Source organism: Lygodium microphyllum, chromosome 23 (genome assembly GCF_053477565.2).
Source record: "Lygodium microphyllum isolate KBCC chromosome 23, Lygodium_microphyllum_v1.1.10, whole genome shotgun sequence".
Lineage (NCBI taxonomy): Eukaryota > Viridiplantae > Streptophyta > Polypodiopsida > Schizaeales > Lygodiaceae > Lygodium > Lygodium microphyllum.
Window position 1 is genome coordinate 67,664,970 of NC_141157.1, and position 288,358 is coordinate 67,953,327.

Here is a 288,358-nt window from a genome sequence, read left to right on the forward strand (position 1 = left end):
CTTCATTGTCTTGACTGCTTGTTTCTACTAGAGAGCTAAAGCATGTTGCTTTCCCATAAAGACATTATCTTGCTCAACATCTAAAAGTTGTGTGTGGGCCTTGATAAAACTGTCCATAGCCTTGTACAAAATGTCATCATTCCATCTTGCATGTTCACGGAATGCCTTAACAAGGGTAGTTGGCACCAGGGGTGAAGCTTCAAAATCAAGCTTAGGTGATTTTGTCTATTTGAGGGAAGGTGCTCATGCTATTATTTCTGCTACTACAACTATGGCCAAGGTAGCTACTGCAACAACATTCCTACAATTGGGGCAATCTATCCACCAACTATCGCAGTCACTCCTGTGGCACAATCTCAGGTGCAAAACAAAGATTACATAATGTTATAGTTGTAGGGAAGACATATGGGAAACAAGGGTTATGGTTGTCAAATCTGAAGGAAATGCTAAAACAAAGAAGAAAATGGATCCCAGCTATGAGGTGGAGGATGTGGAGGCTAAAATGGCACAGATGGTATGTTCAATTGAGAACAGAGAAGAACCTCTTCCCTAATAGATGGTCTACTAGATTGGAGCCTTTCGAGCAGAGGCAACGAGTTGGAAACTCCTTGTACTTCTCAGCTAGAAACATGCCTCTACTACTTCTACTGCAATCCACGATATACAACACGATGACTATCTTGTCCCCAGGGAACCCAGCGTGACCAGCAATGCTTGATGTTGACAATGGTGTGAAGGATATGGTGATTGAGATGCTTCGTGACCAGCCAGAGAGAGGGCTTTAGAGGACAGCTGTAAGGAAGCAACTATGGTCGTCATGGAGCTTCCTAATGTCACCTCGTCTGCCGATCTCAAGCATCTTGATGAGTACCTCCTCACCCGAAGCTACGGATCTAAGTATCAACCCTCGAAGGACGATGTTATAGCATACTGTGCTTTTTCTGAAGCCCCTGGATCTGATCTGGTTAATGTCTCTCAATGGCACAACCACATCTCATCCTTGCTAGAGAAGTGTCTTCCAAGAACTCCTATTGGTGTTAACATCGCTGGTCTATGTGTCAAAAGGCCAAGCATTCTAAAAATATTGAGAAGCCTGAGGAAAACTCAACAAAGCATGCCAATTTTTCTACAACCAAAGCTAAAGATTGGGATCATCCTCTGATAGAATTTTGACCACTAATGCAGAGGTCTTTTGCTAAAGCCATATCTGTATCTTCAACAACTTATCCACAAATGCCCTTTTAGAAGTGGAGAAAGAGTTGTCCAAGATCTTCTTCCATTTTTGCCTCCAGATTTTAGAAGAAATTTTCAATGCTGCCTGCTATCTTTAGGGTTTCAAGAAGAACAAAATACTTGTGAGGAGAGGTTGCTGAAAACACCATAGATGCCGAAAGGAAGCCTTCAACAAGAAGAAGAAAAGTTTGCTCTCTGAAGCCTCTTCAAAGCCTTCAATAATGGTGCTCCACTTGTTGAGAAGCTTCTTCTCCATGGAAGCTTGGCTAAAGCTTGAGAATGAAGAGAGAGAAGAATGTTTCTGAAAAGTAACCAAGACTTTCCCCTCTTCTACTCCATTTACCACTGTCTTCTAAGAAAATACCTTCAAAATTGGCCAAAATTGAAGCACGAGCTACTAAATCTAGTCTTCCAGCCTCTAAACTTGGTCCAAGGACTCCATTAAGGCTCCTAACTGTTGTCCTCCTAGTCCTTGACCTCTAGATCCTTCAGTGCTCCTCCATTTTTGTGCCTGTCCCTGTTACCTAAAGCTTCTTAGATTTTTTATTGAAAAGGATGGTAATTGAGCATGTAAGGTAACTAAATGGATCAGAACTAGAGCTCTGATACCACTTGTCATGAAGAGGATATGAGAGAGAGAAGAAGAAGAGAGAAAGTGTGCAAAAGAGAGAGAAAGACTATATGAAGAGAGAGAAAGAGAGTGACGAGGAGAGAGAAATACTAGAAAAGGAGAGAGAAAGATAGAAAGAGAGAGGAAGAAGCCATGAAAGCTTGGAGAGAGAGGTGAAGATGAAAGGAGACTTGTATTATAATCTGATAGTCAAAAATCAAGTCCCTAACACCTTATATACTAGCCAGTGTAGCTAGTATTTTTCCATTATTAAATTCCCCTCTCTTACATAGTCACGCTCAGCCCCCCATCTTCGTAAGACTTCGCCCTTGTCTTTCTTGTACAAAGCACCACCTAACAGGGTGTAGGGGGTTCATTCCAACAGAAGCTTCTTCTTCTCATGGCTCGAGATGCCAAGGAGATATTGTTGGGTTGCTAGGAGGTTGGCTATACCTGCGTACCATGGGTTAACTGTTTTGACTAAAAAACAAGGAAGCATCAGGAAGGTCTGGATCATCTTGCTCTTCTCCATCATTGCTTTGAGGGATTTGCAACAAATGATCAGCCCCCGCAGGACATGAGAGCATCCGGGTATGGTAACCACTTCAAAGTCAAACTCTTGAAATAGAAGGAGCCATCTCATCATTCTTCCCTTTACATCGGCCTAGTTCATAAGGAATGGACAGGGCTTCATGGTCCATGTAGAATTTGAAATGCGTTGACAGTAGATAGTGTCGGAATTTATCCAAGGCAAACACCATTACTAGACACTCAAGCTCCGTCACTATGTAGTTTCGCTCTCTGTCGATTACTTTCCAACTTGCATAATATATAGGTTGATCTAACTTAGAGGGGCCCTTTTGGTATAAGACTGCACCTAGCCTTCAACTTATGCATTAGTGTGCACGTGGAACTCCTTCGTCCAATCAAGAGAGGCTATAGGATGGGTGCTTCAATCGAACACTACTTTAGGGTGTTGAACGCCTCATCACAATCATTCATCCATGTGAACTTTGCACCTTTTCTCAGGAGTTTATGCAGGAGGGCTGCCTTTGTTGCAAAGTGTGAGATGAATCTTCTGTAGTAGCCCACATGGCCAAGAAATCCCCCTCAATTGCTTAAGGTTGTTTGGAGATATTAAGGCAACAATCTTCTCAATCTTAGCATGATATGTTGAGACAATGTGACCTAGAAGAACTCCTAATGAGACACCAAAGAAACATTTATCGAGTTTGAGAGAAATCCCATACTCTCAACATTGGTCAAAGCACTACTCTAGGTGTCCCCAATGCTCACAGATTAGGCTATAGACATAGAAGTCATCGAGATACACCTCACTGAAATCATGTAGATGGTTCTAGAAGGTAGCCATCATCGCTCGTTGGAAAGTAGTAGAAGTGTTATAGAGCCCAAATGGCCTTACTCTATAAGCATAGGTTCCCATTCGGTTGTGAAGGTTGTTTTGGATTGGTCCTCTTCTGCGATTTGGACTTGGTTGTATCCGTTGAATCCATCCAAGAGGGAATAGAGCTCATGGCCTACCACTATGTCCAACAGTTGGTCTATGAAAGGAATAGGGAAAATATCCTTCTTCATCTTGGAATTCAGCTTTCGAAATTCCACACATATTCACAGTTTTCCAACCTTCTTCATCTTGGAATTCAGCTTTCGGAATTCCACACATATTCGCAGTTTTCCATTCTTCTTGGATACTACCACAATGGGTGAAACCCATTCACTATTAGCTACTGGTTGGATAAATAAACTTATCTTCAAGGAGCTTCAATAAATTGGCCTTTATCAAAGCAGAATAATTTGGATTCATGCACCTCTGTCTTTGCCTCACAGGTTTGGCATTAGGCTCTAGGTTAATGTGGTGTTGGCATACTATGGGATCAATCCCCTTTAGATCTTTGTACGACCATGCAAACACGTCTAAGTTCTTTAATAGGTCCCACATGACCGGTAGTTCTTCTTCTAGAAGATTTAGACCCATCTTTAGGTGACGTTCAGTACCGTCAGAATTCATGAACATCAATTGCTTTTCACCTTTCACTTCACGAATAAATGTCCCATGGATTGCTTCTGGGTAGAGATCCGACTCCTTCAAGGGAGTGGCCTCCTCTTCTAATAATGCATTGGAATTATTGTCCTCTTTTAATGGAGGCTTAGCTCGCTCTTTGGGAGGTTGATAGGGTATCATTGAGGTTTTGGGTTTGGGTTGGGGATGAGTTACTTCTTAGCTCAAGGATTCGTCTTCTAAGGATGCATCTAAGAACATCACATAACAGGAACCTTCTGCGTTCTGTTTAAACTGCAGGCATGGGGGTTGTTGGCAAGGTGCATCATCATCATATTCTCTTAGGAAGGTTAACTTTGGGCAACAAGAGCCACTGCTGAAGGAAATCCTATTCTTCTTAATCCATTTCTTATAGAGACTTTGCTTATGATGTGACTCATTAATTAGTCCAAAGGGTACCATAATCATTCTGTCAAACAGAAAGGGATCTTTTGCTTCTCAGGCTTCACGAACTTCAACAACTTCTTCCTCATCTCTGCCTTCTGCGACTCTTCTAGCTCACTTTCATAATCTTCATCTGCATTATCAAATTCATCCTCTTCAGATTCTTTTTTGGCCTCTATGGGAGCTCCGTAAGAGAAGAACAAGCTCTTTGTTATGTCCTTTGCTTCTATCTTTGCTTATGTCCTTGTCTCTGGCTATGTCTCTGCGGATTGCCATGTAACAAGGAGAACAGTACATCCATGCTTCTATCATGCTAGCAAAGGTGATTTCAAAAGTCAATTCAGGTTCAAGCAAGATGTATTCTCCCATGGACAAAGACTTTTCTTCCTTTGGTAGTTGGCTTATAGTGCCCATTATCAAGGACTGTGCCTTTGTTTTATTGGAAAAGATATGTTTGATGGCTTCTTCATCTCTTAATGTGCCATCTGTTACTTCATTGGAGGAGTCTATTATGGCTTCAATGGATGTGGATCCATTGCCTTTTTGCGATCCATACAACTTCAACACCACTTTGTTGGGTCCTCTACCTAAGGTTAGGATTCCTTTGAAGCAATCCGTCCTTGCTCTTGCTTCAAAAAGCCAAGGTCTTCCCAACAGCAAAGGATATGAAGTCCCGTAGGAATTTGGTTTGACCACCAAATATGTCAGCCAACAAATCTCTTCCTGTGAGGGTCATCTTTACATATGGGAGAATGCCCAACGGCTTGATTTTGCTTTGATCTGCCAATCCGATAAGCCACTGTGTAGGCTGCATTCCTTCCAAGCCTAGATCCTTCATTGTCACATCTGTCATTATGTTTACTAATGAGCCTCCATCAATCAATGCATCTACAATAAAGCATCCTTCAATCCATATGCCAATCTCTAGGGTCCTCGTTCCTGGATCCAAGAAGGCATTAGCCACATCTACTTTCTTTGCGGGTTCTAAGGCTCTGTTGCACTCGGTTGTCATGGGGGAACAATTCTTAGGCCTCTTCTTCTTGTCAGTATGCTTTTGAATTTCTTTTGACAGCTACAAGACAACATCAGGAACTGTTGGAATGTTAAGTTTGGTTTAAAAGTGTCTAGGTCTTTGATCGAATCACACTCTTTGATAGGATCCATAGGTTTTTCCAATCGACTAGGGAATGGGGCCATGCCCACTTTTATCTTCCCTTTTTCTTCTAGGAGTGGCAACATATGCAATTCTTCTCCTTGAGGAGGTGCTTCGACGTCCTCTATCTCCTAGACCTCTAGTTCTGCCTCTGCTATTGTCTCTGTGGCTCTCTATGGCCATGTACTACATTGTTCTGTACTGCACTGTTTTGTTTCTCCCTAGGAAGATCGAACTTCACGGTTTTTGTAGAGGGAACATTCTCTTTTGGAACTATGGGTTCTTCTTTCTTTGCTCGTGTCATTGCAGCAACGTCCAATTCCACCAAATTGGAAGCAGATTCTTGAGTCTTTTGTTGGGTATCGGAAGTAGCTTTCACAAGAGGTGGACTTGGACAATCTTTTCCAATGTGGCCTTCTCCCTTGCATCCATTGCATAAGGGATTGTAATCCACATACCTTCTAGGGTTTGGACAGTTTGGTGAGATATGACCCTTTTCTCCACATATGTAGCACTCCACCTCCAATATCTACCCACCGCCAAACTGTCGTTCTCAGTAACTCTAAGAGGGAAACCTCCTTGGATCAAAATTAGGACAAAACTTCCTAAGTTTTGGTCCAAATGTCCTACGTTGTCATTTTGGATTCCAGCAAGTTGAATCTTACGTCTTCATCTTTCTTTCTTCTTTCATGCATCTCTTTCAGAGAGTAAATATCCTCTATATGGTTCTTGCTCAAATTGTTTAAACAGAAGGCTCTAAGAATGGTTGGTTTTCAAGTACATTCAGTAGCTAAATGTCCTGCTTGATAGCACTTTCCACACCATGTATTAGAATGCATCACATCTCTTCCACCCCGCGCAAGAGTGGATATATTGGTTGTATTTACCTTCAGCATCTGTAGGTGCACTGTACTACAGCATTATTAGAATATGGGGGTAGGGGTAGGGAACTGTCCCTGGGACTGCAATTGGTAGGTATACCATTCCTGACATGGGAGGAGGTAAGACTCCTCTTCCTGAGGTCATTGACAACCTTGCTTCAACTTCGTCATATAGTCTTGCACCTTCCACTGTAGCTTGCAGATTGACTATCTTCTCAAATCCACAAACTTGCAAACTTCTGGTTGTAGGACTTTGAGGAAAAATCCATTCTGGATGCCTTCATCCAAATGATGGTTTGTCCATCTCTTCAGTATGGGTTCCATTCACGAGACATAAGCTTCTACTCGTTCACCAAAGAACTGAGGTTCATGAACTCCTCTCGCATCCGCTCTTCAAAACATTCACGCCTGAATTTAGTGAGGAAGCCCAACTTCAGGTTGTCCCATGTGCCAAAAGTTCATGTTGCTTGTCTCTCGTACCACTGAAAGGTTGCGCCTTTGAAGGTGGTGGGGAATATTGCTAACCAATGCTCGAGGGTTCTGGCATTGTTAGCCACACATGCTACCATAAACTCTGCTACATGAATATCCATATCTTCATTGTACTCTCCCTTAAAAATAGGCAATGGGACTACATTTGTTGGCCTATCATCAATATTTCCATGAAAGATTTGACTAGGAAGGGGACCTTGAGTCACCATGGGGACTTCTGTAAAGAGTGTTTTTAAGGCATCAAAGGAGGCTTCTACTGCAAGTTCATTCTCGGCCTTGTTTTTTTCCTTCTCTCTTCTCACGTACCTCTGGACTCGTTCTAGTGCTTGCCTCTTGATTGCATCATTCATCAATGGGTTGGCTAGCTCCAACCAGTTGGTTTGTACTCAACAGAATAGAATCAGAGGTGGCTTCAGTCTCTATGGGACTCTCTGGCCAACATTTCTTCCACTTCCTGCTTTTCGATGTTTCTAAATTCAGCTTTCAAACCACTATAGAGAGGAAGGTATTCTGTTCTAAAGGTATAAAAACTCATTCTTCTGAGGATCGTTGTGGTGCCATCATCACAGTAATGTCAGCTTTTGATGGTTTCAATAGTGTATATTGTGAAGAATACTCTATCCACCAACTTCCAATGGGTTACTAATTGGACAAACACGAGATTGTCAGTGCACCATGCGTCCCACGTGTCCCACTGTTGAGCATCCATGAACACATGCCAACTTTTTTTTTCTTATTTTCGTGAACCTCAACTGACCACGACTCCTGAAGCTTCTTCATGATCTCCCACTTGATGATGTCTGGAAACTTCTCAATGAATGTCAAATCCTCCATGGATGATCATTCTTCTTGTTTCTGCACTTCAATTTTCTCCCAAACAATTTGCCACCAAGATGCATGTCCCTATTGCTTCAATAGGAAGAGGAAATTGTCCACCACAGGGAGCATGCATCATGATGGTAATATGTTTCTACCATTATGGGATGAACTTCTCATGGAAAGTGGCTTTGGTAATGAGAATCTCCAATTCTTTAGTGGTAGAAGAAACTTTGTAAACATGCATTGAATTCTTCTTTTCTTGGCAATGCCATTTCCTTCATTTTTAGCCTCTTCTGATGCTTGTTGATGGCAGTTTTCCCCGGCTACGCACCACAAAAATATGGAGTCCCAAAAGGAACACCAAGGAAATAGGATTTCTACTGCAGTAAAATCTATCTTGTATCATCAACAACCATCTTTTTCATCTTTTATATGATCTCAACAAAGAAAACAACACCGGGAACAAGAAATCTTCACGTAGCTTCATAAAAACAATTCTCCCATGCTTTAACTTTAACAAAATCCATCATTCTCTTCATGTTCTTCATAGAATTCTTTTATAGACATAGAAAAACACAAAATAATACTCCATTTTGAATGGAAAGATATCACATATGATTCATCTTCAAAGTTTCCACAGCTTTCTCTCACAATCTCTCATAGATAGATACATTATTTTGCATAGAATTGGCTATATATATATATATATATATATATATATATATATATATATATATCAATAGTACATCATCTCCTCACTACAATACTCAATAATCACTCATAATAATCCTTCTTTGGTCATGGATGCCTCTTCCAAAAGGTGTGTTTGATATGAAAGGTCACTAGAGCCACTACAGTGACTCTTCATAGCTCATCACTGTCACTTCACTCCAGTCTTCTCTTGAGTCTTCAGCAACTACTTCTTCCACAATCTTGAGCTCTTTTGAACTTACATTCACCTCTTTCCAAGGCTAGAAAACTTTCCTAAAGTTTCACATACATTCTGTAATGTCTCCTTTTTTCCCCCCCGTGTGACCCCCGTGCTCCTCTAGGCCTCCTCCATAGGAATAGTCTCCCCCTATTTTTTTAAAAAAAAATTATCCCTCCCTCTCCTTCCCCCTGCCATGGCATGGCACGGAGAGAGAGAGAGAGAGGGCGGGGTGACGTGTGGGAGCTGGGGAGCATGTAGGCCGCAGGTGGCAGCGGACAGCTGCGCCCCCTATAAAACCTCCCCCTCCTCCCTCGCACAGGGAGAGCCGCCCCCCTCCAGCATTCGCAGGCTGCTGAGCACCCCCGTGCGTTGACTGTAGCAGAGTGATCCTCCCCCCCTCGTTCTTGAAAAAAGCGGCCCCTCCTCCAACTCAAGCACAAAACCCTTCCCCCCCTCTGGTTGCAGTATGCGTTGCCCCCACCTGGGCGTGACGTCAGCACCCCCCCTCCCCGTGAGCAGAAAAGAAGGTGAAGAGAAGAGAGAGAAGAGGGAGAGAAGAAGAGCAGGAGAAGAAGAAGAAGAGGAGAAGAGGTAGAGGGAGAGAAGGAGAAGAGAAGAAGGAAGAGGACAGGGAGAGAGAAGAGAAGAAGTGAAGATGAAGGGGTAAGGAGTGAGAGAAGAGAGAAGAGGGGAGAGAGAGAAGAGGGAAGAAAGAGAAGAGGGAAGAGAGAGAAGAGAGAGAGAAGAGGGAGAGAAGAGAGAAGAGGGTGAGAAGAGAGAGAAGAGAGAAGGAGAAGAAGACGAAGGGGAAGAAGAGGGAAGAGAGAAGGAGAAGAAGAAGAAGAAGGGGAAGAAGAGAGAAGAAAGAGAAGAGGGAGAGAAGAAGGGAAGGAGAAGATAAGAAGGAGAAGAGAAGGGGGAGAGAAGAGAGAAGAGGGAGAGAAGAGAGAGAAGAGGGAAGGAGAAGAAGAAGAAGAAGGGGAAGAAGAGAGAAGAGAGAGAAGAGGGAGAGAAGAAGAGTAAGAGAAGAAGAAGAAGAGGAGAAGAGGTACTAAGAGGAGAAGGAGAGAGAGAGAGAGAGAATAGGAGAATAAGTGGAGAAAGAAGAGAAGGAGAGAGAGTGAGAGAATAGGAGATTAAGTGAAAAGAAGAAGAAGAGAGAGAGGGAGAAAGAAAGAAGTGAGAGTCGGTAACTGCAAGGAGCCATGCCCAAACCATCCTCTTAGAAAAGGACCCATCCAGCGGTCCTTCTTTCGAACCTGTCAACCCAAAACCCGTCAAGGTCCGGACTAGCCAATCTCCACGAGAGGCGAATGGCTCCCAAGAAGAAAGTCATGGGAAGCGTAGGCATCCAAGCCACCGGTAATGCTGGAGGGGCGAGCGGAGCGGCAACCAACGCAGCACACACGAATCAAGCCCAGGTTCTAAGCGTTAAAAAATTAATTTAGGAATTACTTCTCGTGGAAGGGATGAAAGGATTGATGCCGTGCATAGGGTTTTGTTTACTCTAAGAACTAAGTTGCATGTGCGAATGGAAGAGTTTGAAATTCACATAAAATGATAAGGTTATCGCCTTATCTCACATGAAATGATAGATTTTACTCACATAAAATGATGGGGTAATCACCTTACTTCACATAAAATGATAGCTTTTTAACCAGTTCAGTGCATGAATAGTCATTTGGAATTCACGTTTCGTAGTCATGGTTAAAAGGAACACATGAAATGTTAATTCTGTTCATGAGATACACTTGCATCATTAGACAAAACCCTAGACTTTCATAGACACAAGTCACATGTGATCCGGGGCATTAGGAATAAGTATAATTGCCTGCGAATTGTTTTATCGATCTTGCTGTGGACTATCGCAAATTAGTGTCTTGTGAGGAGGAAAAGGACTTTGCGGATGATCAATTAGGAATTCTCCTTCCTAGACACTAATACCACATATCTTACTAACATCATATATACAAAGATGCAAGTGGATTCCATCAATGTTCAAGAAACAGGAAGGGCAGTAAAAGTTGAGAATCCTAGACATGTGAGATCTATTGTTATATTTCGGTGTGCCAATTCTTTAAGTGCCTTAATAATCAATTGCAAAATACTTACTTGAAATTTTATTTGCTTTACATCTATAAGTTTGTGATGATGATAGTTTCTTATGTTGTTTTAGTGGTACCGTCATATAACATGCCTATCTAATGTTCCCATTGATGGCATGATTTTGGTAGCCCCCATGAAGAGGCAACCCAAGTGACACCATCTAGAATTCCATAGGAATATCATGGATTTTGCTACCTAGGATCACTTGAGTCTACCTCCCATAGGACGGTCTACACATTCCCACAAGGATGAATCTAAACTAAGGTTTTTAAATAATAATATGAACACCTAATACCTTATTTAGCATTGATTGAGGTAACTACTTGTGCAAGTTTACTTAGACCAAAGTGGACTTATGTCATACTTGTTTCAAACAAGGCGAGAAACAAGCAAGAGCTAGTGCATCAACCCCTCTACCCATAAGCCAAAGTCTCACACCAATCCCCTAAAATGATAGGAAGTCATATTCTAAGATAATATTCCTATGATGATCAATGTTTCGACTCTTCCTACTTACTCCTAGTTTAAGGAAAACCTCTCAGCTCACGAAGATTGTCCTAGCATAGGATTGATCTGTCGAGGATCTGCACTCATGCTTCCATTTTTTGTTAGAATTTCTTAATTGTTTAATTGCCTATCACATTTAATTGAACACATAAAGACATGTTCTTTAATTAGTCTATTAATACAAGATTCATTCACATAATTTAGGCACAAACACAAAGGCAAGGTCAAGTAATTCTAGAAAACAATCACACAACATATTTATCCATGCCTTCTCTAAGCTGCAACACCAATCTAGTATTATGTCCCTCACATCAAGACCCACATCCAAAGCACCTAGATACATGTGTGCAAGTCCCATGGATACAATCTATAATCCATCCTTTACTTAGAATAGCATCTTCCAATGTGTACAGATGTTAAGCCACAAAATTTCTTCTATCTTCATCTCACAAGCCCAACATGAGCTGTCCAAAGCCTCTTTACTTGACATGCTACCATATAATTGAATTTTGCTTTTTGTGGTGGCCATCATATCATTGACCCTAAGCTAGTGTATCTATGAGAGTGCACAAAAAAAAGAGGAAAGTGAACACAGAGAGAAGGAGACAAAGAGTGAATGTAGGAGAGAGAGAAGGAACAAAATGACTACAATGGTTGAAGGTACAAGGTTGCAATAGTCAACCCCAACATGGGCTCCACAAGAAACTGGCTCACTCTAATGCACATCCTGCTCAAGCACCAATGGGACTAGCTCTTCCCAAGTGAGAGTCTCCCAGCTATGAGAAGTGAGAAGACTGGTGTAGAACACATCATATGTCGATGTGACAGAAGATGTGAGAGAAGTGTCACAGTTAGATCCTCCGTACCAAGGAATGAAAGCTCATCTCGAATCTCCTCCATTCTATGGATGTGATCCTCATCGTAGGGGAATCTATGATAAAGAGTTGTTGTAGCTTTGACTCAAGAGATAAGCAATGCCCAAATGTCTGGATTTGGATGAGAGATGCCAATCTTCTCCAAATCTTTGCAGCGGTGTGGATGTGTCTAACATGCAAGAGCATAAAATCTATACAACTCAAAAGGAGAGAAGAGTGGGCTCTGGCATTCAACCCATCCCATAAAGCTATTGAATCCATGGTCACACCATCATGAGGATCAAAGGTAGGTCAAGTTATAGGGATAGAAACAAAATCCAAAAGGTCATAGTCATCGAGGAGACACTCCATGCAGCACGACCATAGAGGATAGTTCATCCCATCCAACTTGTTGAATCTAGAGACAGAGAGAGAGTAGGATAGGCACCTACTCAGGAGATGCAATTGATGCCAATTGGGGACTACAAGCCCTAAAAGAATATAATGGAAAATTGTAGTAAGATGATGGTCGATCTAAATGATCTTGTACCACACAATCTCCCATAGCACACACATCCACTATAGATGTCCTTCAAGAAATACCTACAAGAAAACAAAGAAGATGCTGCCATTGGAAAAAAAGTTACCAATAAGAGGTGTCCTTAGGATAATTGGGGTCCATCATGGCCATGGTACAAAAGAAGACTGACTGGGGCAAGGTAGACAAAGAGTATCTGATGTTGTTGGGAACACAGAATGTTGAGCAGAGAGAGTGAGCAATAAATGCAAAGGAATACATGGTTTCAACTTGGAAACACAGGCAATTCAGGGGCTAGTAAAGGACTAGGAGTGCCTAGAAATGAAATCCCTACAATTAACACAAATCTACCCAGATATTGACCTACAATGGAGGCCGTCCAGACAAAATATGATGTTATCTAGGTCAAAATAACCTATCTAGCATAAAACATAGCAAAAATAAATGTCTGATTGTAAATAGGTTATCGAGCAGAGATTAGGTGCCCCCAACTTGCAAATGTGTCACCTAGGAGGACCAATAATCTACGTGCATAAAATGAAAATACATGGACTGCATGCACAAAAGCATAGGTAATGCAAGTGTTGGTTTTGCAATTGGTGTGTTAGGGACTACATGCAAAAAATGTAGGTCTATTTTCGTGTTGCTTAGCTAATAGAATGGTTGCCTAGCTTGTTTGATGCCACCCAGGTATAGGGGATAAAAATAGGCCACCCTACCCTATTTGACTTTAAGTGCAAGGTTTACAGCATGTGAGGATGTTGCCTTACAATTTTTTCCATAGATAGCACACTCCTCTTTAAGATCTCCGACTCCCACAAGTGGCTCTATAACATTACTAAGTCCTTTTCATCTTGGGAGATCTTCCAAGTGGAAAGCGTGATAGCTATTAAAGATCATTACGACCCGGTCTTCACTCTCATTTTCAAAAGCTCTCACTATCCATTTGGCTGCCATTTTATTTTCCATGGTGTTGATATTAGGCAAGCTCAGTCCTCCTTCCTCTTTAGAGAGTGTGCAACCTCCCCATGCTACCTTTGGTATTTAAGAATCTATCTCAATCACCTAACCATAATAACTTTTTTTCTAGGCTCTCTGAGGTTTTAAGTTTTGCTTTGGAAGGTTTCTAGCAAGCAAGAAAATAAATAGTGGAGGGGATGAGTATATGCTTGAGTACTATTCTTCTACCAGCAAAGGAGAATTGCAGCCCTTTCAAGTGGTCGCTTTGACTTTTGTTATAACCCAATCCCACATCTATTTAAGGGAAACCCCAAATCCCATTGTTATACTAAGAAGTCTAAAAATCTTACCCTCTTCTATTTCTTGGCAACCTTCTTCCATAATCCATAGAAGGGGAGGTTTTGTGGAGGCCTTTATACCTATCTTGGTTGGATTGACCACAGATCTTGAATCAAGATAGAAAACCTAAATGCATTACCAAAAGGATTTGATAGAGGAAGGATCGTTATTTACTATACCATTAGTATCATCTGCAAATAAGTTCAAAACCATATGGTTGTTATTTGGTAGCTTAATAGCTCTCAATCTTTCTTCTCTTATTTCATCATCCACTAACCATCCTAATGCCGTAGCTGAAATGCCAAAGAGTAAGGGGGCTATGGGAACCCTTGTCTGATTGATCTAAATAATGGAAAGGGAGCAAATAAGTGATCATTGACTACTACTCTCACTCTCACATTGCCAAAAAGAGTGCCGCCATACATGATGAATCTTTTCCCCAACCTCGTGTCTTGTAATGACTATAAAATGAAACACCAATCAATTATGTCACATAAGCCTTATCAAAATCTATTTTAAAGAACATGAAATCCTATTTTCCTTTCCTAGCCTCTTCAAATCCTTCCCACACATTAATTAAGGAATCCAAAATGAATTTACCTTTAACAAAACCTTTTTGTTCCTTCCTTAGCAACTGGGCTGATTCTTTTTACCAATGTTTTGGCCAAAATCTTGTATGCTAAAGAGAGGCAAGCTATGGGCCTCCTGTTTGATAGTGTTTCTACAGTCTCTCCTATGAATTAGTTTGATCACCCCTTGATTTATGTCAATTGGGAGAGCACCATACTTTATGGATTTCTTCCATAGGCTTAGCAGTGGCTGTATTAGCAAATGCGTGAATTATTTATAAAACACATTAGGCAGTCCATCAAGACCAAGGCTTTTTGCATTTGCTAAAGAGTCAATGGTATCCTCTAGCTCTATCTCTATTATGTCCAAGTCCATTATCCTCGCTAGGGAGTTAGGGTCTACCTTTGGTTTGATTCTTGCAATCGTGGCCCTAGCCATGATGATTTCCTAAGTTTGAGTTTGGGGAGGGGAGAAGATTGTTTCAAAAAATTTCATGGAAATTTATGAGTTCTCTTCCTTAGAGGTGGCTAGATTTTCATCTTCTTTGATAAGCATGGGGATATGGTCCTTTTCCTTCTTCTTTTTGATTGTGTTAAACATTTCTTCGAAGGGCCTATCAATTTGACTTGCACACAACTTCTAACATATAGTCTAATAGAATTGGTTTCCTCCTCCCCTCAAGAGCTCTTAGTTCTTGTTTCATGAGTAAGAGTTCTTCCTAGGAGGAGATCTTTCCTTGGGCTATCTCAGCTTCTAGTTCTACTATATGAGAGTATTTTAAGACTCTTTTCTCTTCCCCATCTTTTCTCTTTTAGTGGACTTAGTAGCTCCTAGGTTGCCTTAATGGCTAAGGCCCAAGATTTGTCTTGGGGATTTATTGGGTAGGAATGCTTGCACCCACAAGTTCTTTATTCTTTCTTTAATCATTTGGTCGCTAAACAAGGTAGGGTTAGTGTGAAACCAACTTGCCTTGATGATAATACTATTGCTTGAGAGATGGGTAGAGACTGAGAAATGGTCAGAGAGCAGTAGATCTCTATGAATCTTACTTTTGCCATTCACAAAGGTTGATGGTATACCTAATGAAATGTAGACTCTGTCCAGTTTTGCTTTCCTAATTGAGGGACCTTTTTTATTATTGGACCAAGTATATCATGTTTCAGTGCTATATCAACTCATCCATGAAAGGTTGGACATTTCATCCAAGCATTCCTTTCACATCCTAAGATTATTTGTCCCTTTGCTTGAAATATATCTTGAATATCCTCCACCATGTTGAAATCACTTGCTAAAATTACAAGGCATTGAAAATGTAGTAAAGATTCTTAGAGTGTAGTTATTTCTTGCGATTGGGAGGGTGCTTATGAGGAAACTACAAGAACCTCTTCACTATCCTTTAAATGTACTACAATCCACCTATTATTTGGGTCCACAGAGGTTCTCTAAATAAGGTTCTTAATATTATCATTAATTCCTATTACTGATTCTCAAATTAGGTTGAGATTGTTAGCTAGCTAGTTCTCTATGGTTTGAACTTCCTAGATCCATATAATGTCTAGTGTGGGTTGGATGTCCTTGAGCCACCCCTTAAGAGTTCTTTCTCTAATGGATTCTATCAACCCTTTACAGTTTGGGATATTAGGTTCAATTTATTCATAAAAAATAATTTTTATTTTTACTCTTCTTCAGCCCTTCTCTATCCTTAGAGAAAGGATTATTCTCACTGTCTCCCAATTTGGAGTGTCTCCTCTTAAAGCACTTAGTAAGATTATAAAGTTCCATCTTTTTGGGGCTTGTGGTCAGTTCAAGGTTTTGAAATTGATCATAAGCTTCCTCATTTTCTTCCAGATCTTCTATTAGAACCTTATTGTAGTTTTCGTTAAGGTCAATATTGGGGTTATCTTTTTTTTTAGTGTTGTCTACCAATATCTCATCATTGTCTAAGTTAGAACTTTCTTAGATTCTTTAGAGACTCCTTTATCAATACTAGGTCCTACTAATCCATCCATAACTTCACTCAAGAGAGGGAGTTATCTATTATTGTTATTGCTTTTGTTCTTCCCTTTATTTTGAGTGTTATTCTGATTTTGATTACTATTTTTTTACCTTCTTTTTTTACACTCTAAAAGCCATCTTCTACACCTTTCTTATCTTATTTAGCACTTGTTGCTTCTAGGGCTAGCTTTTTTAAATTGTGTGGAGCCATCAAAATAGCACATAGGTCACGTAATAGGGCATCGGTGTTGCCCCAAGCGTCTTAGCCCATTGACCAAGCACACAGCCTTTGGCCCCAAAACTAGGCCTTGTAGCAACCCCTACCACACACCCATAGACTTGTCAACACTCACATCCTACTTTTGTATCATAGGCTCTTGGGCTTAGTCCATTCTAGTCGACCTCACATGACAACCTTGGCTTGGGCCACTATCTACCCAACTCAATCGATTGCTATAGTAAACATACTTGTCCCTACTCGGCCTTATCAAAGCCAAGTCATCTCAACCACATTATCTTAGCTACCTAAGCAGATTTCTCCCTTAGCCCACATCACCACAACTCAGCTACCCCCTATTGGATGGGCCACGTCACCCTCGGCACATCACCTCGGCTCGTTCTCATGTCACCTTCACCAATAATTACAAAGGGGAATATTCATGATTTTAAAAAACAAAAAAAAAACTCAATTAACAACCACTAAGGCCACTAGCCCACTTGGCTAGGTCCCATGCAGTTGACGCTCATGGCTTTCCAGCTCCTTGGTCCCATGCATTGTCCCTCTTTAGCCACCAACTCAACCCATTGCAAAGGGGACTAATAGGTGCATATTGCAAGGTTTAAAAATGTATTCATTGTGTTTCAAATTTTCTTTTGGTTCTAGACATATATTTAGATATTTTAACTTAACCATTCATCTTATACAATTAGGAGGGCTATTTCCATGTCATTATGAACCATGAGTGCTAATCTAGTGAAAGAAAATGTCAACTAGCCTAGGGGATAGGGTGAACTAAGCCCTACTAGGTTGTTTTCATTTTTTTAAGTTCCCTAATGAAAATATGGACTGAGAGAAAGGGGGATAAGGAATTGGTGAAAGGAAATGAAAAACTAAGGGGATTATCTTCTCATTAATATGGATTGGAACAAGGCCTATGAGAGCTCATGGACATTTATCATAGGTGTCCTCAAATATATGAAATTTGGGAACATCTTCATCAACATGGTTGCATCTCCATTTAAGGAAGCATCTCCCTCAATTAATATTAATGGAGTGGTCACTAATCCTTTTGATTTGTGCATATCCATTAGGCAAGGATGCCCCCATGGAAACCATGCCTTTTTCCCTAATTGTTGATCCTCTTCTTAGGAAGATTGATTAGCACATATAAGATAGAATGATTAGAGGCCTCTTGCTCCCCAATAATGGATCTCATAATGCAGTCCACTTTTTTGCAAATGATAATGCCTCTATCGTCGAGGTGCAAGAAGACTCGATGTTTGAATTGAAGGAGGTTTATTCAAAATTCTCATTACTCTTTGCCTCTAAGATCAACCAGACCAAATCAAAGTTATTCTTCCTATAATGGGATGAACTGAGCTAGTGGATCTTGGAATTAGGTTTCAACATTGTGAAGCTTGGAGAATTGATCAAATACCTAGAAGCCCCAATTGGGATAGGAGTTTCTATGGCACAAAGATTTAACTAATTTTGTGTTAAATTTTAGGCAAAGATGAAAGGTGTGACTAGAGTGCCCTTCTCATTTGTTGGCAAATTAATTGTCATAAAGAGTGTGATCACCTTCAATGTTGTCTATTTAACCTTGAATTTGGCATTTAGTCAACCCGCTTAGACCAAAGTTGAAAAACTAATCTTAGAGTTTCTATGGGCTTATCAAGGCAGAAGTCCTCCCCACAAGTTAGTTCAGAGAGGAGTTGGTTTAGAAAGCTTAGCCAGTAAGGCTTTGGAAAGCCTTAGCTTGTATGAGAGTATCTTATAAGTTAATTGGCGTGAGGGCCTCTAGATGAGTGTCTAAAGTTCGATTTCATCCATGGCAGAATTTTGCCACACATGCAATATCCAGAGGTAAGGTGTACTTTTGAATACTCCCCTACGTGAGAAAAGCACATAGGCAATCGGGTGCATCTGGAGGCCTTTCTCCTTCTCCGCAAACTAACATCTAACCTATTGGAAGGAAGGGAGAGGGTAACTAGTGAGACATCTTATGACACACACCACAAGTTCACTACACTATGCATTCATTCATTGTGTGCATCCACCCACTAATACAATGTGCATCCATTTGTTCTCTTCAAGGCGCCCTATTGCCTCACACCACACATCATGCATTTGTAGGAGCCCTCTCCCTCTTCACAACCCAAATCCAACCTATTGGGAAGGAGGACAATAAGAAGTGAGGCAAGTGGAAGAAACCTTGGAGATATGCACATGTGTGTGCATCCTTACAAGCATAGACATACACACTATGCACTTACTTACTCACATTCATAGTGCAACATGCACCCATTTGAACACATATTGCATCCGCCTACACATAGTGCATCCCATTGCACACGTAATGCACTCACCCCACATAGTAGTACACATAAACATAACTCTGCATCCCATTCATTTGCATAATGCATCCATTTGCACATACCTTGCACATACACAGAGACTGCACATACTCCACTCCCACAATGACATTAACACATGTAAGCACTCCTCATACTAATGCATATCAATAGCCCCCTCTTCTCCACTACCTAGGTCCAACCTACTCAAAGGGAGGATAACAATAAGTGTAAAGAAGAGTAGGGTGCTTTGATGACTAGTTGGTGTGATGTGCGTGCATCCATGTGCACTTGTGCATCCAGCTGTAGTGCTTAGCATACCCATAGCAACATATAGTGCATCCACTCTCCTATTGCATGCATCCACCTACACAATGCCTCCACCTATAGACACACATTGGGAACAGACAACACATCCATATAACACATGGTGCATCCATCTCACCACACACCACACATTGTCCATCTATCTACATCCATAGTGTATCTATTATCACACACCATACAATGTGCATCTATCTACATCCATAATGCATCCACCCACACCTAAAATGCATCTAATTGGACACATAGTGTATCTCATCACATGCACATGTACATTCATAATCCGCATTGCACCATGCATTATGATACCCAAGAGTAATACAAAAAGACACATTGCACATTGACATACACCTAAAATACACCCTTGAGTATCAAGTAAACACTAGTAACCATGCGCGTGTGACCATGTGCACTAGCATGCATCCATGGGTACTTGTGGAAACTTGTGTGTGCTTGTGAACATTGTGCACATAGCTAGCACCACCCTAGCATTCATAGCACTTAGATTTTTTATTTTGCACATAAAGATATCATCATGCACACATAAGTATACTTGCATGATTCATTAAGTATCCATGAACACTATGCATTCGCCTCGCATAACTAAAGTCTCAACACATACAATCACACATTCACCTAGCATCATGCACACATATGGGCACTTAGGTGCATTCATAAGCACAATGTGAATATGAGTGAGCATCAGTGTACACATGCAATTACACGTGTGAATTTGTGTATCCTTGTGAGTGTATATGCTTATGTGAGTGTGCCTATGTATATCCCATGTGCACACATGTGCATCCACGAACAATTATTGCAAAGTCATTGTATCCTAGACACATTTCAATTCATTCTGTCCTTGCACACCTAGATACACACATAGCACCACACTGGCTCACAATCATTCATTGCACAGCACACACACTTTTACACCTTACACATTACAATTCAAGTGTACTCCGCAAGAAATATTTGTTTTTAAAATTCTTTCAAAACAGCAATACAAAAAAAAAAAAAAGATAAACCTCACCAACAAACAAAACAAAACAAAGACAACGAAACCAAACAATGCACAAAAGAGAACACATACATTTTAGAAATACAATTGAAGTGATAGAGCCAGTGCACATTTCTAACTCATAGACTAGGATTTTCGTGTTCTTGGTCATCCATAGGGAGTCTAGCCCATATTGCCCTCAAATAAATGGCTAGGTGGACGCTACAAACAAAGTTTCCATTAATGTCTTGACAAAAACCATCTCAGCATCATGCTTGGATTGGGATCACAAACTCATGGCAACTCTTTGGGCCTATTGTATAGCTTATTAGATTGCCATAGGCCATGACTTACCTTGGGTAGTGATGCCATCATATTTGATCCCTAGTCTTCATATCAGTGTCCAAGAATAGTGGCAAGGCATTAAGTCATGGCAACATTGCCTTGAAGAGTTGAGTGTTTAATGAAAATTCGGTTGATAGCTACTCATGCCCTATTTGCAGAAAAGGCCCGTTGACAACAAGGCCCGGTTTGACAAGCATATCAAACAAAGATGCTTTGATCAAGGGTATCTTGTCTTACTCTACTCAACTAAAGGCCACAAGCAAAAATTGAAATTGAGGCATTGGACCATTTCACATCTGCGCCATTGATAAGATGCAACGTGTGGTGAAGAGGAAAATGGTGGTTGCTAGAGGTGGAGGACATCATTGGAAGGAGGAAATATGGTCCACCAATGTCGATGGTTCTTCTTGTGCTCTATATACCTATCATGGTGCTCTCCCTAAGGGTGTGTCTAGTTGTCTTGGTGATGTGAGGTACTCGTGTAGTGGAACTAGGAGATGGGTCAAGTACCAAGTAACATTGTCCCACACTTGAGGACCCAATTTGTGAAAGATTCGTGTGATGCACCATCCCTATGGTGATAGGTCTGCTGAGCAAGCTTGGGGGGGAAGTCCTACCCTTGATGAGGGCCCTAAGGTTATGATGTGGGGGAGTGGGCTAGGGGATCCCTAGATGATGTGAGAGTGTCATGTGCTTCTCTCTTTTTCTTTTTTTTCCCTCTTTTTATCTTATTTTTAAAATAATTTTGATAGGCCTTTCCACTACTCAAGGACTAGCTTGAGTGCATGCTAGATGCACCCTTTATTTAGCATACATTCTTTGAGTGAGTTGCACAATTGTAGACATGATTCTAGATAGAGTGGATGCATGCACAAGTCAAATATATTGTCTACCATATCTATTAGGAGTTCAATACAATAGGTAGGTAGTAGTAGGACTCAAAGGTAGAGCCATATCACAGCCACTTGCTCAATTCTAGCAATTACGCCAAAGAAAAGTGGCAGTAGTCTTTTCTCATAGGGTGTGATGGGCTTAGGATAATAAATAAGGAAGCATAGCTAGGTACACATCATGATGAAGGAAGAGTCCAAGAATTTGGTGAATTTCTTCACAAAGTTTATGAAAGAAGGGATGAGGTTGAAGGGCTGGAATAGGTAGATCTTATTCTTCTCAAGGGCCCTTATCTTTAGAATCTTTGGGAAGTTTTACCTCCTGTGCTCTCTTTTGTCATACTCCTTACCATGTCAACGTGGATAAGGACATAGAAGCAAGTTTGCTCGATCAATCTCACTAGAGTAGATAAATTTGTTTCATGTTGATTTGTCTTGCTCCAAGATTGGGTGCTTTTGTAGGGTTCTTTTGTGTGGCAATATGTTCTTCAATGGGCCCTACTATAAAATCATCAAAGGGTGGTAGATTTGAAAAATCTATTGGCAGTGTCATGGTAGTTAGTGGTTCCAAAGCAATAGGGAGTTAAGAGGAGAAGACTCATCTTCTAGCAATCCCATTGCTTCTAACTCACGATCCTCATACCCTGGTGCTATAGGTGTCATATGATGTCTTGCTTGGCTGGCAAAATTGTCATTAAATAAACTTCCTTGATCTATTCCATGCTATCCAATATGCTATATGCAACTCCAAGTTATGCCTTGAGCTAATTAATATCATTTGTCAGAGGGATGCAAGCTATAAGGGTTGCTTCCCTACATATTTATTGTTGCTTGGTGAGGATGTACTTGTAAGTGTCCAGTTGGATATTGTACTAGGATTCCCCATATAAAGTAATGCCTAGATTATACAACAACTTCAAGAGCATCTCCCTGTGTAGCTGTTGTGCTTTCACTTCCACAGACTTTGCACCCTAGGATAGTTGGTTAGGCAATGTCTATGCAAGGTATCAAAAGTGATTTTCCATTGTTCTCTCTCTAGCAAGTGCTACTCATGTTCTCTTTCCTTATGTTGCACCTCAGCCCTCTCTTAAGAGAGCTCAAGGAAGGGCTCTATGTCAACATGCAATTTAGTTCAATTGTTTATTTGATTAGGATATCATTGTATTTTCTATAATCCTTTAGCTCTAACATTGCTTCTTGAACCTCAATAATAGTGTTTCATAGGTCGTTATCTTTCACATCCATTTCCTCTTATAGCTCTTTTATATGTGCCACATCTTCTCTTTTGGTCTCCTAGATTTCTTCCTGTAAAGATTTCTCCTCTTTATATTATTATTTTGGAATTTTCACCCTTAATACGCTCACTTTTTCCTAAAACACAAAATTCTACCTTTAAAGAGTTATTTTTATCTTGTAGTGTCTTTCAAAACTCTTTCATAACACTGCTTCATTCTTATTGAGTTCTTAAGACTTTGCTTGAAGTGCAATCCCCTTTTCTTCCATCTTTATCTAGAACTCTCTAGCCTGCTTCTTTGCCTGAATGATAAAATTGTTATACTTCTCCTGGGTCTCTTTTAGCTTTTATTGCAACTCGTGCTTTTCTTTGAGTACCTTGGCTTTTCCTCTTTTTACTTTCTTGCACATCTTCTATAAGGCCTCTAGTCCACCCACTTTATCATGCCACTCTAGATGGTAGTGTGTGCTCTTTGTGGACTCAAATTGTCGTCGTTTTCCTTTTTCCTAGTCAATGATAGTCTCTTGTGAAGTTTGATGCTTACAAGCTCAAAAACGTGAGCTTGTAGCTACTCCATTTGCTTCATCCAAGCTTGAATTTACTACATCTATTTTTGTATGTTAAGGAGGAGAGTTGGAGTAACAAGTAATTCTTTTGCTTTTTGCTTACCTTTCTTGAAACTACTTTTCCCTCTTTAATCCAAGATGGCACTTATCTGGTGATGCATTGGGGATTCAATTGACACTCAGTTAGCCTTCACATAGTCTTCTTTCTCATGTATTGAAAGTTGTTCCTTTTCAACTTCCCACCTATCAAATTCCATCTTAGATAGATTGAAGATTTTCTCCACTAATCTCACGTCTTGATCTTCCTTCTCCCCATCCCTATGGCATTAAAGTATGTATGATTGATCTTATGATTCCTTGTCATGTTCTTCTAGGCTGGGTGGTGGGAAAGTTACTATGTTGGCTCTTGCAACAATGCAAGATGAACTGCTATGAGATGAGACAAGGCATTGCCATAGTTTATAATGGTGTTCTTTGCCTCTGTTTGGTTCAATTTAGAAGTTGTCTTCCTCATAGACCTCATGGGTTGCTTTGGCAAGAGACTCAATTACACATTCCAACCATAGTGTGTTCAAGTCCTAACTTACAACATTTTCTATAATGACACCTTGCATAAACCACATGGGGATCTTGAGTTAGCTAGTCATGGGTTGTTTTTAAGGTGAAGAGATGGTGGAGCACTTACACTATGAATTTCAACTTCTCATCCTATATACTACGTAGGAGCACCCCCTTTTGGAATACTCCTTGATCCTTCCATTGTTGGGTTATTGCTACTAGTTTCTATGCTTTTACATGTTTTTCTAATTTCCTCTTTACGCCCAATGTTTTTCCTATAGTGCATGCGGTAAGATTTTTAATGTATTTAATTATTAGAGTGCTATCATTATATACAATAGAATGTGAGATTTTGTTTATATATAGTAGGAGAAAATTCCAAAATCATCCAATCATAGAAGTTTCGATTGTATTCTAGTTCAACCAGTGAGTCCAGATTGGTAGGTCTCAGTGAAAAAGTAGCTCGCAAAGGTATAGTATACGTGAAATGCCTTGTGATGTGGAGCTTTTCCTCGGTTAGTAGCTTGTTAAAAGCATGTGGTAAGTAGCTCTATTTGCAAAATCAGGACACGAGACAATGATTACACAGTAGGATGTTGTCTTACAATATGTTGATTCATGCTTCATGAGGGTGCTAATGATCTTCCGATGCTCAAGTGTGGTGAGGATTTTGCATCCACAAGTCACAACTTCATAGCATAGTGTGTACCATTTGTTCATGAAGCAAGTGATAGAGTTGCATAGTTAGGTCAAGTATTCAACAACACAAGAGTCATAAAGGATCATATTTTTCACATATGAAGGAAGTATTTGGCATCTTTCTAATTGTTTTTCTAGGATATCATGTGTTAATTGATCCAAGACTCTCAAATTTTTGCAAAAGAGGTGCTCATGTTCTTCCCATGTAGGATGCCACCAAGATGCAAGCAAAAGCATATTAAGGTTGGCCAATGCTAAGTTCATAAAGGTCCCAAATGTTGAGTCTAGTTCCACAAAGCAATCTGCGATTTTCTTTTTAGAAAGTATCGAAAAGTCATCGATCGATTTGTAGAGTGATCAGCATTGTTGTGGTCTCTTAATGTTGCGTGGTGGGGGAGGTTGGAATTGACTTATTCAATATGGGTCAAATGTATAGATTTTGGGAAGAATGTCCTCTATCAAAGGCAATGAATCATGTTGCAAACTCAATTGAGGAGCAGGTTGTGTCAATTTTGAAGATTAATGGGTAAGGCCCTTCTAAGAAAATTGTGAGGATGGGGGAAGGTGAGGGGGAGAAGAGACTTAGAGGAAACCCTACTTCTTGGTAGGAGTGTGGTGCAAGAGTTTTATGTAAATTGGATTGGATGATTTGATAGATGAGACCAAGCTAGAGGAGGTTGTGGAGGGTGACAGAGCTATTGCTCTCAAGGTGCACATGAGAAATTCAAGTAGGCAAAGCTTTTTGCAGCCCTCAAAATAGCCTTGTGCCTCGAGCAAGGTTCAAAGGACCCAACACTCCATGATGCATGGGTTGTAGCATGGTCAACGACATCGACATGATTGCCTTTTTTAGGCCTCTACGGCATGTGATGCTTGGAGCATGTGGAGAGGCTCTTTGACCTCCACTACCATTGTGGCAAAATACTGACAAGGGGATTTTGTTGACTATTATCATTCAAGAGCTGGTTCATAAGCATTATTGTCTTGAGGGGTGGAATTGGTTTTGGGGTATGTTTGGGCTAAGCATGGTCAAAAAGTGTCTCCTTGAAACAAAAGGTCATTATCACACAAGTATCTGCAAAATTGGAGATACATTTGTCAACATAGTTAACATTGTAGTCCATGAGAAACTTGAATATTCAGCCTAAGAGGATTTCAATGCCCACATCCTCAATGTTCGAAAGGACGTAGAGAAGGACTGGGATGCTCTCAATCTCTATAGTGATTGTTAGTTTGCATTTTCCTAGCAAGAAATAAAGGTGTCCCCAATATGGGTTTAGCTTTCATCTATTGATTGCAATTGTGGTTGCCCAAGGTTGCTCTAGTAGTGTAAAGAAGAATGCCATAATCGGAGCCCTCATCTATTAGTGCATTAGTCATAAGGGTTATAGTTGTAGTGACACAAAGATGAAAGCATGCATCCAAATTAACAAGTTTGCCATCCATTTTGAGATTCCTAATGGTAACATCTCTAATATGGATGGTAGCGGGGGAAGTTTTGGTGATGGTAAGGGAGGGTAGTGTTTCTATTGCTCAAACTACTCATAGAAAGTTTGCTCAATTCCCAACAAGGGGATGTCTAACTTCACCATGGGTGGTTCATGTGAGGGATGCCTAGGTGGATGTTATTTCTTCATCCTATTGCCATTGAAATGGCCAATGGGTTGACTGTCCAAAGTTTCTAGCTCAACGTTCCATTTAGTCATACAAAATAGCTTCCAATGAGTTGAGTTTTCTACCTTGCACATTTCTCAAGGTTGCCACCACTTACTCATAACCTTTGTTAGGTTTATCCACACTATTGAATAGCATGACAATGGCTTCATCTTCTACAATGTTGATATCTTTCCGTCCAATTTACTTAACGGAATTTCACCATCTCATGACACATAAGATCACAAAATAGAGATGTTAACTGATAGTATCTCATTTCTTAAAATCTTATAAGTTTACCCCAGTAAAGGAAAATGAGGTAATTAGGCGATTAATTTCTTGAATCTAGTAATTCTCATTGGAGTTGACCCACCCCTCTCATGGAAAAGAAGGATGGCATAAAGTACTTTTGTGTTAATCATAAAGGTCCCTATAAGGTGACCATCAAAATTGGGTGACCTTATTGATCAGTCATACAGTGTGCAATACTTCATCGATATCAATCTTAGATAGATTGTACCATCAAATATGAATAACTATTGAGAATGTCCCAAAACTATGTTTCATATGTGGTATGGACCTTTTGGGTTAGCAAATACTCTTGTGACTTCCCTATCAATAATGAATGATCTATTTTTCCTAAAAAGTGGGTAGCTATTTTCATTGATAACATATCATCTAATAGTAGATTTCTAGGGAAACATGCAATCCATTTGTCTACCCTCCTATGTCTCTTAAGGCAATAATTTTTATTTTTATAGCTATCCAAGTGTGAATTATTTTAGATAAAGCTTTTTTATATTGGATATGTCATCATAGTTGATGGCATGCAAATTGACCTTGACTTTGAAAAGATGTAAGTAGTACTTGATGCATATCTCTTGGACAATTAGGCAAGTGACACCTTTTTTAAGATTTTCTTGGGTTTTTCCAAAAATTCATCAAAGGCCATGCAAAAAAATTTTAATCCTTAGCACATTTACGCAAGGGTTTCAAAAGCAATAAGAACCACATTAATCTCAATAAGAACCACATTAATCTACTTGTTGTTTGAACAAGTGAGCCCGATCAATGTTTTCAAGCATTGAAAACAAATTGTTACTATTTCACCCATGGTCAAAAGGTGAGATGGGTGGAGCTTATGTAGAAGTTTGACTTTGAGATTATCAATACCCTCAATCATATCATTCAAGTTCATGCTTTTTCTTTGAGTTTTTTATTGATTTCTATCTTTTCTAAAGGGGTATCATCGAATCAATCCTAGTATGACCTAGGAATTTGTTCGTGATGGACCTAACAACCCAAGAATCCTTGGTGGTTCAAATGCTTGAAAGCTAGATATTGAGAGAAAGATGGTGGACAACTATTTCATTTGATATGGATTCCTATTGAAACAATGTGAGATATGTACCCAATGATGAGGATATTGATAAGAATTTTTGTACAAGCACCATGATACACAAAGCACGGGATAGCTAAGGCAAATGTTGGTCATGGTTAATTGATATCCTTATTGAATGCACACTAAGATTTTGGTAGAGACTTAGGTGTGTGGATGCTTATAGTGTTAGCTTAATAAAGTTGATTGATACAAGCAAGCATGAATATTACACACTTTACAAATTCTCGATATACTATCTCCATGGATACTCCGTGGATTTTGTAATAGGATTGCCATATCAAATCACGGTCATGGTGCAATTTGAGTCATGGTTCATCAATTCAGGAAGATGGTTTGATGCACTTTGACAAAGATGACCATTAAAAGCCATGAGTTTCATAGTCTCTTAGTTGAGCATCTCTATAAAATTTACGATTTCCTTGAAGAAATAGCTAGTGACCATGACCATAACTTCAATGGTCATTTCAAGAAAGAGGTCTTCTAGAAGCTAGGGACCTAATTGTCCATGTCATCCTTACAACATATTGAGACCAATGGGTAGACTAAGAGGATAAAATAGACCATATAATAGTACTTAGCAGTTGGCTATTTGGTTAGCCCATTTATGTTTATGTACAACTATAAGTTTTGTACGATTAGGGAACATGTCAACACATAACCATTTAGAGACAAAAAGTCATGGCCAAGTAGCTGATAAGCCTTTTACACAACGTGGGGCTACTCTATTTGTACGAGGCGGGGCGAGTCCGGGTGGTCGGGCGATCGAGGCTCTACTGGTGAGGGGCTCCTGTGAGGTTGGGCAGGGAAGATGTTGACCGGGACCTGAATGGTGTAGTCCCTGACCGCAACTGTTTCTAGAATGCTTTTGAACAATGCATCAAATTCCTGCTTGTCTCGAACTGCCCTCTCCTCTTTCGAGCACCTAGTGCCCGAGCATCTATTGGGGGCCCGCACGACTGGTATTGCCACACCTTGTGTGCTGCCTTGAGCTTCTATTCCCCTGGCCTGGGGATTTTTTGGCCTACGTCCAGGGCGGTGTCGCTTGGGGCCTCGTTACGTAGCGTTCCGGAGGAGGAGCTTGTTCTGCATGCTCCCTTTGAAGACGGATAGCGTCCTTGCAAGCCCGCTGCACTGGGTGCTCCATATCGGCTACGTAGGGGGACCTACAAAATGCGAACCAAGGATTAGGCCTTGAGGCAGGATAAAACTATTCTCATGGAAGGGATTATACAGTGGGTTATCAAGTGCATATGATGAGGAGGGGAGAGGTCAGGCATGCAGCGTTTTTTGTAGAGGGACAGCCCCCTATTGATGTTCGTTTTGCTTCTAGCCATTAGCAGGTCTTGGCTTATGCTAAGTTATGTGGACTGGTTGTCATGGAGTGGGACAGGGCTCATCCTCGGAAGGATAGACCGAAAAGGGGAAAGGTGCATAGAAAGGGACGATGCCCTGTCTACACCATCAGAGATGTTGGTCAAGGCTTCCTATGGCAGTAATGAGGCCTGCATGCCCTCCACTTGGAGGCGAGAATGGTCACACAACTTCTAAATGTGTGGTGAGAAGAGGACCTGAGGAGCTCAGCTTGTCAAACCCAACTCTTCTCCCTGTGCTTGACTATCATTGCTTATGTGTGTTGATATTATCTATACAGAGTCACAAAATTCATTGTTTATTTATGTACATATTTATGAATCCAAGTCACTTTGTGAGGATAAAAACCAATTGTAGAACTCAAGATTGTACTGGAGTGTGGCACACGCATCCAGTACCCATGGTAGCCTTCTTAATAACATCAGGTATTTTGCAACATCAAGTATCATGGTACCTTGTCCGAGTCTACTTGCAACATGTAGCTCCTCCTCAATGAGAACCTTATCAGCCAGAGAGTTCTCTTGTCTAGTTCCGGCTAAGTCCATACCTTGAATGGCAGTCAGTACACTCGAAAGGAAGTCGGTGCCACATAGATTGGGTCTCTTTGAGACCGCCATTTGGCCAACCGTTCCTCTAAGACTGTCATAATTTGGGCTCCTAGTTCGGCCATTGCAACGGATTTTCAAACCAACGTTTTTCTAATTGACTTCGACCCTCTGATTGTCACTTTAGCTGCTCTATTTCTAAGAGATTTTGTTGGCAGAGCACATCATTGAATGTTACAGTTAAGCGTAGTTCGTCGGCTTCCTTGTCAGAGGTGAGTCGCATGCATTCATGAAAGAGCCTATCATAGTGCTCGTCAAGATGTTCTTGCTCTTCCTAGGATAGGGGAAATGGCAAGTGTTCTTCAATCTGCTCCTTAGGGAATGCACCCATGTCTGCAAGGACATAGACACGTGTGAACACTTTGAGCTTAGCATCCAACTCAGTTAAGCATTCTGCGACACTTCTATGTTCAACGAGGGCTTGCTTGGTTGCTATCTCATGTAAGGTTCTAGGAGTTTCCCTAGGCTTTAGCATAGTTGGGGACTCAGGCCTAGATGAGCAAGATTAATCAATACTAGGGTTGCTTATGCTCTCAAGGTTTCCATGTTTCCCCTGAGGCTTTGTTATTGTGTCATGGTTCTCTTTAGATGTGACTGGTATAAGTTTGTCACCCTGTTGTGATAGTGTTGTATCCACTCTTGATTGCTCAATGCGAGTTCTGTTCTCGGTGGATTGAGTGTTGCAAGCAACCGGTGATGGTAACGACTGCTTTGATTTTTCAGAACACACGGATGTGTCTAAGGTTTCACCGCTATTAGGAGAGACATCAATGGGTTCATTGGTGGATGGACTCGATGCTTTATTCCTCAGCTCTCCAGTGCTCTTAGTCTCAATGTTCTTGGGGTCCACAACCACTTGTTACTGCTCTTGTTTTTGTTGTTTCCTCCTCTTTTTCTTGGTCAGTAAAGGTGCATCTCTCAATGACTCAGGACCCTGGACTAGGTCAACAGTTGATGTGCTTGGTTGGGCCTCAACATTCTCTTTCTCTAGTGTGTCCTCATGGGACATAGTCGTGGCCTGCTGAATAGTCTCGCTAGGTTGTGAGGGTACAACTGCCTCCCTTTTTGGAGAGTCTAGCTCTTCAACCAATTCCCTTCTATTTAACTCCTCCATCCTAGGCTTTAGGCACTTTGGAAGTGCTAGAGTTGCCAAGGAAGTTGGTTGCGACACCTCCTCCACAGGTAAACTACTAAGGACACATTCCACAAGGGGCACTATCACGGCCAAGGGCTGTGACTGCTGTGATCCTTGATCGAAAGTAGTAGCAGCTAGTTCAATGTACTTGCTACTATTGGTGGATTGCGGTGCCAAGTCCTTAGGTCGATTGGAAGTGGTCGTGTCTTTTGTTGCCCTTAGAGCATTCACTTGTGTAGATCGAGCATCAGTTGAGCTAGCCACGGCGGATTGCACAGGCATATCCTTAGGTTGAAAGCTAAGGGTGGTGTCATGTCCTGCCTCTTGGACATTTGGAAGCTCAGATGTAGTTAGAGATTGGGATTGAGTAGCTGCACTTCATGACTATTGTACTTCCTATGTCCCTTTATGGAAAGAGGGTGTAGGAGGCTTGAGACTCCTAAGTGGCTTGGACACTGGCTGTGAGATTTGCTCGCGGCTCTTAGATGATTTTGCTATTTGCTTTATTGAGCATTTAACCTTGCCATGAGCAATGTTGTGCCTATGATGCATGTTATCCTCTTGGGAAATCAAAGGCTTTTTGGGCACTAGTGGCTTTTGCATATCCTCAAGGATTACATCTGATATCTGCTTGTTAAGCATGCTAGCTGAGGATCTACCCTTTGAGTGGTCCCATTTGGTTTCTTGATTTCGATCATGAGGGGCTCGGTCACTCCACTATTTTTGACTCGAGACTTGGTTTTTCCTTTAGATCTCCTCCTATGCTTCTTTGCTCTTGATACGATCTGGCCTTCAGTTGATAGAGGAGGTTTAGCAAGGGGTTTTGGCACCCAAATCCATTGGTTACCTGCGTAATATCCTTGAGTACGTAACAACGCTTTGGATATCCATCGTGACATTATGCTGACCCTCCATTGATGCCTTCGTCTATAAGGCTTGGGCTTCTTTTGGGCTTCTACGATATTTGTAAGTCCAAAGCCCATCCTTGGCATTGTCTCCTGACCTTCTTGTTTCAGGCATGGCCTCACTCACTGGTTCTCATTGTTCGACCTGTGCTTGTATCAATTCTTCCAACAAGTCCTTGCTCTTATTAGTAGGCTTGACTATTATGTCAACACCTTCCTTGCCTTTCCCTCGAGGTTCAATGGGGTCACCCTTACTAAAGGTTGTGACTATCCTCACACCTGGTAGTGTTAGGTGTATTCTCTGTGCTACATAGTCGGCCTCACACTTGGTCATCCTTTTGAAGGGTCTTCCTAGGAGGGTTTCCTTCCCGCAATTAGCACTATTTGGAGGAACATGAAATAGGATAGGCAAGATTTCAGTTTCAATTGTCGCAAGGATTTTGCACTTTCCTATGAGTGCTTGTGGGTGTCCCCCGTAAGGGCTAAGAGTTGCATTAATCGGTGTGAGCTCTGGTTGGCCTAGTAGGGTCCATGCTTCATAGGTCAAGATATTAAAATCAGATCCTTCAAATCAATCAAAGCATCAATAGTATGCTCTCTTTTCGCGATGAGTTTGACCCTGAGATAAGTAGGTGGTACTATGTCTTCGTCTTCCCGGTCCTGGCTTGTAAATTTAAGCCGTCTGACAAATGCCCTTGAGTCCCCAATTGCATGACCAGATATGGATTCTCCACTGATGTCTTAGATCGCCCGTGGAGTGCTATTCAAGGTGCATCTATCATTAGGACGGTCATATCTAGTCATCCTCGCTTGTTGTAGCTTGATGTTGTTGCTTTCCACTTTGACTAGATGTAGTCCGAATGCAATACGTACGTGTTTTTGCAATGTAGCCTTTTTGCCCTTGTTAGCTCGATTGGCCCATTGAGGTTCTAGGGTCTCTGTTTGTCTCTGTTCAGATATGGGCTTTTGGTTGCTCTTTTGCAAGTGAGAATCCATGCTCGTATAGAGCGATTACTACACTAGGGTCCAATTTGGAGGGCCTGTCATGGCGCGTGTTTTCTCTCCAACCTACTTAGGGGAGGTGCGGAGGGGGCAGAGCCCCCTCTGCAGGGGTCCGAGGGGGGGTAGTCTCCCCCAGCCCGCAGGGTTATTACGGTAAACACCATGCGCAATTTGGAGGACCATTTATAGCCAAATTTTAAACTACTTGCTCTAAGTTTCAGCCCAGTGATTGATCTATGATATGGTTTCAGCTCTATATGGTCTCTCGGTCAGTTTCAGGGTCTACATGTTAAAATTTAAAAAATCCAAATTCGACCCAACAGGTCCGAATTGCAGGGGCCAAATGCCCGATTTAGCCCGTCCGAGATCCGAGTAGAAAGGGCCAAATGTAACTGGTTTGAAATGTCAAATTCAGCTAGTCTAAGTGGACCGAGGGCGGAGTCAAGTGGGTCGAGTCAAGTGGGCCGAGTGGTGAAATTGGCCGGGCCGAATGTCAACTTGTTCGAGTGGGGTTGGGCCGAGTCGGCAAGGCCGAGGGCCGAATGGCCGAGCGGTTCAAGGGCCGATTTTGGAACTCGGCCTAGAATCGCGGTCACTTGGACGGGCCGAGCGCGACGCGCTTTTTCGTCAAATTTCAAAAAATTCGTTGCGTTGAGCGATGGAGGCCGTCCTACTAGTCGAGAACCTCCAGATCCAACCTACTCATGCAGTGGAAGGTGTGGAATTACCTGGGCTGGGCAAATAACTCCCGGATGGCCAGATTGAAGCGAATCCACTCAACGAAGCTTTCTTCCTCTCTCCTGCTCTCCTGAAACCCTGCAATGCATAATGTGGCCTTTCTTGCCACTCTTTCTTCCTCTCTCCTGCTCTCTTGAAACCCTGCAATGCATAATGTGGCCTTTCTTGCCACTCTTGGTCCCTTATCACCCTGTCCAGGCCTGCACTCACCTTAATCTTGCTTTCCTTACTAACATTTAACCCAAAATTTCATTTCTTGCCCTTATTTTCCCTATTTCAATCTGTTATACCGCAACAGAAAACCCTATTGTTTGCTCTAACATTTTTCTCCTATCCTTTCTAAATGCAAGAAAAAACTATAAGAAAAATACCTACACTACTCCATCATGCTTTCCCAAGTCCAAAACAACAAAAACATACTTGCTAAGGAGATCGAATACCTCTTCAAACTCCCTCACTTTCTACCTATCTATCTCAAGCACTGGTTCGAGAAAAACCCTACTTCAATGCTCGATTCGAAGCGCGCAAGCACTCAAGGCTTGAATCGGTTGGTCCCGACAACGAAACCAAAATGTGGGAGCTTTCACTCAACCGCCAAGACCCACGGACCGCTTATTGCTTCAAGCATTCCAAGCCGAGTACTAATGGCTATCTCTCACATAGTTGACGCACTATCCATATCTACGGGTGTAGTGAGCTTACCTCCATGCCGATCGAGTTACCTCCTCTCCCGCGCACTCCGGTAGCTCCACGATCCAAGTGCAAGCTTCAAGCAAGCTCCATCCTCAAGCTCCACGCTCCAAGCTCCGTAGCCGCGAGCAAGAGAAGAGAAGAGAAGAGAAGAGAATGGAAAAAGAGGGGAGAAGATGGAGAGCTTCTCCTCCCCGGTCCCTCACCCTCACACGCTCACTCCCTCACACTCTCACACTTCCTCTCTCAAGCTCAAGCTCAAGCAAGCAAGAACAATAAGAAGAAGAATAATAAGAGAGCCACTTTTGGCCACACACAAGAATGAGCTACTCATTCCCTTTTCAACTTTATATACAAAACCCTAAATTCCTTTTAGGCGGTCATCCCCTTATTCCCTTTTTTACATGGCCGGATGTGGCCTAGGCCCTTTTCCCCATTGTCCTCCTATCTTTCTAGCTTCCTTCCTACCGCCCATCTACCTTTACAAATTGCACAGGTGAGAGCCCAGAGCTCTTTAAATTAAACCATGATGCGCTTGCGCTCTTTTACAAAAGTATTTACTTGCACTTTTCCTTGTGCGCCTTTTTCCCTTATTTAGGACTTTTCTGTGCTTCTTATGTTTCCAGATTTTTATTGCCGCACCTTCATCTTCTATTCCACTTTTGCCTTGGCCGTGTCTTCTACTTTAGATTTTCCAAATTTTCACCTTGTTCGTTTGAGGGTTAACATATATTATCGACATAGAGTACTAGAATGATAAGGATACCATTAGGGGACTTCTTCTATAGAGACACAAATCCATAGCACTACAAGAGCAAGATTGTGAATGCATTAAAGCATCAAACTTGTGATACCATTCCCTAGGTACTTGCTTAAGTCCATAGAGACTCTTCCTCAAATTGCACACTAGGTTTCCCTACTCTTTTCCACAAAGCCCTTAGGTTACTGCATATAAATGTCCTCATGCAGATCCCCATGTAGGAAAGTCATTTTAATATTCATTTAATAAAAGTCAAAATCTAGCTTTGCAACTAAGGCTAAAACCAAGTGAAGGTAATCATCTTGACTATAGAAGAGAGATCTCATGAAAGTCAACTCCCTTTTCATGTCCTTTGCAACCAAATGGGTCTTAGTGGCTTAGGGTAACTAAGGGTGTTTTTCAACTTATACACCCACTTACATGGTAATGTATGTCTTACACTAGGCAAGGAAACCAAATCCCATGTATGATTCTTCTATAATTAGTCAATCTCAAACTACATAGCCCTCTTTTGAGAATAACTATCACCTTAGTTTTTAGCCTCCTAATAAGTAAGGGACTCATCAGAATTTATCACCTTGAGATAGTTAGTCCATAAAGGGCTTAGAACGTTTAGGAGGATGCATGACTCTAGTAGAGTGTCACAAAACTAGCTATGGAGTTAGTGCATCCTATTCTCTTTGTCCATCATCAATATGATATTGCACAACAAGTGGATCTTGGGCCATTGGAGCATCAACAACAATTACATGCTATTTAATGGGGGCTGTCTATATAGTAACTAGAGGTTTCTTTCAAAAGAGTGGCATGTGCACCTCAATCACATGCTTAGGTTTCTATGCGTCTTATCCTTACAAAACACAATATTATGGTTGTGGATAACTTTCTTAGCCTATGGGTCCTAAAGATGATATCCCATCTCACCTACATCACCATATCCAATAACTATACATTTGATGAACTTTAGATCCAACTTATAGTGCTTGTCTTTGGGAATCTAGTAGAATGCCTCACATCTAAAAACTCTCAAGTGTGCATATGAAGGAGGTTTACTAGACTTATTGTGATTTTCTTTGGGAATCTAGTAGAATTCTCACATCTAGAAATAGTGCATGAGGATCTATTAATCAAATGAACTACACTAGTAACTACCTTTGCCCAAAACGTATGGGGTAAGCCTATACGACTGAGCCTATAAACCTTTTCCTAAATGGTCCTATTCATGCATTTGGCAAAACCATTTTGGAGTTTGGTATAGGGAGCAACTAACTAATGCTTAATGCTACCTTGATCATCACAGCACTGCTAAAAAACACATGACACATGCTCACCCCTATTATTTGATCTTATTCTTTCAATCTATACCCAAACTGATTCTTAAACAAAGCAACAAAGTTTTGAAGGTAGCTAGAATATCTTATTTCTACTTTGTAGGATAGGATATGTCCATACTTTATATAGAAATTTATCAATAAATGTGACAAAATATTAAGCGCCACCAAAAGACTAACGAGGCATGGAACTATAAACATCAAAATGCACAAGAATCAACATCTCATCCATGTGTGAAGAGCCAAAAATTTTATGACAATTACAAGTTTGCCTACCATATAAGCAATGATCACATGAATCAAAACAAGAATAGTCTAGGGGTAGGAGATACTAGAAACCAATCAAAACTTTCATTCCTTTAAGTGACATGTGTCCAATGCAACAATGCCATAAAGATACATAAGGAAGATCATTGATAGCCGATACGTGATTAGTAGATTTGGAAATAAGCAAGGGCTAAAGATAACTGACTTTGGTGCTTCTACCAAAAATGAGGTTGCCACAAGTGATCTTCTAAGTAGAATCACCAAAAGAGACATGATAACAAACATTATCCAAATGTCCACTAGAGATAAGGCTTTTTGTCAAAGCTGGGATATAATATATATCATGAAAAACAAAAGAAGCACATGCAGGAAACTACAATAAAATATTATTGATGCTAATAATATGATATGCATGATCATCTTCTAGTCATATATATTCTGGAATCATATGGTAGGTATAAAACAAACTTTAATGCAAGGCCGCATAAAAGGAATTCCCAAAATCAAGTAACCACGATTGAGAGAATGAGGATTGGCCATCAGCCCTGAGTGGTACCATGTGAAGAAGCAGCCAAAATATACTCATCTAAACTATACTCCAATGCATTAGTCTCTTCAATCTTGATAGTGTATTTAGTGATACATTGATCATCCAATGATTTAGCATTATCATGCACTTTTCCTTTGCCTTTATCATGCCTATAATGGCATGTAAGTGAAGACTTCAAACCATTGGATTTGCTACAAGCTTGCCCATAAGATCTAGGGTTAGAGCTATTCTACTATGGGTCTCTACCATGATAATCATAACTGCCTCTAGCAACATTCTTACCTTGAATTGTGAGAGCATGAGAGGCATGGTTTATATCAACTTTCTTCATGTTAACTCTTCAATGAGTAAAGATCCCTCTACTTATAAGCATTTAAAGTCATCCTCAGAGCATTAGCATTAATGATGGTACAAAATGTATCCCATGACCCGAGAAGAGTGACAAGTAAGAACATATACCTAATATTGTCATCAAAGACAAATCTTTGGTGATATAAGTTGACTACAAATAAAATGGAACTCATTCAAATGAGTAGACATAAGAGTGCCTTCTTGCATACGAATGTCTGAAAGCTTATTAAGCCAATACAATTATGAAGCCAACCTTTGCATATCATAAAGATCACATATACTTTCATATAATTGTTTGTACTACTAGTAGTCACAATGACATTAAACTAGACTTGCTTAGACAAATATAAATATTTGTGGACTTGCATAGCTCATTAAACTCCTCCCATATATATCAATATTAAAGTCTTCTATATTACATATTTGCATTTCAATAGTTTTACTGCTTTTATTGGACTAAGACTTACTCAATCTGTGTCTTTCAATACTTGAATTTATTGCCATCCAACTTGTTAATGTTAAAGATAGCACTATCCCCCATAAGCACTAGAAGCACTTGCCATGATGATTGCAAAATAAAGAGAATATAGACTATTATAATTTCAATAAAATAGTCCCAAAACTGAGCCAACAATATATGCAAAAGGAATAGTACAAAGCAATGTGTTGCTATACACAAAGTAGAAGCACAAGAGTGCTAAAAATATAGGTCAAATACAAAGTACAAGTGTATTGTCCATTAATTTGTGCTAAATTAGATTTCAGTTCTAGGCAAATGTCCAAAATGAATTGCTCCTACTACCATGAAAGTCTGAACAATTGGACTTATAATGCAACTAGTAGTGACCAATGAAGAAGAGACAAGTCTAAATAGCAAATACCATTAGCTAACTAACAGTGTCAAATACATAGAAGCATCTCAAATCAAGGGGTTACCAAGTACATAAGCTAATTGTGCATAAGAGATCTCCAAGCAACAATGAGATTCTTCCAAGCTACAACTAGCTCATTGCTCATGATTAGGGAAGCTTAATACATAATAAAGCATGTATGCATAACTTACAACCCTTTGATAGAAGGAAGTGCCATGTAACCAAACAATCAAATGGAAATTAACCCTCATTGATCAATAACTGCAAAGACAATGTTTGCATAAACCAATGAGCATATATGAGGGACTTCCACAGTCTCTAAAAGCCAAGCTTTGTGTTAAAATTTGAAAGTACTCTCATTGGAGGTAAACCAAAGTTTCAAAGAGAAAAGCTAACTCAATACATGTATGTCATAACATTTAGAAGCCTAAATATACCAAATAATACATTCAAGAGCATGTAAATAGCATAAACATCCAAGCCCATAAATAAGAAATCATTGAACCATGCAACCTCTACTAATATGAATGAAAGGGAGCTTCAAAGCAAAGCTTAAGGCTTAAAGAATGGCATATCCATATATGATTAGTAGCGTTAAGCATACATATGATCCCAAAGCATTCCCCAATGGCATGAAAGCATAGATTGCATTGAGATTCAAAGCATATGCTTGCTATCCATTGTTTATGATAGCAAAAAACCTTCCAATGTGGCTGAGCAAAATGAGCTCTAATCAATCCCTAGAGCATCCTCAAGCATCAATACAACATGCTATCATTAAGACATCAATAAATAAGCATCAGTGAAGCATAATATATTCAAATACTTGCTATTCTAAGCTATGAATAGTAGGTCTATCCACATATGATAGTCAATGGCTAATGATCTCTTTCTCGAATGATGCCCAAGATGGAGTTGCAAGTGCTAGAAGGAGTGCCCAAAGTTTGAGCAAGAAGTAGAAGGACTACTAGATCACAATGATTGATGAAAATAGAGTAAGAAAGCCTCCTAAAAATGTGTTGCAAATTATGAGCTCCTATGCTAGGGCTTCTCTTGTTATCCCTAATCTTTTCAGGTTACTTAACAATGATGGAAGATCCTCTTGGAGCTGGAAAAATAAGGGGGGAGTAGATGGAGGGGAACTATAGAGCTCTACCCCGAGACCTACGGACCGCTTATTGATCAAGCATTTCAAGTCGAGCGGCCATGGCTACCTCTCACATAGCCGACACGCAATGCCTATCTTATGGGTGTAGTGAGCTTACCTTGATGCTCGATCGAGTTCCCTCCTCTCCCTTGCACTCCGGTAGTTCCACGATCCTTGTGGCAAGCTCAAGCAACCTCAAGCCCCCTCTGTCAAGCTCCATCCTCCATAGCCGCACAAGAGAAGAGAAGAAAAGAAAAGAAGATGAAGAGAGAAGATGGGGAGCTTCTTCTCCACGATCCCTCACTCCCTCACACTCCCTCAATCCCTCACTCAAGCACAAGCAAGAAGGCAAGAAACAAGAGAAGAAAAAGAAGAAGCTTTGGCCACACACAAGAATGAGCTTCTCATTCACTTTTAAACTTTATATGCATGCCCTACTTTTTGGGTGGTTATCCCCACTTTTCACATGGCCGGCCATCAGCCTAGGCCCTCTTTTCCTATTTCCCACCATTCTAACTTATCCCATTCCCAACTAATGCATACAATTTGCACAGGAGTGAGCCTGGAACTCTTTTACAAGGATTTGGGAGTGCCTTCACATTTAATGGCGTGCTTTTACTCTTTTCTTTTCTTGAGGCGACACTGAGGCCTTCTGGAGAGGTCGTCATTCAAATTTATCTGGGTCTGACCTCCATTCGGGGCGCCTTTTCCTTCCTTTGTCCTATGCCCTTTCGGTTATCTCCTTCTTCCATTTTTCGCTCCTCTACTCCATTTTCTGCTCCTCTGTGCTGCGATAAACATTACCCCCTCCTAGCTGAGTGCCAGTCCCGTGGCACTGGGGTGGGGAGTAGTGGGGTAGTTGGGGTTGTTGGTAAGTGGAACTGGTGGATAGATGACCACAATCAAAAGGTGTTGTTGTGAATGAGAGGTGATGAAGTTTGATTAATGATGACCGGGAGAGATTCTGGCGTGCTTTAGACTTTATGAAGATGCTCGGCATTTGTTACAGAGTGGTAGCTCCCATTCTGCGACGGCTGTTGAACCTCGGGATCTCTAATCATTTGGAGAATATGAGGTTCCAAGATCTATGCCAATGGTGGGTCCATCACTGAGCTTTCCCTCAGCTTGGTTCGGTTCAGTCATGGTAGCCACCATCAACAACAGGTAGATGGTCGGCTACCTTAAATATGTTGGTCCATCCAACCATCGAAAGATGCAGAAGTTTTTCCTGAAGCTGTTGTAGTGGTGTTCTATCCAATGCAGAGAAAAATTCTTGGGCATTGGCAGATGTCGTGGGTGATATTCTTTAGTAGAGTAGCCATTCACTGAGTCACGATCATAGCCTGCAAGAAAGTGTGTGCACTCCCTAAGGGGTGTATCTATCTCATGGTGTGGTGTAAGTGGATGTGTAGTGGAACTAGAAGATGGGTCTAACCTTGGGTAAGCCCTTGGTAGTGTCCCACACTTGAGGACCCAATTCGTGTGTCGGTGCAAAACTTAGGGTGACAAGTCTGGAAGTCCTGCCCTTGATGTGCCCTAAGCATGAAGTGGGGGAGGGGCTAGGGGTGAACCCCTAGGTGCGATGAGCAAAGTGAGCCCTCGTGTACAAAAAAAAAAAAAATTGCATACAAGGAAGGTGTTTTGGCTAATGCCTATCACCTTCAGCAGGATTACGAGGTGGTCGCAAGCATTGGGATAGGAATGCACGGCTTTGTAGATATTCTTTAATAGCGGCCCGGGCCTTTAGAGGTGTGGATGATAAGAAAGGATGATTGCACCTCGTGAAATGGGTATCATTCATATCTTCTAAGATTTCTAGGCAAAAGGAGGGAAGCATGGTTTCCCTCATCATTAATCTAGTCATGGCCCTCCTATCTATCCCTAGGTTGATGTCAAAAAAGAGTGGAGGGAGGTGGGCTTCCTTGGATATAGGTCTCTACATTAATAGGAATTTGATAAGCCTAAGATAATTATAGGTGGTTAAGAAGGCTAGATCCGGGCAAGAAGAAAAATCCGCGAGGAAGTGGTTGATCGATGGGAGGAGATCCTCTATTCTAAAGACTAGGCATTCCTCGGGGCTCCGGGCATTTACGTTATATATCCTAGGAAAGTCAAAATCCCCATGAATGTTTCAATCATAGTCAACTCCATGCCTGCAGGGGTAGGGCATGTAGATGGGTCGTTGCGTTCTTCAGGAAGTGAGCTGCAAAAGGCAGTCCAGGCGTCAAAATTGGCATCCCAAATCCTCCTCCGCCACTTCGACTGTGCCTTGTAGCCATGGACAGTTTTGGAAACCCTGTTTACCTTGTCCTGCTAGTAATCTATAGGCTCTTGCCTCCACTTGGTTATTACGAGGCTCCTTTCCTCTATCCACATGTTTGCAAGATCATTGGCCAGGTCTTTGATCTTGGCTAGAATGCCTAGAGGCAACGCATGGTCCAAAGAGCGTGGATAAGTAAATGAAAGCTCAAATTGTCTCGTCTCAAACTCCCAGTCACGCCATGTGACCAATTTCTGAGGCCAATCGATAGGGTTGGGATTCCCTCATAGTGGCACCAACTCTTCAAGGAATTGTTTGGGCAGTGACTGTGCTCTACGGTTGGGCTTCCTCTACCAATTCCTGCCTTCTTCTTCTGGCTGCACAATGCGCTCGGGCATGTGGGCATCTTCGAGCTCTTCAGGCGAGAGGTTTGGTAGAGGCGGACTGGGCATTCTTTATTGTTCTTCTTCAGCATCTTGCTCCAAGTCTGAACCCTCTTCGACATTATGCTCGGCCACTACTGGGGCCACTTGTGGTGGTGGTGTTGACTGCTCCTGTTCTTCGAACCCAAGTTTTTTAAGCTCAACAATGGAGAGGCTGGCATGGCACAGGTAGTGAAATTGTTGCTCTTTCCTGATTCATGTGCCTGTTGGAAGCTCCCGTTCTTAAAGGCCATACCTTAGCGCTCAGGTAGTCAATTCTAGCTTCCTTCTTACCTTCTCCACTGAATCATTGCCCTCCGCTTGGGTGACATGTAATACTGTGCTGAGAAAGGCTTGCCTTTGTGCGTTGGTGTATACATCTACTGCTTCTGCCCTGGATTCAGCAAGTACTCTCTCTCAGTCAGCCACCGCCAAGCGTTCCGTTAATTGCCTAACCCTTTCAAAATTGTTATTTTTCCACTCGTTGGCTCTCTCGTCCATCTTCTTTCTTCCCTCTTCCAGCTCACTTGCCAAGGTGGTTACCACCTGCTGCTGTTCATTTGTTAAGACCCAGAGTTGGTTCCACTCCTTGGATCTCCGAGCCAGCTGTTCTTCAGCAATTTCTTTTTCTTGATTTGCAATGTTGAATCTCTGTTCTGCCTCAGCAATTAGTTTTGACTTTTCTTGCGCTAGCTGCTCGTGGCTTTGGATCTCTGCAAGGTGCAATCTTCTTTGTGTGAAGGCCATGGCCATGAGGGCCTCTGTGTCTCCCTTGGCAATCTCCAATGCACCTTGTAGTCGTTGTGCCTCATGTTGCAGTCTTTGTGCTTCTGCTATGGGGATTGCCGGCCTTTCCTGTGCTAGGAACTCTATCTCTCTCTCCATTCTGTCTTGTTCCTCAAGTTCATACCATAGCTGAAAAGCTATGGTATCCTCTTGCCGCTCGCTTGACTCGCCTTCTTGAGCTACTATCTGTCTGTACCTTTCTAGTTTGGTAGTTCTCTGTTCCAGGTCAGCATACTGCTGCACTAGTAACTTTAAGCTCCGCTGCTCTACCACCAGGTTTGGCTCTTCATCTTCTAGCCTTTATCTCAGGTGGCTCTCATTGTCCTGGGCTTCCTTCGTTTTTGCTTTCAGTTGATCTTGTAGCACTTTCACCTCCCTTTTTCGGTTGGCTCCTTGCTTTGAAACTTCTAGCCTCAAGGCTGCCGAAGTTTCCTTTTCCTTCTCTAGCTCCACCAAGGCCACCTTCTTTTCTTCTTTTGCCTTGTCCAACTGTGCCCGGAGCTCAGCCACATAAGCATTGTAGTCCGCACCAGGTGGCACGGGAGTAGGGGCTATAGTGGTTGACGCCTCTAGCTTTTGCCATTTTGGATCTTTCCTGGACTCAGCATCTATAGTAGCGGGTCTTTTCGCTTTGGTTTTCGGTACAATCTCAGCCACTTTACTGACAAGCATCTGCATCATGCTCATCAGTTGGGCCGTGTCCAGAGAGGGCATGGGTTGTGGGGTGGTTGGCACCGGCACGAAGGAGGAAGGCAGGGGGTGCAACAGGGACTTGCCCTTGCCTACAGCCACTGGGGCCGCTTCCACACTGGCACTTGCTTTAGCCTCATGGTGGGGACTCAAAGGGTCGATCTCTCCTCCCCCATGGGTTTCTTCAACAAATCTGCGAGTGGCCTCTGCCAAATCAGCCAGTTCTTTCATCCTTAGCTCGTCGGCTTCCTCCTCTGCCCTTCTTTGCCTCTCTTCTTCTACCCTTTTTGACTCTTCTCTAACTCTTTCGAGTTCTTCCTCTTTCTTTTTCCTTCGTTCCTCCTCCACCCTCATTGACTCTCTTTGAGCCCTCTTCACCTCGGCCCGCTCCTCTTTGCTCAATCTTTCCTCCTTCTTCTTCTGGCTCTTGTCAGTCTTCATTTGCTTTTGTGGTTTGGCCGTTTGAGTGGGTGGTATTTCTGGCTCTCCTTTGTCACTTACTGTCTTTTCGCTCGAGCCTTCTTCCTTGCGGTGAGGTGAGCTTTGGTGCATAGCTTGCTCTTCATCTACGCTGGCATCCTTGATAGCCTCGTCGATGATTGCCGTTAGGACACCTCTATAGCTGATTGTAGAGGCTTTTGTGGCAGGCCTTTTTCTTGTGGATCGTGCGGTAGAGGCTAGAGATTCCCCACCAGTTGGTGCTGCGGCTGGAGCCAGGAGCGCAGCTGAACTCCTGATAGTTTTCTGGACAAAGCCGTTCCAATCCACCTCCTCTGAAACTCCTGCCGCGATGCTTTCCATCAATGGCACCTCGATTTTGTTCATCAATGCATTGTATCTATGGCCCAAGAAAAGGGCATGGACCATTTTAGCTTGCATCCTTGTCGCAGGGTCTGGAATGTCAGCCAAACTGATTCCATCCACCGTGTGCACGTCCTCCTTTTTGACTCCCATCATGGCATACACATCTCTTTTTGGGCGCCTCTCCTTCTTGGACACAAGTCCCAGGGCTTTCTCGACAAATATCTGCATTAAGGGGCACTTGCACCCTTCTTTCCTGGTCACCAGTCCTTACTGTGACCGTACCACATCTCCTCCCTTCATCAAAGCTCCTTAAGAAGTCAGCGCACATGCTGTAGTCTACAGCCTGTCTGACCTTTTCCACGTACTTTTGGAGGTTACATTTGTCCATCAACTCCCTCACGGCCGACTCTTCCAGGATGGCTTTGTTCAAAGAGGAGAGAGAGATAGAGAAAACACCATATCCATGAGCCTTCAGGCTCTCAAGCTCATTCCTTCATTTCCACATACTAAAACTGAAAAGCACACACACTCTACAAGATAAAGTGACCTAGTGTAAATGTAGACTAGACGGACTAACTCTAGTCAGGTCACTAACTGACTACTAACCTGACTTATTTAATGTAGTCACGTGTAGACAGCTGTACACACTAGCTGTCATAGATGTCGGTCATAGATGAAGACACACTGACGGTGAGCTTGATTTCTAACACTCCCCCTCAAGCTCAAAAAACAAAACTCAAATCGTCTGCATCACTCCAAGTAGCTGTCTAAAGTGAATGAACTTATCTTTACCAAGTGATTTGGTAAAGATGTCTGCTACCTAGTCTTCAGTCTTCACATGCTCCAAGTCAATCTGATCTGCTAAAACCATTTCCCTGATGAAACGGTAGTGAACCTCAATGTGTTTTGATCTTGCATGATAAACAAGATTGCTTGCTAACATAACACTGCTCAAATTGTCACAGTATAGCTTGACTTTGCTGTCCAAGTGTACTCCCAAGTCATTCAACAACTTCTGTAACCACTTAGCGTCAGAGGCCGCTAAACCGCACCACGATACTTTGCTTCCGTACTGGACAATGCAATTGTAGGCTGTTTCTTACTCTGCCAACTGATCATGCTACTACCCAATCCAAATGCATAGCCACTGGTTGACCTCTTGTCATATGTACAACCAGCCCAGTCAGCATCAGTGTACCCCATCAAGTCAAGGGGTTTCCCATATGCATAAAACAGCCCATGATATGTGGTACTCTTTACATATCTCAGAATTCTTCTGACTGCATCCAAGTGTGGTTTGCGAGGCTTCTGCATGAACTCACTGATCAGCCCCACAGCATAACTCAAGTCAGGTCTAGTGATCGTGAGATAGATCAAGCTACCTACCATCTGTCTGTACATAGTAACATTCTCAATCTCTGTCCCAACATTAATCTACAGCTTGACATTCTGCTCCAAAGGCGTATCCATAGGCTTGCAATCAGCCATACCATATTTCTGTAACATGTCATGAGCATACTGCTTCTGTAGCAGCCATATGCCTCGAGGTGTAGAGACAACCTCAATCCCCAAAAAATATTTCAGCTCTCCAAGATTCTTGACCTTAAACTCGGCCTGTAAACATGTCTTTATTTCTGCAATCCCATTTTCATCATCTCCTGTAATGATTAAGTCATCAACATAGACAACTAGAAAAACATAGCCACTATCTGTCTTCTTCGCAAACAGACTATGATCAGCATCTCCCAATCGGAAACCATGTTGCTGTAAATAACTGCTGATGCGAGCATTCCATGCTCTAGGTGCCTGTTTCAACCCATATAATGCCTTTTTCAGCCGACATACATGTGCTGGAAATTCTGGATGTACATAGCCTTCAGGCTGTTCCATGTAAACCTCTTCCTGTAATTCTCCATTGAGAAATGCATTCTTTACATCCATCTGCCATAGTTTCCAGCCTCTAGCTGCTGCCAAAGTAATCACAGTTCTAACTGTAGCCATCTTTGCTACAGGGCTGAAAGTCTCCTCATAATCAAGACCATACTGCTGCACATACCCTTTTGCAACCAGCCTGGCCTTATATCTTTCCAATGATCCATCTGATTTACATTTTACCTTATACACCCACTTGCATCCAATAGGTGTTTTGCCCTCAGGCAACTGTACCAAATCCCATGTACCATTTTCAGCCAAAGCTAAATATTCCTCATCCATAGCAACACGCCAACTCTCATCTGCAACTGCCTCATCAAACTTACTTGGTTCTCTAAAACCTGTTACTTTCGTCATATAAGCATAATGACGGGCTGAATATCCAGTGTAAGTATACCTATCAACAGGTCGTCTGACCCTCTCTAATCTCCTGAGTTGTGGCTCATTGTGAGCTTGCCTCTCATGAGGCGGCACATAACGGCTCTGTCTAGCACCTGGCGTCATAACAGACGGAATTCCCAATTCACTATCTAAGCTGTCACTGCTAGATGAATCATAACCTGCAATGAGTGGACCTGTTACATCTTCAAAAACCTTTTCTTTTCCCTTATCTGTTCTCCCCCTCACAGACATATCCGTATCAGTGGATGCAGTAGTGCAACTCCGTAATCGTCCTGTCCAAGGACTCACTGTAGATGATACATCACCTGTCTGACCAGTCATGGAAGTACTCTCTGTAGGAGCATTTTCAGCATGACTCATACTGGGTGAGCTATCAGTAGGCACTGCAACAGGATTCCCATACCAAGATGCTAACTTATCAAATACTACATCTCTGCTTATGAGTGTCTCATGCGTAGAAGGTACATAACACTTATATGCTTTCCGTTCCTTTGCATATCCAATAAACACACTTTTCACTACCTTAGGATCCAATTTCTTCCTCTTCTCATCCGGTATATGCACATACGCAATGCTGCCAAATACCTTCAAGTGTGAAATATCAGGTTTATGACCATATAGCCATTCATACGGAGTGATATCATGAATCCCTGCTGTAGGGGTTCGATTCAGCACATATACAGCAGTCACCACTGCTTCAGCCCAATAACCATTTGGCAGACATTTTTCATTCAGCATAGCTCTAGCTGACTCCATCAAAACCCTGTTTTTCCTCTCTGCAACACCGTTTTGCTGCGGTGTATAACTGCATGTGAGCTGTCTTCTGATCCCATGTTTGGCAAGATATTTGTCAAAGTAGTTTGAGACATATTCACCTCCTCCATCTGATCTCAAACATGATATGTAACAGCCCAATTCATTTTCAGCATGTTTCTTGAAGTCTTTGAATGCATCAAACACATCATCCTTATGTTTCAAGATATAAAGCCAAGTGTACCTGCTGAAATCATCAATAAATGAGACATAATATCGTATACCACCAAAATAAGCATTATGTGAAGGACCCCAGACATCAGAGTGTACCAACTATAAAGGCCTAGTGCTGTTTTTTACATGTCTCATGAAAGGAAACCGTGCCTGCTTCCCAAACTGACATGCAGGGCATACATGACCAAAATCATTATACTTGAATTTAGGTAATCCAAGTACTACTTCTTTCTGCTACATAGATTTCAGCTTTTGTACATTGACATGTCCAATCCGCTTGTGCCAAATCTCTACATCCTGAATGGCACTCTCATCATGTGCAAACATAGCTGCCTTGAGTCCCGGAATGGTCGCATCCAATGTAAACATCCTGCCATCCCTTCTGCCCTTGGCAATTAACTTGCAGCCATTTCCATACTCCTTAATGAAACACCCATCTTTGTTGAACCTCACTTGCAAATTCTGTTCTGCCATTTGACCCACAGATAACAGATTCTTTGTTATGGTTGGTACATGTAATACATCATGCAGGCCTTTCTTCTTGCCATCAGGCATCATAAGAGGAACAATCCCTTTATGCTTTATGTCATGTTGGGTGTCATCCCCAGTACATACATGACCATGTGTACCTGCAACCATCTCATCAAACCACTCTCCATGCGGGGTCATGTGGTTTGACACTCCAAAGTCAATGTACCATTTGTCATCTCTATCATGTCTCGATGCATTTTTAGATACATGCTGCATGGCAAAGAGTCTATCAACTGACTCATCATGAGCACCACTGGAAGATGCATAGTGCCCATGATGTCTGCCCTTTGCCTTCATATCTCCTTGCTTCTTGTAACAATCCTTTGCAATATGCCCATACCGGCCACAATAATGGGAGTCCTTGTCCCTGTTGGACTGATCAGACGACTGCCATGAACCAGAACCACCACCTCTACCTTGGGGTGATCTCCCCCTGCCTCTAAACCCACAAGATCCACGCTGGCCTTGTGTATTTACACCATGCCAATTACTCTGCTGCTGCTGCTGTCCATAAGTATTACGAGTGTCACCACGACCTCGAAATGAACCACGACCTCTAGATCCTCTGCCACGCTAGCTAGAGTACAACACAGTGTCTCTACTCTGAGATGCACTAGAACCTGTATTCAAACCAAGTTTGACTTCCTCATGCAGCAACAAAGCAACTAGCTCTTCCCAGCTAGGGGGCTCTTCTCTGACAGAAATGGAAGTGTCAAAAGCTTTGTACTCTTTGCCTAAGCCATTCAAAGCAACAACAATCATATCATCTTCTGATACACTTGAGCCAATAGTAGCAAGTTGATCAGCTATGGTCTTAATCTCCATGGTATATGTCTGGATGCTCTTGCCATTCCTAGACATGTTGTTGAACTGCTGTTTCAACTGGATCTTTCTTGCATGTGTCATGGTTCCATAATTTTTCATCAGTATGTCCCAAGCATCCTTCGGAGTCTCACATCCAGTGATTTGAATTACCATAGCATCAGATATACATAAGGAAAACCAATGCAGCACCTTGCATGCTCTTTCATTCCATAGCTTGTAGGCTCTTTTCTGTTCATTTGTTGGATTGTGTGCAGGCAACTCAGGAGCAACTTCATCTCCTGTACATAAATCCCAATAACCTCTGCCAACCAGAAAGTTTTTCATTCTGAATTTCCATAATGTAAAGTTCTTATTATCCAACTTCTCTCCAACTATCTGAGTGATATTGTCAGTCCCATGTGCATTAGCCATGATGCAATAGACTGTCTATCAAGTGCCTGACTCCCTGCAGTCCAATAAGTATGACTGACTAAGTTCAGCCCGTAACAGTTTATGACAGTTTTCTGCACTAAATTGCAAAAAAAAAACCAGGGTATTTCAGCCCACTGACACCCCAAAACAACCCACGAACAAGTGGTCTCAACTGTAGATATAACTGTCAATACATAAGCTATGTGTTTGCTTCAGCTTAAGCTTCTGTAACCTCACTGCCAGGGTACATACATGCAGTCTGAAAACTGTAAACTGTGAGTAACCAGCAGCAATTTCAAGTCCAAAACTGAGTGGTAATCATATCATACATGTTTCAAAATCTCCCAGGTAGCTGCTAGTACATTTGGCAGTCAAGACATGATCATAAGGGCACAGAACAGTGCATAACCAGCACATACAAGTGTCAACAAATTCAGTTGCAGGTTGCAGTCAACTAGAATTCAGCATACCAAGCTCCAAGCAGCTCCAAAATGTCTTTTGACCATGTCATACATTTACTTTGTAGTGGCAAGTTCAATACATGAGCATCTGAGTAGGCATAGACAACCTGTCTTCATTGACCAATGGCATAAACCTCATGAGCTGTTTGTAATTAACCAGGACAGTGTAACTGCATTTACTTCAGCTTCAAAATTCAGTTTTCAATGATGCTCATTGCTTGCTTCAATTCTCCATGCCTTCAAAATGTATAGGCCAGTTCATATAGATGATGGAACCCCCAAGATGACCTGTATTGCTTCAGTAATGCACAATACTTGTCATTGACTATGTATGACAGTTTTCAGCCTGTCAATGATTTTCAGATCTGAGTATTCTGAGCAAAAAATCTCAGCTCCAAGACATTTGATCCAATGTATACATGCTTTGACACATTCTTGTGCTCCAAAGATGCCTTCTGAGTGTAGTACAAGGCTCCTGTGTGTCAGTAATGACTGAATGCATGCTGTTCATTCATGTTTACAGCAATTCATAATTGATTACAGGTCTGTGTCTGTTACTCCAGCTCATAACAGAGCTCCCACACAAGCATTTACTTCTTGCACACTTCAAATACCTTCAATAGTGAGCATACATGCTCTATGAACCTTGTCCAGGTGCCCCACTGAAGATTGACAGGTTGCTGTCCACTCAGATCAGTAGGCGCAGATCACGCAGAATTTCAAGCCTTGTTTCCAGCTAGTCCTCCTCATCATGAGGCTCAATGACCACTTGCAGATGCTCAAAGATGCCCACCAAGGCTCCCAGGAAGACCTCAACCACAATGATAAAGCATGGAGTCCAAGATGAGCAAATGCATACCTTGACAGAGTAATGGCAGCCTGTTTCTCTTTTCAAAAGACCTTGTTCTTCAGCTTCTTCAAGTCTTCTTAACTTCCTCCTATTCCAGAGAGCTCAACCTGGCAATGCTCTGATACCATGTTCAAAGAGGAGAGAGAGATAGAGAAAACACCATATCCATGAGCCTTCAGGCTCTCAAGCTCATTCCTTCATTTCCACACACTAAAACTGAAAAGCACACACACTCTACAAGATAAAGTGACCTAGTGTAAATGTAGACTAGACGGACTAACTCTAGTCAGGTCACTAACTGACTACTAACCCGACTTATTTAATGTAGTCACATGTAGACAGCTGTACACACTAGCTGTCATAGATGAAGACACACTGACGGTGAGCTTGATTTCTAACATGCTTCATCTAAATTCATGGTATGCTTGAACGTGAACTGGCTAAATCCACGCGTCTCGACGCTGATTCCATACTTTGTCAGCTCCGCTTTAGTGAATGGGAGTTTACTCTGTCCTGCCATGGTAGGTGTCTGTCATCACACCAAGCCAACATTAGCATTATAAATTGACTCATCACTAACAAAAACCCAAGAAAGAATGCGTGTGACAATTTTCCGTGCTGATTCAGAGGAATGAAACTTGGAAATAATTCACAAGCAACATCTATTTCCTCCTTGCATTCTTTCCTATTTGAATTCAGTTGATCATTTTCATCCATTATACATCTTGCTACATCACTTGCTCTCATTTGCTCCCCCCCTTTCCTTAAGTGTTAAGGGAATCCTTCCTAGGATTCGCAAGGGAAGAAGGAGGGCTCGCATGGACTGTGTGGGGCAAGTTACTTGGCCAACAGCCAAGTATAAAGGTTAGGGTTATATTCAAGTTGGGCATGATGATCAAGTTCGCATGGTTGTATGGAAGCTTGGGTGATATAGGTCAAGATATCATGAAAGATGTCCCCGGAGTTGAGGCGACTAGCAACGTGCAACTCCTCTTCCGTGAGGAATTGGTCAATGTAAGGGTGGGCCAACACCTGGTCATCTAAGTGTATGTTGCGTGTAATGGCCAAAACCCTAAATGAAAGAGGTGCCACATAATACGATCGTGTTCAATTGTTTTGATTGCCCTCCTTTGCTCAGCATTGGTCATGATACGGCAGCCTTTTTTCTCCCATTGGAGTCGTAAGGCATACCACAGTTGTAAGAATGAAGAAGCAGAGCTGGCAAGCATTGGTCGTGTTCAATTGTTTTGATTGCCCTCCTTTGCTCAGCATTGGTCATGATACGACAGCCTTTTTTCTCCCATTGGAGTCATAAGGCATACCACAGTTGTAAGAACGAAGAAGCAGAGCCGGTAAGCTGCATGAGCTCCTCCAGTTCTTGTTCAGGTGTAGAGAGAGCAGATTTACGGTAAGAGGTGCTTAGTCTTCTGAGAACAGCTTGCTCCTTTGAGATTTCTCCATTAGCAATTAATTTGGCGGTAATTTTGGGAAATTTGATAGTCATAAACTCATAGTCTTCCTAAGTGCATGGCAACGCACGAACATCATAAGCAAGGGGTTTGTCAAGAAATCCTAAGTCAAGACTCTCATACCTCCTAGCGAATGTGGTAAAGGTGTTATCCAACTCCTTGATGCATGTCACTACGTCATCTCCCGAGGTCTTAGCGAGATCCTTGGCCACTAAAAGGAAAGATCGTCTTTCGTACGAAGGCCTAAGACATGCTGGTGGTGATGGTGCAATTGGGCTAGATAGTGGTGACTCCATTGCTGGTGTCATAGATGGGACTTTGCACTCTAGAGCACTTTGAGATGCTGCAGTGGGCTTCAGTGGCATAGGAGGTGTGCTACATTCTATTTGAGCTAGCATGGGGGTGCGCAACTCCTGTGACTTGGATGATGCTGGGGCATCCAGCTTGGGATGATAAATGTGTTGGGATTCATTAATCACAACCAGTGCTGGTTCAGCTTTCTTTGCAGTTTGTGCTTTGTATGTACCAGCCTGTCTAGCTAGAGTGGGGTTGTTTAGAGTTGAGCCTCTTGAATGTCCACTCTTAGGCACCCATATCCAGGGGTTGCCCTCGTAGTATCCTTGTGCTCGCAAGAGATCTTTGGGGATCCATCGTGGCATGGTAGTGCACCTATGTCAATAGCATCTAAGCTGCCTCTTAGGCTACGACTAATAGTTTTTGCGTTTAGAAGCACGTTTCTGTAGTTTACAAGGAGGTGGCCCTTGTCGTTTTGGCACCCATATGAGCCTGGACTCTTTGGCCTTGTGAATGGGCTGGGTGGGCTTGGTTCTAGTAGTTTGAGCATGGGGTGAGATATCACTGCCCTTCTTCTTAGGCTTGGTCATGGGCGTGGCGGTGGCTCCATGATTGTAGGAGGCGCAAGATAACCCTTGCTAAAAGTAGTCACTATGTGCACATTGCCTACAGCAAGATGGATGCGATCTAGGTTGTAGTCCACATTGCAGTTTGTCTGCTTTTTAAAAGTGCGACCTAGTAGTGACTTATTACCGGCCCCTTTAGTGTTTGGCAACACATAAAAGAAGACTGGGATACTTTTAGACTCGATGTAGACAGCCACTTTGCATTTTCCTAAGAGTGAATAAGTGTTCCTCCCAAATGGGCTGAGTTTAGCATTTGTGGGCTATAATTTAGGTTGACCAATGCGTGTCCAATGGTCATGCGTCAAGATATTATAGTCAACACCTTCGTTGATCAATACATCAAAAGAATACGTCTGTTCTGCAGTGACCATGATTCGTAGGTAGGCAGGTGCCATCACTTCCTCATCTTGATCTATCGGTTTGGTAATTGTGGCCGCGTAGATGTTGATAGCGGCTTCAAGCATAGGTGGTTCGTGCAATGGATGCAAAGGAGGATAGTACTTTTTCATGCAACTGCCATTGAAGAAGCCTATTCCTTCACCTTCTAGCGTCTCCAACTCAACATTGCTTGTTCTACTAATTGCGTGTATTCGAAAAGGTCCTAGTCCTCAAAATTTCATTTTTTGTTTGCGACCCTTCACAGAGTATAGTAAAACGAGATCCCCCTGATCAAAGTTGCGCTATTTGACATGCTTGTTAAACCACACCTTTCGTCGTGCCTTCTCACAAATCAGAGCATGGGTGGCTAAGAGTCAAGTCTCCGTGAGACGGTGTAACTCCACTAAGCGGTTGGTCCAAGCTTCTCTTCCCTCCCAACACTCCTGAGCTACTATCCTTAAGCTAGGGACAAATAACTCTAAGGGTAGAATGGCCTCCGTTCCATAAGTCAGCCTAAAGGGCATCTGTCCTACAGCCATCTTATAAGCTGTACGATAGGCCCACAAGGCCACCATCAATTGATGTGGATACTATTTTAGTAAGAAGTTGACTAGGATTTTATTCGTGGATTCTGCTTGGACATTTGCTTGAGGGTAGTAGGGCAAGGATCTTCTATGAATGATTAGGAAGGTCAAGAGCAAGTGGGATATCACTTCATTAATGAAGTGCGTGTCCTCATCACTTATTAGTTCAATTGGACAACCAAAACGTGAAAAGACATACTCCCACAAAAACTTCGCAGTGGTTCTAGCATCGTTCTTCCTAATGGCTCTTGCCTCTGCCCACTTCGTCAAGTAATCAGTTGCCACAATGATGTAGCATGCCTGGGAGTACTGTGCCGCAAAGGCAACTATGTTTTGGGATTTTCTCAAGCACCCAACTATGTTTTGGGATCTTCTCCAAATAGTGGGTTCCTTGATGTTATTATGTCTCCTGATGAGTTCCTTGTTATTGAAACCAGTTGCCAATCTTATTTACAAGTTGTGCTTCGTGCTTTCTAGTGCTCAGTGCGAAAATAGGCTTCTTCCTTTTCTTGTAGTGCACCTTTGGTGATGAAATCAAAAGTGAGGTGCAGATGCAAGAAATGCTCAATGCAAACTCCACTCTTCCCCTCACGTTCATAGCCTTATATGTTTCTAAGCGTAGGTTCTAATTGATCTAAGATTTTACTGAAATTCCCTGCTGCGTTCTCTATTCTGCTTTAGGGTTGGTTGATTGATTGGTCACCGAAAGTCAAGTCAAATTTTAAATTTGGTCTGCTTAGTGTCTAGATGTTCGGGATGAATCCTTGGTTATCCTGTCTGGCCTTTGGCTTCTAAGGGCTAAATTGGGTTTCATGGGGGATCAGAGATGTCAACAGGGTGGCCAGGACTGTAGGGCAGGTTTGAAAACTCTCTATTTAAAGTTCTGGTGAACTGGTCCGATTCTGGGAGTCGGACGGGCTGGTCCAATCCTGGGAATCGGACAGGTTGGTCTGAGTTTCATGCTAGGAACAGTGGTCTGATTCAAGACTCGGACAGGGTGGTCAAATTCTACTTTGGTTTGATTTCCCTAGTCGGACAGGGGAGGTTCGACTACTGCAATGGGTCGAGTGGTCCAAATCCGGGACTAGGGACATGTGGTCCAATTTTGACACTGGGTCCAATTATAGTAGTTAGACGGGGTGGTCCGATTCAGGGAGTCGGATCGAAAAAGTGGTTTGATTTTCGGAGTCGGACGGTCCGACTCCAAAAATCGGGTGGTTCTATTCTAGGGGTCAGACGGGCTGGTCCGACGGCGCAGACGACAGTCCGCAGGTTGTGCGCGATGCTTCAAGGTCAACGCCTATTCCCTGGAATCATCCCGTGCTTTCCAAATAGGTGCAAAACAATGCAAGGAACTGCCAGGCACACCTGGAAATGATGTGGTGCTCAAATCGAACAACACTTCAACAATCTCCTCGCAACTCTCTCTCTCTCTCGCTCTCTCCCTCGCTCTCAAGCTCACTCTCTCCTCAGAAGGCCGAATGTCAAATGTGGTGTTTCTTGGTTCCCTGGGCCTCTTATTGCCCCATCCCAGCCTGCTGTAACCTCAGAAATTAATCCCTCATACTCTTCCAGCCAGAAATCTGAATCTGTGCTCCTATTTCCAGCAGCAGCAGAACCCTTTTGTTTTCCTTCTTTTTCCTACCCTAATCTTAACCTAATGCAACCAAAATCAAAACCAGAGATGGAGATGGATGACTCTACTCTAATATTCAACAACAAATCAAAATACTTACTTGCTCCAAGGATCAAAACCTTCTAAATCTCCTAACTATCTTGAGCACCGGTTCAGGCTACAAACCCTACTATGCTCGACTCGATGTGCGCGGCGCTCAAGGCTCGATTCCGTCAGTCCCGGCAAGGGAACCAAAATGGAGGGGAACTACAGAGCTCTACCCTGAGATCTACGGACCGCTTATTGATCAAGCGTTTCAAGCCGAGCGGCCATGGCTACGTCTCATATAGCCGACGTGCAATGCTTACCTTACGGGTGTAGTGAGCTTACCTTGATGCTCGATCGAGTTCCCTCCTCTCTCTTGCACTTCAGTAGTTCCACGATCCTTGTGGCAAGCTCAAGCAAACTCAAGCCCCCTTTGTCAAGCTCCATCCTCCATAGCCGCGCAAGAGAAGAGAAGAGAAGAGAAGAAGAGAAGATGAAGAGAGAAGATGGGGAGCTTCTTCTCCATGATCCCTCACTCTCACACACTCACTCCCTCACACTCCCTCAATCCCTCACTCAAGCACAAGCAAGAAGGCAAGAAACAAGAGAAAAAGAAGAAGAAGCTTTGGCCATACACAAGAATGAGCTTCTCATTCACTTTTGAACTTTATACACATGCCCTACTTTTTGGGCGATCATCCCCACTTTTTACATGGTCGGCCATCAGCCTAGGCCCTCTTTTCCTATTTCCCACCGTTCTAACTTATCCCATTCCCAACTAATGCATACAATTTGCACAGGAGTGAGCCCGACACTCTTTTACAAGGATTTGGGAGCACCTTCACATTTAATGGCGGGCTTTTACTCTTTTCTTTTCTCGAGGCGACACTAAGGCCTTCTAGAGAGGTCATCATTCAAAATTTTCTGGGTCTGACCTCAATCCAGGGCACCTTTTCCTTCCTTTGTCCTGTGCCCTTTTGGTTATCTCCTTCTTCCATTTTTTCGCTCCTCTGCTCCATTTTCCGCTCCTCTGCGGTAAACAGTAGGAACAAGAGAGAGAGAGAGAGAGAGAGAGAGAGAGAGAGAGAGAGAGAGAGAGAGAGAGAGAGAGAGAGAGAGAGAGAGAGAGAGAAGAGCACAAGTGGAAGCAATAGCATTGGCTATGGAGTTTTGAACTCAAGAGAGCAAGATCAGTGTGTAGGAACTCCAGCCATCACAATGCGTGACTTGCATTCCCTTTATTAGTCTATCATAGTAAAGAATAAGAAATAAAGATGATAGTGATGGGACATTGCCACCTATGATGTACAAGTGCACAGGCATGAAGGACAATGTAAATATAGGCAGTTGGGCACAAGCGACCTTTTACCCCCCAAGATGCAGTCATTTTGGCATCCTCAAAATTTTAGGTGGCATCGATAAACTCTTCCTCATCACCACATTTTGATTCATTGCCAGAGGTTGGTTGCTTACCTTCTTTATTACATTTAATTGGAGTATCCTTCTATTTGATTAATAGTGTAGCATAGTGATTGTGTTCTTGCCTTTGGGAAAGATTTGATTTTTGTTGTTTATCCCCTTCCATCCCTTATTGTTCTTGTTTTTTGAGTGAACTTTTTGGGAGCCATGCTCATCCCATTGCTATTTGAGTAGGGGGATTCGTTATTGGCATCTTGTTTCTTATTTGCTACTCCCCATTTGGGGCAATCCTTGATGAAATGTCCTTATCTAAGGCACTTAAAGTAGGCATTTGGCAAATTTTTGTATACCACCGATTGAATAATCAAAATTTGTCCCTTAGAGTTTTTTATGATTACTATTTCTTTCAAATTTTTACTAGCATCTAATTCGACTAGAAGATGAGGATGCCATGTGGGATTAATGTATGTTTGAGGATGTTCCCCAAGTATCTACTCTAGTCTAGATGCTATGGAGCCCAAATATTGATAATATGGATTAGGAAGGTCAAGAAACTCAACACATATCAGGATCATTGTCCACTTAGGGCCATGAGGGTGTAATATTTTCAAGCAATTAAAAGTTAGTTGGTTAGTTCGAAAGTTAGTCAGTTAATTAATAAGTTAGTAAGGTTACTAACTAAGGTAAAAACTAACTAACATTAATAAATAATAATTTTTATTTAATTAAAATATTTTACTTAAAAAATCGAGAGTTGTAAATATGATATTTTCCTCGGATTAACAAGGACCATAGCCACCCTTCATAGAAGTTACAACGTGAACGAGAGTTATGAGCCATATTAATCACTAGCGTTAATATGTATAGTATGGATAGTCCAAAAATATTAGATTTTGGGTAAAACTAGTATATTCTAGATATTTTAGATTTATCCTAAAAAGATATGGAGATTTTCTAGCATATTATCCTAAAAAGATATGGAGATTATCCTAAAAATATATTTTGGAATGATGTTTTAGTTAGTTTTGGAGATTTTATAAAAAGAGAAAAATAAAGAGAGAGTTTGGTGAAATCGCGCGCGTCGTGATCGCAGTCTACAAGTAGTAGACAGCACTTCGAACAGGGAGAGAAAGAAGGAGTGATCTAAAGGCTTTCTAATCATGTGTCATGGGGTTTAACCCCCCTTTTGGAGCCAATGGAACCATCAAATTTATGAGTTAAATATTAGATCACTGATTTTTCCAAGAGTCCCTCCACCAAGAACTCTTCTTGTTCTCAGCCACATCCCCTCTTCTCTAATTCATTATAAATATGATGCATGGGGAGGCACAAGGATTAACAAGGAGAAAGAGAGAGAGAGAGAGAGAGAGAGAGAGAGAGAGAGAGAGAGAGAGAGAGAGAGAGAGAGGGTTCTTCCTCCCTTTCCCCCTCCTTAGAGGGTGGCCACACGCATTCTCTCTTTTTCTTTCCTCCTTAGAGGGTGGCCACACACATTCTCTCTTTTTCTTTTTCCCAAGCTGATTTTTCCAAATTCCCTCCTCTCGAGCAAGTGGTTGCTGCGAGTCACGTATAAAAGAGAAGAAGATCATGCCCCCCAAGTAGAAAATGTTATGCGTAGATAGCAATCCCTCAACAAGCAACGAAGCCTCGGGTGAGGGCATTACTACCAATCCAACTGCGGTTTTGGTTGTAAGTAATGTATTTCTAAATTGATAGATGCTTGCTTTGATTCTCGCATGAGATACATTAGGCTCCATACTATGATCTACAATAATAGGTCATGGGAAGGGAGAGGCCTCTTCTCACATATTTGAAAGATGGAGTTTGCAAAGTGCATGTATCAAGGGAAGAATTTAATTGCGTATGGCTTATTCGTTGATAGAGCAATTGGTCAGGGGTTATGAATAGCATAATCGTAAAAAAAAAAGGGAATTATGCATACAAGTATTAAGTAAATTTTGCATATAATCGCTCTTTGATCCCAAGGGGGAGAGGGAATATGTGATGGAATTATTATCGCGTCTATTCTTGTATTGTTTGGGAAAAAATACAATTAGTTTTGTTGGTTGATTGAACAACACCCTAAATGCTTTTTACAATCAACTGATTGTTGCATTGTGTTTTGAATAAATATTCCAAGTGCTTGTGTTTGATGGTAAAAGCATGGCAAAGGTCAGTAATGACAAGTAGCCATGGAAAATAAAGGAATGCTTCATTGGAAGATGATATTATGTTGATTGCCTTGATTATGCTTGATTCTTAATTGGTTAATTAAGAAAGGATATTTGCATGGGTGGATCATCTCCAAGATCGCACCATGGATTACCCCGAGAGGGCACTGCTCGATTCACGGGCCGAAGGTTGAGTGGTGAAAAGGCCAACCATGGAAAGTGTGTCTCACTCCTAGGTCGCTCGAGGTCAGTGTAGCTTTGGACACCCCTTGCGGAGTCCGAAAAGGAGTTGTAAATTGTCGTGAGCCCAACGTCTAGGGCATTGGAATATCCTATTCTAAATAAAGGATGGAAATTATGGTGCCATGTGATTTGGACCGGGAACTTCTGTTGGACAGAAGGGATACATAATTATGTTGTATGGGCATGAGACAAAGATTAACTTGAAGATAAGTTAAGGAACTTGTTTGTCAAAAGTACTGCTTGTTTTCTTTTCGTGTCAGTGCTGTAAATTACGCAAATGAATCTTGCTCCCTAAAAGGCCTAATTAAAGAAGCTGATTGTGAACGTCATACATAAATGTGATAGGACCTAATTAGAAAACTAAAGCTATCAAGGGAAGCAGGTGGGCAGAACCCCGACGGTCTGTCCTACATCAGGGTGATCCCAAAGAACGGGGAGGCTTCTCACAAGGATTATCATCGTTCGACTTTAGGTATTGTTAAGTTAGAACCCGATTCATGCCGTTTTAGGGGACCGGAATGGAACTATGTCCTACGGGCAGAGAGGTTGAGTAGCGCATCCCTCTCGTTTCCCATTCTTTTTGAACCAAGTGCAGTATGGATCTACTTTGGATTGGGTATCTCTACGTAAAGTAGGATATCCAAAACTCGACGCTAGAATGCTGTTAGGAGACCTTGGCCCTAGGAACCCAGATTTCAGGTCGATCCTAGTGAGTTCGGCCATGAACGTTCCGTTGCAAGGTGGGGACTTGGGAAACCCTAGGTGACAAACCTCGAAACATTCCCGGGGAGCGCTGGTGCTTAGATTCGTTTCTCAATGGACCGCTAAAACGTGTTTGGACAGCCAATAGGCGGACACGTTACAGAGGGGTAAAATTAGTAGTCCATTTGAATAGCCCAACTACTGGCCCTAATGTAGATGCTATGGAGCCCGAATATTGATAACATGGATTAGGAAGATTGGGAAACTCAACCCACATATGGATCTTTGTTAGCTTAGAGCCACGAGGGGTAAAATCAACAATCCATTTGAACAAGATCATTGAAGAATTCTCCAACATCCACTTGACCATAAGATAGGGTGCTAATGGCCATTTCTTAACTCTCGAAAAGGAACACAAAATAATTGTTGGGCAAATAGCTAGTAGATTATATGGGATTCCTAATGGATGCTAGCTATATTTGATCCATGCATGTAAAACTTCAATGGGGGATGGAAGCCATGACACAAGCCTATTAATGCTCTTATTTGATAATCTTCAAAAATTCTAGCTTGACCATCATTAGGAAGAATACAGTCACCTTTTGCTTCATTAGGGCTAGTTGACTATTTGTAAGCTTAAAGGTCTTTCTTGAAACTCTCCTAAAGTTCATGAAGCATCATCACTAATAAATCCTCCATGAGGGCTTCGATGTATCCCACTTGTTCCTCTTTTGCCTTTTGCTTATTGTGCCCTTTCACTTGTTGGTTCACTCACCGACTGCGTGCTTAGATGCAATTTATACAAGATTGTGTTTGGCCTTGCATGTGGGGTTGCCACTGTGGTGAGGATGTTTAAGTTTAGAGGGGGGAGTGGAGCATGGTGGGAGCCAAAGGTGAAGTCATTGTGGGCAATGTTGAGGTTCTTAGAGAATTGTGCAAAAAGGGGGTATCTTTGAAGGTAGTTAAATGGAGGGTTTGTCACTCCTTTTTGCGTGGCATGACCAACACCATGAGGCAAAAGGGGAATCCTTGCAAACATTGATGAGACTAACTCAAATGTCCATAAGCACATCATGGTGAGAAGGGGGAGCTATGAGGAGGGAACATTACTTGGTTGTAGGGGCTGATCTAGAAGGTCATAGGTACAGAGAGAGTAGAAGAATAAAAAGCATTGGATGAGGGGGAGAGTGATGGAAAGTACTTGTGTGCACCTTGAACAAGGGTTTGGAGAGGGTACTTAGAAGTAGCAAATCATTGTGTTGTGCGAAGAGGACGACTGAGAGAAGGGTGGAGCTTGCATAGTGTACAAAGACATGGCGTGGAATATTGTTCTTGCCACCACATGGTGCTACATGCTGCATCAACGGCTAGCTGGATTGTCGAAGGCACTTCTTGCTTTTCTTGGAGCGATTTTCCAATCACAAAATACTAGGCGCTCCGCGCCTAAACTTGCCCTGGCACCGGGGTAGGCGCGATTTTCGCAGCGAGGGCGGGTGCTGGACGCGTGACACCCGCCCCTGCGTCTCTTTGTGGGGAGGTTGGGGGCTGCCATGTGGCACCCGCCCCCACCTCCCCTTAACTAATAGTATAGATGTCAAGGTGTGATAACTAATTTGTTTTTCGAGTTTAATGTTTTGAACTCTCTTCTCAACCAAGACTACGAAGGTTCATTTTGATATTTTTGTGAAATTCTCTGAGTTTTTAGTAAACCCTGCCTTCTAGTCGTTACAAGGCGAGATTTCGAAAGTGCGGGGTTAGTGTGCGCGCGCGAATTAGGCTACCTCTGTCTACAGAGGAAGAAGAAGGCGGGAAATGGCAGCTTCAGCGCCAGCAGGAGCATCTTACGACAGGGGGACCAAGAAGATGAAGACGGCCAAGCAAGGCGACGTGAAGGGCCGCCTCGCCAAGAAGGCCAGGAGGGAGGAGGAAGAGGAGCATGAGGACGAGGAGGCGCCGCAGGAGCAGCAGCAACTCAGGCTTCCATCTCCTGTTCTCGAGCGCCGGACCTGTGACTGCGACAAACACGATCCGTCTTCCAACTTCGAAGAGGGAAACGGCAAGCCAGACGTTATAACCCTAGGGAGCTCCTCCGACGAAGATGACTCGGACATGGAGTTTGCTGGCAAGAGGCGTAAGCTCCCGCCAAGGAATGCCGGCCGCTCTCCTGGCCGTAGGCTCTCCGTCGTCTCTAGCGAGGACAGTCATGATAGCAAAGGCCTCGGGAATGGCCGCACATCAGGGTCCCTGAAGCCGGCCAGGTCCAAGGAGACACTTGTCACTCGCCGGAGCACCAGAATCCTCATTTTGGCCACTAGAGCAGAGGCTAATGCTGTCAAAGCGGAAGCTCAGGCCGTCAAAACAGAGTCTAACGCCAGCATATCCAAAGTTCATGCCGTCAAAACAGAAACTAACGCCATGGCTTCGTTTTCGGAAACGGCGAACGGCAGAGACGATGTCTCTGCGTATAAGGAAGCAAAAGCGTCCGAAAGCGTCGCGGAGACGATGGTTTCTGAAAAAGAAGATGACGGAGACGACGGCATTCCGAAGGACGACTGTGTTCCAACAGGAGGAGGTTCCGGCAAGAAAAAGGGCAGACGGCTGGTTAAAGGAGGAGCTCTAGCCAACCTCGACCACGTTCAAGCCGGGCTAGCGCCCCCCGTTTCCGCCTTAGAGACTGAACACAGTCCAGAAGCGGAAAGTGAAGCCGCCAAAAAAGTCAAGGAGACCCTCAGATTATTCAATTCTTATTATCTGCGATTCGTTCAAGTAAGCTCTCCGAGAAACCTTTCTATCAGGTTTTCAGATTTCAATGATCCAAGATGCATATACTATTTTATCTTCCTAAAATGGCCCAGGGCTAATACTTAAATCTGAAGTCCTTGACATCATAGTAAGGTTCAAGATTTCAGTGACCGATGCAGAAGGCCCTAAAAGATCTCTGTGTGCGAGTCCAAGTAACTAATGCTCCTCATTCCATTTTATGTAAATTGTCCTCCTTTTTCTGAGGGATGATTGAAAGGGCGAGCTGGTTCTGCTATTAGCTTGCAAACGGAAGAACATGAACACATGATGGAAAAATAGAGATTGCTGTGATCTTAGGCGGGTTCAGAAATCTAAAGTACATTGTACAATCAAGACACAATGGCCAATAACTGACTGAAACAAAGAACGTGCGGAATTGACCCTTGAGATGTGGCGATGTCATCTTGGATTCTTTTGGTTGGAGAATCATGTCCAAGTTGGATTTGCTCCAAAGTTAACAGCCATTCCCCCATCCTAGCAGAGGTAGTGATAGATGTTTTGGCTCGTTTCTGATTGATTATTGGTTCTTTGATTCATTTTCTGTGTTTTTTGTTTTCAGCCTTAACCTCACTCCATTTTAGGCCTCTTTCAAGCCATCCTCGACCTTATATTCTGTTAAGCTACTAAAATTAAAGGACTACACTAACACAAATTATCATGTATTTAGTCATAATTTAGCTCCGCAAAGAGTCCCAGAAAGAATTATCCATCAATATGGCATCCTATTTTGGTAGTAGGTTAAATGCCCAAAACCCCCCTATATAAGGACAACTCATCCTTGCATTTTGCCTTCACTTTATCCTCATTATTTTCTCTCCTCACTGGTTGCTCCTCATTACACATGTTGCCCATCCTATTGAAGCTGTTGCTTACCTTGGAGTCGCTGCCCACCCCTTCTATTGTTGGTGTGCCATCCTCGCTGGTGGCGACTTCGTTTGTTGTTTGAAGTTGACATGTTTGGATGACCATTTGCTATTCGGTTTTGGTTCTCAATTTGCTCCGTCTCCTATGTTTGTGTTAGACAGTCATTTCTTGGGCAGTCGGTGGACAGCAGAGTACAACAGGTTCCATGTCAGTGCAAAGGACACGCTAGCAGTACGGTAGGATGCCACGTGGCTTTGGGCAGTCGGACAACAGTTTTGTTCACAGTCGATCAATTTATTGCAATTGGTTGCATTTAATGCAACCAACTTGGTGCAGTTATTTCTTAATTTTTTGGCTATTTATAGCCGGTCTGTGGCACACTTCAACATCAATTCACTTTAGATTTTGATCTTGAGATCTCTTGACTGAGATAGACTGTGCTTAGGTTGACGGAGATCGAGGTCATCAAGTCGGAGACATACGCAGATATTTCCTCCGCCCTTGTGTATATTTCTACACTCTTATACAACATACTACACTGCAAATTTTGTGTGTTTACATTGTTTTTTTTCTCTCTCTCTCTTCTCTCTATGTTCACACTCTCTTAGTCTTTGTTTTACACTTTCGTATTGCTGCATTGTAACATGGTATCAGAGTGATGAAGATGGGTTGATTGAGGGCTGAACCTATCTGAAGAGAAGATTTCAGCGCGTTTCAGGATTGGAGGGTGAGCATGAGAGTTGCGCATCAGATCAAGGCTGAAGCGAGTGTGGGCGTGCAGGAAAGGAGTCTAATCGGTGAATTTGTTGCAAGTTATTGTTGTTCAAAGGGGAGGAAAGCTGTGTTTGAGGCCTTTCATTGCAAATTTTACTCTTTTATCGTCTTTGATGGGTGAAGAAGGTTTGGGCAATGGAGGAACCAGCCCTAGAAGGCTGCATTTACACAGTCAGAGGAGGTTGATTTTGTGTTTGTGCAGGTATTACAGATTAACATGTTTATAGAGATTGATTTGGAGTTCTAGGAAATAGTGGACAGGAAGGTGCTTGTCCTACTAGCTCTTCCACCGGATCAAAAGCTTGATGGTGACAATTACCGCATCTGGCGGGTGATGATGTTGGCCATTTTGGAGTCTTATGATTTGGCAAAATTGATGACGGAGGAGATTAACAGGCCCTCGATGAGGGATGAGTCCAAACTCTTTTCCAATGCTCGTGCGAAGTTGACCAAGACTCAACAAAGGCTTAGTCTCATTGGAATAAATTGAATGTCAGCATTCGATCTTTTTTGTTTCTATCTTGCACTACAGTCGCGATAGCTCACATCGAGCACTTGACGATGGCTTGAGAGATATGGCTGGAGTTCAACTAGATGTACAACCGGATAACCTTGATGAAGAGGGTTTCTTTGGATGTGCAGATGCGGACTTTGTCTGTGAATAAGTCTTCTTCGCTTCGGGAACACATCAGCAAGCTTTGACGGCTTCAGGTGTCGATTCAAAATGCGGGGAAGTCTATTTCCTCCGAAGATATGGTGATCACTTTTCTAGTTGTCGCTACGATTTGGTACTTTTTATTCCGCTTTTATTGCTTCAGGGCCGAAGTCGACTCTTTGGTGGGAAGAGTTGGTTCCTGTGGTCTTGGACTAGGAGGAACAATTGAAGGGATAGAATGCTTCCAAATCGAAGGCATTGGTTGGTCAAGCCTCTCAAAGAAGGGAAATGACCAAAAGAAAAAGGACAACAAATCCAAGAAGGATAAGGAGAAGAAATTGACTTGTCATATTTGTGGAAAAGTTGGTCACTGGAAGAAGGATTGCCTCGACAAAGACAAGAAGAATACCAAGAAGAAGGACATGAAGGACTCTGGAGTGGTGGCTGCACCCTCATCAGTTGTTTTTTTACACTTAGCAATCATTGATGTTGTGACGACAGCTCCCCAAGCTCGAGAGTGGATTGTGGACAGTGGTGCCTCACAGCTCATGACTCTTTCTTTCGATGGTGTTACCCATTTGCGACTTTCGCATGGGCAGATTCTCATTGGAGACAGCTCTTCTGAGTCTATTGTTGTGTGGGGTGAGATGCAGCTTATTCCAGATGGACGTGGTGGTAATCACACTTTTGAGGTATTGCATGTGTCCGGTTTGGGATATTATTTGCTTTCGGTTCATAAGATTTGTGCGCTTGGTCTCTTAGTGAAGTTTAACAGTGATACTGTTCGCGTCCTTGATTGTGGATTGAGGAAGGTTCTCTTTGTAGGATATGAGGATGGTATCTACAAGTTAAAGTCTTCTCCAGCTTACCTCTCTTATTTTTACTTCTCAGACACAGTCTGAGCTATGGAATGCTCGGTTTTGCCACCGAGTATCTTCGAAAGGTGTTGCGAGGGTCATTTGTTCGAGGATTGTCGGATATAGAGGTGAGCCATCAGCCATATGTCTCTTGCATTCGTGGAAAATTGCATTGGGATGCGATTCCCAAGAAAGCTTCTAGGTGGTCTACTTCACCCATGGAGCTTGTATCTACAGATCTTTGTTGCTCGATGAGGACCGAGTTCCTAAAGGGGAGCTTGTACTTCATGTTGATCGTAGATGACTACAATAGGATGACTTGGGTCTATTTTTTGACTTTGAAGTTGGAGGCTTTTTCTCACTTCAAGGATTGGCTTCTCTTTGAGGAGAACCGTTCTGGCCGGCTATTGAAGACCTTGCGTTCAAACAAAAAAGATAAATTTATGTCTAATGAGTTTGCTTGTTTTTGTGCAGATAGGGGCATTCACTAGGAGTTTGCTAACACCAACACTCCTCAAGAGAATGGCATTTTGGAGCGGAAGAACTGAAGTGTGATCGAGATGGCGCGCATTATGATGGAGCACCGACAGACACCTCAGTTTTTGTGGGTCGAGGTAGTGGCTACCGCAGGTCACATCCTCAATTGATCTTTCACTTCGGTCGTTGACAGGATGACACCTTTTGAGGCTTACTTTGAGAGCTAAGCCTGACGTCTCTTATTTTAGGATCTTTGGGTGTGATGCTTATGCGTACATTTTGAAGACGTAGCATGATAAGTTCAAGGCCGCTTCTCGATGACAAGTTTTTGTTGGCTATAGTTTCCTGTTCCAAGGTTATCGTCTATTTGATCCCGTCAAGTGGGATGTCTACACGAGCCGAGATGTGCAATTTGTGGAAGTTCCGGCCACTGAGGGGGGCGAGGAGCACCCCGTCCATGGAGATCGAGGGAAGTGTTGGGCCCTCGAGACAGTTTCTTTGGAGCTCGAGCCTCTTGATGGAGATTCTTCTTCTGATTCAGAGTCTTCTCTTCCATCAGCCACCCTCGAGGAGCTTCCACCGGTGGATGTATTTGAGTCTCTAGCAGATGGAGAGCGACGGGGAGAGGTTCGTCCTCCTCCCCGTTGGGCTTGTGACACACTCCGAGATTCAAGGATCGAGGGGATCCTTGAGGAGTAGGAACCGCAGGATGAACCGTAGTGGTCATGGAGGCACAAGGCATATTCTTTGAAGCTTGTTTGCTCCAACTATTGTTTGCTGACCCGTGTTATGCAGGATCGTGAGCCCACTTTAGTGAAGGAGGCTTTGCAATTTGATCATTGGCGCAAGGCTATGGAAGCTAAGTTGGAGATTATTGAGAAGAATGGCACTTGGTCTCTTGCACCTCGTCCCTCTCAGAAGAGGGTGATTGGTGTCAAGTGGGTCTTCAAGACCAAGTATCTTAGCGATGGTTCTTTGGACAAGCACAAGTCTTTTCTTATTGCTAAAGGTTTTGCTCAGCGCCCGGCATTGATTTTCATGATACTTTTGTTCCCACTGCTCATATGGCTACTATTCGAGCTGTTCTTGCCTTGGCTGGCCATAGGAGATGGCTTGTCTATCAGTTAGATGTGAAGTCGGTCTTTTTGAATGGTGGCTTGCAGGAGGAGATCTATGTTGAGTAGCCTCCTTGCTTTGGATCCTCAGATGGGAAACTCCACAAGTTGAAGAAGGCCTTGTATGGTCTCAAATAGGCTCCGTGTGCATGGAACGAGAAGATTGACTTGTTTCTTCAATCGAAGTTGGGATATCGGCGCTCCAAGGCTGATCCGTAGCTTTATGTGCACACTTTCGAGATTGGTTGTGTGTTGTTTGTGTTGTATGTTGATGATTTGATTCTGATAGGGGATCATGCACAGATCCGAGAGACCAAGACAGCTCTACATCAAGCATTCGAGATGACGGATTTGGAGCTTCTTCATTTCTTCTTGGATCACGAGATTTATTAGTCTCAGAGGAGGATTTTCATCTCTCAATAAAGGTACATTCAGGAGCTTTTGGTGACTTTTAAGATGGAGACTTCTCGGTCCATTACTACTCCTATGGATCTGAACTGGAAGGCCATTTCACACTCAGGTTCTCTCGTGATGGATGCTTCACGCTATCGTTAGTTGATTGGATCCTTGATTTGGCTTCTCAACACTCGTGTTGATCTTTGTTTTGCTGTGGGTCTTTTGGTTGGGTTCGTGATTGAACCCAAAGAGGTGCATCGGCAGGCTGCCCTGAGGATACTTCGGTATTTGAGGGGGAGCTCTGACTTAGGGATTTCTTATCCCGCAAGTACATATGCTTCAGATCTGGTTATTGCAGGTTGGAGTGACTCTCTCTATGTTCACTCTCTCTCAGTCTTTGTCTTACGCTTCCGCATCGCTGTACTCTGATAGTTTTTTGTTGCATTTTGGTGCAATAGGAGGTTGCTTTTTAACACTTTGGTTGCGGTTCTTTATCATCTTCATCATCTAGATTAGTCACTTGCATTCATCACGGTCCTCTCTTGTGAGTGCAGTTTGGTCACTAGCTGCTGAACTCCTAGTTGGAGATTTTTGCCAAGTAGTATGTTATTGGGTTCATCATCCTTAGCCTTGGCATTGTTGCGTGTTAATATCCGGCTTGCCACATTGTTGTGTTTAGCCCTTTGCATTAGCTTTCTAATCTAACATTGGTGGTTTATTGAAATTAGGATTTTATCACATGTGATTATGCTTCTCGACACTCTTCATTAGCTTGCTTTCACAAAAGTCATTGGTTGTTGGAAAAACTTTGCTCCTTAAGCATCCATGTTTGTATCTCCTTCATCGTTCATTCCATTATTGCATTCCTTTGTCCATCAAAATTTTATTCCATTATTGCATTCCTTCGTCCATCAAAATTTTATTCTCATTTTGCATTCTTGTATGAGTTTATTGTGTGTTAGTCGTGCTTGTATTCTCTTGGTGTGTTTTGTTTGTACATCCTAGCTTATCTTCACATGGTATTGAAGCAATTGCTCTTTTAAAGAGTATCTTATATGGCTATTGTAAACAACATGGTTTGCAATATTGATATATAACTAACTCATCCTATCTTCGATTGCTTCATCTTGGGAGTGTTAGCATTTGAGTCATCTCTTGGACAGGCTATAGACTGCACAAGTGCCACGTGGCAGCCTGCAGTGCAGTCACACTGTTTTTAGGCATTATTTTATTGCAGTCGGCTGTATTTAATGCAACCGACCTATTTATTTTATGCCTTTTATTTTTGCTTTATATAGCAGTCCTCCAATACATTGTTTACACATTATTCAATGATTTCAAATTCTGATCTTGAGATCTGTTGGTTGAGACAGACTGTGCTCGGGCTGACGAAGATCGAGGTCATCAAGTTGGAGACATACGCATATATTTTCTCTGTCCCTTGTGTATTTCTGCGCTCTTATACAGCATACTACACCGCAGATTTTCTGTGTTTACACTGTCTCCTTTTCTTTCTCTCTCTTCTCTCTATGTTCATTCTCTCTTAGTCTTTGTCCTGCGCTTCCACATCGCTGCACTCTGATAGGGAGTACATATAGTATTCACTTAGGCCTCTCTATAGAGAATTAATATGGCAAACATAAAAACACAACGTGCAACACATACAATCCCAATTTGTAGAATGTTGAATGAAAATGAAAGAATTTGAGAATGTGATACAATTAGGGTGCTTTGAACCTCCATGTTTTTAGGATTAGGTAGAGATGTTTAGAATGGTGCCCTCGTGTATCGTACTTAAGTTGGATCTCAAAGTGCAATAGCTATTCATGAGTGAATTTGATAGTATTGATAAAAGTAGTAGTAGGTAAATGATGATTCAATAGTAAAAAAGGTAGGCTAGATTGTCAATGATGATATCAACACTTGGAGTACTAGCAAGAGAAACAAGGTGCCTTATATTTGCAAAAAATAGTGCCTTTATAGGTGTTGCCTATTGGAAACGGCCTCCAAACAACAAAACATGTGTTGCGTTGGTGATAGGTTGGATGAAGTTGTGGACAATAGGGCCATCTCTAATGAACAAAAATATAGGTTAAAAAGTGCTCCAAAACAAATTGTTTGCTACAACACTTGGGACCATGGGCAATAGTCTTAGATAGATGATTCTCTAGTGGTGATGATGGGCTTTAGACAAGCAGTAGGTTGAGATTGACCAATAATAGCTTTGAATGGGGTGTGCGCAATAGTATTGGAGAAGAGGGCTAACGGTTCAAAGTTGAGTGCAATGAAGTGAGGCATCAAGGATGCATAAATAAGTGATTCTATTTATAGAGCATTTTGGTGCATTTGTTCATAATATAGGGGAGTTTTTGAAACAAGCAAAATAGAAACAACAAAAAATAAAATTTTGGAGTTTTTCCTAGTTTTAAAAATGGGGGAATAGTTTTGGATTTTTGAATTAAATCCATATGTGGGTACTTAAATATATCAATGCTCACAAATACATTTACTTAGATTTTACAAAAACTTCAAGCCTTCATGTTACTTGATTCATAAAATTTGAACATGTTACAATCTATGCAATACATGATCATCACAAGATTGAAGAAAGAGGCATGAGAAGAAGAAGAATAAGTCCTTGCAGCCAAATGATTGCTTATTGCAAGCCAATTCTTTGTAGGTTGAAATGCTAGTTGCTTCTAAGCTTGTATTGTGGAAAGGAAAAGAATGAGCACAATCCAAATTGAATAGAATGGCAAGGCTCATGCTCGTTTCTATTGCCAATGCAGTTTTACTCATGTGATAAACTTTGGTATCATTTTTGTTAGTGTGAAGGATGTTGTATGTACCTAGAGGACATCGTAATTGGAGGAAAACCATTTTGATATCGTAGGATCAAGAATGGTAGATATATAAGTGCAATTCTCTTTGGGGTTTCCACAAACGTGGGGCTTGGTGGAAATCTATGGTAATGGTGGGTTGGCTTTATAAGAAATCCTTCAAATGCATAGTCTTTGTTTGGATTATGTTGGTGGATGGGCTTCCTCTTGTTGGTCCTCTTTCAAGTCATTATATTTTCAATGTTTCTTGCTTCCTTTATACTACAAATAATAAGATCGATCATCATCGGTTCCTCTCTTGTCCAATGTCAAGAAAGATATGGTCTCTTTGTTTGAGATTAGATTTGGTTTTATGTTGTTGAGGCATCTACACATCCATGAGATTGGGTTTTTGGAAAATCCAAACTAATAAATTTGATGTAGCCACATGTGATGATTGTTTTTTACTTTTGCATTTTTGGGGCTGTTGGCATTATTGGACTATTTTGAACGTGCTCATTTTTTATTTCCATTCTTGAGTGTGCAATTGTATTGGCCACTTGTTAGGTCCCCCACATTGATAGTTTAGGAACATGCAATATGCAAGCCTTATTTTTAGGATGATTTGGCTTCTTGGTATGCCACAATTTTTTCAGTTTCTTTATTGTGCATTTAATTCTCTTGTGATTCTTGTATTTTTTGTTCATAGAATAAATACAATTACCCTTTATGAAAAAAAGAGTAGGAAGAAAAAGAAGGTGGAAGAGGAAGAGGAGGGGAGAGAGAGAGAGCTATTGGTTACATGGATGAGAGAGATGGGGTTGAGTAGAAATGCTCGAGGAGATAGGCAGAAGAGAAATGATAAAAAAAAGACATTTAGGGTAAAATATGTAGTTAGAGGTGCACAAGTTGAAAGGGAGATTTGATGCTTTGGTTTTATGTTGTTGAGGCATCCACGCATCCTCAAGATTGGGTTTTTGGAAAATCCAAACTAATAAATTTGATGTAGCCACATGTGATGATTGTTTTTTACTTTTGCACTTTTGGGGCTATTGGCATTATTGGACTATTTTGAACGTGCTCATTTTTTATTCCCATTCTTGAGTGTGCAATTGTATTAGCCACTTGTTAGGTCCCCCACATTGATAGTTTAGGAATATACAATATGCAAGCCTTATTTTTAGGATGATTTGGCTTCTTGGTATGCCACAATTTTTTCAGTTTCTTTATTGTACATTTAATTCTCTTGTGAATCTTGTATTTTTTGTTCATAGAATAAATACAATTAACCTTCATGAAAAAAAGAGTAGGAAGAAAAAGTTGGAAGAGGAAGAGGAGGGGAGAGAGAGAGTTATTGGTTCCATGGATTAGAGAGATGGGGCTGAGTAGAAATGCTCGAGGAGTAAAATATGTAGTTAGAGGTGCACAAGTTGAAAGGAAGTTTCGATGCTTTTGTGTTGGGCTTTCCCAAAAGGAGATGCACTGAAATTTTGTCCTATTAAAAGATAAAGCCAATTATTTTTGATAATCAACATTAAATGATTTTTGGGATTGTTTTAAGGAGAACTAGTTTGGATTTATGTGTTGTGATGTGATGATTCATTATTGCAAGCCATAATACTAATGGAGAGCAATAATGAATCATCACTAATGGATTTATGTGATGTGATGTGATGATTCATTATTGCAAGCCATAATACTAATGGAGAGCAAGCCATAATACTAATGGGGAGAGAGAGAGAGAGAGAGAGAGAGAGAGAGAGAGAGAGAGAGAGAGAGAGAGAGAGAGAGAGAGAGAGAGAGAGAGAGAGAGAGAGAGAGAGAGAGAGAGAGAGAGAGAGAGAGAGAGAGAGAGAGAATGCGAGAGAGAGAGAACGCGACGGCGATGGCAGGGAGCTCGATCGCGCTGGCGCCGACTGGTACTGTCGCCCTGCAGAAGGTCGTCTGACCTGTCCCGCGTCCGCCTGCGCCCGTCTGACCCTGCGAGTCCCTGCGCCCATCGGGCCCTGCGTGCCAGTCTGCCCCTGCGTCCGTCGGGCGTCCGTCTGGCCCTGCGTGCCCCGCCCTGTCGCCGCCCCTCTGACCTGCGCGCTTGGCGCCGCCCTGACCTCTCGCCTGTCGCTACCCCCTGCGCCCCCTTCGTCGCCCCCCTGCGTGCCTTTCGTCTTTGACCCACCCGCGTGCTGCGCCGCCCTGCCCTGTGATCTCTTCGCCGTCCTGCCCTGAGCGCCGCCTGGCCCCTTCCCCCAGGGCAGCGCAGGCTTGACTGGATCCTGCGTGAAGCTGGGGACCAGCAATCCGTCCCTGCGCAGGATCGACCTCACCTAACCTAGCTCGCCCGTTGCCAGGACGAGTGTGAAGACAGCAATATGGCTGGCCTGGATATGGATTTTCTTGACCGGACGGTGGCAGCCCTTGGGCCTGATTCTGATGCAGAGGAGCCGGAAGATATGGTCCCATGCACGGAGGAGTTGCCGCCGAGTTCTGAACTGCCGCCTGCCAGCAAAAGCTCCAAGCATACGTCTGATGAGCCAATGAGTCCTCCGGAACGCTCCTATGCGCAAGTGGCCTCTGATCCTGTGGACTCGCAGGAAATTGACTGGGAGCATTTGCTGGACTTCGCCAATACTCTGCTCGGCGATTATGTCCAGCATAATACCGAATCTTTTTCTGTTGCGGGAACGGATGATGTGCTGGACGCCATGGTGGACCCCAAATCAGTCTTGCGATCCTTCGCCAGTCTCATAAGTTCTTTCGCGCCTTGCATGCGTCTCCGGCTCGCGAAAATATGACCAGACTCCAGGATTCGGAAGGTCGCATGGTCACGGATCCGCAGACCATTGTCACTATGTGCAGAAACTATTTTATGGAACTTCTTGGTTCCTCTTCCTCGCCTTCTAGCCAGGTTACGCATGCCCGCTCGGTCTTCTATCATCTGGTCCGCCAGCAGGTTCCAGTTGATATGCAAGCCACTTTGGAGACGGATATTTGCGAGGAAGAGGTTATGGACGTCTTGTTGCACCTGCCAAAGGATAAAAGTCCTGGTTGGGATGGTCTCACGAATGAATTCTTTCAGACCTCGGCCACGCAGTTGGTGAAGCCATTGGTGGCCATGTTTCAGCAGGTGTGGGAAACGGGGGTCATGTCCTCCTCATGGAAAGAAGGCCTTATCAAACTAATTCCAAAGGTCCCTTCGCCGTCAAAGTTGCAACACTGGAGACCAATCTCTTTGATGGGCTCCATGTATAAAATCTACTCCAAAGTGCCGGCGAATCGGCTTCACAAGCACCTTCCAGCTATTGTGCATCCTCTCCAATATGGTTTCATTAAGGGCCGCAACATTCTGCATAATATCTTAAATGTGCAAATGGCTATTGACTATGCGCGGCACTCCGGTCAGGAAGTGGTATTAATCCAATTGGACTTGGAAAAGGCGTTTGATTATGTAGACTGGTCTTTCATTGCAAACCTCATGTCGGCTATGGGCTTTGGTACCCGAATGTCCCGATTGATCTACACCATTAGTGCTGAGGCTTCCTCCAGAGTTATGCTTAATGGTGGAGTTACAGAGCCATTTGTCCTTGCACGCTCGGTCAGACAAGGTTGTCCTTTGAGCCCTCTCTTCTTTGCCCTGGTGACTCACCCGGTCCTTTCAATGTTATCCTCCATGGCAGCCTCTGCTCAGCTGGCCGGACTGTCTCTTCCGTTGGGTCAGCACTTCGTTAGCCAATCTTTGGCTGATGACACCTTTATGATTTTGCAGGCGGACAGGGACAACATTCGAAGGGCATTAGATGTTTGGACGCTCTTTGGTCAGGCCTCTGGGCTTCGCATCAATGTCCTTAAGTCAGCCATTCTCAGTTGTACGGAGCCTGATTTACAGTCCTTAGGCTGGCAAGGCCAGGTGGTTTCCCGTGGCTCCATCGTCAGGCATCTTGGATATCCATTGGGGGTGGATGTACGGCCAAAAGACCTGCTGGAGTGGATTTCACAAAAACTAGCGGCGAAGTTTATGTATTGGAAGTCGCAAGTGTGGCCATTCCATGTCCGCCTCAAAGTGGCCCAGACAATCATGCTTCCAATGCTAACGTATTTCCTGCCTTTGTTGCCATGGACGCCTACTACTTTGAAGGCCCTCACTCATCCCATCCGTTTCATGCTGTGGAAGAAGGATTCACTGCAGGCCGGCATTTCCTGGATTTCATGGTCACACGCATGTACCCCTAAGCGCATGGGTGGAGGAGCTATTTTGGATGCACACACTCATATGTTAGCTCTCCGTTGGTCCCTTTTTCGTGCCATGTGTGTGGATCATCACCCATGGACCATCATAGCCCGTTATTTTCTTGAGGACAGCGGGCTCCGCCATGGCAACACACGGCTTCGGGCCTCCTGGTGGCATGTACTTAATGCTGACTCTCGTGTTTCCAGTCCCTCTTCCTCTTTGTTACTGCACTTGGTCGGCTCTTGGAAAGTGGTGCTCCAAAAGGCCCGTTGGCACCCAGTAGGGGACCGCTTGCAGACTACTCCTTTCAGTTGGAATTGTTGGCAGTATCGAGACTCCTTTCATGGGAAGATAAACATCAACTCAGACCAAGATTTAATCGCATGGCCTGTTTAGGTGTGACGTCGGTTGCAGATGCTACCCTTGCCACTCGCAATGTCCTCGTATCGTTTCGGACTGCTCGGCGACTCTTCAAGATCCCGCGTGGATACCGTGATTTATGGGAGCAGCTTTCGTCGGAGCTTCAGGGTCGGCAACCCTTTCCTGCCTTGACTGTGGATCGCCCTTGGCAGGACTGGGACCTTGCAGGCCGCCTGAGTCTGGAAAATGCCTCTACTAATCAGGTGTATCATCTTCTTGTTCAAGATCACCAATGGCTGGGAGAGAAAGCTAATACTGCTTGGGGACTGCGGAGATCGCTGTCATGGTGGCAGAAAACGCTGATGGAGGGCTGGCTAAATAAGACACCTTTCAAATGCAAGGTTTTTCTTTGGCGGGTGATGATTGGTGGTCTTCCTCTGGCCTCGGCCCTTGCCAAGCCTCGCATCTTGAATGGCAATTGTTTCTTCTGTACCACACCGGCGGAATCGGCCCGACATCGTTTTCTCTCTTGCCCGCTCGCCAAGAATATTTGGTCACTCTTGTCGCACATTTGGCGCGCGGTGGTGGGGTCCTCGCTAACTCCTTTCGATTGGGTTTTTGTGCGCCCGAAGTATCCCGCACCGCCACAGTTGCATGAGAAGATCTTATTTCACTTTTTCAGATATTGGGGATGCTGGCACATTTGGACCACGCGCAATGCTTTTCTCTTTGATTCGGCCTCTAATGTTCCGCGACATATTGCCAGGCTTAAAGGGCTCTTGCATTGGCAGCTAGATATCATCCGACACTCCGATTTGCTCCCTCGGGAAGATTTGCATCCGTGGCATATGGCAATTGTCTCTGGCTCGTTGCCATGATTGGTGTAACCTTTTCAGTTCATTATTACGGGGCTTCCCCACACGTTGGCCTAGGGCCCTCGTGTATCTTGTAATCAGAAAACAGAGAGAGAGAGAGAAAGAGAAAACCTCTTCACATGATGGCTTTGTGTCATCATGTATCTTGTAATCCAGTAATCTTGTATTTTTTTCGTAATTAATACAATTACCTTTTACGAAAAAAGAGAGAGAGAGAGAGAGAGAGAGAGAGAGAGAGAGAGAGAGAGAGAGAGAGAGAGAGAGAGAGAGAGAGAGAGAGAGAGAGAGAGAGAGAGAGAGAGAGAGAGAGAGAGACGCGGATGCGGATGGAGCGATGGCGACCTGACCTTCCGTGGTATCCGTCGACGTCTGTAGCCTGCGGTGTCCTGCGCTGTGTCAACGTGCCGAGAGAGAGAAGAGCGAGCGATCTGCAGGTTCGATGGCGTCCTGTCGCCACTGGCCGTCTTGACACAGACCCTTGCCTGTTTCACCTATGCCCAGCTGTTTCTGGCCTGACGTCTCGCTCGCCATACTTGCACGCCTGCTTGTAACCAGTCTTCTGCCGCTTCACACAGAGAGAGAGAGAGAGAGAGAGAGAGAGAGAGAGAGAGAGAGAGAGAGAGAGAGAGAGAGAGAGAGAGAGAGAGAGAGAGAGAGAGAGAGAGAGAGAGAGAGAGAGAGAGAGAGAGAGAGAGAGAGAGCACTTGATGACGACCTTCCCTACGTCTGCGCCGCCTTGATCTGCCCCCTCTGACCCGTCGCGTGACCCTTCTGCTGCAGCCGACTGACTTCGCCTGCTTCTGCACATCGACCTGCCCTGCGTCTGCACCGCCCGTCTGCCCCCTCTGACCCGTCGTGTCATCTGCCATCCGTCCTGCCTGCCATCAGGGACGACTTTGCTAAGGAGAGACAAATCGATTGCAGCAGACGACTTTACGCCCGTGCAGTTCTGCCCTGCCCCTGTACGAACAGCCTTCTCACTGCCAGTCAGGTACAGACCTGTTGTGCGAGCAGCCCAGACTTCAGCACAGTCCCTGTGCGCCCTTCTGTAGACAGTTATAGGCCCCTAGACTTACAGGCTTAGACCTGCGGTCAAAAGGCTTGCATACAGGCATCTGCAAGGACAGAGAAATCTGATTGCAAGGACAGGTCACGTCAGAGAGAGAAGACAACAGTATAGTTGGCCTGGATATGGATTTTCTAGACCAGACAGTGGCAGCCCTTGGCCCTGATTCTGATACAGAGGAGCCGGAGGATATGGTGCCGTGCACGGAGGAGACGCCTCCGGGTTCTGAACTGTCGCCTACGGGCAAACGCTCCAAGCATACTTCGGACGAGCCAATGGGTCCTCAGGAACGTTCCTATGCGCAGGTTGCCTCTGATCCTGTGGATTCGCAGGAGATTGACTGGGAGCATTTGTTAGACTTTGCCAATACTCTGCTTGGCGATTATGTCCAGCATAATAATGAAACTTTTTCTGACGCGGGAATTGATGACGTGCTGGAAGCCACGGTGGACCCGAAATCAGTCTTGCGGTCTTTTTCGGTGTTTTATGACCGTGCTGTTATACTTTTCTTCACTGGCAGGATCCCAGTGCTTTCACATATTCGCCAGTGGATGCACCATTTATTGCAAGGGGAGTGTGTTGAGGAGATCTTCCTTGGACCTCGCGGCTTTTATGAGGTGCTGTTGAAATCGGAAACACATCGAGCTGAGCTCCTGTCCAAGTTGCCATTGTTCTTTGATCGCCGCTTGGTCCATGTTGTTCCATGGCGCCCTATGGGAGACTTCCAGCGTCTGCTTCAACGAGAATGCCCGGTGTGGGTGGAAGTGGAAAATTGTCCGGCGGTCTATTGGCCATTGTTGAAGGATGCGATGGCAGTTGTGGGAACAGTGCTGGTTCCCCCAAGCCTCAGGGCTATGAATCGAAACCGTTTATGCATGCTATGGGACACGGCCAGGAAAAGGCCTGCGTGGCTTCGCCTCAATTGTTCTGGCATGCATCCTTTGCATTTTCGCTTGAAATGGGGTAACTTTGCTGGACACTGCTTTTCATGTGGTAAATTGGGGCATTTTATGGCCGAATGCCCCGAAAGACAACCGTCGTCCGAGGATGCGCATGTTGTGCTGCCTAAGGATGACATGGTGCTTGATGCCCAGGCACGGGAGGCCCTTCAGCCACCTAATGTCGTGGATAAAGGCAAACAACAGGTCCTGGGTTTGGATTCCCGTAGCACTGATTGGATTGCGGCACGTCAAAAAAAGGTAAAAAGTTGGATGTAGGCCTGGCGGATCCTGGGCCTAATGCTTCACAGGATTCCGTGCGCACGTATATGCGCAGGAAAGAAATGTTCACTTCACAGCATGCTGCGCGTACTATGGCCCCGTCTGCCCCCCGTAATCAGTCTACAAGGAAAGTCTATACAGACGGTCCCAAGGGCCCACCTGCTAAGCTGGCGTTTGATACAAAAGGTAATGTGATTACACCCTGGGATCGGCGTTATCCCCGCCCCACTCCCAAGGCAACGGATTTTCCTTCTACCTTTAAAGCAGGTCGCCAGAATTCGTTTGCAGTATTGGCTGATTTTCTGGATGAGGGTGTCTTGGATGCTCTCGCGGAAAAGGTACAATCGAGGCAACAGGCGCCTTGTTCCTAACTTCCTTCCTTTTTTTGGAAGATATATGAAGATCGCCACGTGGAATGTGCGAGGCATTTGCTCTCGCCATAAGCAACATGCCATGTGGACTGTCTTGCATGAAAACCAGTGGGATGTATTGTGTGCAGTTGAGCACAAAAGTCACGGTGAAGCAGGAAAAGTGGTGGATTGTCATGGATTCCGTCTGTTTTATGCAAGGACACATGCTACGCACTATTCGGGCGTGCTGATGATTGTCCATGAGCAATACCGGCCTGTTCTTGTTAAAAATGATGTGCAGGGCCGCTTTCTGGTAATCGAAGTCTTATTTGAAGGAGAGATTTTATGGTTGCTGGGTCTCTATGCTCCGAATGATCCCGCATCCCGACGGGATCTTTGGTCGACTTTGCAGGGCTCGATGTCACTTGGCCGAAGGGGGTTTTTGATGGGAGATTTCAATATGTGTGTTGACTCTTCTCAGTCCACTTTAGGCCATTCGGTAATGGATGCGCCGGAAAGCCGGGTGTGGAATTCCTTTGCTTTGCGCGTACTTAAGCAAGATCTTTGGTCGTGGCTTTACCCTTCTTTTTCAGGGTTTACTTTTCATTCCGCACAATATGCAACTACTTGGTCGCGGTTGGACCGAATGTATATCATGCAGGGGGATGATTTTCTTCCCGAGATGCTGGAAATGAAGGTCTTGCAGCAATATGCATTGTCGGACCATTTCCCCCTCCAGCTTGAGATGCGGGCACAACCTATTGCACCTTTTATGCAGTTGCTGGATAAGCTCCCTTTACGTTTCAACTCCTCTTATTTGAAGCATCCAATTTTTCAGGGCTATATGTAGCAATTGATTGAGCGGTTCTTATTGGACTTCGCCTTTGAGGGCTTGGCTTCATTTACACGGCTGCTCTCTAATGTACAGCGGGTTGCTCGGCAGTATGGGATCCATCATGCCTCTCTTTGTCGGCGACGTCGACATGCAGCAGAGGACTTACTGGCTTTGGTCCGTTCATTGCTCGTGGATACCCTAGATGATGATTTTCTGCTGTCACTGGAGATGCGTCTGGCCCATCTTATTCAAGTGTTTCAGTTGAAATCCTATCAGCAGGCCAAGCTGCATAACTTGACTGACACATTGCAAGATAGTGCCTGCCAGTCTTATAAGTTCTTTCGCGCCTTGCATGCTTCTCCTGCTCGCGAAAATATGACTAGACTCCAGGATTCGGAAGGTTGTATGGTCATTGATCCGCAAACCATTGTCAATATGTGCAGAAATTATTTTATGGAACTTCTTGGTTCTTCTCCCCCGCCTTCTAGCCAGGTTACGCATGCCCTCTTGGTCTTCTATCATCTGGTCCGCCAGCAGGTTCCACTTGATATGCAAGCCACTTTGGAGGCGGATATTTGCGAGGAGGTTATGGATGTTTTGTTACACCTGCCTAAGGATAAAAGTCCTGGTTGGGATGGTCTCACTAATGAATTCTTTGAGAACTCGGCCACACAGCTGGTGAAGCCATTGGTGGTTATGTTTCAGCAGGTTTGGGAAACATGGGTCATGCCTTCCTCATGGAAAGAAGGCCTTATCAAACTGATTCCAAAGGTCCCTTCGCCGTCAATGCTGCAACACTGGAGACCAATTTCTTTGATGGGCTCGATGTATAAAATCTTCTCCAAAGTGCTGGCGAATCGGCTTCACAAGCACCTTCCAGCTATTGTGCATCCTCTCCAATATGGTTTCATTAAGGGCCGCAACATTCTGCATAATATCTTAAATGTGCAAATGGCTATTGGCTATACGCGGCACTCCAGTCAGGAAGTGGTATTGATTCAATTGGACTTGGAAAAGGCTTTTGACTATGTGGACTGGTCTTTCATTGCAGATCTCATGTCGGCTATGGGTTTTGGTACTCGGATGTCCCGATTGATCTACACCATTAGTGCTGCGGCTTCTTCAAGAGTTATGCTCAATGGGGGGGTCATAGAGCCATTTCTCCTTGCACGCTCGGTTAGACAGGGTTGCCCTTTGAGTCCTCTCTTGTTTGCCTTGGTTACTCACCCGGTCCTTTCAATGTTATCCTCAATGGCGGCTTCTGCTCAGCTGGCAGGATTGTCTCTTCATTTGGGGCAGCACTTCATTAGCCAATCTTTGGCTGATGACACCTTTATGATTTTGCGGGCGGACAAGGACAACATTCGAAAGGCATTAGATGTTTGGACGCTCTTTGGTCAGGCCTCTGGTCTTCGCATCAATGCCTTTAAATCAGCCATACTCAGTTGCACGGAGCCTGATTTACAGTCATTAGGGTGGCAGGGCCAGGTGGTTTCCCGTGGCTCCATTGTCAGGCATCTTGGATACCCATTGGGGGTGGATGTACGGCCAAAGGAACTACTGGAGTGGATTTCACAAAAATTGGCGGCAAAGTTTATGTATTGGAAGTCGCAAGCGTGGCCATTCCATGTCCGCCTCAAAGTGGCTCAGACAATTATGCTACCAATGCTGACGTATTTCCTGCCATTGCTATTGTGGACGCCTACTACTTTGAAGGCTCTCACTCATCCCATTCGTTTCATGCTATGGAAGAAGGATTCATTGCAGGCAGGTATTTCGTGGATTTCTTGGTCACATACATGTACCCCTAAACGCATGGGTGGTGGAGCTATTTTGGATGCAGAAACTCATATGTTGGCTCTTCATTGGTCTCTTTTTCGAGCCATGTGTGTGGATCATCACCCGTGGACCATTATAGCCCGTTATTTTCTTGAGGACAGCGGGCTATGCCATGGTAATACACGACTTCGGGCCTCCTGGTGGCATGTCCTTAATGCTGACTCGCGATTTTTCAGTCCCTCTTCCTTGCTGTTACTGCACTTGGTCGGCTCTTGGAAAGTGGTGCTCCAAAAGGCCCGTTGGCATCCAGTGGGGAACCGCTTGCAGACTAACTCCTTTCAGCTGGAATTGTTGGCAGTATCGCAATTACTTTCATGGGAAGACAAACATCAGCTCAGGCCAAGATTTAACCGCATGGCCCGTTTAGGTGTGACTTCGATTGCGGATGCTACCCTTGCCACTCGCAATGTCCTCGCATCGTTTTGGATTGCTAGGAGACTTTTCAGGATCCCGCGCGGATACCGTGGTTTATGGGAACAGCTTTTGTCGGAGCTTCAGGGTAGGCAACCCTTTCCTGCCTTGGCTGTGGATCGTCCTTGGCAGGACTGGGATCTTGCGGGCCGGTTGAGTCTGGAAAAGGCCTCTACTAATCAGGTGTATGATCTTCTCATTCAAGATCACCAATGGTTGGGTGTGAAAGCTAATACTGTTTTGGGACTGCGGAAATCGCAGTCATGGTGGCAGGCAACGGTGATGGAGGGCTGGCTGAATAGGGCACCTTTCAAATGCAAGATCTTTCTTTGGCGGGTAATGATTGGTGGTCTTCCTCTTGCCTCGGCCCTTTCCAAGCGTAGAATCTCGAATGGCAATTGTTTCTTTTGTACCACTACTGCGGAATCGGCCCGACATCGATTTCTTTCTTGCCCGCTCGCCAAGAATATCAGGTCACTCTTGTCGCAAATCTAGCGCGTAGTGATGGGGTCCTCACTAACTCCTTTCGATTGGGTTTTTGTGCGCCCAAAGTACCCCACACCGCCACAGTTGCATATGAAGATCTTATTTCACTTTTTCAGATACTGGGGATGCTGGCACATTTGGACCACGCGCAATGCTTTTCTCTTTGATTCGGCCTCTAATGTATCGAGACATATTGCCTGGCTTAAAGGGCTCTTGCATTGGCAGATAGATCTCATCCGGCACTCCGACTTGCTCCCTCGGGAGGATTTGCTTCCCTGGCATATGGCAATTGCCTCTAGGTCGTTGCCATGATTGGTGTAACCTTTTTCGTGCATTAGTACGAGGATTTCCCACACGTTGGCCTAGGGCCCTTGTGTCTCTTGTAATCATGTAATCATGTAATCTTGTACCTTTTTTTTCGTAATTAATACAATTACCTTTTACGAAGAGAGAGAGAGAGAGAGAGAGAGAGAGAGAGAGAGAGAGAGAGAGAGAGAGAGAGAGAGAGAGAGAGAGAGAGAGAGAGAGAGAGAGAGAGAGAGAGAGAGAGAGAGAGAGAGAGAGAGAGAGAGAGAGAGAGAGAGAGAGAGAGAGGAGCTCTAATCTGGAGAGAGAGATGCAAGCGAGAGAGAAGGATGTGATGTCGCCGCTTGCGTGTGCCGCCTTGCCGTTGGTCTTCTGACTTGTCGGCCCTGCCCGCCATCACGCTTGCTTGCCATTGGCCGTCAGACCTACAGGTTTGGGTCGCCGTCGATGCCTGTCAGTTCTGTTCGCCTTCAGACGTGCACGCCGTTGGACCTGCTCGTCGGACCTGCTCGCCATCCGATCCCGCCGCCCGCTGTTCGATCTCTCCGCCATTGCCTGTCAGTCGCTTGTCAGCTGACGTTGTGCTTACCCCAGGTCCGTCGCCTACCCCTGGCGCCCTGTCCACGGCCGTTGAGTCCCTCGCCCTGCGTTTGGACGGCCCATCGCCTGCGCCCCTCACCCGCCTGAGCTGTGACCTCTGCGCTTGCTTCTTGCCCCTTCGCCTTGTCAGTCAGGGTTTCGCTGCCGACGGATCCCTGCCCTGCGCCCCAGCCTGTCCCGCTCTGCCGTTGAGACGGCCAGGCCTTTGTTTCGCCCTTCTGCCCCTGCACGGTGACAGTTAAAGCTCCGCTTTCATTAGCTGTCCTTGCAGAGCACACCCCTGGACAGCGCCTCTGTACAGAAAAGAGGGAGAGAGAGAGAGCGGGAGAGAGAGAGGGTCAGTCCTCCTTCGAGATCAGATCGTGATACACGATGGCTGGTTTGGATCTGGATTTCATAAACCAAATGGTGGCAGCACTTGGTCCGGATTCTGATGCTGAGGAACCTGAGGATATGGTTCCGTGCAACGAAGAGATGCCCCCTGGCCCTGACATCCAGCCTGCGGGTAAACGTATCAAGCATACTTCGAAAGAGATAGGTGTTCATCAGGATCGTTCCTATGCTCAGGTTGCTTCGGATTTTGTGGACTCTCAGGATGTTGACTGGGAGCATTTGCTGGAATTTGCCAACACTTTGCTTGGCGATTATGTTCAACATAATCAGGAAGTCTTTTCTGACTCTGCACCTGACGATGTTCTGGAAGCCACCGTGGACCCAAAAACTGTCCTACGCTCCTTTTCGGTGTTTTATGATCGCGCTGTGATACTCTTCTTCACTGGTCGAATCCCGCTGCTTTCCCGTATTCGCCAGTGGCTGCACAGTCTGCTACAAGGGGAATGTGTTGAAGAGATTTTTGTTGGGTCCCGAGGTTCTTTTGAGGTCTTGTTGAAATCGGAGACGCACCGTGCTGCTCTCCTGTCTAAAGTGCCTTTGTTTTTTGATCGCCGGTTGGTTCATGTGGTTCCATGGCACCCAATGGCAGATTTTCAGCGTCTGTTGCAACGTGAATGCCCTATGTGGGTAGAAGTGGAAAATTGTCCGGTTGTTTATTGGCCACTATTGAAGGATGCTATGGCCGCGGTGGGCACTGTTCTTGTCCCTCCCAGTCTCAGGGTTGTGAATCGCAACCGCTTGTGTATGTTATGGGACACTGCAAGAAAAAGGCTTGCTTGGTTACGCCTCAATTGCTCTGGCATGCATCCGTTACACTTTCGTTTGAAATGGGGCAATTTTGCAGGACATTGCTTTTCCTGTGGACAGTTGGGGCATTTTATGGCCGAATGCCCGGAACAGCAACACACTTCAGATGTTGGCCATGTTGCGCCGCCCATGGAAGATATGGTGTGTGATGCTCCGTCGCTCGATACTATCCACCAGCCCCAAGTTCTGGCCAAAGGTAAACAACAGGTTTCGGGCCTGGATTCCCGTGCCACTGATTGGGTTGAAGTACGTGCAAAAAAAAGGCAACAAGGTTGTTGTTGGCATGGAGAATACTGTGCCTACTACCTCACAAGATTCCATGCGTACATATATGCGCAGGAAGGAAATGTTGTCTTCCGAGCGCTCTGCTCTTGCTATGGTTTCCTCTGCCCCCCGTCCTCAGCCCGCCAGGAAAATGTATTCGGATCGTCCAAAGGGTCCACCTGCTAAGCTGGCTTTTGATAACAGAGGCAACGTCATTACCCCGTGGGACCGTCGTTATCCCCGTTCCAACCCCAAGCCAGCAGATATGCCGTCTACTTCCAAATCTGGTCCTCAGAACTCTTTTGCGGTGTTGGCGGATTTCTTGGACGAGGGAGTCCTAGACATTCTCGCCGACAAAGTCAAATCGAGGCAAGCTGGGCCTCGTACCTGATCTTGTTTTGAATACACATGAAAATAGCCACGTGGAATGTGCGAGGAATTTGTTGTCGACACAAGCAACATGCCATGTGGACTGTATTGTATGAGAATCAGTGGGATGTCCTGTGCGCTGTTGAGCACAAGAGTCACCGTGAAGCCGGAAAAGTTGTGGATTGCCATGGCTTTCGTTTGTTGGCCATCCATTATTCGGGTGTGCTCATGATTGTACATGGCAAATACCAGCATGTTCTTATTAAAAATGATGTTCATGGCCGCTTTTTGGTGATTGAAATTTTATTCGAAGGGGAAATCTTATGGTTACTTGGTCTCTATGCTCCGAATGATTCGTTATCTCGTCGGGAGCTTTGGCAGACTTTGCAGACCTCCTTGTCACTTGGCAGACGGGGCTTCTTCATGGGGGATTTCAATATGTGTGTTGATTCTTCCCAGTCCACATCGGAGCATTTGGTAATGGATGCGCCGGAAAGTCGTATGTGGCATGAGTTGGCTCTTGCTGTTCTTAAGCAAGATCTCTGGTCCTGGCTACACCCGTCTTCTACAGGGTTTACTTTCCATTCTGCCCAGTATGTAACAACATGGTCGCGATTGGACCGTATATATATCATACAAAATGATGATTTTCTTCCCGAGATGCTCGAAATAAAAGTGTTGCAGCAATATGCCTTGTCAGACCATTTCCCTCTGCAGCTCGAGTTGCTTGCACAACCCATTGTACCTTTCAAGCAATTTCTGGAGAGACTCCCTTTGCGTTTCACCTCGTCTTACTTGAAGCATGCAATCTTTCAGGGCTATATGCAGCAATTGATTGACAGATTCTTCTTGGACTTCTCCTCTCAGGGCACTGCGTCATTTGAAACATTGCTCTCTAATGTGCAGCGGGTTGCTCGGCAGTATGGGATCTATCATGCCTCTCTTTGTCGGCGGCGTCGCCAGGTAGCGGAGGACCTGCTGGTTTTGGTTCGTTCTCTGCTGGTGGACACTCCGGATGATGCATTTCTGCTCGCACTGGCCATGCGGGTGGCTGATCTTATTAAAGAGTTCCAGTTGAAATCATATCAGCAGGCCAAACTGCAACATCTGACGGAGACTTTGCAAGATAGTGCATGTCAGACCCATAAGTTCTTTCGAGCTCTCCACGCCTCTCTTGCTCGAGAGAATATGACCAGACTCGAGGATGCAGAAGGCCACCTTATCCTGGATCCGCAGACTATTGTGCATATGTGCAGGAATTATTTCCGTGACCTTCTCGGTTCCACTTCTCCACCTTCAGCCCAAATTACTCAGGCCCGTTCGGTTTTTTATGACCTGGTCCGCAATTAGCTTCCGCAGGACATGCAAGCTTCTATGGAGTCAGATATTTGTGAGGCAGAGGTTATGGACGTCTTGTTACACTTACCCAAGGATAAAAAGTCCGGGTTGGGATGGTCTCACCAATGAGTTCTTTGAAGCTTTTGCTACCCAACTGGCGAAACCATTGCAGGCTTTGTTTCAGCAGGTGTGGGAAACGGGGATTATGCCTTCCTCATGGAAAGAAGGACTTATTAAACTGCTTCCAAAAGTTCCTTCGCCATCTAAGTTGACACAGTGGCGCCCAATTTCTTTGATGGGTTCAATGTACAAAATCTTTTCCAAAGTAATGGCGAATCGGCTCCATAAGCATCTCCCTGCCATTGTGCACCCTCTACAGTATGGTTTCATTAAGGGCCGAAATATTTTGCACAATGTATTGAATGCTCAACTGGCAATTGATTATGCAAGGCATTCTAATCAGGAGGTAGTACTGATTCAACTGGACTTGGAAAAGGCTTTTGACTATCTGGAGCGGTCTTTCGTTGTTGAACTTATGTCTGCTATGGGCTTTGGGGCTCGGATGTCTCGTCTAATCTACACCATTAGCGCTGCAGCGTCTTCGCGAGTCATGCTGAACGGAGGTGTTACTGAGCCATTTGTCCTTGCCCGCTCTGTTAGACAAGGGTGCTCTTTAAGCCCTCTATTCTTTGCCCTTGCGACACATCCAGTTCTTTCGATGTTATCTCATATGGCAGTCTCTTCTCAGTTGGCCGGACTGTCGCTTCCTACAGGACAGCACTTCATTAGCCAATCCCTGGCGGATGATAGTTTTATGATTTTGCGTGCGGACAAGGATAACCTTCGAAAAGCATTGGATGTTTGGGGTCTCTTTGGTCAGGCGTTTGGCCTTCGTATCAATGTGCTCAAATCAGTCATTCTCAGCTGCACGGAGTCGGATTTACAGTCCTTGGACTGGCAGGGTCTGGTTGTTCCTCGTGGCTCCATTGTCAGGCACCTTGGGTACCCTTTGGGTGTTGATGTTCCCCCAAAGCAGCTTCTGCAGTGGATTTCTCAGAAAATGGTGGGTAAGTTTATGTATTGGAAGTCTCAAGCCTGGCCCTTCCATGTTCGCCTCAAAGTAGCCCAGACAATTATGTTGCCAATGCTCACATATTTCTTGCCATTTTTGCCCTGGACCACTACGACTCTGAATGCTCTTACTCAGTCTATTCGTTTCATGCTATGGAAGAAGGACTCATTGCATGCAGGTATTTCCTGGATCTCTTGGTCGCATGCGTGCACCCCCAAACGCATGGGTGGCGGAGCTATTTTAGATGCCCAAACTCACATGCAGGCACTCCGTTGGTCTCTTTTCCACGCCATGTGCTCGGATCATCATCCATGGGTCGATATAGCCCGTTATTTCCTTGAGGGCCATGGGCTTCTGCATGGCAATACCCAAATCCGGAGTTCTTGGTGGCATGTTCTTAATGCTGATTCGCGGTTCTCCAGTTGTTCTTCGTCGCTGCTTACTAATTTGGTATGTTCCTGGAGACAGGTCCTCCAGAAGGCTCAGTGGCATCCAGCGGAGGATCGCGTAGCTACTAACTCTTTTCAATTGGAATTGCTGGCAGTCTCGCGTTTACTTTCATGGGAAGGTAAACATGAGCTTAGACCACAATTCAACCGGATGGCACGTTTGGGCTTGTCTTCAGTTGCGGATGCCACCCTTGCTAGTCGCAATGTGCTTATATCGTTTTGTACAGCTAGGAGGCTTTTCAGGATCCCTCGTGGATATAGGCCTTTATGGGAACAGCTTTTGAGGGTGCTCCAGTGCAGACAACCCTTTCCTGCCCTTGCTTCGGATCATCCTTGGTAGGATTGGGACCTACAAGGCCGGCTGAATTTAAGCAAAGCTTCTGCTAACCAAGTGTATCATCTTCTGATTAAAGATCATCAATGGCTAGTTACTAAAGCGAATGCTTTATGGGGATTGCGTAAATCCCGGTCATGGTGGAGGGCAACTGTGATGGAGGGCTGGTTGAACAAGACACTCTTCAAATATAAAGTCTTTCTTTGGAGAGTGATGATTGGTGGTCTTCCACTTGCTTCAGCTCTTTCCAAGCGACGAATCTCCAATGGCAACTGTTTCTTTTGCACCACTACTGTGGAATCCGCCCGCCACCGATTTATTTCTTGCCCCATCGCTAAGAAAGTCTGGTTATTTTTGTCGGCTGTTTGGCAAGGGGTGGTTGGTTTCGCCCTGCGCCCCTTTGATTGGGTTTTTGGGCAGCCCAAATACCCCACTCGGGCACAGCCACATATGAAGCTCATGTATCATTTTCTTCGATATTGGGGCTGTTGGCATAACTGGACCATTCGGAATGCTTTTCTTTTTGACTCCGCCTATAATGTTCAGCGACATATTGCGAGGCTTAAGGGCCTCTTGTATTGGCAGTTAGATCTTCTCCAGCATTCTGATTTGCTCTCTAGGGAGGACTTATGTCCCTGGCATATGGCAATTTCCTCTGCGTCTTTGCCATGACGTTGTAACTTGTAGTACTTAGAACCTCTTCACATGATGGCTTAGATTGTCGTCATGTATCTTGTAATCAAGTAATCTTGTATATTTTTCGTAATTAATACAATTACCTTTTACGAAAAAAAAAGAGAGGAGCTCTAATCTTTATTTTTAAAGATGTGTGTTGTTTAGGAGCCTTGGATTTTGATAACACAATTCTTTTTGAAAGACACGAGTATTTCACATGGCAATACTTGGGCCTCATGTTGGCATGTTATTGATGTTGATCAATGTCTAAACCTTATATCTTTCATGTTATTGACTTATCTACTGCGTTCATGGAAAGTGGTGCTTGAGAAGCCCTTCGAGCACCCAATGTTGAGAAACTACTTCTTCAGTTTACACACTTTATTTAGGGTTTTGCACTGATAACCCCAAAAAGAGTCTTTTGGTCATTTTTTCAGTGGGTGTCCACATAGTGGTGTGCCATTCTACACAACTTATTTCTATAAATAGATAGTCATTTCATTCATTCTACACTACCTTCTTTGGTCACCACCACCACTTTAGTTATTCTCCACTTCTCTTCTTTTGTCACTTCAATACTCTTATCGCCCCATATTGTTGTGACCCACATCTCTATCGAAGAACATCATAGTTCGTGGCCTTCTATCACCATCTCTTGGTGTCATCTCTCCCATATTTGGTGATAGGTTCTTGCGTTTTGCATATTTGGAGCATCTCCACAAGCAAGCATCATCTTCTTTTCATCTTGCATCACCTTGGTATTTGCGTTTGGTAGTTTGGAGGGCTTCACACATCTTGGCATCATCATTCTCTAGCTTGGTATCAGGTTTTCTACATAGGGGTTAGTCTTTACCTATTGGTGTCAATATCTATCTTTGTGTTTGGCAGTCGGGAGGCATCTAGCATTTGTGTCTTACATCTTGGCTCACTCCCCACGTTTGAGGATTGTGGTTTGCCCTCTCAATAGCTGTTGATCATCTTTTTCATCTTTGATGGCATCAAAGGATTGCAGTTCGCTCCCTCAATAGTTGTAATTCACCTTCTAGTGATTACTTCAATAGCCCATTGTTTGGAGGATTGTGTTTCGCTCTCTTCAGTATGCAGATTTCTATAGGTGCTGTCGCTTGATTCAGACAGAACAATGTAGTTATCTTCTAAGCTTCGACTTCAATATATAAGCTTTTGTTCTCCTAGCATGATTGAGTGTATTACCATCGTGTTTTTCTTGTATTTTCGAGTTTCTCTTTTCTCTTAGTGTTTGCTTGCCTTACACACTTTGTGTTTCTTCCCACAAACCCTATTGTCTCCTTGGTCTATTTGTTATTTTTTTTGATATGGTATCAAAGGTAGAGGTGCTTAGTGAGCCATAAAGATTCTCTACATCAGAGAAAGCAAAGACATGTTGCGGATTCGGCATTATCTATTGATTTCTTCCTTCATTTTTGATGCATCACCATGAGACAAAGATACCCTTCTTTTTCTCTTCCATCCACCCTTCCTTTTATAGATTGACATTTCGATGCTATGACTTCTCCATAGGTAGATGGATAGACCATTGGGTACTCTGATACTATGACTTCTCCATAGGTAGATGGATAGACTATTTGGTGCTTCTTTTTTGGCATCATCAAAACTCCCATCAATGCTTGCTACCATGGATCTTTGCTTCCTACATCATTGGAGTACATGTATATCTCCAAGCACTTGTGCCATCTCCCCCTTTTGGGCCACAGTTTATTTTGCACCGGCTTTTTGATTTTTACGCTCAAGGCAATAAGACACATTCAATGCGCACTAAGTCCCTTCGAGCAAAAGGACCTTCTTACGATCATCGCCATGTGCTAGGAAGATTGCTTCTACTTCTTCTAGGGTTTCAAGAATGCCATCTCGACAACTTATGGTTTTGCAGCTCACTCCCTTGAGAGAGTGATTGTAAGATACCTTTTCCTTGGCAGTGCGCTCCTTCAAGAGATAGTGATTGTTTGACACCTTCCATTACTTTGGCTCCATAGTTCACTCCACTGAGAGAGAGTGATTGTTGCCCACCTTTGGCTCAGCACGAGCCTCTCCTTTTTTCACCCTTGACTACTTAGGTTCGAGAGGCCGCCTTTGGAAGTTTTTTGATATATTTGATATCTTCGATACCCTAGATATCTTCTTCGGCACGATTGGTGGCACTTTCTTTGTCATTCGATGATTCAGAGTCCATGGTCCATGAGTTTTTAGATTTCCTCTCTCTTAGATTGGGGCCACTTAGATACCCAAGATCCTCAGGTACCACTTAGATCGGGGCCTTGGAGGTTCAGCTGCTACTTGGTGATGAGGCCTTCGAATTCCTTCTAACATGAAGTTACAATGCTAGTGGCTTCTCTCGCGAGGTGGAGTGAGGTTCTACAGTTCATCCCATCTATTGTTCCTTACTATAGGTTACCTTTTAGGTAGCAATTTACGATCTTTGGGATCCTCTCCATCTTCATCGTCTCTCTCTTTGCTCCTCTTTCTTCATCCCTTTTTGGGTGTGAGAGGAGATATTTGAGAAACCACTTCTTCAAATCACACACTTCATTTAGGGTTTAGTACTAATAGTCCCAAAAAGGATCGGTATCCACATTTTGGACACCTTTTCAGTGGGCATCCACATAGTGGTGCGTCACCCTAGACAGCTTATGCTTATAAATGGGCAGTCACTATTCATTTTACACCATTTTCATTGGTCACCACCACCACTTTAGTCATTCTTCACTCTTCTTTTGTTACTTCAACACTCTTCTCTCTCATGTATCGGAGGACATCGCAATTCGTGGCCTTCTACCACCATCTCTTGCTTCATGTTATCTCTCCCATATTTGGTGACAAGTTTTTCTTGCGTTTTGCATCTTTGGAGCATCTCTACCAGCAGATGTTATCTTCTTCCCATCTGACATCACCTTGTTATTTGTGTTTGGCGGCATGGAGGGCTTTACACATCTTGGCGCCATCATTCTTCAGCTTGGTGTCAGGCTTTCTACATAGGCATCATGTCTCGTACATAAGCATTAGGTTTCCTACAAAGGCGTTAGTCTTTACTTATTGGCGTCATTTTCTATCTTTGCGTTTGGTAGTCATGAGCATCTAGCATTTGCGTTTTGCATCTTGGTTCACTCCTCGACATGTAAGGATTGCGGTTCGCTCCCTTGACAACTGGTGATCATCTTCTTCATCCTTGATGCCTTCACAGAACTGCGCTTCGCTCCCTCAACAACTATCCTTCACCTTCTAGTGATTACTTCGATAGCGCATTGCTTGGAGGATTGCGTTTCGCTCCCTTCACTGCGTAGATTCCTGCAGGTGCTGCCACCCGATTTAGACAGGATAATGCAGTTATCTTTTGAGCTTTAGCTCTGCTACATCAGCTTTTCTTCTCATAGCATGATTTAGTGTATTATGACCTTGTACTTCTTGTGTTGAGTTTCTATTCTCTTTCAATGTTTTCCATACACACTTTGTGTTTCTCCCTATAAATCCTACTGTCTCTTTTGTCTCTTTGTCATTTTCTTGACACCTAAGCGATGATTGGCTTGTAAGTTGACATGGTGGTTGCTTGTAAAATTCTTGCATAGGGAGGAAAACATCAAGCTTTGTCCAAGTCAAACAAAAAAGAGCGACTCAAGCTAGTTTTTATTGTTGATGTGTTCCTACTTGCCGATAAAGTTTGATGTTACCTTGGTTAGTGCAAATGATTTTTCATATACCCAAATGGTAACATAATTTATGGGAAACCATTTCAAATGGTAACATTATTAACGGAAACCATTTTGATATCCTTGCTTGTTTGATAATCCTTACTATGCCTAGATTTGGATGGCCCTTGGTAGGATTGGAAAATTAATGGATGGTTGATTTTAGAGTAAGCATTTGCTAGTTAGATACATCATTTAGCTGATAGATAAGGGTAAATTGCCTTTGGGACCTCCACAAAAGATAGAGCTTGGTGGAACTTTGCAATGATGGTGGGTTGGCTTAATACGAGCCCCTTGCAATGTAAAGTCTTTGTTACCATTGCCCTTTAGGGCATATGCTTATACATGGTATGATGACAAAGTGGTGTAGGTTTCAAAAAAATCACCTATTGTTAACTACAATTGTCTCCGTACGTTGTACGGTATTGTTTGTACCATATGATCCGTACAATACAAAAGGTGCTCCTCTCCTCCATGCTTCCACACCAATTCAGCAAGCATTTACCATTCTTATATTTCTCTCTTAGATCTTGAATGGACTTGTGATTTGTCATTCTCATCTCCCATCTCCTCTTTTCCATACCCTATCAAAGCATTTGCCATTCTCAAATCTCATCTCCCAACCCCTCTATCCTGCACCCTATCAAAGCATTTGTCATTCTCATCTCCCATCCTCTCTCTCTCACTCTTGCTCTTTCAACTTTACCCCAATCCTTGGGCCTCTCGAGTCTTGCTCTCTTTCAACTTTCAAGACTCAAGTTTCAAGAGTTAAGACTCAAGCATCTCCCTCTCCCCCTCTCTCTCTCTCTCTCTCTCTCTCTCTCTCTCTTTGAATTCTACCAAGAGCCAACTACCATCCCCACCCTTGAGTCCCCACCAGCCCCACCGACGTCTCAACTGCGGGACCACCCTAGCCATAGTGGCAGCAAGAAGCAGAGCTCGGCGCCTACGCCCAACTGGCCCCCGCACTTGCAGGAGACACATGCTGAGGATACAAGGGATAGTACGCTGCCATCGAAGGGCCTTGCCTTGTCGATTCAGCCTCTCGATGTTAGATAGACCCGTGCATGACATTTTAGGATGACTAAGCTTCCAGACATTTTGTATGTAAAGTTTTGGTCTCGTAGGCCACCTTGGCCTTTCGTAGATGTTAATATAACTTTCTTTCTTTCTTTCTCTTTCCCCTTGGGTCTCTATCCGTCATTGGCACCATGATTTGTGAGAAGCACGAGGTCTTCAATTTACCCGCGATCCATGTGGAGAGGGACACAAAGAAGTCCAACTCCCACCATTGGACATGCAAGTATTGTAGGAAATGCTAAATAAGTGGTGTAGCTCGGCTTCTCCAATATCTTTCCAAGACAGGGGACAAGTTGCTCCATGCAAGGAGATCCCTCAAAATATCGCGCATGAGATTCTCACCAAGATGAGAGGGGATTCACAAGAGGAGGAAGTGGCTTGTTGGTACCGACTCCTATGCTTACTAACAAGGAAGCATCGAATGTGGACATATCTTCAATCGATGCGAGAGAGGCCTCTACCATTGGTGACGGGGGACTCCACATCCGCATCCGAATCCAATAAAAGACAAAGAGTGGAGGCTCATGTGGTGCCAGAGAGACAATCCTCTCTCTCTTAAGCTCTCGGTCATGTGTGTGGATCGGTTGCGTCACTTAGAGAAAGGCAATGACATGCGGACATTGAAATTGCATGCACAATGATTGAGTGTAATCTTGCATTCAATGTCTTAAAGCAAGAGCAATGAAAGAAGTTAGTAAAAGCCATTGCCAATGTGGATCCATGTGAAGGATGGACCAATGCCACATACAACGACATGAGGACAAAAAATATTGATGAAGAGAAGAAGAGGATTGATAAAGTCCTTGATTTTATTCGGGCCGCATGCATAAAATATGGTTGCTCCATTCTCCCTGATAGATGAAGTGATCATAAAAAACAGGGCATCATCAACATACTCGTCTCATGTCCACTTGGCATTTACTTTTTGTAGGCCGTAGATATTGACAAGAGCGTGACATTCGACAAGCTATCATTGAGGTATACATTGCCTTTTAAATTTGTTTCACTTTCTTTCATTATGATAATTGATTTATGTATAACTATCTATCTCGTTATTCTAATTTCTCTCTAATATCTATCTTGATTTTTTTTTCCTCCCAAGCTCCAAGGCTCCCAATCGCCATCTCTTTTCATTTTTGAATCTTGATAGTTGAAACTTGAAAGGTTCAACTCTCTCTCTCTCTCTCTCTCTCTCTCTATAACCTTCAAGTATTGTTAGTATACTTGTAATTTGTAAATTGTGATTGTAGGTGGGTCCCTCGAATGTGCAAGTTGTTACTAACAATGCATCGAATTGTCAACGCATGGACCGTTTGCTTGAGGCTGAGTTTCCCATGATTGTGTGGACTCCATGTGCAAGTCATTGTTCGGACTTACTCATGGAGGACATTGAGAAGCTCAGGTGGGTGAAAAGAATGGTCCGCAAAGCTACAACAATTGTTACCTTCTTCACAGTAAAGGTAAAGGTGCTTGTGATGTATCGTAAGCATAGCACATTGAAGTTGAAGAAGCTTTCTTCAACTTGCTTTGCTTACATGTGGTTATTGTTGGAGTGTCTTTATGAGGTGTAGTCCACCTTGCGCCAGACAGTGGTGTCCTCTCTATGGAGTAAGTGGGATGAGCATGAGATAGAGCAGGCCAAAGCCATGCTGTGCTTGTGTCTTAATGAGCAATTTTGGTAAAAAGTCCGTGCCCTTGTTATTATTGTGACTCTCTTTTATAGGGTGTTATATATGAGTGATTGCGAGGGATGCCCTCCACCAACTGACGACTACAACCGAGAAGGAGGGGGGGTGAAAGAAGAGAAGTCATCTATGATGACGTGAGGAGAGAGGAAGCCGTTTGTTGGGTATTTCACTCATGTCTCACTTACGCCTACGCTCACATCAGAGTTTTGGTGATCAATAGGACATTGGGGCACTTTTTACTCTCGGTAGGAGAGGTTTTTTTCTCTAGACTTATGGTATTATTTCGTATGTGCTTATGATACACACTTACGGGCACTTATCGTGTTCGGGTGTGAACATCCCTCTACAACCCTAAGGTTTAAGGGTTGTACCTTGTACTTTTAGTTTTACACTCTTTCAGTCTATTGCATTGGGTGTCGTGCTTCACTCTCTACTGTCTTCTGTTTTCTGTGCTGAGCTTCGATTCTACCTCCACTCTCACATTTGGTATCAAAGTAGCATTGGCTCTGTTGAGCTTAGCTCTGTTCACCATTCGGGACTCTGCTCAGTGTGAAGCGCCAGACGTTAGCTGCTGCCCCGCCAGTATCCAGCTCGCCAGCACTGTCCGTCAGCAGTCGTCAACCAGCCACTCGTTAGATGTGACGTCGCCCTGCCCGTCAACAGCAATCACAACACCTAGGTATCAGGGCGCCGCCAGACAGCCCGTCAACTATTCGCGTCAAAAGCGTTGCTAGACAGTCGCCCGTTGACTGTTCCTCTGTGTTGTTCGTCACGATAGCTAGCGTCCGCCTAAGTCGCCACAGTCTCCAACTCTCCTCTGCGCTGCTTGACAGTAGCTTTGTTAGCTGCGACGCCTTAGATGTCTGATCCCTGAGTCGCCACGCCAGCTCGCCTGTGACGTCAGCAACGTTGACCACTCCCTTACACCCGCCTGTCGTTAGCAACAATTCGTCATCACGAAGGTATTTTTAAAAACTTTTTTTTTCTTTTTATTCCATAACAAATTTTGGAAGAGGGTGTTTCTATGCAGTAGGCACAGCATACAGGATACATGTTTGGGACAAATTGGATGCAAATTTTTGGACAAATTCATAAAATTTTTTGGGGCTTTTATGTTTTTTGAGGACATTGGCATATGTACTGCAATCATAGTCATTGATAGACTGTTTTGAACAAATTTGGGGCAGGAAATTTTGGGGATTTTGCTGGTATAGTGTTGCTGAACACTGATTGCACGTTGGACTGCGTGCATAACATACAGTTTTGATAGAGTGTACCTCTGTACACTAATTGCAGAAAGTTATTTCCTGCTTTTTTTGGAAATTTTCAGATTTCCAGTGAAGTTCTGCTTCGACATTGCTCTTTTGTATTTTCGGTAATTGAAAAATCATGGCAAATCAGGGAGGAGATGTTTTCACCTATGTATCCAAGGAGGACAGATTGGATGGAAATAACTATTCACTTTGGTCCTTCATGATGAAAAATGTACTTGTGGCAAAAAATCTTTGGGATTATGTCAGTGGAGAAGAAGCTCGACCTGGACACGGGATGCACAGGCTTTGTTGCTGTATTGCATTGGTAGTTCAGTGGTCAATCATCCCCCACATTCGTTCAGCAGCTTCTTCACGAGAAGCTTGGCTAACTTTGGAGCAGATGTTTGCAAGCAAGAATGAGACTCGTATCTCTTTTCTAAAGAAAGAGCTAGAGACATTGAAAATGGATGAAGGTGATTCTATTCAGGATCACTTGAACAAAATTCGGGACTTGCGAGAGCCACTCATGAATATTGATGAGTACTATTCGGATTCACAGAAGATATCCACAACTTTGAACTCATTACCTCCTTTGTACTTGGCTTTTCATACGGCCTTAAACCTCACAATGAGGATTGCCGCGCAGCCAATCACTTTTCTTCAGTTAGTCAGTTTGCTTCTAGAGAAAGAGCAAACACGGAGGAATAGTGGTGTGGATGCTATAGCCTCTGAGCAGGCTTTTATGGCTAGATAAAAGGGCAAAGGCAGCCAAGTAAAGAATGCTCCGCAGAGTTCTGGAACTTTTGGCACATCCCAGGCAAACAAAAAACAAGGGGGTATGCAAGCCAAAAAGGGAAAATGCCATTATTGCAAAAAGCTTGGCCACTATATCAATGAGTGCAGAAAGCGCATTGCCAAAGAGAAGAAAAAGAAGTCAGGAATGTCTGTTTCTGATGCTCTTTCCACTGCTACTGAGTCCGCGTCCTTTGTTGCAGATAGGGACTATTGTTTTTACACATGTAGTTATGACACCTTTTGGGCAGATCGAGCATTTAGCTCTACTGAAGATGCAGGCACTTGGTTTTTTGACAGTGGTGCTTCTAGGCATATTACATCTCGCAAAGATTTATTTGCATCTGTTCATGCCATAGAAGCAGGGAACGGCCGTTCCGGCCTATAGGAACGGTTTAACGCGTTCCAGATCCTTGGAGGAGGTGAAACGGCCAGGGAACGTTCCCTGCCATTCCTTGCCGTTCCCTGGGCCGTTCCTTGCCGTTCCCTGCCGTTCCCTGCCGTTTCTTGTTTGGAACGGCCATTCCAGGCCTGTTGACCAAAAATTTACATTTTTTCACGTTTTTTCTTTTTGCTTATACCACACTCCTACTACATGTTCACCTATCTCCATTGCCTAATGTGCACACACTAATCTCTCTCTCTCTCTCTCTCTCTCTCTTTTGAATATTCAAAGTGTCAAGACAACCCACAAGCCAATTAGAAGTCCATGCAAAGCTCAAATTTGATGCATTATAAACTCTTGCTAATCACAATCAAATTTCAGCCTATTTTCAATTCCAAGATAATCATCCATTTATATTGTCTAATTTCAAGGGAAACTAGAATAATTGAGGCAATTCATGAGCAATTTGGAGCTGTGGGGGTAATCAAGTCAATTTTGGGACATTTGGGTCAATTTGGAGCATTGAGGGGTATTGGGGCAATTAGAGGGACATTCTTTGGGGCAACTTGGTCATGCATGGCATGTTTGGGGCACTTAAGATATGTGCCGTTCCCCCCCGTTCCCGTTTCCCCACCTTGGACGTTCCCCCCGTTCCAAAGGGTTCCGCTCCCGTTCCCGTTCCCCGTTCCAGGTAACTATGGTTCATGTAGCTCTAGTTGGCAAGTTTGTACAGTGTGTCAACAATGCATTATACCACTATTGTTTTTACACATGCAGTTATGACACCTCTTGGCCAGATCGAGCATTTAGCTCTACTGAAGATGCAGGCACTTGTTTTTTGACAATGGTGCTTCTAGGCATATTACATCTCACAGAGATTTATTTGCATCTGTTCATGCAGCTCCAGTTGGCAAGTTTGTACAGTGTGCCATCATACCCTGTTAGAGGTATTGGGGAGATTGTGCTCACAACCATTGATGGCTCTATTCTCCGCCTACAGGATGCTTTATTTGTGCCAGGTATAAAGAAGAATTTGCTCTCTATCTCTTCTTTGGCACGTTGTGGATTGCAGGTCACATTTGATGATGACCGATGCATGGTTAGAGACAAAGAACACATGACTTTGGTCTTGACAGGCACTTTATGTCATGGGTTATACAAGTTGGATGCTCTTTCAGTTGATCAGTCAATGTACTTGGCATCCACTCTTACTCCTGCTATGATACATGCAGAGTTATGGCATGCTAGGATGGGCCATGTGAACTCTGGCAACTTGATCCTCTTATAGCGTATACACATACTAGATGGATTACCTCTACTGGAGAGACCTCTTCAGCACTTGTGCGAAGGATGTATTTTGGGGAAAATGCATCGTTTTTCGTTCCCCCGTGATGTTGCTTTTAGAGCAACAGCCAGGTTGCAGTTAGTACATTCAAATGTGTGTGGACCTATGCAGACAAAGTCATTGGGAAGATGTTACTATTTTGTGACTTTTATTGATGACTTCACTCGATTTTGCTGGGTCTACTCTTTGGTCAAAAAGTCAGAAGTGTATGATGCATTCTTGGCTTTTCTTGCACTTGTTGAAAACCAATCTGGTTGTAAAATTAAGACTCTCCGTTCAGACCGAGGGGGGGAATACATGTCCTCTATGCTGAATTCTTTTTTGAAACAGAAGGGCATTGTCCATCAGTACACTACTGCTTATACTCCACAGCAGAATGGGGTTGTAGAGAGAAAGAATTGGTCACTCATGGAGATGGCCAGATGTATGCTGAAGGCAAAGAGCTTGCCTCACAGTTTGTGAATGGAAGCTGTCATGTATGCTTGCCATGTTTTGAACAGATGCCCCACCAAAGCATTGAAGAAAATTACACCTTTTGAGGCTTGGAACAGCCGGAAACCTTCTGTTGGACACTTTCGTACCTTTGGGTGCCTTGCATATGCACATATTCCAAAGGTACTTAGGAAAAAGTTGGATAACAAGGCTGTTAAATGCATTTTTATGCGATATAGCAGTGAGAGCAAAGGCTACAGACTTTATGATCGTGTTTCTAAAAAGGTGTTTGTCAATAGGGATGTACTATTTGATGAAAAATCAGAATTTTCCATGGCTGGTTTAGATACATATCAGGCTGACCGTGATGTATTTGAAGGGCTGCTGCCCATTACATTTGGTGATTCAACTGGAGTTTCAGCAAGTGAACTCAATGTTCAGCCAGCTACTCCTTTGGAAAATGCAGAAAACCAGCCATTGGCTGATCTGAATATTCAGCAAAGTGCTGAAACTGAAATTCAGCAAGAGCTTATGCATTGTCAGGAGGTAAGACAAATGCCTAGATGGTATTTACAGACTATGAAAGATAGTCATTTGGATGCAACCATGGCTGATCGTACTAGAAGGAAGCTCGTATGCATGATACTGCACATACCATGGAGTTCGTTATGGCAGCAAGCACCTTTGATGATGAGGAGCTTGAATGTGTTGAGGATGCACAACAGAGTGTGCATTGGATGGTAGCAATGAAAGCTGAATTGGATTCTATCACTAAGAATCAAACATGGGATTTGGTGTCTTTGCCATTTGGGAAGAAAGCCATTGGAACAAAATGGGTCTACAGGCTGAAACGGAATGCAAATGGATCCATTGACAATTACAAGGCAAGGCTTGTAGCTAAAGGCTATACAGAGAAAAAAGGCATTGACTATGAGGAGACATTTGCTACCTCCTGTATGACGACCATCAGGTCTATGGTTGCTTTGGCTGCTCATTATGGATGGATTGTGCATCAATTGGATATTAAGACTACATTTTTACATGGGGAACTTCATGAGGAAGTATACGTATAGCAGCCCATTGGTTTTGTAGTTGAGGGCTTGGAACACTTGGTATGCAAGCTGAAAAAAGCTTTGTATGGTTTGAAACAAGCTCCTAGAGCTTGGTATGCAAAGATAGATGCTTTCTTGCTTAGCCAAGGGTTCATAAACAACTCATTTGAGTCTACCCTTTACGTATGTAAAGAGGGGAGATCCATGCTGATCATTTGTCTTTATGCTGATGATCTCTTGCTTACAGGGACACATGCTTATCAGATTTCAGCATTTAAACAAAATTTGCAGTAAACTTTTGACATGTTAGACTTGGGTTCTTTGCATTATTCATTGGGCATCCAGTTCATACATGATACTAGAGGTATTGGGTTATCACAGTCAAGATACATTGGTAAACTTCTTGAGAAGTTTGGCTTACAGGATTGTAAGCCAGTTTGTATACCAATGGAACCTGGACTTAAACTGTCATTACATGATGACAGTGATTTGTTTGATATATACACATATGCTCTAGCAGTTGAATGCCTTATTTACTTATGCAATACCAGGCCAGACATAGTTTGCAGCTTCAGTCCTGAGCAGTTATATGCATCAGTCACGTATGTCACATTGTCAAGCTGTTAAGCGTGTCTTCCGTTACTTGCAGGGTACTAGATCTCTTGGATTGCTTTATGCCAAGGGGGGACTACTGCAGTTATATGCTTACATTGATTCTGATTGGGCTGGTGATTATGATTCACGTCACTTCACTAGTGGCAATTGTTTCTTTCTTGGCTCATCTTGCATATCTTGGCTTAGCAAGAAACAGTCCATTGTTGCCACATCGTCATGTGAAGTTGAATACAAGGCAGCTTTCATTACCACAGTTGAATGCGAATGGATTAGACGCTTGCTTGCTGATCTGGATGTATCTGTTACAGAGCCTACTTCTTTGTTCACTGACAGTCAGAGTGTCATTACAGTGGCACGGAAACCACTGTTTCATGCACGCATGAAACACAATGAGATACATTATCACTTTGTCAGAGAGAGGCTACATGCAGATGATGTCAGTCTTGTCTATTGTCCTACCACCAGTAATGTGGCAGACATCTTTACGAAAGCTCTTCCTCGTGAGAAATTTGAAGCATTTTGTCATCCTTTAAATTTGATCTCCTTTGGTGACGGACGATCCTTGTACACTTGATCACTCTTCACTCGAGGGGATTTGTTGGGTATTTCACTCACACCTCACTTACGCCTATGCTCACATCGCAGTGTTGGTGATCAGTAGGACACTGGGGCACTTTTCACTCTCGGTAGGAGAGGTTTTTTCCCCTAGACTCTCGGTAGGATACACACGTACGGGCATTTACCGTGTTCGGGTGTGAACATCCCCGTTATGGGTATTTACCTTGTACTTTCAGTTTTATACTCTTTTAGTCTATTGCATTGGGTGTGGTGCTTCACTCTCTACTGTCTTTTGTTTTCTGTGCTGAGCTTTGATTCCACCTCCACTCTCACACCGTTGACGATGACTACGAGGGAGGAGATGATGCGGCCCATGACAAAGTAGAAGACGAAGTGGGGAGCAATCGTGATGATGCTGAGTGAGAGGGAGACGATAATGACGAAGTAGAAGAGGAAGGTGATAATGGCGAGGGGAAAGGCCACTTGGCACTCTCACACCGTTGACGATGACTACGAGGGAGGAGTTGATGCGGCCCATGACAAAGTAGAAGACGAAGTGGAGAGCAATTGTGATGATGCTGAGTGAGAGGGAGACGATAATGACGAAGTAGAAGAGGAAGGTGATAATGGCGAGGGGAAAGGCCACTTGGCTAAGCATCTCCCCTTGGACTTAACGGCAAGTCCATAGGCCATCGCCACCACCCTTGGACGGATCCATTCTACGAAAGGGTGGTCCCAGAGGATTGGCAGGTTTCTCACAAGGTTCTACAGTTGTGCGATCTTTAGGCATTGTTAGATTAGAATCTGATTCATGTTGTTTTAGGGGATTAGAATGGGACTATGCCCTATGGGTAGAGAGGTTGAGCGGTCCATTCCTCTCATTTTCCATTCTCTTTGAACAAAGTGGTAGCATGGGTCTGCTTCGGCTTGGGTATCTCCACGTAAAGTAAGATGTCTAGGTCTCGACGCTAGAATGCCATCAGGAGACTTTGATCGCTATAGTCGTACGATCTTTAGGCATTGTTAGATTAGAACCCAATTCATGTTGTTTTAGGGGATTGGAATGGGACTATGCCTTATGGGCAGAGAGGTTGAGCGGTCCATCCGTCTCATTTTCCATTCTCTTTGAACCAAGTGGTAGCATGGCTCTGCTTCGGCTTAGGTATCTCCACGTAATGTAAGATATCTAGGTCTCGATGCTGCTAGAATGCCGTCAGGAGACTTTGACCGCTACAGTTGTACGATCTTTAGGTATTGTTAGATTAGAACCCGATTCATGTTGTTTTAGGGGGTTGGAATGGGATTATGCCCTATGGGTAGAGGTTGAGCGGTCCATTCCTTTCATTTTCCATTCTCTTTGAACCAAGTGGTAGCATGGGTCTGCTTCGGCTTGGGTATCTCCACGTAAAGTAAGATGTCTAGGTCTCGACGCTAGAATGCCGTCAGGAGACTTTGACGGCTACAGTCGTACGATCTTTAGGCATTGTTAGATTAGAACCCGATTCATGTTGTTTTAGGGAATTGGAATGGGATTATGCCCTATTGATAGAGAGGTTGAGCAGTCCATCCCTCTCATTTCCCATTCTCTTTGAATCAAGTGGTGGCACGGGTCTACTTCGGCTTGGGTATCTCCATGCAAAGTAAGATGTCTAGGTCTCGATGTTAGAATGCCGTCAAGAGACTTTGATCGCTAGGAACCCAAATTTTAGGTCAATTCTAGTGGGTTTGGCCACGAACGTTTTGTGCGAGGTGGACTCGGGAAACCCTAGGCGACAAATCCCGTGAAATTCCATGGGAGTGTCGGGCGGCAACGCTTAGACTCGTCGCTCGATGGACTGCTAAAAGCGTGCCTAGACAGTCAAAGGCGGACACCTTACAGTTGGTAGTGTGCTAGGTTCGGATATGGTGGAAGTAATGGTGCAAGAATCAATGTATTTTTGAAGCCACTCACTTGGGCTCAGTTGACAGATGCTGTACGCAGATGATACCTTTCGTCAATCTATCAAACTTTGAAGATGAATAAAATTTTCAAGTTAAAGCAACTAGAATTAACCTTGGAAGCCTACTACTCGAAGTTTGTAACCCTATTAAAATATGCACCGCCTATGGATATTGGGCAGCAAGTATCCAAGTTTTGTCATGGCTTGAAGACTTCTTTGAACTACCATCTCGAAGCAATGTATCCAACGAACTTACAATATGCATTACTTCGAGCAAAGCTAATTATCCAAGAACTTAATTCGAGCAATGGTGACAAAGATGATTCTCGAGATCAAGACAAGAGATGCCACACATGCGGAGAGGTAGGGCACATTCGTAAGAGATATCCCTATCGTTAATGCTTCCATTGCAATGAGCTAGGACATGTCCAAGCAGACTGCCTTGACTTAAGTCCAGAAGATATGGAGCCTCCAAAGAAATGAAGCTCTACAAGTACATTCTATGGATATATAGAGGAATCAGATGAAGATGAAGACCTAGAACCCCCTTCACCTTATCAGGATAATTCGAAATCCTAGAAATTTATCGACATGTAATACAACTCATATTGGAAATAAATTCTACTATTGTACCTACGATTAATTGCAAAAATATGAGTTGCACTACCTAAGTTATTAAAAGTAGCGCAACAGGCGCATGGTGGGTCCTAACCCACATGCCTTAAGCCCCATTAATGCTTATCTTTCCCAATTCTTTCCAGATGAGGACATCTCGAGTTCTCTAATAGGGAGAGGATGTAATATTTCCCCCTCCATCGCCCCGATAGGAACCACCACCTCCCCCTCTCCCTTATTAATATGATTAATTGAAATTTGTTTTTCCACCCCCGAACCACCACCTCCCCCTCTCCCTTATTAATATGATTAATTGAAATTTGTTTTTCCACCCCCTCCTCTGATGTTGCTCTCAGGTGGGGGGGGGGGAAAGAAGGGGAGTTGTTGACGATGACGTGAGGAGGGAGGAAGCCGTTGATGACTATGAGGGAGGAGATGACATGGCCAATGACCAAGTAGAAGACAAAGTGGGGAGCTGATCATGATGATGTTGAATGAGAGGAAGACGATGTTGACGAAGTAGGAGAGGAAGCTGATAATGGCGAGGGAGAAGGCCACGTGGCCAAGCACCTTGCCTTGGACTTAACGGCCAGTCCACATGCCGTCGCCGCCATGGACAAAGACAAGTGGAGGGTGGTGACACCACCATTATCCAACGTCGCCGCTCCCCCCTACGCCCCCCCTCTTCCCATCGTAAAAAAATTTGAAGGAAGGGTATTACCTCTTGCTCCCCTTTTTTGCTAGAGAGAGAGAGAGAGAGAGAGAGAGAGAGAGAGAGAGAGAGAGAGAGAGAGAGAGAGAGAGAGACTCTGAAGAATCTCCTTCTCTTTTTCTTCTTAGAGGGTGTCCACACGCATCATTTCTTCTTCCATTGCTCGCGAACCCATACTTCATTTCCGCGAGATTATCCTTCAATCGTAAGCCCATTTCGCTTTCTAATTGGCCTTGCTAATTGAGTATAAGGTGCAGAAGCTTTGTGCGAAGCGTGTCTGAAAGACAAGAAGATCGGGGATGACAACCAAGCGGAAATTATTGCGTCGAGATGAGAATCCCAACAAGCAACAAAGCCTTGGGCAAGGACATCACTGCCTATCAAACTGCGGTACAAGTCGTAGGTAACATATTTCCAAATTGATGAATGCTTGCTTTGATTCTTGCATGAGAAAGCATTAGGTCCGTATTATGCCGCATGAGAATAAGACATTGAAAATGATAAATTGCCTCGCAAGTATTCGAAGGATTAAATTTCCCAAATGCGTGTATCAAGAGAAGGTAATTGTATTTAGATGCTATGCGATGAATTCATAAACAATATATAAGACTTCAAGCATTGTCAACTTTCCGTCCTCGCAATAGTAGTTGCGTTTTTGTCACTTTGAAGATATATGTTGCAACTTGCATGCCTGAAGGATTGCATGGCAAGCAACTTAGTAAAGAAGAGAATCATTTTCGAAGCTCTAGACCTTTGCCCAGACCTTTGCCTAAGCTCTCGCTAAAATAGCTCATGTTTGATAGATTGGGAATCTTGATGTTGTGCTTAGCTAGTATAAACAATGATCACAAGGATTAAAGACTAGGATGCCTTGGGATTTGTTCGATAACCGTTATGCTTATCAATCCAAATTCTTGGATTGAGCAAGATACAAACAACTTCGGGCCTCAAAGACAAATAGAGAGCTCAAGGGGTTAGAAAAATAGAAGGCGCAGGAAAGACTGATGCTTTTGTACTTGCTGAGAAGAGGATTAGGTTATGGAATAATATAAGTGACCTGTAGAACTTACGTCATGTATAATGTTTAAATCCCTAATATATGCCTTAGCCCAAGGAAGGAGTATAAAGTAAAATTTACATAGAATTGCTCTTCGATCCCAAGGGGGAGAGCGGATGTGTGACGAAAATATTATCGTGTCTACTATTGTATTGTTTGAAAAAGGATACCATTGTTTTGATGATTAATCAAACAACGTCCTAAATGCTTTTATATTAAACTGATTGTTAGGATGAATGACTATTCTAAGTGCTTGTATTTAATGGTAAATGCATAGTAGGGGTTAGTGATGACAAGTTGCCATGGGAAAATAAAGGAATGTGTTCTTGGAAGATGATATTAGGTTGATTACTTGGATTGTGGTTGATTCTTAATTGGATTAATTAAGGAAGGATATTTTGTGTGGGTGGATCATCTCCAAGGTCACGCCGCGTTTCAATCTGAGAGGGCAGTGCTCGATTCACTGGCCGAAGGTTGAGTGGTGAAAAGGCCAACCACGGAAGTTGTGTCTTACTCTTAGGTCGCTTGGGGTTAGTGGAGCTTTGGACACCCCTTGTCTACTTTATAAAGGAGTTGAAGATTGCAGTGAGCCCAACATCTGTGGCGTTGGAAGATCCTATTCTAGATAATGGATAGAAATTACAGTACCATGTGATTTGGACTGGGTACTTCTGTTGGACAGAAGGGATATATAATTTCTCATGTATGGGCAGGAGAGAAAGATTAACGTGAAGATCAATTAAGGAATTTGTTTGAACTTGTTGTGAAAGGATTGCTTGCTTTGTATTCGTGTTTGTGTCATAAAATTACGAGAACGAATCTTGTTTTCTAAAATGTATAATTAATGAAGCTGATTTTAAATATGAGATAAATGTGATAGGACCTAATTAGATAACTAAAGAACTTCTATTGAGAGAAGTGGGTGGAAGGAATCCTCGATGGGTCTGTCCTACGGAAGGGTGGTCCCAGGGAACTTGGGGGTTTCATAAGTTCTACAATCGTATGATCTTTAGGTATTGTTAGGTTAGAATCCGATTCATGCCGTTTTAGGGGACCGGAACAAAACTATGCCCTACGGGCAGAGGTTGAGCGGCGCATCTCTCTCGTTTTCCATTGTCTTTGAACGAAGTGGCAGCATAGGTTAGAATCCGATTCATGTCGTTTTAGGGGAATGGAATGGAACTATGCTCTACAGGCAGAGAGGTTGAGCGGCGCATGCCTCTCGTTTTCCATTCTCTTTGAACCAAGTGGCAACATAGGTTTGCTTCGGCTTGGGTATCTGTACGTAAAGTAAGATTTCCAGGTCTGGATGCTAGAATGCCTACAAGAGACTTTGACTAACAAGAATCCAAATTTCAGGTCGATGCTGTGCACACAAAGACAGTGTGCACATGTTTTAGAGATAGGAGAGAGGAGATGGGTATGGATGCATAAGTCCATCCATGGTTTTGCTGCATTGTTATATTCAGCCTACAAGTCGTCGACGGTCATGGATGATAGAGAGTTCTATTCAAACCAGCTTGCTTATTTGACTCGTATGGTCCTTGTGGATGACCACAATGCAGTGTTGAAGGAGCTAGGATGCTATGCATATCAGAGAGGGCATGTGGCTTTTGCTTCTCCTACTTGTTGGAGGAGTGAGTCACTTGTGAAGCCTTTATTTTGGTGGCAAAACTTTGGATACGCACTGGAGACCCTTCAGCCCTTAGCCATGAGGATCCTTTCTAGGATTGCTCTTCGGGTGGATGTGAGAGAAATTGGAGTGTCTATTCTCTCATTCACACAAAGATTCGCAATCGGATTAGCATACGATAGTAAGAGCGGCTAGTCTTTTACCGCACTAACTTATGCATGACGAGGGCTATGATGGGCATGGGTAGTTTGAAGCAAGTAAAGTTAAAACACTTAACCATAAAATTTAAAATTTGTTGTTTTAAACTTTGAATTTTGAGGTTTATACTTGACAATTTAGACTTTAGCATTTACAATCTTACGTGCATCATTGCATTGTGTAGGTGAATGTTGATACATTCAAGTTGACGGTCAACACTCTTTTGAGTGTGCATTAGGAGATGGACGAGGAGGAGATGGTTTTTGAAGCTCTCTATAGAGAGCTTATAGCAACAGATACTTGTGACACTCGCAGTCAACGTGCTTGTGAGCAAGGAGTTCAAGTAGGTGGTAGTAGGGGCATGGTCATTCGACGCCCTCCAACATTAAGGAGGGGTGGTTTGAGTGGCTTGCAGACATATATAAAGCGGGGCTCTAGTAGTTCACATCGTGTGCCTCATGATGACATCTCCCCTTGTCTGCATAGCTGCCACCTAGGGAGCCATTATTTGATGATGGTGGTAACCTCATTAGTGAGGATGAGTTTGAGCGTGTCTCATCATCCGATGTCGAGGAGTCATCTTCATACTCTCTTGATGGGCACTCTGATGGTTATGATGATAATGATGATGATGATAATGATAATAGTGGGGCCTCATCATAGATTCATAGGTCTCTCTATTTTTTGTATCAAATATCTACTATCATTGTATCCACATGCATGATGCCACTATGATACATTAGATTGTAGTTGTATCGAATGTTTTGCGCAGCCCATGCGACCGCAATGGTCACTCTCATGTATTCATCTTATTTTGTAATGAAATGGCTATTTTCACTTTAAATATGTATTCTATCATTTAATGATTTATGATTTTTGTCATTTAAAAAATCATCTTAAAATTTTTTGTACTAATATCGGACCGTACCTTTTAAAATCATAAGGTACTATTTAGTACTATTTTTTATCGTACCATACCATATCATACCTTTCGTACCTAACAACTATGTTGTTAACTTTAGTTAAGTGCTTCACTTAGCCTTGAAATGTGTGGATATCTTACTTTTTCAAAAAGAAGAGTTTACTTTTAGGAAATTAAAAGAAAAATAGTGTTCTTACTCTCTCGTGTAGAAAAAAAGGCAATGCTTTTGCTCGTGATAGTACGCCTTTGTTTGGAGAATGCTTGTGGGTGGAATGCCTCTTGTCGCTGCTCTTTCAAGACAAACATTTCCAATGGCTTACTACAATTGATGAGACCTATTGACATTGGTTGCTCATTTGCCTAGTGGCAAGACACATATGGTCTCTACTGGTCGAGTTTTGGAGTTATGTTATTGGAGCATCCATGCATCCACTAGTTTATGTGTGTGACAAACCCAAAGTGACTCTATGCTTCACATGCTATTGTCGTTTTCCACCTTTTTGCGCTTTTGGGATTGTTATCATGATTGAATTATGTGAATTGCATTCGTTTTTACTTCCCATTCCGGAGTGCACAATCATATTGGTTGCTTGATGGATCTCCTATGTTGGTAATTTAGCACCATATAATCTGCCGGTGTCATTTTTAGGGATGAATTTGCTTCTTGGCATTCTGCGATCTCTTTAGTCTCTTTGTTGTTCACTTAGTTCTCTTGTGAATCCAAAATAATTATTACAATTATCCATTATGAGAGAGAGAGAGAGAGAGAGAGAGAGAGAGAGAGAGAGAGAGCACTCTTTACTTAACACCATTGTGCAGGAAGAGGAGGAGCGTTGTCGCAAGGAAGCCGTAGTTGAATCTAAGAAAGGCAAGAACACAAAAAGTAAAGCAAAATACAAAAGTAAAGCTAAGAATGAAGAGGTGAGATCTAAGAAGAAGAAAATAAAGGATGAAGATAACAACGAAAGGCATAAGTCAAGGCGACCTGACCTCAAAGCTATTCACCAGGTCCCTCTTACACTATGACTATACGAAAGTACAAGTTACTTTAGAAATGATGAGCTAGATAGAAAAGGAAAAAATTTCTTTGTTTGCACTAGTTTATTTTAGAGTAAATCATTACAGCATAATTTTTACTTCAAAGTATATCATCGAAGCATACCTTATACTTCAAAATAGATCATTGAAGCATACATTCTACTATAGCTGCCCATGGCTTTCGACCAGCATTGACCACCAACGCTAATATATATATATATATATATATATATATATATATATATATATATATTTGAACTTCAACTTTTAGAAATGTGTTGTTTACATCAATCTAGTTTTGGCACCAATTAGCATGGATACAAGAGCAATGATAAGATGAATGGTGGTCATTCGTGCTATAGGCAGACAAGTCTCCATTTAGTTAATATTGGCATATGCTGGGCATATCCCTTGTGACCATTGTTGTTGCATTTCTCCATGATATCATTTAAGTGGAATCTCAACTTGAAAATCCACTTCATTGGCGTCACTTGACTTTTTGGGGTCATTTAGTCAAGTCTATGCTATCGCACGTTTCACTTACGACCCTCTAACATCCCGTGATTGCTAAAATACTGTTGCACCAAGAAAAGCGTGTGTGATTCCATTCCATGTTGTATCGCACTCGCGAATTACTAGATCTCGTACATGCTAAAAGGCTGCTGCGTCAAGATAAGCATGGTTTATATTGAAAGGATTTTGTAAGTCACTAATCTTTTAAGTGCTCAACTCAAAGACGATACAGAACCCAAACGTGGAGACGATACTCCTACCCAACCTATTATGGCAATAATATGGATGGCCACAACGCTAAAGGTTGCCAACAAATCCATGCCGCAGTCCCGCCCCACACGTAATTTTGCACTCGTCTTCCATAATTCTCCTTGCTTCGGGTCCTCAGAGTACGCCTTGGTGCCTTTTTTAAGACACTCACAATCTGCCGCCGTCAATCCTCCAATAGCGATGATCAGCCATCAACTCTCTTTCTCGCACTCCTTAGTCTACATTCATCTGTTGGCTCATGCCCTTGCTGTTGTCGCTTGTGGAGTAGCAAAGTCTTACCAAGTGAGCCGGAGTGTTACTGATCAAGGTGAGTCGTTACTTGCTTGTCTAGTTGAAGCTAATTTGTGTTTGGTTCGTGGTAGTTTGTGGCTAGTGTTCTACGTTGAAGATCTTATCTTGTACAAGGTAGCAAGGTAGCTTTGAGGATTTGAAGGAAGAGTGTTGGATTGTGCTTGGAAGTTGGGCTGGCGGCTTGATTATCTTGTACAAATACACAAATAAACAAGCATAGAGATTTGAGGATCTTTTTCACCCCTTGGATTTTCTCATCTTTCTTGAGTTATGCTTAGAACCTAGTGTCTTATACAAGTAGATGCTGTTGTCTTGATGGTGCTCCTTAGACCCTCTTGGCTTGTGCTTAGCAAAATACACCAAAAGGCATGTGTGAATCTTATGTTGAGACCCAGCAAACTTGTTTTCATGCTAATGAAGAAAGGTTAGAGAAGTGAGTACACTAACGTGAAATGTAAGATACAAGGGTGACCTAGATGTGGTTGAATGCCATTCAGGGTCACAATGGAAACCCTAAATAGGAAAATTCTCAACCTGGTGTTATGTTCAAGCTTGTGTTAAGACTTAATCAAGACTATGGTTTGGGTTAGATCTAGATGAGGTTGGCAATACTTTGAGGGTTGGGTTTTAGGCTTGATTTATTGAGACCCTTATTGTTGTATGTCTTGTTTGGAGCAAAGGGGGCTACAACAACACGTTCGGATCAACAGTAGATCCAATTTTTGTGGACTTCTACAGCTAATTTCTCCTCCATTAGAGGATGGCAATACTTTGAGGGTTGAGTTTTAGGGATACCTTGATTGTAGGTCTTGATTGTTGTAGGTCTTATAGGTCTTGTTGTAGGTCTTGTTTTGAGACCTTGATTGCTGTAGGTCTTGTTTTGAGCAAAGAGGGCTACAACGATATGTCTTTGGATCAAATTTAGAGCCAATTTTTGTGGATCTCTAGAGTTAATTGCTCTAAGTTCTTGGGTTTAGGAAATGGAGGCTAGACAATCATATTTAAGATTTGGAGAGCCATAGGTTATAGGTGTTTGTTTTGGTCAAGTTTCGGGCCTTGGCAAATGTGGTGGGCTCATAGGGAGACTCCATAGGGGAATCTCAGTGGATTTCCAACATTGTCTTGTTGATTGTATGTGGCTACCTATCATACAATTATTGATGGGCCTTATCTCTTTTGTCCAAGCTTTTGATTCTTGCTATATTCTTTATCTAGGGTTGAGAGGTTGATTCGGGTAGTAAGCAAAGAAACAATAGGGTTTGTAGTGGAGACAACTAAGCGTATGACAAACATGAATAGGAAGGAACTCAGAAACATTGAAAATGGAAGATTGATGAATTGAATTGTGCAATAGTCTTAGGCTTCCATGTCTCAAGGATTGGGGTGAGGGGGGAGAGGTGAGCCAAGGAGTCGGTGATGATAGAGTAGTGGAGATGATTGCATTGTCTTGCTTGATGTTGTGAGAGCATGCAACGAAAAGGACAGTGAACATAGAGAGAAGAAGGAGATGGTGGATGTGAAGAGACACTAACTCGGTGGTAATAGTTGGTGTTGGAGTTAGCGGTAGGGTTTGAAGTAGATCTTGCCTTTGCTCTTGGATGAAGGTAAGGGTATTTCTTATAGCACTTCTGGTGGTGCGAGGTCTTCCCATAGTGAGGATATCCCAATCTTCACATAGCGAGGATATCCCAATCTTCCCATAGTGAGGATACTTGGGATATCCTTTGTACTTCTCCTTGAAATTTGAAGTTGACTCCAATTTCTTCTTTTTTTTTCTTTTGCTTGGGTGATCTTTTACTTGTCGATGATGCCGTTATGGGCATGATTATGCACATTGGCTTTGCTAGAATCTCTCTCCATGTGATGCACATCTTGCTCAAGCACCAATGGGGTTGGCTTCCCCCAAGTGATATTGTCCTGGTATGAGAGATGAGAAGATTGGAATAGAACACATCATATGTCGTTGATGTAGATGTGAAGTGTCACAGCTAGGTTCATATGCTGGTGATGAAGATGTGAGAGAATTCATAACTAGGTCCTTTGAAGGAACCTTTTTACCAACGTATACAAGCTTATCTTAGATCTCCTCCATCTTGTTAATGTGGTCCTTCATCTCATAGGGGAATTTGTGACAAAGCTATTGTAGCTTGATCTGAAGAGATTGGGGATGCCCGAATGTTTGAGTTTGGTAGAGAGATGAATAGGTCAGGGTATAGGGAGTGTGACAAAATCTGAAAGGTCAAAAGTGTCTAGGATGCACTTGACTTTGCATGACCATAGAGGGTAGTTCGCCCCATCCAACTTCTCGGATGTGGGTAGAGAAGGTACGATAGGCACTTGCACAAGGGGTGCCATCATTGCCAATCAGTGATTGGTAGCCTTGGAAGATAGAGAAGTGAGAGAATGATAAGATGGTGGTTGGTCAGAGCCTGTTCAATGATCCTCATGGTAACAGCTTTGGGAATGCTGATCTTCATAGTCTTGGTTGCAGCTCTGACGGTCCTCACAATCTTGATTCACACGATTCCATTTGTCATACTTGTTGGCCATAGATGTACTTCAAGGATGCTTGCAAGAAAACACGAGAACAGATGTTGCATTGGGTGTTCTCCCAATTGAATGCAGCCTTAATGAGGTTGAAATGGAGGAGAAAGATATGCAAACACATGATCTTGCTGAAATGCAGAGTTCAGCACCGCTCTGTTGACTCGGTCTTCATACTTCTTGGATGATGCCTAGCTGGTTGGAATGGTGGATAGGTTACCCCTCTTTGAAGCCTCCAACTCCCAACTCGATGAATGATATCATGTGAGGGTGTGCAACAAAAAGAAAAGTGAATGCGAAGAGATGTAGATTGAATCAACGCAGGAGAGGAGGAACAAACTGAGTACAATGGTTGAAAGGTACATGGTTGCAACGGTCGGCCCCAACAAGCAACATTGAGTGCGAGTGTGGGTGTGAGACGGTAGTGAAGGGATGAGAGAGAATGACAAGGGCTCGTTGAATGATCACAATGGATGAATGAATCAAGGGGCAGGCTGCCTATAAATAGGGAAAACCACAATTGGTAATCAAGTCTAGTAGTAGGGAAATATTGTTCCAGCCCCTTGGGAATGTGCGAATGTGTGCCACACCCCAAAAAAGCCAAAAGAACGAGGGAACATTGTAGGGAAACACCTACGAAGGGGAAACAGTTGGGGAATGTTCTTTTTCTCTTTGGCTTGTTTTAACTGTTTATAGGCTATACAGCTCTCTCTCTCTCTTGATACTCTCACATAGTACCTCTCTCTAAAACAGCTCTCAGCCTTTGCTCAACTAATTACAGCTCTCTTTCTCTCTCTCTCTCTCTCTCTCTCTCTCTCTCTCTATTTCTCTCTAAAGGAGCTTTGTTTTTGCAGCTCTCTCTCTCTCTCTCTCTCACACACAAGTTGAGAGCTTCAGATTTTATTGTTATCAGCCTTTTCTTTTACTACTTACAGGTCACTTGCTCTCTCTCTCTCTCTCTCTCTCTCCCCCGACAGGTTGCCACTGCCTCGAGCCAAAAAGAAAAAACAGCTCTTTGTTTTATAGCATTGCCTCTCTCTCAAAACAGGCTAAGGGCCTCGATTTTTAATATTTACAATTCTCTTTGTCTTTGTGAGTCCTATGGAGGGTTGACTAATGCTTTTGATTTGTGAATTTGTAGAAGTCATGGTTTCCTTGGGATCAAAGTGTTTGGGCAAAAAGCTATCTTAGCCTAGCTGGTGGGATGAGGTTGAAAAATGGATGATTATGCATCAAAGGGAGATGCAAAGAATTGGAAATGCAAAAGGTGTGAGCAATTGAAAATAGGAGGATTCAATCATGTGAAGCAACACTTATGCCATGTTGACATTAGAGCGCAAATAATATTTTTCCCAAACACCACATTGAAAATACGAAGAGAGCTCTTTGCAAAGTACCTAAGTGAAGAAGAGAAAACATGTGCAAATTTAAGGCTAGAAATTAATGCCTCCTTTTTTAGTGGAGAAAATGGGGGACTTGGAACTTTTGCATTCTCACAGTCTCATCATGGATAATGCAACAAGCAACAAACCTTCGGTATAGCTTGGGATCCTCATAGAAAAGAGAGGGTGGATGTAATTGTGGCAAGGTTTTTCTACCATGATCATGTTGCATTCATTGTTACAAGGTCTCCCCACTTCCTTGAGATGGTCCAAGAGATTGCAAAGTATGGTTCGACTTATAAGCCTCGATCATATTAGACATTGCATGCCACTTTGTTGCAAAACAAAAAGGATGCAATTGAATGTGCTTTGCAAGTGTGCAAAAAGTTGGGTGAAGAATGATGTCTCTTTGATAGCAGATGGGTGGAGTGATACTTGAAAACGGTCCATCCATGGGATGGTTGCTTATTTTTGAGGAAATATGCAATCCATTTCCCCACATGATGCCTTAAGTATAGGAAAAAGTGGAGGTTAGCTTGTGGAGGAATAGATTGAAGGAGTTGAAAAAGTTGGGGCTGAAAATGTAATCCAGTTTATTGCTGATGGTGAGGCAATAAATAGGGCAGCATGTATGAGACTATTAGAGATTAGTCATCCCTTGGACTAGCATTTCTTAGATTACAAATGTTGCAGTCAATTCTCTCAGAGGACATTATTCATCAATTATGTCAATTTGTGGATATTTTCAGCAATCGTAGTGTACAGGCACCTTTTTGGGCCATGTGGTAGGCAAGCTAGTTGGCATAGATTGTTCTATGCATTTATGATGCTGTTGGCTCTTTGCTGATCAAGTTGGCTAGTTTTTTACTGGCTGATTGCATTATTTTATTGTATTTATTTTCTCCTATTTGCAATGGAAGCATAGACAAGCGCTGAAATAAACTGTTGAATATAAGACAAAAGAACAAAAGAACACTGCAAAGGAAGAGAACTCAGAGATGTGCTCAAGAAATGGAATCCATATACCAAACACAAGAATGATGCGTGCAACAGTGAGTCACTGGTTGTGTGGGCATTGCATCGGCTCCTCTCTCCAATAGGAAGACAATCTAAAGAATGATATGATTGAATGAGAGGAGGAGCCACTGAATAAATAGGTCCTAAATATGCCATATATGGTAGCCGGTCGGCCAGTAATAAATGCTTAAATAATCACTCATATAATCACTATAGAATGCCTAGATTACCTAGTAATATCAAGTATAGCCTAGACCCACACATAAGCTGACTAGATTGCTAACACCCTTTCTCAAATCATGGGTGATCTAATAAAATACAATCATAATCGTATACAACAAAGAACCACTAGAGTAGAACTATGGATACCCAAGTAGTGGGTGATCAAGCCACTATGGTGCCTTGGAGAGAACCTGAGGTCAATGTCGATTGTACCAGCTCTTTAAAATAGAGAAGAGGTATAATTGATCTTTGTGTTTGTCAATAATGTCCCGCAGTAGTATACAAGACTATCTTGTCAAAAACACATTTACAAATATGTGACTATGGATTTTTCACCTTTGGCCAAGATTGCCAAAGTGTAGCCATATCTGTAGGCATAGCTGTAGCCATATCTGTAGCCATATCTGTATGCCTATGCCTACAGATATGGCTACACCTATGCCTACAGATATGCCTACAGATATGGCTGATGATTTGGATGCTTTGGAACACAAATGCTGATTTTGATGATGATATGGCTTTCTTAAATACTATGTATGATAGTATTATTGATATCTTGTTGCTAGTGGTAGACATGTATTGTCCAATGGTTACTTTATGATAGTTTCAAATTTCAAGCTGCCATTTTTTGTACAATGTTGTCGATACTTGATGCTTCTTGACTCTTTATGTAGTATGATCTTAGTTTATCATCTATGAAAAATTCTATCATGTTTTGCAACTTGTATATGTGTTTTTCAAATAGCTTATATGAAATATATAAATGAATAGTTTGAAATATATAAATTCTGTATACAATACAAGTTTCGCTTATGTTCTCGTTCCAATTCTTGTTCTTGTTTCCATTCCGGTCCTTGTTCAATTGCTACTATGAATCAAATGGCTAGGCCAAAATGAAGGCTATTAGCACAGTCTATAGTGTCCAAAAAAGAACATCTAAAGCGCAGAAGACACATAAATTGTAAACAATGACAATGTTAGGAGTTCTTGTCTGACTCAAATTGAGGCTCACAAGTGGGAGATGATTGTACAAAATACACGTTTGCTAATAGATGAATGGCAGTAGCACTTGTGGAAGGAGTGTGCATTATGAAGGGAGCAAAAAGCAACCCTTTAGAAAGGGGTTTTTGAAGATGACATCAGATGGGGAAGGATATCAAAAAAGGGAGTGTAACATAGTGGTTTATAACGTCTAGAATTGATCTGCAAGAATATTGTAATATCATAATACATAGAAACAATGACAGTTAGCTAGGACCATGGATATCCAAATAGTGTTGGGTGACCCTACCATTTCCATACAACGTTAGTGATTTGGTAGAAAATTGCAACATCATAATACAATGAAATAATGGCAATCAACTAGGACTATGGATACTCAAGTAGTGGGTGATCAAGTAATCACTAAGGTGCCTCAAAGATACATTAATGTTGAAGCTACTTACACTCAATTTCTTATCACGAAAAGTGGAAATAGTTGAATCTCAATGCTTGTCACAAATGCCCTACAAAAGCACATCATGACTATGGCTTTCCATCCTTCAAACATGTTGTTGAGATCCCCCCACCATGTGAGAACAAGACAAGGAGCATAGTAAGGGTTGTTGAAACTTCCATCATAGACTTGAAAAGTTTTACCAACTCTAGAATTTCAATTGCTAGACCAATTAATGCATTTAGAAATTCTACCTTCCTCAAGGTCCATTGCATCAAGAAATTGGTGAGGTGGATAAACCCCACTTGCACTCTCTTCATAGTTCCTATCTAGCTTTGGAATTCATGAGGGACGACAACATCATTAGGGCTAGAAAACTAAATCTTGGGTCATTGTGGCCCTAGTCGCATGATCGGAATTAGAGTTGGGAGTCCAAGGATTATAAAGAATCGGAGTTGACCTTGCCCTTCTTTTTCTTCTTCTCATTCTTTGGGAGAGTCGTGAGCTTCTTGCAATCCTCTTGGATTTGTCTTTGCTTGCCATAGAAGTATTTCACTTCCTAAACCAAATCCCCCCCAAAATAATCGCATAAGCTTAAACAATCCTCCCTTGTAATTGTGCAAACTTAGAACAATACTTCAAGGTGAGTAGTCAATGCCTTTAAGCTTGTTATCAACGGAAGAATATGGAGGTGCTACGAGAGTGGTTGAAGATAGCAGTTTGAGAGAGAGACTTAGGGCAATTTGTGGTAAAGATAGCCTAATCAAGAGTTCAAGAGTATTTAGCCTAATCAAGAGTAGAAGAGTACAATAGTTCACAGACGAGCAAGCAAGCTAGATAAGATAGTGGAGCAAGAGTGAAGTCTTGGCTCATTAGTAGGGGCTGTTTTTATATTTGCATATTGGTGGAGCAAGCCTTAAAGCAAGGTGGAAAATTGAGGGCTTTAGAAGCCATTGGATGATGTCAACAAAGATAAGATGAAATGGAAGTGGACATCAACAAGTGATAATGATGGCAGCCCAAACAAAGTACTCCCAACTCTCCATGACTACTTGGCAATGCAAACCACAAGGTTTCACAGCTTTATGAAAAGAAGTAGATTGATCAGCAAACATGTAGATTGCCCAACTATAGAACAGGTTACCAATGAGAGAGAAGGGAGCTAGAACAAAAGTTAGAAGGTCCAACAATGAAAAAGACAGGCTTTAAGACTTGAAAAGAGTCAGTAGTAGCAACAAACAAAACCACAAAGAAAAAACATGTGAACGTACGAGTTTAAAACATATGCTCAATGTAATTCATAAGATGAAGCATGAAGTGTGCAATACATTACCACCAAGATACCAACATGATAGTGACCAATAGCATTGCCTCGGACTCCGTTTGATAAGGATGCAGGATGTGTTAGTGTGTCCCTTCTAGTATTGTCAGTTTGTCGTCTCTTGGTTGTGAGCTTCTACTAAGAGTCTTGCAAAGACATGGGAGCTTTACCGTTTTAGCATGTATTTCACTTGTTTTAGGCCCGATTCTTATGCTTGTCAGTCGGATTTCATCTCTTGTTAGTCTCCCATTATTCGGATTGCTATGACATTATTTATGCCTTTTTTTTTCTTGCAGTCGAAGTGCATTTACTACAGTCCTATCCTTATTCCCAATTGGTTAGCCATATTTTGGCCCCTATTTTCAGGTCGGCCAAATTTAGGGGTTTCTAGCTATTTATAGCTGGGCCCTTCCACACTTTGATAATCATCTTTTGCAAGTTGCTACTTCGATTGCATGCATACTCCACCGTCTTTGATGTTGTTGTTGTTGTCAATACAACTAGATCTGGTGCCCTCATTGACCCCTCAGCTTGCGTAGAGGGATTGATCAGTCCTTTTGCTTGTATACAACATCTATTTCAATCAGTGCAGATTTCTTTTTTCCTTGATCTTCGCGTTGTCTTCTTTTTTTGTGTTCGTGTTCCTTCTTTTGTTGCGCACTCTCACATGGTATCATTGCCTAGTGAAAGATCATAGAGGAGCTTTTCATCGAGAAGACCACCTCAAACTATTAGGCGATCTTCTTGAGATTTAAGTTTGCTGCAAATGCAACCTTCTTGGCTCTAGGCAACTGCACTTCATTGCTTCTGGCATCCTCCGTCACCTAAGTGACAACCCTTTTGGCTAGGCAATCGCATTTGGTTGCTAAACGCAGATTTCTCTCAAAACTCAAACACAAAGATATACATAGAGAGAAGAAAATCTGAAGGGAATGAATGCTGTAAATGAAGGTAAGAGTGTATAGAATGTCCAAGGACAAAGCAATGCAGTGTTAAAGAGTAACGTCCATTGGAGATGGATCTCAAGTGTAGTAACCACCTGTCGGAGATGACAGTGCTGAGGCGACAACAAGAGAGATGTTTGTTGATGTAGATGGCCTGTTGGACAACAAAAACATAGGTATTGCAGCAGTCTCCTGGTGGGAGAGATGGTAGCAACTTGCTGTCTTCTAGCACGAGATGCTGAAAACACAGGTTGATTAGGTGCTCTTATAACGTAGCAGATGAAGATCTCCAAACAACAGGGTTGGATAGTGATGGGCTATAGTTGATGATGATTCGACAATAGCAGATGGTAGGTGGCTGATGGTTGAAATTTGCACGGTAGGGTGAGAAACTTGCACCAAAGGATAAGATGAATGGTGGGCAGCTTGTCTATTTATAGATATTGAAGGGTGTTTCAAAAAATTAGGGTTTTGGAGGAGCATTGAAGCTCTCTTGAACCGCGCATCAAATTTGTATTTTTCATTAATTAATCGTGTTTTGGTACTGTTAAAAAATGCTAATTAATTGTAAAGCATGTTTTAGCTCAACATTTTCTCTTTATGTTTCTCATAAAGCGTGGTCTATTGGTTTGAAGATGTCTTATATGGCACCTGTTGTAGAGGTGCTTGTGCTTTCTTCTTTGCCCAAAGAAGACAAGTTGCATGGTTGCATCTATTCTCTATGGTCGTGTAAGATGGAGTGCATTCTCGATACCTTTGTCCTTTGGGAGTCTATTTCTCTCCTTGTTTTTCAACTTGTGAAGACCTTGCACATGTATCATTGATGGATTGTCTTGCCCATTAGGATCGGCTCAACTCTCAAGCTTGATCCGTCCTTTGTACAAGTTTATAGGAATCTGCCTTGGTTCATCTTTGCAGATTGAAGACCGTGATAGAGGTGTAGGAGCAACTTATGTCTCTTTACGATCAGAAGATGATTGTCCATAAGTTTTCCTTGAAGAAGAAGCTTTGAATGCTCGGTGTTAATGTTTGTCCTTCCATGAAAAATCACATCAACAAGTTGAAGGATATGCAAGATGAGTTTGTATCCCTTGGGAGGATGATATTTTTGGAGGATATGGTCATGATTCTATTGAATAAACTATCATCTCATAAGTACGATGTCTTTTATATCTGCCTTTTGACTTTGAGGATCCAAGATACTTTTCTTTGGGAGGAGCTTTCATCGCTTGCCTTTTGACTATGAAGACCCAAGATACTTTTCTTTGGGAGGAGCTTTCATCACTTGTCTTGGAGCATGATGAGTATCTTAGAGAGGTGGAAACTAGTGGATTCGACTCTACAAAGGCTTTTAGTGCAGCTTTTGGGAGATAGAAAGAAGGAGAAGCCACTTGCCAAGAAATAAGAGAATAAGAAGGATGATTTCAAGGATGAGAAGGAGCAAGCCAAGTGTCCGCACTGTGAAAATGACACTCATCTTGGGGAGAAGTGATAGCAGAAGTATTTCATTTGAAGTCTAAGGAGGGATCTTAGTATCTCAAAACGTCGTTTCAACAACGCTGAAATAGACCGGCCGTTTCGGATTGTGATAGAAACGGGAGATCGCCGTTTCATGGCTTGGGGCCCGTTTCAGAGCTGATTATCAAACGTCGGATCACGATTCTAGTTGTTTTTCTACCTGACTCGTGCGCGCGGCACACCTCAACAGCTCTCATCTCCTCCTCCTCGGATCTCCAGCTCTTGCTTGCTTTTCCTTTTGCGCTTTTTTTTTCTCTTTTTCTTTCTTTTTCTCTTCATTTTTCTCTTTCTCTAAGCTCTTCTTTTTTTGCTCTTGCTTCTTTTTTTTTTTTAATTTCTTCTTTTTTTTTTAAAAAAAATTGTTTTTCCTTTTTTTTTTCTTCTCCTTCTCCTCCTCCTCCTCCTCTTGTTGTTTCTCTTGCTTCTTCTTCTCCTTCTTTATTTCATTATATAGGTCCTAAAGGCGAATCATATTATAGCGCGGGACCTATATTGGAGATACGTCACTCCAATCAAGGGACACGAAGGCTCTAGCAGATCAACGAAGTGGCAGTGTAACTATTGTGGATTGGAGAAATCAGAGAGTATAATACGTATGAAAGATCACTTGCATGTGTTCCTAACAAAGACATCGAGCCTTGTGCAAATGTGTCGGCAGAAATAACAGTAAGTCTCCATCTTTAGCGCCGAAAGCTATGGATATTAAGCTAGAAGAGGATGAATCAACACCACATCGGGCTAATGAAGCACAAGTGGGGCAAAGAGAGGCTAGTGGGTCTAGTGGTACTAGCCAAAATAGAGATACCAGTGGCCCATAAAAAGAAAGTGCATCCATATCCGTATTAGATGCAAGTGTAAAAAAGACCCCATTGCTATGTTCTAGTGGTGGAAGGCAAAATGATTTTTTGCATGGTGCAAGTATCCATGCAAGACTTAAAATGCAAACAATTGTGGAGGTAACTAGAAAACTCACACGCTTATTTATTCGGTGTGATTCCTTTCAATGTGACCACTACATATCAATGGAACAAGACAATCAAGGCAATAAGCCGCATAGGGTGTGAGTGGGAAGGTCCATTCGCAGATGCAGTACACACACAGGAGCTTCAAAAGCAGAAAGCATCCATAGAGACTCAATTGGAGCCCTTGAAGGAAACATGGGTCAAATATGGATGCACAATATTATGCGATGGATAGTCAGATATACGTCGAAAGAATGTTTACAATGTTTTGATGTCTTCATGTAAAGGCACCATGTTCATTAAGGCTATCGATGTCTTTGCCTTAGGTCGTACCATCACAGGAGCTTTAATTTGAGAGCACATGCGACAGCTCATCATGGCCGTAGGAGTCCAAAATGTGGTGCAAGTGGTAACCGATAATGAGCGTATACTTGAGAAGAAGTTTCTTAGCATAGTGTGGACTCCTTGTGTATTTCATTGCCTTGACTTGCTTATCAAAGATGTTGAGGAAATATCTTGGGTGGATGATATTTTCAAGACGACAATAAGCATGGTAAGATTTGTGAAAAAAATGTCATCTGTCACAAGTATGTTTTAAGTCAATAGCACACTTGAGCTATCAAAGTGCTCCACCATTAGATTTGCTTATATATTTATTCTAGTGGAGAGGTTAATAAGAGTCCGTCCAAATTTGATACGGACCATGGCATGCATGGAATGATTGATATGGAGTGAGAGAGAGTCTCCAAAGGCTTTTTTTTTCTAGGCGCAATATTTTAAATGAGAGTTGGTGGCTTTAGACAAAAGCATTGATGTAAAATCTCACTTTTATTTACATTGCATTGTGTATCATTGATATGGAAGGGAATACTTTGGGGCTTTTATATGAGTATATGGATAAAATTAGCGAGGCCTTGCTTCGCAATAGCTTTTTGTCTCAAGACAAGTAAGTTTTTGTTTAACTTTTACACATGTAATTATTTGGTATTAACAACTCCTTGATGATTGATCATTATTTTAACTTCTAAGTTTTTGACTTATTTTTTTATAGAGTTGATGAGATTCGTGTAGTATGGAATGCACGATGGGATTGGTTTCATAAACCAATCCATACTGTCATATATATCTTGCATCTGCTTGGTGTAGTGAGGAGCAGTACACTAGCGAGAAGTTAGAGGAGGGCTTTATGGAGTACAGGAGATGCCTCATTGGGGATGCTATAGATATGATGAGAAGAGTAGAGGATGATTTGTTGGCATTTCGCAATCATTCTCTTTATTTTGGTCGATTCATAGCTAGGCTTTGAGAGGCACTGCTTCAGCTTGTCTCTTGGTGAGAGAAATACGGAATTGTGCTTCTACTTTGGTATGTGATTGGTGACTTTCATATTTTGAATCTTGATTATCTAATGTATTATGCAACCTAGGTAACAAATCCTATAATCTATTGGCTACTCAAATATTGATTTGTGGCATGTATATTAGCAATTGTCAATTACTTAATCTCAATCTCTTAAATTTGAATAGAAACGCATTGCCATTTGGATCCTCTCACAGGATTCTAGTTCAGGGCGTGCTAAGAAAAACTTGAGCATACACATCCTTTTCCACATCAAAAAGAAAAACAAGCTTACAACTGCCCAATTGGAGCGTTTAGTGTTTTGCCATCGCAATCTCCAGCTTCTTGAGAGGACCGCTTTGTCCTTGAGTCTTCATCGATAAATTGGTAAGGATTAGTATTATGTATAATTAACTTTTAAACCTTGAGTCCTTGCCATTTCTGATATTGCTAATTTGCTTGCTAGTTGGATTATAAATTGTGATGTATATGGACATTGAATATATTGAATATTCTCTCATATGATATATCTTTGTCTCGTTCATCTTTACAGATAAATGTTGACAAGATTGATATAGAGAACGTGCGTGAGATTTCTCGGATTCCACAAGAGTGTGATGTTTACTCCATGCTCTACGAGGAGCTATCGGCACCAGTGCATGAGACTGGTGCACAAAGGAGGGTTAGATTGAGGGCCACAGGTGGTCGTGCATCACATGCAGAGTCAGAGTCACAGTTTGAGTATGAGGTTGAGATTGCTTCACTAACTTCTTGATAAGGGTCCTCGGATTCACAGGCGAACGTTGACAAGATTGATATAGAGAAGCTGCGTGACATTTCGCAGATACCACAGGAGGAGTGTGATATCTACTTCATACTCTATGAGGAGCTATCGGCACCGATGTATGAGACTCGTGCACAAAGGAGGGTTAGAGTAAGGGCCACACGTGGTTCTGTATCACAAACAGAGTTACAACCAGAGTCTGAGGATGAGGCTGAGACTCCATCATCAATTTCTTGATCAGGGTTTTTGGAGTTGGATGAGGAGGTGGTACATAGATCCTCAGAGTCTGGATGAGTCATGAATCATGACTCATGATATACAGGAGTTAGTTTAGCAGTGCTGAGTCTAATCTAGAGTTGTCAGTAGTTCATTGAGTTGATACTTATAGCCTCAGTGGACTTTGGAGTTTTGACAGATTATTCATATGACATAGCTACTATCATTGTATCTTGATCCCACTTATTATGTATCTTGATTCTTGTTCCATTGTTCTTGATGCTAGTTTTCATTTCTCTTTAGATCATAGATTATTCATGAGTCATAAATTCTAATTCATTTTGTTGCTTTAAGTTTTAAAAATTGAGTCTTAATTATCTTAAGCTATCTTAAGTTTCAACCATTGAGTCCTCAATCTTGACTCCTTAGTCTTCACTCGTGAATCGTGAGTCGTGAAATGTGTAATGAATCATGATTTTAATCATATGACATAAAGAGTCAAAGTTTTGTGTGAAATTTGGGTACATGTTGTTGTAGGCATTGATATATTTACATATCCCATAATACTGTATTTTTTTTAGTATACAATTCGAAAGTCGTTTTCTCGTTTTCAAAATTTGGTTGAAACTCTGAAACTTTGGTTTTTCCCGTCTTCGAAACTCCCCCGTATTATGGGAGGGATTCAAGGATTCGAGGGCTATACCCGCTATCACTGAGTGCATCTTTGTACATTTGTTTGAGATGGAGGATACAACTCTTGCTACTTCTTTTGAGGAGAAGCCTTGGCTCGTGGATAGTGGGGCCTCTTTCCACATGACTTTCCGCCAGGATTGACTTTAGGATATGGGATCTAAAGGGGTATACATTATCATTGGTGACAACTCTTTAGTCCATGTTCATGGAGTGGAGACCATTTACTTGTTGCTTGATCAACATTCTTATTTGGGCAAAGTCCTCTATATATTAGATTTGGGCTTTAACCTTCTGTTTGTTTGCGGTCCTTCTATAGCTAGGGACTCGAGTTATCGTTACTTAGGATGCAACTACGGTGGAGGATGCATCTTAGAAGCCGCTCTTTAGACAGTTACACAGTAGGGTGGACTCTACATGCTCACAACCCTTGTGTTAATTTCACGTGAACTTGGAGTGCTTTGGTATGCTCATTATGGGCATTTGAATAAAATGAATTTGAATCTTGATGTTATTCGACAGGCTTCGATCCAAAAGATGGTTGAGAGACTTTCAGATTTCCCTCTGTTTACACACGATGCCCTAGTTGCTTGAAGGGCAAGTAGCATAGGTAACCTCATCTAGAAGTTGCTACTCTAAGGGCTTTTACACTAGTTGAGTTGGTTCACATTGATCTTTGCAGACCTATAAGCATGGTCTCCCTTGGGAAAGCCAAGTATCTTATATTGATTGTTGGATGACTTTAGTCGCTACGTGTGGCTCTATTTCTTGGAGTATAAGAGCGAGGTGTAGTCTCTTTTTGGAAGGTATTTTCAAAGAAACAAACCTTTTTTAAAGTTCATGGCATTCAAGCTAATCATGACAGCAAGTTTTCTTCTAACATTTTTTTTGCGTTTTGCAAGAATCATGGTATTCAGGTGTAATATTTCCATTCGAACACCATTTGAAAATGGTGTGGTGGAGTGTGCCAGTCGGACTATAGTTGAGATGGCCGGATCGACGTTGGAGCATAGGGGTCTTTTCCATTCTTTATGGGGTGAGGTTGTGGCTATTGCGGTTCATATCTGCAATAGGTCACCTACTTCAGCATTGCAGGATATGATTCCCTACTAGGGTTTCTTTGGGAAGAAGCCTTTTGTTTTCCACTTTCACATCTTTGGATGCGAGACATATGTCTATGTGGACAAGAATAAAAGGTAGAGCCAACGTGATTTCAAGTTAAAGAAGCTTATCTTTGTTGGTTATAGTACGACCATGAAGGGCTATTGGCTCTTTGATTTGACAACTTGAAAGATCGACGTGAGCAAGGATGTGATTTTTGATGGGGCTATGGCCTCCAAGAATCCTATTGATGGTTTTTTGTCTTTGTGTGATTCCCCCCCACCCAAAAAAACTCCCCCCCATAAATTCCTCCCCTACCTACTAGGTTACCCCTTGGTATCCATTCTTCATGTACGACTTCTCTTGCTCTTCCTACGCTTTCACCCACTCCCCTTCTACCCTTGATTGAGAACTCCTTCCTCGATTCCTCGGGTTCCCTCTAGGGGGGATTGAGTTGGTAGAGGGAAAGCTCTTTTCATTGTGTGAGAAGGATCCACCTTCCCTTAGTGAGGGGGAGTCCCTTCCACAAACACGTACTTTACAAGTATCGGAGGCTTCATAGCGGGCTGAGCCTATCAGCATTTCTTGGTGGTATCAGCGCCTTTTGTAGGATTCAGGGATTACTCAATTTCTTGAGAGGCCTTTTGGTACATGTAGGTCAACCAGGTTACAAGCTCGGTGGGATTGTTTACTCTGTGTGAACTATTTTTTATGTCTTAAATTCTATTGAGCGAAACTAGACTTCGGAGTTGGTTTCTCGTTCGAAGACGTGGGAGATGATTGGCATGAAGTGGGTCTTCTAGACCAAGTATCTTGTAGATGGGACTTTGGACAAGCGTAAGGCATGGCTTGTTGTCAAGGGATTTTCTTAGAGGGGAAGCTTTTGTTATTTTGAGACTTTTGCATCGATGGCTCGGATATCCACTATTCAAGCTATCATGGCTTTGGCCGTTGATTACCATTGGACCGTTGATCAATTGGATATGAAGTTGGCCTCGTGGTTTTTTTGTGCAAGGGTAGGATGACCATCTTTACAGGTTGGGGAAGGTTGTCTACGGCTTGAAGCAAGCTCCTAGGGCTTAAAATTAACAGATTGATCGATTTTTCTTGGACAATGGCTTCCATTGATCAGATCATGGCTCCAATCTTTATTACAAGATTGCAGAGGACAAGAGGACAAGTGTATCTTGGTCATGTTGTACGTTGATGACCTTATCATTACAAGGAGTGATACACACGAGGTTGATCGTACTTGTTAGATATTAGGCCATGAGTTTGATATAAGGGATCTTGAGATCCTACACTTCTTCCTTGGATTGGAGATCTACCAAATGGCTTAGAACATTTTGTCTCCTAGCATAAGTATATCTTCGAGCTTCTATCAGAGTTTGGTATGGCCAAGTGTTAGCCTATTTCTTGCGCCATGGACCTTGAGTCCAAGCTTTTAATAGTGGGAGACCCCCTTAGTGATGCCACTTGTTTTAGGTGCCTTGTTGGCCTTTTGATTTGGATGATCCACACTCGATCGTGGACATCTCTTTTGTGGTGGCTTTGTTGTCTTGTTTCATGAAGACTCCTAGTAGGCTGATTGGCAAGCCACCTTGTGCGTTCTCTATTCTCTTTATAGGGGACTTGATCCTACGAGATCATATATGGAGAGGGGGCCACTTTTTCAGGATGGAGTGACCCTGTTTCGGTAGGTGATGTGGACTCAAGGTAGTCCACTAGTTATTCCTTCTCTGTTGGATCAGGTTCTATCTCATGGAGCAGTAAGAAGCAACCTATTGTGGCTCTTTCCTCTACAGTGGCCGAGTACGGTGCTCTTTGTGTTACAGCTATGGAGGGAATTTGGCTCTGTCCTTTGCTCGTGGAAATTTGCTTTCCATAGACTGGACGTATGGAGTTGTGCATGGACAACCAAAGTGCCCTTTCTTTGGCAAAGAACCCCATGTTTTATGTTCACATGAAGCACATTGGGGTTCAATACCACTATGTTCGAGAGCAAATCGTGGACTTTGAGTTAGAAGTGGCCTGCTTTTCTATTGAGGACAATACAATGGATCTCTCAACAAGGCCTTTGCCCAAGGCTTCTATAGACATTCCCAAGAATTGAGAGGGGGTCTTAGCCTACCACTTTTAGTGTTGTTAGTTTGTTATCTCTTGGTTGTGAGCTCCTGTCAGAGTTTGACGGAGACATGGGAGCTCTAGTATTTTAGCATGCATTTCTCTTGTTTTAGGCTCGGTTCTTAGGCTTGTTAGTCAAATTTCATCTCCTGTTAGTCACACACTATTCCAACTGCCATGACCATATTTATGGGATGTTTTTCTATAGTCGGACTGCATTCATAGCAGTCCTATCATTATTTCTGGCTGGTCGGCCATATTTTAGCCCCTAATCTCAGGTTGGCCAGATTTAGGGGTTTCCAGCTATATTTATAGCTTCCCTCTCGCACACTTTGATCATCATTTTTTATAGGCTGCTGCTCCGGACTGCTGGCAGACTCCTCTGTCGCCGGTGTTGTTGCTGCCATCATCATTTCTAGCCAGATTTTGTGCCCTCATTGACACCTTGGGCTGCGTGTATGGACTGATCAGTCCTGTTTGTATGCAGCATTTATTTCAGTTAGTGCAGATTTATTTCTTTCATCTTCTTGGTGTCTTCTTTTTTTGTGTTGGAGTTCCTTCTTCCATTGTGCACTTTCATATGAGGATGTGATAAAGCAAGAATGAGAGTGGAGAAATACATAGAAGCCTCGATGCAAGACATGAGACAATTGGAGAAATCCTAAATGATCCAACTAGTTGTCCCTTGTTAGATGCCCAATTGTAGCCTAGATAGAACGCCCAAAACCTATGATATGTATCAAAGTAACAATTGTTGGCCATGGTTTCAAATCATGGATTGTAGATGCAAATATGATGTGATTATAGTCAGAATAATGCAAGACTGATTTTGACAATTAGAACCCCTCTTGTGCCACATAATCATAGTAGCTAGGAGTTTTAGAAACGGAAGGTTGGAAACAGGTTTCAAACAAGTTTCCTATGGTATTAATTTTTAACAAAACGTTTCCTACTTGTATAGTTAAAAATATGGATTATAGAATCCATATGCATGAAATAATCAAAGAAATAATCCTACCTATCCATTAGCTACATGACCAATGATCAAATTGTATACTATGAGCATGCAAACAAGGTGAAATCTTCAAGAAAATAGATGTTATTGACCATTTCTAAATCACATATGAGTTGATAACTATTAACATAACTATCAACGATTGTCAGCATAATATTTAAAAGGAAACATTGAATACCCTTTTAAAGCAAGGATAAAAGTAGCAAACATGAATACAATCGTAGAAGTAATTGTCAAACAAGTTGGGAGCCTCATGAACCTTGTCAAATATTCAATACATAAATGGATTATTGAAACTACTAAAAGTCAATCATGAGTCCTAGAGAATGTATCATGAGTCATGGTTGATGCTAAATGTCCTCCTCCTCCTCTCCATCACTCTTGTTGCTAGAGTTGGAGCTCTCAAGTAGATCCTCATCAGTAGCTATAGCGGTGCTTGTGCTTGTTGCATTATGAGTACAAGGTGTTGTATCTTGTAGCTTGAAGGGGCATCGTAAGCTCCTCATAAGGTCATAGAGTGCAAACTATCATGAACTGACTAGGAGGGTTTTAGCCTATTATGATTCATGAATCCCAAGGTTTTAGGTAGAAGGCATGATTGCAAGGGAAAAAACACCACTTTCAAGTGCTTTTACAAGGGAAAAGGTGCTTTCATGATAGGGCACACTATGTTGGACCAAACATCACTTTCCAAAACATTTGACCTTTTTTTAAATATATAAGAAATGGCTCAAAAATGTAAGAAACATTTCTTATCCATTTAGTATGTTTCAACTTTTCCACCTTGGGAAATGCGTTTCCATGCAACTATGCACGTGCCAATGTATTATCTAGTGATTTTGAGAAAGGTCACATCCCCCTAATTTGACAATTCACATAAGAATCAAGACCTCCATTTTGGTGTTTATGAAAGGTATGTCTACCAAAATGCATAGTAATCTCCAACAAAAAAAGCTCCACACAAGCATGCAATGAAGTATTATACTCATTGGACGCATTAGCATCACCAACTTCTTGATCAAAAGAAATTAAGTTTGAAGTTTTAACCTCTAGCTTTGGGCATGGAGATTGTTGAATCAACAATAAAGGATTTGGCTCGTGGGGATGCAATGGACAAGTGTACAAACTATGTTGCACAAGGGCAAGGCAAAGTGAACATGGTGAAATGTGAAACTTCCACAAATTGAAAGTTTTGGACCTTAGAATAGAAGCTGTGTTGCAAGTCTCACCTTGTGAGTGGCTATTAAAAGCCAAAAAGCCCCCTCGTCATTTAATGCAGGTTGTGGACTTGTAAAGTTGGGATGCATGTAGTTCCATTTGTAGTTCTCTCTCTCTCTTTGTGGCAGCCCACACCCAATTTGATTGTTAATCATTCAATTTGGTTGCTGATTGTCTAATTTGCGATGACAACTTGATTGGAGTGAAGAATGCATTCAAATTTCTCTTCATATGATGGGAAATCCATTGAGCAGCTCTAAATCTCCGTTCTCGATAGATATTGCTGAAGTTGCTGATGTGAACCTTGTTGGGAGAGGTCTATATAATGCTTTTGGTTGAGATTCTTTCCTGAGCCTTGTGCACTTTGGGACATTTGTTGCAGAAAAAGTGTGTTTCTTGTTGTTCTTTCATGAGATTGCCTATAGTTTGTGAGTGGGACTCTACAAGTATGTGGGTATGCATGGGAATTGCACAGGATAGGCTTACATGAAGATGCTCCATGAATTAGTGTTTAATTGGTGGCTGTCTTTTCTAGGTATTTGTAGGTTGACCTTTGGATGGTTTGAAGTTGGTGGGAGTCTAGCAATGGATGTGACCAACTGTTATGGATAAGTCTTGCTTAAGAAGCTATTGGGAATTGAGGCTTATGTGTTAAATTCAGAGCTTTCTCTTATAGTCCAAATAAATATTAAAAGGGGCGCAAGCATTGCCACCTACAAGTGTCGTGTGGTGCAAGAGCAATCTGGCTCCAATTACGTGTGTTTTAAAGTTTGCAAATTAAGTGCTTGCTTAATTAAGGTTTATTATCCTTCGGGTTTCCGAGGTTGGGTTGATGCTTTTGTTGCTAGAACCCTGCTCTCTTTCTCAAGGATGTGAGCTTGTGGTCATGTTGAGGAACAAGCACATGTAGTTTGTCTTGCTGTAATTTCACTATAGCATGGTTTTATCGTGCTAAAGGCAGTGCACAACAAGGTGCAAACATAAAAAACAACACTTGATAGTGGTTATATGAGTGAGCACTAGGAAACACATGGTTTTGAGTGATTGAATGCTCAAAATGCTTCAGAATGGCAAGCAACAAATGTGATTGTTGAGCATGGTGCTCAATAACATGCCACCGCTCAAGCACAAGATGTTTGAGGGCAAACACAATGTTTAGGGGACATTTGGTAAGTGTTGCTTTGAATTTGTAGCAATTGGCTTTGAGTTTGTTGATTTTATAAAGCCAGTTTCCATTGTTTCATAAAAAGATGGAGTGAGGCTCACCTGACTTTTAATTCAACAATACATTTGTCCACTAGGGAAAAAATGTGTAGCATGTTTCTTATGCACAGAAATTGGACATGCTAAATGCACAAGGAGCTCCATTTCAACAATTGACTCTTGTTCATAGTGGCAATTTTGCATGGTCAGTGCAAAAATATTCAGTATGCATAGTTTGGACATCCCTACAGCAAAGCTAGTATGCATGGTATTGGGGATAGTCCTACAGTCTTTTCAATAATGGATTTTGTAGATTCTCGTTTGGTATTATGAGAGACACTACTTCTATTTTTGAAGAGCATACATGAGGTCTTTATCATGTTAAATGCCATGGTTGGTATGAGCAATGTTGGCAAATGCATTAAACACAAGGAATTGATAAGACGGTAATTCAATTGGTTTTATCACATTAAGGGTCTTGCTTGTATAAGAGACGATTGGTCAAAGGACTAATTCAAGAAAATTTTGATTGGTTTTGTTGTGAGAAAGGTCATTGTTTTTGTGTGGAACAGCTTGCGAATTCATGAGGACAAAGAGGGATTGGTTTGGAAATAGATGAGTTAGCCGATTCAGCTTAGTTGTTGTGACTTAAGCTAGAGGCATTTCACCGTGGAATCCACCTTGTTTGGAAATGAAAGACGTTTTGTTAAAAACCCACCTTGGTTGGGGTTTAAGTAGGTTCAATTGGAGCCCACCTTTGTCAGAGTTGCATTAAGTACAACATAGGGAGGAGGTGGATCATTGCTTGTTGCTCAAGTGCAGGGCAACCATTCCACTTTCTCATAAATAGATTGACTCCGATACTTAGAAGTGGCTTGCTGAGGCTATATGTCCGTTGAGCTGCTTTGAGGTACCATTCCTATCAGGCCATCGACATTTGCTTTTGTACAATTGTGCTTGGTTACTCATGGAAAATTCTGCATGCATGAGAATTGTGTAGGACAAGCTTAGATGAGGATTGTTCTAAGAATTCGGGCTTAATGTTGGTTGTGTTTTCTAGAATTTGGCAAGCTGAATTCTTTATGTGGACTTTTGGATAGTTTGAGAGATCGTGCTCGGTAATGGGATTTTGAAACGAGCCTTCCTTCTTGGCAACAGTGGTAATGACTTGATTATTCACCAATTACAAGAAGCAATAAGGCTCAAACCAATCGAAATGCTATAACTACCACTTAATCTTGGACAATGGACACCTTGTTAGCCCCAAAATTGATGCCTCTCTTCTTGTATTTCTTTTACTTGTATTGCTAAAGGTTGAAGTACATCGAGATCTAGCTTGATCTCCATCAATCTTCAATACATCTTGCTGTCCATAGCAACCAACAAGCCTTCGCACAAAATTTCCCCTTGGTTTGCTTAGGGATTTGCCTTCAATTTCCACCTTGCATGATAAGTTTTGCACGCCCAAACTTAATGTTGGCTAGCTTGCCTCTTGAAATTCTTAGAAATCCCCAAATTTTAGTTGTTGAATGCCAAGTACTAGGGCTTGAATCTCGAGGATGCTTCTCAAGATGGTTGTCAAACCCTAGTTTTTGATGTGAATTATGGTTCACAAGAGAGTGAATCTTTAAATTCTTCTACTTCAATGATTGAATTGATTGAAATTGGTTGACATAGCTTGAGAGAGGGTTTGAGGATGAGAGAGAATGTTGAGAGAGAAAATTCAAACTTTTGTTGTGCGAAAAATGGGCTGATCTCTATTGTTGTCTTGCTAGAATAAACCTTGGAGCTGACTCTCACTTGCCTAAACTCAATTGGTCAGTTGTGACTTGTTGTCTTGGGGCCTTGGGTAGTTGTCACTTGTCCTTGGTGGTGCTCCTAGTGGCTGCAATTGGGCTTAAACTGTTGGTGGCTTGCTCCAGTAGCCTTCTCCTCAGCTTGTCAAGCTCAAAATGACTCTCTCCTCCCCAGCCTGCAACCAGCCTCCTCTCACTTACAAGGGCAAGTTTTGCTAAGGGTAGCCTTTTAATTGCATTTTTTGGTAATTTCTAGAATATTAATTTTAAAAGTTAATTAATTTATTAATTCTTTCTTAGAAATAATTTATTAACCAACAATTAAATTGGTTAGGCCAATTTTGTCACGTAAGTATTCTTAAGCATCTGCTAGTCCTTGAATTGGCATTAATTAATTAATCAATGCCTAGTTTCTAATGTCACCACTGATGTTAATGGCTAATAAAATGATCTTGGCCGAAAATTTCACCAGGTGCTGCCTAGTACTTGTCAAGTACAACTTATTGAAACTTTTGCCTTTGGCACCAATTGACGGATTGGAGTCCTTGGCTAAACATTGTGAAAGAACTAATTTGCACATATCATGTGCATTTCACATTTGCACATTTGATTAACACTTGATCGAATGCAAAGCAAATCATCAAAATTTCACGTCCTCATGACATTGGGAGTCTACTAATGGATATGAAACTCTTGTGGGCTAGTCATGCTCCAGGAATTGTTGGAAATCCAACCCAATGTACTCATTTCAAAGCTTTCTATTGTAACCTAAGCGGATATTGAACGGGGTACCATGCATTGGACCAATACGTGCCATGTGCAGTGCCATAGCACTCTAGCATCGTTAAGGGTATTTTAAAGTCATAGAACTCATTGGTTTGTTGAATTAAGTGTTTGCTTAATGAAGGTTTTTGTTCTTTGGGTGTATGAAGGCAGTTTAAGAAGAGACCTAAAGTTTTTGATGACACGAATTGTCAATGAATAGAAATGCATTGAAATGAAATTGAAGATATTGTTTTTATGTCTAGACATGAGGGTTGCTGCATAATGGAACCAAGGAAAGCCCTAAATGATTGTTGTACAAGGGTTGGGAAGAGAAAGGGTGACCCCAATGGTTACTTGCCATTGGCCTAAAGCCTTGAAACGAGAAGACCTAGGGCCTAGTTGTCTTGGTGTCCAGTAGATTTGATGAGATTACAAATAGGGGTGCTTAAGAATTGCAAGAGAACCGCTACTTGTTAAATTTTTGTGTATAAGATTGCTTGTATGTATGCCATTGAATGGATAGTTTCATTAGATTGCTAGTCTTGACACTCTAGTGTAAAGTGTCAAAGTACGATGATATGGCTAAAATGGAATGAATCTTAAAATCTTATTGCCTTCATTATGATTTCAATTTTTTTTGTACTAGATAGTCTTAAAAGTTTCACAAGAATGTTCCTTACTAGTATTTGTAAGACATAGGTGTTTTTACCCACTAGTTAAATGATTGAAGATGTTAAGTTCTTTTTAAGTCACAATTCAAAGATAGAACATCTTGTTAGGAGCTTTATTTATATGTAAGATCCAATTGGATGGGTAGGAAATCCTTTGATTTTTGCAAGTTCCATTGTCAATTGTTTTAGAAGTTTGAAAGGGTTTGTAAGGAGATTTATTAAGTTGTGAAAGTTTCGAAAAATATGGAACTCTATAGGTTGATAAGGTTTTGGAAAATATTACCAGGTAGTTGGAAAATATTACTAGGTAGTATAGTTGCTAGCATTTTGAAGAATAAGATTGTGAGGGAGATGGATTATCCAAACACAGATACTGATGATAGGATTATCACTGTCTTTGGAGAGAAACATTTGAGAACTTGACAATGATCAAAGTTGCTCTCTTAAAGTGCCATTAAAAAAAGTCATTGCACTTTGTGAAGTTTGTGTAGGTAACACATAAAAGCACCCAAATTTCAAATCTTCTTTTGGGATTAATAGTAGAAAATATTTCTTGTTGTCTCTAACTTATGAGAAACAAAGATGACATCATTTTGCGTGGTCTTGTTGACGATATGGATATTGCTTTTGTGCAGGATCAAACCATTGTGAAAAGATCAAACCAAAACAAAATAAAGGGTCCCTTAGGCATAGCACAACAATCCAATATGGTGAAGGACAACATGCCTCACTTAGATTGGAAACAGAGATTGAAGTGCCCAAAAGGAAAGCAAAGGCAAAGTGTAAAGTTTCCAAGAAATATTATCGTCCTCAAATTGTCTAAAGGACAGATGGGGGACTCTATGGACCACACTTTTCATGGGGCTCTTAGCTTGAGCTTCAAGATCATGAGTTTGGGTCTTGAGTGTGAGCTTGTTGAAGCCTCTTAAGGTACTTCTTTAAAGGAGCTAGAATTTGAATATCCATGTGTGTACATATGAGTAATCTTGCTTTCTCTTCATATGTGCTTTGTCAAGTTTTGCAAACAATAGCATTTTAGTCTTTACTCTTTTTGGTAAGTTACATGATGTTGCAACTACAGAATCAAGATTTGGGGTTGCTCATTGATTTGGGATTCACAAATGCCATGTCTTGAGTGCATGACCAACTTGAGCGCTTGCCAAATGTACAAGATCTTTTTTCCATCTTAGATGCATTGGCTTTGTTAATATAAAGGTTAGACCTTTGTGGAGAGTGCTAAAAAGTTAATGGAAAGAGCCTATAGTGACAAAGAGAGGATGATAGGCTCCATACATCCAATAGCTTGGTCATAGAGGGATGAAGAACACAATGACATGATAAAAGGAGACACCATTATGGTAACAAGTAGTGTGGGTAGCTCAACAACGATTACCCACGCACAATTGTTCCCTTTCCTATTTAAAGGGGCCCCCTTCTTACTTTGCAAAGCTATATCATTAAGCCATTGCTTATGATTTTAAGCTTACCTCCCTTTCTCTCTCTTCTTACCAATGTAGATTTCATGCATTGCTTTGCACCTTGTTGCTCATTGAATATAATATGTTCTTCTTTGAAGTAAATGTCTCTTTTTATAGTGCCGCATCCTTGTAAGTCATTTATGGGAGAGAATGGCCTCTGCTTTGGCCTTTGGTATTAAATTAGAAGCTCTTATGCATTAAGAGTGAGGGCAATGTTAGTGATAGGTGAGTTGTGATTTGCAACCATCAATGAAAGGTGGAACATAGTGATAAGTGAATTGTTGTATTTTGAATTCATGAGTTAAAGATCAAACCGACAATCTCCAAACATGAGATGCGTGGCATATGGAGCTGATATTGCAAACTTATTTGGAGCTTATGGAGAACAATTATCAGGAAACTTGGAACTTGTTGAAAAAAATGGGGTACCAATTGTAATACAATCCTCCCCTTTACGGAGTTTTCAAATGTTTATCAATGCTTTTAGGGAGTTAGGAACCCTTAGAGGTTTGATCTAGAGTTCCCATGTTATCGCTCTTATACCCACTTCACCAACATGCTTGTAACATTGTTGGATTTGCAACAAGCTAAATTTAGGCTTGACTAGTGTCTTAAGGTTGACTCTTTTGGGTGTTGTCATGTAATTGGTCCCTTAACCTAGGATTATTGCAATTGTTGTTGGGTCTACCTGTTACTCGTGTTTTGCAATGGCTTTTGTGCTCATGACAAGTTGCATAACAAAAAATTTGAGCCAACAAGGATAACTTGGAAGTGTTTTCCTTTGAATGAACATGGAGTTATCAATAAAAGTAGTTGCAATTGAGTGACATTGTGCAACAAGACCTTCATATCCTATTGTCTAGAGACAACACTTTTTTGGCATGAAACTCATGTGCTAGAGATTGTATTTTGTGAGTTTTCTTATTGACTGGATGTACTTGAGGAATTGCAAGATGATTTGGTGTCTTCTTGCGACGGGATTCATAATGATAGATAGAGACCAACTGATGTTTATTTCGGTGGTGGACTTTTGGATGGTAACGATCCCTTTTTCTCCCATCTCTAGTTATATTATGGTGTACCTTACCTTGATTGTAGATGATGGTGTGTGGGGTGAGATTTTTCCTTTTGGAGGTGAGCTCCTCATCTTCCTTTGATATCTTGGATTTTCTTTTTGTCTTTTGCACTCTTGTCTTAGAAGATTGTGGACTAACAAAGTTCTTCCTTACATGCATTGTCTCACATAGGTGCCAAGCTAGAGTCTATGGTTCTTGGCCAAACTATAAGTTGTATCCTTCTCCAAGTGGTTCAAATTTATCGACCTTCCGCATTTTGGTGAATTTTGACGAGCTCGACATTGGGCCATACGGTTTGAGGAAGTAGAAGTTTTAGATGGGGTTTGCGTTGCATATATAAAGGAGAAGCAAGAAAGATGATAAAATATTTGGTTATTTTGAAGCTATTTGGCAAACATGATGACAAATTGGTGTGCACCTTTGGCTATTCAAAAGACACATTTTAATGAGCAAGCTTATGACCCTATGTTGGGTCAATAGGAAGCATCTCCGACTTGCTCAAACATGCTTGACCATTTTACTCCTACTTACTAGAGGTTTTAGTGAAGAAGAAAATCATAAGTTTTGAAGTGCGAGAGCATTGAAAGTGTGGATGTATCCTCTTTCATTTTATGAAGTCCTCCTAATGACACTTTCATTTTTATCACTCAAATATGCACTACATCTTTGAGGATGTGACATACTTGAAGAAGGTTGTAGAAAGCCATATTGGAAGAAGGTGGCTAAATAAGATTTCTCCTGAGAAATGAGAATTGCCTACGTGTTAGTTGTTCTTTGTACTCTAGTTTTAGAAGACTGTTAGAAGATGGTCGAGTAGCATAGGTAGTTCTTCCTTGGATGGATTGTCTCATGCAACTACCAAGCTAGAGTCTATTATTCTTGGCCAAACTATAACTTGTATCCTTCTCAAAGTGATTCAAATTTATTGACCTCCTACATTTTGGTGAATTTGGACAAGCTTGACATTGGGCCATGCACTTGGGGGAAATAGCTCTAAATGAGGTTTGTGTTGATATACAATCGAGAAGTAAGCATAGATGTAACAAATATGGGTATTTTGAAGCTATTTGGCAAACACGATGACAAGTTGGTGTGTACCTTTGTTTGTTCAAAAGACACATACGATGAGTGAGCTTACAACCCATGGTGGGTCAACAAGAAGGATCTTTGATTTGGTGAGACGGGCTTGATCATTTTTTTGCTACCTACTAGAAGCTTTAGCAAAGAAGAACGTCATAATTTTTGAAGTGCAAGAGCATTGAAAGTGTGGATGTATTCTCTTTTATTTTATTAAATCCTAATGACGAGTCTTTCATTGCAACCACTCAAATATATGCTACATCTTTGAGGAAGCCATACTGGAAGAAGGTTGTATAAATCCTAATCAGTAGAAGTGACTCAATAAGATTCTCCTTAGAAATGAGATGTGCCTACTTGTGAGCTACATGGTAAGTAAAATCGATGTCCTTATCCATGGAGCATATTGATGGATTTTAACTTATAGCTATGTGTCCAAAGTTGTAATTCTTGGAGTATGAATTTGGGGACATTTTTGATTTACCCTTTCTCGTTTTTGAGTCTTGACAAGTAACTATCCAAGTCTGTGAAAGCGTATTTGATTGGTGGATATGGAGACATGAAAGTCAAAGACTCTTGAGTGGCCATCTAGCCAACACCTTTGAGAAGTGGAAGTAGTGGGAGGATCCCAAGAGGGGCTAATACAACAATTGATGGAAAAACATTAAGGAGATAAACATGGGAGGCAGATAAGTATACAAGTCATGATTGTCCATGCAAGGCAACAAAAGCAACTTATGAATTGAAAGGAAAGGGAATTTGAAGGGGGCTAATACAACAATTGATGGAAAAACATTAAGGAGATAAACATGGGAGGCAGATAAGTATACAAGTCATGATTGTCCATGCAAGGCAACAAAAGCAACTTATGAATTGAAAGGAAAGGGAATTTGAAGGTCTCTCCCAAATTATTTAAGGATGAGGGTTCTCTCTATTTTGCTCAAACAATGTAGAGCATGCCATTCTACCACCTTTGAGAAGTGAAAATAGTAGGATTCCAAGAGGGTGTGATAAAGGACAAAAACATGGTAGGTGTATAGGTATACAAGTCAGGATCATCTATGTGGGGAAACAAAAATAGGTTGAGAGTCAAAAGCAAAATAATTTGAAGATAATGTTCTTCATGTTGGTCAAGGATGAGGGACATCTCCCAAATTGGTTTAGGATGAGGGTTATCTCCCAACTTGGGATTTTTATTACTAAAGACATAGATTTGGTGTAATTGTGAAGGTGGCCATAGCCAACACGTGCATCTACACCTAGAATGTGTTGACATTAGTGCATTTCATGGGTTTTATGGGCTTGCATTGGGCATTTTGGAGGGCACTTGAGTGGGCTGCTAGGGGGTCTCGATTGTCTTTGGCCTTGTTCCTTGGCATTATATATAGGTTGCTTCTCTCCAGTCTGTCATTCATTCCATGCTTGCTTCTTGCTTGGAGAGGGAGATTGGTGGCAGTCTAGTGGTCTTCCATAGTTTGTCGTTTGAAAGCATCTTCTCATCCTTGCGTACTTGTACTCCATGGCCCATCTCTTCAATGTCGAATGCATTTGCACGGGTCATCTAAGTATTGGAGGTTTTATTTGTTGCACATGCCATAGTTGATTTTGTCATGATCATATTGTGACTAGAAGTAATCCTTTGGGGCTCTTGGGCTCTAAAGGCAAAGGTAGGTGACACTGTGCCATTGTAACATAGGGATTGTTGTTCAATGCATTTGCAAGGGTCATCTAAGTATTGGAGGTTCTATTTGTTGCACATTCCATAATGGATTTTGTCATTATCATGTTGTGACTTGAAGTAATCCTTTAGGCTCTAGAAGGAAAGGGTAGGTGATACTGTGCCATTGTGACTTGGGGAACATTGTTGAATGCAAGTATTGTAGGTTCTATGTTTTGCACATGCCACGATTGAATGCAATCATTTGGGGCCCTATAGGCAAAGGCAGGTGATTCTGTGCCATTGTAACCTTGGGACCATTGCTGAATGCAGTTGTATGGTTCATCTAAGTATTGGAGGTTGTTTGTTGCAGATGCCTTAGTTGATTTTGTTAAATGATTTTGTGACTTCAAGTAATCCGTGGGTGGTCCTTGTTGCTATTGGTTTAGACAAAGCTAGAAAAAGTTTCCTTTTAAAATGGTCAGTTTTCAACATCAAAATTCATGCCAAATGCTGTTTAAATCTGCTCAACTTGGGCTGTGCGAATCCAACTGCTTTTTTTTGTTGAAAATTAACAAATAAAATCTGCAAAACGGGTGTTTCATGGATTTACATTGTCTGAAAATGCCAACTTGTGAATACACTAAAAGGTCATTTTCCGGGTTCATGTCTGAAATCCTGACTTAAGATAAATAGTCTTTTATTGGTTCGCATGTGTTACATAAGTATTGGTTGTTACAACCTTGCATTATTTACCTAGACAAGTAGGAATTCAATCCTCAAAGGAAGTGATACCAGTGTTCATCATGTCTTATGCATATCTCTCTCATATGGATGAGATCAATATTGTTTCTAATTTTCCTTACAATTAGAAACAATGTTGATCTCATCCATATGAGAGAGATATCTGCATTACCTATATGGCATCGATCAACATATGTATATTTGTTACAAGTTTTGCAGTATGAGTTTAGGTGAGGAGGAACTTAGTCCTTCCTCGTATGCATCTTAGGAAGTGAAACCACTGTCCATTATCTCATATGCATATTAGGAATGAAACCACTGTTCATCATCTCCTAAATGGAAATTTTTTGCAAAACAACCCAGACATTCTTAAACCAGCCATATGAGAGAGATCTAAATCACCTGGGTGGCCGAAATCATGTCAAGATTGTTGCAGCGAGCAGGAAAGAAGTCTTAGATTTGAAATGATTGAACATCCAAGAATGCATAATTCCTAGGAACTCAGATTGGAGATTTTTTGCAAAACAACCCAGACAGTCTTAAACCAGCCATATGAGAGAGATCTAAATCACCTGGGTGGCCGATATCATGTCAAGATTGTTGCAGCGAGCAGGAAAGAAGTCTTAGATTTGAAATGATTGAACATCCAAGAATGCGTAATTCCTAGGAACTCAGATGGTCCATAATGCAAAATATTATTCAATTGAAGAAGATGAATGTCCTGAAAGTCGTGGCAAGACAACCCTGGCCCGCCCCGCGCCCCCCCCCCCCCCCCCCCCCCAACACACACACACACACGCGCACAAAAAGAAAACCACCACTACACACAACAGCACACCTACCCGGAGTTCTTGTTGACAAGGCTTATTTTCTGTGTACAGATGAAAGCAGATAATAAAACTCTCTACAACAGGAGTTTCATTGGTCATTTTCCAGGTAAACTATGGGCTGCAATGAATTATTCAATGTGTCTGATAAAGCTTGTATGCAGGAGGTTCTTTCATCCGGATAACGTTTCAACAGTTTTCTTAACAGCCTTTAAATGTCAATATGCTTTTGCTGCATGAAATGGAATTGTTATTGGCACTTAGTGTAGAGATTGAAACGGTAAAAATTTGAGTTTTTTGAATGCACAATATAATCGTCAAAGGCAAATGCCAAAAGCCAAACACCCATGTCTTATGCATCAGCTTTGAGAGTAACCCAAACAGAAACTGGATACTTAGAACGTCACCTGGTTGACCTCTGAAATTTGTATGTTGCAGCACAAATGCAAAAGAATGTCCAGCTGAATCCTTATTGGCATTCTTGATTGCATGCACTAAAGTGCAGTATCTTGAAGTGCATGCATTAAGGTCCTCCAACCAACCAAACTATGCTGGTTATGTTTGTGTGAACAAAGTATGTCTGGATGCATTGTGTATATAGTTCCATAGCAGCCTCTACTCAATTCATATTACGGAAATGTTGTTCATTGTGTGTGGTACTTATTGTAGATAAATATGTACAAGAAACAGCCATTCATGCAACAATCATAGGTACACGCTGGTAGTGGATACAGATCTTGGAGGGTTGCCCAGCATTATCCATATCAAAAGCTTAACTTCCTTGTTTTAATACATCAAGCCCATCAGCATTCCCATGGACCCGGAACACGTTAGGATTGTACATATCATTGGTTAGGCACTGTTCTTAGTGGGCACATTACTGATCTGTGCAGCTGCATTCATGGTTGACGTGATGACTATTGGGTGCATGATCCTCTCAGGTCTCTATTGCAGCTGCCTATATATGTATGCCCCACTCTTCCACTATTATATCATATCGCATCATCTGGAGGGAGGGAGATTGGAGGCGGTGCTGGTCACATTGTGTGCCTACTTCTCACTGTTCATTGTCTTAGTGTTGTGATTTGTGTTTTCTTGCTGTTGCTCCATTTGTGCATTCTCACATGGTATCAGGCATTCAAATTTTTGGATGATTTGGTGCATCTTCTTTGCTGTGCTTTCACCGATTCCAAGTCTGAATTGCTGCATTGTTTTGTCTTGGAGTTGATACATCTTGTGTTTTGTGCTTCCAGCCTTTTGTCTAAATCAGGATGGCCTGTTCTCAGCTGGGTTAGTTGATTTGTGGGCTGGATGGCCTGTTTTCTGTTCCCACCTGGTGTCTTACTCTGCATTTTGGGCTGCTACCCCTTTATATGGGTTGGATTTGCTTTTGCCTGCAATGTTGACTGTGGTAAACTCCATTTTTGCTGACCTGATCCTTAGCAAAATTGTGTTTGTCTACTTGTGTTTGGACCATGTGAATTGTTGAACTCATCTTGTTTAGGTTCCAATATGTGTGTGCGTGTATCTCCATTGTGTTCTTGTATATCATCATTTCTATTTTGCTTCTCTTTCTGATGGAGTTGTGATTCTCCCACCATAGCCTAACCTTGTTTCTTTGAGGTTCTCTTTTGTAGGATGTTCTTGTGTTTGGGGACCTTGTCTATGTCCCAAGTGCTTTTAGAGGCTTCCTTGAATGATGGTGGTTTTTTAGTGTTCTTGGTCATGAGGTTCCTTGATGGCTACTCCTAGGTGGTGTTTGTGGTAGTCTCCCTATGCTCCATAGTTGATATAGTGCCATGTTTTTCAGGGGAAAAAAATAATGGCAAAACAGGTTTCTAAAATAACCATAAATATAAGCTTAAGTCAAATCATTATTAACAAATTAATAGATATTTTATTTGTTTTTATAAATATATAGGCAAAGTACTTTAGTTAAAAACCCAAAAATAGGGTGTATCTTTTATAGCAGTTTTAATGATTAAAATAATGGAAGTACATAATTTTTTAGGGAGGAGTCAAATTATTAGTAATCTTGCATGAAGAATGAGCTGGCATTAAAAATAATGCATAGAGGATTAGTCAAAATTATTTGTTATCATTTTTTGAAATCTTGTAGAGTACCTAATTTGATTGATATAAAATTATGTAAAGAAATAATAGATTATTTCTCTCATAGTTAGAGAATTAATCTCAAAAGATGATACGGTATATTAAAGTAATACTTAAAAATTATTTTGAAACATAAGAGAGAATGGTTACACATATCCAATAAAGAAAAATCATAAGGTCTAAGAGTTGCAAATATTATTCACACAATAGGTAGAACCAATGAGAAGCTAAGATTAAGTGCATCTATAAAACATGCACATTGGTAAATGATGTAATTTTAGCTAGTGATGCATGTAAGATTTATCAAATGATTGAGTACTAGAGTCTTTACTTGATGGATACGATTACTTAAATTAGGAAGCATATTAAATGTATAAATGTTGCTTCTCATTTAAATAATATATTATTGTTTGAGAAGGATTGATTAGTTATTGTTTGTGTTGAATATTTATGTGAAATTTACATCCAAAAATTCTATTCGGGCTTGAGTAGATTACATCTCCCTCAAGGGCAATTGTGGGGGCTTGGTTTGAGTTGATTCTATTCCAACGAGCGTTGGACCAACATTTAGGCCGGAAGATCCCTAATGGAGGGTTTCCTCCTATGGCAATAGGTAGCCAAGGGGGGTTGTGGTAAGAAAAGGGGTAATTACGTAGTTGGCGCCAAGATGGAGAAGAAATCTGTATGAGTGTGATGTGGCAAGCATTGGGAGCTTGGGAATTTATGGTTTGGTTCATCGCTTTAAGAAAGAGAGCAAGTCTTTTTGTATTGGACTCTTTGAGCAAGAATCCAATGTAAAGATTATTAATTAATAAAGCAAATGTTTTGAAAGGATGACTTTATTGCTTTGGTGTTGCACTTAACGAAGATGTGAAATGAACCTAGTGTTAATGGATAAGTAAGGAAGTTGCTTGTATATGTTAAACAATGAGTTAGCATGCTTTGTTTAGAAAACTAGAGGAAAACTACACTTAAATGAAAAGCGATCGATTGCCTTTTCTTGCCGATGGAAAACAATGGTTGGGTGGACCAAGTTGTGTGCTTTCTTCATAAGGAATTATTAGGATAAGAGTTAGATAGAGGCTGACTTTTCATAGGTTTGGATCTTAGATCTTAGTCACATGCGAATTTTTAGGGGAATGGAGATGAGATTTTGCCTTATGGGTAGAGGTGTAGAGCTCAACTACCCCTCCTCTCTCACTCACTATGAACTAGGTGCGGCGATTGGCCTGCTTTGTCTTGAAGGATTACAATGTAATCGCGTGGATTGAGTGTTAGAATGTTGGCAGAGTTTATTAGGTCTTTTTGGAACCTTTAGGTTGATCCTTGTAGGTCAAGGCCAAGCGCTTTGTAGCAAGGTAGACTAAGGTTTGCCAGTTAGTTTGGTCCTCGGATAATTAATTGGCCAATAAGTATTAGTGGTGACACTAGGGCCTAGGCACATTTTGTGCCTGTCGTAGGGTCAATTAAGGTAGGCAAGCACTTGGGGTTGCAAATGGCCTAGCTAATTAATTTGTGGAGGGACACAACTAATTTTGGACAGGATCAAAATGGTGGATATTAATTTTCAGAATCAATGAATTTTGAAAATCTATTAAATGGTTGAAAATTGTTGGAAATTGGGAGTAGAAGGTTGCCACTTGAAAATATGCCCTTGCAATGGGGGGGAAGGCTTTCTGGGAGTTGTAGAGGTCCATTCAATTGAAATTGACAGTTGAAATTGAAGGGGTTGCTAGGGATTTTAGATGCTAGTCCATCCTGATTTGGTGAGTTAGGGGTTCGGTTTGTACAAGTTCTGGGTGAAGATCAAAGGGAAAATTAGTTGGGATTGTCTTACGAATGAATTTTTCGAAACTTACGGTACTCCTTTCATCAAGTATTTGGTAGCTATGTATTAGGAGGTTCGGGTTATTGAAATCATGTCTGTATCTTGGAAAAAGGGGGTTATGAAGTTAATCTCCTAAGTCCCTTTTCATTTGATGCTCAAAACATTGGCATCGGATTTCCTTGATGGATACTATGTTCAAGCTGTTCTCAAAGGTGTTAGAGCTAGTCACCTCCATGAGCACTTTCTTGCCATCGTGCATTCTTGTTGTGCATTCTTGTCAAGATTCATTAAGGGCATGAATATTTTGCGTAGCTTCTTGAATGTATAGAAAGGCATAGATTATGTGCAACAATCTAACCAAGTTGTTGTTTTGGTCAAGTTGGATTACTTTGAATATACTATTAATATATACTATTAGCATTGATGCTTTTGCATGTGTCATGCTGAATGGTGGTGTTACTGAGCTCTTTTCTCTTGCACTATTGGTAAAAAATGAATCTTCTTTGAGTCCCTTGTTTTTTGCTCTTACTACCCATTGGGTTCTCATCATGTTGTCACATCTAGTAGAGACTGGGCAGCTGATTGGTTTATCGCTTGCATGGAATCAACATTTTGTTGGACATGCATCAGGTTATGATACTTTCATGATATGGAAAGCGCATAGCTTTGCAAAACATTGGATGTTTTGGGATTTGGTTGGTCATGCTTTGGGGCCTTCATATTAATTCTACTCAATCATTTCTCATCAGTTGCATTGATCAAATTTAGAGGCTCTAGGGTGGCAAGGTGAAGTTGTTCCGTGTAGCAATAGTATATGGAATTTGGGTTACCTTTTGGGTGTTGATGTTCTTCCTAAACAATCGCTGCAATGGAGCTCTCCAAAGTTCGATGATAAAGTTTCTTTATTCGAAATCTTCGGCTTCACATTTTCGTGTGTTTCTCAAACTAGCATAAGCTACTATGCTGCCCATTATTGCCTCTGTTGCCTTGGGCTGGAAGTAGTTTGAAGGATCTCGCTTTGCATATTTATTTCATGCTGCAGAAAAAGAATTTTGTGCTTATTTGTATTTCTTAGATTTCTTGAAGCCATGTTTGTACTCCAAAAAAAATGGTGGTGGGGTTGTTTTGGATGTTGAGACTCGTGTGGTTGCTCGCTATTTCTAGCCATTTGTCCTGGTCATTAGTCTGGAGTGTCTTTTGCTCGCTTTTATCTTTAAGACCGTAGAGTTATGCATGAGAATACTAAAATTCATGGTTTATGGTAACACATACTCAGCATGGACTCCTAGTTTTCAATTGCTTCTTTTGTTCCCTTGACCCATTTGGTACGCTCATGGAAGGTTACCCTTTAGAAGGTGAATTGGCCTCTAGTAGAGGATAGATTAAATGTTAATTCCTTGCAATTTGTATTGTTGGCTATGTTGCGACTACTCTCTTGGAAAGGGAAACACGATTATTGCTCCAAGTTGAATTGAATGGCATGTTTGGGGTTGGTTGCTATTTCAAATGCGCCTCTATTGCCACATATTGTGTTGGTATGATCTTGACGCCTCATGGATAATGGGATTTGTTGGGCATGATCTTGATGCATTCGCATGACAACAACCATTTCGCACCCTTCATTTCAATTATCCTTGGCAAGATTAGAGACTTGCGAGTCATTTGTGCATGGAGGGTGCTTCAGTTAACTAGATTTATCATTTTTTGAATACAGACTTGTCATTGGTTGGTCACCAAGACCAATGCTATTTGGGGACTACATTAAATTAGGGTATGTTGGAAATCTACTTATCATTGGTTGGTCAGCAAGGCGAAATAACCCACTCTCATGCAGCCACATGTGAAAATATTGTTTTATTTTCTTTAGGTTCTTGGGATGTTGGTACAATTGAGTCACTCGGAATTCCTTTCTCTTTGATTTGACCCTGGAGGTTCAAAAGTCATATTGCTAGGTTGAAGGATCTTCTCCATTAGCAATTGGATCTTATTCAATATGTTGGCCTTCTCTCTAGGGAGGATTTAGTTTGTTGGCATATGGTAGTTCCTTTTGCTACTTTGTAGCGACTCTTGTATTTCTCATGCGATTAATATAATTACTTGTTGGTGGCTTTGAATCATGCCTACACTCATAGAGGAGTGTTAGTGATCGTCAATAGGACACTAGGACACTTTTTACTCTCTTTACAAGAGGTTTCCCCCCCGGAAACTTATTCTAACTAGGAATGGCTGGAAATGTGAGGTGGAATGTTCCATATACTAGGAACTCATTCCTTGTCCAAATGGTTTTGTAGTGGCATTCTTTGGGCTCAAGTTCTCCTTCCCTCTATTGTGTGTCGCTATAATTGCAGTGTGAGCAACACTTGGCCATGACAAACACAAATGAAAGATGACTTTGCAATAATCTTCATTGATGCTCTTAGTGAGGCTTATAATCCAAACACCTATTTTACAATGAAGTGCTCTTAGTGACATTTATAGTCTAAACACCTAGACTCATTGATAGCTAGTGCACTTTACAATGAAGTAAGGGTGAGGAGAATATGGTGAACCATAGTTGCATTTGTACTACATACGGACTAGTTCGTTCCCAATGGTTCATACGGTACTGTATAGTACGTATCTGTACCAATTCATACCAAAATACAGGCTATTTTTGGCCTATGAAGACTAGCCACACAATATCTTCCGACTCCTAAGCCTTATGTTTATTTTTATAATTTCAAGTCTCTCACAGGCACACACACACACACACACACACGAGAATGAAGAGCCTCTTTGTCCATCTACCCTACACTTTGCTTTGTTGTATGATGTATTACATATACACTCCCATTTGTCTTGTAGTAGCGTGTTGCGCATGTGGTGCATGAGGTTTTACCTTGTTACCCTCATGTATTCATCCTATTAACTCAAATGACATTGCTATTTCAGCTTTGAGCATGCATTATATTATCTATAATCTAAAATAACCAATTTTTTGTTTTTTTTCTGTACTAAAATTGTACCGTACCTTATAAAATAATAAGGTACCAATTAGTACTGTATTTTTTTGTACCGTACGTACCTTTCATACCCGACAACCCTGTGGTGAACTGTGCAGCAGTCAAAGCCTCTCAGTTCTAGGTACAGTTTTTATATTGGTAGGCTACCACTAAAATATCATTTATGGGACCTTTTTCTTTTTATATCATCATCTCAGTAAAATACTCCCGTGCAATCACTTCATTTAGGCTTTTCAAATATCCTGCAATTAAATTCTTTCTCCTTGTATGATATTGAGAGATACAAAGTTCAATTATTGCTAGCACCATTTATCATACTTTTTCTCGATGGTTCTTTATTGTTTTCTGGCTAGTAAAACAGTATGCCTCCTTGGTGTAGGTGTCAATGCCGGGGATCAGTTTTTTTCCCGCTGTGAAATGATGGCTATCGGGTTGCATTGCCATTGGCTTGCTGGGATTGATTACATAGGCCAAGCAGGAACCAAACTCTTGGTAAATTGAGCAAGAATAGAGATAACTGTAACAACTTGCAAATCTAGATGGGGCACTAGCATGTTCCTATTTGTTCTACTGATTGATCCTTCACTGTTTGGTGAATTCAGCCTGGGAAAAAATTTCCACTTGCATCTTCTGTTATGTTGTCTGGAGTGTACGAGGATGATATAGACAATTCTGAAGATGTCATTTACACTGGACAAGGTGGGAATAATCTCCTGGGGAACAAAAGACAGGTGGCTGACCAGGAGATGAAGCGTGGAAATTTGGCTCTCAAGGTCATCTTCATCCTAAATAGCTGCTAATAGCTTTAAACTATTGTATTATCCTGTTACAACCAACTTAAGATCGGGAAAATTCCAATGCCATTTTCTGTCTTTTGTTTCCATAGATCAATTTTCATATGAGTCTGAATGGACAGCATTTGATTTTACCTAGCTCACTGAGAGCTTTTTGGCTTTAGCTCGGTTTATCATTTTCATTTCTGGGAAACAGTGGAATTTCACAAATTAATTTGACTCGTTCCATGGTTTGAAGGTTTAATCTGAAGTTTTTTATAACTCATGTGACTTCTTCCTTTCATTACAGAACAGCATGGAAGAAGACATGCCTGTTAGGCTGATCCGTGGTCACAAGACAAAGAAGAGCTATACTGGAAAGGTCTATACATATGATGGTCTGTACAAGGTTAGTGCAGTTTCTTGGCAGTTTTTAAAACAAGATAGCAAAGACTGGAAGCTTCAAACATGTGATTCCATCTACTAAATTGTGCCTTCTTAAAAATGAGATTTTGAGGATAGGTGTATTCAAAGTATTCAAGGCCAGGTGAAGTCTTGATACATGCTTAGTGTTTACTAATTAATCGCACCCAAACATAGAGATTCTTTTGATATAGTGTATTTTGCATGATAAATATGTATTGTGCATGCATGAAACAGTTTTAGTATTCCACTTCCAAGATGGTCATTCTCATGGCTAAAAGAGAAAGATAAAACACAACATTGCTTTAAATCTTGACACCAACAAGAACTCCAATTCATTACAAGACTGAAGTCACCTCAAAAACAAGATTGATATCGAACAAGGCATTATTCATATATCAAAACACGTATAGTACTCAAAAACCTGTCGTAGCTGAAGAAATAAGGTATAGCATCATAGATTTTATGGCCAAGACTTAGTGGTACATGGTGTATAGAGGGTGTGTCCATTTTACAACTGCTCTTTGATGAACTTGATAGCTCTCACACCCAGAGTATGACACCTCAGCGCTTTGATGAACTTGATAGATCTCACACTTGGAATTCACTGGGCCTTTGATGGGAGCATTCTCAGCTTCCACTCTTGTACCCACGGCATGGAGGGTGAACTCCTGACTTATAGCAATGTGAAACAGGGCCAACAACACCTGTCTGCACACAGCACTAACAGCAGTGGCACCACCTTCTTGACCAAGATGGTGGCCACAGCACACGTACTTCTTCAAATCCACACCACAAACAGTGGCAGAAAACAGGGCGGCAATTTGCAGCACCTGCTGCAGCTCCAGGTCTTCAACATGCCCTTTTAACTCTATTAATCTCCAGGGTAATCAAGGTGTGCTGCTCACTGATTGTGTCTTGTTTTAGGCTCCTCACCATCACAAACAAGCATCACTTTTTATGTCACTTGCCCTTGGTCAGCCTCTAATTCCATTGCCATAGCCGATTTTTTCATTGCCATTCATGGCAGCATCTCATCCATGCCTTGCAGAAAAGCTATGCATGCTTTTCATAAAGGGCATAAGCAGCTTTTTATCTTGTAACCTTATATTAAAAGGCTAAAAAGCTTAAGGTTTTAGCCCCATGTCACATGCCTTGTTTGTCCATAATGGTCAAACCTTTATCCACGTACATTTAAATGTTCAGTGCCTCATACCTGGTTCTTATGGTCACCTTGGCTCTCATTCCAGCAGCACATGCATTAACCTTGTCCTCATCTATCATAGATAGCTTGACATTAAATACCCTTATATTGTATCTGTGATGGTCCCAAGATTTCATATGTCAATATATTTCACCCTCATGCTGTCAAGTTCAGGTTCATGATGATAAACCTATCCGTGAACTCAAGATATTGGAACTATAGTATTGTGTTTAACCTCAGAAAACCTAACATAGATATGGTTCCAAGAAAAGCCTCTTGTGCTTGTTGAAATGCGCAAACCCATCTCAAAGCCTCATATCGTCACATGTATGTCAAGACTTTTTGACTGACTCCCATGCAGGTCAAGACTCTGTAGACTCTCTCTAGTTTTTAATGCTTTGCAACATTGGCATGGCTAAACTTACAAGTATGTAAAAACTATACAGGCTTCTAAGCACACTTGAACAGCATTTAATGAAGTGCAATGGAGCAACTGATAGTGTAGGCAAAGAGATTGGACAATCATGTAACTAATCCTTGCCTTTGAGATATGCCATGCTTCTATACTTGATCTCTCGTTGATTGTTTGCTTACCACTTAGTCTATGAGAAGCTTGGCTGCAAGAGCCATCAAATCTCTACCAAATCTAATGGGTATGTTGACTGTATGATAAGTCTGTTTTGGCTGCTGCCCCTGAAGGTGTTTTTATTAGCAGACCAGATCTGCATTTTAAGGGCAAGCTTCTTGTCCAAAAGAGGTTGAAACTAAAAGAAACACTGGCTGAAGAGATGATATTGCAGGCAGGCTAGGTCATGAGCTTATTGGTGTGAACTGTCAGGAATACATGGCAGTTGATGACTGAAAATTGCCTGCCATGGATGGCGGGAATTGCAACATGACTAGACAGCGAAGCAGGGGCAATAGACATGACAAATAATTTCTGGTCTCTAAGGTTCTCTTTCTTCTAGATTCTTAACCCAATAGTTCTAGTAAGTTTGTTGTAGTGCAGTGGAGAATAATACTTTTTGAAGCACTACGGGGCAAATGGCCAATTGTGTGAAGGCGGTCTTCCTTAATGAACTAAAGGTACTTGTATTATTTTTGGGATTTCAGGTGAAGGAGTTCTGGGCTGAAAAGGGGATATCTGGTTTTACTGTCTATAAGTTTCGTTTGCGAAGAATAGAAGGACAACCCGTTTTGACAACAAATCAGGTTTTGAACTGAACACCACCCCATTGATAATTGTGGTGCACATCAATGCTAGGGCTAATATCTATATTTTTCTGAACTATGCAGGTTCATTTCAGGTCTGGACAGGTTCCCACCACTGCCAGTGAATTAAGAGGGTAATTTCAGCTTAGTTCTAGAACTTCACATTGTATACAATTGCGTTATCAACGATCTCCACAACTAGTAGTTTATCAAAGTCAAGAATGGGTAGCCTGATTCCTGAAATGTATATGGATTTGTCTTTCAAGAAAGAACTTGTAGCCTCTTCTACAAAAAGAATCAAGGAAGGAGCAAGACAACAACCCTACATTACTTTTCCCTGGATGTTGAAATGCTCTAGCCCCAGTGATTAAGACTTGACTATGAGTTGAGAGGAGTCAAGTGCTACCACACCTCTAATCCACTCTTTGGAAGTCCCATTCCCAGAATAGTGCCCAGCAAGAGCTGCCAATCTACTGTCATATGCCTTCTTGAAATTGAGAAGCAACACAATGAGCACTCTCTTCCCGAAGCATGCTAGTTCAGGAACTCTCAATCTAGTCTGTCGTATGACATCTCCAAATGGAAAGGCAAAACATTAAGGCCCTGCTTTTCTGGAGAGTGCTACTGCTGTGGATTCTCAGAAAGGTGTGCTCTCAAACAAACCCATTGTGAGTAGGGTATATGATATTTGGCATCAAAGGAGCTACACTAAGGCCAACCATCTTTGCTAGGGTCTTGTAAGGAACTCCTAGCAATGTGATTGGCCTCCATTGAGTGATCTCTAATCTTTCCCCACTGCCTTTCAGGATGAGGTGAATCAATTCCTCAAACCATCTCTCTAGCATATTTCCTGAAGAGATTGAAGAGAACTTGAGCTGAGAAGGTCCCAATGACTCATAGAAAATGTTCTGGCCAAGCCATCCTCTCTGGTCTATCTCGAGAAAGTTCCGCTCTATCTTGAGAAAGCTCTTGGTCCTATTGCCTTGTTTCTCTTGGAGAACTACAAAGAACATGTATCTCTGCCAAAACCACGGGACTGTCCTTTGATGTGAAAAATGAACTTGCATGCAGCAGGGTTTCCTCCTTTGATACTATCATTGCATCTACCCTCCTGTCCTCATTAGCCTCCACCATATTAAAGTTCCCTCCCAATATCCAAAGGTCAACATGAGGTAAAGACTGATTGAGGGTGGACTAGAGACACTGACAATGTGTTAGTGACAGAATCTGTGCAAACAGATTCATAATTCTAAGTTATTTGTTTTTGTAGATATTGGATTTCTTTACAGCTGGCTGTAGGTTCTAATGTTGGAAAGCTATTCCATGGGTTTAAAGGTTCGGAAATGCTTTAATGGAGTTCCTAGGAGCATCACAATGTACTTCAAAAATTTTTGGGAGATTAGGCAAAATGAAAAATGTTTCTGGTGGCAGTATGTTCCATTCCGTGAGAAGTATTGATGCAATAAATGTGCGATTACAAACATCTAAGATCTGCTTGGCAGGAATAGACAGGGCCCAAGAACCTGGACATGAGTCTGTTAAATTTGCACCTCTTTTGGTGCCTCGCAGCTTTTTGTTTCAGTATTCATTAATATGTCAGATTGCCAGGTCAACATGGATGAGGAGATGGGGAAATAAGGGACAGGAATGGTAGGGACGGGGCATGATGAAGGGTGGGATGGCATGTACGAATGCAATTTACATTAATGAAGATGTGTGGAAGGGGCTGCAATGGGCTGAATAAGTATAAGAATAACCTGAGATTAAGAGCTGAATATAGGCTGAAATGGTTTGAAAATTGGCTGGAATGGTTTGAGATGCAAGAAGATGCACAAAAAAAACACACGGCAAGGACCGCAAATGAGCCAAAGAACTCCAAAATGGGCCAACGTCAGTCAAAACAGGCCAAAACGGCCGTCCATAAGCTGTTGTGGATGGTTTAGAGATGTTGCAGTCAGTTTGGGATGTGTCTCCTGACCTAGAACAGTCTAGGACAACGTTCCCATGCGCTGAGGCCCCATTTGGCCATCCTTTGTAAAATGCTGTTCTCGTAAAAGGGATGAGTTGCACTTTGTTGATGTTTGACAAATAGTCAATTCATGAGTTTTGGCACATGCATTATTGGTGTTTGGCTAGGGCTCTCAATTTTCAGAAGTGTATATTCTCATGCTAATTGTTTCAATTGCAATACTTGCTTTTGCCTACAGGACTCACCTACACTAAACATTTTGATCGAAATCATGTTTGTTGCCAGGAAATAATTTAATTTAAATGATGTTCTGATGCTTATAGCAATGTTTTTGCTATACATTGGTCTAATCACATACATTTTTGCTATAGATAAGAACTTTTTTTAACACTGGGTGACTAAAGTGCATGCTTACGTCCAAAAGAATGTCTTTGTGAATTTCATTGTGCTTTTGAAAAGTTTATCACAGGATAATAATGAGATTATATGCTCATTATTTGATGGGGATTTTAGTGTTTCTTGTCTATTTCTATTCTCAGTGACGTAGAATTACATGATTGCGGTATACATTCCCAATAGATTTACCTAGATATGATGTTGCAAATAATAGAATCATTTTTAAACATTTGTTGAGCTCTGTTACAATATTCTTGCTCTTTTCACAATAAACAAATCTAAGCAAGGCTCTAAGTGACATCTGGGTTCATATTATGTCCATTTTTGCTCTTTGTGAACTCTCGAAAGTTCAGTGAGTTCTACTATGATTAAAACTATGTCTCTTCTTCACCTAGCTTAGTTGGATGTGGACAGCCTCATCTGTGCTGATATAAGCGATGGTTTGGAAAGGATCCCCGTTCCAGCTTCAAATGTGGTAGACAATCCTCCATTCCCTCCAACTGGTAAGTTATTACTTTTTGTTTAGACTACTTTATATGTTCTCGTCATTGATACAACCAAAAGGCTATGTTGTAAATTTTGGTTGCACTTGATAATTATGATCTTGTAGGCTACAAGTATGTGGCTACAAATGAGGTGCAAAAGGGGCTGGGAAGACCACTTCCTGCAAAAGGATGTAGTTGCAAAGGCGAATGTGTCGATGTCTCGAAGTGTTCATGTGCTGCTTTAAATGGAAAACAATTTCCATATGTCTCAAAGAATGGGGGCAGGTAAGATTATGGAGGGCTCATAGTAAAAAAATAACAAATACTTTTTTTTTCCCTTTTCAACAAAACACATCACATCTTATTTGATATTTGGGGCTGTTTTTTGTAACAAAGGCAGAGGAAACTCTTACTAAGCTGTTATGTAAAGGGCTACTATTCATGAAGCAACATTTCGCATGTTGGATTGTGTAAGATTTTGTCATTTTCTAGCTTAGTACTGATTCATTTACAAGCCTTGTAGATTGGTTGAACCAGTTGATGTGGTGTATGAGTGTGGACCCAATTGTGGATGTGGAGCAGAGTGTTCCAATCGAGTCACTCAATATGGTATTCGGTATCGTCTTGAGGTAACGTGCGTAGTGATAGTAGTTTTAAGGAAGTTTGATTCAATGAGGACTCTTTTGTGATCTTTGTCTTGCACAAACTTTTAGGTGTTTAAGACTGCAAACAAAGGTTGGGGTGTAAGGTCATGGGACACTATTCCTCCAGGAGCTCCTGTTTGTGAATATACTGGACTATTAATGAAGACAGCTGATGCGGATGAGATTGATAACAATAATGCTTATATTTTTGAGTTGGATTGTTTGCAAACGATGAAGAGTATTGGTGCTCGCCAGGTTTGACATTTGGCTCATTAGAGAGTTTTGTTAGAAGGGGTTGTGTGGCTTCATAGATGTAAGTAAAATTAGCTTTTTGTGGTTCTTGGTTTTCAATGGTAGCTTTAATTTATTGTGTTGATACAAACTGGGAAGGATTGCTGTTTCTCAACAAACTACCTTCAGAGACCACACGTTACCTTCAAAGACCACATGTTTTCTTTTAGGCTGTCCTTTGATGAACATGTTGGCACTTTTTCTCCTTGGTTTTCCTCTTTTGCAAATCCTTCATGCTTTCGTCTCTGTTTATGTCAACTTTGCTAGTCACCACTTCTTTGCTTGGTATAACCTCACATTTTGTCATAATTGTGTGTAAAAATAATGTTGTGTTGGGGTGTATAGTAAAGTTCACTGCTCCTCATTTTAGGCACGCTGAAGCGGCGCAACCATTTTAGATAGAAATAGTATGGACAAAACACTCTTTCAAGAAACTTCTTGTTTTTTCTCCGCTTTTCTGGTGCATGACCAGATTGCCTCACTTTTGTTTTGTCCTGTGTTTTGTTGGGCGAGCTGGCTGCTCTTCTGTGGAGTCTCATACCATGTGTGTATGCATGTGTGCGCCCACAGGATCTCTTTGTCTCTCTCTAGTGTCACATGGCCCATGGTGTATTGCAGCCTTAACTTGCTCAGTATGTCTTTTCTATGTAGATTGCAGCCTTAACTTGCTCAGCACTTATCGTTTGTTCAATGTTCTTCAATGTTCTTCATTACTACAATTCAAAGACTCTGTTTTTTGCAGTTTTCCTTTCCTTTGTTTTCAAAACTGTGGTATAACCATGAGGTGAATGCATCTGTAAAGAATTTCAAAAACAATTGCTGGCAATTTGTGTTTTTCAAATAGTAGGAATTATCAGGAGATTGTTGTAGAGAACACACGTGAAAAGGAAAGTCTTGACTTTCTAGACACTTTAGTCCATTGCATTGTCCTTTTTGTGCCTTTGATATGAATATCATTGTACAAGGACTATGTAATAGACCGTTCTACTCCTTTTTAATTACAATTTTTAAATTTTGTTTCCCTCCACTTAGTCTCTTGTTTTGAGCAATCCAATAAATATACTTGCTTGCCCAATTGCTTTGTATTTGTAGTCGATTTTGGTTGCATAATGCTCAAAATCATTTTGTCTTTCAAGATGATAATGACAGTCATATAGGAACATACAACAATGACACTGAAATAGAACTCTCGGTACACAAGTAGTGGTTGATCAAGCTACCATGGTTTATCTTGAAAAGACATCAATGTCGATGTTGATTGTACCCATCATTGCCAACAATGTTAAAGTAGCTGAATTTCAATGCTTTTTATGAACTAGTCTTGCTAAAATATTATGCCAACTATAGATTCCTTGCCTTAAGCTTGACCGGCAAGGTGTCTCCTGATGTGGGAACAAGCTAGGAGCAAAGAGAGCTCTCGGTCTCAGCTTCCATCATGAACTTGAATGTCAAAAACTAACTTCAAGATTTGAATCTGTCAGACATAATCGTGTCGTAGTGCTGTGATACGGACATGTATAGCCGGACTAACCGAAAACAATAAACATAAAGAGAAGAGAGAAAGAAACAATAGAGTTCGCATCAAAGTGTCATACTTCTCCCATTCTATTTGAACCCAACACAACATAAGTCCATAATACTAATCAATCGTAGTAATAGATTCGACCAGAAAGACTCAAGTTGATCCTCATGGGAACGGTTGAAACTTTCCTTGAGGGGTAGACTCGAGTGAGCCTAGTTAGCAAACTTTGAGGGTTTTCATCAAAATCTAGGACGGCACTTCCTAGGATATATATTGATGGGCTACTAAGAATGTACTGCCAAGGCAAGCTCGGGCAGGCAATTTGAATATTGAATGTGGAAGGTAGAATGTAGAAGGGCTGTGAGTGTATGAATAGTTGGAGATATTTCAATCTGCACGAAGATGGAGTATAATGCACCCAGTATATGCAGTCGGCCTGCATGTAATGTACCAGACTGCTGTACAAGTTGGGCCGTTAGCTCCAAAAAGTTAGCAACTGTTGGAACTGGCTAACCCGCCATGCCGCAGGGTCCCGACCGCTTGATGGAATTGCCCATGTTGCTTGCAGTGCCCTAGCGATTGCAGATCTGCCTGTCTGACCTGCCTTGAATGCATAGTGTGTTGCCTACATTGCCCTACTTGAGCCAGTGCTCCTCCTATAGGCTACCAAAACTCTAAACAGATGGTGCCCATAGAAATTCATACTTAGGGTCCATAGCACTTGCATATGGGTGAGGCTAGCATGCCCCACCACCATTACTTGCTCATAGTCTCTCTAGCACGAGAGGGTCATGAGGGATGATGACACTAGTAGGGCTAGAAGAAGGATTGTGGTGCCATGGCAACCTTCACTCCCTCTCCTTCTCTTTCACTTCCACTTGTCCTTTCTTCTCGTTCTTTTTCACAATGCCTTGGACTCTTCATGAAGCTTTTCGCCTCTACACCACAAATCTTGAGAAGACCTGAGGTTGGTCAAATTGTTACCATTGGACTTTGACAAGGTGTGTAACAAGATTCATCATCCATTTGACCAAGGTGGGTGGTCAATGCAACCCATGTTCTCAAATCCTTCAATTGGTGGTTGATGAAATCATGAAGAAATACTCTTCTCTTTCCAATCAAAGTAGTCATGTGTCATCGAGCATGGAAGAGACTCAAGAGGAGGTCGTCAACCCTTAATACAGAAGTGGTTACTTTTGAAATCCCTAATCCTAGTCTATGCACCTTAATGGTCTTGGGCTTCATTGCCATCGTTGGAAGCAAAAGGCCATGTAGAGGAGCTTCGCTACAAGAAGCTACGGGTGCTATTTCTGATCCTTTATCTTTTTTAGCTTCCTTCTTGAAGAGGGTAGTAATTTCTTGATTCAACACTTAATTATAGCAATTACCAAAGAAATATAAATTGAAATACACAAGTTACCTTAATAGTTGTGGATATTAGACACCTTGTTGGCCCCAAAACTGGCACCCCTTTCGGTATTTCTTTACCTTAAATTGCTAATGAATTGAGTATAAGCTAAGACTTCAAATTGCTCATGGATGGAGTACAAGCTAAGATTTCACAATCAAAAGGCCCTTGTTGTATAAACAATTAGCAAGCAATTTGGAGTGATTGCCCCTTGATTTTCATTGAGGACTTGCACAAATGGAACCACCAATTAACCAAATGCTATCCTAATTCACAATGGATGGCTTGACATTTGAAATTCTTGTCAATTCCACGAATTTTGGGTGTTGATCTCAGTGTATGATACTATTGTGATGGCACCGGTCTCAAGGTGATTGCTAAATCCTAATTTCAGCAGAAATCTAGAGTTTACAGTAGAAATTCTAATGTTGTCCAACAAATTTGATTGAGGTATGTCGAGAATGATAGATCTTTTTAGAATTGATGGGAGAAGTTGAGAGAAAGCCAAGATGAGAAATATTTAATATTCTTCGCGAGAAAACCCTAAAATTTGCATGTTGCCTACTCCACTCTGCATTTAATGCAGTTACCTATACTATTGCCAGGCAGCTCCAAAATATTGCCACTTGATTAGCAATGCTATTACCAATCTCTAGACGGTATCTCCTTGTTGTCCATTGGCTAGTGAGACCCCTAGATAGCTCTCTTTTGCAACAAATTATTATTTGATCACAAAATGGATGAGTAGCTTCCTCTCTTTCTCTCTCCCAGGCTGTATACTAATTGAATGATTGAGATGTAGCCCCCAAAAACGTTATCTCGGTTAGCATGGGTATTTTTGCCAAGTGGCAATTTTTTAAAGCCATGTCTCAACATTATCTAGTCATTGAATTAAATTTCAAGATTAAATAATCCTAAGAATTAATTGGTTGGGCCATTTGCAGCTTGGAGTGGTTTTCAATTTTTGTTGACCCTTAGATTGTTGGTATTAATTAATTAATTGATGCGAATTCCTAGTGTTGACATTTATTGGTTAAACAATTATCCTAGGTTCAATTTTGAGATTAACTGACGACCAATATCTAATCGACATAGCTTATCACAACTTTTACCTTTGACACTCACTACGTCCTTGGGGTCCATGGCCTTTACCATGAAATAATTGCCATGTGTATTACATTTGTGAAACAACCTTGCATATTTGATTATTAAGTAAATCAAAAGTTAGCGGCATGTCAAAATCTCACATTCTTGTAAACTTTTCTCAAAGAGAGACAAGGAAATGCGGAGACAGAGATTACACACACTCTCATTGATGCAATCTCCCATTTCATTCACTTCAAATGGATAGGTGGAGAGTAATAGGTAAAGCTTTATTGCTATAGTTGGTCCATGCAAGAGATTATATGATGTCATCTACAATGACATGCGGATCGGGAAGCTTGACAAGGAGAGCGAGAGAATTAATAAATCTCTAGAGTCCATGCCTACCGTATTGGCAAAGTATGGTTGCACCATATTTCTCGACTGATTGAGTGATAGGAAGAAACATGATATCTTGAATATACTTGTTTTTTCAGCTCTGGGTATTTGTTTCTTGTGGGCCTTGGATTTGAGGCAAAGAGGGTAAAGAAAAACGAGAGCTTTTATAGATACATATATGCCATAAGCTATTATTGATGTAATCTTAAAAATCAAAATTTTAATTTTAATTTATAGTTGATTATTAATTTTTCGTTTCAATCTATAGTTTTAGGAATCTTTCAATTTATCTCACTTATAAGTTGTCACGACTCATGACTCATGAATCATGAGTCATGACTCGTTTTTCTATCTCCCCTAACTCTAATTTCCATTTCTTATCTCATCATTCATGATTCATGAATCAAGATTTATTTATCCTAATATCTCTTCCACTATATCTACACTCTTGATCTTGATTCTCATCTATCTTCTCTTCTCTTGTACCATGTAGGGTGGTGTGGCCAACGTGGTGCAAGTGGTCATTGACAATGTCTTTAATTGTCAGAGGATGAAAGACTTGCTTGAAGCGGAGTTTCCGTATATATTTTGAATCTCGTGTGCCACTCATTTTATTGACTTTTCATAGAAAACATTGGATCACCTAATTGGGTGAAAAAGATTATTGCGGATGCTTGCCATATTTGTAGATAGCTATTGTTCGCACTTGCAATGATGTGCAGTTGGAAAATCCCTCTTAGATCTGTTTTGTTGTCATATGGTTGCTTTAAGAGTGACTCTATGATGTCAAAAATAAAATTCAGTAAGATATGGTCTTAGAGAAATTCAAGCTATCGTTGTAGGAGAAGCCACTCTTGATTGTAGCATAGGGCAAAGCCATTCAGAGGCTTTCCTTTAGAGAGACATTTTGGGATGATATATGTGTATAGATCCTAGCTATCACACTCTTGTATAGGGTATGTCGGATGAGTGACATGGAGGGTGCCACCTTAGGGATTCTTATATACTTTATAAGACATGCTTAAGAGAGACATTCTAGCATGATATATGTGCATAGCTCCTAGTGATCACTTGCTTGTATAGGTATGGTGCATGAGTGGTATGGTTTTTGGTCGAGAAAAGATATAAATGGATGAGACGACCCATCCATGGTCTTGTTGCTCTCTTATATCTTGCATATTGATCTCCATCTCTTTTCATGAATCAAGAGTTGGCATTGGATGAGGACTAGCATGCATCATTTCTATAAGAAATCATCAACTTCTGCGACTGAATAGAAATTGCTTTAGCCTGTGCTTTGTGTTGAAAGAGGCTCTCTTTGGTCGTGCCTCTATTTTGGTGGGAATCTTTTGGATATGAAGTATGCAATATTCGAAACATTGCCTTTAGATTGCTTGTACATGCGAGTCGAACTTTTGAAGTTGAAAGTTTGTAATTTTTACTTGTAAGTTCTCTCCTAGACTCTCCTAGAGATTGCATCTTGAAGAGTTCATAATCTTTGATTGTTATGTGAAGTTTAAACATTGAATATTATTTTAATTTTTTGCACAATGTAGTTTGTAATTTTTACTTGTAAGTTCTCTCCTAGACTCTCCTAGAGATTGCATCTTGAAGAGTTCATAATCTTTGATTGTTATGTGAAGTTTAAACATTGAATATTATTTTAATTTTTTGCACAATGTAGGATTGCGTGACTAGTGCATCTAAGTGAAGTTGGTCAGCATACTCTCTCATACATACAAGATCCAAAATAAGTTGAGCACACGATAGTTAGAGCGGCAATAAAAGGTAAAGAGTGACTAATTTATTGTTGCTCGAACTTATGTCTACATGAGATAATTGGTCAGAAAGCTAAACCCTAAGTTAAAACTATAATACTTCAATGTCTTTCATAGTTAAATTTGAATCTTCATATACAAGTTACAAAAGTCAAGTTATCGTTTTGCTATAGTTAGATGAATGTTGATGAGTTAAAGTTGAGCCGGTTCACCTTAAAGAGTGTCAACAAAGAGCAAAATGAGGAGTAGGAGGCCATCCATAGGAATCTCTACATGGAGCTTCAGTAGATTATGATATAGTCGGATGCATCAATTGGGGGTGTTGTGTTGTTGCTCAAGTTGTTAGCACTAGGACGATCCTTACAGTAGCCATGAGGACTTACGTAAGGCGAGGTTGGGGTAGTTCTTCAATTGGGCATGCAGTTATTGTAAAGGATGCTCTAGTTAGAGAGTTTGAGTATGATAATGACAAGAATGCCAGGAGTGATGAAGACTTTGGGCTGTTGTTTGAGGCCTCTTTTAGTAAGGGTAGCTCTCCACGTTTCGATATATGTGGGCTTGGTGACAAGTCGTCATGAGTGATGAGCCATTTTGTATTTTGTCATTTAGAGTCTTTTTAGGAGCATTGAGTGATAGCATGCGCCATGGCTAATGCTGTTTTCTATCTTTTTCTCTCACTCGATTGAACATATTGGAGTTTAGTTGGCTTTACTTTCAATTCTCATATGGCCTTGCAATTGTTGTCTAAACTCAAATTCATGGAAAGTTTATGCTTTTCATGATCTATTTTTAAGTTACATTTTTTATTTTTTAAGTTACATTTTTTATGTGTGTAGACTAATTGATATATAATCTTTAAACAAACGTATCAAATGACATCTTTTGTTCTTAAAAATTTGTGTACATTCTATGACGTAAATATTCGTGTACTAAACATATCGTACTATATCTACAAAACCACCTTTGATGACATTGGTTTGTGACACTTATCAATTGTCAAAAAAGACTCTTGGGTTAAGAGGTTGTTGAGTGATTTGTGACCTGTAAGTATGTTGGGTAGGGCTTGTATAATCATCATTGGGTGGTGTCTTCTACAAGCAAAGTTCACATATGATGGGCATTGGTGGCTCAACAGAAAGTTGTCATCGGTATTAGTTGTCTAAACATTGAGCTTGTGTAAAGATGTGTAGGTTTGGCCAATTGCACAAGAGTCCTCATCAGATAGTCCCACATCTATGTATCTTATTTATATCAAGCAATGGTTGCATGTTAGGGAGAGTACATGGTCTTGGTAGAGTGCCATCTTTGTGCCTCAGCATCTTGTTGGTTTGTCTCTCTTGACCATGTCCAACTTGACCGTGCATTACTTGATCATTTGGTTTTACTCATGGAAACTGAGCTGCTGTCCCATAATAGATATCAACCTTTAGATACTAGCACCAATTGTTGCGAGGACTTCAAGGCTAGTCTCTAGAGGCCCAAGCATATATGATCAAGGCAAGGCAAGATAAGACTCAGATCTGAGCTTTTTCTTATTGCAAAGGAAGATTACCTAATGGAGCATTTGTGGTGTTTGCTCTCGTAGCAAAGAACATGATATGTGTATGCCTTGTATAATAATGATTGGGACATGCTTTGTGTTCAGGATAAGAAATAGAAATAAGTTGTAGGATTGTTTAATGCCATAGGTTCAATTTGTTTATTGCCGGATTTCTTGTGAAGCAAGAGTTTGGTGTGTTGATGATTGTTTACAAGAAGTTTCAGCTTGTCCTAGTAAGAAATGATATATTTTTCAAATATCTTGTGGTTGAAATCATGCACGAGGGTAATCTTACGGTTGGTTGGTGTTTATGTGCCAAGGGATGTCTTGCATTGATGTGATTTATGGGGGTAATTGCAATTGTGCGTTTGTGTTTGTGGACCATATTTATTAATGAGGAATTTCAAGATGTGTCTGATCCATCCCATTGTACCTCTAGACATTGTGTAATGAATGCACTGGAAGGTGATGATTGAAATGAGTTCGCATTAAGGTTTTGAAGCTAGACCAATGCGCTTGGCTATGTTCATGTCCCCATGGTTATACTTTCCATTCTCTACAACATTTGGTAGCTTTGAGGTAGTTGTATCATATGTATATTATGTATGATGATGGGCTCTTTCTAGAGATCTTAGAAATGAATGCTTAGAATAGTATGTTTAGATCACTTTTCATTGGAGTTTATAATGCTTAGACAATGACTCTTATTTTTGTGAATTTCGTGAGTAGGTTGCCTGTGGGCTTAGTGCCTCCTTTCTAGGGCATGAAGTATTTAATGGTTACATGATATGATTGCCAGATCAAATTTTCCTTGAGTTCCATTGTAAAGGGATATCATGCTTCGATTTGTAGATTGGTAATGTGCAGAGAGTCTCCAAAGATTCTGAAATTTATATTGCTTCCCTTTGTAGCAGGTAGAGATTGCATGTAGCAAAGGAATTGTTGGCATTGGTTTCTGTCGTTTCTCCTTGTACATCATTGGATCTTTATGCATGAACTGTTCTAGCCTGTGTTTCATGTGTGTGATCTGTTCTTCATGTCTTTTCATTTCTTTCTGTAGCCAAGATTCTCTAGCAATTGCTTTGTCATGACCAGTTGTCTCTGTGATTGAGTAGATTGTTCTACCAATCCGAGAGAGTAGAGTTCTGCTGTCCGATGTTTGTAGGTGATGCCAAATTTGGTTGACCAAAAGGTGTATGGGACAAGATGCTGTAGGATATCCGTGCCAATAAGAAGATCATATTTCATTTGTCTCATAAGCTGAATTTCTATTGGTACTTTGATTTTATCAAAGTGGAGATAAGCCTGGGTTATATGGATGAGTGTAATCTTCTTATTATTGGAGAGTTCTACTATAATAGGTGTGGAAACCTTTATACATTTTTTGGGAAAGAGCTCAAATGGAGCAATAGTAAGATTAGATCCTGTGTCTAGTAGAGCATCAACATGTAAAGAAAACTGTGGCATATTTTTAAGTTGAACACATACCATGGGAATGGGTCCACCAGTGTCTAAGGCATTGACTTTGAAAGTACGTGCCTTATGTAGTCTGATCTCGTTTACCGGGGTTGTAGAAGTAGGCCCTCTTTGGGAAGTAGAAGGCATTTCTTGTATTTCCCTTAGGATATCAGTTGTATTTTCTGCTAGATCTTTCTAGTTAGAGAGAATTCTTCTGTACACTTTGCATAAGGACTTAATTTCTTGTTGCATTTGGAAAAATGCGTTGACCATTTCTTCTCCTGTATTTCGAGTAGCATTTGTTGTAGATTGTAGCAGCTGAGATGCAGTCCTTGGCTAATGTAGACTTTCTAATTTATGTGGTATGAACATATTTGCCTGAGTTTCTGTTTCTGGAGCTAAAGTTTCTGGTTTAGGCAAATCATAGGGATTAGAGAAAAATACTTTTTTTATTTTTTCCTTTGTCTTTTTGGTTTTCGAGGACGTTGTCTCAATATCATAGGTGTCAGATGATTCAGAGAAATCATCTTTCTTTTGTTTGCCTTTGAGATCTTTTGGATAGGCAGTAAAAGCTGAAGCCATTAATTTTGGTTTTCTTCCTTCTGAGAAATAAGACTTATACGCATTGACTAGATGAAAATTGTGTGCAATAATAGTGTCTTGATCCGTGACTTTTGTTGCGTCAGAAACAGAAACAGTGTCGCCTTCTTTTTCTTCTTGGTCTGTACCTGCTTCCTCAGTAGTGTTTTCTTCTTCCTCAGCAATGTGCCATGAGGTGGAAAAGTCTGTTGTATCAGAAACTTTTGAGCTAGAAGATTCTGTCTCATACGAGTCTATCTCTGAGTCTATCTCTTCTTCATTGTCATATTCTTTATCAGAACCAGTATCATACTCACTATCATATGAGTATTCTGTTTCAGAATAGTTGTCATATGAGTAACAGCTGTCATAGTCAATGTGATGTTGCATCATATTGACTTTGCCTGCATTTGCTTTTGCCCGTTCTTTCTTTTTTGGACATTTGTTCGCCAGATGAGACGAACTTTCGCAAATGAAACATTTCAATTTCTTTTTCTTTGTTTCATCTATATGTTCTTGTGTATACTGTGATTTTCCTTTTGAAGATTTGTAGGATTTTCTTGAGTTTCTTGAGTTTCTTGAGTATCTTGAATACTTTGGATTTCTACCATCTTGTTTGTTGAAAAAAGACTTACTATGAGAATAGTTTCTATGATACCTGGGGAGATGGTGATGTCTATGGTGACGATGTCTGAACTTTGGTGTGTTGTCACATGAGCATTTGTCACATCCGAATTCCATGTCGAATTTGTGTGCTTGCTTGCATATAGATTGAGAAAACCTTTGAATGAGTTGTATCATCTTCTGATGCTGACAAACTTCTTTGACTGTTTGTTCTATAGTTTGTATAATCTGGCGAACACTATCTGTGAAATCCCTATTTTCATTTTTTATTTTCTGTTTACAGTAGAATGGAATAGGTTTTGGAAAAGAACACACAAGATGTTCTTTCATGGTGTTATCATGGGCTCCTAAGCTTTCATACAATAAATCCCTTATATATATCAAGTATTCTTTATACAAGCGAGGGTCGCAAAGCTTAGATTTGAAGAATGCTTCACGAGCTTCTAGAACATCATCAAGTTTGTTTCCTACTAGTTCTTCTAGTAGTAACTCAAAGAATATCTGCACAGGATCTGGACTTTGTGCTATTGCAGCTTTTATCTGTGGATGTGTTGATGTCCACCAATGCTTGATTCCACCGACAAATTCATGTGTAATGGCATTTAGAATGTGAATCCTGCTAGTCTGGGGTTCGTCCACTATTTTTTGTCCTGCATATGTATAGATCGTGTAGATTAGAAGTTTTATTTCTTCAGGTGTTTTTTCATCTATGGACCAGGTAGAGAAGTTTCCAACTTTCTCTGGAACTTCAATTTTAGTGTAAAATTTGGTATGAGATGATTTAGAGGTAGATCAAGATTTAGTTGCATTCAAAGAAGCAGTTTGCATAGTAGAATGATGTGCATTCATCTGTGCTCTGAGAATACCAGTGGGAGATTTAGACCTGTTCTTTCTTTTTTGGACATTTGTTCGCCAGATGAGACGAACTTCCGTAAATGAAACATTTCAATTTCTTTGTCTTTGTTTCATCTATATGTTCTTGTGTATACTGTGATTTTTCTTTTGAAGATTTATAGGAATTTTTTGAGTTTCTTGAGTATCTTGAATACTTTGGATTTCTACCATCTTGTTTGTTGAAAAAACACTTACTATGAAAATAGTTTCTATGATACTTGGGGAGATAGTGATGTCAATTGTGACGATGTCTGAACTTTGGTATGTTGTCACATGAGCATTTGTCACATCCGAATTCCATGTGGAATTTGTCTGCTTGCTTGTATATAGATTGAGGAAACCTTTGGTTGAGTTGTGTCATCTTCTGATGCTGACAAACTTCTTTGACTGTTTGTTCTATAGTTTGTATAATCTGGCGAACACTATCTGTGAAATCCCTATTTTCATTTTTTATTTTCTTTTTACAGTAGAATGGAATAGGTTTTGGAAAAGAACACACAAGATGTTCTTTCATGGTGTTATCATGGGCTCCTAAGCCTTCATACAATAAATCCCTCATACATATCAAGTATTCTTTATACAAGCAAGGGTCGCAAAGCTTAGATTTGAAGAATGCTTCACGAGCTTCTAGAACATCATCAAGTTTGTTTCCTACTAGTTCTCCTAGTAGTAACTCAACGAATATCTGTTCGGGATCTGGACTTTGTGCTATTGTTGCTTTTACCTCTGGATGTATTGATGTCCATCAATACTTGATTCCACCGACAAATCCATTTGTAATGGCATTTAGAATGTCAATCCTGCTAGTTTAGGCTTTCTCCATTATTTTCTGTCCTGCATATGCATACATCATGTAGATTCAAAAGTTTTATTTCTTCAGGTGTTTTTCCATCTATGGACCAGATAGAGAAGTTTCCAACTTTCTCTGGAACTCCAATTTTAGTGTAAAATTTAGTATGAGATGATTTGGAGGTAGATCCAGATGTAGTTGCATTCAAAGAAGCAGTTTGCATAGTAGAATGATGTGCATTTATTTGTGCTCTGAGAATACCAGTGGGAGATTTAGACCTGTGAGGATTGATGGGTGTGAATTCTTCTTCAATCGCACTGTCACTATCTTCGTCTGAAGATGTGAAGGTGTAGGCTATTCTTTCTTCAAAGTAAGCCTGATCCCTAGGATACCACGCTGGTGTTTCAACAGTGGGTAGATCCGGTGGTGTCTGTAGAATACTTTCACCCATATATCTAGAGTTCAATCGGTTATGAACATTCCTTGTAAGGTCTTCATCATCTTGTTGTTCAGGGTCGATGCACAGTGGCATATTTTCAAGAACAAGATTTTCTTCCCGAACTCTTCTGATCTTTTCTAGGTCAAGATCGATATCATCAAAGGCTAATTTGTAATGTGAATCTGACCAGTCAGGAAACATCAATTCCAAGTATTAGGATAGTTCTAATGCTGTAGAGCCTGGATATACTGTCTTTTGAAACAGTGAAGGTTTTGTGGGGGTCTGAGACTATGTATCAGTGGGTTGACAATATATGTCTTGGATTTGTTGTAAGAGATCTTCAGAATCATCTTCATCTTGTAGATTTTCATAGCAGAACAAATCGTTTTCATCTAATGTAGTGGCTTTAGGACTTTCAGTAGAAGAAGTATGAGTAGAAGTACCTTCACCCGTAGATATAATCTCTTTTTTTTTTCCCTTTGCTAGAAATGTGCATGTTCAATGCGTCAGTTGCTGATGAACAAAAGTATGAAGTCCATCCTTTATGAAGCCTTTTGTTGGAGAAGGTAGACCAATCTGTAGCCATCCTTGGCGTATGTACTACTGCTGAAGATACATTAGTAGCTTGCTTCACAATAATATTTTTCTGTGTCTGTTGACATAAAACAAGTAATTGGTCTGCGGTTTGCTGAAGAGAATCCATTTTTTCCATAAGTCCTGAAAGGGCCAAATGTGTCCAATTGGCTGTCTGGCGTTTAAGAATGACCATTTTGAGGACGTAAATAAAGAGCAGCTTTATAGTTGTTCTTTTCATACTCAAAAGTCTGGATGACATTGAGAACAGATGAAGAAGCTTTTTCTATAAGCTTTTGACAATGCATGCAAGCTCCATGGACAACTTGATCATGAGAGCAAGGCTGTGTATGGAATTTTAGAAGATTGGTTCCCTGAGAAGAAGAAACCTTTAGTTGTGGTTAAACCACTGCCTTCGGATGTTCTGGAGTGTTCTGTCTCTGTGGAAGTAGCAATGTTTTTCCTTTTTTATTTTGTACTTTGATAATTGTTGGAGGAAGTAATTCTTTTTTCCTAATAGAGCTAATGTCAAGGTTCCATTCTGTAGGTAATTTTATTTCTGATCAGTTAATACAGTCAGGTAAGAACATCTGAGTAACTTCATGAGATTTCATAATAATAGTCTGTGCTTTATCTGTTGAAGAATTAACTCCTTCAATCAACTTGGGTATGGCTAAAGACATACAGCAAAATACCATTCTGTATTGGATAGCTAAATGTGCAGAAGATGCTTTCATTTGTAATCCTATAGTTCTAATGTGTAACATTAGAAGGTCTGAAAAATAAGGATCATCAACTGCTATGACATAATTAGGTCTGAGTTCAAAGAATATTGGACCATTAGACAGAGATGATACTGCAGCTCCTACTATCATGTCTTGTAATTCTAAATGTCTAGTGTCTAAAACTGTTGCTATACAAGAAGCATTTAATCCTTCACGAAACAGAGGAATAATATCTATGGCAATATAGCCGAGATGTAGATAAGGGTATTCAATTTTGTTTTGTTGTTTTTGGATTTTGGGATAGACTAATGATAGCAAATTCACATGCTGATCTTTTGAAAGAGAGTCTCCAACAGTTAAAATACCTTGGTCTTCGATGAACATGGTAGATGCCTTGAACTTGAAAATTCTATTTTCCCCATAGATTTGAGATGCACCAATTTCTGGAAGAATCCATTTCGAACTGGGTTGGGCTTCATCAACTATGATTGTAGAGTTCCCAAGAGACTTGTAGCGTTCTGAGAGATGTTTGAAAGTAGTAGAAAATGCATTCCCAACTTGCTTGGATGCCATTTACTGGACGTGAGAGGACGGAAGTGCTCGAAAAACGGCAACACGGTACATACAAAGCCTCAATGCCTTACAGATGAGCTATGCCTCGTTATGTCACTGACTATCTCACTTCACTCAAGTATAGGAATGAAAATACTCTGCTCAGATGAGCTATGCCTCGTTATGTTACACATTAGAACTATAGGATTACAAATGAAAGCATCTTCTGCACATTTAGCTATCCAATACAGAATGGTATTTTGATGTATGTCTTTAGTCATACCCAGGTTGATTAAAGGAGTTAATTCTTCAACAGATAAAGGACAGACTATTATTATGAAATCTGATGAAGTTACTCAGAGGTTCTTACCTGACTGTATTAACTGATCAGAAATAAAATTACCTACAGAATGGAACCTTGACATTAGCTCTATTAGGAAAAAAGAATTACTACTTTAAAAATTATCAAAGTTCAAAATAAAAAAAGGAAAAACATTGCTACTTCCACAAAGACAGAACACTGCAGAACATCCGAAGGCAGTGGTTTAACCACAACTAAAGGTTTCTTCTTCTCAGGGAACCAATCTTCTAAAATTCCATACACAGCCTTGCTCTCATGATCAAGTTGTCCATGGAGTTTGCATGCATTGTCAAAAGCTTATAGAAAAAGCTTCTTCATCTGTTCTCAATGTCATCCAGACTTTTGAGTATGAAAAGAACAACTATAAAGCTGCTCTTTATTTACGTCCTCAAAATGGTCATTCTTAAACGCCAGACAGCCAATTGGACACATTTGGCCCTTTCAGGACTTATGGAAAAAATGGATTCTCTTCAGCAAACCGCAGACCAATTACTTGTTTTATGTCAACAGACACAGAAAAATATTATTGTGAAGCAAGCTACTAATGTATCTTCAGCAGTAGTACATACGCCAAGGATGGCTACAGATTGGTCTACCTTCTCCAACAAAAGGCTTTATAAAGGATGGACTTCACACTTTTGTTCACCAGCAACTAACGCATTGAACATGCACATTTCTAGCAAAGGGAAAGAAAAAGAGATTATACCTACGGGTGAAGGTACTTCTACTCATACTTCTTCTACTGAAAGTCCTAAAGCCACTACATTTGATGAAAACGATTTGTTCTGCTATGAAAATCTACAAGATGAAGATGATTCTGAAGATCTCTTACAACAAATCCAAGACATATATTGTCAACCCACTGATACATAGTCTCAGACCCCCACAAAACCTTCACTGTTTCAAAAGACAGTATATCCAGGCTCTACAGCATTAGAACTATCCTAATACTTGGAATTGATGTTTCCTGACTGGTCAGATTCACATTACAAATTAGCCTTTGATGATATCGATCTTGACCTAGAAAAGATCAGAAGAGTTCGGGAAGAAAATCTTGTTCTTGAAAATATGCCACTGTGCATCGACCCTGAACAACAAGATGATGAAGACCTTACAAGGAATGTTCATAACCGATTGAACTCTAGATATATGGGTGAAAGTATTCTACAGACACCACCGGATCTACCCACTGTTGAAACACCAGCGTGGTATCCTAGGGATCAGGCTTACTTTGAAGAAAGAATAGCCTACACCTTCACATCTTCAGACGAAGATAGTGACAGTGCGATTGAAGAAGAATTCACACCCATCAATCCTCACAGGTCTAAATCTCCCACTGGTATTCTCAGAGCACAAATAAATGCACATCATTCTACTATGCAAACTGCTTCTTTGAATGCAACTACATCTGGATCTACCTCCAAATCATCTCATACTAAATTTTACACTAAAATTGGAGTTCCAGAGAAAGTTGGAAACTTCTCTATCTGGTCCATAGATGGGAAAACACCTGAAGAAATAAAACTTTTGAATCTACATGATGTATGCATATGCAGGACAGAAAATAATGGAGAAAGCCTAAACTAGCAGGATTGACATTCTAAATGCCATTACAAATGGATTTGTCGGTGGAATCAAGTATTGATGGACATCAATACATCCAGAGGTAAAAGCAACAATAGCACAAAGTCCAGATCCCGAACAAATATTCGTTGAGTTACTACTAGGAGAACTAGTAGGAAACAAACTTGATGATGTTCTAGAAGCTCGTGAAGCATTCTTCAAATCTAAGCTTTGCGACCCTTGCTTGTATAAAGAATACTTGATATGTATGAGGGATTTATTGTATGAAGGCTTAGGAGCCCATGATAACACCATGAAAGAACATCTTGTGTGTTCTTTTCCAAAACCTATTCCATTCTACTGTAAAAAGAAAATGAAAAATGAAAATAGGGATTTCACAGATAGTGTTCGCCAGATTATACAAACTATAGAACAAACAGTCAAAGAAGTTTGTCAGCATCAGAAGATGACACAACTCAACCAAAGGTTTCCTCAATCTATATACAAGCAAGCAGACAAATTCCACATGGAATTCGGATGTGACAAATGCTCATGTGACAACATACCAAAGTTCAGACATCGTCACAATTGACATCACTATCTCCCCAAGTATCATAGAAACTATTTTCATAGTAAGTGTTTTTTCAACAAACAAGATGGTAGAAATCCAAAGTATTCAAGATACTCAAGAAACTCAAAAAATTCCTACAAATCTTCAAAAGAAAAATCACAGTATACACAAGAACATATAGATGAAACAAAGAAAAAGAAATTGAAATGTTTCATTTGCGGAAGTTCGTCTCATCTGGCGAACAAATGTCCAAAAAAGAAAGAACAGGCAAAAGCAAAATCAGCCAAAGTGAATATGATGCAACATTACATTGACTATGACAGCTGTTACTCATATAACAACTATTCTGAAACAGAATACTCATATGATAGTGAGTATGACACTGGTTCTGATAAAGAAGATGACAATGAAGAAGAGATAGACTCAGAGATAGACTCGTATGAGACAGAATCTTCTAGCTCAGAAGTTTCTGATACAACAGACTCTTCCACCTCATGGCACACTGTTGAGGAAGACGAAAACACTACTGAGGAAGCAGGTACAGACCAAGAAGAAGAAGAAGGCGACACTGTTTCTGTTACTTAGGCAACAGAAGTCACGAATGAAGACACCATCATTGCACACAATTTTCATCCAGTCAATGCGCATAAGTCTTATTTCTCAGGAGGAAGAAAACCAAAATTAATGGCTTCAGCTTTTACTGCCTATCCAAAAGATCTCAAAGGCAAACAAAAGAAAGATGATTTCTCTGAATCATCTGACACCTATGATATTGAGACAACGTCCTCGAAAACTAAAAAGACAAAGGAAAAAATAAAAAAAGAATTTATCTCTAATCCCTATGATTTGCCTAGACCAGAAACTTTAGCTCCAGAAACAGAAACTCAGGCAAATATGTTCATACCACATAAATTAGAAAGTCTACATTAGCCAAGGACTGCATCTCAGCTGCTACAATCTACAACAAATGCTACTCGAAATACAGGAGAAGAAATGGTCAACGCATTTTTCCAAATGCAACAAGAAATTAAGTCCTTATGCAAAGTGTACAGAAGAATTCTCTCTAACTAGAAAGATCTAGCAGAAAATACAACTGATATCCTAAGGGAATTACAAGAAATGCCTTGTACTCTCCAAAGAGGGCCTACTTCTACAACCCCGGTAAACGAGATCAGACTACATAAGGCACGTACTTTCAAAGTCAACGCCTTGGACACTGGTGGACCCATTCCCATGGTATGTGTTTCAACTTAAAAATATGCCACAGTTTTCTTTACATGTTGATGCTCTACTAGACACAGGATCTAGTCTTACTATTGCTCCATTTGAGCTCTTTCCCAGAAAATGTATAAAGGTTTCCACACCTATTATAGTAGAACTCTCCAATAATAAGAAGATTACACTCATCCATGTAACCCAGGCTTATCTCCACTTTGATAAAATCAAAGTACCAATAGAAATTCAGCTTATGAGACAAATGAAATATGATCTTCTTATTGGCACGGATATCCTACAACATCTTGTCCCATACACCTTTTGGTCAACCAAATTTGGCATCACCTACAAACATCGGACAACAGAACTCCCTCTACTCCCTCGGATTGGTAGATTAATCTACTCAATCACAGAGACAACTGGTCATGACAAAGCAATTGCTAGAGAATCTTGGCTACGGAAAGAAATGAAAAAGCATGAAGAACAGATCACACACTTGCAACACAGGCTAGGATAGTTCATGCATGAAGAACTAATGATGTACAAGGAGAAACAACAGAAATATGCAATCTCTCTACCCATACAACCACATGCAATTCCTACCAAGGCAGTATATCAAGGCATGAAGGAAGAGGATTTAATGCTCTGTAAAGAAGAGATACAATCTCTCCTGGAAAAAGGATTGATTGAGCCTACAAATTCCCCTTGGGCGTGCCAGGCTTTCTATGTCAACAAGCACTCCGAGCAGAAACGTGGCAAGAAGAGAATGGTTATAAATTATAAACCATCTAAGAAATATCTCATCGGCCATGGACATCCTATCCCTCTAAAAGATCTATTGCTAAAAAGGATAAAAAAGACTAATGTATTTAGCAAGTTTGATCTTAAATTTTGGATTTTGGCAATTATTCCTCAAAAAGGAAGACAGATATAAGACAGTCTTCTGTGTTCCCCATGGACACTACCAATGGACAGTCCTTCCCTTCGGCATTAAAGTAGCACCCACTAAATTCCAGGAGTGGTCTGATGTAATTTTTGGGAATTTTCCTTTTTGTCTCACATACATAGATGATATTCTAATATTTTCTGAAACTATTGAAGATCATCTAGATCATCTATCCCAGGTTGCCACTGCAGTCGAAGCCGCCTGCATGGTATTATCACCAACCAAGTCCCTCATGTTTCAATCTACTATTGATTTTCTTGGCATAGAAATTTCACAGGGACAGATCAGACTGGAAGACCATGTCTTGAAAAAGCTTGTAGATATGCCAGATACTCTCACATCAGTCAAACAATTACAACAATTTTTAGGTTGCTTAAATTGGGTTAATTCCTCGGCACCCAATATTGCAAACTACACGAATGACTTATATCCCTTATTACGGAAAGACAAGTTCCACTGGGATCCCATTCACACTATAGCTGTACAACAAATCAAGCAGCTAATCAGCAATCTTCCCCCCCTAAGATTGCCCTTCGGACATCCCTTAATGCTGTATACGGATGCATCTGATGCTGGGTGGGGCGCTGTCTTTGTGAAGAAGAAAAAGAACCAATCACACTTCACCCATGTAGATATGCTTCAGGGATTTTCTCTCCCACTCAGAAAAATTATCCTTCGTACCAAAGAGAAATCCTCGCCATGATTAAAGCCATAAAGGCTTTTCGGTTCTTTGTAGAATTTGTTCCTTTCACCATCAGAACAGACTTAAAGCATGTACCTGGCTACTTAACCAAAAAGGCACCTAATGAAATAGGGAACAAAAGACTTCTTAGGTGGTCACTCTTTTTTGATGCTCTTGACGTCACCTTCGAGCACGTACCGGAAATCCATAACACTGTAGCAGATTTACTTTCCCGAAAACCACCTTGACGTAACCAACAGACATGTTGTACAATATTCCTTTACTTTTTCAAAAGCCATTTATCTGTTCCCGCCTAAAGGCTCCAATGTAACTTTATTGATTCCCTCTCCTTTCAACCTTTGAGCGGGAAACCATATGCTCAATTTCATATGCCTATAAAAGGCTCTCATTTGTAACTCTTGTAAACACGCAATAGAAGCAATCTAAGCATTACTTCAGAGAGCAAGTCTCAAACAATACCAAGTCTTCATATCTTCTTGTCTTGACTCTTGCCCTTCATATCTGCACCTGCGCATACTGGTTTATATGCATATATCATTTCATCTGAGCTCTCATTCTTTTGGTTGATTCTTAAGAGGATGCTTCTTTGATCTCATCAATCACTTTCAACATAAATATTACTAAGGGTTGCATGTCTCTTTTGCAGAAGAAAATTTTATGCGGTTGTGACATGATAGTAATGAGACACTTGTGTATCCCTAGACTATTGTGTATATGTGTTGGCAATTCTTTATAGATGTACTCGGGTCATATCAGCCCATGTTAGATAGAATTGTTGATGCTTAAGTTTGTGTTTTATGAGCTGATTTGGAATAAGGTTTTTTGAGAAGTGGATGCGATGATGGAAGCGTAGAAGACTGTTGTAACAGATTGCACAACACAAGAGAAGAGACAATATAAGAAAACAAAAGCACACCACAAAGGAAGAACTGAGAGATATGTATCGGCAAGCACTGATTCCCTCTAGAATAGGATTGGGTCTAGAAGATTGTAAATGATGAATGATATGGTTGAGGAGAGAGGTGTATAAATAGACAATAGATAATGCAAATGATGTATCAAGTCGGCTAACAATAAATTTTGCCAAGCCATAAATGCAATAAATCAAATGAATAATGATCAAAACATGGCTAGAATAAATTGTTCTACCTAGCCCACCATTGCACATGGCTAAACTCACTCATGAGAAAATGCTAACACACTCTCAGATAATGACTCATCAGAGTCCATACAAATAAAACCACTAGAGTAGAACCATGGATACCCAAGCAATGTTTGATCAAGCCACTACCAAGGTGCCTTGGAGGGAACTTGATGTCTATGTCAATCGTACAAGAACTTGAAAATAGAGAGGAATCATAACATCTCATTGTGTCCGTCAAACATCGCCTTTGGCTAGGTGGTGAAAGTAACCCCTCATGTGAGCTTGGATTAGGAGCCAATCTCGCTCTTTGTCAACTAACATGCCATCATGAACTCTTTGTCAAGTAATCTCAACTAGATGAGCCTCTAGAAGCATGAACTCCATGTGCGGAAGTTAATCTTGTATCTATGTAACACAAAGTAAGAATGATTGGAACCTAGTTGTCCACGTCCTTCGATCCCCTCCCCCCAAACTTTCTCCTCAAGCTCTCTCACCCCACTCCATCAAGCTCTCCTTTGTCATATCTCCATTATACCTTCACTTTCAATCTCTCTATCCTCAAGCTCTTAACATATTAATTTCTGGCATAAAGTCTCTAAATGTTTAAAGCGAATTATTTTAAGTTCCAACATTAGGTATAGGTATTAAAATTATATGTAGAATTTTTTTCGTTGGATGTAGGTTCTAGATTGATTAGTCCGATTAGTAGCGTATTAGTATTAGAAGGTAGTAATTTGATGCCATTTGATGTGGCAACTTTGGATTGGAAGGTGTCCTTTGGCTCGGATTTGATCTGTTAGAGTTGTCTATAGTGGCCAAGGGAGGCAACATTTGAAGCTTCTCCCAAATTGTTGAAGCTATTCTATAGGAGGTGACTACCGGTAGAAGATCTTCAGAGATACGTTAGAGAAGAGCAGAATACACGGAGGCATAATCCAAATCCCATGTAAGCACAACTTCCTTTTTGTTGATAGTGACCCGATTATTTGGAGGAGGAAGGGGAGTTTAGGCCGATTAGTAGCTCCTAACCAACAATCCATGTAAGATAGTCACAGCCATGAATTTTATCGCCAATAGAACAGTAGGGAGGAGCCATTTGGAGAGGATAGGAAGAGAAGATAGAGAATAAAGAGAGAATACAACCAACCATAGTGCAGACTGCATTGTTAGGAGTTCACATGCATTGTAAAGAGGAGCTAATCACAGAACGGTTACAAAGTGCAGGAGGATTAGAGTGATGTCAGCCAAAAACCATAATTAGAAGCCACAAACACTGTCCCTCAGCTTGCAAGGGCACTAGTTGCTGAAAATGCAAATGCGGAGTGCAAAACGCAGACAGTAAGAGCATGAAATGCAGCTTTTCAGCATTAGAATATTGACAAAAATCAAAACACAGACTTCAGCATAAAAATGCAGAAGGTTGAAGGCTGCAAACGGGCAGAAAATACCCAAAAATTGGTTGCACAGGCTTTGACAGATAGAAGAAGGCTGATTTGCGCGAGAAATTGTGGAGGGCAGATTCTCCACTATAGAAAATAGCATCCAGAGCTCAGACATGGATGTCTGATACCATGTGGGTGCTGTGATGGAAGTGTAGAAGAGAACAAAAGAACACCTGCAAAGGGAGAACTTATGCTCAAGAAATGGAATCCATATTCTAAATATGACACAATGGCATGCAAGAGTGAGCCATTGGCTGTGTGGGCACTAGCATTACTTCCCTCTTTGGTATAGGACACATTTCGCAAGATTGCAGATGATGAATGATATGACTGAGGAAGACGGAGCCATATAAATAAGCACTAAATAGTGCAAATAGTTCCATAGGTCGGCGAGCAGTGAATGTTGGTTGGCCAGCCATAAGTTCCATAAATCATATAAATAATGATGTGAAACAATGCTTAAAATAAACAATAATACCAAACCTTTAATTGCACATGCTCAAACTCACTTATGAGCTGACTGAACTGCCAATAGGTTTGTCTTGATAAAGCTGCTTGTTTGTATGCTGATATTTGTGTGGATGAGGATGATGGACATTGGGAATTATGCTTGCTTCGTGGAAAGGTGATGTCATCAAATTGATTCCGAAGGTTGCCTCACCCTCGGTGCTTAAGCATTGGAGACCCATTCTATTGATGGACAATATAACATGTGCAAGCTCTTTGTCATAGTCTTGGCTAATTGTTTGCATGCACATTTTTTTAGGATTGTGTATCTAGGCCAATATGGCTTTATCAAGGGGAGAAACATTTTCTTGGAGAAAGTTGTAGATTACTTGGAGTGGTCTTTACTTGCCCAACTTATATAGCAGATGGGCTTTTATCCTTAAATGTCTCACTTGATATAACCTATTACAAGGGGTGCATTCTCTAGAGTCATGCTTAATATTGGTGTTAGCAGTCCATTTGTTCTATGTCACGTAGGGCTAGCTCTTGAGTCCCTTGTTTTTGGCTCTTGCAATGCACCTTGGGAAACTGAGGCTTGTTTATTGGCCAAGCATTGGCTGATGATACTTTTATGATTTTGAAGGCTATTGGGATTTTCTTCTCAAAGCTTTAGATATATGGGACTTATTTGTTCAGGCATGGGGGTTGTATATACACACCTCCAACCCTCATTAGTTGTATAGAATGCGATTTGCAGACGTTGGGGTGGCAAGGGGAGGTCATACCCAAACAAAGTATTGCACAAGACTTCAGTTATCAATTGGATCGATGGAAGGCGAATTTATTTATTGGAAATTGCAATCATGGCCTTTTCACATGCAGCTTAGACAATTATGCTGCCCATGGTTTCTATTATTTGCCGTTGTTACCTTGTTCTAAGAGTAGCTTGAGAGATGTTACTTTGTCAATGTGTTCAATGCTTTGCAAAAAGGATTCTATGCACTTTGGCACAACTTGGATTATATGGGATCACATTTGTACACTTGAGTAATGCAGGCTAGTGTAATTCTAGAGCACTTAGATGGTTGTTGTTTCAGGCTATGTGGTTTGGCCCACAACCATGGGTCTCCATCACACACTTCTTTCTTGAAGATATGGGTATTGTGCATGGGAATACAAGCATGCAAGGCCCTTGGTGGCATGTTCTCTATGTTGATTAGCTTGTCAGTCTTAAATCTTCAGTCTTATTGACTCAGTTGGTGCGCACATGGAAAGAGGTGCTTCACAAATTTGAATGGCATCTAAGTAATGATTGTTTGCAGGCCAACTCGATGCAGGCTGAATTGTTGGTTGTTTCTTGGGAAGGGAAGTGACATGCTATACCTGGGTTTAATGGTATGGCACAACCGTGGATGAATTTCTATCGATGATGCGACTTTCCTTGCACGGCAAATTTTGATATGTGTTTGGTGTGTTTGGCAGTCATTCCATGTCCGTAGAGGATATCACAACTTATTGCACACTGTTACATCATCCTTGTGGGATTGGCAGCCGTCCTTGGGCTTCTTTTGGATAGACCTTGGTAGGATTGCAGACTTTGGAGTGTGCCTTGCTTTATTAGATTTATCATTTGGTTATTAACGATCACGATTGGCCAGGAGTTGAGGGCAATCCCCTTTGGGGACTTCACAAAAGCATGAGATGGTGTAAATCAACAATATTGCAGGGATGGATCAACAAAATACCCTTTAAATGCAAAGTATTTCTTTGGGGAATGTTGATAGGTGGCCTTCCCCTTGCTTTAGCTCTTTGTCAACAGAATATGTCTAATGGCTTGTGCTTCTTTGGCACTAGAAGTGTGGAGACTTCTCGCCATAAGTTTATCTCTTGCTTGGTGGCAAGACATATGGTCCCTTTTGTCTCTCATATGGCACTGTGTGGTGGGACCTATAATGCATCCTATTGATTCGGTTTTTTGCTGGCCCAAATTTTCAGATCTTGTGCAGCCACACATGAAGATTGTGTTTCACTTCTTGCGCTCGAAGATTTTGTTCCACTTCTTCCAGCCGCACATGAGGATTCTGATTCATTTCTTGTGCTTTTGGGGTTGTTGGCATAATTGGACCACCTGGAATGCCTTTATTTTTGAGTCCCATTCTAGTTTTCCAAGTCATATTTCTCGACTAATAGGGCTCCTTCAGTGGCGGCTTGATACCATGCAGCATGCAAGTGTTCTACCCCAGGATGATTTAGTCTCATGGCATACGGCAGTTTCTTGTGTTCCTTTGACATCCTTCTAGTCTACTTGTGACTCATCTTTGTTTAGTAATTAACCCCTTTGTGGAGAGAGAGAGAGAGAGAGAGAGAGAGAGAGAGAGAGAGAGAGAGAGAGAGAGAGAGAGGTTCATTTTATTCAACATACATTACAGAGAAGAGTAATTGGGTCATCAAAAGACAACAGCACAGACCTCTATGCAAATGTTAGTGAACAGCCGGAATACTGTGTCAATGCTGGCAGTAGTGGAAATGTAGCCCGTTTTATCAACCACAGTTGCGAGCCAAACCTATTTGTGCAGTGTGTACTGAACGATCATCACGACCTTAGCCAAACGCGTGTATGGTTGTTTGCAGCAGATACAATTCATCCTTTGGAGGTACGGTTTTTATGTCTGTTGATGAAAATCCAGAGAACTGTGTAACATGCTCTATGTTGTCATGTTTTGTGAGCTGGTGCACTGTCTTGGTTAGAGCAATTGAATTCATATATTAACAAGCAAGCAGGCCAGGTTTTTCCTGGATCTGTCGGTCTTCCGTTTTTTTCACGGCAAGTCACTTATGAAGCTGGGTATTTTTGGAGCTCGCTGAACTGAGATTTTGGCTTTCAAGTAGGATTTAGGGGCCAATAGAGTGTCATCTAACAATCGTCCATTATAACTTTTTTCTCCAAGTGAGTTCTATAAATATTCTTAAATGGTCAAACTATTTATATCATATGGAGCTCAAAGGAAACATATTGGGGTATTTTGATATTTTTATTAAGTAGCCCTAGTTATAAATGAAGGGTTCATAACACAGTGATGGTGAGGAGCCAATAGACAAGTTCCAAAATATTAATAAATTTACACAGATCAATTGTTTGACTCACATTAAGCTCCTTTGTAAATTTTTAAAAATTATATCATAATGTTGAATAGCTTAAAAATCTCCATCTCTTTTGCGAAATTGTCACTCAATTGGGGTGGGGTGCGTTTTCCTTTTGGGGGGCATCACTTTATTGGCCCCTTTACAGTACATAGTTGCCAATGTGATTCATGTGCTTTGAGAATGCTTGTGCATGTCCTAGGCCCTCTTGTTTTGATATTGAAATGAGCATGATTATATAGATATCGCAGACTCCTTGAAAAATCTGAAACCTCACAATCATGTCACCAATGGAGGATTACATTGAGCGTCATCCTACCATGATTAGATAAAAAAACGGTTGTCTTATAGATCAGGTGATGTAATGTCATGGCATCATGCAATGTTTTATCATCCCTCGCACAGGGAAGCAGTCACATAATGGGTGACATGACATATTATAACTCATGGTATGTCATTTCATTGGACAAACATAACGAAAGAGGACTGAGAATCAGAGCAAGTAGGTAGTTTAATGTTCTAAAGTTGAAGGATGTAAGCAGTCCTTAGTGATGGAAAATAAGGATTCAAAGATAGGTATTTGTCTAATCGAATGAACAATGAGCAAATGAGGTTTTTGCTGTTTTGTGTGTGTGTGTGTGACGACAAAAGAGAGTGAGTGTATTCATGCAGAGATTTTGTTGATGCAGGAGTTGACATATGACTATGGCTACGAGGTTGGAAGTGTGGTAAAGGATGGTAAAGTTGTGGTTCTGCCCTGCTATTGTGGTGTCCATGGCTGCCGAAAAAGGCTTCACTAGTCACTTGATATTGTGGGTGCATTTTGATTTTTGTAAAATATGGGCTGGCTCAGCATCAGCCAAAAAAGTATGCTTGTAATCTCTGCTGTTTCTCTGGCTTTGGTTGAAGATGTTTCGGCTCTCTCTCTCTCTCGGGTATTTTGTAAGGCCATCTACAGCGACAGCTGTGATTAGATGCCCAAGGGACTTCTTTCACTGCGCACAATACTGCAAAATGCCAAGATTACGATCTTGCAGTGTTTCTACAGGGTTTATTTTACGAAAATTGGAATTATTTTTCAAAGTTTCTGGTCATGCCCAGAGGCACGGCATAACTACAACCTGCCTCTAAATGAAGCTGAAGTCTTGAATTCTAACAAAGGTCTTTAAACGCTTGCATGGCAATATTTGGTCGGCTGTAAAGTAAATATCTATATTAAGGTCTTATTTTGGTAGGTTTTTTGCTTGACTTTGTAAAGGAGTCAAAAGTATTCAGAAAATTGAAACAACTGCTCTTATATGTAATTTGTTTTCTTGGTCATCTCTGTTGTTTAAAAAAACTAATGTTTTCAACTAAGTTCCTTCATTTAGGCCAAAGTATTCTTTAGTTGTGGGCTTGTGGCTGGATTTTGGATTATTCTATAGAAATTTAATAGAATGTTAAATATTACTTGTAAGGCTGACCATTGCAAGCTTACATATAGAACTGTTCACTCTTTACCTTTAGGCCATCCCATTGAATGCTATGGCATAGTGTTGATACTCGTACTTTGTACCTTACAGCTTGGGCATCTGCATATGATTAGCATGAAGCCTTCTCTCCTTCCTCTCATATCCATTGCCCTCTTGGAGGAATTCTAATTGTGGATAGCTGGGGTAGCAATTAAATCTGGACTTCAAGCTTTCAAATACCTTAAGCAAGCTTCAATCCTCATCCTTGTTCAACTACAACAAGAATTCTTGAGAATTAGAAGGATTGAAGCAACTCAATCATCAAGTACAAATCTTTTGGATTTGGCACTCTTAAGAAGTTAAGACTCTTCCTTATCAAAGCTATATGGGCTTCCTATAGTCCACTGCTTATCATAACATTAGATTGACCTTCAAGGAGTTGAATCCGGGCATCACTACGGAGGGAGCTCCTTCAATCTGCTATCAAGTACAAATCTTTTGGGCCTCATTCAGGCTTTATGAGCTTCCAAGTGTTCATGGCTCATTATTACAGAAAATTGAGCTTCAAGGAGCAATCAAGCACCGTGCATGAAGTTATGGTTGAAGCGAGGCTTAGTAAGGAGGGAATTCCTTGAATCCCATCTATGCGCTTTTTGTCTCAACTTAGCTTTAGAGGTCGCATGAATGTCTTTGCTCTTTTTTAATCTTTTTTTCGTTTTTTTTTTTCATCCATGTCATCTCGACTTGGTGTTAACATTACTTCCCTTTGAGACGGATGTCAGTCCCACGGCACTTTTAGTTGCTTTTGGGGTATAATAGGTAGCTGGCAGAGTAGTCGTGTGAGGGTAGGGTCACATGTAAACTCGGGTGCTTCTAAAAGCTCAGTAATGATTTTTGTTGGAGAAGCCAAATGTATAGTAAGTGGATGACGGGGGCCTTTGAAGTTGGTTTGTCGTCTTTGTGATGGTTGAAACAAAAACATGTGGTGCTCTACCTAAGGAGGGTGTCTACCTAATTGTGCTCGTGTTGGTGAAATGGGGAGTTGGTCTAACCATAAGCTATCTTGGGTGATGTCCCATACTTGAGGATCCCATTCGTGCAAAGGGAGGTGCGGTGCAAGTAGCTTAGGGTGACAGGTCTAACCATAGGCGAGTGTTACCTCCTAAGGTATGTCTTGCTCTTGATGGGCCCTAAGCGTGAAGTGGGGGAGTAAAAAGGGTTAGGGATTAGGAGCGGAGCCAGTCGATCGAAGCCATCGAGCACGCCTAACTTGAGGACCCTTAGGAGCAGTGATCGTGTTTTTGCAAGTGAGTTGTTTTGTACATTTCGTATGTAATGTTTTGCTTGTTCTTTTTATGCTTTTTTTGTTTTTGTTTTTTGTTTTTTTATTTTTTTTTAAAAAATATATAATAGTAATACATTGGTAGAATGACAGCAAGTGTCTAGTTTTCATCGTTTGAATTAGGTGGAGAAGGGGATCCGATGGATTTGCTAAAAAATTGATAGCTTTACATGTTTTCTTTCAGATTTATGTGGACGTGGAGGGAGGTGGTGGAGAGAAAAGAATGATTGCATCTAGTGAACTGGCTTTCGTTCATGTCTTCTAGGAAAGCTAGGCAAAAAGAGGGGAGGAGGCTAGCCCTGATCATCAGACGCGCCATGGTACAGCTGTCGATGACATTAGGGTTAAAGAAGAGGGAGGTAAGCATGTTCTTGTAGAGTCGGATCCTGCTTAAGTAATAATTTAAGTAACTTAAGATAATTACACGTAGTTACGAAAGTTGGATCAGGACATGAAGAGAAATCTGCGAGAAAATGTGTCATGGGGTCATCTAAGCTTTTCGAGTTGAAGAGGAGGGCATGTTCGAAAGAGACAACATTAGAGTTGTAGATGATAGGAAAATCATAACGCCCATGGAGGGTGGCATCAAAATTCACACCTACCTTACGAGAGTACACCATGAGCATGGGGTTGTTCCTCTCGCAGTGCAGGGTGTTGCAAAAAACCATCCAAGCAAGCATGTTGATCTCGCACACCCGCCTTCTCCATAAGGGTTGGCAATTATATCCCAGTACGGTATGTGGTACTTTAAAACACTTTGTTTTGCCAAAACTTCACTTTTTCATTTCCCCAAAGAGTGGGGGTCTTCTCCCTTTCATCCAGGCATTTTTATCCTAGTCGGTTGCCAATCGTGATCACCTCCTTCATCACCTTGAGCGGTAAGACCCTCCGCAGGCTATTGGACACGAGGAAGTTGAAGGTGAATGGGTCTTTTTCTCTTTATTGTCACTCCCAAACTACTAACTCTGCGTGGAATCCAACGGGAATGTCATTAGGGCACGGTGAGAGGGGTGCGAATGGCTGCATGACTGGGCTTGGCCCTTAGTTGCTTTCTAGTTTGTTCGACTAACTTTCTCCATGTTTCGCTGAGCGCGGCTTATCTCTCCGCAAATGGATCAACTTGTTCTTGGGAATGCGGCAAGGGGGGTTGTAGGATTACCTGTGCTCTGAATCTCCCCATATCGAATTCAAGGTCAGCCTTCTCCCCTTGTCGGTCTCCTTGTTATACCCCTTCGAAGCCCATTGCGTCAATTTCTTGGGGGTAGGTTGGCCAGTAGCAAGTACTTTCTTTTCTCTTCTAAGCTCAGTCTAACCTCCGCAGGTTGGGGTGGCATCTGCAGTCTTGCGAGCAGAGCTCTGCGTGCGACAGAGTTTTTCTGTACCACCTTCAATGACTCTCCTTCTGGGCGGGTGGTGTCCATTGGTGTGTTAATGAAGGCCTTTTGCTGTGCACTGAAGGTTGTGTGGGCGGCTTTTACTTTGCTCTTTGCGAGGATCTTTTCTTTCTCTACCAGAGCGAGGCATCGTGTCAGTGCCTCTTATTCATCTCTTCCAGGTGCGAGGTGCACTGGCCATTCCTCTGCTCTCTTGTTCATCTCTTTCATGCTCTCCCTGCTTCTGTACCAGGGTTACAAGTTTCTGCTCTTGGTCTTTCAGTTCCTTGCTCATGTTCTCTTGCTCTTTCTTTCCCAAGTGTAGCTCATCGGTCATAGACTCAATCTTTTGCTGCTGCTCTATCTCCTGCTTTCTCTCTTGTTCTTTGGCATTCAATTCCTCCATTTGCTCGATGTTGGCAGTTTTTGTCTTCAGTTCTTTATGTTGCATCAGGAGGAGCTTATTCTCTCTCTACATTTGCACAAATTCTTGATTTTCAATCTCCAGCTCTTGCTTATAGCTCTCCTCCATGTCCTCCTTGGCCTTCAATTCATGTTTGAGATCAGAGATCTCTCTTTGTTGCATGGCTATTATGCGGGTCTTTTCGAGCTGGAATGCAGCTATCGACTCCTTTTTCGCCAGCAACTCAACCATAGCTATTTTCTTTTCCTCCTTAGCCTTCTCCAGTTCGGAGAGCAGCTTAGGGACGTACTCGTCGTAATTGGTTGGTGGTGTCACTGTTGTGTGTATTAGAGTGGTTGAGGCCTCCACTTTTTGACGTCTCTTTTGCCTTGTAGCCGTGGTCTCCGTACTCTTTTCTTGGGCCATTTTTTTATTACTAAAATATTGCATCGATGCCACAAAGTTGGAGACATTTGCGCTGGTGGGGATGTTAGGGATGAGGGCGGTTGGTTTGGTGGGAGGCACCATGAGGATAGGGATAGGATGGATAAGGGCCTTGCCTTTGCCTTCAAGAACAATAAGCGGTGTGATTTCTGGTACCTGCATGTTGGAACCAGGCCCTTCTTTCCTCGGCGGGCTCAAGGCTCCCAGATCATCGGCTCCGCTCTACTGCTTGATCGATCGGCATGTAGCTTTCGCCAAGTTCTCCTCCTTCCTTCTCAGTTCCTCTTATTGCTCAACAGCTCTTCTTTGCCTTTCTTCTTCAGTTTTTCTGCACTCTTCCTCCAATTTGTCTTTTTCTTTCTTTTCTTTTCTTTTCCTCTTCTCGGTCTCTTGTTTTGATACCTTTTTAGCCTTGTTGACTTCTTCCTTTGCCTTTTTTTCTTTCTGTTTCTTCTTTTTTTCTCTCCTCGGCCTCCTTGAGGGATTTTTTTTTTGCCATCTCTGAATCCTCTTTCTCCTTGCGGCCTTCATCCTACTTCTTTTTCTTTTGTGACGTCTTCTTTTTTGGTTTCTTGGCTTGCTTTTTGCTTGATTGTTCTTCTTATTCTAGCCCTCCTCATCATTCTCGGTCCTATTACTGGACCTCTCTTGGTCCTAGTGAGGGGGTGACTTGTCAGGAATTTCTCCTTCTTCTTCTGCACCTTGTGTCTCCTTCAGTGCCTTCTGGATGAGCGCAATCAAAATGCTTCCATAGCCAATAAATGAGGCCTTGGACGAGGCATTCTTTCTTTCTGTGGCCTTGGAAGTTGGAAACTCTCCACTTGCTGGTGTACTTCCTAAAGCTAGTGCTTTAGCCGCTTGATCAATGGTTTTGCGTACATACCTGTTCCAGTCGACTTCATCCAAGGTGTGAGCTGCTACATTCTCCAGCACATGCACGTTGATTTGATGCATTAAGGAGTTGTAGTGCTGGCTAGAGAAGAACGTGTACACTAGCTTCGCTTGTAGTCTGGCTTCCGCACCAGGAGTGTCCTGGATGTTAATGTCGTAATTAGTTAGCACATCCTTCCTTTTCATTTTCAGCATGGCATAAACATCTCTTATGCTTTTTCTCTATCTTCGGCTCCAATCCCAATGCCTTTTCCACTATGGTTGGGTTTAAATGAACCTACATCTGTTTAGCATTTTCTCCCCTTCCGACTGTCACGGTGTCGCACTCTTGGTCACGGTTGTATGTCCTGAGAAACTCCACACACCGTGTAGTCAAGCTCTTGCGCAAATTTCTCAAGGTACTTGGTGAGGTTGCACTGCTCGATGACTCTCTTAGCCGCATTCTCATTGGCCACCACACCCTCTATGTTATGAATGGTTCAGAACTTGAGCTGGTTGTAGGTGCGGTTTTCAAGGGTGATTCGGTATTGCATACTTTCTTTCTCCGTGAACGGGAGTTGGTGGGCGCGGTTCTGCTGCGATATCTTTTGTTCCTGTCATGATCCCAAGTTTCCATTAACGCTTTCAAAATAATAATTTGTTGGAAAAGTCATAATTTACTGGAAAAGAAAGACTCTATATGTTTATTGAATGAAAGCATTAAAATCCAATCCAATGTATAATCTTTCCTTCAGACTTTAACTTTTTGTCATTTATTTCAAAGTTCTTGTACAATTTTTTCTCTTGCTTGTTTACGTGTTAATGCATTTTGCTTGATTTTCCTTGGTTTTAATATGATTAACCTCATCCCCCTCCCCTTCCAGCTTGAGAAGAATCCTTCTTAGGATTGAAGGTTAGGAGGTCAAGGGCATTCTGCAATGGGTCTAGGAGTTACCGACGTAGGAACCAAGTGTAGAAATCGGGATTGTACTCTAACTGAGCTTCACGGTCTAGATCAAAAGGTCGAATATCCACGTGTGTGATGTAAGTGAAAACATCTGTTAGAAAGTCACCGGAAGCGACGCGGCTAGCAATATGTAACTCTTCCTCAGTCAATATGCGATTGAGGTAAGGGTGTCCTTTGATATGCTCGTCCATGGGTCGGCCATGAAGAGTGGCTAACACTATACGAGGTTTGCGCGAAGTAAGTGGGGATGTACTCTGTTGTTTTGATTGCGCGACGCTGCTCAGCATTTGTCATGACTTGGCACCCTTCAACTTCCCATTGCAACCTAAGAGTGTATCAGTGCCTCAAGAATGGGGATTTAATATTAGCAAGTTTTGATAATTCTGCAAGTTCTTGGTTAGTGATGGAAAAAGTGGTTCGCTGATCATATGACGTGATGAGGCGCTATTTGAGGGCTTGCTCTTTCAAGATCTCGTTGTTGAGCAATTCAGGAGTGGAGTTAGCTACTTTTGCGAAGGCAAGTGCAAACATCTCCCAAGAACAAGACATCGTACAAACTTCGGTTGCAAAGGTTTCGGGCAGCAGGCCTAAGTCCAAGCGGTTGTAGCTCAGAGCTAGCTCTCTGAAAGTGGCATCTAGTCGTCTAAGGCAATCAACCACGTCATCCCCCGTATCTTCGGCTAGATCTAAGGCCAGTGTCAAAAATGATTTTCGCTTATAGGAGGGTTTGAGACGTGCTGGTGGTTGGGGTTTGATAGCACTAGAGCCTTTGACAATGAATAGTTGCGATTACAGATGGTCTTGAGATTGCGGTTAGACCTTTTGGATTAGGACTGGGAAAGTAGCAATGACGTCCGATGGACTGCTGCCTTTAGAATGGATTAGGGTAGTCGGATTGGCTCTAGTGGGTGATGACTTATGTGATGATGTCTGTCGTTTGGGCCGATAGGCTTGTTCGACTCTCTTGGGCATGTGCATGGATGAGCTTGATGGATGTGGATCTGGAAAGCGATGCGGCTTATGGTTTTGAGGTTCTATGGGACTTGGGGTGATCAAGCTTGAGGGCGGCGTACAAGTGGTGCCTTTGGCTGTGTGGGCTTTAGGGATCCATATCCAGGCATTTTCCTCATAGTAGCCTTGTGCATACAAGAGGGCTTTAGGGACCTATCTTTGCTTGATCAGGCGTCGATTTTTGTGACTGTCTTAGTTTCCTAGGTTTAGAGTTTCGGGTCTTATGAGGATGTGTGCGTCGACTCCTAAGCGGCGGTTGTGGCTGTTTAGGCTTCCATTGAAGCGTAGGTTGTTGGGCCTTAGTTTTTGCTGCTATGAGCAACGGTTCTTGAGAATTGGTAGATGGTGGTCGAGCACTACCTCCCTCCTTAGATTTGGCTAGTAATACTTCTACGGGTGGCCTTGCGGACTATGAGGAGGTCGTGCAGCCCTTGTTGAAAGCTGTAACAATGCGAACATTACCTATGGCGAGGTGGATGCGCTGCAACTCATAATCAACGTTGCAATGAGTTTACTTTTCGAAGGTTTGCCCTAGCAGCGACTCCGTGCCTACGTATTTGGTGTTTGGCAACACGTAGAAGATCATTTGAACAATCTCAAACGCGATAGAAATGGTGGATCTGCACTTGCCGAGAAGTGCGTATGAGCGGCATCCATATGGGCTTAATTTGGCATTAGTGGGCTGTAATGGTGGTTTGCTAAGTTAGCTCCAATGATCGTGAGTCAAAACATTGAAGTCTACTCTCTCATTGATCAAGGCATTGAAGGCGCATGTTCGCTTGGCAGTGACCGTGATGTGCAGGTATGTGTTTTACAGCTTCCTCATCCTCATCATCGATTTCAGTGATTGTGGTTACTTGTACTTTGACAGGCGGTTCCAACATTTGTGGCTCATGCAAAGGATGCATCGGAGGGTAGTACTTCTTGACACGATTGCCATTGAAGAAGCCAATTCTCTCGTCGTCTAGAGTCTCGAGCTCGACGTTGCTTGTTCGACTGATTGCACGAACTTTGAAAGGTCCAAGACCTCTAAACTTCATTTTTTGCTTGTCCCTTAACTGAGTATAGGAGCACTAAGTCGCGTTGCTTGACGTGCTTGTCAAACTAGTTCTTACGTTGTGCATTCTCACATATGAGCGCATGAATGGCTAGAAGGCGAGTCTCCGTCGAGTTCGACACTAGGCGTTGCGTCCATGCCTCCTTTCCTTCCCATCGTTCCTGAAGTGCTATTCTCAGGCTAGGCACGAAGAATTCTACAGGGAGAATTGCTTTGGTTCCGTAGGTCAACCTAAAGGGGGTCTGGTCTATGGCTGTTTTATAAGTTGTGCGGTAAGCCCACAAGGGTGCCATCAGCTTATTATCCCAGTCACTACGCGAGGCAAAGACTACCTTGGTCAGGACGTTGACAAGAATCTTATTCGTGGATTCTGCATGGCCATTTGCTTGAGGGTAGTATGGAGAGGATTTTTGATGGATAATTAGGAAGGTGGATAGGAGATGTGCTATCACTTCATTGATGAAGTGTGTGCCCTGGTCACTGACTAGTTCGATAGGACAGCGGAATCATGAGATTACCTGCTCCCACAAGAACTTGGCAGTCGTTCGAGCATCGTTTTTTTGTGTTGCTCTCGCCTCTGCCCATTTCGTTAGGTAGTCTGTGGCCACAGTGATGTATTTGGCCTGCGAATACTGTGCAGCGGGACTGATGGGTCCTATGAAGTCGATTCCCCATTTTTCGAAGGGTTGTCATACAATGATTAGGGTCAACTCCATTTGATTCTTGCGAATCGGGACCTTTGTCCTCTGACACTCATCACAATGCTTAGCAAATCGTGTTGCATCACGAAACAACATTGGCCAGCATAGTTGAGACTGCAGTACCTTGGGGGCCGTTGTGTCTCCACTAAAGTATCCACCAACAATTCCGCTGTGTGCCTCTGAGAGCACATCGTGCATCTCATGCTCGCATATGCATCTGCGCAGCAATCCATCTTGCCCTAGGCGATACAGCTAGCATGCTATCAACTGGTAGGGTTGGATCTTGAGAATGAGTCGCCTAAGTCTTGCCTTCTCTATTGGTCGCTTAGGTAGTCCGTGGTCAAGCACTTGGACTATGTCATCTATCCAATATGGCGTTAAATCAGCTTTGAATAAATCTCTCGCTGGAAAGGTTAAAGAGATGGGCGTCTGTTAATTCATCGGCAATGCCTTCTCCACAGCGACTTTTCCTGTGGGGATGCGTGACATATGGTCTGCCACCAAGCTATGTGTCCTGTAGCGCAAGGTTTATTCACTAAATATAGCAAGGCTTGATGGTCCACGAAAAAGATAAAGGGTGTAGCCAATAGATAATGTCGAAACTTCTTCATAGCAACCACCATGGCCAAGCCCTCTCTTTCTGTCATTTAGTAGTTCATTTTTGTCTCAGTGAGTTGTCTGCTAGCAAAGTTCATTGGATAGTCTAGATTGTGTTCGCCAAGTTGGCACAACACTGCCCCCACAACAAATTTAGAAGCATCGATATGCACGTGGAAGGCAATGGTCAATCTCGGGCTCGTAGAATTGGTGTTGTGGTTAGAGTCTTCTTTAAATCTTCATATGCTCGTTGGCATGCTTCAATCCATTCAAAGACAATCGGCAGCTTGTATAAAGGTTTGACCATCAACGTGTAATTCAGCACAAACCGCCGATAGTATCCCGTATGGCCTAGGAAGCATTGGACTCCCTTATAGTTGATTGGGGGTGGAAGGTCAACAATAACACTGACTTTCGAGAAGTCAGTGGCAATGCCCTTCTTCGACACCGCATGGCCTAGGATGCATCCATGCTTCACCCAAAACTGGTATTTTAAGGGCTTCAAGGAGAGACGATATAGGCGACACGGCTCAAAGATTGCTTGGAGTTTGTCTAAGTGTTCCATCCAGGTCTAGTGAATGTAGAGGTCATCGACAAAGAGTTCCAACTCTTTACGAAGCATGTCTTTAAATATGGTGCATATGAGGTGTTGAAAGTGGCAGGGGCATTAGTCAACCTGAAAGGCATGACTATGTAAGCAAAGACACTCCACTCAGTGGCAAAGGCAGTCTTCTGCATGTCGGCAGGATGCACTTGTACTTGATTGTATCCTAAGAAGCCATCCAAAAAACTATAGGCCTCCTTGTCCGCCACTCTTTCAAGCATGTGCTTGGTGTATGGCAATGGGTAATTGTCCCTCTTAGTAGCAGCATTCACCTTCTTGTGACGCACACTCTGATTTTTTCATTTTTTTTCCATCACGATGGCTATGGATGATACCTAGTTCGTGTGCTCAATTTCATAAATGAATCTCGCTCTCATCAGCTTATCAATCTCTTCCTTGACAACATGAGCGTGTTTTGGATTCATAGGGTACGGTCACTGCTTCACCGATGTTGCGTCTGGTGTCATGGGTATATTATGAGTCACTACACTCAGATCTACCCCTTTGAGCTCTTCCAAGGACCAAGCGAATACGTCTACGTACTATCGCAAGAGAGCGACAAGACTCGTCTCTTCTTCCTCAGTCAAGTCATCGGCGATGAAGGTTGGTCGGGATGTCTCCCCTTCCTGGGCTAGGTTCACCTCCTTGACCTTGGTTGGTCCCTCGATTGGTTCGCTCGTTTGCCCTTGCCCTTTGGCACCCAACAGGATCACTACCCTATCTCCTTGAATTTCGTAAATCTTGTAGGGAGGTCCTACGGTTTTCATTGTTCGTCTGTTCGTGTGTCCTTGGATTGTTTCGCCCTTTTCTGCTTCAATCATCTGCACCTCAAGTGGACGGGTAGGTCCCCTTAGTGCGTTGGGTCTTGGGCGGCCTAGGTATTTCTGGGTCGCTATCCGAACTTATCTTTGACTTAGAGTCGAAATCCTGTCTTTGCTAGAAGAGGTGGTCTCCCCTGTTAGTCGCAGTTCAGATGGTGATTCTGTCCTTTGCATTGGTGTCCTTCCTGGTTGGGCTAGGCCTACTTGCTCAAAGTCTATGGCTCCTACGTGTTCTAACCAGGTGCGATCACAATCTATGCGCATGACCCCTCGCTCTATCCTGAAGACACTCTTTTTCTATGACTTGGAGTCTGCCCGTATTTGTTCTATTTCATGTCTCTTAGTGTCGTATTCTAGGTATCTATCTCACCCTCACTTTCGTCATCACTAAAGGATTGACAGTCTTCGTAGTCGTCATTAGAGTACTCTGCATCAGACTGCTTGTTGTCTCCTAGGGCTTTGTATATCTCTTGTCGTTGATCATGGATTAGGGCCTAGTTGTACATGAGGTTTAAGTCATGCACCCTGGTCCATTGCAACTTGGATTCGTTTAAGAGATCCTGGAGTGGTTTGAAGTTTGCTGTTGGATTGTCAGCTAGCTTGTCCGTTAAGTATTCCAGAATCTCTTGGAGTTCTCTTTTGTTGTTTGGCACTTGGAAGGTGATGGGCTTAGGTCTCCCACAAAGGGTTCCTGCCATCATGCAAACTGGTAGGGAGGGCGTGTCGTTAGACTTGCCTATCATCTTGATGGCTTGCTCATATGCCTCATGATTCGAGAACGGCAGGTCGATTGTAGCAAGGACATGCATCCAATCTCCCTCATCCTCTAGGCATGGGATATACTTGGTCAAGGGCCCATAAGACTTCTTGACTTGAGCGTTACCTTTGAGCATCGCATACATGGCATCCAAGTCGATCGGTGAGGTCTTCCAAGTGTCCATCTCTACTCTCAGCTTACGTTCCGTTACTTAGGAAGATCAAGCCGTTACCCCAATCTTTGATATGTCTGGCATTGCGCATCCAGGGTCAGTGTAATAAGATATCATAGTCCACTCCCTTCATGACTATAAAGTCGATAGAGAATTGGACAGCTGGGATTTTCACTGGCTAGTTTTTAAGTACCCCGAATGGCTTCTCTCATGCCGTTTGCTAATGTGACATTAAACTGAGTGGTCTCAACAGGTGGGTTTCCTAAAGTCTGAAGTACTATGTGGCTCAGCACACTAACGCCAGCTCCCGTGTCTACGATCCCCTTTCTCGTCGTGTCGCCTAGGGCTAGGACCGGTAATACTGCATGCATGTTGGTGCCTTTCTAGAAAGCATAACGTGCAAGGATTTTGACACATAATATAGCGTTAGACTCGGTATTTGTGTTTATGCATCATGGTCGTGCAGATCAGCAACTTGTTCTCGTTTCTTAGGCTTAACGTCACAGGGGTGGTCAATAGCGTGGTAAGGAGGTCATTGGCTGCTTGTCTCTCTTAAACCGGATTGTCCTAGCTAATGGCCGTGATTTGCGGGCCTACAGCATCAAGGCTTGGCCTAAGCGGTGCTGCTTGTGGTGCAGTCGTATCTCCTGACTTTGGTCGAGGGGGTGAGACTGACATGCTTACACTGAGGAGATCATCAATCTCATCCTCTAGGATGGGCTCAACGTCCTTAAGTACTCTTGGGCCTCTTTCACCTAGTCCTTCACTTTCTCTATGGCCTCTAGTTGGCGCTGCGAATGCGGGTATCCCCTACCTTGGCACTTCCCTTTTTGGCCGTCTTAGGGGTTGAAGTTTTTGCCTCTACATCCGTGACCTTCTTTCCAATAGGTAGAGTTGTAGCACTCTCAGTTTTCAGTGCAATCTTAGCTTCCGACCTCTTTTTTCTCCGCCTGCGGCTCTTCTTTCCTATCAAGGCTGCATCAAGGTTTTGCTAGGTCCTGACAGTGATATATTGGCCCGCTTCGTCTGGGCACGGGTCATGACCCACAATGGGATAGGTGTGGCCTTCCCATCGAGGTTCTCAACACCAAATAACCCCAATGGGACAGATGGTATGTTGGCTGAACTTGAAGAAGGTTTCTGCTTTGGGCAATCAACAAAGAGATGGGTGATTCCACACTCAACGCACCTTAGGTCAGCTTTGTCTATGTTCTGCTGCTCCCTCTTAGGGCAACGTGATGAGACATGACCTTGGTGACCACAAGTCCAACAGATGATTGGATCCTGCGTCTGCCCTCCTAGGTCTCTACCTCATCATCTCCCTAACGCCGTCAGCGGTACTGGTCGATAATCCATAAGGACTGCATTGCCCTCGTCGTCGTGAGAGACGTAAGGGTATACGTAAGTCTCTTCCTCATTTGGCTCTTCCACGTAGTGGATTGGAGTGTCACTCGGTGGATGGGTCATGTAGGGACCAGGCGGTCTAGGTATGCCTATAGGGTTGATGTCCATCCTAGGAATAGCCGGCTTAATGTCGTTAGGTGTAGGAAGGGCCAATGGGGCTCCCCTTCCGAAGAGTGGCTACGGCTTGTTCGCTAGGTAAGGCTGGCCATATGGTTGCAAGTACGAAAGTATTCTCGGCAATCTGCAATGCGCGACGTCGTGACCGACCCTGCCGCAGTAGTTAGCGTAAGGTCTCAACCTAGGGTCAACACTCGGTTGGCAAGTGGTTTCGGCCACAGTACACGCATTGGATGTGTGGGCAGGTTGGTCGTCTCAACGTGTCTTGCAGCTTAGCTATCTCCATCTTGACATCACCTTGATTTATCTCGGTGGCTTTCCTCTTATCTTGGGATGAGGGAACTGATTATTCGCTAGAGGCTGATGCTCTTTCTGAACTTTGCGAGTTGGTTTCTTCTGAGTTTGAGCTTCTAGGGCTTCGCTCTTTCAACTAATTGTCAACTCTGATGGCTTCCTCAAAAACCCTAGCTAGCGCGCGTCTCACTGCAAGCTCGAGTTGCCTGCCAAAGCCTTATACAGTTCCTCGTTTCAAATTTCGTTGATGAATACAATTGAAACTGCTCTTTCAGTCGATCGTTCACCCGTAGGGATTCTCTTGAAGAGACTCCTCACGTGGGTTACGTAATCACGAATGTCCTCCTTCTCTTTTTGCTTGACATTCATCAGTCGTACTAGCAATTGTCGGAGTATCCAGGCTTGGCAAATCTTTTGATGAAGAGATTCTTGAGGCCATTGAAGTTGGCTCGCTCTGCGGCATCTAAGCTTGTATACCAAGTTCTACCCTCTTCACCTAAGCAGAGCCCGAACGCTTGAGAGCACTGAGTCAGGTCGATGAGGCCATTGGCTTCACAGACTTGCTTGAACTGCTCTACGAAGTTGTATGGATTGTCGTGGTGTTGGTACTTGTCGAGCTGCTTTGCGACTATTGGGATTTTAGACTAACTCTTAGAGCCTTGGGTCCCTCCTAATCCTGCCACAACAATGATGTCGCCAATGCTGCGGCACTTTGCTCTGCTGCGGTGTTGTCTAGTAGTCGCTTCATGAGAAGCTCGCTTAGTGTTAAGTCTCCTTCTAGGGCTCTCTCATGATCCGTTCGATTTCTATCGGCTAAGCTCAGCACCCGTTGCACCTCACGCAACTCCGTGCTTTGCCTTTGGCTGCTAGCCTGCTAGTCTCTATTGTATTTGACTATGCTTTGCAATGCCTTGTGGGCTAGCTTTCTCTCTTCTTCTAAGTCTGCGATGATAGCATACGCTATCCTGTCGCGGTACTCATATCGGGCTTGTGCATCGTAGCTACTGACCAACTCTTGAATAGCCTCTGGGAAGATGCTTGAGTTGAGTTCCTCGTTAGACTTGCGGTCTGAGCTTTCTTCTGCCATAGTCGAGTTCTCGTGCTCCACTAAGCTTTCGATTAGGTTGAGTAAGTTTGCCAAATCCACTTCATTGGTGCCGCTTGCTTGGTCCTACTTCGCATGTTGATGGTTTGTCTACGTCTTTGGGTCCTCTCCTATTGGTGGATTCCTTGAGTGGTTTATCTGAGTGAGTTTCTTGACTTATTAAATACAATCCTCAATTTATCTCCACTCAGTGTGTGTGTTCTTTCTAGTGCACTTGTGCTCAATCAGGCTTTCAGTTTGCCTTAAGTGTACTTCAAGTGTGGAAATTCAAGGTGAATGCGGCAAATAATCTCTAAGCGTCTTACACACTCTCGCTTCGTTTTAAGCTTGATAGACTTTGTCGATCAATTCTTTGGCCATCTTTATGGAGTTTAGGGTTTTTCTATTACGTTGCCTGCTCATTTTTTTGTCCAATCAGGGTTTTATGGCTCAGCGGGTTGCCTCTAGGTCTCTAGGTATCGCTATAGCCTACTCAAGCTACTAAGCGGTTGCGCCTTACGCTTTTTTCTATTCCGTGTGCCAGAATCAAGTTCTGAGCGTCAGGACTTGCGACAGTTTGCATTGCTGAGCTCTAGCCGGGTCAGGTTAAATTTTTGAAAATTTGAGACAAATTCACACTCGGCCCAACAAGTCCGAATTGCAGGGGCCGAGTGCGTGATTCGGACTGGCCGAGACATATGGGTCGAGGGCCGAATCACATTGATCCAAGGGCTGAACTTTTCGCGGACTGAGGGTCGAGTCTAGTCGTTCGGACCGGGCCGAGGGCCGGATCGGGTCTTGGGTCAAGGGTCAAGTTGGTCAATGGGATCGAGTGTCGTCACTCGGACGGGCCGAGTAGACTTTGGGCTGACGGCCGAATAGGGTTTTTGGGCCGAGTCGGGTCAAATGGCAAGGGCCGAGGGCCGATTCTGGGATTCAGCCCAGAAACGACCACTCGGAAGAGCCGAACGCGGCACGATGAATGCAGTGTGATGACGATTTCAATCAAATCTCACGATTTAGACAATCACTCCAATCACAAACTTCCAGATCTTAACTAGGGTGCCAAGGGAAGTGATTGGTATACCTAAGGTGAGCGGTAGGCTCTTCGATGATGAGATCAAATCGAATCTTTGCGGGGGCTCTCTCTCTCACTGCAATGGTTGCAAATGAGCTTTCCCTTGGCCTCTTGGCTCTTAAACTCCTTTTCGGGTAAGGTTTTGACGCTCCCAATCACTCACTTGCCGACATTAAGCATCCCAAGCAAGCTTTTTGCCATTTTTTGCATGATTTATCCCTTGTTTTACAATCATAAACCCTACCCTTTTCTGATTCGATTTCCTAATCCTATCCTATGCTAAATGCAACAAGAATCGAAAGCAACAAACTGAAATGATTTCTCCATGTTTTCCAATCATCAAACAAACAAATTAACCCAAAATACTTACTTGTTTCGAAGATCAAAACACCCAAACTTCCTACCTATCTTAAGCTTCGTTTCGGGGATGAATCCCTTACTTCGATGCTCGATATGAGGCATGCAAGCACTCAAGCTTGAATCCGTTGGTCCCGACAACGGAACCAAAAATGTAGAGGGAGCTCACGCTCAACTGCCAAGACCCACGGATCACTTATTGTTTCAAGCGTTTCAAGCGAGCTCTAATGGCTATCTCTCACCTAGCCGACGCGCCATCGATCCTACGAGTGTAGTGAGCTTACCTTAATGCCTATATGAGTTGCCTCGCCTCTCGTACACACCGATAGCTCCATGATTCTAGATGCTAGCTCAAGCACCCTCAAGCCTCCTCCATCTCCAAGCTCCATCCACCATAGCTACGCGCGCGAAAAAAGAGAAGAGAAGAGAAAAGAAGAAGAGAAGAGGAGATAGTGAAGAGCTTTACCCTTTTTATCCCTCACTCCCACACACTCACTCTCACACTTTCTCTCTCAAGAGCACACACAAGCAAGGAGAAGAGAACTCTTGTTAGCTACATATCAAAGAATGAGCTCTGATTCACTTTTTGAACTTTATATACAAAAACCTAAATTTTCATGGATGCCCATCCCTTTTTACATGACCGGCCATTGTGGCAAGGTTCCTTTTTCTAATGCCCTCTTCTTGCTTCATGGCCTCAACCTATACCCGTCTATTCTTTTACAAATGACACAGGAGGGAGCCTGGCACTCTTTTACAAGAGTTTTTAGAGCGTTTTGAGGCGCCTTTCATTTAAAATTGCACTTTTTGCCCCAGCTTAGCTTTAGAGGCCGCATGCATGTCTTTGCTCTTTTTTCGTATTTTTTTCGCTTTTTCTCTCATTTCTCCGCCATCTCGACTTCGGGTTAACAAGTATGGAAATCAGCCTATCCATGGGTGCGAGGACTTCAAAGCACACAGTGTTCAAGTGTTCAAGATGGAGCAATTGGCCAAGAGGTGGTTTCAAGTGGACTAGCTTAGCTTATCTGTGAGAGAATATACAAATCAACATTTCTGAAAATTGGATTATGTATGTGGAAAGTAAATTATAGTAGGTTGCATAAATATGTATATGGATTGGAATCTAGTTTGTTCGTGGACTTGAGAACTATCAATTGTAATTTCCTTGGTATCTAGGTGAAAAGGGTTATAAATGCTATGATCATGTGGACTTCATTACAACTGATATAGGTCCCATTGATGTTTTGGACAAAATCAGGTGGAAGTGCTTGGAGAAAACGCTACGGACTTCTGTTAGCTTTACACGGAGTTTGTTATACAAGGATAGCTCATAATGTGATTTTTCATTACAATGAAGCAACTCAAAAGGAAATTCAAGAGGTGTTTTCAAATATTTTGATTGCATTCAAGCAAAGAAGTCACAGACCAGTCCAAAAGTTCAGTTAAAAATTCATCATTGAAAGATATCTTTTGGAAGAGTTCGAGTATTTGTTCACAATACCTATAGCATTTTCACTTAAAAGACAAGTGGAGCATCTCCTTGACTTGAAACCTCATTTAAACGCATTGAATTCGCCACCTTATAGGCTCTCTAAATGCGAGTGTAAAGGAGTTGTAAGCAAGTAAAGGATTTGATAGAGATGGGGCTTATTGAATAGAGTTATTTTCCTTATGTATATTTGATCATGTTGGTTAAGAAGAAAGATAGCTCTTGTAGAATTTGTATTGATTACTGTGGCCTTAGTAAGATCACAATTAAGAACCAGTATCCCATACTTAGAATTTATGACTTGCTTGATGAATCAGTATCCATATCGATCTAAGATCTAGCTACCATCAAGTACATGAGAGATGAGATAAAAATAACATTTTTGGTTGATCGAGGAGTTTATTGGTTTCTTGTAATGCCATTTGGGTTGACAAATGTCCATGTCGCCTAAGGAGAGCAAATGTATATTCATGTAAAGTGAGGTAGAGTACTTGGGTCATATTGTGAGTAAAAATGGAATATAAACTGACCCCATAAAGATGCAATGTGTCAAGGATTAGCCAATAATATCCAATAACACTTGTCTACGTGTTTTTCTTGGTGTCACCTTATTCTATTAGAGATTTATTCTTGATTATGCATCAAGTGAAGCACCCTTGATAGATAGGTTGAAAATGCATTCTTTTGGGATGCTATAGCTTACTGGAGCTTCAACCAATTGAAGGAATTGCTTGCTTCTATCCCATATTTGTTTGATCATACTTTCCAAAAGAATTGACCATTTAGTGTGATGCTAGCAAAAGGGGTATAGCTGCTATGCTTCATGTCTATGATGAAGAAACTTGACGAAAAAAGAGAGAAAAATGAATGTCTATGATGAAGAAATATTGGCCATTCTTCATGCTATCAAGATGTGGCAGTTTTATATTTATGGTAGCTAGTTTTGAGTGAAAAGTGACCATCAAGTGCTCAAGTATTTTTCTCATGGAGTCAAACTTGACTCTTAAACAATGAACGTGGGTGGCAACCTTATAGAATTATGGCTTTGAGGTCACTCATACAAAGGGAAAAGATAATGTTGTGGGTGGGCACTCAAAGTATCATCTATTATTGAGCTTCATAGTGATCAGATAGAGAAGCTTCAAGTGGCTTATTTACTTAATGATGACTTTAGCCATATTCTTCAGGAATTATAACAAGGTATTATAGAAGAGAACTGTCAATGGTTCCATTATGGTTGAGTTTCCTTTCAATAAGTCCACTCATGCTAGCATTGGAGTGTCCCTTTCTATGGTCATATTTTGTGAGAAGTTAAATCCTCATGGAAGAGAAGAATTGGACCACATGCAAGCTCTACTTCAAAAATGTAAAGTGAATCTCAAGAAGACCCAAAAACATATGAAGCTCTATGATAATGAAAAAAGGCAATCCCTTAAGTTTCAAGAAGGTGAGTTGGTCCTCCTCAAACTACCGAAGTCTTAGACCCTCCTTTAGCAATGCAAAGTGAATCTTAGGAAGGCACAAAAACATATGAAGCTCTATGCTAATGAAAAAGATTCCTTGAGTTTCAAGAAGGTGGGTTGGTCCTCTTAAAACTATCAAAGTCCTATTACTCTAAACCTAAGGATGGCTCTAGCAAGAAGTTGGCAAACTATTATGGGTCCTACAAGATAATTAAGAGAGTGGGTGACTTGGCTTATCGATTGCAACTCCCTTACTCCACTAAGATTTATGATGGTTTTCATGTGAGTTAGTGGAAATCTTTTATTGCTCCCCCTAAGGACTATGTGGAGGAGTTGCCACTTATAGATGAAGAGGCCTCATTCAATACACTCTTATGACGATCACAGAGAAAAGAAGCTTAGAACTTGGTTCATCAAAGAATATCTAATTAAATGGCAGGGTTTACCCTTGGAAGAAGCTTCTTGGAGACCAACATCTATTTTGGAGGAGTTTCTCTATCTCAGAGATGCAATCTTGGCTGAAGACTAGCCAAACTTGGCCTACTCTGGACTACATACATCTTGCAAACATCTCATTTTTAAATACAATTTTTACCTTGCAATAATCATAGCCAAGTGTAACCTCTATGAACCGAAAGGATGCTTGGCGACATTCATTTGACATGTCACTCATCTTATTTCGAGTCGCCCATAGAAACTTATGGCCAATTCTTTGTTGCAAGCTTGTTATGGATAGCATGCTATCCACTATTTGTAGGATCCTAACTGTGAAGAATTGATGGCTAAACTCATGCATTGCCAATTCTTACATAATGTGCATAACACATATATCTATATGTCCCAATTCCATATGAATTTGAGCTTCCCCACATACACTTTAGCATTTGTAATGTTGAATAAAGTAGTACTCTACAGCCGTACTATTGAGCCACACCAATAAGTCCTCTTTTTGTTTTTGAGGGGTGAAAACCTTAGGGGTTGGGACGAAATGTAAAGAGTGGGATAGAGGAGATAGACAAGGGGTTAGCACGAGGAAAATACTCAATCACTGCGATGGGATATATACGTTATTGAGAGAATCGGTTAGGGCATTGGTTAATAAACTAATAAAGTCTATTCATCTTCTCTTCAGCTTTCATGGCTTTCATTCTCTCTTTCCTTTTTGTAGCCTTCTCTCTCCTCTCTCCTCCCTCTCTAGTCTTTATTGCAAAAAATATATGAGTGGCGATAGATTGTAAAGAGTGGGGGATTAACGCATGGAAAATACCTCATCACACGAACAAGGTATTTAATGTGTAAAGGGACACACTTAGGGTATTATTTCATGGGATAATTAGGTATTCTCACATTTTCTTCATCTTTCATTGCTTCCCTTGTCCCTTTGTCTTTTCATGTCTTTCTCTCTCCTCTCCTCTCTCTTTTTCTCTTCTTTGTGCAATATTCTCTCTCCTTTCTTCTCCCTCCTTAGTCCTCTTCATTACAGTTGTTATCAGAGTCTTGTTATTTAATCCTCTCCTTTTCCTTTCCTCATATCTAGTCAGATTTCACTTCAAAAAACCCTAGTTCAAACATGTACAAGAGGGATAGGAGCTATAAGTAGTGATGGAGTACCACACGGTGCTCACAACCTTTCTTGGAAGACATACAAGAGCTATGGTAGGAGTTATAGACATCGAGAGGTAGTAGGGCTACCTTGGCATGTCATCACTCATTTTTTTGCATATTTTGAAGGTTCGGTAGTAAAAAGGCTACTACATCAGTTAGAGAAGGTTTAAGTTTTAGTTTCTTTTCAAGGAAGAACTCTCTCTTCTCTCTTTCCTTAAGCTTCCTTGAAATTTCCATGGTGGAAATCACTTAAAATCTGTCTTCATTCTCCTGTAGAGCTTAAGTAGCATTCATTAGTGGTTCCTAGGCATTCCAAAAATGGGAGATCAAGCACCATTTTGTGGAGTGTTCAACAAGTGTTTCCTTAAGTTTCATGTGAAAAGCCTTTTCATGAGTCCTATCTTTTGTTTTTAAGGACAAAAACATGAAGCTAGTGATGGAATAGAAAGAGTGGAAAATAGGCGTAGCACAGAGAAAATATCCGTCGCACCAATGGGGTATATAAGGTGTAAAGAGACACAATTAGGGCATAGTTTATGGAATAATCAAGTCTCTTCAATTTCTCTTTAGCTTTCATGGCCTCATTTCTCTTTTTCTCTCTCATCTCTACAAGGACATCATTGTGTGGAGTTCCACTATAGTAATGTTTGACAGCAATGTTGAAGGTGCTCCATGGACGTAGTCACTTTTATTTATATATTGAAAGATTTAAGTACCATATGAGCAACAAAGTATGTAATGACTTGGAATGCCTTAATTGTTGGGAAGTTTCTCCTTAGGTGCAATCTCTTAGTAGAGAAATAGACGATCATAATTTTGTATCTTATGATGTATCTGTATATATATTGAATGTGAACACATCGGAAAGAGAATGAAGATAAATCTTGTATTTGTATGTATATTGAATGTGAATGGAAGTCCCCATGGAACTTATGGGATAAGATTCACAATGTCTATGACAAGCAAAGCCCCACCTCCTAGATGTATTGGTTGAAGCAACTCATGGACCTCCTAGATGCGTTTGGGCTTGACACCCCTATATTTCAATGGTCATAAAATATATTATGCTTTTCTTACAATTTATGGCACTTGTGGCCACAGGATAAATTGTAAGAAAAGCATAATGATCGCAACATTGTCCCTAGTAAGTCCAATGTCAAGATTCAAGAGATTAATGCCATACATACTAATTCTAATAATGACTACATACTTGCAGCTTCTTCTCTTGATGTTTCGTAGTTGATTAATGCCTTGTCTACCTATGCTTTGTGTTGGTTGCTTGATTCAGGGGCTTCATTTCATGTCACCCCTCACAGAGATTGGTTTCACTCCTATCGCAACATGATAGGATCTATCAATTTGGATAATGACCTAATATTGGATATTGTTGATATTAGAGATATCCAGCTATTTTCTTGAGATCCCATAATCGATACCCCATTTCACCCTCATCACCAATCCTAGGAAAATACATTTATAGGACTTTGGCTCAAGTTTGTTGCATTCTTCCTTACTACCTATATGTACAAAAGTCTCACAACCAAACACTCTAAGATGAGCATATGAAGGTGGCTTTCATGACCACACTTCTTGAGAAATTGTTCCTACCAAAGACCTATTTGGCAATCGATTAATCAAATGAATAGCTATCATAAAAGCCTCTTCCCAAAAACCATGGGATTATGTAGCATGAGACAACGTAGTGCAAACCTTTTCTTGAATGGTCCTATTCATACACTCAACAACTCCATTTTGGGGCGAATTATGAGGGGCAGTAAGCTCCCTCTTTATCCTTTTACTATCACAAAAGTCTTGAAAGACCTTAAACATGTATTCCCTACCATTGTTAGAGCAAAGACACTTAAGTGTCTTATCTATCATATTTTCAGCGAGTGCTAAGAATTTCTTGAATTTATCCAAAGCCTCGTCCCTACAACGAATAGGATGCACCCAAACTTTGTGTGTAGCATCATCAACGAAAGTGAGAAAATACTTGTTTCCCCCTAGAGACAATCCTGACATTTGACATATATTTGAATGTACGAATTATAAGAGAGAATATCTCAATAAAAGAGATTTATTATGTGATATTTGAGTATATTTACCATAGATACAATGATTACAATTATCAAAATCGGCATATCTCAAACACGGCAAATAAGCCCAACGAGAAAGCACTTGCATTCTAGTTTGATTCATGTGTCCCAACCAGCCATGCCAAAAGGAAGCACTCGGCTACTCGATAATTTCAACAACATTGTAACACATACTAGATACATGCAATGGATAGAGGGTATCACTCTTAGAACCACATGCAACTATTCTAGATTCCTTACATATCTTCCATTTGCCATCTCCAAAAGTAGTGTGATAGCCTTCATCATCTAGCCGCCATGTGCTTATCAAGCTCTTCTTGATTTGGGGTATATGCCTCACAAGATGAAGGGTGAACACTGAACCATGTTGAAATTTTAGTTGCACACAGTCAATGCCTTCAATATCACATGTATAATTGTCTCCCAAGTAGACAACACCATGTCTATCACCACTATAGTTAGAGAACCACTCATGATGGGGTGTGATATGAAACAAAGCACTTGAATCCAAGATCCAAGTATGCTTGTCATCATTGGAAGTGACCAATGAGTGTGCACTAAAGCAAGAAGAAACAAAGAGTACATCATTGCTGTCACTATCACTCTTATGGCTAACCACATTGACTTTCTCTATCTTGACATTGTTTTTCTTTGTTGGCTGGCTGTCCTTCTCATCCTCGTTATCATCAATCTTCTTATCCTTGCCTTTCTCTTTCTTCCACTTGTAGCAATCCCACTTAAAATGTCCTTTCTTGCCACAATGATGATACTCTACATCTTTCCCATGAGATTCACTACATCTTTTACTGCCAAATTTCCCCTTTTGCTTGCTAAGACCTGCCTCTAGTATGCAATGCACTAGATGACCTGTTTGTTGCAATACTCTATCTATTCAGGTCTTCCATAAGCAAAGAGCTTTCCATATCAGAGTACATAAGCATAGCATTTGAGTTGCTCATAACTATCCCGAATGTATCCCACCTTTAAGGGCAAAGTGCATAGCAAGAAAGTGACCTTAAACTCATCATCAATATTAAACTTCAAGCCAACCAACTAGCTAAAAATCGAGTTGAACTCATTGAGATGTATAGACATGGCTATACCTTCCTTCGTGCAAAGGTCCATCAACTTCTTCAACCAATAAATCTTGCTAGTAGCATTCTTTTGAGCATATAACTTCTCAAGTCTAGTCCACATAGCATAGGTAGACTCTAGCTTCTCTATGTAGAACAATAATGAGTTTAACTAACAATCCAATAGTAGAGCATGCAAGCTTGTCAAGCTCATCCCAATCCTCTTCCTCTATTTCTGTTGCTTGAACCCCTTTTGTCTTGATAGGGTTCGCCTATTTCTTCTACACCAAGATGTTGTAGCACTACTTCTACCATATGGCAAAAGTGCACTCTCAAGCTACCTGATTTGCAATGGGTTGTTGCTATCATTACTTCTAGCCACCATAATCACAACCCAAAAATGACAGAAAATGTCACCAAAGACAAGCCCAAAGTGTTAAACAACTAACCAAGGGGAGATCCAAAATCCAACTAGCAATATGTGTCCAAATTCTTGTGTTTATTACTGATTCTTGATCATATTCCAACATAGCCAAGGCATTTTAGATCTATAGCATACATCACCATATAGCATTTGACAGCTCTATACATAGATTGTCTGCAAATGGTATTTGATATTCACTGTGTATAGCATCAAAAGAGTCTAGCTAAAATGATTTGTTTTAGTTTAGGTATGATGCACAAAGCATGTACAATCACTATTTCAGTAAATGCTATTATGATAGTACAACCTCCACAACCAAGATAATGTTTCCAAGCTCCTAATCAAGCTCAAAACATCCCCAAAATCACCTCCAAATGATTAGCATTCATGGTGTACATGTACATTGCATTACTAGCACCCGAGAGATGACCGAACAAGCAATAGGTACAGTGTAAACCTCTACCAACACTTGATGTAAACTGAGTTAAATCCCTACTAAAATCGATCCAAAAGCACCTTAGATCCAAGAAATACCATATCCCATTGTGTTTGCATCACGTAAGCATGTGTAGACATCCAATAGGCATAGCCATTGAGCAATAACAACTCAAAATAGGGGCTGCTTGTAATTTTCAGACTTTCACTTGTGTATTCTAGCTAATAATTGAGAGCAGACCACCCAAGATCAATGCCAAGTGATGCCAGTATGAATGTTAGAAGAGCCATGGAGAGAGGCCTCAAAATAGGCACAAACAACGTGATGCTATTGATATCAAATTGTAGACTTTATCCATTGATTGCTTCTCAAGGAAAAACTCTAAAACCCCTTCTCTAAAGTGCTTAGCTCTTATACCAATTTGATGTAGACCAATGCTTGGTGGAGCTTATAGAGTGTATCAATGGAGATGCAGATTGAGAGAAAGAGAGAGAGACATAAACACAATTATCTTTCTTTTGGGTACTTCAACATATACCACTTATTCCATCAGTTAGGTATAGTACAATGTCCCATAAGGGACATTCACACCATTGTGGGTGCTGGCACGATGGCCCTTTATTCCCAGCATCTCTATTCTTTCTCATATGATGGTTTGAGAGTCGCAAGGCAGTTGTTTTTGTATTGAGGTAATTTGCCCTCAACAAGCACAATAAGCTAGATCCTAAGTCTGTGAAACACATCTTTCTTGGTTATGGGACTGTAGGTGTTGAGATGCCGAGATCTACATGAGTTGGCATCCACTACGTGCCTTGGTGATATGGCATGATATTATTCACTAGCATGTTAGGTGACCAACATGAGGAGACACCAATGAATCTATAGCTGGGCTACACCCATGTAGTCCATCCTTGGTTATGGCACATTTATTGTACCACCTCTTCTTTCCTAGCAAGTTCACACTTAGTGACCATGCGTACATATGTTGTAGTACTTTCATATTAGTCTTTTATCATATTGTAGACTTATTTCTTGTGTGTAAAAGAAGAAGAAAGAAGAAGAATAAGATTTCAACCGTATCTCTCTGTGTTCTCAAGTCTTCATTACTTTTGATGTGTGTGTGCTCTTGGGTGCTTCACTCTCTCCCCTTTTGTTTATTTTCATGGTATCATAGCCATCCCATGGTTGTGTGAAGCTCGATTGAAGGCTAAGGTGAAGGCATCGAAGCACGAAAGTAACCAAGCAAGAAACGAGTAAGAAGCTCTTCTATCTTGCTTGATTTGCTATAGCTTGTAGTTATAGGAGGCTCCTGAGGCTGGCATGACTACAATCTCCGAATGCAATGAAACTTGGTGAGTAGAAAGAATAATGTATATGTTGTAGGTAACCCATTAGGAATTTTTCACTATGATTTTTAGCATCTGAGGCCATTTTGACCTCCATTCTAGACCTACAAAGTGGTCTCGATAAAAGTTTTTGGCTCTATATACAATCAGGTGCAAGTGCATCCTGCCAACAGGCATAAGATTGCCTTCGCCACTGAGTGGGGCATCTTTGCTTACATAGTCATGCTCTTCGGGTTGACTAATGCCCTAGCCACCTTTCAATGCCTCATGTGCACCATATTTAAAGACATGCTTCGCAAGGAATTGGAAGTCTTCGTGGATAACTTGTGTGTTCACTCGACCTAGAGAGAACACTTAGACAAACTCTGAGCAGTCTTTGAGCGGTGTCGCCTATATCGTCTCTCCCTGAACCCCTTAAAGTGCCAGTTTTGGGTGAAACATGGATGCATCCTAGGGCACGTGGTGTCGAAGAATGGCATTGCCACTGACTTCTCAAAAGTCAGGGTTATTGTTGATCTTTCGCCCCCAATCAACTATAAGAGAGTTCAATGCTTCTTAGGCCATACGGGATACTGTTGACGATTTGTGTTGAACTATGCATTGATTGCTAGACCTTTGTACAAGCTATTGATCGTCTTCGAGTGGACTGAAGCATGCCAACGAGCGTATGAGGAATTGAAAAAGGCTCTAACTACTGCACCGATTCTATGAGCCCTAGATTGGACCATTACCTTCCACGTACATTCCACGTGCATATTGATGCTTCGAAATCCGTGGGGACAGTGTTGTGCCAACCTGGCGAACACAACCTCGACTATCCAATGAGCTTTACTAACAGACAATTCACTGAGATTGAAATGAATTACTCGACGACTAAGAGAGAGGGTTTAGCCATGGTATTTGCTGTAAAGAAGTTTCGGCCTGGATCACAAACTGCGTGAGCGACCGATAGAAAAAGCCTGACTTAGGCAACTTATCCTCAAGATCCAACCCTATCAGTTGATAGCAAGCCAACTATATAGGCTAGGGCAAGACGGGTTGTTGCGTAGATGTGTATGCCAACATGAGATGCATGATGTGCTCGCAAAGGTGCACAAGGAAATTGCTAGAGGGCACTTTAGCGGAGACATGACCTCGTAAGGTACTGCAGTCTCAACTATGGTGGCCCACACTTTTTCACGGCGCCGCAGCATGATTTGTCAAGCATTATGACGAGTGTCAGTGGACAAAGGTCCCGATTCGCAAGGATCAAATGGAGTTGACCCCAATCATTGCACGACAACCGTTCGAAAAATGGGGGATCGACTTCATAGGACCCATTAGTCCTGCGACACAGTATTCGCAAGCCAAGTATATCATTATGGCCACATACTACCTAACAAAATGGGCAGAAGCGAGAGCGACATGAAATAATGATGCTAGAACGATTGCCAAGTTCTTATGGCAATAGGTGATCTCACGATTTGGCTGCCCCATCGAACTAGTCAGTGAGGACCAAGGCATGCACTTCATCAATGAAGTGATAGCGCATCTTCTATCCATCTTTCTAATTATCCATCGAAAATCCTCTCCATACTACCCTCAGGCAAACGGGCAGGCAGAATCCACAAATAAGATCCTTGCAAACGTCCTGACCAAAGTAGTCTCTGCTTCGCGCAATGACTAGGATAACAAGCTGATGGCAGCCTTGTGGGCTTACCGTAAAGCTTATAAAATGGTTGTCGACCAGACTCCCTTTAGGTTGACATATGGGACTGAGGCAATTCTACCAATAGAGTTCTTCATTCCTAGCCTAAGAATAGCGCTTCAAGAATGATGGGAAGGGAAGGGGGCATGGACGCAACGCCTGGTTGAACTTGAACGCCTCTCAAAAACTCACCTTCTAGCCACTCATGCGCTTATATGCGATAAGGCACAATGCAAGAGCTGGTTTGACAAGCATGTCAAGCAGTGCGACTTTGAATAGGGCGACTTAGTGTTCCTGTACTCAGTTAAAGGACACAATCAAAAAATGAAGTTTAGAGGTCTTGGGCCTGTCAAAGTTTGTGCAATCAACCGAACTAGAAACATTGAGCTCGAGACTCTAGATGGCAAGGGCATAGGCTTCTTCAATGGCAGTTGCATTAAGAAGTACTACCCTCCCACACATCCACTGCATGAGCCACCAATGTTAGAACCCCTGTCAAAGTACAAGTCGCCACAATCACGGAAATTGATGATGAGGATGAGGAAGCCGTAGAACCCGCATACCTCCACATCACAGTCACTGCCAAACAAACATGCATTTCAATGCTTGATCGACAAGGGAGCAAACTTCAATGTCTTAACTCATGATCATTGGACCCAACTTGGTAAACCACCACTACAGTCCACTAATACCAAATTAAGCCCATATGGGGGCCACTCAGACGCACTTTTCGGCAAGTGTAGGGCCATTGTTGCTATCGAGTCTGAGACTATACCACTCATCTTTTTCATGTTGCCAAACACTAAAGACGCAGGCACGGAGTCACTACTAGGGCGAACCTTTAAGAAGCAAACTCACTACAATGTCGATTATGAGTTGCAGTGCATCCACCTCGCCATAGGCAACGTCCGCATTGTTACAGCCTTCAGCAAGGGTTGCGCGACCCCATCAAAGTCCGCAAGGCCACCGATAGAAATACTCACAGCCAAGTCTATGGAGGGGGGTAGTGCTCGGCCACCATCCATCGAATCTCATGAGCCGCCGCTCACAATAGCAAAAGTTAAGGCCCAACAGCCTAAGTTTCAAGGGAGGCCTAAACAACCGCAACCGTCACCTAGGAGTAGACGCTCACGTCCTCGTAACACACGAAACTCTAAACCTAGGAGGCCAAGACGCAGTTACAAAAATCAAAGCATGATCAAGCCAAGATGGGTTCCTAAAGCCCTCTTGCATGCGCAAGGCTACTATGAGGGAAATACCTGGATATGGATCCCTAAGGCCCGAATGGCCCAAGGCACTACTCACATGCTGCCCTCAAGCTTGATCACCCCGAGCCCCATAGAACCTCAGAACTAGAAGCCGTAGCACTTCCAGGACTCGCCTCCTACAAGCTCACCTACGCATAAGCCCAGAAGAGTTGAGCAAGCCTATCGGCCCAAACCACAAACGCCTTTACACACTTCAACCCCTGTTAGTGCCGATAAGACTTGCCAAACCCAATTCGTGTGTAGCAGCCCATCCATAGCAGCTATTACTCCAACACTCATCCACAAGACTCAACCACTGCTTCATGGGCAACTGCCACCATCTGCCGCCAAGCCTTCTAGCCCCATCAAACCCCAGCCACCTGCAAGCCTTAAACCCTCGTACGAGCGGAAATCATTCTAAACTCTGGCCACAGACCTAGCCGAAGACATAGGGGATGATGTTATTGCTTGTCTTAGACGCTTGGATGCCATGTTCATGTCGTTGGCTCTAAGTTATGCCCGCTTGGACTTAGGCCTATTGCAAGAGCCTTTAGCAATTGAAGTCGCACAATGCCTTGTTCCTGGGAAACATTCAAATTTGCATTTGTCAAAACACCCCACTCAACTGTCGCGAGTTGCTACGCACTGAGATATCAAGAGAACAAGCCATCAAACAATGCCTCATTACGCCCTACAATAAGCACGTGACTTCTTCCATCATTGACAAAGAAGTTGAGGAGTTGAAAGCGTTAGCTGACACTGACTCCCCATTTTTACGAAACTGGTACACTGCGATTGCAATGGAAACTCGAAGGATGTCAAATCATGACCAATGCTGAGCAGCGTCGTGTAATCAAGACATCGGAGTATGACCCAGCACCCACCTCATATAGAGTGTTAACCACTCTTTGTGGCCGACCCATGGAAGAGCACATCAAAGGACACCTATCTCTTGATGGTCTCCTGATCAAAGAAGAGCTAGTCGTGTCGATTCCGACGATTTTCTAATGGATGTCCTCGCTTACGTCACACACATAAGTAGCCGACCCTTCGATCTGGACTACGAGGCTTAACCCAAAATTCTATACTTGGGCTCATGCACAAGTAACCCTTATATCTGAATGATGAATGCCTTTGACCTCCTAACCTTCAATCCTAGGAAGGATTTTTCTCAATCTGGAAGGGGAGGGGGTAAGGTGAATCAAATTAAAACCAATCAAGATCAAGCAAATGCATAAACACATAAGAAACTGGTGATGTAGGAGGAATGTCACAAAAGCTTTGAAATAAAAGGCAAAAAGTCTAAAGGGAAGAATCTATGTTGGATCTTAATGCTTTCATTCAACAAACATAAAGTCTTTCTTTTTAGCAAATTATTATTTTTAAAAGCACTAATGGGAATTATGGTTCATGACATGAATGAAAGATGTCGCAACAAGACCATGCCCAGCGACTCCCTTCATAGAAGAGGAGAGGACCCAGTACTGCATCTCCTTGGAAAGTCGTGTCTACAACCAACTAAAATTTCAAACCATCCATAACATTGAGAAAGTAGTGACCAAGGAGGAAGCAGCCAAGAGGGTCGTAGAGTAGTGCAACCTCGCTAAGTACCTCGAGAAGTTCGCACAAGAGCATGTCCACACAAAGTGTGTGGAATTCCTCAGAACGTACAACCCAGATCAGGAATGTGGAACTGTAACAGTGGGAAGGGGGGAGAAGGCCAAACAGGTACAGGTACCCTTGAACCTAGCCTTGGTGGAGAAGGCACTGAGGTTAGAGCCTAAGGTGGAGAAGAAGCAGAAAAGAGATGTCTATGCCATGCTTAAGATGAAGAGGGAAGAGGTGATGACCAAGAATGGCATCAGCATCCAGGATATCCCTGATGTTGAAGCCCGCATGCAGGCAAAACTGGTGCACTCACTGTTCTCCAGCCAGCACTACAATTCCCTCATGCACCGAATTAGCATGCCTGTGCTAGAGAACGTGGTAGCTCGCACCCTGGATGAGGTTGACTGGAATGGCTATGTGCGCAAGACCATAGACCAAGTAGCAAAGGCACTAGCCTTGGGGAGCAAGCGAGAAGGTGGGGAGTCCCCATCCTCCAAAAGCACTAAGAGGAAGAAAGCCTCATCCGAAGCCTCTTTCATCGGCTATGGAAGTGTTTTGATTGCCCTCATCTAGGAGGCAGTAAAAGAGGCACATGATGCAGAGGAAGGAGAAGGAGAAACACCCAATAGATGACCCCCTCACCAGGACCAAGAGTTGTCTAGCGACATGATCGAAAGTGACAAAGAAGGTGGAGAACAAAAGGAACAGTCAAGCAAAAAGCAAGCAAAGAAACCTAAGAAGAGGATGACACAAAAGAAGAAGCAAGACGAAGGCCGCAAAAAGGAGGAGGAGGACTTAGAGAGAGCAAAAAGGGAATCCCTCAAAGAGGCGGAAGAGAGGGAGAAGAAGAAGAAAAAGGAAGCAGAAAAGTCGAAGGAAGAAGCCAAGAAAGCCAAAAAGGTGTCAAAACAGGAGGCGGAAGAGAGAAAGAAGAAAGAAAAAGAAGAAGCAAATAAATTGGAGGAAGAATCTAGGAAAGCAGAAGAAGAGAGGGAGAGAAGGGCTACTGAGGAAGAGGAGGAGCTGAGAAGGAAGGAGGAGGAAGACATGGCCAAATGGCCGAAGCCACACGTCAGTCTATAGAGCAACAAAGTAGGGCAGATGACCTAGGAGCTCTGAGCCCACCCAGGGAGGAGGGACCAGGCTCAAGCACTCAGGTGCCGAAGATCATACCGCCAGCCATCACTGAAGGCAAGGTAAAGCTCCCATCCATCCTATCCCAACCCTCTTGGTGCCAGCAGCCACCCTCACCCCAAGCATCCCTACCACTAGTGCCAACATCTCAAACTCTGTGGCCTAGATGCAATATTTCATCAATAAAGAATTAGCCCAAGGGAAGAGCATGGAAACCACTGCCACGGGGCAGAAGAGGCCGGCCACAGATACTGAATCTAGACAAGATCCAAAACGCCAAAAAGTGGAGGCCTCAACCACTCTGATCCACACGACGATGATGCCACCAGCTAACTATGACGAATACATTGCTGAATTGCTCTCTCAACTAGAGAAAGCTAAAGAGGAGAGGAAGATAGCTGTGGCCAAGTTAGCTGTGGAAAAAGATTTGGTAGCTGCTTTTCAACTTGAAAAGACCCGATAGATAGCCATGCAACAAAAAGAGATCTTTGATCTCAAACAGGAGATGAAGGCTAATGATGACAGGGAGGAAAGCTGGAGGCAGCAGCTGGAAGATGAGAATTAGGAGTTGGTAAAAATGCAGAGGGAGTATAAACTCTTGATCATGCAACATGAAGAGCTAACCACAAAAACTGATCCGATCAAATGAGGCATGGAGGAGTTTGCAAGCAAAAGGAAGAACAACATCACAAGGAGATGGAGACCATGACTGAGAAGCTGAACTTAGAAAGAAAAGAGCATGAGAGAATTAGCAAAGAATTGAAAGACCGGAGCAAAGACTCATAGCTCTAGTGCAAAGGCAGGGGGAAGGCATGGAGGAAATGAAGAAGAGAGCCGAAGAATGGGCAGGACAGAATGAACGGAGGATGAAGACCTTGGCACGTCACCTGGCTCTCATGGAAAAAGAGAATATCCTCGTAGAGAGCAGAGCAGAGACCGCCCAAGTAGCCTTCAACACTCAACAGAAAGCCTTCTTAAATACACTAATGGATACCACCCGATCACAGGAAGGGGAGTCCCTCGAGGTGGCAAAGAAGAAACTAAGCATAGCCTGCATGGCCCTGCAAGCAGGACTACACATGCCACCCCAACCTGATGTTGTGGGGCTGAGCCTTGATGATCAACGGAAGTACTTATTGATGGCCGACCTAACCCCCCAAGAGGTCGATGCACTAGGCTTTGAAGAGAAAACACAGCAAGTAGACCGACAAAGGGATGAAGCTGAACTCCAATTTGATATGGGCAGATTTAAAGAAGAGGAGATCCCACAACCCCCCTTGCCACATTCCCAAGAGCAGCCGTCAATTGACACATTTGCAGAAAGACAAGCCGCCCTCAGGGAAAGGAGGAAGAAACTGGTGGAAGAAACCAGGAAATAAATGAGAGCCAAGTCGGTCGTGCAACCATCCGCACCCCCACCACCATGCCCAGATAACCTCCTAGCAGGTTTCCACGTTGAATTAATAGTTTGGGAGTGATAGGAAAGGGACAAAAAACCCTTCTCCTTTAGATTCCTTCTGCCCAACAGCCTGAGGAGAGTCATGCCACTTAAAGTAAGTGGAGGAAGTGATTGCGATTGGAAGCCGACTAGGCCAATAATGGCTGGAAGAGAGAGAAAAGAATCCCACTCTCTAGGGGGACCAAAGAGGCAGACTTTTGGCAAAATAAGGTCTTTGAAGTGCCACATTATGTACAAGGCTATAATTGCCAGCCCATGTGGAGGAGATGGGTGTGCAACATTAGCATGCTCGCCTGGATGGCCTTTTGCAACACCTTACCCTACAAGAGGAACAACCCTATATTTATGGCATACCCTCGTAGGGTAGGAGTGGATTTTGCAATACCCTCCATGGACGATATGACTTTCCCATTATATATAATCCTAACTATGCCTCTTTTGAACAAGCTCTCACCTTCACCTTTGAAAGCCTAGATGTTTCCATGACCCGCTTCCTCGCCGACTTTTCCTCTTGCCCCGATCCAGCCTTCATAACCACTTGTAACTACCTTAGGCTTCTTAAACTCTTATTTAAGCAGGACCCTACTGCTACAGTCAAAGAAGATGAAGACAACATTGAAGAAGAAGGAAAAAAAGAACTCCAAGAACAAAAGGATAAGACTCATCAATCCCTCTTTTGTAGTTCATTTTCTGATGATAAACTTTTTTTAAAATTTAACATGTGGACTTGCCTTATGTTCCCACCATAAGCTCCTAAACTCCTCATGTAGCCTCTGCACACTACAGCCTCTATACACTTGGTGAGGCCTTGTAACAGCCTCTAGCTTTGTATGGTTGTTTTTGTTTCTTCCATGTCTACACTTAGCAAGGTTCTACTCACGACAGCCTTTGTATACTCAGTGTCTTTTACGGTTGTGATTGAGGAGGGGTGTTGAGAAATGTGCAATCACATCCACCATAGCCTCTTTGTATGGGACAAACAAGGTAAAGAAACAGACTACAAATAAAGCCTTAGACTAGGTCATGTATGCACGGTTTATTAAAACCACAATTGTTGAATACCATGGTCCCTTTCTACCTATCTCCACCTACCAATACCACCTACTGTAAGCCTATAAAAGGCACTCATACCCACACTCATTCTATTAGTGATTATCAATCAGTTGTACTTGCATTATGCTTGGATAATATTAGTTGTTCTTCCTTGTCAATGCTTCTGCCTCATTATGATTGTCTATTTGCTCATTAGTGATTCTCCATAGCATACATTCTCAGTATTTTAACAAGGGTGCTTTCTTTTTTTTGTTGGGGACCAGCGATCAAGGCATGAAGTCCCAGGTTTAGGTTATGTATGTCTGTGAGAGGTCTAAGTAGTCATTGCCTCCTGCAAAGGCATTGTCAAGCACTAAAACTTAGGCACGCCAAGCACAAATCTCCTTCTACTGCATAGATTTTAGCTTTTGTACCTTCACATGGCCAATCCGCTTATGCCATATCTCAACATCCCATATAGCACCATCATCATGTGCAAACATGGCTGCTTTCAATTCTAGAATTGACGTATCAAGAGTAAAAATTCTGCCATCTCTTCGACCTCTAGCAATCAATTTGTAGCCATTACCATATTCTTCAACAAAGCATCCATCTCTATTAAATCTCACCTGCAAATTTTGTTCTGCCATCTATCCAACTGACAAAAGATTCTTGGTTATTGTAGGTACATGCAGTGCATCATGCAGGCTCTTTTTCTTGCCATCAAGCATCAACAAAGGTACAACTCCTTTATGTTGAATAGTATAGTGGGTTTCATCCCTAGTACAAACATGTCCATGCGAACCTGCAACCATCTCATCAAACCATTCTCCATGGGGTGTCATATGATTTGAAGCCCCTAAATAATGTACCATCTCTCATCTCTGTTCTGCCTAGATACATTCTTAGACACATGCTGCAACCTACTCATCATGAGCACCGCTAGAAGATGCATAGTGCCCATGTTGTTTGCCCTTTGCCTTCATATCTCCCTGCTTCTTGTAACAATCCTTTGTAATATGTCCATATCTACCGCAGTAATGACAGTCCTTATCTCTGTTTGACTGATCATTTGACTGCCATGAACCAGATCCACCACCTCTACCATGGGGTGGTCTCCCCCTACCTCTAAAGCCACCAGATCCATGCTAGCCTTGTGTATTTGTGCCATGCTAGGCATTCTGCTGATGTTGTCCATAAGCATTTCGAGTGTCTCCTTGACCTCGAAAAGAGCCACGGCCTCTATCGCCTCTACCACACTAGCTAGAGTAAAGAACAGTGTCTCTGCTTTGAGATGCACTAGAACCTGTATTCAGCCCAAGCTTAACTTCCTCATGCAACATCAAAGCAATCAGCTCATCCCAATCAGGGGATTCAACTCTCACAGAAATAGACGTATCAAATGCTTTATACTCTTTGCCAAGTCCATTCAATGTCACTGCAATCATATCATCCTCAAACATTGAAGATCCAATGGTGGCAAGCTGATCCGTTATGTTCTTGATCTCTATATTATAGGCCTGAATGCTTCTGTCATTCCTAGACATGTTATTGAATTGTTGCTTTAGTTGAATCTTTCTTGCATGTGTTACGTTTCCATAATTCTTCATGAGTATGTCCCATGCATCCTTTGGAGAATTGCATTCAATAATCTGTATAACCATAGCATTTGATATACATAAGGAAAACCAATGTAACACCTTGCATGCTCTCTTAGTCCATAGCTTATGAGCCCTTTTCTGATCATTCGTTGGATTCCTTTCATGTATTTCAGGTTCAGCCTCATCACATGTACATAAGTCCCAATAACCTCTGCCAACTAAAAAATTCTTCATACGGAACTTCCATAAAGCAAATTTTTTTGTTGTCCAGCTCTTCTCCCACAAGTTGAGTGATATTGTTAGTGCCTTGAGCATTTGCCATAGTTACAACTTAGGTATTCAGTGATGTATACAACCTATAAGTATTGGACTCCTTTTCCTACAGTTCAGGACCAGTTTCTTGCTATTCATGATAGTTTCCTACAATTCAGGACACCTTTCCTGACAACCTGATTGTTGTAAACTGTATTCCAACAATGAAAAAACACAGTCAACTGAGCATAAACCAAGCTCAAATCAGCTCAAAACATTCTATGGTATTGGCAAAACATCCCAGCAACAAACTATGTCCATACAAGTATCAATGTTTGTATTGTATGCAAGTAGCAGTACCAAATACAGCCAGCCCACTGCTATAACCAGCAGTATTTTCTCTTTTAAAACAAGAGTATTCAGACCTCAAAACATCCCCAAAACATCTCATTTAGTTGGCCACTCTATGCAAGAGTTGATACACATCCAATCGGTCAGAATATATTGCATGTATGTCAAGATGATAGGTATCCTTCCTGCAGACAATAACCAGTCAATACCCTGGTATAACCAGCAACAAATCAGTCCAAACTTTGGACTTTCAACACTTACAATATCCCAAAAAGCATCTACCACTCAAGTGGTATGATCTAAGCATTTGTCAGTAGCAAATAAGCATCACAAATACTTCAACCATGTAGGTATATTGTTTCCAAATTCACTACAGCAACCAGTTCACTGTTTCCAGCCTGCAAATAAGCTCCAAAATTGAGCATTTAACACTCCAATATCATAGATTGTTATGATGAAAGCCACTAGTGCCCTGGAATCACCTGTTATTTACTGCAGTAAATAGCCAGTCTGCACAGGTCTGTGCTGAATATCTCAAAATCTGTGAGAAATTTGAAAAAAGTTTCTCCTACAAAGTTGTAGACCACGTTGAAACAGTCAAGTATGCAAGGTAGCTTCTCCAAAAACCATTTTTGTAGCAAGATATAGCTTTCGCAAAAAAATGGGCTGCAGGCACAGTCTCATTTGATGACATTTTCTTCAGATCTGATGTCTTGATGTCAAATGGCCACTGCCAAGCCTTCAGGCCTTAGGCCTTCAAGCTCTGATGCCATGTTGGAAGAGAGGGGGAGAGACAGACTAGAGCGAAAGATGAGTCTCAGCTCATTGTTGTTCTTCTTCCATTATTCTTCCATCATACTAACTAAAAAGAGACTTACACACATAGGTATGACTAACCAAGACTAACTGTGGTTAAGTCACTGACTACACTAACTTATTGAATGTCACACACGTGTACAGCTGTATCCAACTAATGTTGGTCACACACATAAAGATAGACTGACTGAAGAGTAACGGGAGCTTGATGTTCTAACAAAGTATAAGTGTCTCCTACTAGAAGCAAATCCAAAATGCAAAGTGAGCAAGCAAAGCTCAAGACATATACATCAAAGCATCCGAGAAGTGTAAGCACATTAGAGATACATCCGAGAGCATTAAACCTATAAGTGAGTAAGCATAGAAGCTCAAAGCAATTGACCAATGCCAAGTACATCAAATGTAACTCAAATAAAAGTGCCAAATCATGTCAAAACCATATAGACATCTCCATAGCATGTAGCATACCTGAAGTACCATGTAGACACAACATGCATTCAAAGCATGAAGCTTGCTATTGTATGCTTCCTATCCAAACTATCATTACAATAATAAACACTTCAATGATTCATCTAATCAAGCTCTAATCAGCCCAAAAGCCTTTTTGCAACATTTGAGCATTATAAACATTCCACGTAGGCATCAATAGAGCATAAACCAATCATATACTTTTTGTCCAAGTCAAAATTGTTCTATTCTATATAGAATAGGAAATTGAAAACTACATAGAATCAACTCTACAAGTACTCCAAATTGTAGCTCTCATTGTGCTCTTTGTTTCTAGCTATAGAACTCCTAAATCCAATATTGTATACAAAAGTTATAGCCAAAATACAAAAGTGTTGTCAAGCTACCATAGCTATCCATGACTTCTACATCATGCTTTATATCCACTCAAAATGAATAGAATGGTTGCTTCTCAGCTCAATAAGCACTCAACAAGGCTCAATTAAACCTCACAAAGCTCTACAAGCTACAACAAGTCAGGAGACAAGAAGACTCAATGCATATCTCAGGAGGAAGAAACAATGGGTGCCATGAAACCTTGAGCTAAATCTTTTAATCCAAGCTAAAGCAAAGGATGAAGAAGCTCCTTGAATGCCTACTTTGATACCAATTGAAAGGTAGAGCCTGAGTGGAAGCACACAAGTGGAAGCAAGAGCAAAGCAAGATCTATGTCAGAATCTATGCCAGATAGAGCAAGAGAGTAAGAGAGAGAGACACTGTATGTGGGAACTCCAACAATCACAATATGGGACCGGCATTCCCTTATTCAATCTATGTCAGATGGAGCAAGAGAGCAAGAGAGAGAGACAATGTATGTGGGAGCTCCAACAATCACAATATGGGATCGGCATTCCCTTATTCAATAGTCACTAAAAAAATAAAGAATAAAGTGATATTGATGGATGCCCACAACCTACAGTGTACCAATGTGAGTCCATAGTGTCTATAGTAAATACAAGGTTGTGCAAACATATGTGCCTTTACCCCCAACAAGGTGCTAACTCTGTTTACCGACATCACTTTTATATACTAGGTTCTCCTTAAAGCTCTCCTCTAACATAGCTAATTACTTCTCTGAAAAACACTTCTTCTTCCTCATGCCCATCCCTTCTTCCTCATTGCTCACTAATTAGCTTACCTAGCACACCCTCTCCTGATCCACTTCTCATGAGCTTGTCTTCTCTCTATCCCTCTTTTGCATTCCTACTTGTGGTGGTGGAAACACACACACACAGATATTAATGATACACTTGTGGCAAGAAAGAAGAGGGGAAGAGAGAAGGGCCCATTAATGCTAAGTATGTGGCAAGAAAAGGAAAGAGCAACAACATGGTAGGCACGTATGAATAAGCATGTGATTACCAACTTGCCAAGTGGTAAAAGAGAGTGTGTGTGGATGGAAGAGAACAAGGTACCAACTTGCCAAGTGGAAAAAGAGAGAGTGTGTGGGTGGGAAAGAATAAGTTTTGGTAATCTACTCTACATAAAGAACCTAGGTTTGGGGTCACCCTATAGATGCCACATTGGTTTGGTAGTTGGTTCATGAAATCCTTCAATTATAAGATAGTATAGATGCTTTGCTTAAATTTTCAATTAACCCATTATTGTCCATCCGTTAAACAAAAGCAATTATTTTGAATATATAATGTGTTGCAGCTTACAAACAGTTATATTTTCCAAAGTGTTGACCTACACTTGATATTATCCATTAGACAAAAGCAATTGTTTCAAATATATCATGTGTTGCACCTTACAAAAAGCTCTATTTGGCAAAGTTGATTCGAGTGGCTTTTTGTAAGAGACATACTTGCTCTAGAAATGTGAAAGTTATACAAAGTAACACACATGAATAGGCATGTTCTATCTCATACATGTGTAACACTTCAACTTGATAATAATACAAACACAATGCAGTTGGAATGTTTATAATATGTTCACATACAAAAAACTGCTACAAGTTAACCAACAAACAAATATGAATGAACTTATTTTGTGTCACACATGTGTAGTGCTAGAACTTAACAATAGCTCAAGCACAAAGGTGCACTAGTGTGAAATGCCCATAGCATGTGAATGTACAAGAACTAGTGTTCGTTCTCTCTCTTTTTTGGTCAAAAATGAGAAAGTTATGCTACCATACATAGTAGTGGTAAACATTCTACGCACTAGTCATCCTACATTTTATTATTGAAAAGTAGATACGTTGATAAACTATTCACTTACCTTCTAATACATTGGAATTTTCTAAATGCATCAATACAAACACACAAGCATGCTAACTCATGAAAATTTTTAGGCTAACTAATGAATTAATGTTCATTCTTTAGTAACGTATTATAAAAGTCATCAATGCACAAAGAGCTAATATTAATAAAAACAAAATAACATGTATCCTTCCAATCATAGCATACAATTTGGACCATATGAAAGCACTCAATGTTATAGGCTGACCTTCCAAGAAAATAAATAAATTACAATGTTTAACATGTTGCAATATTTAAGGACAACTTATGTGATTTCATTGCCAGCATAAGAAAAGGAAAATACAATAGCATGTATATCAAAGTACTAGCATAAGACTTTCACCCATATGCTAGAATTCAACATTATAGATTGGTGTTTCAAAAAAGATAGTAAATGTGACAAAAACAAGGCACAACCTACAACATGCCTTGATACTATACATAAGAAGAGCAAATGATATTCACATGCATGGACAAAAATAGTAACATGGATGTAGTAGTAGTAGGATATAACTTGCATGGTATGTTGGTACTCAACATTAGAAATTGGCATTTCTAGTATACATCTTGCATCATACAATAGGACTCAATAGACACATTCCCTCAAAAGAACAACTTAACACAAGAAACACATTAACACGCATTTTGCAATACTAGCATATAGCTAGGATTACTTTAATACACTTAGCTAGCTAACTTAGAAGTGTAATTAATTTTTGGATAGCATTGATGGATCCCCCTACACAGAAAGGCCTATTTGGCAACCAACACTACCAAATAAGAAGGGGCAATGGGTGGTTGTGTGGCCTAGTGAACTCTGAGGAGCCTCTTTCAAAGATTGAATAATGGCCTATTAAAGAATTATGTGTTACTCTTGTTGATCAAAGTTGCTCAATCATAATTCTAAATTTTTGGTACAAAAGTGACCTTTAAATCTTGGTTCCACACTTAATAACCCGCTAAATGATCCACTAATATTGTGAGGTATTTATCAGCGAATGAATCAGGAACCTCGCACCATATGTTGGTAGTTAATAGCCACATGGCGTGTACCATATGCTAATACTTATTCAAGATTATAAACTAGCTTTTTTAAAAATGTATTATGTCTTATAATACACCACAATGTCAGGTGGAACTTTCATCATGCATTGATATCTGACACAACAAAAGCAAAAAATATGAACATGCTATCTTGTGTTGTATGCTATTTCTTAACACTACAAATTGCATCGTATGCTAGTACTCAATGTTATAGAATAGCATTTCAACAAAATAAAAAATCTACTACGTTTTACATTATGAAGCACTACCAAAGCATAACTTATGTCATACCTTGGTACCAATCACAAGAAAAGGGAAACCCAAGAATAGGTACTAACATTATTGAGGTACAACTTGCCCATACCTAGATCCCAAACATAAGTAGAGAAAAAGGTACTAAGTATCAATTGTGTAGCACTAGTGTACAACTTGCACCATATGCTAGTACTCAACATTATGAATTGGCCTTTCTAGTATATATCTTAGAAGTGAATAGATATTTTATTGTGCCTTTGGTGATGTGGTGCACATGGTGTGAACTCACACACCCCTATAACTCAATGCACACCCAAACCACTATGCCACAACCATATGATGTTATTATTCAAGACTAGATATTATGCATCTAGATTACAAAATAGCTAGCACAAGGAAAGTAAAATAACTTTAACATGCATGTAACATTACTGGTCCAACTTGGACCATATGTTTGTACTTAACATGTGTATGGCTTGCAACATGCTAGTACTTACTCAATACTATAAATTACTCTTTCAAAAAACGTATTGCTTTATAATGCACCACAATGCCACAATAGAACTTGCATCATGCATTGATATTGAACAAACAAGAAAAGCAATAATGTCTTCTTCTTTCCCCCTTCTCTTGTTTTTTATATGAACACGCATAAACAACCCTAATGTATACCTTGCATCTTATGCACTCTCTCAAATTACATGCTATCTTTTATGGTACACATTAGTTATTCATGGAAATAAGCTCAATATTAAACCAAAAAAAGTGCATTAACATGCATGTTGAAATGGTAGCACAAAACTTGCAACATGCTGCTACTCAACATGATAAATTGTACTCTTCATGGGTTAAAGAAATATATTGATTTTATATTTTAATACGAAAAAACAAAATCACATTCATATGTAGCATGGTGGTAGCATACGTGTTGCTCCATAAGCTACCACTTAGATATATGAAATCTTATAATTTATACATTCTCAAAAGTGCACATGATTATCACTTTTCTACAATATAAAGCAAGCTAATTTAAAACACACTTTATTGCTTGATTATGCATCTAACTTGAAAGCTAATGAATATAGCACACAAAGAAACAAAAGAGCATAAAAATGTGCCACTTTGCAAGCTTATAGGTTTTGTGTATGCTTCTTTCATACTAAGACGCGCATTTTCTAGACAAAAGTTTGGCAATAGGTCTTCATAATGCTTAGACAATTATAAGTACTATTCCTACATGGATAGGTTGTAGCATGCACAAGGTACATGCTTATTCAAGTTCATGGGGGTGTAATCCTCTATGTTTTAGAAACAAAGATGTCTTAATAATAAGGGGAGAATAAAATAATTGAACTTATTGGCCATATAAGCATGCCATTGTGAAGATAAGATTTTTATTCATCTATGTTTAAGTAGGCTTGAATTGTAGATTATGCGAGAGTTAAATTGTGTATGCTTCAGATGTTATCATATTTATTTTGTACATTCATTGGCTAGCCTTTAGGTAGACCAATAATTGGCTAGACTTAAAGTAAGCATTCTCTCACTAACTAGAGAGCTTATTGTTGGATTTAGGGAAAGGTATATGTACCTAGATGTTTGCAAGCCAAATGCTAATGCCACACAAGATGTCCCAAAGGATCATCACCATATATAATAGGATGATATGGAAATGCAAACAATTTGTAGTGATGATGGATCCTTTACTTCTTCTTCAAAAAGCATATGTGATTCTAGAATAGGGCATATATGCCTATCCTTACAATGCTCAATTGAAACTTCATTGGGTGAGCTAGAGTCAAGGCATGGGTGCCTATCCTTTTAATGCTCATTTGCATCTTCATTAGGTAAGCGACAGAGCATGTTCCTTTGTTGTATGGTGATTACCATGAACGTAAGAAGTTCAAACTTGACTATTGTCATGCTATTATATGTTAGATATGATCAATGCCCCACCCTCATTAGATGCTACCAATGATCCATGGTGCTCAAAGTTGTAAGGCCCCCATTATGAGGAGAAGCCAAATGTGAGCCCGGACATTGGTTGAGTCCTGACTTGTATATCAGATGAGGTCTATGTGACCGGATGGCAAAAAGGTGACCGTTGTGGGTCTAATCTTTGGGTTAGACAGAGTGGTTAAGCTGGTAGCAACTCGAGGCGCATTGCATCGAGTTGTGGTGTATTCCGCGGCCCCTGGCTGGGGGGTCTGGGGGCAGCGCCCCCGGCCCGATGGTAAAGGGGATATTCCCTGGCCGACTAGTGGAGGCTCATATGGTAGGTCGGCGATCAGTAGGCCGACCTAACGACCTTCGCGGGCTATAAAAGCTAAACCCCTTCGCAGCCATCTCTTACTCATCTTTCACCCAGTCAGAGTTGTTGTTCCAGCTAGCCTTAAGCTCTTCACCTATCTTCTGTCTAGATTGCCATCTAAGCTTCACACAGTCGAAGCGCACAGGTGGACAGAGCCATCTTTGTATCAGTTGTTTGAAGTTAAAGATTTTAATGATTCTCCTCTTATCTATTGTGTACTCTCTATCTCTTTCTCAGATTCTGTTCGCTGTGCCGTGTAATATTTTACATGGTATCAGAGCCTAGGGGGCTCTAGAGATCGGAGAGCGTGCAAGAGGCAAAGGCTTCAACAGCAAAGAGAAACTATGTCGACTTCCGGAAGCGGTGCAGGAGGTGGTGTTGTTGTACCGGCTATTCAAACACTGAGGATTCGTCCACCAACCTTCAGCGAAGGCAAGTTAGATGGTACAAACTACACCTTATGGAAGTTCAAAATTACAACTATCCTTGATTCTTATGAGCTTCTAGAGACTGTGCTGGGGACTGACGCAGAACCACAGCCTACCCCCGACCCATCAAATCCTAGTGTGATGATTCCTCCGAATGCAGATCTTCTACGAGCTTGGAAACGAAGGAATGCAGATGCATTGTGTGCCTTAGTTACAAGCTGTTCTGACAGTGTTTTGACTCTGATTCAGCATACAACCAAAGCATCAGAGGCTTGGAATGTACTAAGGAGTCAGTATGAAACACGAAACCAAACAAGGATTCAAAACTTGGAGAATCAACTAGCAGCGGAGAAGTTTGCTGAAGGAGAGACGGTTGAAGCATTCATCACTCGGATTAAGAATCTGTGCGACCAGATGGCTAGCGCTGGGATACAAAAGACTAGCGAAGAGCTAGCTCGGAGGTGTCTTCGGATTTGTCCACAAAAGTTTGATGGACTAGTAACTGCCCTTAATACTCAGGTGAGACCTCAAGCTTTGACTTTTGAGGAGTTTTGTGCATTATTAATGGAGGAGGAGTTGAGGCTGAAAGCCCGAGAAGGAAGCAACAATGGAGATGCTGCATTCTCTGCCAATGCAAAAGGCAAAGATGTTTCCTCCACCAAAAATGATGGTGACAAAAAGAAGAAGGGCGGCAAGAAGAAGTTTCAAGGAGAGTGCTTCTACTGCAAAAAGAAAGGACATGCAATTGCAAATTGTTGTGTTAAGAAGGCAGATGAAAAGAATGGTACCCTTAAAAGTAAAGGGAAAGAGACAGCCAATACGGCTAAAGCGGAGTTGGAATTATTCATGGCGACCATTGAGGAAGTGTGCTCCTTGGCGCAAGAAGAATCTACCACTGACTCATGGGTGTTGGATAGTGGGGCCTCCCGTCACATGACCAACAAGAAAGGTCTATACAGTTCTATGCAGCCTCTACAAGAATCTATCACTGTGACGGTTGGAAATGATGCTAAATGCCCTGCTGCAGGCACAGGTACTATTTCTTTTGTTGCTGCAAATGGTGAAGTCAAAAAGCTTTCAAATGTGTTGTATGTTCCCGAAATCAGGAGAAATCTCTTATCAGTTGCTGCCACAACTGATCTTGGTCATGAAGTGAGGTTCAAGAAGACAGGTGCAAAAATTATTGATAGTGCTGGCACAATTGTTGGCAAAGGAGACAGAAGGAACAACCTGTATGAGCTAAGTGCTCTTACAGCCACCGCTGGAGTGGGCACAAGTAAGCTTTGGCATGAAAGGTTTGGACACATCGAATTTGCAGTATTGAAGGAGATGCAAAAGCAAGGTATGGTTGCTCACCTACCTACAATAACTGAATTGAAGGAACCATGTGAAGCTTGTATGATGGCCAAGCAATAGAGAAAGGCATTTCCACAAGAAAGCAAGAATAAAGCATAGGCTCCTCTAGAGTTGGTGCATGCTGACTTGTGTGGTAAGATGCCTACACAGGCCTTGGGGGGATCTTCTTATTTTATATTGATTGTCGACGACTACAGTAGGAAGATGTGGGTGTACTTCCTTCGTGATAAGGCTCAAGCTTTTGGTAAGTTTAAAGAATGGCTAATACTTGTTGAGAATGAAATAGGGAAAAGTGTGAAGAAATTTAGAACAGATGGTGGTGGTGAGTTCAACTCAAAGGAGTTTGAAGGCTTTTGCAAGAGCAAAGGGATCAAGCGTCAATTGACGACGCCTCACACACCTCAGCAGAACGGTGTTGTGGAACGCAGGAATCGCACCATTGTGGAGATGGCAAGATGCATGCTAAAGGGCAAGGGATTGCCTAACCATTTTTGGGCTGAAGCTATTAATACTGCAGTCTACATTCTAAATCGGAGCTATACAAAGGCTCTCAAGGGAAAAACACCTCATGAGGCTTACACTGGTAAGAAACCATCTGTCTCACATTTCAGAATTTTTGGATGTGAATGTTATGCACATGTTCCAGATGAGAAGAGAAACAAGTTACAACCAAAAAGCAGAAAATGTATCATCTTGGGTTATAGTGATGAGCAGAAGGCTTACAAATTATATGCCCAAGAGGCAAAGAAGATCATTGCGAGCTGTGATGTGGTGTTCAAGGAGGAGCCGCATACAGTGGAGGAGGAGAATGCAAGTTCTTCCACTTTATCATCAAGCGAAGAAGTAGTCCACTATGAACCTGTCCCGAGAGCTATCCCTATCCTTAAGGAGGAGGAAGCATCATCTTCAGATGATGAGGAAAAAGTTCACCAACCTGACATCACCCCACCGGAAAAGCCATTGCCGTGCTGGGTGAAGCAGCTCTATGACCACAATAATCCTATGCCGGCATCTGTTGAGGAGAAGGCAGACAGACCAAGGAGGTCTGAGAGAATAGAGGAGCAAAGGAGGGCTTCAGCTCACATAGTCAATATGGCCTTGATGGTTGAGATTATGAGAGAAGTAAAGGAGCCAACTAACTTAGAAGAAGCACTTGCAGATCCATCATGGAAGGCTGCTATGCAGGCGGAGTATGACAGCATAATGAAGAATGATACTTGGGAGCTAGTGGATCGACCAGCAAAGCGGAAGGTTATTGGCACCAAGTGGATCTGGAAGGTAAAGTACAAGGCTGATGGTACCTTAGAAAAGTACAAAGCTAGACTGGTTGCCCAAGGATTTTCACAAGTTGAAGGGTTTGATTTTCAAGAGTCATTTGCCCCAACTGCCAGAATGACCACTATTCGCACGGTACTTGCAGTGGCTGCCCACAAGAAGTGGCCAGTGTACCAAATGGATGTTAAGTCAGCGTTCTTAAATGGTGACCTCAAGGAGGAGGTGTATGTGGCTCAACCACCAGGGTTTGAGGCCCCCCATTCTGAGAGCAAAGTGTGTAAACTGAAGAAGGCATTGTATGGGCTGAAACAAGCCCCCAGAGCATGGTACCAGCGGATAGATAGGTTCTTTTTAAACCTAAACTTCAAAAGATGTGCCTCAGATGCTAACTTGTATGTTTACAGGGATGGTAAAAAGTCTGTAGTGATTGTCCTATATGTGGACAACCTTCTTATTACAGGTGACCACCAAAGCACTTACGAAGGATCTGCTTCAAGTTCATCTTCAGAGACTCGGCATTGGGCCAAGGAGATAGTTCACCTATGGGTGGACATTGAAGGGGGGTGTTAGATATGATCAATGCCCCACCCTCATTAGGTGCTACCAATGATCCATGGTGCTCAAAGTTGTAAGGCCCCCATTATGAGGAGAAGCCAAATGTGAGTCCGGACATTGGTTGAGTCCTGACTTGTATATCAGATGAGGTCTATGTGACCGGATGGCAAAAAGGTGACCGTTGTGGGTCTAATCTTTGGGTTAGACAGAGTGGTTAAGCTGGTAGCAACTCGAGGCGCATTGCATTGAGTTGCGGTGTAAGGGAGTTAAAAGGGGCCCCTATTGTGGGGTCCAGGGGCCACGGAAGCGGCCCCTGGCTGGGGGGTCCGGGGGCAGCGCCCCCGGCCCGATGGTAAAGGGGATATTCCTTGGCCGACTAGTGGAGGCTCATATGGTAGGTCGGCAGTCAATAGGCCGACCTAACGACCTTCGCGGGCTATAAAAGCTAAACCCCTTCGCAGCCATCTCTTGCTCATCTTTCACCCAGTCACAGTTGTTGTTCCAGCTAGCCTTAAGCTCTTCACCTATCTTCTGTCTAGATCGCCATCTAAGCTTCACACAATGGAAGCGCACGGGTAGACAGAGCCATCTTTGTATCAGTTGTTTGAAGTTAAAGATTTTAATGATTCTCCTCTTATCTGTTGTGTACTCTCTATCTCTTTCTCAGATTCTGTTCGCTGCGCCGTGTAATATTTTACATTATATTGTTTCAATCTCTTTTATTCTAAAAGGACCTTAAAAGGGTTTTGTTATGGATTTTATGATTGTTATTAAAGAGTCATGCTTAAATTTGTAGCTTACACAAGGACATATTGCTTGAAAAGGATAACTTATAAATGGATTTCTAGATAAATTATTACGAAATGAGATGGTGAGAGACACACCAAAGTAGCAACATGCAAACAACCTCAATGAGGTAGGGTAAGGATTATGACATCACATTTAGTTGTACTTTGCATACATTTGTTTTTAATACACTTGGACCAGTTACAATTTGGCTAGAAAAGAAGGCAATGCAAAGAAGCTTTGCACTTCTAAATTTGCTCCATTATCATTCTTGCATTCTTTTCACTTAATGTGACTTTAATAAGTCTTCATTGTACTTGAGCATAATCTAGATTTCAATTTCTCTCCATTATCTTCAAAACACATCAATTGGACTATCACGCATATATACTCAACTCATATGTTTGGGGATAATTGATTTTAGATCAAGCATAATCCAATAATGGTGAACTAGCATTAGAGCCTTCAAAATTATACATGAATTGCATCATTTGCCCATTTGTTTGAGATAATCAGGTTAAGAACAAGAATAATATAGCATGTTGAATCGGCATCAAAAGTGTGATAACTAGGAGCTATTGTGGGAGCCTACGAGATTACACAAATATTCCATCACATGCCTCCAAACACACTCTCATCTCTCAATGTATAGGCCAACATTGCCAGAAGAGCCAAAATAACAATCTAAATCTCTCACAAGCATGAATAATGGAGTACGCAAATGAGTCATCTACTCATACACCATAGGCAACAAAGTAGAGCTTTCCTAAACCATATTCAAAAGAGACATGATACATCATCATGAAATCTAAGCTTAAAGCGAGCTAAGAATGCCATATATGCTTTCCAAGGTGTATTATAGAATCATGTCATGAACCAATACATAATCCTAGCAACACAAAGAATGTTCTCTTCAAAAGAATAAATTGGACTCCTATATGCACAAAATTAATCACAACTCAAATAAGAGAGACATTAAGAAAAAATGTAGCCCATAACCTATGATAAAATTCTTTAGAGGAAGTCAAAGTCAATTTTGGAACTCAAACAACCCAAACAAACCTTTGAGTATGCTGTTATCAATTTTCCTACAATCTGCCTTCATGATTACTCCACATGCAAACATGCATCTCTTTCAATTAATGAACCCAAATGGTGCAAGACTTTGTGGGCATCTATATTAGCTACTAAATTACACTTTGGAGTACTCAAAAATAGAGAAAATATACTTGCTTGTCGTTGCTATTAATAGCTAAACTTATATTATGATACAAATTGAGCAACACTCTAGAATACTCAAAATGAGAGAAAATATTGCAAATGCCAAGGGTGCCCGAGATGATTACCCAAATGCCAAAGGCCACATGGGAATTGGGAGAGGTTGTGAAAATGTTGGATCTAGAGCATGGCAGGAGCTATGGAGGTTGGAAGGTGAAAAGTGAACTCATGAAGACATAGAGTTGAAGCTAGAATGTCACACAAGTGAATTAGGTTCCAAGATTGAGACTTGGACTCATAACCATAGTCTTGTGTGGTTGGACAATGACTCGGACACTTAACTGAAAGGACAAAAGTACCATCATATTGCATTACTCATCTTGAAAGTACAATGCTTTGTAGAAGTTGGGTTGTTCCACACTCCTCACTGTGCATATGGGATTCAGGACATCTCTTCTTGGAGCATACATCATTTGTCTATTTCTCAACAGAGGTGTCAAATTTGACAAGGGGAAGAGTCGCCTAAAAAAGCGCAAACATGTGGGCTACTAATGGAGAGGCTAGTGTGCGGGTACTATCAATGTAATTAATACAAGGGCAGCTAGGTACAAGCACCTTTACCCCCAACAATTACCATGGGGAGAGTTTGTGTTGTACAATGCAACTACAATTTCACCATACCATATTCACCATGTGTCAAAGCCTAATGAAAAGTTGATTAAAGGTAATTTTAATCAATCTTGTGATATATATATATATATGCATGCATGCATGCATGCATTCATGCATGCATGCATGTATGTATGTATGTATGTATGTATGTATGTATGTATGTATGTATGTATGTATGTATGTATGTATGTATGTATGTATGTATGTATGTATGTATGTCTGCTTGTCCCTTTTCTTCTCTGTGCACACTATTGGGCTAGCATCATCTCAATGAAATTGTGTTGGATCTCTACAAAATTGTACAATTTTTTTTCATACAAAGTAGAGAGTTTGTTGTGCTACACCATCCTATTCACTTCCCTTAATTCTAATTTTGCAATCCACCATCATGTTCAACAAACTTAATTATTACTAAAATCCACCATCATCTTTTTGCAAATTTTTGGGACCTGTAAAGCACAAACATCTCTATCCAAGAATTGATGATTGCTTTGATAAATTTAAAGCACCTAGGACATTTGTTAATCTCTAATGCATGTACAACACAAAGGCATACATTAATCTCCGATGTGTGAAATGTATTTATAATTGATGAGTGTTAGATATTATTGCAATGTAGCTTTGTATTTCTATGAATTGGTAGTATGTTCAAAACCTTAAGGCATCGCTCTCTGAGTCATTAACTTGAAACCTTTGCTACATGATCATTAATTGTCATTGTAACGTGCCATCATATTATGGCGAAGTGTTGGTAGATGCAAAACCCATAAGCATCTCTTTCAAAGACATCATCAATTTCTTCAATGAACTTTATTGATATATATTTACATGTTAGGACATTATTTATCGTAGTAGTTTGTGTTGAAGAAATGTTTGATTCACAACTACATCAATCATCATTACAATAATGACTTCCGTTGTTTTTATGTAGTATGGCAATTGGCAACACAAATGGATCCAACAATATCCAAAATCTTTGCTTCAGCTCTTCTTGTAGGATTGCTCAAAAATGGAAGGAAAACCCCCTTTCTTTCATCCTCATGCCTTTGCTATGTTTCGCCCTCTACTTCCTTTGACCTCTAAACCGATCCATGCGAGCACGCCTAATGGTATGACAAGCAATGAGACCTAATTCTCCAGCTCTTACTTTGGCAATGATATTGTGGAGAGCACGTAGGCATCTTCTAGCTAACTATTGCTATTTGGCTTGACCTTCCAAACACTAATGTATGAGGCACTATTAGAGCAATCTCCTTCTTCCCCTATTCCAATGCATCTCATAGGTGGTTCAAGCCCCTCCATCATGCCAAGAGCACTCTCACCCTTGCCATTAAGTTGCATGCAACCCATGGTGTCATACTTCTACTATAGGAGCAATGGAACTGACCCCCTTCCTTTCGTTGCTGGTGTAGTGCAAGTGGCAACATTCAAGGTAGCAACTGCTTGAAGGAGAAAAGCACATAAATTTGGACACCACACCTTATTGAAGTATTGTTTGATCTATACAAGGACAAGTGGATTTCCCTTAATAGGGGTAACTTCAAGGCTATCCTTGCATGTGACCTCAATTGTAAGTGCAATTCCACATATTCTTATGCTATTGATGTTTTGCATACATCCCTTGGGAGTCCACCTATAAGAAATCATCTATATAACATGTGTTCAAAGGATATTAAGAAATACCCTTTCTTATGCTATTGATGTTTTGCATACATCCCTTGGGAGTCCACCTATAAGAAATCATCTATATAACATGTGTTCAAAGGATATTAAGAAATACCCTTTCTTTGCATGCTATAAGGCCTTAAAATGACCCCTTTTACTTTACTAAACTTACGATTTTTTTTTCAAATTGTAATTAAAAAAACCCTTTTTGCAAATATAAACATGTACATTTTACTAAATATAATACCCTTTCTTTTGAACTCACGTGGTATCTTACATATTATATAAGGTGGACTCCTCGAGCATACATCATAATGAACCCTTCTGAAGTATGTGTGTTGTTTATAAGGCAAGTGCAACACAAAGTTCTCAAACAGTCAATGCAAATACAAGTGGGAAATTCTAAAGAAAATGTTCATGAAAAAAAGTAAAAAGAGTCATAGTTAGGAGTGAAGCCTTCCAGGTGGGAGTTCTTCAATAGGATGGATAAACTTCCTGGAGGCACGTCAAATGTTAAAGGTTTGAATGATGCCTTCTTGGACCAAGATTACGTCCCTCTTAAAGTGGTTTCTCTTGTTGCTAAAGATGAGGACAATGCAGAAGGAGATGAAGATGTTGATGTGCCCACCCTCTAGTGAAGGGAGCTGATGAGGACAAGGACACACTCAATGGCAGATAAAAACAATGATGAGGTAGTTCTAGGGCCAGCCATCACACACACGGTAAGGGGCCAAAAGACAAAGAAGCAAAAGATAGCATTGGCATTGGATGGTTTGGGAATGCCCATGGAGTTTTCTTTGGTGCTTTGGCATTGGCTTTGGAGCAAGCCATGCATTGAATTGGAGGAGATGCAGCTTAGGATGACAAAACTCCTAGCTCCTTGCATTCATCCACATCAAGTGATTAGTATGAGTAGATAGAGGATACACCTAAGGGTGGAAATACGCACAACATTTGTGCAACTTGTTTGTGTGTTCTAGACTTAGTATTGGTTACTTCATTGGGCCTTGTTGAATTGAATGATTCTTATTGGGTTGCTGAATTCCAATTTCTTGGATGTTTGCTAATCATACGTGATTATTAAAGTCACTTCATTACCTCAAGTTTTTACTGTATCGAACAAGCGAACAAATATAGAGAGGAATACAAGCGGGAGGCCATATACAAACTTATGACAATCAAGTTACACCATAAAACAAGAACAAATATACTAACAACGCTTGTATTGTACCATAATAGAAGAACACGATAATAACAACAAATCTACAATCTCAATTGGAATAACAAAACCTTGTGACATTGCACATGACACTACCATCATTCAAATGAGGATCGAAGTCATCCTCTCAACATGTCCTTCACAATAAGATTGTGAAGAATGCAACAAGTAACAATGCACTTGGGGACACAATTGAGGTCTACATTGATGTCCCTAAGAATGCACCACTGATTTTTAAGCATTCCAAACACATGTTCAATTGCACTCGTCCCTTTGACAAGTGTCAATTGAACTGTTTCCAATCTCCAATTTTGCTAGAGGGTGCCACTCTCTAAAGGGATTGATGAGGAGGGTTTAAAATAGGCATTGTTTCTATTATAACTAACATGTCTGACTTAGCCTTTGTTGCACTTCTATCATCTGTGCACAAGTTCCATACCTCAAATCAGCCACCACGAGGTGAGGGCACACATGGATGTCACAAAGCACATTGGCTAGCTCTTACAAGGGTTCATTGTTTTTGAAACACTGTAAATGGCTGATGCTTTCCAATGTGCAAGGTCATTGGTACCACTAGGAGCTAATACACTAACATCCCATATGCTTTTTGTGCAACACAAATGACATGCAAAAGAACATAATGGAAATGATGCTTGCACCAGTACTATACCGGCATGTCCTCTATGTTGGGCTTCTTGGCAAGTTTGATGTGTGAGCCATCAATAGCATTGCAAACATTGGGTAGCAATGTGAGTGTCTCGAATTCGACAATGATGTTCTACAATTGTTCCCCTGACAAAATGGAGATGATGCTTGCTTGAAGCTTTGTGGAAAGATTATCAACTAGAATGTGATGATATTTATGCAATGTGAAACCCATGCCAAAGGTGTCAACAACATGATGTGTGGAGCCATTGTGAGCAAGTCAAAGAATTGCATAGCTAAGAGCATGCTTTGGCTCGATAGGTGCATGAACATAGTCTCCTTTGCCTTGTCTTTGGCCAGTGGGTTGCAAGAGTTGTAGAAGCATCCGGAAGGAAGCATAATCAAATCTAACTATTTGCAGAAGAGTTGTTAGCGTGCATCCAGTTCAGGGATCCAAATGGTTTGTTGAACATGGAGCCAAAATGTGTGTTGGGGAAGACCCACCAATTTCGAAAATATGATGTCAATTAATACACAGCTCCTATAAAACTGTTGGGAACAACACAAACAAGCACCAATATTGGTGCGTAGATCGGATGTTGTATGCGTACGTAGTGAATGCCGGAAGGTCCCCAAGAACAAAGAACTCTACAAACCTTCATAATTTCAAGTACAAGCAAAAGCAAATTTGCACGGCATGAGACAAAAGAGACAAATTGGGTGCAATCTCCCCCCATGCCTTCTGTGAGCACTTCACAAGGCATGTATTTATAGATTAATTTATCTTCAAGCTCAAAAATAGCCCACTTTACAAATAGCATGCTTTTGCTTTTGCATTTGCGTTTGCCCAAATATAAAGTAAGGCATTTGGGTATCCAAAAGTCGAACTGTGCCCAAATACAAATATCAAATAATGAAGTATTTAACCAAGTGCCTATGTGCATACAAGATAATAAATGTTTTGTCAAGCGCTTTAATAGTGCGCTTAAATAAATATTGGCGCCATGCCTTTAGTGATAAGGTGTGCACCCATAAAAAATAGTAATTCTTCTAGGCATTTGGATTCACACCATCGCTCGGTGCTACCCAATGCCACCACCGTCTACTCTACACATCAACTGAAGCATTCACAATTGTTAGAAAATAAATAAATAAAACCCAACAAAAGTGAATACCTAGCAGTCTTTAGCTACAAAATAATTAAATAGGTTGGAACTTTATCTTAACTTTATTTAAATTCGAGTGCGCACTCGAAACTTGTAAACGTCCATGAATTTAATATGTATTTTATGGAATCACCCACGTGCATATTAAATTAATTTGACACCCAAAAAGGATAGGCGTCCCCGTCAACTTTTCGCACAAGGAATCCACCTTGTGTATGAGCCCCAACAATAAATAGTTTTACGGAATCCACCGTAAAATATGCCTCCTAGCATCATAACCCCAGGGTGGGATAGCAATTGCCCTCAATTGCTATTAGCTCAATGTGGAGCCAGCAATGAGGGGTAAGCACTTAGGTCGCAGGCGTGCATCCATTGGGCCTCTTCAATAGGATGGTTTTTAAACTTAACAAAATATCTAGAATATATCTACGGCTAGTTCTAGTGGTCATAAAGTCATTGTCTAGAATAGTTTCAGGTTCAAGGATTTCAGTTTTTTCTTCTAACAAAGGAGGGTTTTCATAGACAAGATGGACAGGTAATTGGCCTTTGAAAGGTCGTAACAATTTGATATGGAAAGTATTATGGATCTTCCAATGTTTGGGTAGCTCTAATTTAAACGCATTGTCATTGATCTTGTGAATTATTTTGAAAGGTCCATATAGGTGCTAATTTAACAAGGTGTTTCTCAATACTTTTCAATATTCTCTTTTCAATGCGTAACCAAACATAATCACCAATATTGAAACTCATGGCTTGTCTTTTCTTATTAGCTTGTTGAGTGTATGATTATTGGGCTTTCACAATCATATCTTTAACTTGAGCAAAAATAGTAGCATATGCAAATTGGCAATATCATCAACAACTTTAACTTTCACAATCATATCTTTAACTTGAGCAAAAATAGTAGCATATGCAAATTGGCAATATCATCAACAACTTTAACTTTATTCGATAATGATGTGACAGGTGTAGGCAATCTACGTCCATAAATGATTTCAAAAGGCGCTTTATGAGTAACTGTGTGTGGTGTATTATTGTATACAAATTAAAGTAGATGCAATTGTCTGTCCCATGTTTGTGGTTTTGAAATTGTGTATACACGCAAAAAATCTAGAATTGTACTATTTGTAGCTTCTGTTTGCCCATTGGTTTCAGGATGGAATGCAAATGAGAAATCAATCTTAGTACCCAAATTAGCAAACAAAGTAGTCTAAAAATTATTACAAAATCTAGAATCACGATCAGAGATAATAACTTTTGGCAAATCATAATTAGTGAAAATAGTCTTCAAAAACAATTGTGTAGCTTGAGATGCAGTTAATGTTTTCTTACATGGTAGAAAATATGCTTGTTTACTAAATCGATCTACTATAGTCCAAATCATATCATGATTATCTTGTATATTGGGCAAACCAGTTATAAAATCCATTGAAATATGTTCCCATGGACGGTCAAGAATTTGTAAAGGCATTAACAAACTATATGCTTACCATGGTGTCGCTTGATTCTTTGGCAAATTAAACACTCAAAAATAAAGTTAGAAACATCTAAACATCAGATTCCATTTGCGGCCAGTAAAAATCTTCAACCAATGTTCTTAAAGCGGAAATAATACCTCTATGACCTTGATATGAATTTCGTACAACAAAATGATCTTGAAAACTAGGGTCATGGTTATAGGTATTCTTCATAGTAGTAAGGGAATCAAAGGATAGAACGGAAATATTATGGATAGTTGGTCTCCTACTCAATGCATCAGCAACAACATTTTCTCTTCCTGGTTGATATTGGATAAGTGGATGAAAACTTTGAATGAAAGCAGCCCATTTAATATGGCGATCAGAAATTTGTGGCAGACTAAGGAGATGTTTGATACTTTGCTGGTCAGTTTTAATCATAAATTCAAATCCCATCAGATAGTGTTTCCATTGACGTAAGGCTTGCACTATAGCTAACAATTCTTTATCATAGGCAGAATACTTTAACTCGTAAGTGAAGGGGATGCAATGGCAGTGGAGAAGGAGAAGAGGAAGATGCGGGAGAGAAGAGCACACACAATGTAGGTGCTGTCCTACTGAATTGACAGCCTTATTACACTATCATATTATATATGAATAAAGAATGGGCGGTCACAGTATACACGGGTAGGCCCAGAGGCCTTTTACCCCAACAACCTCCCACTAAAAGGCCAATGTGACTGGGGAGTGAAAACAAAGAAAATGAAAAAAAAGACAAGGTGAGGAATCATAACATCTCACCCAACGCCATATCAGAACGCGAGACGTGCAAGAAGTGTCGAGAACCTCTGCAGAAGAAGAGTCAAGCATCCCCGAGTCCATGACATCCAGGAGATAAGCGATCCCGCAGCTCCATACAATGGAGCAATCCAAGAATGCTTCTCATGAAGCAAGCACAACTCATCAATGCACGACTGTAAAGCATCAAAGTCGCGCATAGCATCAACGTGGTGCATATAAGACAACAGAGAGCAGTCAAACTCTCCAAATTCAATCACTGAAAGAGGGCCAACATCTTGGATACTCGTCCCAACGGGGTCTCAAGACTACATGTGGCCTCAGCGAAGTAGAAGAATGACATATGGCTGGCTATCTAGCCTGCAAAGCTACAAGAAAACGGCTCTCATGAGCTTGCAAGGGGTCTAGCAACTGACCATCAACATCCTGACCCTGACGGCTATGCATAGCTACATCATTTGGGCCAATAAGTGCCTCATTTTTAGCATAAACAACTTGCTATAATGGCACTGTAGCTGCAGTAAAATCAGCCATAAAGCGTATTGAACGCTCATCAAGAGGCCTAAGAGGTGTCTGTGTCTCATAGAAGATAGCATGATGGTTGCTTATGACATGCTAGGCATCCAAATCCCATAATCTGTAGGCCTTAAAGTCACCATCTCCATAACCAAGGAGGATACATCTACGTGACATAGGCTCATGTGGCATACGTATAGATGCTTGGCAGCCAAACATCCTCAAGTAATCATAGGAGGGTTGCATGCCACTCCATGCCTCATGGGGGTGTAATACCATCCAAGGTCAAGCACGGCGTCTTGTTAACCAAATAGACTACTATCATAAGGGCCTCAGCCCAAAAGCCATAAAAGACAACCCAGCTGTGGTAAGCATAGAAGCAACCTTTGCCTGTAAGGTCAGACAAATGCCATGAGCAATCCCATAATACCTTGGGTACAAGAAATCAATGTCATACTACTTACAAGAGGTCCGAAAGCTGGGAGAGAAAGCATGACTCTCATAATCCATCTGCAAGCATCTAGGCTTGCTACCAGCAGAATCCATAAACCTCTCAAGCATAATTGCATCATCCTCAATTTGCACGAAGGGAAAAGCCCAAACACGATGGATAGCATGATCAACAAAGGTCACAAAGTACGACGCTCCACCAAGTGACTAGAAAGGCATAGGTCCATATACTACACAATCGACAAGATCTAGAGGAGCATGCCTCATACGATCGCCATAAGCCAAGGGGGTTCTGCAAGGACCAAGAGTACAATCAGGGCAAGCATCAAGATCTGTAAGTGACATAGGAGGCAACAATGAGTCTGAACAAGACAAGATCTCCATCTCTTTGTGGTGCATATGGCCTAGGTGATAATGCCATAACAATGCATGTTGTATCCGAATAATTGCAACCATAGAATCTCCCACATGAGAGACATGCACTGGGTAATGAGAACCAACTCGAGAACCTCTGGCCAAAACCAAGCAACCATGACAGATCTTCCATGACCTATCCTGAAGAGAAACAGAGTAACCTACATCATGCAACAGACTGACAGAAATCAGGCTCTTACTGAGCATGGGAACATGTAGAACATCCCTGAGCATAAGAGAAGTCCCATTAGGCAAAGCTAGGTGTATGTTCCATGTACCAATAATAGCATAAGTCTCCTCAAGGCCCAGATCAATACATCCATCAACCTCCCTATAAGAAGAGAACCATGCTCTATGAGGGGTAACCATGCTCTATGAGGGGTAACATGACAAGATGCCATAGAGTCGAAAAGCCAATCAAAGGCATGGGCCTGATCATTGAGCAAGTAAGCTATAGGGAAACTAGATGACAGGAGGACATGCTCAACTGCATCATCATGGGTAACTGCATGTACCTCACCACTAGAAAGAGTGGTAATACTTGCTACATCGTTGACTCTCTGCTCATGTCGATTTCGTCTCTGTCTTTGTTGCTCTCTAATCCGTATGAAGCATTTTCTTTGAACATGCCCAAGCTTCCCACAATGGAAGCAAACAGCATCTAAAGTAGAAGAACATGTAGAAGATGACAAGGAATCCAAGTCATCATGAATAGGGCTATCCATAGCATCCACAGAGCTCAAGAAGTCGAGGGTTGTCCCAACATAGGGAACTTGCTCATAAAGACAATCATCTACTAGTACATCAGTGGTAGAAGCATGCTGTAAATGCTCATGAAACCTCAATGGATGGGAGGACATAAAGGCATCAATCAAGGATGCAAAAGCTCATGTGGGAGCTTTCGCTCAATCGCCAAGACCCACGGACCACTTTTTGTTTCAAGCGTTCCAAGCAAGCTCTAATGGCTATCTCTCACCTAGCCGACACGCCGTCAATCCTACGAGTGTAGTGAGCTTACCTTAATGCCGATATGAGTTGCCTCCTCTCTCACACATGCCGGTAGCTCCACGATCCTATATGCAAGCTCAAGCATCCTCAAGCCTCCTCCACCTCCAAGCTCCATCCTCCACAGCCATGCGCGCAAGAAGAGAGAAGAGGAGAGAAGAAGAGAAGAGGAGATGGTGAAGAGCTTCACCCTCTTGATCCCTCACTCTCATACACTCACTCCCTCACACTCTCACACTCCCTCTCTCAAGAGCACACACAAGCAAGAAGATGAGAAGGAGAGAAGAAGAAAAAGACTCTTGTTGCCACACACCAAAGAATGAGCTCTTATTCACTTTTTGAACTTTATATATACAAACCCTAAAATCCCATGGACACCCATCCCTTTTTTACATGACCAGCCATCATGGCAAGGTCCTTTTTCCATTTTCCTCTTCTAGCCCTATGCCTCTAGCCTATACCCATCTAATATTTTACAATCGGCACAGGAGGGAGCCTTGCACTCTTTTACAAGAGGTTTCCAAGTTTTTTGAGGCGCCTTTTCATTTAAAGTTGCGCTTTTTGCCCCGGTTCATCTTTAGAGGCCGCCTGCGTGTCTTTGCTCTTTTTCCATCTTCCTTTTGCTTTTTCCTTCATTTTTCCGCCATCTAGACTTGGGGTTAACATTACTCCCTCCTAGACGGGTGCCAGTCCCATGGCACTTCGGCGTTGGGTTGGTGTAAGGGTGAGGGCCACATGTAAACTCAGGTGCTTGTGGAAGCTTAAGATTGATGTTTGTCGGAGCAGCTAACTGGATGTCATGGGTTGACGAGGGCCTCCGAAGTTGGTGGTTTGGCATTTTTGGGGTGCTTGAAGGAGAAGGAGAAGGTGCTCTACCTAAATGGGGTGCTTCCTCAGCATGTTGGTGTATTGTGCTCGTGCTAGTGGAATGGGGAGGTGGGTCTAGCCGAGCCTGCGTGATGTCCCACACTTGAGGACCCCATTTGTGCCAAGGGGGTGCGATGCTAGTGGCTTAGGGTGACATGTCTAACCAGAGGTGAGTGTTACCGCCCTGGGTGTGTCCTGCCCTCGATGGGCCCTAAGCATGAAGTGGGGGAGCAAAAAGGGCTAGGGGGTTGGGAGTGGAGCCGGCCGACCGAAGCCATCGTACACGCCTAACTTAAGAACCCCTAGGTGCAGTGATTGTGCTTTTTGTGGTGATAAGTGCTTCTACAAGTGGGTGATGTTGACCAGTCAGTTTTTTTTTTTTTGGTGGAATGAATGACAGCTAAGTCTAATCCTCTTCGTCTGAACGAGGGGGGAAGGAGGGCGGATGGATTTGCGCAAAAATTGGTGGCTTTGCATGTACCCTTTCAGGTTCATGCGGACGTGGAGAGAGGTGGTGGATAGGAAGGGGTGATTACACCTAGTGAATTGGCTATCACTCATGTCCTCTAGGAGAACTAGGCAAAAGGAAGGTAGTAGGCTAGCTCTCATCATTAAGCATGCCATAGCGCAGCTATCAATAGCATTGGGATCAAAAAAGAGGGGAGGCAAGCCATTCTCCTACGGTGCTGGATCTTTCTTGAGTAGGAGCTTAAGAAGCCTAAGGTAATTACATGTAGTTATGAAAGCGGGATCGGGACAAGAGGAGAATTCCGCGAGGAAGCACGTCATGGAGTCAGTTAGGCTTCCTAAATCAAAAAGGAGGGCATCCTCGAAGGAGGTGGCATTGGAATTGTAGATGATGGGGAAGTCATGCCTCCCATGGAGGGTGGAGACAAAATCCACGCCTACCTATGAGGATACGCCATGAATGTGGGGTCGTTCCTCTCGTAGGGTAGGGTGTTGCAAAATGCCATCCAGGCGACCATGTTAATATCGCAGATTCACCTTCTCCAGAGGGGTTGGCAGTTGTAGCCCCTTACGGTGTGTGGCACTTCGAACACTTTGTCTTTCAAAATTCTACTTCCTCCATGCCCCACAGAGTGGGGGTCTTTGCCCTGTTGTCTGGCCATTTTTGGCCCAGTCGCCGCGATCACCTCCTCCATTACTTTGATCACCCTTCTCAAGCTGTTAGGCATAAGGAAGCTGAAAGAGAAAGGGTCCTTTTCAATCTCCTGACGTTCCCAGACCACCAGCTCCGCATGGAATTGCGTTGGGAGGTCATCGGGGCATGGTGGGAGGGATGTGGATGGTCACACAACTGGCTTGGCCTGCAGCCTTTTTCTGGCTTCTTCCACCAATCTTTTCCTTCGCTCCTTGAGCATGGCTTGTCTATCTAGGGGCAGGTCAAGTAGTTGATGTTCCTGAATGTGTGGCGATAGGGGTTGTGGGATCACATCTTCTCTGAATCTGTTCATGTCGAATTCGAGTTCGGCTTCATCCCCCTGCCGGTTTCCCTGTGGTGCTCTCTCTTCAAATCCTAGGGCATCCAGTTCCTGGGGGGTTAGGCCGGCCAGTAATAGGTATTTCCGTTGCTCGTCCAGGCTTAGCCTAACCTCCGCAAGTTGGGGTGGCATTTGCAATCCTGCGTGTAGGGCTTTGCATGCAATGTTGAGCTTCCTTTGTGCCACCTCCAATGGCTCTCCCTCCTCTGGGCGGGTAGTGTCCATGATGGTGTCGAGGAAGGCTTTTTGTTGGGCACCGAAGGCCACTTGGGCGGCTTCTGCCTTGCTCTCCACAATGATCTTTTCCTTTTCTACCAGAGTAAGGCGCCATGCCAGTGTCTTCACCCTCTTTTCATTATGCACCACCCACTCCTCTTCTTTCTTGTTCATTTCCTCCATGCTCTCTCCTTACTTCAAGGTCAGTATCATGAGCCTTTGCTCTTGGTCCTCCAATTCCCTGATCAGCCTCTCCTGTTCTTCTCTTTCAGAGTTCAACTGATCAGTTAGGCGCTCAATCTCTTCTTACTGCTCCTCCATGTCCTGCTTTCTTTTCTCATCCCTAGCGTTGAGCTCAGCCATGAGCTCTTTAACTTTAGCAGTTTTTGCAATGAGCTCTTGATATTGCATTATCAGGAGCTTATGTTCTCTTTACATCTTCACCAGCTCCTATGTTTCATTCTTGAGCTGTTGCCTCCAGTGCTCTTCTCTGTCATCCTTAGCCTTTATTTCCTGCTTGAGATCGGCGATCTCCCTTTGCTGCATGGCTATCATCCTTGTTTTGTCAAGCTGGAAGGTGGCTATTGATTCCTTCTCAACTACCAACTCAGCCACAGCTATCTTTCATTCCTCCTTAGCTCTCTCCAACTGCGAGAGTAGCTCGGCTACGTATTCGTCGTAATTAGCTGGCGGTGTCATTGTTGTTTGGATGGGTGTTGTTGAGGCCTCCACCTTTTGTCGTTTAGGATCTTGCCTAGACTTTGCATTTGTGGCCTACCGCTTTTGCCCTGTAGCCGTAGTTTCAGTGCTCGTCCCCTGGGATATCTCCTTGTTAATGAAGTACTGCATCCATACCACAAGATTTGATACATCTGTACTAGTGGGGATGCTGGGGGTGATGGTGGTTGGCTCGATGGGAGGCACCAATAGAGTAGGAATTGGGTGCATTGGAGCTTTGCCCTTGCCCTCAGTGATGGCGGGCGGCACAATCTCTGGCACTTGTGTGCTTGACCTAGGCCTTTCTTCTCTATGTGGGCTCAAACTCCGCAGTTCATCTGCTCTGCTTTGTTGTTCTATGGACCGGCGTGTAGCTTCAGCCAGGTCCTCTTCCTCCTTCCTTCTTAGTTCTTCCTCTTCTTCATGAGCCTTTCTTCGCCTTTCCTCTTCTGCTTTTCTCTGCTCTTCCTTCTTTTTCTCTTTTTCTTCCTTTTCCTCTCTTTTTCTCTCCTCTGCCTCCTGCTTTGATGCCTTCTTAGCCTTCTGTAATTGCTCCTTTTCCTTTTCTTCTTCCTGTTTTCTCTTCTTCTCCCTCTCCTTGGCCTCCCTAAGGGACTCTCTCTTAGCCTTCTCTAAGTCCTCTTTCTCTTTCCTGCGACCCTCGTCATCCTTTTTCTTCCTCTGAGTGGTCTTCTTTTTGGGTTTCTTGGTCGCCTTCCTGCTTTCATGTTCTTCCCCTTCTTCATCTGTTTCAGTTCTATCGGTAGATTCTTCTCTGTCCTGGTGAGGGGGCGTCCTATTGGGCGTTTCTCCTTCTCCCTCCTCTGCATTCTGCATCTCTCTTACTGCCTCTTGGATGAGCGCAGCCAAGACACCTTCATACCCAATGTAAGAGGCCTTGGATGAAGCTTTCTTCCTTTCTATAGCTTTGGAGGCTGGAGACCCTCCACCTGCTGGCACACTTCCTAAAGCCAATGCTTTAGTTGCCTGGTCGATAGTTTTTCGTACATACCCGTTCCAGTCAACTTCGTCCAGAGTGTGGGCCGCTATGTTCTCCAGCACAGGCACACTGATTCGATGCATCAGTGAGTTGTAACGCTGGCTGGAGAAGAGCACATGTACTAGCTTTGCTTGCAGCCTAGCTTCTGCGTCGGGGATGTCTAGGATGTTGATGCCGTCATTGGTGAGCACCTCCTCCTTTTTCATTTTCAGCATAGCATAGACATCCATCTTTTGTTTTCTCTCCGTCTTTGGCTCCAACCCCAACGCCTTCTCCACCAAGGCTGGGTCTAGACGAACCTACACTTGCTTGGCACTTTCTTCTCTACCCACCGTCACTATGCCGCATTCTTGGTCTGGGTCGTATGATCTGAGGAACTCTACACACTTCAGGTGGTCCGGCTCCTGTGAGAATTTTTCAAGGTACTTGCTGAGGTTACATTGCTCGACCACCCTCCTAGCTGCTTCCTCCTTAGCCACCACAACTTCTATTTGCGGACGGTTCGAAACTTAAGCCGGCTGAAGGCGTAGTTTTCTAGGTAGATGCGATATTGCTCTCTTTCCTCGTCTGTGAATGGGAGTCGGTGGGCGCGGTCTTGTTGCGACATCTTTTGTTCCTGTCATAAACCGTAATTTTCATTAGTGCTTGCAACATAATAATTTGCCGAAAAAGAAAAACTCTATGCTTTTGAATGAATTCATTAAGATCCAATGTAGATTCTCCTTTTCAGACTTTGACTTTTTGCCATTTACTTCAAAATTTTCATGCCCTTTTCCTACCCCATCCGTTTTCCATAATATATGTCTATGTGCTTCACTGACTTTGATTTGATTTACTGATTTTGATTTGCCTTGAGAAGAATCCTTCCTAGGATTTAGGGTCAGAAGGTTAAGGGCTTTCGGCATGGAGGTGTAGAGGTTACTTGTGAAGGAGCCAAGTATAGAAATTGGGATTGTATTCCAAATGAGCTTCGCAGTCCAGGTCAAAGGGTTTAATCCCCACTTGGGTGATGTATGTGAGAACATCTGTTAGGAAGTCACCAGAGTTGACTCGGCTAGCAATGTGTAACTCTTCCTCGGTCAACAAGCGGTCGAGGTAGGGGTGTCCTTTGATGTGTTCTTCTATAGGATGGCCCCGAAGAGTGGTTAACACTCGATATGAGGTTGGCACAACATATGTGGGATCTTACTCTGCTGTTTTGATAGGGCGGCACTGCTCAGCGTTGGTCATTATTCGGCATCCTTCAACTTCCCATTGTAAGCTAAGAGTGTACCAATGCCTTAAGAACAGGGATTCCATCTCAAAAGTCTTGATAGCTCTGCAACTTCTTGGCCAGTGATGGCAGAAGTGGTTCGCTGATCATACGGCATAATGAGGCGTTGTTTGATTGCTTGCTCTTTGGAGATCTCAGTGCTGAGCAATTCAGTAGCGAAGGTAGCGGCTTTTGCAGCGAATTCAAACATTTCCCAAGAACAAGGCATCGTTTGAACTTCGATTGCAAAGGATTCGTCCAATAGGCCTAAGTCCAGGCGATCGTAGCTCAAAGCTAGTGACACAAAAGTGGCATCCAGTCGCTTAATGCAATCCACCACGTCATCCCATGTTTCTTCAGCTAAATCAGCTACTAGTGTGAGAAAGGATTTCCTCTCGTAAGAGGGCCTAAGGCCTGCGGCGGGTGGTTGTGTTTGGTAGGACTTGAGCCTTTGGCAATGAAAAGTTGCGGTGGTGAGTGTTCTTGAGCTTGCGATTGGATCGTTGGGACTATGGCTGGGTTAGCAGCAGCCTCGGGTGATGGCCTGCTGCTTTCAAGATGGATTTGGGAAGTCGGATCGACTCTGGCGAGTGATGACTCTTGTGACGGTCGCTGTCGCTTAGGTTGATAGGCTTGGGCGACTCTCTTGGGTTCACACATGGATGAATTTGATGGTTGCGGGTCAGGGAAGCTCTGTGGCTTGTGGTTTTGAGGTTTTACAGTTTTTGGAATAATCAAGCTTGAGACTAGCGTACGAGTGGTGCCTTTGGCCATGTGGGCCTTAGGTATCCATAGCCAAGCATTGCCCTCATAGTAGCCTTGTGCATGCAAGAGGGCTTTGGGGACCCATCTTTGACTGATTACGCGTCTATTCTTATAACTGCATTTGGGCCTCCTAGGTTTAGAGTTTCTGGTCTTATGAGGGTAGGAGCGTCAACTCCGAGGTAGCTGTTGCAGCTGTTTAGGCATCCATTGAAGGCGAGGCTATGGGGCCTTAGCTTTGGCTGCTATGGGTTGCGGTCTATGAAATTCGAGGAGTGGCGGCAACACACTACCCCCCTCCTTAGACTTGACTACATATGTTTCTATCGGTGGCTTTGTGGCCTGGGATGAGGTCGAGCAGCCCTTGTTGAAAGTTGTAATAATGTGAACGTTGCCTATTGCGAGGTGGATGCGCTACAACGCGTAATCAACATTGCAGTGAGCCTGCTTTTTAAAAGTTCGCCCCAGCAGCGACTCCGTGCCCACGTCTTTAGTGTCTGGCAACACGTAAAAAATCAGTGGTACAGTCGCAGACTCGATAGAGACGGCGGCTCTGCACTTGCCCAGAAGTGCGTATGAGTGGGCCCCATATGGGCTTAATTTGGCAGTGGTGGGTTGAAGTTGTGGTTTGCCAAGTTGGGTCCAATGATCATGAGTTAAGACATTGCAGTCTGCTCCCTCGTCGATTAGGGCATTAAAAGCGCATGTTTGGTTGGCAGTGACCGTGATATGGAGGTATGCAGGTTCTACGGCTTCCTCATCCTCATCGTCGATTTCAGTGATTGTGGCTACTCATACTCTGACAGGCGGTTCTAACATCGGTGGCTCATGCAAAGGGTACGTAGGAGGGTAGTACGTCTTGGCACAACTGCCATTGAAGAAGCCTATCCCTTCACCGTCTAGGGTCTCAAGTTCGACATTGCCTGTTCGGCTGATCGCACGAACTTTGAAGGGTCCAAGACCTCTAAATTTCATTTTTTGCTTATGCCCCTTAACTGAGTAGAGGAGCACTGTCACCCTGTTCGAACTCGCACTGCTTGATGTGCTAGTCAAACTAGCTCTTGCGTCGGGCTTTCTCACAAATCAGCGCATGGATGGCTAGAAGACGAGTCTCCAAGAGGCGTTTGAGTTCAACTAGGTGTTGTGTCCATGCCTCCTTCCCTTCCCATCATTCTTGAAGTGCTATTCTCAAGCTAGAAACGAAGAATTCTAATGGTAGAATCGCTTATGTTCCATATGTCAGCCTAAAGGGGATTTGATCCACAACCGTTTTATAAACTATGCGGTAAGCCCACAAAGCTAGCCCAAGAAGGAGAAACACCCCGACCATAGTCATCATGATGAAGAAGAATGGAAAAATCTGAGTGTGTGTCAATTACAAGAAGGTGAACCCTGCTATCAAGAGGGACAACTATCCGTTGCCGTACACCGAGCACATGCTTGAGAGAGTGGCAGGCAAGGAAGCCTACAGTTTTTTGGACGGCTTCTCAGGGTACAACCAGGTGCAAGTACATCCTGCGAATAGGCATAAGACGGCCTTTGCCACTGAGTGGAGCATCTTTGCTTACATAGTCATGACCTTCGGGTTAACTAATGCCCCTGCCACTTTCCAATGCCTCATGTGCACCATCTTTAAGGACATGCTTCGCAAGGAGTTAGAAGTCTTTGTCAACGACCTCTGTGTCCACTCGACCTGGATTGAACACCTAGACAAACTCCGAGCAGTCTTTGAGCGGTGTCGCTTATATCGTCTCTCCTTGAACCCCTTAAAGTGCCAGTTTTGGGTGAAGCATGGATGCATCCTAGGGCATGTGGTGTCGAAGAACAGCATTGCCACTGACTTCTTGAAGGTCAGGGTTATTGTTGACCTTCCACCTCCAAACAACTACAAGGGAGTTCAATGCTTCCTAGGCCATACTGAATACTATCGGCGGTTTGTACTGAATTATGCGTTGATCGCCAGACCCCTTACAAGCTGCTTATTGTCTTCGAATGGACCGAAGCATGCCAATGGGCATATGAAGAGTTGAAGAAGGCTCTAACCACAACACCAATCCTACGAGCCCCAGATTAGACCATTACTTTCCACGTGCATATCGATGCTTCTAAGTTTGCCATGGGGGCAGTGTTGTGCCAACCTGGCGAACACAATTTAGACTATCCAGTGAGCTTTACTAGCAGACAACTCACTGAGATAGAAATGAACTACTCGATGATGGAAAGAGAGGGATTAGCCATGGTATTTGCTGTGAATAAATTCTGGCATTATCTTTTGGCCACGCCCTTTACCTTCTTCGTGGACCATCAAGCCTTGCTTTATCTAGTAAACAAACCTTGTGCTACAGGACGCATATCTCGATGGCTCCTTCTGCTTTTAGAGTTTGACTTCTCCGTGGTGGTATGGAAGGGAAAACAACATTACATGGCTAATCACATGTCACGCATTCCCATCGGAGAAGCCGTTGGACAAGGTGTTGTTGATGAATTACCCGACGCCCATCTGTTTAACCTTTCCAGCAAGAGAGATCTATTTAAGGCTGATCTAACGCCATATTGGGCAGATGACATAGTCCCAGTGCTTGAGCACGGACTGCCTGACCGATCGATAGAAAAAGCCCGACTTAGGCGATTAATCCTTAAGATCCAGCCCTATCAACTGATTGCAGGCCAACTCTATAGGCTGGGGCAAGATGGATTGCTGTGTAGATGTGTTTGCGAGCATGAGATGCACGATGTGCTCTCAGAGACACACAGTGGCATTGCTAGAGGGCACTTTAGCGGGGATACGACAGCATGAAAGTTGCTGCAGTCTCAATTGTGGTGGCCCACGCTTTTCCGCGACGCAGCACGATTTGTCAAGCACTGTGACGAGTGTCAGTGGACGAAGGTTCCGATTCGTAAGGACCAAATGGAATTAACCCCAGTTATTGCTCGACAACCCTCCGAAAAATGGAAAATTGACTTCATTAGACCCATCAGTCCTGCGGCACAGTATTCGCAGGCCAAGTACATCATTGTAGCCACAGACTACCTCATGAAATGGGCAGAAGCGAGAGCAACACGAAAAAATGACGCTAGAACAACTGCTAAGTTCTTGTGGGAGCACTCATGATTTGGCTGCCCCATCGAACTAGTCAGTGACCAAGGCGTGCAGTTCATCAATGAAGTGATCGCGCATCTCCTGTCCACCTTCCTCATCATCCATCGCAAATCCTCGCCATACTATCAATGAATAAGATTCTTGTCAATGTCCTAACCAAAGTTGTCTCTGCTTCACGCAGTGACTGGGACAACAAGGCGCGATCATATTCCATACGCATGACTCCTCGCTCCATCCTGAAGATACTCTTTTTTTGCGGCTTGGAGTCTGCTCGTATTTGCTCTATTTCTTGTACTTCAGTGTCATATTCCACGGTATCTACCTCACCCTCACTTTCATCACTGAAGGATTGGCAGTCTTCGTATTCGTCGTTAGAATTCTCTTCATCAGACTGCTCGTCATCTCCTAGGGCTTGGTATATCTCTGGTCATTGGTCAGGAACCAGAGCCCAGTTATACATGAGGTTTAAGTCATGCACTCTGGTCCATTGCCACTTGGATTCATCTAAGAGATCCTGGAATGGTTTGAAATTTGTAGCTAGATTTCCAGCTAGCTTGTCCGTTAGGTATTCCAACATCTCCTGGAGTTCCCTTTTGTTGGTTGGGACTTGGAAGTTGATGAGCTTCAGTTTTCCACGAAGGCTTCCTACTATCATGTAGACTGGTACGGAGGGTGTGTCGTTAGCCTTGCCGATTGTTTTGATGGCTTGCTCATACGCCTCGTGATCAGAGAATGGTAGGTCGATTGTAGCAAGGACATGCATCCAATCCCGCTCATCCTCTGGGCATGGGATATACTTGGTCAAGGGCCCATAGGACTTCTTGACCTGAGCATTACCCTTGAGCATAGCAGAGATGGCATCTAAGTCGACTGGTGAGGTCTTCCAGGTGTCCATCTCAAAACTCACGGCGTCCGTCCTATTGCCAAGGAAGATCAAGCCGTTACCCCAATCTTCGATGACTCTAGCGTTGCGCATCCAGGTCGACCTAACAAGATATCGTAGTCCACTCCCTTCATGACTATAATATCAACGGAGAACTGGACACCTGTGATCTTCACTGGCCAATTCTTAAGCCCCCCGAATGGCTTGACTCTCATACTGTTTGCTAGTGTGAAATTAAACCTAGCGGTCTCAACGGGTGGGTTTCCCCAAGTCTGAAGCACTGCATGGCTTAGCACACTAACCCCAGCTCCCGTGTCCACGATTCCCTTTCTCGTTGTATCGCCTAGGGGTAAAACTGGTAAGACTGCATGCATCTCGGAACCTTCCTAGAAGGCATTAACGTGTAAGGATTTAGGCATAGAGTGCAAGGTCAAACTTGGTATTTGCGTCTCTGTGTCATGGTCATGAGAGTCTGCTGTGACCTGCTCTCGTGACCTTTCAACCCAATGCTTAAGATCTTGCCATAGGGTGGGATGCTACCTAAGCAGCTCTCCCAGGTAAGTGTTACAAGGGTAGTCACCAACGTGGTCAGGAGATCGTTGGATGTTCGTCTCTCTCCTAACCTGGATCGTCCTGACCAGTGGCCGTGGCTGAACCGCGGCCCTGTAGCACCGAGGCTTGGCCTCAGCGGCACTGCTTGTGGTGCAGTTACTTCTCCCGACTTTGGTTGTGGAGGTGAGGTTGGCGTACTTATGCTAGAGAGATCATCGATCTCGTCCTCTATGATAGGGTCAGCGTCTTTTAGATGCTCTTGGGCTTCCTTCACCCATTCCTTCACCTTTTCTATGGCCTCTAACTGTTGCCTCGGATGCAGGTATTCCCCTACTTTAGCGCTTCCCTTTTTGACCGTCTTAGGGGCTGATGTCTCTGCCTCTGCGTCAGAGACCTTCTTTCCGGCAGGCAGAGTTGTAGCACTCTCCGTTTTTAGCGCGATTTTAGCTTTCGACCTCTTCCTCCTCCGTCTATGACTCTTCTTCCCTATCGAGGCAGCATCAAGATTGCTAGGTCCTGGCAGAGAGATTCCGACCTGCTTCGTTTGGGCACGGGTCATGACCCGCAATGGGATAGGCATGGCCTCCCCATCGAGGTTCTTGACACCAAACAGCCCTAATGGGACAGATGGCACATTGGCTAAGCTAGAAGACGGCTTTCACTTTGGGCAATCGACGAAGAGATGGGTGATTCCGCACTCAGCACATCTTTGGTCAGCCTTGTCTGTGTTTTGCTGCTCCCATTCAAGGCAACGTGATGAGACATGACCTGGGTGATCACAAGTCCAACAGGTGATTAGATCTTGTGTCTGCCCTCCTAGGCCTTTACCTTGTCCTCTTCTTAACGCCATCACAGGTACAGGGCGATAATCCATGAGGGCAGCGTTGCCCTCATCGTCATGCGAGACGTAAGGGCATATGTAAGCTTCTTCCTCGTTTAGTTCTTCCACATAGTGGATAGGAGCGTCACTCGATGGATGGGTTACGTAAGGACCAGGCAGTCTAGGAATATTCGCATGTAGGATTTATTTCCATTCTAGGAATAGCTAGCTTAATGTCCTTAGGCGCAGGGACGGCCAATGGGGCTCCCCTTCTGAAAAATGGCTGCGGCCTGTTCGCTAGGTAAGGCTGGCCGTATGGTTGTGAGTATGGAAGTCTTCTTGGCAATCTACAATGTGCGACGTCATGACCAAACCTACTGCAGTTAGCGCAAGGTCTTGACCTAGGGTCTTGACACTCAGTTGGCAAGTGGTTTCCGTCACAGTACACACATTGGACATGTGGGCACGTTGGTCGTCTCAACATGTCTTGCAACTTGGCTAATTCCATCTTAACGTCAGCCAAGTCTTGGTTCGTCTCAGTGGTTTTGCCCTTATCCTGGGATGATGGGACTGATTGCTCACTCAAGGCTGATGCTCTCTCTGAATTTCGCGAGTTGGTTTGCTCAAAGTTCGAGCTCCTAGAGCTTCATTCCTTCAGCTGATTGTCAACTCGGATGGCTTCCTCAAAGACCCTAGCTAGTGCATCTCACTGCAAGCTCGAGTTGCCTGCCAAAGCCTTATATAGTTCCTCGTTCTGAATCCTGCTGATGAATACCATTGATACTGCTCTTTCAGTCGGCCATTCTCCGGTAGGGATTCTCTTGAAGAGACTCCGCACATGGGTCACGTAATCGCGAATGTCCTCCTTCTCTTTTTGCTTGACGTTCATCAAGTGCACTAGTAGATTATCGGAGTATCCGGGCTCGAAAAATCTCTTAATGAAGAGATCCTTGAGGCCATCAAAGTTGGCTCGCTCTGTGGCATCTAAGCTCGTATACCACGTCCTACCCTTGTCGCCCAAGTAAAGCCCAAATGCTTAAGAGTGTTGAGTTAGGTCATTGAGGCCGTTGGCTTTGTAGACTTGCTCGAACTGCTCAACAAAGCTGTATGGATCGTCATGGGGTTGGTACTTATCGAGTGGCTTAGCAACAATAGGGATTTTAGACTGGCTCTTTGAGCCCTGGTTTGCTCCTAATCCTGGAGTAGTGATGTCGCTAGAGCCGTGGCACTTTGCTCTGCAGCCGTGTTATTGAGCAGCCGCTTCATAAGAAGCTCACTCAGCGTTAAGTCTCCTTCTAATGCTCTCTCATGGTCCGTTCGATTTCTGCCAGCCAGGTTCAGCACCCGCTGCACCTCTCGCAAATCCATGCTTTGCCTTTGGCTCCTAGATTGATGATCCCTATTGTATTCAACCATGCTTTGCAATGCTTTGTGGGCCAGATTTCTCTCCTCTTCTAGATCTGCGATGATAGTGTCTGATGTCCTGTCGCGGTGCTCATACCGGGCATGAGCGTCGTAACTGTTGACCAGCTTTGCTGAATAGCATTCGGAAAGACTCCTTAGTCGAATTCCTCGTTAGATCTGTGGTCTGAACTTTCTTCTGTCATTGTCTAGTTCTCGTGCTCCACCAAGCTATCGATCAAGTTTAGTAAACTTGTCAAATCCACTTCGTCGGCACCCCTTGCTTGGTCCTACTTTTGCGCGTTGATGGTTTGTCTATGTCTTGGGTCCTCTCCTACTGGTGGGTTCCTTGAGTGGTTTATCTGGGTGAGTTCCGTCAGTTATTGAATACAATCCTCAATTTATGGCCACTCAATGTGTGTGTCTTTTCCTGTGCACTTGTGCTCAGTCGGGCTTTCAGTTTCCTTAAGTGTACTTCAAGTGCGAAAATTCAGGGTGAGTGCAGCAACGCGTCTTACGCACTCTCGCGTTGTTTCGGGCCTAATAGGCTTGTTGGTTAATTGTCTGGCCGTCTTGGCAAGGTTTAGGGTTTCCCTAATATGTTGCCTCATTCGTTCTTTGTCCAATCAGGCTTTACAACTCAACGGTTTGCATCTAAGTCTCTGGGTCTCGCAACTGCCTACTTCTAGCTGCTAAGCGGCTGCGCCCTACGATTTTGCCTATTTCATATGCCAGAATCAAGTTATGAGCGTCCTAAGGGCTTTCGACAGTTTGCACTGTTGAGTTCTAGCCGGGTCAAGTCAAATTTTTGAAAATTTGATAAAAATCTACACTCGGTCCAACTGGTTCGAATTGCAGGGTCCGAGTGGGTCACTCGGACGAGCCGAGGGCCGAATTTGGGACTTGGACAGGGTGGGCTCGGACGGGCCGAGGAGTGGACTCGGACGAAGTCACTCGGACAGGCCAAGTGGTCAATTCGGACGAGGTCGCTCGAACGGGCCGAGGCAATTGGGCCGAGGGTCGAGTTTGACACGTGGCAGAGGGCCGAATTGGTCCACGGTCCGTATGGTAGACTCGGATGGGCCGAGTAAGTTTGGATCGAGTGGGCCGATTAGGGTTTGGGTCGAGTGGGCCAAATGGTAAGGGGCCGAGGGCCGATTTTGGGACTCGGCCCAGAAGTGACCATTCCGACGGGCCAAGCGCGGCGCACGTAAACAACGCGAGTTTGATTTCGATCGTTCCTTGTGATTTACTCAATCGTATCAAGCACAAACCTCCAGATCCTACCTAAGGGGGTAAGGGAAGGGATTCATATACCTGGATAGAGTGGTGGGCTCGTCGTTCGTGCGATCGGATCGAATCGGGCAATAGCTCTCTCTCTCTCTCTCTCACTGAAATGGTCACAAATGGGCTCTCCCTTGGCCTCTTGGCTCTTATACCCCTTCCTGGGTATGGTGTTGGTGCCCCCAATCACTCACTTGCCGATCTTAGGCATCACAAGTGAGCTTTTTGCCATTTTTTGCACGATTTTTACCCTGTTTTGCAACAGTAAACCCTACCCTTCTCTGGTGCGATTTCCTAATCCTAACCTACTCTAAATGCAACAAGAATCGAAAACAAAACACTGAAATGATTTCTCCATGTTTCCCAACCATCAAACAAACAAAATAACCCAAAATACTTACTTGTTTTGAAGATAAAAAACACCCAAACTTCCTACCTATCTCAAGCTCCGTTTCGGGGATGAATTCCGTACTTTGATGCTCGATATGAGGCGCGCAAGTGCTCAAGCTTGAATCCGTTGTCCTGGCAATGGAACCAAAATGTGGGAGCTTTCGCTCAGCCACCAAGACCCACGGACCGCTTATTGTTTCAAGCATTCCAAGCGAGCTCTAATGGCTATCTCTCACCTAGCCAACGCGCTGTCGATCCTACAAGTGTAGTGAGCTTACCTTAATGCCGATATGAGTTGCCTTCTCTCTCACACACGCCGGTAGCTCCAGGATCCTAGATGCAAGCTCAAGCATCCTCAAGCCTCCTCCACCTCCAAGCTCCATCCTCCATAGCCGTGCACGCAAGAAGAGAGAAGAGAAGAGAAGAAGAGAAGAGGAGATGGTGAAGAGCTTCACCCTCTTGATCCCTCACTCTCACACACTCACTCCCTCACACTCTCACACTCCCTCTCTCAAGAGCACACACAAGCAAGAAGATGAGAAGGAGAGAAAAAGAAGAAGACTCTTGTTGCCACACACCAAAGAATGAGCTCTTATTCACTTTTTGAACTTTATATATACAAACCCTAAAATCCCATGGGCACGCATCCCTTTTTTACATGACCGGCCATTGTGGCAAGGTCCTTTTTCCATTTCCCTCTTCTAGCCTTATGTCTCTAGCCTACACCCATCTAATATTTTACAATCGGCACAAGAGGGAGCCTGGCACTCTTTTACAAGAGTTTTTCGAGTTTTTTGAGGCGCCTTTTCATTTAAAGTTATGCTTTTTGCTCCGATTCATCTTTAGAGGCCGCCTGCATGTCTTTGCTCTTTTTCCATCTTCCTTTTGCTTTTTCCTTCATTTTTCCGCCATCTCGACTTGGGGTTAATAGCTCCCACATGAAGAAGAGTCGTAGCCAATTGCATGACATAACCAACCATAGTACAATAAAGCATAAGACATTTGTCATAAGAGCATATGATATTCAGCCATGAAATCAGCCCATAACCATATGCATATGCATAGCTCGGTAGTACATCATGCCACCAAGGAACATCCAAGTCAAGTAAAGGTTGACAAGTGGCAAAGCATCTTGCAAGAGTCAAGCTCTAGGTGAAGCCCAAACATATATACAACAACATCCAAATAAGTGGCTTTGTAAGGTATACAACAGTATACCATGTGCATAGACGGGTAAGCATACATAGCATCTGCTCTCTAACATGGATAGGCAACAAGAGCCCAATTAGCATAGAAGCTAGACAATAGAGGAGCAAGAAAGCCATAACTGTAAATCCCAAGCACTATCCAAGTCCACTGATCAGTAAGTATCCCGCATATCAAATGCAAATGAGCAATCACAGCTCAATAGGCAACTGCCAAAACAAGGGAGCAATTCACTGCTCAATACATGTAAGTGCATCCAAGTACTAGCCAATATCCATAATCGGAGCATCAAATCCCATATAGTATCCAAGGTCGTAACGGAAAAAGCCAAGTCGCAACGGAAAAATCCAAGTCAATGTCCAGCTGCTCAAGGGAATACTCAAATGAATGTCGAGACGAGCTCAAACAACTGCCATCCATAGCCAAAGCATAAAGCACTCACCAAGACATCATAACCCATACTAGGTAGCCTAGGCATAAACCATGTCATAGATGAAATGCCAACTGCAAAGAAGTGACAGTTAAACCCAAATCGAGCTCTAATCTCAGCTTAAAAGCATTCTAGAGCATAAACAAGACATGTGGCATAGTCCAAATACATCATGACATCATATCGAGTTGCCGGAAGCACCCCATGACCAATAGGCATAATCCAATTGTAGCATAAATAGCTTCAGCCCTGAAGTTTCCAGCAGCATATAACCTCTACAAACTGAGCAAATCAGTGCTCAATCCAAGCTCAAATCCATAGGAAAACTATAGGCATACATTCCCGTATGTATAGGCACCAACCGGGCATAATCAGGCATCAAATGCCAAGACCTTTAAGCATAAAATTGAAGTAACAGGTGGCTGCCTTGTTTTGGACAGATCTCGGATTGTTCAAAATAGTCAATGGCTGAGCTAAAGCAGCTCCAAATGCATCTCAAATAAGAGGCAATACATCCACAAGTGATATGGTATCAATAGACATCAGTAGAAGCATCACATAAGCCATAGGCATACAAATACATGCTGTCTCAGACAAAAAAACTGTTGCAAAATATTCTATCATTAGAATTTGGTGAATTCGACATCACCATTGCGTCTGAAGCGTGCCAAAACCCCAACTTAGACTCTTACCTTGCCTGAATCGGGTTCTGAATGCCCGAGATATGACAAAAAGAGTGATTTTTGGGCCAAATTTTGATTTTGAAACAGGCGCAAAAAAAACATGAGCTGGCTGGGGGGGTCTGCTGTCCCACGTGTCAACAATGGGGCCCAAAGGGGCACAAATGGGGGCCAAAGAAGGCCTACACCAAGCCTCAGCAAGCCTACCAGTTGAAGGGGATGCAATGGCAGTGGAGAAGGAGAAGAGGAAGATGCGGGAGAGAAGAGCACACACAATGTAGGTGCTGTCCTACTGAACTGACAGCCTTATTGCACTATCATATTATATATGAATAAAGAATGGGCGGTCACAGTATACACGGGTAGGCCCATAGGCCTTTTACCCCAACAATAAGGTTTAAGTTTGCAACTAAAATAGGCTATGGGATGTGAATCTTGCATGAGGACACCTCCTATTCTTGATCCCTAGCATTAGTGACTACTATGAAGAATAGTTGACTAAAATTAGGTAATTTCAAGACAAGTGCATATGTTAAAGCATGTTTCAACAAATCAAAAGACTTTTGCTGGTTGTTAGACCAACGATACACAACACTTTTCTTTAACAATTTCTTCAAAGGTAATGCACAATGAAAAATTTCTCACAAATTTTCTATAAAAGCAAGCAAGGCTTAAGAAATAACGCAACTCATGCACATTTTTAGGGATTGGCCAATTCAAAATTGCCTCTATCTTTTTAGGATCAACGCAAATACCATCAGAAGAAATAATGTGACCTAAGTATTCAATCTAGGTTTTGAAAAATTCACTCTTGTCAGGGTTAGCATATAATTGATTCTCTTTCAACAATTTGAAAACTAAAGATAGATGTTCACAATGCTCATTCTCATCCTTACTGAAAACCAAAATATCCTCAAAGAAAACAATCACACAATTCTGATACTTCAAAAATATACAATTCATCATACAGCTGAATGCAGCTAGTGTATTGGTCAAACCAAAAGGCGTAACAAGAAATTCATAATGACCAAACTGAGTTCTAAATGTAGTCTTAAAAATGTCAGATGTATCCATGTGTACTTGATGATATCCAAACTTGAGATCTATCTTACTAAAAACAATGGCCTCTTGTAATTTATCCATGAGGTCGTCTACCCTAGGGATTGTATATCTATTCTTAACAGTGATTTTGTTTAGGGTATGATAGTCAATGCAAATCCTATAGGTATTATTTTTCTTCTTAACTAATAGGACATGTGTACCAAAAGAAGAACTACTAGGCCTAATGAGTTCTCGGTTCAACAATTCCTCAACTTGTGTTTGGATTTCTTTTTGTTCAATTTGATTGTGTCTATAAGGTGCTTTACATGGTGGTTGAGAACCTAGGATTAAATCTATTTTATGGTAAAAGAAATTGTGAAAGAAATTGTGCATGCTTAGGATGCATCTTATTTTCCTTAGCTTCAATTTCATTCACCCATACTAAATATGATTTACTACATTTTCTCAATGCACGTTTAGCTTGTGTGTGACTAAGCAGTGGAAAATTATCAAAGGTGTGCAATCCATATAATGCGATTTGGTTTTTGTTAAAATGAATTTTGATGGAATGTGTGGAATAATCTATGTCAGGGTTATGTTTGTGAAGCCAAGGCATTCCTAAAATAATATCATTAGCTTGCAAAGGCACAACCAAGAAATTTCTACGCTCAACATAATCACCGATTTTAATCTCTAAATCATGCACTTCTTGTGTATCATTGTATCTAGTACCTCAGAATGTAGCCTTTATGCGATAATGAGTTGGAACAATAGATAAATTCAATTCTTTTACCAACTTTGCGGAAATAAGATCATGCGTGCTTTCATCATCATGCAAAACAATCTTTTCTTGACCATGCACAAAACATTTCATTGTTAATAACGAATGAGGATTTGGCATACCTGGTAAAGTATCTGAAGCATCATTGATATCATCATCTTCTTCAATGAAGTCTAGAATATCTTCATGGTCCTCGTAATCAATTGCTCCTAAGTGATTAATTTGAACAGCTTGCTTCTTGGACTGACAATTCGCTACTAAGTGTCTAGGTTGACGACACTTGTAGCAAACCATAAGCTTTGCTTTGGAGACATTGTTGGTAAGGGCTGGAAGTTTGGATAGATTGGGATTTGGCCGAAGGGAAGGCTTAGGGTTTGAATTAGTAGTTGATGGTAAAGTAGGAGGTCAAGTCTAGGGCTTACGGAAAGAAGAAGGAGCAAAGCGATTTTGATTGAATTTTTGGAAATTAGAATTGAATTCTTTGTACCAAGGTTAGCATTAACCGAAATTTGTTTTGGTCGCTTTTCTCGTCCACGAATTTTATTCTCCACATCATGTGCTAAAGAAATCGCATCCTCCAAAGTCTTTGGCTTGAACATATTCACTTCCGCATAGAAGTGACCAAGCAAACTGGACATTGCGCTTGTGGATTACCTCATGAATATCTTCAAGCATTCCAAGTTGAAGTAAGGCACTCCAGAAATGCTCAATGTATTGCGGGATGGATTCACGATCTCTTTGTTGCAAGAGATCCCACACTTTGATAACTTTCTCATGGAATTGAGGTGGAAGGAAATTCTGCAAAAATTTCTTTTGAAAGGCTTTCCAAGTAGAGAGACAATCAACACTCTTGCGGACAACAGTCCACCATAACGATGCTCTATCTACTAGAAGGTTAGTGATGCATTTAAGTTTATCTTTTTCAGCATATTGCTCTTCATGAAAATAGTTGTCAAATTGTCTAATGAAAGCAAGAACAATTTTGCCATTACGTTGCCCATTAAAAGTGCAGAATTTAAAATTTCTTTTACTTATCTCGGCCTCTTTCCTAAGAGCCTGTGCATCACATCAATAGTACGTTGGACGACATCTTCAGGTTGTGCTCCGTCTTGCTCAACAATGGATTGTTAAAGTGCAGCCAATTGTGCTTGCAAGTTTTAACGTTCCCTTCGCTCTTGTTAAAGTTGCATCATGATTAGATCCAATTTCTATTCCATAGTCAGCTTTGGCAAATTGCCTTCGCCCATAAAATCGTCCATATTATGATTCGACATCTTGGATTTGATTGAAGATCCGTTGCTCATCCTTTAGTCACGGGTGAATAAGATCACCACGAACTTGCTTTGTTTATTAGTATGCTTTTGCTTTTACGATCTTGCTTTTCTCGAGTAGTACGACAATTGAAAATGGTCTTTTTCCAAGCAAAATAGTCTTCCGCATAGACTGACTGTGTGTGACAATCTACTTGTTGTAAATCCATTCAGTCAAGTTGCAGGTGGGAACAGGGGCCTACTGAAGCTTCAGAACTGGTTCGAGAGTACCACAATATGAACACTTGCTATGTAATATATTAGAGATTAAGCCTTAAGCTTAAGTTAATCTTAATAGCTTAAAGCTTTTAAAAATCTTAAATGATTTGATTGAAGATCCGTCGCTCATCCTTTAGTCACGGGTGAATAAGATCACCACGAACTTGCTTTGTTTATTAGTATGCTTTTGCTTTTACGATCTTGCTTTTCTCGAGTAGTACGACAATTGAAAATGGTCTTCTTCCAAGCAAAATAGTCTTCCGCATAGACTGTGTGTGACAATCTACTTGCTGTAAATCCATTCAGTCAAGTTGCAGGTGGGAACAGGGGCTTACTGAAGCTTCAGAACTGGTTCGAGAGTACCACAATATGAACACTTGCTATGTAATATATTAGAGGTTAAGCCTTAAGCTTAAGTTAAGCTTAATAGCTTAAAGCTTTTAAAAATCTTAAATGATTTGGAATGATCCATGTAGGACAACGACATGTCTTTGATTAATTTGACGTCAACGAGTATATACTCCCGCTATGATTCGTCAAGTTGGAGAGGCTTGTGCCTCTTTTAAGCTTACAAGCTCGTATTAACTCAAACTTTATAAATTCTCTTTTTTTTTTTTTTTTTTTGCTTCTCTCTATGAGAAAAACGACTTGTAAAGGGACTTCTTGAGTGGTCCTTCGCTTATTGCGACAGGTCCTTCGCGATTAGAGGGTACAACAGAGGGTTTTTCACCACCAGGAACATGCATGTGTTGTTAATTCGTCACTAGACAGCTTGTAGAGCCCGTTCATTCCAAGAGCTTCGCCTTCGCGCGAGATGGCAAAGCGATCGGAAGCTCTTGATCTCAGCTCATCTCTAATACCACTAGTGCGCAAATCGGATGTTGTATACGTACGTAGTGAATACTGGAAGGTCCCCAAGAACAAAGAACTTTACAAACCTTTATAATTTCAAGTACAAGCAAAAGCAAATACTTGTCAAGGGATTGATTATGTGAACGAGTGCCTCTCGGATGATTTCTTTTGGCAAGTAGAATGTGAATGGAGGAAGGATTAAGGTGGGCCTTTGGATGAGAAAGGATTTCAAGCAAAAGAAAACTATTACATGGAGAATTGTGATCCTTAGAGAAGACGTTTGGAGGGTAGGAGAGGGGGAAATAGTTGCCACTGATGAACAGAGCATTGCCTGGTGAGGGGGACAACAATGTGCAGCTTCTTCCGAGGAGGAGGTGGAAAGCAGGAGTGCGTGGAGGGAGACAGGATTGGCATACATTGCTGTGGAGGAGGTGGCATAATACAACTGTGCACAGTGTTGCATCTTTTGGCTTGCAAAACCAAACTCTTATAGTTGCTTTTTGCTCCTCCTACTTTACCGATACCACTAATTGTTGTAGTCTCACCAAGAGATGTGTAGCAGATGCAAAATCTGGTAAAACTGCGGTTTTCATGGATCACACTAAAACCAACCACAGTTGGTTGGTCATGTGCGCATGATATCATTCATGTATTTTGAATTTTGAGGGTGCGTTTGTGTGGTTTTCATGGATCACACTAAAACCAACCACAGTTGGTCATGTGCGCATGATATCATTCATGTATTTTGAATTTTGAGGGTGCGTTTGTGTGGTTTGGGGGGGGGGGGTCTTCAGAAGCGCCACGTAAACCATCCCTTGTAACAGTTTTTTTGGTGGTGAGCGCCTACGTCAGCCACCACCAGTGACCAGACCGAGCATGGCGTGCGGCTCACGCAAGCCACCGTGGAAGACCCGATGTGAAGCAGTTTCGTATGTACTTTATTATTATTATTTTATAATTGTTATTTCAAGGTGAAAATGACGGGAAAACAACCGGAAGTAGGGTTATCTTTTGGCTTCCTTCTTGTCGTCTTCGTTTTTCCAACATCGGCGAAAATTTTCTTCTGCTGCTGCTTCCTCTTCTTCTGCTGGTGTGCGCTGCAAGCCTCTCCCGCGCGTGGTCTTCTTCCTCGAACCGAACCGTCAGACAGACGATCCTTTGCATCCCTCGGTAAGTTCCTTCCCCTTGTGTGGCTGTCTTATATAATGGATCCTGTCAATGCTTTCGACCTTGCCCGGATATTCGTAGCTTTCTCCTCATTACATGATCTGTGATTCCTGCAGACGAGCTTGATTTTCACGTTTCAATTATCTCCTTCCATTCCTCTCTGTTTATTTCTGCTAACAAGCCTGGCTTTCGCATTTCGTTCATCTCGCTCGATTGTCCCGAGTGTAAACGCTTGGAAGTTTCTCTCTCTCTCTTCTGGCTCTCTCAAAATTGCTTCTTGTCAATGCTTTCCACCTTGTACGGATATTCTTAGCTTTCTCCTCATTTCATGATCTATGATTCCTGCATACAAGCCTGGCTCTCACGTTTAAATGATCTCCTTCCAATCTCTCTGATTCTTTCTGCAAAGAAGCCTGGACTGTACGTTTCATTTTCTCCTTCCATTACCTCTGATTGAAATAATCTGGAAAGCTTCGCCTTCCATTGTCTCCGATGGAAGTAATCTTGGAAATCTTCATCCTCTAGAATTTGTTCAAAGCTGTCTATTTAATGCTGTTGCGTTTTATAGCCAATGGCAGCACGACCCTGGGTTCATGGAGTCATTATAGGTTGGGATTTCTCGTCTTCAAATGTGACTGGTTTGTCGTCTATACAGTGGATTTGGTGCCATTTTAACAGAGTTTATCTTTGCTTTCCTGCGTGCCGTTCCTTGGTGAACCATGTCTTTGTTTGAGTGAATTAAGTTATATATAGTGTCGCTGAGACGCCCAGATAATTATTATTCTTCCATTTCTTAGTTAATGGATGCATGGAGGCAGTGCAGGCATGGTTTATGTTTTAGTCTGTCAAAATGAGGAATAATGTCTTCATTCTCTCCTTTTGGAGTATGGGATAGGAGACATTGCTGTGTGGGTTTAGTCTGTCAAAATGAGGAATAATGTCTTCATTGGAAAAGCAATCTAGAAGTTATGTTCTAGTGTTCTGCATGAAGTATGTTATTTTCTCTTTATGAAACCAATGGAGTTATGCACTGCTGATGAGTATGTGCCTTCCTTCAGGAGTGCCCCTTAACTGTCATGTGCGAGGAGTTACAAACTGCCTGCATGCTTCGTGGCTCAATTTTGAGCGATAATTGTATGCATCGGTGGGCTCAGAAGCTTCAGACTGAGGGGTGTCCATACACATGCCCTCTTTCTTCTTACTTCTTTTGGGGCACCTACCACCGGTGGTCTGAAAGCGAGGACATTCGGCTTTTTAATCCTGACGAAGGTCCTTATTGAGTTGTAAAGGCTAGTTGAGGTCAGCAGCCATGGCTCTTCAGAATATTGGTGCCAGCAACAAGAATGATGCTTTCTACAGATATAAGATGCCTAAACTGGTCACCAAAATTGAAGGCAGAGGCAATGGTGTGAAAACCAATCTAGTCAACATGGTTGATGTTGCAAAAGCCCTGGCCAGGCCTCCATCCTACATTACCAAGTATTTTGGCTGTGAACTGGGTGCACAGTCCAAGTTTGATGAGAAAACTGGTACTGCTATTGTCAATGGATCGCATGATTCATTCAAACTTGTTGGAATGTTAGAGAACTTCATCAAAAAGTATGTTCAATGTTATGAATGTGGGAATCCAGAGACAGAGATACTTATCACTAAGAATCAGCTTGTGATTTTGAAGTGTGCAGCTTGTGGTTTTCTATCTGATGTGAATATGAGAGACAAACTAACTACTTATATTCTGAAGAACCCTCCTGAGCAGAAAAAGAAAAATGATAAGAAAGGTATGCGCAATGCTGAGAAAGAGCGGATGAGGGAAGGGGAGGCTTTAGATGAGGAGATGAGACGCTCCAAGAAGGAAATCAGGAGGAAAAAGAGTCATGAGGGAATTGCTAATGGGCACAAAAAGAAAGGTTCTGGATCGGAGTCTGACGAGCACTCCCCATCTTCTAGCCAAGCTGATGAGACTGAGGATCATCCTCCAGTTCAAGAGGCAGAAGTGCAGTGGCAGACTGATACTTCTGTTGAAGCTGTTCAGCAGCGCATCAAAGAGCAGCTCACTTCTGCCACAAGCGAGATGGTTATACTTGACATCCCTGCCAAGTTGGAAGATGCAACTGTGAAGCATGAAAAATCATCACCAAAAAGTATTCCGCCTGAGAAGTTGGAAGCAGTGTGCAAGGTCAAAGAAGATTTTATGCCTTTCAATGGTTTTGAGAAAATTGTTAAAGATCTTAGAGGCAGCCTAGACAGAGGCTATGGTGCTAGTGAGCTTGCTGCACAGCTCCAGGTTCTTCAATGCCAATCATCTGAACAGGAAGTCATGGATGCTTTTTTTGAAGCTCTTTTTGGGGGTAGTAAGAAGGGTCTTGCTAAAGATATTGGGCGAAAAAAGCCTTTCTTGTTAAAGGTGATATCTGGTGAACATAGTCAGGAACTCTTACTTGGTGCTGTTGAGGCTTATTATCTTTCTCGACCTCTTGAACTGCGAAAAGATGTTGCATCTGTTCTGAAACATCTATATGATTTGGATGTTCTTGAGGAAGATGTGATTTTAAGCTGGTATGATCGAAACTCAGATTCTGCAGCACATGAACTCAAGAAAATGGCTGAGCCATTTGTTGAGTGGCTCAAAACTGCTGAGTCTGAGGATGATGAATGAGCCATCAGTATTCAATGAGTGACTGGAGCATTATGGCCAGAGTTGGTCCCTAGGTTGCTATCTTTAAGTACTGGGCAACTTAGGATACGAATAAGCCCTGTGTCCAGTGTCTACTCCTTTTATTGTGTTGATGAATGGAGAATAATGGTTAGACTAGAGTAGTGGTTAAGTTTGTTATGTGTACTGGCGGTTCTTCTGTGAATCACCTAGTTAAACACATTTGTATTACTGAATATTTATATCCTTCCATCCAATCATTGTATTGATTGACTTGGTTCACATGTTACTAAACTGTTTTTTACTTAAATTTTTGTATGTATAAAAGTTTCTCCTGCAAAGTCTTTTAAAAAGCACATTTGTATATGCAGAAGTTTCTCCCGCAAAGTTTTTTAAACAGTACTTATATGTACACACTTCATCTTTAGGAAGTGGCTGTTTTAGGTTTTCTTGTTGAAGTATTCATTTTTGTTCTGATTTTCCTGTGTTCATTGGCACCTCAGAGCTCATCTTAAACGCACCGCTAGTTTGCAGGGTGCAGTAGTGCTACTTTTCTATCTGCTTCAGTTTTATTTGCCAAAGAGAGTGTGGCTTGGAAGTTACCAGTATTTCAAGAGTCCTCGATCCTTTCAATTGAGTTACTCTGGATATAATTCAAGAGTCCTCGATCCTTTCAATTGAGTTACTCTGGGTATAATGTTTCCTGATGTCAGCTAAGTCTGGTTATTTATCTTGAGATCTCAATATAAGATGTTTCTTTTAGAGCACTGTCTTTCCCCGGGTGGGATGTTTCCATAGCATCCCTTTTCCTTTCAGGTTTGTTGAAACCCCTCTACCTACTATGTACTTAACAACAAAACCCCCCTTATCATCACTTCATAAGTGCATTATTGTAATGAAAGATGTTAAGTTTTTGCCTTGAGTAAATTCAGTTGCCTATCTGGATTGAAGTGGTTGCCCATCCAGTTTGGCTTAGTTTTCTCTAAACTAAATTGTTGTGTCAAGCTAGTTTGGCTCGTAGTAGGAACTTTATTTTAGAATAGCATAGATTGAGCAGAGGCTTTTGCATTGTTGGAAGAGCTGTAATAAGTGTTCTACGTAATTAGTGGAAGCTGTTGCCTTAGGATACTAGAAATATGTCACAAGGCTCCCGGACTGTTACTTTCAGGATACTAAGGTACACGACAAAAGGCATGGACGCGAATCTGCTTGTGATGCAGTAATCATCTAAAATCTCTCTTGCTCTTGGCAAATCGGCACTGATAGCTTTTACCGGTCTGTATTGCTGTGCTTGATTAGAGATTGCAGCTGTGTTCTGCATGTTCACTAGTAATAGACTGTTGTGGTTGATCTGGTGTTTGTATCCACATTATTCTTGGATGGTGGCAGCAGGCCATGGGATTTTCCTTGTTTGTGGCCGGTGAGTGTAGTTTCTCCTATATTTGATTATACAATTTTATGCCCTGGGGGTTTACTTTTGTAGCAATGTTATCAAATGGCATCTGTATCTCCATTATCTGCAATACCCCTTGATGATGCATGACAAACAAGATGCATGTATAGACCTTATTGTCATCAACTCATGTCCACAGTGCAGTGAGGTCCTTGCAAGTGTTCATGGTTGATTCCATGTTCGGATAGTTAATTTTGTTGGGATTGCCCAGTTAGGCAAGATGAGGAAATGACTTTTAGCAAGCGAAAGACATGAAGATGAATGCACTCTCTTTACAACATATTCAAGTGTGGGAAAGATTTCCCCTTGGCCCCCAAAGATTTTCATGTTTTTCTTAATGTGCAAGATAGGGATAGTAGTGGTACAGCAATCCTTTGAAGTTTGTAGGATCTTTCTTGGTCCCTTTGTCATTGTCAGGATAGATCAAAACGGTAATTGCATTGTTGTTTGTGTGAAGTGGGTTGGACAAAAAAATCATCGTGGTCTCTGTTTTTGTGTCCAATCTTTCTTATGAACTAGTTAGATGTTTGCAGTCAAATTTAGCAAATTGGTTTTGTATGTGCATCATTTCTTGAATATTTCACTTGAGCTTAGGAAGTAACGAAGCTAGTTAAATTTCATATTTTTTCAAAGCCACATATAGTTTTAAAAGAACAGGGAATCTATGTATTTATTTGATGTCGGATAATGTGGAGTTAGATTGAGTTCAACTGATTCCCGCACTAAATTAAGTTTCTTATCTTGAAACAGAGTTTTAATTAAAATTTGTAACCATTGATATTATGAATCATACTAATCCTATTTAATAAGAGCTTCTTTTAGCCATATTTGAGTGAAGTGAATGCGTGCCTTTTGCATTATATATGGAAATGGAAGGGGTTTTTTTGTTGGATCATATTAAGATTGCTAACTTGAATGTGGTTGTAACCCTATCTATACAAAATGAATGCATGCCTTTTGAACTATGCATAAGATGAAGAATACTTGTGATGAAAGCTTTTGTAATGAATTAGATTTCACTAGAAACATATTGTACAAGTCAAGATGTTGCCTTGATGAAGAGTACCTTGCAAACTATAAAACAAAAACCCAAGTAATGACTTGGTTAAAGTTTGAAGTGTAGTGGCTTTGATATTTCAATATTCTTTTGATAAAAATTAATATATAACTCAGTGAAAGCATAGCACTAACATAGAAAAACACAAGAATATGTTGGCATGCCTCTTCATTATTTTACAATGTGCCATTCCCCCATCTTTCAAGAAGATATGTGATTTTCTATGTTTTTTTTTTAAGTTTTAAATTACTAAATATACAATTAAAAAAAGAAAATATATTCTAGCCTTATGAAAGATTATGCTTATGAAGATTGTACTTGCTTTTGCCAAGGTCAAGCCTCTAATGATGAAATATAATTGAATGAGCAAACTACATTAATTCAAAATTCAACTTCATTGCTTTCATGTTGGAAACTACTTGAAGTATTGCGTTATTAACTTAATATGGTTAATAAATATTTTATCAATGACCTACCAACTCTAACTACAATGTATTAACTTAACATAGTTTAGCTATTGTATGCTTGCTAAATTGAATGTGATTGTAACTAGATCTACACGAAATGAATGCATGTTTTTAAACTATGCATAAGATGAACACTTACGAACTCGTAAAGCTAATTAGATTTCACTAAAAACATGATATATAAATTGAAATGTTGTCTTGGTGAAGAGTACTTAGTAAAAGCATAGCACTAACATAGAAAAACACACAAATATGCTAAACAAGTAGCATGTCGAAGAGAGCTCGTACATGCCTCTTCATTATTTTATAATTATGGGGGAAGGTGCCATTCCCCCATCTTTCGAGAAGATATGATATTTTTTTATACTTTTCTTTATTATTCAATATGTTATTAAAAAAATATAGTTTAGCATTATGTCAGATTGTCGGATTGTGCTTGCTTTTGTCAACATCAAGCTTGTAATGATGAAATAGAGTTGAATGAGCCCTAACGCATGGCATATAGCTTGATGGGGTTACTATTGGCCTCCTGTGTACCTCCACTAGGGTGGCCATGGGGCAATGGCATGTATGTGGTAGCCAGTGGTCATAGCTAGTGGTTAGTCATGCCCCCAAGGGTGTTTGTGGTAGTCTTCTATGTGAACATCCCCTCTTGATCACCATTAGCCAATAGGAGGCATAATGCGCCACCACAACATTATCACACAATAGATGGGGAGCCACAAGTTATGCAATGCCATAGTGAAGCATTCGACGCGAAGGTGCTGGACAATGAGATGGATGCCAAGGTGGCAGACTTTGACGTGTGTCGAGTCAAAGCTAGTGCTAGGTGGACAACTGCAATATATGTTGATGGCATGAAGGGCACTGAGGTGGATATAGACTGGTGGATCAAGGCTAGCACCGAATGAGCTAGCATGGAAACTGCCCTTAGCGTGGATGAACCACTCATTGGTTCATGCATGGCATCCAACTTCAACCATAATAGAATATTGGGATGAGGATTTGAGCGGCAAACTCCTCAACCTGCTATTTGAAGAAGCTAAAGTGATTGCTCTACCAAAGTATTTGAACAAAAGGATGCTCTGTGAATTCATCGAGACATGTACATATATGCTGATGGCTACAAGAAGAAAATCAAAAGAGCCAATAGGATTTTGCAGCAATAAGTGAGTATTTCAAAGCAGCCAATGTGATGGTTATGGACACCAAGAGCAACTCTTAGAAGATTTGTAGGATAGCCATTAATCCCAACAAACTAGTCAATATAGCAGGCCGAGGCACAAGGAACTTTAGGCACGTATCTAGATAGTAAAACGAATAGCATCTAGTAAATGCATAATTTTTTCTAGTTAGCAACCGTGGATTTTTGAATTGCAACTAGGTTATTTTACTAGATAAAATGAATCTTTATCTAGTAAAATAAGTGTCTACATAGTAAAATAAGACAAATTTCTAAATAACATCTAATGTAGCCATCTCTACTATATGAAAATCAAGCTATAACTAGTAAAACAAGTGTCCATAGTGAATCCAATTGAATTCCTATATTACATCTAACATAGTTATGCTTATATAACAAGTTAAGTGCCACATCACAATCAATGGGCTTAGCCACCAGACCATCTGATACAATCTCAAATATGACAATGGTGAATGCACACTCATAACAACATGTATGTATACATTCAAAATGTATATGTCCTTTGAGATGCACTTCACCCACACTTAGATTATTTTTCATTTCCACATACATGGCATAAATTTATTTTTTGGTAGGAAGCTTTAAGTATGTATTAAAAGGAAAATTTACAAGATATGTAGTAGTTCAGGCTCCATTACAGGGGGGCAACCTGGATCAAAAAAGACCATATCTTTATCATTGAACAAGTCCAAAAAAGCATGAGCTAGCTTTTCTTCTATTTTCCTAAACTTAGTTCTATTACTGCAGTCCCTAGAGAAGGTGCCTTCTCTTCATTCTTCATGATTCTATTTTGCAGCCTTTTTTTAAATTTCTGCAATCATGGTTGCCACCTCCATCTCCTGAACTTCTTTCTTGATGTCTTTACATTGTTGAATGGTCTTCTTTGCCTCATTTTCATCTTGCAAAAGCAAATTAGACTTAAAACCCTAGAGAGGATCAGCAAATTGCTTTTCAAATACCATTTTATTCCTGCATATCCATATGTTCCATAAATAGAGACTTCTCAGCCAATTCCAGACAGGGGGGTACACCATAAATTTCCCTTAACAATAATTATTTCCAAGTGATCTTAGTGGGGTGCCACTTCAAGATTAAAACCTACAGTAAACAAAATATGTTAGTATTTTGAGAGCAATTAAGAAACAAATGAGGGATAGATTCTACCTGGATACCACGCCTTTGGCATATTCCATTTCCTATGCCAACTTTCAGAGCCCTCTCATTGGTCCAGAGGTCTTTCACCGTGATCAACCACATCAGACAAGAAATTTTAGGCTGGATAGAGGTAGACCACAGGTTGTTGAATCTGTAGTTCCATTGATCTACATTCCAATTAATATGCCATCTAGCATTAAGTTTGTAGCACAGTTGAGCATTGTTTATCTTAAGATCAGGCAGTGGAAGTAGTGACTTGTCTCCTTGCAAACACACCCCTCTGTGGTTGAATTGTTGGTTGAGATTTATTCCTTTTGCTCTATGTTGGTCCCATAACATTTTCCTTCCCCTTAAAAAATCAATTTCATGTTGTTTGAGGTTAAACAGTTCACCCATCTTTTCCTCTTGAATCCAGTTTTTGTCTTTATAGTCCCATATGTCACCCCAAGTTTTAATCCCCTTTTTATATAGTTTACAGGCCAGATTGGCCTCTTGGTCTTCTATTGCTCCATGAAAGAAGCTGAACCAGATAGAATCTCTGGAGCTCCAAGGGAGTGTGAGATTGATTTGGGAAGAAGGCCTAAGGAGACCCTTGTATTTGAACCAGGCTTCCCAAATTCCTTTGGCTAGTTGAGAACAATTTTTGGTTTTTATATTTACAGGGCTTATTGCTACTGCTAGAGGATCAAGTCCCTTCCACTTGGAGCATATTGACACTTGGAAATGTTTGGTTGCGGCATGTAGAAGGTTTATCCAATCTTCCTCCTCTCTGTTCAGGCTTCTTGCAATCCACTTAGCTGCTAGCTTTTCAGCCAGGCTATGAAGATTAGGAAGACCAAGCCCTCCCAACTTTTTTGGTGTTGTACATATCTTCCAAGACACTTTAGGTATCTTGAATTTATCCCCATCCCCACTCCATAAGAAATTTCTGCCCAACCTCTCAACTTGTTTCATCCCTGTCTTTGAGGGTTTCCAGCATGCAAGAAAATATATTGTTGAAAGGATAAGAATGTGTTTCAGCACAAGCACTCTTCCTGCCATATTGAGTTGACAGCCCTTCCATTTCTCAAATTTTTTGCTTATCTTATCTATCACCCAGTCCCACCTTTGCTTCATAGTCACATCAAAGCCCATAGGAATACCTAGCAACCTGAAAACTTTACCAGATTCTATTTCTTTACAACCAGCTTCTATCAGCCACCTGGGAGAGGGACTTATCAGGGTTTTAATTCTTGTCTTTTGAGGATTTATGACTGACCCTGAAGCTCTACAGAAAATTTGTAGGCATTGCCAAAATGCAACAAGGGAAACAGGATCATTGTTGACTGTGCTGTTTGTATCATCAGCAAACTGATTAAGTACCATATCCTTTTTATTTGGAAGTTTAATTCCTTGAATATTCCCTTTATTAACTCCATCTTGTATTAACCACCCTAGAGAGTCTGCAACAATGGCAAATAGGAGTGGAGCCAGGGGGCAGCCTTGCCTAATGGATCTTCTAAGAGGAAAAGAGTATGTCATTTGTCCATTGACTGCAATCCTTGTGGATGCATTGCCAAACAGGGTGCTAACAAATTTAATAAACCTCTTACCAAGTCCCATATCCTGAAGGGACTGTAGTATGAAATCCCATTCTAACCTGTCATATGCCTTATCAAAATCAATTTTGAAGAAGACAAAATCCTGGTTTTCTTTTTGAGCATGCTCAATGCCTTCCCAAAGGGCAATGATAGCATCAAGTATAAATCTTCCTTTTATAAAACCTTTTTGTTCCTTTCTAATCCACTTATCCAGATGGATTGATAATCTTCTAGCTAGAGTTTTTGCAAATACTTTATAAGCTGAGGTCAAGCAAGTAATGGGTCTCCAATTAGTTAGGCTTTCCTTCTCATCTCTTTTATGTATTAGTTTTACTACTCCTTCATTTATAATATGTGGCAAAGCCCCATACTTGAGAGACTCTCTCTAGACTTTTAGTAAGGGATGAATAAGGAAGTCTTTGAATTCTTTAAAGAATTCATTGGGCAGACCGTCAAGCCCTGGGCTCTTTCCATTTGCTAAAGAATCTATGGTGTCTTTTAGTTCAATTTCTGTGATGTCCCCCTCTAGGATGCTAGCTAAGCTAGAAGGTACTACCTTCTTCCTTACCCTTGCTATCCCTGCTTTAGCTGCAGTGTCATCCAAACTGCTCTCCCTAGGAGTACTAAACATTTTGGAGAAGAACTCCTTGGAAATAAGGAGGTTCTCCCCATTGTTCTGGGCATAAGTTCCATCCTCTCTTCTAAGCAGGGGGATTGTGTCTTTGTCTTTTTTCTTTTTAAGGATTTGAAACATTTCTTTGGTGACTTTGTTAGCCTTTCCAACCCACCAATGCCTAATAAAGAGTTGAATACTAGAGGCCTCTTTCTCTTCAGCTAACCTCAGTTCATTTTTAACCCTTAGCAACTGAGGCTGAAGGTATGTTTCCCCTTGGTCAACCCTTATTTCAAGTGTTTGACATTCAACATATTTTCTTGCTCTACTAATCCTTGTACTTTTAACTTGCTGTAACTTGACCTCTTTAAGATATTGTTGGGTGTCTCTAATGGCTCTAGTCCAAGCTTGGGCAGGTGACCATTCTTGTTGAAAGGATAGAGACCATATCATGCAAAGAGTGTCTCTTACATTCTGGTTCTTGAAAAGCCTAGGGTCTGTATGAAACCACCCAGCCTTAATGGTATGCCCAGAATTTGAAAGGACAAGCTGAATGGGTTTATGGTCTGACAACACAATATTATCTAGGACTTTGGACCTACAATTGACATATGAGGCCAACAGCCTTGCTGAAACATAAAACCTGTCAAGCCTTGCCTTTCTTAAGTGACAGTCACTTTGATTATTTCCCCAAGTGAACCCCAAATCCTCACTGACATCAGTAAGACCATGAAATGCTTTAGTAATTAACCATTTATCTTTTTCCTTACCTGAAATGCTATGTCCTTTTTCCAAGTGCCTATCTTTGGAGGTTTCCACCATGTTGAAATCTCTAGCCAAAATGATGGGACAATTGATTACCTGTAAGGTATCCCAAACTCTAGCTCTCTCCATAGAGGAATTAGGTGCATAAATAGACACAATTGCAAACTCATCTTTATCCTTGAAGTGCACTGCAACCCAGTTAGCATTATCATCATGAAAGACTTTGAGCAATTTGTCATTTAGCTTTGATGAGATTCCTATGCAAGCTCCCCCTCTCCTATTTGTGTGTTTGGTTGAGAACCAAATGTGTTCTCTTGATACTCTATCTAAGTTCTTAAGTAGGGGGGTTTCAGTGACTTTAATCTCTTGTAGGCATATTATATCAAGGGCAATGGCATCAATTTTAAGTCATTCCCTGATGATTAATGCCCTTTTAGGTTCTGCCAGCCCTTTTGTGTTATAGGAAATAATTTTCAGTTTGTCCATCATCATCGTAAATCTAGTTCTTTTTAGATTTTCCCTTCTTACTAGCTTCTTTACCCTGACCAAATGGGTTACTAGCACTCTGCCCTACTCTAGAGTATCTTCTTTTAGAGTTTTGTGCCCGAGTTCCATCTTTTCTTGGGCTTTCCCCTAAAGGGGGACTTAGGGGGATGTCTCCCCCATCTGGTAGCTCCTCCTCTTCAGCCTGAGTCAGTTCAGTGTCATCCTGAGTGTTGAGGTCTATGATGGGGTTCTCCCTATTTTTCCCTTCATCATTGGCCTCCATTTGAGTCTCTTCAATAATCACATCATCATTATCAGATTCCATGGGTTTTCCCTCCTTATCTTTACTAGATTCTCCTTTCTCAAATATACTAGTGGGCTCCTCCTCTATATTCATTAGAAGTGCTGAAAATCTATTGGCATTATTGTTTTTACTCTTAGTTGGGTTACTGTTTTTATGGGCTGACTGATTCTTGTTTTTCTCCTTCCTATTTACTGTCTGAAAGCCATCATCCTGGGCTTTCTCAGTTTGAGGAGGGGTTTGTTCCTTTTGGGGCTCTGACTTTTCCTTATTTTTCCATTCTGGGCAATTTCTAATGAAATGCCCTGTTTTGAGACATTTAAAACATGCGTTGGGAAGATTTTTATAGAGGACTGGCTGGTCCTTTATAAAATTTCCCTCTGAGTCAGAGATTAGCAAAGATTCTACAAGTTTTTTACTGAGATCTACTTCTATCAACAGCTGGGGGTGCCATCTAGGATTGATATCCGTGTATGGTCTTTGTCCCAGAAGTTTGCCTATTGAGGATGATAACATCTTAAGGAATGGGTACAAATTCAGTGGGAGATTGGGAAACTCTACCCACACAGGTATACAAGTAGGCTTTGGGCCTATAGGGTCAAATTCCGGGGCCCATTTGAATAGAGATAACAGTGAGCTTTTGAGCATCCATTGCCCATAGCTCAAGATGGTCAAGGCAGCTTGTTCATTCTCAAACAAGAAGAAGAAATAACTATTTGGGAGATAATGCATGACTATTGGTTTAGCCCCAATTGGTTCCCAGTTGGTTCATACCCATGTCCTTAGAAATTCCATTGGGGTTCGGGCACCATGACATAATCCTATTAGAGCCCTAGATTGATATGACAAATTGCATTTTTTTAACTCACCTGCTGGAACCAAAAGAGGTACTTTGTTACCTGCTGTGGTGGTGGAGTCTGTTTCTAAGTTACTGGGAGTTTGGCCCGCTTTGGGGATGCCGTTGGTGTCAGATTGCCCTTTTTGTGGTCCACCCTCAGCCTGATGTTCGCTTCTTTGAGGAAAGCTCTACTGACCTCCAGAAGCTACTTGGTTGTCAGACCTCTCAGCCTCTTTGAGGCTCTCCCTTTGGAGGTAGGGGCTGCCTCCACCACTTCTTCCCAATGGGTCCGAAGGGCCTCCCATGTTGATTGGTCCATTTCCCAGGGCCCATTCGCCTCCTCCACCTCCGAAACCTCCACTTTGACTCCTTCCCCAGATGCCATGGTGATTTTGTTGAGCTGATAAACCATTGAATAATGGGTTGCCAACGACGTTCCCAAAAGATTTATTTAGTGACCCCGCCATGCCCCTACAGAGCTGATTGTTGTTCCACGCCCAGCATGCTTTAGGGTTTAAATCGACGTGCTGCATATTGATATCTCGGTCCATCGCTCTATCTGCGATAGAGTTTCACAAGAGAGAGACGACTCGAGGTAGAAGACGTGCAGCGCAGGCATCCAGAAGAGACCGCAGCGCTTCAATGCGCAACGTAGCATAGACGCACAGAGAGAGAGACAGAGCACAGACGCACTCGGATGTTATCACTCACTCGGACGTTTTCACGCCCTCGGACGTTATCACACTCGGACGTTTCTCTCTGCACTCGGACGTTATCACGCACTCGGACTAGTGTGCACTCAGACAGAAAAAACGTCGGCGAAAAAAGGCGTCCTGCGCACTTGGACGTTTCTCAGTTGGGCGCATGCGCACTCGGAGGTCCCGCGCACTCGGAAGTTTCTCAGTTGGGCGTGCGCACTTGGATGTTTCTCAGTTTTTTTAAATAATATAAACATTTCCTTTTCAAATTAAAACAAAATAAACAATGAGAATTTCATCCGATGCAACTCAATGATTGTGATGTTTGCATAGTTAATTTGGTGGGCCCCTTCTAAAGTAAGGGTATACCTATCCATTAACATAATAGAGTTGACTACTAGCAAAAGAATATCTATTATCTCCCAATTATCCAAGTTCCAAGAAACTTCTCTTCCTAATTTCCCATCAATGAGCAATAGATTGAGCAATAGACAAGTCTTTTCATCTCTCCCTAATTTCCTATTGACGAGCAATAAACAAGCCTTCTCCTCACTTTTAGCTCAACTTCCTATTTAGCATGCAACTTGATTTGAGCAACATATGAAGTACTAGATTGAAGCTAATGTATTAGATGTACTATCATTCCAAGCCAATTTTTTATGTAAATGACATTATTGGGCTCTCAAGGTTGTGGAGTCCTTTGGTCAAATCTATACGTGAGAAGTCACCCTCTTGGGCTCTTAAGGTTGTAGCTATGGGGACTCCTTTGACCAAATCACCTATATGTGAGAACTCACCTATTCAAGCCTATTGTGATGCTAGTGTCACTATTTTTATACTCCAATTGTTACAATTCATCACATAAGCTAGTGTAGAAAAGACATTAGTAGTAAAAAGTCACTCATTCAAACACTATAGAAGCAACTTGCTCCTTCACTATAATGAGAAAACTATGTGCTCATCCAAATCAAATTGCTTCGTAGTTTGGTATCCACATTACTCACATTTTAAGAGTTTTTTTTTTAGTCATTAAATTCATGAAGCATACTAAGAAAGTGGTCACAGTGCATGTGAAACTCAAATATGAGATTGATTACATGGAAAGATTGTCTTACATTAGAACTAAAAGGCATTGTTACACAACACCTTCACGAGTTTCCATTTACATATAAGGTAATTGTTCATTAGAAGGAGCATCACTCATTGTGGTAGCCATTGTACTAAAAATTATAAATAGGAGACATTAGATTCAATGCAAAACTTAGGATTTGTCCAAATGGATTTTAGAAATGGGCATTTACTAACTAGACAAGCCAAATGTTCACGAGATAGCTACACTTGTGACAAACCAACAATAACACCTAGCTTTTAAGAACCAGTTCAACGGAAAGTGCTGCCACAAAATAAACATTTTTATCTTGGTGATGATGACTAAGGTATTCCAATCTAATGTGACACCTATTCATTTAATGTTATGGATAAAGATTTGTCCCAAGGGAGGTGCTTCATATGAAACTTTAGAGCGTCTACCTTACATTGCATGATGTATCACATTAGATATCACCATGGAATAAGAGGGAAACTCCAAATAACTTGGTCTATTATGGGAGATCTATAAGTTTCTCATCCTCCATGTACAAGTAATTTCAAGATCTTTGCAAAAATGCAAATTGCAAATGTGAGTGTTTCTTGGTAGAGCTATTTGGAAAAGTAGTGATAAGGGATGGCATGAACCATCTTTATAAACTATAGAGGGAATTATTGTACATATTATATAGCATACTCGTATTTCTTCGCACACTACACAATCATAGAAAGCAACTATTTTTTCTTTAATTTTTGAGTTGATCTAAACATTTAATTTATGGTTGTCATGCATACCTTATGTGAGTTGGTATACAACAAATAGTTAATTGAAGAAAATACTCATAGCCACGAGCTTGGACATGTTAATGCACATAGAGTCTCCATCCTACACTTGTTAGAATAATACTTCAATATTTTTTCTAACTCCCTTAATCTAGCAAGATGTTGATAGCCTTTGAGTACTATAGTGATAGCAAATTCTCAATGATATGTAATCTTCCTTTATTAATTTTGAAAATGGTAGAATAAATATTTCGCATACTCTGGCTATCACCCAAGAAGCATACATATCAAATCAAAATTGTTTATTGTTTGGGTTGATGCTCTTGATTGACTAAGTCAACAACTTTCCCTAAACGTGACAGAGTCCACATGTTAGCTTTGACTCTTTGCATCCTTTATTACACTAACTATGCACATCTAGTTACTCAAAAATTTTCTTAAACAATTGAATGTAAAAATGGAAGGGGTCTTGTATTGACACGAAGACGGATGATTGGGATGATGGCTCTGCAAAATTTGTGTGATGGATAGATTCATGAAGTGGGGATCCCTTACTAAGGAGCAAAAACTTGCACCCAAGTGGGAAGAAGCCAATCACCTCTATTTAAGAAAAAATTGTGTGATGGATAGATTTAGGAAGTGGGGCTAAGGAACAAAAATTTGCACCCAAGTGGGAAGAAGCCAATCACCTCTATTTAAGAAAGACTTTTAAAGTCCTTATTATCAAGTTTAAGGAAGTGTTAGTACTATAGTTTACAAAAGTCATATGTGTTCATTTGTTAGCCATATCTTTGTGGTTGCATATATCAAACCTACAAAGGTGGTTAGGAAGATAAACTCAAGGGGATTTGAATGCCAAACATACTTTGTGTGTCTATCAAGGAGTTTACCTGCACAACTCAAAAAAAGTATTTGCAAAGAGACATACATGATTGCCATTTACATGTAATAATATATCTCTCTCTCTCTCTCTCTCTCTCTCTCTCTCTCTCTCTCTCTCTCTCTCTCTCTCTCTCTCTCTCTCTCTCTCTCTCTCTCTCTCTCTCTCTCTCTCTCTCTCTCTCTCTCTCTCTCTCTCTCTCTCTCTCTCTCTCTCTCTCGTGGATAGTTTGTCTGGTAGATACATGCATGCCTAGTAGCTTGTGGGTAGCTCTCCTCGGGTGAACATGGAAGATCAAACATCTGACAAATGTTGCTCCATTAATAATGTATTCTCCTTCCTTTGACCATTAATCGGTTGATTTTCCATATAGCAATAGGAAGTCTCAATATAGATGCTCCTCTTTCAATCTGTATGTATTGGCTCCCATAGCCTCATACTTTACAATACAACTGCAATTGGGTATAGCTGCACAATCGACTTACAAGGGATTGGGAGGAGGAGGAGGAGGACAATGGTTTGCCCAAGCATGCAAGGATATATTACACTCCCACAGCATGCTAGCACTCATAAATGGCTTGCAAGGAGGAGGAGGAGATTGGTTTACTACAGCATGCATCAGGTTTCAGTCCATTGGCAACCTACTAGCACTAGAAGTGTATGCCATGTGTTTACCTCTCTTGGTCCAATGATGTTTATTGGACCTTTAAATGTTAACTCTACATTACCCTTTGTTCAAAATCAAGCTAGTTACACTTTTGATCCCCATGATTGTGGTATCTTTCTTTTGTCCTAGTAAAGAGCCAAGATATTTCATTTGAACACTGGTCATAGTCATAACATCATCTATATCATTATACCATCAAAGTCTTGTTACAAGATTACTTTGGACATAGGTTCTGTAAATATCTCTAGTGCATTATGATAATAGGCACCTTCTTGCTTAGACAACAAGCTAAAATATTTTCCACATGCTTCCATTACCTTCTTTTGGTTAGTAAGATAACTATAAGCATCCATTTTGCAACACAACACTGTCTTTGAGTCTCTTTTTCTTCAAACTTTTGATGAATTTTTAAGAGACACATTGCAAATTAGCTTGCAAACCTTTTGCTATGTACAAGGCCAACTTTCTCCATCTCTATACTTCGATAATTATTTAGGAATTTAACTTTTTACAACACTTGAAAATTAGTTCAATAATTGTTCCTTCTAGTATGGTTTATTGTGGGAGCTTTCACTCAACCGCCAAGACCCACGGACCGCTTATTGTTTCAAGCGTTCCAAGCCGAGCACTAATGGATACCTCTCACATAGCCGACGCGCCATCCATATCTATGGGTGTAGTGAGCTTACCTTGATGCCGTTCGAGTTACCTCCTCTCCCGCGCACTCCGGTAGCTCCACGATCCAAGTGCAAGCTTCAAGCAAGCTCAATCCTCCCGCTCCAAGCTCCATTGCCGCGAGCAAGACAAGAGAAGAGAAGAGAAAAGAAGAAGAGAGGAGAAGATGGAGCGCTTCTCCTCCTCAGTCCCTCACCCTCACACACTCACTCCCTCACACTCTCACACTCCCTCTCTCAAGCACAAGCTCAAGCAAGCAAGAACAAGAAGAAGAAGAAGAAGAGGAGAGCTACTTTTGGCCACACACAAGAATGAGCTTCTCATTCACTTTTCAACTTTATATACAAAACCCTAAATCCCTTTTGGGCGGTCATCCCCTTTTCCCCTTTTTACATGGCCGGCCGTAGCCTTGGCCCTTTTTGCCATTGTCCTTCTATCTTCCTAGCTTCCTTTCCACCGCCCATCTACATTTACAAATTGCACGGGTGAGAGCCTGGTGCTCTTTTACAAGATTTCAGGGTGCGCCTTTTTATGTTAAAATGCGCATTTCCCCTTTTGCCTTTGCCTTGGACTTTTAAGGTTGCCCTTGCGCTTTTGGCCTTTTCTCCTTTTCTTTCTTCAATCGGGCTACCTTTTTTCCACCTTTGCCCTGCGTCTTTTCCACTTCCTTTTGCTTTCTTCGTGTTGGGGTTAACATTACCCCCCTCCTAGAGAGTGCCAGTCCCATGGCACTCACCGTCGTAGGTAGCATGCTGTAGCATGCACCGAAGATGTGGGTAACAAGGATGCCTGTGGTTTCCATGGAGGAGTGTTGGTGGTGGTGTGGCAGAAGGTCCTGGGGCCTGTTGGTGGCCCAGGTGGCTGGTGGAAGGTTGTTGGAGTTGGTGGTAGGGCTATGCTGTGTTGGGGATTGCATTGATGGCCAGCACAAGTGTTGGTTTGTTAGGGATTCTGCACATGATGATTCTTTGCGGGCTTGTCGGATGGTAAAGGGACAAGCATTCACAGTTGAGTGTTGATGAAGAGCGAACAACACCTTATACCTGCAATTGGAAAACCTCACATGTGGTCTCTCCTTAAGGGGCAGTGCTAGTCTTCTTATCGTGCACAAGACATATTTGATTAGTTTGGGAGACAGGTCGAACTCTAAGCAAGCTGAGAGTATTGTCCTGCACTTGAGGACCCAAACTGTGCATATACTTTGGTGTAGATATTATGTAAGTGCTCGTGCATACTTAGATATTATGTAGTTAGAAGACCGTGGGCTAGTTTCTCATAACAATGCGTGGATGAAGCAAAGTTGTCCATGTGGAGAAGGAGTACACGTGAAGGTATATGAGACATCCTTTGCATTGTGACTGCACGATGTAGCGTAATTGAATACAAGGACACCGCACTTTCAGTAGCTGGAAACTATTGGACTTGCTTGATGAGTACGGTGTACTTTTCATGGCCAATCGTGCGGTGCTTATCACCACTGATTGCAATGGTACTAAGGTAGAGTGCAAAAGAAAATTGTGCAAGTGGGTCAGGGTGACAGGTCTAACCCTAGGCGAGACAAGCTCCCCAGGTATGTCCTGCCCTTGATGTGCCCTGGACAATTGTGGGTGATTGTAGGGGGCTAGGGGACTAGGGACGAAGCCGGTCGACCAAGGTCACCAGACGTACCTAATTTGAGGACCCCTAGGTGCTATGCTGTGATCGTGGGTGCTTCTTATTTTTTTATTCATTTCTTTTCCTTTTCTTTTCCTTTCTTTTCGTTTCTTTTTCTTTTTCTTTCTTTCTTTCTTTCTTTCTTCTTCTTCTTCTTCTTCTTCTTCTTCTTCTTCTTTTTGCCTGAGTACAACCATTACAATATGTTGAGGCTATCAGCCTTTCAATGGGTTGGAAAATGTCAAGCTTCGAAGGCTCCGAAAATAAATAGTACAATGATGATGGTGCCCTAGCCTCGTTGTCAGAGAGCATTGGCGAAAGGGGGAGATACACTTGAGCTATTGCAACCCTCCTTGCGGCACATGCGATGTGGGTACAATTGAGGTAACGGCTGCCGTGAGCCAACTATAGAGCTTGACCCAGAAAGGGGGCGTGGCCCAGGAATGTTTTGTGGGCCATGCAATGTGGGTGGTTGGCAAGGGTGCTTTCGACAGTGTGGCTTTGCTGCGGGGGTTGTGGGTGTTGCGGTGATTGGGTATTGAATATTTTCGCACAAGGACCTGTATTATCCTGCATCCACTTGTCGCTTCATGAGAGCATATGCATTGTGTATGCCACAACTATAATAAACCAGTGCAATGCAAGGAGACATCACCTATTTGAATTCTATGGTGTTGACTAGACATTTCTCACCTGCGCTTGATTAGCTTTTTCTTTTGCTAAAGGCGTAGCATATATTAAACGCAGATATGATAAGTTCATACAAGTCAGGAACATGTCAACACTTAACAAGTCGGGAACACTCAACCATTTAAAAACAAAAAGTCCTGGCCAGTTATCATTTGATAAGCCCCTTATGCATTATGGGTTACTCGATTTGTACGAGGCGGGGCGAGTCTGGATGGCCGGGTGATTGGGGCTCTGCTGGTGTGGGACTCCCGTGGGGGTGAGCACGGAACATGTCGGCCGGGATATGAATGGTATAATCCCGGCTCGCTACCGTCTCCAAAATTTCTTTAAATAATTCATTAAATTATTCTCTTTCCTGAGCTCCCCTTTCTGCCTTTGAGTGTCTGGGGCCCGAGCGGGAGCTGGGAGTGCATACTACTAGTGCTGCGGCCTGTTGTGGGTTTCGAGTCTCGACTTTCTTGACTCGAGGGTTCTTCAGCCTTCGCCCTGGGCAATGTCGCTTAGGGCCCCGCTTCTTGGTATACCTCTTGATGGTGGGCACATAGTGCTCTGGTGGAGGGGCGCGTGCCACATGCTCCCGCCTTCTGCGAAGAGCATCTTTGCATGCTAGATCTCCATGATTCTCCATGCGTTCCGCCGCAAAAGGAAACCTGCAAGACGCATGTTTTTTAGTTCCAAAATCTTTCTCATAAAACCTTAATCCTAGTTAGGCATAGAAAAAAGAATACACAAGAGAACCAATAAATCAATATATCTCTATGGTACAAATATAAATGTTAACCCCAACACGAAGAAAGCAAAAGGAAGTGGAAAAGACGCAGGGCAAAGGTGGAAAAAAGGTAGCCCGACTGAAAAAAGAAAAGGAGAAAAGGCCAAAAGCGCAAGGGCAACCTTAAAAGTCCAAGGCAAAGGCAAAAGGGGAAATGCGCATTTTAACATAAAAAGGCGCACCCTGAAATCTTGTAAAAGAGCACCGGGCTCTCACCTGTGCAATTTGTAAATGTAGATGGGCGGTGGAAAGGAAGCTAGGAATATAGAAGGACAATGGCAAAAAGGGCCAAGGCTACGGCCGGCCATGTAAAAAGGGGAAAAGGGGATGACTGCCCAAAAGGGATTTAGGGTTTTGTGTATAAAGTTGAAAAGTGAATGAGAAGCTCATTCTTGTGTGTGGCCAAAAGTAGCTCTCCTCCTCTTCTTCTTCTTCTTATTCTTGCTTGCTTGAGCTTGTGCTTGAGAGAGGGAGTGTGAGAGTGTGAGGGAGTGAGTGTGTGAGGGTGAGGGACCGAGGAGGAGAAGCTCTCCATCTTCTCCTCTCTTCTTCTTTTCTCTTCTCTTCTCTTGTCTTGCTCGCGGCAATGGAGCTTGGAGCGTGGAGCGGGAGGATTGAGCTTGCTTGAAGCTTGTACTTGGATCGTGGAGCTACCGGAGTGCGCGAGAGAGGAGGTAACTCGAACGGCATCAAGGTAAGCTCACTACACCCATAGATATGGATGGCGCGTCGGCTATGTGAGAGGTAGCCGTTAGTGCTCGGGCTTGGAATGCTTGAAACAATAAGCGGTCCGTGGGTCTTGGCGGTTGAGTGAAATCTCCCACATTTTGGTTCCGTGTTGCCGGGACAAACGGATTCAAGCCTTGAGCACTTGCGCGCTTCGAATCGAGCATTGGAGTAGGGTTTTCCCCGAACCGGTGCTTGAGGTAGATAGGTAGGAAGCGAGGGGGTTGAAGAGGGTATTCGATCTCCTTGGCAAGTAGGTTTTTTGCTTTCTGAGATTTATGTTGTGGAATGGAGTAGTGTAGGTATTTACCTTGTGTTTTGGATGCATTTAGGATAAGGAAAAAACAAAGAAAAAGAAAAACAAACAGTAGGGTTTTCTGTTGCTGTATAACAGGCTGAAACAGGGAGACATGGGACCAGATTCAAGTTCTGGGTGAGACAGGGACAGGGAACTAGCTGTGAGGTTATGCAGTGCTGGGAAGGGACCTTAAGAGGCCTGGGAGGCTAGGACAGACCTCATTTCCTTGGTTTGCCTTGTGTGAGAGAGAGAGAGAGAGAGAACTTCTGGTTCACTGGACGAGAAAGCGCTGCCCCGATTTCTAGGCGCCGGTGATTTGTGCTGCTCCAGGTGAGTCTGGTGTTTTCCAACAAGTGCCCTGATTAGATCTAGAAAGTCTGTGGTGATTGTGTGCACCAGACAGTGAGGATGGGTCAAACGCGCGGGAATTGTGCCCGCCGCCGACGCACTCGGACCAACTCGCTGTGGTCCGATTCCCAGAATCGGACCACCCGAGTTCGGGAGTTAGACTGTCCGATTCCCAGAATTGGACCAGCCTGATCGAACGTGCCACATGGCACTCGGACCAACCCGTCCGATTTTGAGAATCGAATGCTCGGACCAATCCGCCCGACTCGGACACTCGGACGAGTCCATAATCGGACCACTCACAATCAGACCAGGCCGTCCGATTCCCAGAATCGGACCAGCCAGAATCGGACCACCCTGTCCGATCCGATTCCCAGAATCGGACCACTTGAAAATCAGACCACTTTTTGATCCGACTCCTAGAATCGAACGTGACCAAAATCGGACCACTGGTCCGATCGGACCCACCCAAAATCGGACGTCCGATTCTGATAATCGGACTCCTGAAAATCGGACACCTTAGAATCGGACCAAAAACTGTCAAAATCGGATAGGTACCCAGAACACAGATTATGACACATCTAAACCCCAAAATTGACCCCAAAGACCATGTAGAGCTAAAGGCACATCACAGATCCATCACTGGGCTAAAATTTAGAGCAGGTAGTTCAAAATTTGGCTATAAACGGTCCTCCAAATTGCATATGGCATCTACCGTAACGGCCCTGCGGGCCGGGGGGGACTGCCCCCTCGGACCCCCGCAGAGCCCCCTCCGCACCTCCCCCGAGTAGGTTGGAGGGAAAATGCGCGCCGCGACAGGTCCTCCAAATTGTAGAGTAGTAATGGCTCTATACGAGCATGGATTCTCATTTGCAAAAGAGCAACCAAACGCCTGTACCCGAATAGAGACAAACAGAGACCCTATAACATCAATGGGCCAATCTAGCCATCAAGGGCAAAAAGGCCACGCCACGAGAACACAAAGACATTGTGTTCATACCATGTCTAGTCAGAGTGAAATGCAACATCAGCAAGCTGCAAATGCCAAGATGACTAGACATGACACTCTTGACGAGAGATGTACCTTGAATAGCACTGCACTGACAATCCAAGACAGCAGTGGAGAATCCACATCTGGTCGTGCAGTCGAGAACTCAAGGGCATCTGTCAGAAGGCTTAAATTTACAAGCCAGGACCTGGAAGATGAAGACATAGTACCACCTGCTTACCTTAGGGTCAAACT

General features: G+C 42.0%; 2 protein-coding genes across 3 annotated transcripts; both read left to right on the plus strand.

Annotated features, from left to right (window-relative positions):
* The first annotated feature begins 62,070 nt into the window (after nt 1–62,070).
* Nucleotides 62,071–184,092, plus strand: SUVH4 (histone-lysine N-methyltransferase, H3 lysine-9 specific SUVH4-like protein). The gene is made up of 14 exons (XM_087663711.1): nt 62,071–63,094; nt 110,177–110,365; nt 142,649–142,703; nt 149,916–150,028; nt 150,139–150,309; nt 150,620–150,718; nt 153,050–153,148; nt 153,233–153,282; nt 155,928–156,016; nt 156,124–156,283; nt 156,522–156,627; nt 156,712–156,897; nt 182,119–182,343; nt 183,520–184,092. Exons 1-14 carry the CDS (start codon nt 62,141–62,143, stop codon nt 183,628–183,630), a joined length of 2,607 nt encoding a protein of 868 aa, XP_087519837.1. The 5' UTR covers nt 62,071–62,140; the 3' UTR covers nt 183,631–184,092.
* Nucleotides 184,093–265,142: 81,050 nt separating this feature from the next.
* On the plus strand, nt 265,143–268,276 carry LOC148016294 (eukaryotic translation initiation factor 5-like). Of its 2 annotated transcripts, none has more exons than XM_087664001.1 (2): nt 265,143–265,273; nt 266,329–268,276. In XM_087664001.1, exon 2 carries the CDS (start codon nt 266,580–266,582, stop codon nt 267,924–267,926), a length of 1,347 nt encoding a protein of 448 aa, XP_087520127.1. In that variant the 5' UTR covers nt 265,143–265,273; nt 266,329–266,579; the 3' UTR covers nt 267,927–268,276. The 2 variants fall into 2 exon arrangements, with proteins under 2 accessions (XP_087520127.1, XP_087520129.1); XM_087664003.1 differs by lacking the exon at nt 265,143–265,273 and adding an exon at nt 265,672–265,878.
* The last annotated feature ends 20,082 nt before the right edge of the window (nt 268,277–288,358 follow it).

Bases quoted from the DNA above. Each gene is read 5' to 3' on its own strand.
- SUVH4 (XM_087663711.1), top strand. From the start codon at position 62,141: ATGGCAGCTTCAGCGCCAGCAGGAGCATCTTACGACAGGGGGACCAAG. The intron at 63,095-110,176 runs GTAAGCTCTCCG...ACCATTGTGCAG, and splicing joins ATTATCTGCGATTCGTTCAA to GAAGAGGAGGAGCGTTGTCG. The intron at 150,029-150,138 runs GTAAATTGAGCA...TGGTGAATTCAG, and splicing joins AAGCAGGAACCAAACTCTTG to CCTGGGAAAAAATTTCCACT.
- LOC148016294 (XM_087664001.1), top strand. From the start codon at position 266,580: ATGGCTCTTCAGAATATTGGTGCCAGCAACAAGAATGATGCTTTCTAC.